General features: G+C 45.6%; 2 protein-coding genes across 4 annotated transcripts; one reads left to right on the top strand and one right to left on the bottom strand.

Annotated features, from left to right (window-relative positions):
• Window positions 1-129,028: 129,028 nt before the first annotated feature.
• LOC142579752 (phosphatidylinositol 3,4,5-trisphosphate 3-phosphatase and dual-specificity protein phosphatase PTEN-like) lies at window positions 129,029-247,124 on the bottom strand. Of its 3 annotated transcripts, none has more exons than XM_075690288.1 (13): window positions 245,480-245,592; window positions 241,797-241,907; window positions 234,132-234,216; window positions 231,117-231,161; window positions 221,715-221,889; window positions 217,596-217,703; window positions 210,386-210,527; window positions 183,175-183,353; window positions 180,579-180,733; window positions 171,426-171,506; window positions 154,975-155,083; window positions 148,792-148,935; window positions 129,029-132,993 (listed from the first exon to the last, which is right to left on the bottom strand). In XM_075690288.1, exons 1-12 carry the CDS (start codon window positions 245,517-245,519, stop codon window positions 148,792-148,794), a joined length of 1,374 nt encoding a protein of 457 aa, XP_075546403.1. In that variant the 5' UTR covers window positions 245,520-245,592; the 3' UTR covers window positions 129,029-132,993. The 3 variants fall into 3 exon arrangements, with proteins under 3 accessions (XP_075546403.1, XP_075546414.1, XP_075546422.1); XM_075690299.1 differs by lacking the exons at window positions 129,029-132,993; window positions 245,480-245,592 and adding exons at window positions 246,327-246,435; window positions 247,044-247,124 and having other exon boundaries at window positions 142,251-148,935; XM_075690307.1 differs by lacking the exons at window positions 129,029-132,993; window positions 171,426-171,506 and having other exon boundaries at window positions 142,251-148,935; window positions 245,480-245,589.
• A 16,161-nt stretch (window positions 247,125-263,285) lies between these two features.
• Window positions 263,286-263,678, top strand: LOC142571568 (protein GVQW3-like). The gene has a single exon (XM_075680039.1). The coding sequence runs from the start codon at window positions 263,286-263,288 to the stop codon at window positions 263,676-263,678; it is 393 nt and encodes a 130-aa protein (XP_075536154.1).
• Window positions 263,679-288,358: the final 24,680 nt, after the last annotated feature.

Raw genomic sequence — 288,358 nt, 5'->3', positions numbered from 1 at the left:
TTGTTGGGGTAAAGAAAGAGAAGAATACTCTGTTGGCTCGACGCACTGGCGATGGCTCATAAACGAAAATTGGCAAAAAGGAAAATGGAGCAATGAAGAGGGAACAGAATTGAAGAAAGCGTCGAGTAGGGAGCAGAAAAAGAACTATTTTCAATAATTACAGTATTTAGAATATCGAATGTTATTATTACTTGGAGATTTCGCCTCTCATGCAGGGGACACACCGGCTCGTGTGCATGAGTGTACGGTGAGCAGACAAGAGAGCGCATTTCAAGAGGCGCATGCCGACGGACCGTTGTAGCTATAGTAGGAATCCAGAAATTTCCGGGTGCCTCATCTTCGTTAACGAGTGGTGACAAGGCGTTTCGGAAGGGGACACACAATTTCATCCGCCTCGCCGCTCCGCCAGGTGCATACGCCTATGACAAGCCCATGGCAATTGCGGCGTACGACAGAGAGAAAAATTTTATTCCAGGGAAATTGAAGAGAATGTAAAGATCTGTCTGAAGCAACCGCAGAATGTTTAAAGAAATGATGACCTTATCGTTGTCTAGAGAACCACCAGCACTTGTTTTCTTCCTGCCGCCAGTGGACCGTACAAAGTGTACCACTTTGTGTGCCACGTAAAACATCTTCCAGCGCAGCAAAAAAAGAAAGGCAAGGGCGAGCAAAGAGAGATAACAAGAACGCCAGACTTCGATTCGCTTGAACTTCGGCGTTCTTGTTACCCCTATCTGCTTGTCCTTGTTTGTTGTTTTCGTTTTTGTGTGTGTGTGTGTGTGTGCGCTGGCAGGTGTTTCATAATGCTATTTACAGTCAACTAGCCCAGCTGTCCACGCTTAGCATTTTGCGTGCGCAGCTTCGCTTTGCTGCTTGGAGGAATATGTGCTGCTTGCAAGAATAATATACGCGTGCACAGACAGGCAAATGAACAAGAATTCAGAACCCTTCCACAATGTGAAGATGGAAGACCAGCGAAGCTGTATTACTCAATAGCTGTATTAAATTTAATATGGTGTTTATGCTATATTGGTTGAATAAAGGAACAAACAATTAACTTCATTGTTTGTTTCATGTTTATTTTAGTTTGTATTTGTTGTATTTTTCTCCTTTCCTACTTCTTATTATTATTTCTTTCTACACATACGCTGACGTGTCGACACGCGTCGTCATAGGCAAGCCTTCGGGCAACAGCTTTCTTCTCTAAAGCGCATTGTTTTTGTCAACAGCATAACTTCGTTGTTTGTTTCTTCTATCTTTATTCCCTTGCATTTTTCTTTTTTTTTCTTTTTTTCTTTTTTGTTTTTATTGTATGCATATACACTGATCTTTCGAGATGTGGATATTTCGAGGGCGCGCTACAACTCCTCGAGCCCACAGGGGTAAGTGACATTCAACTTGAACCCTTTCTTCACTATCACCAGGATCGGCCAACATGATGATTTTTATTTGTCTACATCTCGGGGAGCACATTTATTTCCAGATCCTAGACATGGACAGCTTCTCCGTAAAAAAATGGCTGCAGTTTTATATGGACCGCTCACGGAACGATGCATTAGTGAGCCATACTATACGTGGTCTAAAGCATGCATCGAAATTCGCTTTTGTGCCCCTGTGAAAGATATGACGCATTCCCGTAGCATTTCAGTGATAATTCTATCTGTACAACAGAATAAATGCTCAAGTTATACTAGGTTCAATACAGATGAGACGTTTCCCCAAAGAGCGAGCGGCCCTGCACAAGTGAAGTAAATGAGACACCGACCTTACGAGGAAAACTTCTCGATGAAGAAGCGTACATTTCTGCAGCTAAAGTGGGTTTTACTTAAAAAAAATAGCGGCGCTGTGAGAAACAAGCAAGGGCATTCAAAATAAAACCAGAATTACGCAAAGAAGCACTGCGGAAAAGAAAATGCCGACTAGATATGACATCAAAAAAACAAATTCCATGAATGCTGCAATATGTTTAACTGATCAGCGCGCATAACATCACACTAGCGTGCACACAGGAACGTAACCAAAGGGGGGCGGGGGGGGGGGGGCAGGCCCCGCCCAAGCCCAGCACTTCTCACACACATTCCTAAAGCGCCACCAAATCAATGTTGAGACATGACAGCTATTCGGCGGTCAACATTTTGGCGCCTTTTTCACTTCTTTCGGATGTCGCTAGTTATCCGCGCCTCCTGGGATGTGAAGGCCAGTTTTCTCATCAATTCAGTGCCCGCGCGATTAACTCGAGATGCATTCAGTTGTCGCCGTCCAATAAACGGTCACGCGCATCGTTGTTGCTTCGTTAGTTCAACCTTCTTCGTCTAGACTGATCTAGGAACCAGGGAAGGTATTAAGTTCGTGGTCAGCTGGTCTGTATGCACGTGGAACGATTGCGGCCAGAGAAAATACGAATTGCCTTTAACTTTTCTTTTTGTTTAATTATTTCCTGGGGTGATGGTGGAAACCTTCCCGAGAGCGTTTCCCTAAGAGGACGTAAGTTCGTTTGGGTTGCGGTCCATGTGCAGGGGTTTCCAGAACAGATGATGGTTGCGCGCCTCTCTCCAAACAACGGATTCTTGTACCACGAGAGGCCCTAGTACCTGCCGACCCTCAACAAAATCACCGAGCCCCTATTGTCGCCCCGGATCCCGTCCATGCGAGTGAAACTTCGCATGCACGGTGGCCAGTTTGGTATCGTCGGCCGAATCGTCAACGTTCCACTCGACATGGAGGAGATCGTGTCCTCGCTGCCCCGCAACGCGGCACCACCTCCTCTGCCGAAAACAGCAATGGCAGTAGGTGAAGAAGAAGGAGGAGGCAAGCAATGAAGGTGACTCCGGGCTCGGCGCCAGCGCCGCGTTAATTCAATCACAAAAAACAAAAAGTTCCTCAAAGAACACAATAAGCTTGCGTCTTTTGACTCTCGGAAATGATTCGCATTAAATTGGATAATCACCAAGGATAATTTCTGCCGTAATTTATTTTGTGTAGCTTTACTCTACGTCTCTGCTCGCTATTCATTTCGCTGTAATTATATCTCCAAATTCTTTATTAATGTGGTCTGTATTCTTCCCTTCATTATCCCCTTCTCAATTTTTTTGCCAAATTTATTTGTTTAAGTTACTCTGACAGCTCACTCGCACATTACTCTTGTTTTTCCAGTATTTCATTTTTTTCATTCTGCTCTTATAATAAGAAGTTGTCTTGAGCCACCTTCTGTCGTCAAATTCGTGGCCCAGCCTGCATTGTTGGCGCGCGTCATAGATTAGGATCTTCATTATCATCATTGTAACTGTCACGCACGCTCCTAAACGACGATGACGAAGACGACTTCTTTCTAAGCTGCTCGTTCTTCTACTAGGACAGATTCCTGAACACTTTCCGCTCCGCAGACGGTAGCCCCTGCAAAGTTCAGCCATCGCCATCGGCCCCTCTCTCTGTTGCAGTAAAGCGCTTCCAGCACGTGCCTGTGAAGCATTGAGCGCCTGTTGTTGCAGGCTGCGCACCAGCAGAAGCAGCCATGGTTGTCGCTGATGTGGCCGCGGATCCCTACGTGGGAAGTCCATCGTTGTTCAGCGTAGCGCAGCGCAGCAACAATCTTCGGTCCCCTCCGTACGCCTTCATGCTGTTCACACGGGAGAAGAGGCGATTGGTGGCCGCCTGGAGTCCGAACGAAAACGAACTGCCCCTAAGCAGCCACGTAGCCAAGGTGTGGCATTCTCTCTACGCCACCAACAAGGGGCCCTACAAGCGCAAGGTAGATGAAGCTACCGCCGTCTACCGAAGGAAGTGCGCGGACTACGTATACAATCCGCCTGATGTCCGCCGGCGGAAGCAGCAGGATCTCAAACCCAAGGAGATTACCAGCAAGCTCGAGAGCAGCAGTTACGGGGACCAGGAGGAGCAGCCGAGCACTACCTCAACCACGGCTCAGGGTCGAGCAACTCCGGAGTTCCAACAGCAACAACATCCGGAACCATCGCCGCCGTCTCAACCGAACAAACCCCGTGCAACCAATGCTGCTTGGAACAGCACTTGGGGTGCCGGTAAGGGAACTATAGACACTACCACGGCCATGGCTTCAGCCCGCTCGACTGCGCGGCCCTATAGCCAGCAGCGTTTCTCAAATTCTCTGCCATGGTTACTGCGTAGTGCCAACAAAGGAAACACCGTGGCTGCGGCGGTTCTTCGTGCCAGGAGGCGGCCCAAAGCTGTCCCCTTCGACAAGGTCGCCGTACACGAATTTGGCCGGATGAAGGGCTTTCCCTCCGTGTCCAAGGTGGGAGCTATTGCTCTTGGATTAGAATTCAAGGACAGTGTGTAATATCGTCACGTTTTTGAACGATATACCGACCAGCCATGTCGACCACCCGGTGATGAAGTGTCCATCGAAATGCCGTCGCACTTTAGTGCCGTCTTCAAAGGTGGAGACGCGACCCCACCTGTCTCTGTCACGGGATCTGACTGTGCTTTGTCACAGGACGACGCTGTTTGGGAAGAAAGGCGGAGTGGACGGCAGCAGTTGGAGCACTCTCATGGCGTCAAGTAAAAAAAGTTCCTGTACAATATGCAATGCAACACTATTATACGCTTAACACGCTAATTTCATTGTTCAAGTAGTCCTGGAGACCAGCACCCAATATTCAAAGAGCTCGTAAGAACCTACTAATCAAATAAATTAGTGATTAACTCGCTGTCTGTATTCATACATTTGAAGACAAGGTCTTGATTAACTGATAATGTACACACCGTACCGGACGGAGAAGGAAGGTTACTTGGGTTGAAACTGTTAAGCCAAATGCACAAATGTTGTGCAAACGCATCAGCAGCGTTCGAAATAGCATCTCCATTTTCATCAACAAGACATACGTCTTCGGCGCACTTCCTAGAAACGTAAGAGCATACGTAGCTCCAGAAATATTTAGAATCACGTGTTATACACGTGATTCTATATATTTCAACTTCAACACGTTCAATACGGTTGTATTGATGAGTGTTACGACAAAATCTGCAAAAAGAACGACAGCGCCCACAATCGAGTTTCCACGTATTCCTATAAGTCTTATCTAAACAGGCCTGGTTGCCCCCTTTTTTCTGTGTGCACAGTCTTCCAGGTTTGCATCCATTTTTTTTTCTCCTTAAAAAAAAGGCAATCAGGAAATTTTAAGTTTCTGACATCGTTAACCCTGTCCGTTTCTGCCGAAAAGGCCAGGTGGGCCAATCACGGAGGGGCTGCATGCAACCTATAGTTCAATGCGATTAATTTTAGACTATATTCTTACTAATTACACCGGTATCGTTAATTTTACCTACTGTGTGAATAATTCTAGCCACTGTGGTCACCAGCGAAGCCGCCTTGCAGACACCATTGCCTTGCACGGGCTCTGCTTATTCCAAGCGAACTCCCTCGATTTCAAAAAAAAAAAAAATCTGTCGTATGGTGGCTTCGCATCGATATGTCTATATCTACGACAGTGCTCCCTTTACAGGGATATGGTGAAATGTGGTTGATTTTCTACCGAATTGGCGCTAAGTACACTCGTACCGTTATTTACCTATTGTGCGACTAATTATCGTTTGTCGCCTCAATAAGACTTGTATTTAGGCACTTTTTTCGAATCGCTACGAAGCTTTGCAGACGTGAAAATGCCTTTTTTTCTGGAAGCGGTTACAAGATTGAGATTCCTTAAATGCCGATCCAGGTCAACTTCCGTAGTTGAACTGAAACTGGGTTGGCATATCTGTTTTTTTTAAATTTCCCACCCACGAATATGCGTCCATAAAGTAATACAAATTTTAAAAATTCATTAGAGAAGTTTCCACAATTACTGAATAAAACATTTTCATATCTCGTGCAAGCAATGTCCGCCGCTTCTAGTAACCCCGCTCAAGGACTAGCATTGTGCTAGGCCTTTTTTTTTTCATTTCCTATACTTTAAAAAAAAACTGTATCCTGCCAAAGTGTATAACGACCAGTGAGCCCATAAAGCTACCGAAATATACAGATGAAATAGCAGCACGATCACGAGAGTAACTCCAATCTCCTCTGAGGCAGCACACTGAGGACTGCAGAGAAAGAAATTAACGCGGCAATATCAACAGAAAAAGAAGGAAAATGGTGGTACAGGATCACCCACTCTTAAGGGAAACGCCTCGCCAGTGTTCCCAATTAATTTTTTCATTATGAAGACACCACGGAATACTTTGCATTCCGATTATTTGTTTTCGTGAAACTAAATTAAGAATCCCTACACCACGTTTCGCGGGATCTGTGTTCATTTGAACGGACATTTCTCGAGCGATGCGGGCGGCTGCGACGCCACGTCACGTGTCCGCCTCGACGGAGCACAGCGGCCGGAAGGGAACCTTTGCTGCCGCACCAGGCGATTGCGTGAGGAGAGAGGGCATCGCCACGTCACCCTCTCTGAATCCTGTGTTATCCGCGCGTTCCTTGTCCGCACGAGCTCTCGCCTGCATTCTAACTTCACCTCTGTAATCGCCGTAACTAAATAATGTATAAAAAGACACGGCAAATCCGAAAGGAAAAACGTCCGCGATAGCGAGTTTCGAACCTGCGACCACACTTTCAGAAGCCAAGCGTTTTGTGCTCACTGAGCAAAGCCAGCGTCTCCATAGATTGCAGGCTTGTATACTCTGCTTTAGGACATCATGCTACTCGGACCGAAATTTCCGTTGCCAAGTCCGGCGGGACGAAAGCGGTGACGTCAAAATTAACATGGCTTACTCGGGAGCGTCCCCAATTAGATTCTATGGCATTCAGGCAAGATATCATGACGTCAAGGATCTAAATGCACCGGCCTTGTGCTATCTGGGAGGCGTTGGCCCAGCATCCCAACGCGCTCGCTTGCCCGCGAGAAGTTCATAACTCGAAGGATCGGTCAGCGGCGTTCAGGTGGACATTAATGCTCTCGCATTATTCTTGGCCGCCGGGCCGAGGACAAATCGTCCAAAGGTGCGCTTAAGCTCCTCACTAGCCATCACGTCGGCTCGCGTCTGATTGTGAGAAAAGCGACTACATTTGCGGTTGTTGGGGTAAAGAAAGAGAAGAATGCTCTGTCGGATCGACGCACTGGCCATGGCTGACAAATGAAAATTGGCCAGCAAGGGAAATGATGCAATGAAGAGGGAACATATTATAAGAAAGCGTCGAGCAGGAAGCAGAAAGGTAAAGAACTATGTTCAATAATTACACTATTTAGAATAGCTAATGTTATTAATACTTGGAGATTTCACCTCTCATGCAGGGGACACACCGGCTCGTGGGCATCAGTATGTGGTGAGCAGACAAGATAGCGTATTTCAAGAGGCGCAAGCTCACGAACCGCTGTAGCTATAGTAGGAATCCAGAAATTTCCGTGTGCCTCATCTTCGTTAACGGCCGGTGACAAGGCCTTTTCGAAGGGGACACACAATTTCATCCGTCTCGCCGCTCGCCCAGGTGCATACGCCTATGACAAGCGCATTGCAATAACGGCGTAGGACAGAAAGAAACATTTTATTCCAGGGAAATTGAAAAGGATGTAAAGATCTGCCTGAAGCAACCGCACGATTTTCTGTGTTAAAGAAATGATGACCTTATCGTTGTCTAGAGAACCACCAGCACTTGTTTTCTTCCTACCGCCAGTGCACCGTACAAAGTGTACCACTTTGTGTGCCACGTAAAACATCTTCCAGCGCAGCAAAAAAAGAAAAAAAAAGAAAAGGCAAGTGCGAGCAGAGAGAGAAAACAAGAACGCCAGATTTCAATTGGGCTAAAGTTCGGCGTTCTTGTGTCCCCTCTCTGCTCGTCCTTGTTTTTTGTTCTCGTTTTTTTTTGTGTGTGTGTGTGTGTGCGCTGGCAGATGTTTCATCATGCTATTTACAGTCAACTAGCCCAGCTGTCCACGCTTAGCATTTTCCGTGCACAGCTTCGCTTTACTGCTTGGAGGAATATGTGCTGCTTGCAAGAATAATATACGCGTGCACAGACAGGCAAATGAACAAGAATTCAGAACCCTTCCACAATGTGAAGATGGAAGACCAGCGAAGCTGTATTACTCAATAGCTGTATTAAATTTAATATGGTGTTTATGCTATATTGGTTGAATAAAGGAACAAACAATTAACTTCATTGTTTGTTTCATGTCTATTTTAGTTTGTATTTGTTGTATTTTTCTCCTTTCCTACTTCTTCTTATTATTTTTTTCTACACATACGCTGATGTGTCGACACGCGTCGTCATAGGCAAGCCTTCGGGCAACAGCGTTCTTCTCTAAAGCGCATTGTTTTTGTCAACAGCATAACTTCGTTGTTTGTTTCTTCTATCTTTATTCTCTTGCATTTTTCTTTTTTTTTCTTTTTTTCTTTTTCGTTTTTATTGTATGCATATACACTGACATTTCGAGATGTGGATATTTCGAGGGCGCGCTACAAGTCCTCGAGCCCACAGGGGTAAGTGCCATTCAACTTGAACCCTTTCTTCACTATCACCAGGATCGGCCAACATGATGATTTTTAATTGTCTACATCTCGGGGAGCACATTTATTTCCAGAACCTAGACATGGACAGCTTCTCCGTAAAAAAATGGCTGCAGTTTTATATGGACCGCTCACGGAACGATGCATTAGTGAGCCATACTATACGTGGTCTAAAGCATGCATCGAAATTCGCTTTTGTGCCCCTGTGATAGATATGACGCATTCCCGTAGCATTTCAGTGATAATTCTATCTGTACAACAGAATAAATGCTCAAGTTATACTAGGTTCAATACAGATGAGACGTTTCCCCAAAGAGCGAGCGGCCCTGCACAAGTGAAGTAAATGAGACACCGACCTTACGAGGAAAACTTCTCGATGAAGAAGCGTACATTTCTGCACCTAAAGTGGGTTTTATTTTTAAAAAATAGCGGCGCTTTGAGAAACACGCAAGGGCATCAAAAATAAAGCCAGAATTACGCAATGAAGCACTACGGAAAAAATGCCCCGACTAGATATGACATCAAAAAAAAAAAACTCCATGAATGCTGTAATATGTTTAACTGATCAGCGCGCATAACATCACACTAGCGTGCACACAGGAACGTAACCAAAGGGGGGCGAGGGGGGGGGGGGCAGGCCCCGCCCAAGCCCAGCACTTCTCACACACATTCCTAAAGCGCCACCAAATCAATGTTGAGACATGACAGCTATTCGGCGGTCAACATTTTGTTGCCTTTTTCACTTCTTTCGGATGTCGCTAGTTATCCACGCCTCCTGGGATGTGAAGGCCAGTTTTCTCATCAATTCGGTGCCCGCGCGATTAACTCGAGATGCATTCAGTTGTCACCGTCCAATAAACGGTCACGCGCATCATTGTTGCTTCGTTAGTTCAACCTTCTTCGTCTAGACTGATCTAGGAACCAGGGAAGGTATTAAGTTCGTGGTCAGCTGGTCTGTATGCACGTGGAACGATTGCGGCCAGAGAAAATACGAATTGCCTTTAACTTTTCTTTTTGTTTAATTATTTCCTGGGGTGACGGTGGAAACCTTCGAGAGAGCGTTTCTCTGAGAGGACGTAAGATCGTTTGGGTTGCGGTCCATGTGCAGGGGTTTCCAGAACAGAGGATGGTTGCGCGCCTCTATCCAAGCAACGGATTCTTGTACCCCGACAGGCCCTAATACCTGCCGACCCTCAACAAAATCACCGAGCCCCTATTGTCGCCCTGGATCCCGTCCATGGGAGTAAAACTTCGCATGCACGGTGGCCAGTTTCTAATCGTCGGCCGAATCGTCAACGTTCCACTCGACATGGTATGGGATGGTGTCCTCGCTGCCCCGCAACGCGGCACCACCTCCTCTGCCGAAAACAGCAATGGCAGTAGGTGAAGAAGAAGGAGGAGGCAAACAATGAAGGTGACTCGGGGCTCAGCGCCAGCGCCGCGTAAATTCAATCACACAAAACAAAAAGTTGCTCAAAGAACACATATGCTTGCGTCTTTTGACTCTCAGAAAAGATTCGCATTAAATTGGATAATCACCAAGGATAATTTCTGCCGTAATTTATTTTCTGTAGCTTTACTCTACGTCTTTCCTCGCTATTCATTTCACTGTATTTGATTCTCCAAATTCTTTATTAATGTGGTCTTTATTCTTGCCTTCATTATCCCCTTCTCAATTTTTTTGCCAAATTTATTTGTGTAAGTTACTCTGACTGCTCACTCGCACATTATTCTTGTTTTTCCACTATTTCCTTTTTTTTTCATTCTGCTCTTATAATAAGAATTTGTCATGAGCTACCATCTGTCGTCAAATTCGTGACCCAGCCTGCATTGTTGGCGCGCGTCATAGATTAGGACCTTCATTATCATCACTATCACTGTCACGCACGCTCCTAAACGATGATGACGAAGACGACGACTTCTTTCTAAGCTGCTCGTTCTTCTACTAGGACAGATTCCTGGACACTTTCCGCTCCGCAGACGGTAGACCCTGCAAAGTTCAGCCATCGTCATCGGCCCCTCTCTCTGTTGCAGTAAAGCGCTTCCAGCACGTGCCTGTGAAGCATTCAGCGCCTGTTGTTGCAGGCTGCGCACCAGCAGAAGCAGCCATGGTCTGCACTGATGTGGCCGCGGATCCCTACGTGGGAAGTCCATCGTTGTTGAGCGAAGTGCAGCGCAGCAACAATCTTCGGTCCCCTCCGTACTCCTTCATGCTGTTCACACGGGAGAAGAGGCGATTGGTGGCCGCCTGGAGTCCGAACGAAAACGAACTGCCCGTAAGCAGCCACGTAGCCAAGGCGTGGCATTCCCTCTACGCCACCAACAAGGGGCCCTACAAGCGCAAGGTAGGTCAAGCTACGGCCGTCCACCGAGGGAAGTGCGCGGACTACGTATACAATCCGCCTGATGTCCGCCGGCGGAAGCAGCTGGATCTCAAACCCAAGGAGATTACCAGCAAGCTCGAGAACGGCAGTTACGGGGACCAGGAGGAGCAGCCGAGCACTACCTCAACCACGGCTCAGGTTCGAGGAACTCCGGAGTTCCAAAAGCAACAACATCCGGCACCATCGCCGCCGTTGCAAACGAACAAACCCCGTGCAACCAATGCTGCTTGGAAAAGCACTTGGGGTGCCGGTAAGGGAACTATAGACACTACCACGGCCATGCCTTCAGCCCGCTCGACTGCGCGGCCCTATAGCGAGCAGCGTTTCTCAAGTTCTCTGCCATGGTTACTGCGTAGTGCCAACAAAGGAAACACCGTGGCTGCGGCGGTTCTTCGTGCCAGGAGGCGGCCCAAAGCTGTCCCCTTCGACAAGGTCGCCGTATACGAATTTGGCCGGAACAAGGGCTTTCCCTCCGTGTCCAACGAGGGAGCTATTGCTCTTGGATTAGAATTCAAGGATAGTGTGTAATATCGTCAAGTTTTTGAACGATATACCGACCAGCCATGTCGACCACCCGGTGGTGAAGCGTCCATCGAAACGCCGTAGCACTTTAATGCCCTCTCCAAAGGTGGAGACGCGACCCCACCTGTCTCTCTCACGGGATCTGACTGTGCTTTGACACAGGACGACGCTGTTTGGGAAGAAAGGCGGAGTGGACGGCAGCAGTTGGAGCACTCTCATGGCGTCAAGTAAAAAAAGTTCCTGTACAATATGCAATGCAACACTATTATACGCTTAACACGCTAATTTCATTGTTCAAGTAGTCCTGGAAACAAGCACCCAATATTCAAAGAGCTCGTAAGAACCTACTAATCAAATTAAATTAGTGATTAACTCGCTGTCTGTATAAATACATTTGAAAACAAGGTCTTCATAAACTGATAGTGTACACACCGTACCGGACGGAGAAGGAAGGTTACTTGGGTTGAAACTGTTAAGCCAAATGCACAAATGTTCTGCAAACGCATCAGCAGCGTTCGAAACAGCATCGCCATTTTCATCAACAAGACATACCTCTTCGGCGCTCTTCCTAGAAACGTAAGAGCATACGTAGCTCCAGAAATATTTAGAATCACGTGTTATACACGTGATTCTAAATATTTCAACTTCAACACGTTCAATACGGTTGTATTGATGAGTGTTACGACAAAATCTGCAAAAAGAACGACAGCGTCCACATTCGAGTTTCCACGTATTCCTACAAGTCTTATCTAAACAGGCCTGGTTGCCCCCCTTTTTCTGTGTGCACGGTCTTTCAGTTTTCATCTGTTTTTTTTTTCTCCTTAAAGAAAGAAACAATCAGAAAATTTTCAGTTTATGACCTTGTTAACCTTTCCGTTTTTGACGAAAAGGCCAGGTGGGCCGATCCCGGAGATATTGCAACTTATATTTCAATGCGATTAATTTTCGACTATATTATCGCTGATTACACCCGTATCGTTAATTTTACCCACTGTGGGACTAATTCTAACAACTGTGGTCACCGGCAAAGCCGCCTTGCAGACACCATTGCCTTGCACGGTCTCTGCTTATTCCAAGCGAACTCCCTCGATTTCCAAAAAAAATCTGTCGTATGGTGGCTTCGCATCGACATGTCTATATCTACGACAGTGCTCCCTTTACAGGGATATGGTGAAATGTGGTTGATTTTCTACCGAATTGGCGCTAAGTACACTCGTACCGTTATTTACCCATTGTGCGTCTAATTATCGTTTGTCGCCTCATTTAGACTTGTATTTAGGCACTTTTTTCGAATCGCTACGAAGCTTTGCAGACGTGAAAATGCCTTTTTTTCTGGAAGCGGTTACAAGATTGAGATTCTTGATATGCCGATCCAGGTCAGCTTCCGTAGTTGAACTGAAACTGAGTTGGCATATCTGTTTTTTTTAATTTCCCACCCACGAATATGCGTCCCTAAAGTAATACAATTTTTATAAATTCATTAGAGAAGTTTCCTCAATTACTGAATAACACATTTTGATATCTCGTGCAAGCAATGTCCGCCGCTTCTAGTAATCCAGCTCAAGGACTAGCATTGTGCTAGGCCTTTTTTTTTCATTTCATATACTTTAAAGAAAAAACTGTATCCTGCCAAAGTCTATAACGACCAGTGAGCCCATAAAGCTACCGAAATATACAGATGAAATAGCAGCACGATCACGAGATTAAATCCAATCTCCTCTGAGGCAGCAAACTGAGGACTGCAGAGAAAGAAATCAACGCGGTAATATTAACAGAAAAAGAAGGAAAATGGTGGTACAGGATCATCCACTCTTAAGGGAAACGCCTCGCCAGTGTTCCCAATTAATTTTTCATTATGAAGACACCATAGGATATTCATACACTTTCATAAGCCAAGTGTTTTGTGCTCCCTGAGCTAAGCCAGCGCCTCCATAAATTGCAGGCTTGTCTACTCTGCTTTATGACATCACGCTACTCGCACCGAAGTTTCCATTGCCAATTCCGGCGTGACGAAAGCGGTGACGTCAAAATTGATGCGGCTTACTCGGGAGTGTCCCCAATTAGATTCTACGGCAGTCGGGCAAGACAGCATGACGTCAGGAATCGAAATGCACCGGCCTTGTGCTATCTGGGAGGCGTTGGCCCAGCGTCCCAACGCGCTCACTTGCCCGCGAGAAGTTCATAACTCGAAGGATCTCTCAGCGGCGTTCAAGTGGACATTAATGTTTTCGCATTATTCTTGGCCGCCGGGTCGAGGACAAATCGTCCAAAGGTGTGCTTAAGCTCCTCACCAGCGATCACGTCAGCTCGCGTCTAATTCTAGGAAAAGGGACTACATTTGTGGTTGTTGGGGTAAAGAAAGAGAAGAATACTCTGTTGGGTCCACGCACTGGCGATGGCTCATAAACGAAAATTGGCAAAAAGGGAAATGGAGCAATGAAGAGGGAACAGAATAGAAGAAAGCGTTGAGTGGGAAGCAGAAAAAGAACTATTTTCAGTAATTACAGTATTTAGAATATCGAATGTTATTATTACTTGGAGATTTCGCCTCTCATGCAGGGGACACACCCGCTCGTGTGCTTGAGTATATGGTGAGCAGACAAGAGAGCGCATTTCAAGAGGCGCAAGCCGACGGAGTGTTGTAGCTATAGTAAGATTCCAGAAATTTCCGAGTGCCTCAGCTTCGTTAACGACTGGTGACAATGCGTTTTGGAAGGGGACATACAATTTCGCCCGCCTCGCCGCTCCCCCAGGTGCATACGCCTATGACAAGCGCATAGTAATTACGGCGTAGGACAGAGAGAAACATTTTATTCCAGGGAAATTTAAAAGGATGTAAAGATCTGCCTGAAGCAACCGCACGATTTTCTGTGTTAAAAAAATGATGACCTTATCGTTGTCTAGAGAACCACCAGCACTTGTTTTCTTCCTGCCGCCAGTGCACCGTACAAAGTGTACCACTTTGTGTGCCACGTAAAACATCTTCCAGCGCAGCAAAAAAAAAAAAAAAAAAAAAAGGCAAGGGCGAGCAGAGAGAGACAACAAGAACGCCAGACTTCAATTCGGCTGAACTTCGGCGTTCTTGTTACCCCTATCTGCTCGTCCTTGTTTGTTGTTTTCGTTTTTTTTTTGTGTGTGTGTGTGTGTGTGTGCGTGGCAGATGTTTCATAATGCTATTTACAGTCAACTAGCCCAGCTGTTCACGCTTAGCATTTTGCGTGCGCAGCTTCGCTTTGCTGCTTGGAGGAATATGTGCTGCTTGCAAGAATAATATGCGCGTGCACAAACAGGCAAATGAACAAGAATTCAGAACCCTTCCACAATGTGAAGACGGAAGTCCAGCGAAGCTGTATTACTCAATGGCAATTCAATATGGTGTTAATGCTATATTGGTTGAATAAAGGAACAGACACACAACTTCATTGTTTGTTTAATCTTGATTTTGTATTGTATTTTCTGTATTTTTCTCTTTCCCTTCTTCTTATTCTTTCTTTTTTCTACACATACGCTGACGTTTCGACACGCGTCGTCATAGACTAGCCTTTGGGCAACAGCGTTCATCGCTCCGGCGCATTGTTTTTGTCAGCATCATAACTTCGTCGTTTGTTTCGTCTGTCTTTATTTCTTTTGCATTTTTCTTTTTTTTCTTTTTTTCTTTTTCTTTTTAACTGCATGCATATACACTGACGTTTCGAGATGTGGATATTTCGAGCGCGCTACAAGTCCTCGAGCCCGTAAGTGCCATTGAACTTGAACCCTTTCTTCAGTATCACCAGGATCGGCCAACATGATTATTTTTATTTGTCTATATCTCGGGGGCACGTTTATTTCCAGATCCTAGACATAGACCGCTTCTCTGTTAAAAAGATTGCTGCAGTTTTATATGGACCGCTCACGGAACGATGCATTAGTGAGCTATATATTCTGTACGTGGTCTAAAGCATACATCGGACTAAAGTACTAAAGCGCCAAACAGACCACACCAGAAGAGACACGGATGAGCGCTTACTAACAACTGATGCTTTATTGAAGGAAACACACAATATATATACGCAAATCTGGCCCCTGTAGCCCCTACCTTAAGCAAAATTTTTCTTTCAGCCATTGATAGCGTTTTGGACAGCATGCTTGACAAACAGGTTTTGAAAGTATTTAGATATGTAGATGATTTCGTAATTGTGATAAACAGACAGGATCCATCAGACCACCAAGAATCTGTCAAAGAGATGCTAGATGTTTTTATAAAGCATAGCCATTGTTTAGAATAGACCTTTGAACTACCGAAGAACAATAAGTTACAATTTTTAGACCTCGACCTAAGCCTGGGAGCTGAAGTGCACTGGAAGTACCCCCCCTCCCCCGAGCGCAGAAAGAGCTGTTGTCTTATGAGTCAGCCCACTATAATATCGTAAAAAGAGCAACAGCCACAGGGGCATTGGAATCGGCTGCTAGGAAATCATGTAAGCATGCTATACGAAGGAGCTTCCAACTACAGATTGAAAGGCTAAAGGAGGCGGGGTTCCCACAGACAGTTCTAAGTTCTGTAGTAGAGCGCCTACTGCAGAAGATAAACGGTAAAACAAGAAAGAACACGCAAGAACAAACCAGGAGATTAAGACCCGTAGTCGTACCGTGCTCTCACCGCGTAGCTCACAACCTGAAAAGGGTCACGAGTAAATTCAATGTCCCGGTTGTTTTCTCAGCCCCTTCAAAACTTGCTACATTGTGCGCCCGCGTTAACAACCAAAAAACAGAACGCGCGACCTGCGGAACCCAGCGTACCGATCCACTTGTCAGTTGCAAGCAAGGATGAGTTTATCAAATTCCATTCTCATGCAAAAAGGTTTACATTGGACAAATGGGGCGTTGTTTACATGAAAGGCTAAAAGAACACGAACGCTCACAGGAAAAAGGAACTGGTTCCAATATGGCCATCCATTGCAAAGAGTGCGGGTGCAAGCCTCGCCTAAGAGATACTATTGTTCTGGACAGAAGATGAGACAGCGTTACCCGTGAGCTGAAGGCAGCCTTCCACATTAAAAGGAAGGGCCTTGAATGCGTCAGCGAACCATGGAAGTTCTCTATAAAAGTGGGATGTCCTTTTCAGAAGCCCGTTAGAACTGAGCATGTTGCATAGCCGCCTGCGCTTGGTGAAAAATTCTTAACCTTTTAGTCTTTAATGGGGTACTCCCATACGGCGGTGTTTTGTATATCGCGCAACCATTATCATTTATGGTCATTTCGCCCTATACACCACGTGTCATTGTCACGAACGTCACCTTTACAATTGTTTTATCGCCTTTTGCCTGGTTACCATGTGATTTTCGACAACGTGTGAGTTGCGCCGCCAGATTTGTGTACACATATTTTGAGTTTCCGTCAATGAAGCATCACTTGTTAGTAAGCGCTCATCCGTGCCTCTTCTCGTGTCGTCTGATTGGCGCTTTAGTACTTCAGTAACATGCACCAACTAGCCCAACAAGAAGTTCTGCTGGCATACGTCGAAATTCGCTTTTCTGCCCCTCTGAAAGCTATGACACATTCCCGCATCATTTCAGTGGTCATTTTCTCTGCACAACAGAATAAATGCTCAAGTTATACTAGGTTCAATACAGATGAGACGTTTCCCCAAAGAGCGAGCGGCCCTGCACAAGTGAAGTAAATGAGACACCGACCTTACAAGGAAAACTTCTCGATGAAGAAGCGTACATTTCTGCAGCTAAAGTGGGTCTTATTTTTAAACATAGCGGCGCTGTGAGAGACAAACCAAGGCAGCAAAAAAAAAACATGAATTACACAAAGAAGCACTTAGGAAAAGAAAATGTCGACTAGATATGACATCAAAAAACAAAGTCCATGAATGCTGTAATATGTTTAACTGATAAGCGCGCATAACATCACACTGGCGTGCACACAGGAACGTACCCAAAGGGGGGGCCCGGGGGGGCCCAGGCCCCGCCCACGCCCAGCACTTTTCACACACCTTCTTAAAGCGCCACCAAATCAATGTTGAGACTTGACAGCTATTCGGCGGTCAACATATTGTTGCCTTTTTCACTTCTTTCGGATGTCGCTAGTTATCCGCGCCTCCTGGGATGTGAAGGCCAGTTTTCTCATCAATTCGGTGCCCGCGCGATTAACTCGAGATGCATTCAGTTGTCACCGTCCAATAAACGGTCACGCGCATCATTGTTGCTTCGTTAGTTCAACCTTCTTCGTCTAGACTGATCTAGGAACCAGGGAAGGTATTAAGTTCGTGGTCAGCTGGTCTGTATGCACGTGGAACGATTGCGGCCAGAGAAAATACGAATTGCCTTTAACTTTTCTTTTTGTTTAATTATTTCCTGGGGTGACGGTGGAAACCTTCGAGAGAGCCTTTTCTCTGAGAGGACGTAAGTTCGTTTGGGTTGCGGTCCATGTGCAGGGGTTTCCAGAACAGAGGATGGTTGCGCGCCTCTATCCAAGCAACGGATTCTTGTACCCTGACAGGCCCTAATACCTGCCGACCCGCAACAAAATCACCGAGCCCCTATTGTCGCCCTGGATCCCGTCCATGCGAGTAAAACTTCGCACACACGGTGGCCAGTTTCGAATCGTCGGCCGAATCGTCAACGTTCCACTCGACATGGAGGAGATCGTGTCCTCGCTGCCCCGCAACGCGGCACCACTTCCTCTGCCGCAAACAGCAATGGCAGTAGGTGAAGAAGAAGGAGGAGGCAAGCAATGAAGGTGACTCCGGGCTCGGCGCCAGCGCCGCGTAAATTCAATCACACAAAACAAAAAGTTGCTCAAAGAACACATAAGCTTGCGTCTTTTGACTCTCGGAAATTTATTTATTTATTTATTTTATTTATTAAGGAACCCACAGCGCCAAAGCATTACAGGGGGGGGGGGGGGGGGGGGGAGAACAAGAAGAAATACATACGACACCTCTGCTCCTGTACAGTGTTAAAAGTGATAACAAAAGAGGAAAAACGAAAAAAAAAGGCAATGCCCTTAGCAATGCACATCTACAATCTACAACATCAAAAAGAAAGCATCATTTGATTCAACCCTCACAACATCCCTCGGCAGTCTATTCCATTCCCTAATGGTTTTAGGAAAGAAAGACATTCTAAACAATTCAGTTTTTGACGCAAATTCACTCACCTTAAAATCATGGTCAACACGATCGGATCTATAAAAAGGCTCTCGCACAAACTTTTCGCGATCAACCCGAACAGCTGAATAATATTACCCGCCGTGGTTGCTCAGTGGCTATGGTGTTGGGCTGCTGAGCACGAGGTCGCGGGATCGAATCCCGGCCACGGCGGCCGCATTTCGATGGGGGCCAAATGCGAAAACACCCGTGTGCTTATATTTAGGTGCACGTTAAAGAACCCCAGGTGGTCAAAATTTCCGGAGTCCTCCACTACGGCGTGCCTCATAATCAGAAAGTGGTTTTGGCACGTAAAACCCCAAATATTATTATTATTAGCTGAATAATAAATAGCATGGAAAAACTTCAGCCTCAACTTCTTACGGCGCATGTCCAGTAATTCCCAGTTGAGTGCTTCCTTCGTACGCGATGCACTGTATTGAGCCCCGCGTATGCCAGATACGAAACGAGCGGCAATGTTCTGCACCCGCTCAAGCTTATCTTTATCTCTACGAGTATGCAGGTCCCAAACCGTACACGCGTATTCCAGAATTGACCTCCCATAAGTCTTGTACAAGATGTCCCGACATGACTGTGGAAAAGTGTTTGCATTTCGGCGAAGAAATCCCAGGATTTTGCATGCTTTAGCAGTGACATAATCGACTTGACGGTGCCAATTCAAAGCGGGAGTAAAATAAACACCTAAATATTTAAATTCGTATTATTAATGATTCGCATTAAATTGGATAATCACCAAGGATAATTTCTGCCGTAATTTATTTTGTGTAGCTTTACTCTACGTCTTTCCTCGCTATTCATTTCACTGTAATTGATTCTCCAAATTCTTTATTAATGTGGTCCTTATTCTTCCCTTCATTATCCCCTTCTCAATTTTTTTGCCAAATTTATTTGTTTAAGTTACTCTGACTGCTCAACGCACACTATTCTTGTTTTTCCAGTGCTTCCTTTTATTTCATTTCTCCTCTTAGAATAAGAATTTGTCTTGAGCTACCTTCTGTCGTCAAATTCGTGGCCAAGCTCGCATTTTTAAACAGCGTCATAGAAGAGGATCCTCATTATCATCACTGTCACTATCAACAAGCACGCTCCTGAACGACGATGACGAAGACGAGGACTACTTTCTAAGCTGCTCGTTCTGCTACTAGGACAGATTCCTGGACACTTTTGGCTCCGCTGACGGTAGTCGCCACAAAGTTCAGCCATCGTCATCGGCCCGTGTCTCTGTTGCAGTAAAGCACTGCCAGCACGTGCCTGTGAAGCATTGAGCGCCTGTTGTTGCAGGCTGCGCACCAGCAGAAGCAGCCATGGTTGTCGCTGATGTGGCCGCGGATCCCTACGTGGGAAGTCCATCGTTGTTCAGCGAAGTGCAGCGCAGCAACAATCTTCGGTCCCCTCCGTACGCCTTCATGCTGTTCACACGGGAGAAGAGGCGATTGGTGGCCGCCTGGAGTCCGAACGAAAACGAACTGCCCGTAAGCAGCCACGTAGCCAAGGCGTGGCATTCCCTCTACGCCACCAACAAGGGGCCCTACAAGCGTAAGGTAGATGAAGCTACCGCCGTCCACCGAAGGAAGCGCGCGGACTACGTATACAATCCGCCTGATGTCCGCCGGCGGAAGCAGCAGGATCTCAAACCCAAGGAGATTACCAGCAAGCTCGAGAGCGGCAGTTACGGGGACCAGGAGGAGCAGCCGAGCACTACCTCAACCACGGCTCAGGTTCGAGGAACTCCGGAGTTCCAAAAGCAACAACATCCGGCACCATCGCCGCCGTTGCAAACGAACAAACCCCGTGCAACCAATGCTGCTTGGAAAAGCACTTGGGGTGCCGGTAAGGGAACTATAGCCACTACCCCGGCCATGCCTTCAGTCCGCTCGACTGCGCGGCCCTATAGCGAGCAGCGTTTCTCAAGTTCTCTGCCATGGTTACTGCGTAGTGCCAACAAAGGAAACACCGTGGCTGCGGCGGTTCTTCGTGCCAGGAGGCGGCCCAAAGCTGTCCCCTTCGACACGGTCGCCGTATACGAATTTGGCCGGAACAAGGGCTTTCCCTCCGTGTCCAACGAGGGAGCTATTGCTCTTGGATTAGAATTCAAATATAGTGTGTAAAATCGTCAAGTTTTTGAACGATATACCGACCAGCCATGTCGACCACCCGGTGGTGAAGCGTCCATCGAAACGCCGTCGCACTTTAATGCCCTCTTCAAAGGTGGAGACGCGACCCCACCTGTCTCTGTCACGGGATCTGACTGTGCTTTGTCACAGGACGACGCTGTTTGGGAAGAAAGGCGGAGTGGACGGCAGCAGTTGGAGCACTCTCATGGCGTCAAGTAAAAAAAGTTCCCGTACAATATGCAATGCAACACTATTATACGCTTAACACGCTAATTTCATTGTTCAAGTAGTCCTGGAGACAAGCACCCAATATTCAAAGAGCTCGTAAGAACCTACTAATCAAATTAAATTAGTGATTAACTCGCTGTCTGTATTCATACATTTGAAAACAAGGTCTTCATAAACTGATAGTGTACACACCGTACCGGACGGAGAAGGAAGGTTACTTGAGGTTGAAACTGTTAAGCCAAATGCAGAAATGTTCTGCAAACGCATCAGCAGCGTTCGAAACAGCATCGCCATTTTCATCAACAAGACATACGTCTTCGGCGCTCTTCCTAGAAACGTAAGAGCATACGTAGCTCCAGAAATATTTAGAATCACGTGTTATACACGTGATTCTAAATATTTCAACTTCAACACGTTCAATACGGTTGTATTGATGAGTGTTACGACAAAATCTGCAAAAAGAACGACAGCGTCCACATTCGAGTTTCCACGTATTCCTACAAGTCTTATCTAAACAGGCCTGGTTGCCCCCCTTTTTCTGTGTGCCCGGTCTTTCAGTTTTCATCCGTTTTTTTTTTCTCCTTAAAGAAAGAAACAATCAGAAAATTTTCAGTTTTTGACATTGTTAACCTTTCCGTTTCTGACGAAAAGGCCAGGTGGGCCGATCCCGGAGATATTGCAAGTTATATTTCAATGCGATTAATTTTCGACTATATTATCGCTAATTACACCCGTATCGTTAATTTTACCTACTGTGGGACTAATTCTAACAACTGTGGTCACCGGCGAAGCCGCCTTGCAGACACCATTGCCTTGCACGGTCTCTGCTTATTCCAAGCGAACTCCTTCGATTTCCAAAAAAAATCTGTCGTATGGTGGCTTCGCATCGACATGTCTATATCTACGACAGTGCTCCCTTTACAGGGATATGGTGAAATGTGGTTGATTTTCTACCGAATTGGCGCTAAGTACACTCGTACCATTATTTACCTATTGTGCGACTAATTATCGTTTGTCGCCTCATTTAGACTTGTATTTAGGCACTTTTTTCGAATCGCTACGAAGCTTTGCAGACGTGAAAATACCTTTTTTTCTGGAAGCGGTTACAAGATTGAGATTCCTGATATGCCGATCCAGGTCAGCTTCCGTAGATGAACTGAAACTGGGTTGGCATATCTGTTTCTTTTTAAATTTCCCACCCACGAATATGCGTCTATAAAGTAGTACAATTTTTAAAAATTCATTAGAGAAGTTTCCTCAATTACTGAATAACACATTTTCATATCTCGTGCAAGCAATGTCCGCCGCTTCTAGTAATCCCGCTCAAGGACTAGCATTGTGCTAGGCCTTTTTTTTCATTTCCTATACTTTAAAGAAAAACTGTATCCTGCCAAAGTGTATAACGCCCAGTGAGCCCATAAAGCTACCGAAATATACAGATGAAATAGCAGCACGATCACGAGAGTAAATCCAATCTCCTCTGAGGCAGCACACTGAGGACTGCAGAGAAATTAATTAACAATTAATTTAGTTTAATTTTTATTTTAATTAAAAATTAATTAATATTAACAGAAAAGGAAGGAAAATGGTGGTACAGGATCATCCACTCTTAAGGGAAACGCCTCGCCAGTGTTCCCAATTAATTTTTCATTATGAAGACACCATAGGATATTCATACACTTTCATAAGCCAAGTGTTTTGTGCTCCCTGAGCTAAGCCAGCGCCTCCATAAATTGCAGGCTTGTCTACTCTGCTTTATGACATCATGCTACTCGGACCGAAATTTCCATTGCCAATTCCGGCGTGACGAAAGCGGTGACGTCAAAATTGATGCGGCTTACTCGGGAGTGTCCCCAATTAGATTCTACGGCAGTCGGGCAAGACAGCATGACGTCAAGAATCGAAATGCACCGGCCTTGTGCTATCTGGCAGGCGTTGGCCCAGCATCCCAACGCGCTCGCTTGCCCGCGAGAAGTTCATAACTCGAAGGATCTCTCAGCGGCGTTCAAGTGGACATTAATGCTTTCGCATTATTCTTGGCCGCCGGGTCGAGGACAAATCGTCCAAAGGTGTGCTTAAGCTCCTCACCAGCGATCACGTCAGCTCGCGTCTAATTCTAGGAAAAGGGACTACATTTGTGGTTGTTGGGGTAAAGAAAGAGAAGAATACTCTGTTGGGTCGACGCACTGGCGATGGCTCATAGACGAAAATTGGCAAAAAGGAAAATGGAGCAATGAAGAGGGAACAGAATATAAGAAAGCGTTGAGTGGGAAGCAGAAAAAGAACTGTTTTCAATAATTACAGTATTTAGAATATCGAATGTTATTATTACTTGGAGATTTCGCCTCTCATGCAGGGGACACACCGGCTCGTGTGCATGAGTATGTGGTGAGCAGACAAGAGAGCGCATTTCAAGAGGCGCAAGCCGACGGACTGTTGTAGCTATAGTAAGATTCCAGAAATTTCCGAGTGCCTCAGCTTCGTTAACGACTGGTGACAATGCGTTTTGGAAGGGGACATACAATTTCGCCCGCCTCGCCGCTCCCCCAGGTGCATACGCCTATGACAAGCGCATAGTAATTACGGCGTAGGACAGAGAGAAACCTTTTATTCCAGGGAAATTGATAAGGATGTAAAGATCTGAACAACCGGACAGTTTTCTCTGTTAAATAAATGATCACCTTATCGTTGCCTAGAGAACCACCAGCATTTTTTTTCACTTTTTTTCTTCCTGCCACCAGTGGAGCGTACAAGTGTACCACTTTGTGTGAATTATAAAACATTTTCCAGCACACACACACAAGAAAAACAAGGGCGTGCAGAGCGAGGCAACAAAAACGCCTGACTTCAATTCGGCTGAAGTTCGGCGTTCTTGTTGGCCCTCTCTGCTCGTCCTTGTTTTTTGTTTCTGATTTTCTGTGGACTGCAACATGCTTCATAATGCTATTTACAGTGAAGTAGCCCAGCTCTGCTCGTTTAGCACTTTGTTTGCGCAGCCTCGCTTTGCTGCTTGCAGGAATAATGAAGGTGTGCACCGAAGGGCAAATGAAAAAGAATTCAGAGCCCTTCCACTATTTGAAGATGGAAGACCAGCGAAGCTGTATTACTCGATAGCGGTTTATATATGTATGCTCTACAGGTTGAATAAAGGAACAAGCACATAACTTCGTTGTTTGTTTTATCTTTTATTGTTCTTTTGTAATTTTTTGTATTTGTCTTCTCTCTACTAGATTTGGGTAACAGCGTTCATCGCTCCGGCACATTGTTTTTTTCAGCAGCTTAACGTTGTTTTTTTCGTCTCTTTCTCATTTTTATTGGTTTTTCGTTCATTTTAATTTTTCGTACTTTTATTTTTATTTTATTTTCTTGTTTTTTTCTCTCTTTTTTTGTTTTTTGTTTTTTTGCTTCATACATGTACACTGACGTTTCGACACGTGGGTAGTTCAAGGGCGCGTTACAAGTCCCCGAGCCCAGCAGGGTATGTGCCATTAAACTTGGACCCTTTCTTCTCTATCACCAGGGTAAGCCCCGATGATGATTGTTTTTGTCTACATCTTGGACACATTTATTTGCAGATCCTAGACATAAACAGCTTCGCTGTACAAAATTACTGCTCTTTTATATGGACTGCTCAAGCAACGATGCATTATTGACCTATAGTACGTGGTCTAAAGCATACATTGAAATTCGCTTTTCTGCCCCTCTGAAAGATGTGATGCATTCGGCATTATTTCAGTGATCACTTTCTTTGTCCAACAGAAAAATTACAGGGTCTCTTAAGATCTCTCTTGATAGGTGAACGGCGAAAGCCTACTGTTCCTCCTCTTATCATTCGCCTCTTCCTCTTTGCCTCTTCGCTTTCCCTTCTTTCTTTTAGTCATTACTACTCACTACTAAGTATTTTTAGTCATTTGTAATCAATTGTGGTCATTACAAGCCGTCTTTAAACATTTTGGTCATTTCGTAGTCATTAGCAGTCATTTCAGTCATTATTAGTCATTAATACTCACTAGTAAGCTTTTTTAGTCATTTGTAATCAATTGTGGTCATTACAAACCATCGTCAGACATATTGGTCATATAGTAGCCATTAGTAGTAGTTACGAGTCATTAATATACGCTTTAGTCATTACTACTCATTACTAGACATTTCTAGTCATTTCTCAAGAATTGTGGGAATTACAAGCCGTCGTTAGACATACCGGTTATTTCGAAGTCATTATTAGTAATGACAAGTCATTAGTAATCATTCTTAGTCATTACCAGTCGCTATTAACCTTTACCGATCTCTATTATAACGTTATCATTCACTAATTGTCACTACCAATCATTTTTTTTATTCTTTAATCTGTCTTTAATCTGTCTTCGTGTGGCGTTATGACGCTTCGGCGGACACTCCGGCGGTCAGGTCTGCTGACACAAACTTCCCCATGAGCCTAGAAAGGCATTTGCCTTAATAAATGCTGAAGTTTTACTAGGTTAAATACAGATGAGACGTTTCCCCAAAAAGCGAGCGGCCCTGCACAAGTGAAATAAATAAGGCGCCGACCTTACGAGGAAAACTTCTCGATGAAGAAGCTTACATTTCTGCAGCTAAAGTGAGTTCTTTATTATAAACAGCGGCGCTGTGAGAGACTGGCCAAGGCATCAAAAATAAAATGTGAATTACACAAAGAAGCATTTTGGAAAAAAAATGCCGACCAGATATGACATCAAAAAACAAATTCCATGAATGCTGTAATATATTTTACTTATAAGCGCGCATACCATACACGAGCATGCAGAGCAAGTGTAGATAACCATGAAGTCTACTTGCTTTATGCACACCAAGTCCAAAATGAATGCAGACATTGATAAGATTTTCAAACACGAAAATATCCCAAGACATCTAAGGACTTATGAGTTGCGAATGCGAAAGCATTAATTAATCTCCAATTGAACAGCGCTGAGCGTTCCTTCGAGTTATGAGCTCTTCGCGGGCAAGTGAGCGCGTTGAGGCGCTTGGTGCGTTTTGATTTGGCCTTACCGAGGCGCAGTGAGGACGCAGGCGAGAGCTTGCACGGAACGCGTGAACAACACAGGCTTCCGAGAGTGAGAGCAAAGCTGACGTGGCGTCGCGGTTATGCCCTCTCCCCTCACGCAATAGCGCGGCTGCAGGCGTTCGCTTTCGCCCGCTCTGCTACGTCGAGGCCCGAGCCAGCGTTACGAGGCGCGCTCGTGTTGTGGCGTTGCAGCCAGTGGAAAGTTTAGCTGCAACAGGCGCCGCCAGCTTTTCCGCTCAATGGGCTAATTCGACACTTTCGCATCAAAACATGCCAAGATAACTTTTTCGGTGTTTCGACAAGGACACGCGGTGTCTTCAACGTGACAACATCAATGAAATGGGGCCCTTCGTATCTTTATCATCGCTTTTATTATCGTTTAAAGCTCCAGTTTCTCGACATACAGGACGCCCTTTGCGCTGCCTATACGTCTACGAAGGCAAACTATAATTGCTGTTCCCGGCGAGCCATGATTGTACGTCGCATGGTCGGCACAGCGCCGAAAGTGACGCCGTGGAGACTTAAGCAATTTTGTCTGCCTGAACATTGTGAGAATGTGAATATATGTATGAGACTTCGTTTGCAGCTGCTTCTTTTCTATGCCATAATTCATTCTAATTTTAAGATGAGACACGCGATTAGCGTGTTCAGCTGTCAATTCCACATGCTGAACGTCGCCTGGTTTTTGTCTCACCAGAGACCAACTTCTTCCTTTCTTCAATGATCTTGCTTCAAAGCCAAGTTTCGTTTGTCGGTGAAAACGTGTTGAAATTTAACGTGTGGTCTGTACTTAAAAATAGCCCCGAAAAATGAAAAGTGTTGTTCCTCACATACACGAAAGAATGTTTCGCTTAAACCAAATTCCCAAGGCACGTGGGATCCACATAATTTATTTTTAACATTGGCGCTTTGCCTTTTTGGATTCCTGCCTATTTTCTCTTCATTTCTCTCTTCTCATCAGTCGACTGAGACACCTTAGTTATTATACTTAATTCTTTCTCTCTCTATCTCCCTTCATTTCTTTTGACTTTCACAGGATTTTAAACGACTTTCTTCAGACTGTAGATTCCCCGAACAAAAACTTGTCACAATGAAATGAAAAGGGTGTTTTATAATCAAAAAGTCAGCGACTTCGCAATACCATCGTGAAAAACTGTACCGCTTCGCCCTTTCGTTTCACCTCATGTTCTGTACTATTTTACTTCTCTCTGATAATGACGCATACTCACATACCACGGGGGATTCGGCAAGGTTCAGACGGAATAAGTAAAATGCATTAATTGCTGACCGGAACGCAAGAGAAACATCGGATAGTTGAATATCAAATTTAATGGAAAATAACTCAGTGAACTGCGAATTTAGTGAGCGAATCGCCTTGAAACATGACGAAAAGTGGATTTGTTCTTTCTTTTTCTTTTTCGCCCCCTTCTATCACGACGTCCGCTACACGCGCGCAGTGCTCGCGGCGCACACGCTCGCGAAAAAAGAGCAAGAAGTGCACCCGAGCCTGACGGGTGCCGCGCTCTTGTCATCGGCGGGTCTACCTCCTTTCTCTACCAAGGCATCTAGCGAGATGAGTCGGTCGCTGAGCCCCGCGTCACCGCGCAAAGCCTCGCCTTCGCCCTCCGTATCGTCGCAGAACCCGCCGATGGAGCAGCCGCACAAAACGTCCAGCTCGCCGTCCTCCTCTTTGCTACCCAGCTCGCTGTCGGAGCTCCTGCAGGCGTCCAGCTTCGAGCCGCGGGAGCACAGAGGATGCGCGGAGCGGGGTCCTCCGAGGGGAGTCAAGCGAAGGTACGAGAGCGGCACTGTATCGTCATGGTATTTATGGCACATTTGCTTGAAAGGAACAGTGCTGAGGAACGGTGTTGTTACGCCGCCAGCTTTGTCAGTGGTGTCGCCGCAAAATGCTTTGAGCAGGTCCCACAACCGCATATTGTTCGGCCACTGCTGCTCCTTATTCCGTCTGCCTCACCTCTCCTTCCGTCACTGAAACAATGCGCGCGCATATGGTCCCTGTTGAATCACTCTGTTGCGGTAATTTTTGCCGATCCAGCTATGGACCATATCGTTTTAAACTTTCAACGACGGATTTCACCTTCGGTGATGGCAACGATGATTTCCATCGGCATTCCCTTCGAAATAAGGTGGCGACAAATAGTCGCATAGCCGGCTTGAGCTAATCCGGTCTCAGTACGTATATTTCAGTCTAGCATTTTGGCGATGCCTCTTTCATCTTTTCTCACTTCATTACAGCCTCTATCCCTGTATTGTATAGTTACCTACGCCTGCAGTGACCGTGGTTCTGTCACTGTCTTCCCTTTTTATTTGATGTTATACCAATAGTCTAAACGTTTCTTGCTGGTCTCCGACCGCTGACCAGTTAATACTTTCATCCGCTTCGAACCCCAGTTCTTCTTGAAGGTGGACGTTACCCTACGGGTCTCGTTGGGTGAAAACATTCGGATTTCATCACGATGTCATAAGGTGCCTCCGGATTTTCGCCTCATCAGACACATGCCTCCTCCTGCTCCGAATATTTGCTCCGGTATGTTTTAGTCCTCAGACAGCCAGCTCGGGCCTCAAATAGCAAGGCACTGATAGTTGTGTTACTCTAGAATTTTTTTCCTCCTAATTTCTTTCTTGCCGTATTTGTAAATCTCCATGGCATTTTTCTTTTTTGTTTCTATACTTTGCATCCAATTTATCGTCTCTGTTTCTCTCAGTTACTTTTGATGACTCCGGGTTGTCTTTTTGCATACTGGTGCAAAGACACAGAGAGAGAAAGAGAAAAAGAGGCAACAAGACGGAGTATTATGGATGGCTGAAACGACAGAACAAAAAAATTCTATAGCGGTGTAGTGTCGCAGGACCCTTTTGAAATCTGGCAACGGGATAAAATTGCGGCGTTTGCAAGTACGGAACCCTCACGCGATTCTTCCGGAGTCCTGAAATACACATGAAGGGAACTTCGCTCTCTAAGCCCATGCGCATGTGTACACTCTTTCTTCAAGGTACACGACAAGCAACCGGATGAATAGCTGTACGAATACGCAGTTGGGATTTTTAAAAAAATTCCATCGGCGTTTATCGCAATATAGCAAAGTGTATTCACTACGGCGATGGGGATGGGCACTGCGTATAGTTACTTTGCAGGAACGAAGCCATAGAGGCGCCAATCATGGTGTTAAATTTGTTCCTCCTTCTAAACCTTGGATATATGCAGAATGTCGGCTGATATTCTTCAATTCAGTTCATTAGATTATTTTCCAGCGTACAGAGTGTTTCAGCGAACACTTTAAAATATTACTTTTTAATATTGCCTGTGGAAGATAGCACAATTCTAGTCCATGAGATGATCTGCTCGAAGAGGCGGACATTACTTGCACAAAATATTGAAATGCATAATCGAATAATTAACAAAAACTCACTAATTAAGTATCTAACTAATTACCTTATGGCACATATTGTAATTTACAAATTACAGCGGGTGATATTGCAAGGCATATCCACTTGAAAATAATTTAGTGAATGACGGCATTTACGTGCGTGCGTGCGTGCGTGTGTGTGTGTGTGTGTGTGTGTGTGTGTGTGTGTGTGTGTGTGTGTGTGCGTGCGTGCGTGCGTGCGTGCGTGTGTGTGTGCGTGCGTGCGTGCGTGCGTGCGTGCGTGCGTGCGATTTTCTCCTTTTCGCCTGAAGTTGCTTGGCTTCTTGGACGTTTGCACGGCTGACACAGGCGGGAGGCCGAGGCATCCGGGTCGCTGGTGCAGGCAGAGTTCCCAGGCGACAGCTCAAGTTTCTGGGAACAGGACATGTCGTCGCGCAGTACGCAGGCGGAGCTTGATGCCGACAGCGGCACGCAGACAGGGCTAACAGCCAATCTCACCAGCAACACGTCCGACCGCAAGTAAGTCATGTACGCCTCGGCACTACTCGCTTTGCGAATTTTCCGTGCGTGGACGATTTAAGTGTCAGATGATGCCGGGATGCCCATACGTTCAAAACATGGTGGTTCATCGGCGGTTCATGGGGCTTAGCCATCACCACCTAGATAGCACAAGGCCTTTTCACTCCGATCCATGACGCCATGTTACCTGGCCCGATTGCCATAGAATCTAATGAGGATCATCTCGAGTAGGCAGAAGTGATTTTTACGTCACCGCTTTCATCACGCCAGCCTTGTCAATGGAAATTTCGGGCCAGGTAGCGTGACGTCATGAATCGGAGTAAACAGGCCTTGTGCTATCTAGGTGGTGTTGGCTTAACGCCATCTGTATGACGAGGGAGCACTTCCGGAGGAAGAAAGTCATGGGACGTGATATCCGTTAAAAACACAAGTGACGTCATTTTGTTCTCAAAGGCGCGAAATTTGTTTTGGCGGCCTGCCATGCATTTTCAGATGCTCCGCCATTCCACTTGATGGGCGTTTCGAGCTTTCAGTGCCGAAAGCGGTGCAGCAGAAGGTCAGCCGAATGGGTGTCGAAATCGCACTTAAGGTCTATCTAAATAGGTCGCGAAGCTTGGAGCGAAAAGCGTGCGAGAACCTATCGCCAAAGATAGTTAGTGGTGCACGATTGTATTGCTACTTTAACACTGAAACTAGAAAACCTATGTAAAAGAAATGTTCGAAAACTCTTAATCTTAATATTGTCATAAGAGTAAGTATTCCATTTCAAGTATGTTGTACTAAAATAACAAATGTATATTTTTTTCTATTTCACAATTTATTCGTTCTTAGTGACCCCTACCAACCAGTGATTCTGGCGCAAGACTTGACAAGACTGTGCTAACCAGCTATTATGTCGTGCGGAATGGCATTGCTCACTTGAACTCGGCGGTTTCGTCCGAGCTTTTTTTTTTTTCCTTCCGTGCTAACCTGATTAATGTTCTCGAATCCATCCAATATCGCGCAACAAGATTCATACTTTCCGAGTACTCTCGTGGTTCAAGCGTCTCCACCCTGAAAACCCAGCTTAACCTTTCCACTCTTGTTTTCCGTCGCAGAATCGCACGACTTTGCCTGTATCAAAAGTTTTTCCATTATTTGCCCATTGAAAATAAGTACCATTAGAAGAGCCCACCGCAATTCTCGCACCCTCCATCCCAATGCAGTGCATCCTGAGCATGTCCGCACCGCTACTTTCCAGCAATCGTTTTTTCTGCGCACTGCTCGAGACTGGAATGACCTGCCAGCCAGAACCGCTATTATCATCGATTCGCAGTGTTTTAAGTGAACCATTGAAGCACACCCATGATGTTTCGCGATAACCCCATGTGCCGTATGTACGCACACCCCTCATGTAATGCCCCTCGGAGCCCTTGAGGAACCAATAAATAAATAAAGTGTGGCGTATGCTTCACTTCAAATTTTGCGCGACCAGGCGCACAGCATTCATTGGCGAAAGGTGTGAGGGGAGGCTTTTTGTGATCGTACAAGTTCGCGCTGCGGGATCCGACGCGCTGCGTCTCGTCGTGACGACAAATGCGGAACGCTCCGCTAAGAAACGTCGCACTATGTTCGTTCACTCTCCGTAACACAGGCTCTGGTGTCGAACGGGCAGCAAAATTAATAAGTTTAATGTTTTCTAAGTGATAATGTGGGGCAATGTTGTCTTATAACTGTTGGATATGAATACACGTTGTCGCACGGAATCGCGGATGATTCTGTGAAAATGTTTTGCACATGTTGCTATAAATTAGGACTGTGTGCTGGCCATATTAGTTTTCATCCATTGAAATATAGGTTTTGTTTGGTCAATTATATTAGTTGCATTATTCTAGACAAATAAAGGCGAAGTTGTTTTTGAAACCTCCATGGCACTGTCCTATTCGCTCACCTTCTTGAGGAACTTATTGGAGAACTTGCAGTCTATAACAGCCTAATTGCGTTCACATTAGGACATACGTCACCCCTACAGTTTAATGACATGCTAGCGCCTCAGCTGAGGCGAGTCGCAAGCTCGCCACGGCCTCAAAAGAAAAATAACGGCTGACGTAGCGGCGGATATGCCGGACTCCGAAGAAATTCAAACATTCGTGCCAAGCAGCATAAGATCTTGACGTCACTGCCATTTCCGGTTGTGGCGTCACTTTTTTTTTTTGCTTGCTTTTAGTTGTCCCCACGATACGTAGATGGCGACGGTAGCAACGAGCCGCCATTTTTTTGACATGCGAGATTCTATGGAAGCTTCGCTACCAGATTAAATATACCTTGTCGCACCCCTGCACAGAACATACTTTCTTTGCAGGCCGACAAAAGCTTTGGCTGTAGAGTGCTAGCTCTGTCCTCGGACGCCAAGCCCGTCGGCCAGCGCAGTCGCATGAAAACAACTAAGCAGTTATCGGATAGTCGTAACTCACCACTTTTAACCGAACAGGTTAAGAAACGATCAAACTACCCGGACCACCAAATTGAGACAAACGTCGACAAGCAAAAAAACACAACGTGTGAGGGGGGCGTATTGTAACAGGTGAACTTTACGAGCGCGCCTTTCTGCACATTTCAAGAGCTGCATTGCCTTGCAAGTGATAGCGGCGTCAACGCTCTTACGATGGGCGCTGAAAAAAGGTATTTATTGATACTGGTAAAATAAAATAGACTTGCCTTTTCTTTACTCGTCACGTATATGTAAAATTGATTAGGAATTTACTTTCGTTGAAAGAATCTGAATGTGTCTAGCTTCAATTAAAAACACGCTTTTTTCTTTCAGAATGTTTGTTCCCTCCTCACACAATCGCGCTTCAATCATCATCATTTATCATCACTGCTCCCACTGCTCCCATAACCAACCTCGCTATGTCGGTCATAATTGTTTCTAAACCGCTTTTCGCCCGAAGCTTGGCGACCTACTTGGATCGACCTAGGAACGTGCGCGATGGCACAGCACACGCGCAGTGACGCAGGACTGGTTTTTACGATATAGTGCCACGGTGCCAGCGTAGAATTGACGGCCCGCTGCAACTGGCTATTAACGCTTTTGTGTTCAACGCTGTTTCAAGAGCATGGGTTGTTCGGTATGCTCCTTCCACGTACTTTACACGTACCGGATTCGCGGTCACTAAATGCCAGTATAGGGACCTCAGTGATGTCTAAAGGGCATGTCGTATAGGCTAGGCATGCGGACGCCCGTATCCAGGAACCAAAAGCAACTGATTTATTCGCGAGAGAGCGCAACTCGGAGGAGCCCGAGCATGGCGCAGAAGAACGTCCAAATGGAGCTGAAGGACGAGCAAGACGCTGGCGCCACTTCAGAGGGCTCGATCCCCATTACACATTAGCGGAGTGAAAACCCGGACCAACCGCCTGGGAAACTGAAGGAGTGCCAAGGTAACGCGTTTTCAAACGGATAGTCTTAGTGCCCGAATTGCAGTAGAGGCTGAAGTGTACTGTAAGGTGTCGTTGGTGAGACCACACTGTTCAATGTGAACAGGGGGCCTCGCGCAATCAAGTGCAACTACGAGGGCGAATCGGAAAGCTTTTGCGCCTATTTTTTTTAGCCAAAGTAAGGTACATACAGCTAATTACAAATATAACGTAATATTCTACGTACCTTACACTTTTTCCCACATAATCCCTACGCCGGTTCAGACATTTCTCCCATCGCAGCACTAAATTTGAATTGGCCCCGTGGTACAATTCGTCCGGCTAGCTGAATCGGGAAGTACCGTCGGACTGCTGTCCTGACTTCATCGTTGCCCGTCAATAGCTGTCCCACCAGGGACTTCCTCAGCAGACCGAAAACGAGGAAATCACTAGGGGCGAGGTCCGGACTGTAGTCGTATAGTGGGTGGTCCAGAAGCGCCGGAAATGTCGTCAGCGACGCACGCGGCGTCCCCGAATGCACATTGTCATGCAAGTCTTCACGGCCTTTTGCGAACTCACATCACCACCACCTCACACTTCTGAAAGCGAGCCACATTTCCCCATACGTGGGCTGCATTTCCCTGTGAACTTCGATGGGCGTTCGTCCCTTGCTCCATAGAAAACGAATTGCACTTCGTTGCTCGTACGCCGTGGACGTGTGAAGCACAACCGCCATCGTCAACAACTGACAGCAGCCCCGCAGCTATCGGCAGACAAGGCCGTTACGGTCCAAGAAAGGTCCACCGCTAGAAAAGGATATGCTGACTTGGAATTTACAGCCGTAATTTGGCTAAAAAGAAAGATAGGGGCAAAGACTTTTTGATTCGCCCTCGTACTTCATCACGCTGTCGAAGGGGACCTGATCAGCGAAGAAGACGAGGGCGCTACTATAGTCAGTATGAAGGTTTCCGTTATTTCGCCCTAATGCGTGAAATAACGCGTGAATGCACCTGCAGGATGCGCTACAGGCTTTCAGTTGATCTGAGGCCAATAATAAAGGAAGTCGCACGACTAAAGTGTGCACTGCTAGTCATCTTTACTCATGGTGGAGGAAAAAAATAGGAGAGCATCGCGCTACAGGATTGAAGTCAAATGTACCGGCTCAATACGTGACCGTCACGTCAGAGCGCGCGGTAGGCCTTCGGGTTCCCGCTCTGCAGGCAGAGCTACGGCAGGCAACTCTATGACGGCGTGGCGGCCGTACAAGCAGGTACAAGTGCGCATCGATTAAAAACTACCAGCAACCAAACATTCCCGGCCAGTAAGTCACGCTTTGGCAAGATATTGCGAGGGAAAAAGCAAATGGAAAGACTTCTCGGAGAGATCGATGGCGAATTTTAAGGCTCGCTACGTGACGTAATGCTCTCTCCTTGTTTACTTCCTTCCTTCATGTCTGGATCTACGTATTGCGAATTATACGACAGCTCAAAACTGGGTTCGTTCCGTTTGTCCTTTCCGTCGCCCTGCAGCACGCGCCGTTCTCGTCTTCATGCCACATGAAAAAAAAAAATTACTGCAGCATCTCCCAAGTGGGACTTGTCAGATAGTGCGTAAGCATTCTTTCCAGTCGCTCATCTGGCACCCACATGCCTCTGACGTATCCGAACGCGTCCGGTCTAATGGTATATATATATATATATATAAGCAAAGACAGCCGAGCAGTGCACTATCGTGCGCTGCCCGGCTGCCCGCGCGTCGCATTTTTTCACATTTTGTGCGAGGTTTGTCGCGCACATGACGCACAGAGTCGGACAAAATTGGCTTCTGCGCATGTACTTCGGAGGCAGCAGCAGCCAATACGCTCACGCTGTCAATAGCTGGAGAACTATGCGGAAGACGTCCGCAGAACGGTATTCTGCAGCGTTCTTCTTGCAAAGACAGTTCTTCGCTGTCGTAGATGTCAATAAACGGAATGTCGTCGTCGCCGTGCCGTCGTCCGCGTCGTCGTCGTCGTCACTGACTTGTTATCGTCGGTAAATACAAATCCAAAGTTTGCGCACGGTAGCAGGAGATTTGCACAAAGACAGGGGTCTTGGCGTTGGTCGTATAAACGGCCTCGCTACAATCCATCGCTGCTGTGATTCGCCAAAATTAATTGAACTAGAATGGTTTTGTTCTGCTTTGTATTGCTTTTTTTTTCTGTAAGCAGCGGCTATAGCAAAGTGATATCTCCAGACGCCCTACATTGCCTAGTAGGACAGCTATTTCAGTGTGTAATACGTCGCAACTAATGAGCAGCGCTGCTCCCAGTTGCTGCTTGCCCCCTCCATACATGCCCCAATGCCGTCGCTGCTGCTCTATCTCGCAGTGAGGAGCCACGATACATGCTCCAGAGGATGACAGGCGCCAGCTGGAGCCCGAACACGTTCATGATTTCGCTGGTTCTCCTCTCCGTCATCGTATTCACCTTGGCCATCGTCACAACCATCTTTGGGACAGGTAAATACACACTGCAAAGTGTGGCGGCCCTAACGTGTTAAGTCCAATCAGTTTAGTGACACGCCCACGTCGGGCGAAACCGTACCAATTTACGCTGTACAAACATTTGTGAGATTAGTGTTTCATGGATCTCATATTTTGCTCAATTCTAATACTTCGTGGATGTGCCGACGCATGTAAATGGCGGTACGAGGCGAGGTTTAGCGATGAAACAGATGCTAACGCGTAAGAACACCTTGTCTGTGCAATTAGTAGAAACAGTGTCGACATAGGAAATGAAAACCAGTAAAGCATTTAACGGCATTAAGGAAGAACCGCGCGTTAAGGACAACATGTCGTTATAAAGCCTTGCTGCCTAGAACTTGACGCATAACTTAATTTAATTTCGCAGATGTCCTTTACAAGGCCCCGAAAAGTCGCTCTCATCTGAAAAGTGGGAAAACTGAACGAGCTGTAAATAACCGACAACTTTTCTTTCCTCGGCATCTTCAAAGGAGATATTATGGTCTTTTAATTGCGACGATTGTGTGTGTGTGTTATTTACGGGGTTCTTACAGGCCGCCGCTATGCGTATTTTGCTCCAAAAGCTTTCGAGGACAACGCTCCCGTGCGTGGTTGCTTGCGTCGCAGGCCATTCCGTACGCCACGAAGAATTCTAAATAATTTGGTTGAGCTTGCTCGAACAATAGGAGTTTACTAGTCGAACACTGCTCACTTGTAGGTCGGAATCTTCACGTGGCAGTATCCATCGGGCTCCCCACGGTGACACGAGCAACTATACAAATATACAACTATACCCGGGTTCCTCTGCGCCTTTAAAAGGACACTAAAGAGAAAAAAAATCAATTCACCTGTATTAGCAAATTACTTCCTTCTACATTACAAAAAAAAAACCTCTTACCGAGGGAATTAAGCTGCTTGTTAAGCCAGAAAGGCGTAAAGAGGAGAGACGGGTGGCCACGCCTCCTCGAATACCCCCCTGGATTTTTAAACGGTGTCTGTTAGGGTCCATTTGATTGTTCATCGGTAAAAATGGACTACATTAGGTTTTAAAGGAGCCTTATAGTTAACCTGGAAAGTTTAGAAAACTTATAATGAGCCAACGCCGGTCGAAATACAAAAAAAAAGTACTGTGAAATATGTGACGCTACAGTGACGTGCCAGGGTTCAGGTATCGGAACGTAATTTAAAAAATAAGAACGAACCATTACCTTCAATTTGTCTTCTCATAATCAACATATTATCGCGAAATTAGCGAAAGTATACTTTCAAAGAATACGTCTGTCAGTGTAAACTGGATTAGTGTTTCTCTTTAGCGTCCCTTTAAACATCTTCGCCAACCGCCGGTACTTGTTGAAACCTATAAATATGTCGCGTAGCTAGACGCACAAAAATACAGTTCACAATATTCCAGTTTCGTCCCTCTGGTTTTCGTGTTCATCTCGCGTTTCGCTGTTTATGGGAGTGAAAAATTTCTAAACAACAAAAAAAAGTCATGGAAGCCAAACTCTCCTAATGGCGCTCTTTCATATAGGTTTTCTTTGTTTGTTTGTTTTTTTACCTTTAATCGCGGCTTGTTTGTATTTTCACAGAGCAATGTACGAAACAACGTCGATTCATCAATTAAATAACGAACACCGGGAAGGATGCACCAATTTTTATTCATTCTAAACGGTGCAAAATCGGAGGCTTGCTGTGTTCCGCGTTAAGTATTTTTCATTCCATTTCCATTTAGCTGAATTTCACTTCGGGGCAATCGGCGCCGAAAATATTTGCGCGAACACTTTCCTGTTCTCAAGTCTCGTTAAGTGCATCTTGTTTAGATCTTAAAGAAAGAAAGAAAGAAAAGAAAGAAAGAGAGAGAGAAAGAAAGAAAGAAAAAAAGAAAGGAAGAAAGAAAGAAAGAAAGAAAGAAGGAAAGAAAGAAAGAAAGAAAGAAAGAAAGAAAGAAAGAAAGAAAGAAAGAAAGAAAGAAAGAAAGGATAAAAGCCTTTCTTTATTCTCATTGCTTAGTGATGGTTCAGTCAGAAGACATATTTTTTTCTTTTTTAGAATTCCGTCAAACTTCATGTTTCAAAAAGCTTAGCCATTCACATTCCCCGTTAATGCCGGCCACCCTCCATTCTACGACGCCCTGCAGCCAGCTCGAGCAAGAAGATGGGCAACCTGGAGCTGATTCCCAACGCCTTCGAGAAAGAGCCGGCGGCAGCGCACGGCAAGAAAGTCGCGGTCACGGAGCCCATTACGAGTACGTACGGTATGCGGGCTACACGCCTCGACGCCTGATGGCACAGCGGTGGCTCAGTGGCCGTGACGTTGTGCTATACTGAGCGCGAGGTAGCCGGTTCGACTCCCGACCGCGGCGGCAGCATTCCGATGGGGGGCGAAATGCAAACACGCTTGTACATGCGTGTTGGGGTGCACGGCATACGGAACCCCAGGTGGTCAAAATCGATTCGCAGCCATCCACTATACGGCGTCCCTCATAAACCCACTGGCGATTCCTAGTTCTCTAACGAAGTTGTTTTGGGACACAAAGCACAGAACAGGTCGGAGGCAAGAGCGCGAACTAACAACTGACTTTCTTTTTATTTCGGATGGGGTAGCTTTGCGTACATATGAATAGGTAGATAACGGAAGAACGCTTACCCCCCCCCCCCCCCCCCCCACAATGCGTATGCGCATAGCCTTCTCATTCTTTGTCGGTGCCACGCATTAGTTCAATTTAAGCGTTCTTCAGTTATCTATTTATTCATATAAATGTAAATCTAGTGTGTCTGAAACAAAACAATTGTTAGTTCGCGCTCATGACTCTGTACTGTTTTGTGCTTTATGTACCAAAACGGCATGGATAGAAAACTATAAGAATTGTTGCGGCTCGAGGTGGCGTTTGGGCCAGGAATCCAAGCCCACCGACGAGTACGTCCGGTAGTAGGAATGAAGGGAAAAGGGTTCAAATTATAAAAATAATATAAAATGAAGTTCCTAATAAACAGAAACAGGGAACCAACACCATAATATAAACATGACTACAACATTTTAAATATTGAGTGTTAGGCAACGCTATCACGGAATGTTCCGTCGCCTTCTTTGAATAAATTCTGGGGTTTTAGGTGCCCAAACCATGATCTAATTACGAAGGACGCCATAGTGGCGGACTCTGGGGAGCTATAACGTAAAGTTATTCCAAACTTTCCTATTCCAATTCTGCAATCAGTCCTCCGCGATTAGTCAAAAACTTTTTTGGCCCACCCCCACTTCGCCTGTCTGTCACGCGACGTCACGAAAACCGCGATACCTCCCCATCTGATATGACGTGTGCACACTGATTATGCATGATTTGATCGAGCAAAAGAAAAAGTTATTTCTGATTGGACGCCTTTCGCCATTCGTTCTCGGCTATTGGTCAAAAGTTTTCGGGCTGCACCCACTTCACCTCCCTGTCACGCGACGTCACAAAACCGCGAAAACTCATCGCGTCAAAGTGACGTGTACGCGTTAAAGATGCATTAATGTGCCGAACGAAACTGAATTTTCTTCTGAATAGCCGCAGCCTTCCCCGTTCCGAAAGGAATAAAAGATGGCTGCCGCCGATCACTCAGGCACTGCTACTCGCACCTACCGGAGAGCATGGGTTTATTTGCGTATAATAAAACTTTCTGCGTGGCCGTGTAACGTTTCGAGCACTTTCGGCACGTTTACGACATCGTTCTGCCAACTCTTCTTTGCTGAGGATACGTTTTAGTGTGATTCTTAAGCTTCCATTGCATTCGGCCGCCATGTTCGACCCGCCACCGCAAGCTAAGTAAGGGAAAGCGGACCAATCGCAAACGCCAGCACTACCCTCTTCATCCGGTTACCGATTTTCAGAGCACTGGCTCGGCCCCATCGAATCCCTCTCCACTTGAGCGGGATCCTCGCCTCTTATCAGCCAATTAGATAAGACAAGCCGCTCAATGTAGGCAATGGTATTCGTTTTTCAAGCAAACAAAAGTGACCTCTTGTAAACGACGAGTGTTTTATTGGTCTGTTCAGACAACCCTGCGGGTCACCGACCGATGCTTGTGTCGGCGGTTACGCAAATTTGACGTCCGGAGATTGGAATAAAAACATATTGGAATAGTGTTACATTGTAGGGCCCCTGGATTCATTTTGAGCGCCTGAGGTCCTTTAACGTGTCCCTGATGCACAGTGCACGGGCGTTTCTACTTTCTCTTTTCTCTTTTGTTTTCTCCTTTATTTTTTATTTTGCGTTTCACCCCCATCGCAAACTACAGACCGGCACATTCCCGCACGGCACCCTGCTACACGCACGCCATGTATCCTGCGAGCTACACTTACAAGTGCGCCATCTGCTCTGGGCCCGATACCCTTTACAACATGGTAGGGGTGTGTGGGCGCAACCCATCGATACCACACATAACCGGAAAAGCCGTCGAGCAGTGGGAGGCCCAGCTGACAAGCCCGAACCCTGAAGACCAGCATCGCCTGGTAAACAGGGCCAAGCTATTGGCTCAGGCCCACGGCATCCTGGACTAGGGACGCCGCCCCCCTCGGACGACTCCACCGTCAGCTCATTTTTACAAATAAAGTTTATTCCTCCTCCTCACGCCGATCGGAATGCGGCCGCCGCGGCCGAAATTCAACCCACGACCAGGAGGCGGCAACTCTGTATGCCTCCTCTTGGCCGTGTCAAATCGCGTCACAATTACATCAGGCTAGAGTTTTGCGTTTTCTCTTACTTCGTTCGCGAGGGACGCTCTTAAAGGGGCACTAGAGACTTAGCGTGGAAGCTTGGGCTTGTTGGTCATTCATTGGAAAAAGGACACAGCGCAAAAAAGACAAGGACACGTGTGCGTATCGCTCGCACGTGTCCTTGCCTTTTTTTGCGCTGTGTCCTTTTTCCAGTGGCACTAAAGAGTTCCAATTAAGCTGCATCGCTGACTTACGCCTCGACAATAGAAAAACATCCAATCTTATCGTGAGCCAGAAAAGATAGACAGACCGGTGGCGACACCGCCTTGAAATTTCCGCACCAGCTCCCCGTGACGCCGTGAGTTTTGACAGGGTTTACACGGCACGGGCCAACCTGATTGTTTTGAGGAACAAATCGCATTCTAAACGAGCGAACAGACTCCACCATATAACAAGTTTTTCGGTGCCCCCCCCCCTCCAAACGGTGCTAATACACACAAAAAACATACTTTGACAGCCGTGACGTCACAGTGAAGTTTCAGCGCGAAATTAAAAACGGGAAAGTTTGATAATTTTCGCCAGTAATAGAATCACATTGTCACGCCAAATTCATGTCTATAAGGCTTTGAAACAATATATTTTGTACGAGTCCATAGACTGATGTGTTGTTTCTCTTTAGTTTTGCCCTTTGAGATACCGTCCTGTGAAACATACTATATGCGCAGGTGTCAGAAAATAGCGGTAAAATGAGTCGTAAATAAAACCTTGAAGGTGTGGTTTTCATAACTCTCAATATATAGGAAGTAACGCGGAAAAGAAGGATGGTGTTGCTATGTCAGATTGAAGCTGCCGCTGCTTGCTTATAGGCGCTCAGTGGTGACAGGTGCTCATTAAATGTTTAATTGGATCTGGGATGATATTCACTGCACTGTATTGTACATATAAAGAAGGTATGCCTGCGGAAATATTGCTATAATTGGTTTCTGAGGCATCTAACATTTACATCCAATATTTTGTACGTTTCTAACGCCCGTAATTTTGTCAATGCATATATTAATGCAAATAATCAATAATGCAACCCAGAACACTGCTGGAACACTTGCTGTTTTCTACTCGGAGAGGGCCTACTAGTAACGCTAACCTGCAGAGAAGTAGTGTTTCGTTAAGGGGTATAGAGCCTCCTGCACAGCTACAATATACGTCATGTTCAAATGAGCGAGTGTACGCATTTGTTTCGTCTCAGTCGACTAAATTGAAAGCTGCATGCGGAGTTGAGATTGCAGTCATTCAGTGAATTCATCAAGCGTTATAATCAGCAGGTATATGTAAAACTATATAGTTCTGGCTTAACTTTTCCAAAATGCACTCACTCACACCTTACTTTTAGTATTATTATTCTTCAGCTTAATGATTAGCACAGAAATTGCTGTCGGTCCCGAGAATGCATTGAAAATTTTCGCACCCATTCTGCCTGTTTCTCCAACTGTTCGAATTTATCTTCGCTGCATTCAAGGTCTATACGAACAACTCCTGTAGTCCCGTATGAAGTCAGTCAGCGAAGGGACCGAAGATAGATTAACGTTAAAAGCCAATCAGGTTCGACGATGCATGACGCTGTCACTGCCGGGTATTCATATGAGCGACAAACGTCGCCTCAAACCCGCTCACCCCAGCTCGCAGGACGGCTACGGTGGTGCGACGAGAGGCCGCCTCCGAAGTGCGCAGCTCTCGGACAGCGCCCGGTGCCGTTCGCAAGGCAACCAAAGGTTCGAGCCGGCGGCTGAAGAGCGAGACGCGCAAGCTGTTCTCGCTGTTTTCAACGAGTTTGCCGTCGAGCAACACAGACGCGAAGAGGTGGCAGCGACTCTCTTCAACGACCACCGTCCGAAGCCCGAGTAGGTACCTGTACGGAGCAACAATTCTGCCAGTGTAATATGGATGGAACGCTCTTCAGCTTTAGGTGAAATAGGGCTTGTGCTCGATTCAGTTTGATTTTATTGGGTTTCTACGGTATACGAGAGCGTTTCGGTGCCGCATTGTGAGGCGTACACAAGCAGCGACGTCACAAGGACGACGATCGAAGGCGATGTATGATGCTTGTAGTAAGCCCCGCGGGGGGCTTGTTTTTCCACACCCTGAAGTTAGACTTATGTGCTCATACCGTACATTGCTTACACCACGCCGTGACATACACAGGCAAAATGGGCGACGTCGCAGACGCGGCGTCTTTGTTTGAAGGCCCTTCAACTGCGGCACCTTGTGTCTAAAACGACGACAGCGCGCATGTCTAAGTGCTTAATTCTTTTTTTTTTTACCACAAAGTTTTCAGTTCATGTCAAAATAAGGACGTGTTCCAGTCCCCGCTACCTTGTCGTTAGCATCTGGCAGTTGCCATACTGAGCTGAGTTTTTCTATTCGGAACTCGCCCCGCGGCTCAGCGACAGGAAAGCCACCGGTGGGAGCCGAATCGAACCCCCGGATGACGCGTGCGACGCTCTACCGATTGAGCTCCTGCAGCGGCTGTTCCTTCGACTACTTGAAGTATTTGTATGCACGTGCTAAGCCTGCAGCCTTGAAACTGCCAACCAGTGCCACTCACGACCGTGACGGCGCATGGATATGGAACGTCCTTTCACGCGCCAGGCGTGATGAGCGTGCGATATTATACGACAAGACTACCTATAGCTAGCCTGAAAGTTATTTCGAATAAAATCCTAATTTATATTTCTATATTTCAATTTAAGAAGCGTGGATTTCTCCTCATTGGTTACGTTATGTGTTTCCCTCTCATGAGAGATACTCGGTGTTTCATCAAAAGCCATATCCTGCGATTTGAAGAGTGCGGCGTCAAGTGAGTGCCTTTATCATTGGGCACTAAACAGGTGAATCGGACGTACTTGTGCGCCGGCTACGACACTCAGTACCTGCCAAGAACTTACATTGTTTCTTTTTTTCACGAAATGCGTTCTAAATTCTTTAATATGAGGCAAGCTGAGATAATGAAATGGTGTCCTCTACATTACTTTTATCACAAAGGCAAACATTTGAAAATGATTCCATGTAGTAATTAGACACGTAATTATGCTAAGTTTAACTAACATTTCTGAAGGAAAGCGCCATGCAGTCAAGCGACCTTCTTTATCGAGCCCCGAACGCGCTAGCTTCGTGCTCGCCCGACGGTGATGCGCGATCAGTCACGTCACTCGTAGATGGGCGTCTGCCAAGGGTGTCTACTCAGTCTCGCTGTTCTTTGTCAAACTCGCCGGAATTAATTACGCTGTAAAAGATTAGCAGCGTAACCTTTCTCTTAATTTCTGGAAATAGTTATGAACTCGTCGGACGGCGCTCTTCAAGTTTGCCACCGAGACCAACCGAATGGCTATTTAGTTTGGAAAGTAAATTACCTGTAGCACTACCGTATGTGGGGCGTGTTGGTATTCGAACTTGGATAACATTTTAGCGCTGACTAACGAGGACAGAGGGGAGACGTATAGGCAGCATGATGCGCTAACTTCAACGCTTTAATCGCGGGAAAATTCATGCATTCATATACCATGCACAAAAGCGCCACTCCTGGCCAACATGTCATACTGTTTTTTTTTTTTAAACAGGCCGTCTCTTCATCAGGAAGAGGCCGACAGACGCAGTGCTGACATAGTTTTCACCACTCCGCCTGACATTCTGTACCTCTATAATCTCGCACACATCCTATCCGTAGGAGTGGTGTAAGCTGCGTCAGCGCTGCGTCTATCGACCTTCATGACAAAGAGACGGCCTTTTTGACAAAAGCACTTCGACGTGTTGACCAAGAGTGGCGGTTTTGTGCATGGTACATATAAATCTACGAAATTTGCCGGAAATAAAGTGTTCAAGTTAGCGCGTCGTGCTGTTTACGTCTCCCCTCTGTCCTCGCTCGCAAGCGCTAAAATGTTAACGAGCTTAAATCATCTAAGTTGCGTAATTACTCGTATAATTATTATATCGAATGATCTTTAAATGTGTGACTCTGCGATAAAAGCACTTAATTATCTCAGCTTCCCTAATTTTAAGAAATTCCGAACCATTTCCTGAAAAACCTGGCATATGTGTTGATGTGGTCCCACAAGACTTCTAAAGCACATTGCACTGCACTATTTCTAGACATCAGAAGCAACGTCGCGGTTGGTATTTATGCGGCCGAGTGACAGTGAGGCTAGTCCTGTGTGTCTTCAGCGTTCGTTGCGCCTTAAGCTGCGTTGTAGCGATATTGTGTGTGTTTATTTGCTCAATATAAAGTATCGCGAAATGTGCTAATGAAAAACTCCCACCCCTCTTTTTCTCTGAAAGTTTATTAGCTAAAACTCTCAAAACTGCAACAGGGTTGAAGCCGCACCGAAACGCAAGTCGTAGAAGCGCAGAGGTTGAGAACACGGCCTTTGACGTTCAGTATAATCCTAAGCGCACGACAGTCTCGGGTGTCACCTTCGCACGTATACGGCAGAAGAGCATTTGGCAGAACGCCTCAACCCAGGTGCTCTTGTGGCTGGTCCACCCCGTACACTTTGATACTACTAATCTTTCATTTGCATGACACCACTGCGCCTGCGAGCTGAATCTTTCATCATTTTTTTTAATGTATGTGCGGCAGCGTTACGCGTCATACGGTAATTGTAGAAAAATGCGCTTGTCCAGTGCGGGGCTTGACAGTGCATACTCTGCAACCACTCCCAGGCTCGAACACTGCTGGTGGCAAAGGTAACGTGACACGCAGGGGCAATCTGCGGGCGGAAACAAGAAACGAGCCCACTGAACACACCATCGAGTATGAGTGAGTATCAATGTTGCGGTTGGCTTATTTTTATTTATTTTTTTTTACTGCGAGCAATAGTTATGAGCTAGGAAATGGGCCTACCGTGTTCGTTCGTCGGTTCGTTCGTTCGGCTCGTTGCGACACCTTGCTTCCAGCATGGCACGGCCTAATGCGTACTCTATACGTACCCAGAGCCTGATTGAGAGCGAGTCAAAAATCAAGCAATTTTACGCCTATATGTGGCTTATAGTGTTCGTCTAGGAGTTTTCAAAAGTGCTTCAGATGGCACCAATAGTTTCGGGTTCAGGTTCCTCCAAGAGATTTCCAGGAATTTTTGTGGGTTCTTGCCAAGATCAGTCTGTAAAAGTTTCTCGAATTCGGAGGCTCGTAACTGCTGTTCGCAGTAATTGAGTTAAGGAAATCAATCACTTCCAATCTTTAGTTTTTCTCAAATGCCGATAACTAGTTTCGGCACATGATGTGCCAAGACTTGAGCGAAAAGCTTGGAAAACAAAAGACAGATGTAGCAGGTATAGGCTACGTTCTTCATGAATGACGGGAGTAACCACTGTTCTAAGAAGCTTTACACGCAGGGACCAAAAAGACGAAAATAGCGCAAAAGCCTCGCTCGCTAGTTTCGCCTCTACTCTGCTATGTGTCGCTAAATTTCCTTCACGAAATGTTTTCACTTGAATACCATATATGTACACTCGTCTTAGAGGCACGCTTTTCTTTCTTTCTTTCTTTCTTTCTTTCTTCTCAACGAGGAGCGACCCGTCCTACACGGAGGCGGGCCATTTCAGTTCAATTTTCCGGCCGTGCGTAATCACCGTGATCCCTTTGTACCAAAAGGAGCTGAAAGCTGTTGTTTTCATAATGCGCACATTGGTTCATGCATGCAGGGCACGTAGCTGGTGCCCGTGTAATAATCCTCACCGATGCCACTGTCGTTGCTTCTCAGGTTCGGTTCGGTAGCACACTAGTGCCCGGATACAATCGTCCTCAGTGTCATTCGTGGCGCTAGATATGCCTCTGATTCTAAAGCTTCTCACAACAGTACCGTCAGATAAAAAATTACCCGCAAAAAGTGGGTAAGTGGCCCATCCTTTCGCACCCTCCTCTCCTACATACAGGAAGTCAAGTTAAACTCCCTGATATGACACGTGCGATAATTTTCCCCATCTCTTCATATGTTCATCGAGGTCATTACAGTAAATAAAGACGTTTTCACCACCACAACAATGTTCAAAGGCAGCGCTCGGAGTAGTTCAAATAGAGGCGTGCGGGGTTTTTTTTCTTTTTTTGAATTTCTAAAAAAATTTCAATGAATCTTGGGCTGAGAATTTGGGGGCATGTGAAGCCACCCTTACACGAGTGCGGCACTTGCTGAATTCTATCTGGCATGTGAAAATAAATTTTATTATCGAGACATTTGTTCTAGAAAATTTACTTCCTCACGTTGTCACTGCTTGCCATCGTAAAAGAAACAATAATCAAACGAAGGGAAGAAGGGTTGCCGAAATGTTCAAGCACGTTAAAGAACTCCCGGCATCAGAAATTAATCCGATGTGACCCAATACGGCGTCCTTCGTATCCCACGTATAAGGGACGTATAAGGGATGATTTATTAACAAAGCGTTCAGACTAGCCGTATGAAAACACAGCTTCTTACATAATTGTGTGCGCAGTTTAAAGCAGGAAGGACCAAAGGTGTGCAGATTGTAGAACTACCGTGGTTAGGTATACATGTGAGCACAACCTTCCTAATTGTGTGTGCCCAATTTCCTTCCACCACTAGCGACGACAACGTGATAGCCGCGGCAGCAGACGATTACAGTCAGGCCTCCACAGGACGTACGTCCCAAGCGCCGTCCACGAGCCCAGTCGACAACGATGTCGAAGAGATCATCTAGTACAGGAGCGCTTGATTGGCTGCTTGCGTCGGCGCTGGAGTTGCGGGCAGGCGTTCCTACCATCAGCGGTGAATAAAGGGTGGTTTATAAAAAAAAAAGTTCAAGTTTCTTTCATGGACGTTTCAAGTATTGCGGAAGGCTGCAGTTGCCCGAATAGCGTTATACTTCACATAATCGAATGACGAGAGATACGAACAGAGTGCACAGTCAATAAAACATTGTCTACATGTTCACAAGCGATCTTGAGCCGTCTGCCATATAGCCTGGCTCAGCATTGGCTGCATGTGAGGCGCCAAGCCGCTACTATATTCACGCTGCCTCTTCTGTCTTATGTCGACAACGCTTGTTAGTGGCTAAGTTATTATACCGCACGGGCTAAACTCTGCAGAAAGAACATTTCCCTGCGTATACACAAGGCTCCTAGAGCTTGCTTTAACTCGCCATTTCCTCGCAAAGCTTGTCATTATCAGTGGCTCCACCTTAATCCAGGCGAAATTTAGAGAATATATGCGAAGCAACGGCCTGGCCCACCGCCCGTAGCAGATACCTTGTTCGCGAGAAGTGCGAATGTCAGTGGAGTCTCGGATAGTGCTCGCGGTAGATAGTATGCAGCGGCCTCTAGCAGATGGCGGAAACTCGCTTCGGATAGCGCTCTATAGAACACTGTAGACGTATCTTGGACCTTCAGGACCCGTATTCACAAGGAAGTACTTAAGCTAGAACTCCTCGTAAGAGCAGGTGGTAGCCAATTATGATGACTGACGAAGGCTGCCGGCCAGTAGCAAACAGCACTTGCGAACGAAAAACTTTGTGAATACGGCCCCAGTTTTCTTGCGCGATTTGTAAGCGGCCTAATCACTGACATGTTACAAAAACACTTACCAGCACGAGAAAACTCCAGATTACCGCTTTTCTGGGTAAAGCCAATCTCACTACAACGAATTGAACGTGTTGAACAGGTGCGTGGAGTAGAGCATCACACCTACTGATTCATAAAAAGAATGAATAAAGGTTGCCTCTTCGTTTTGTATGCAAACGTATAGGTGCAATCGCGGAGTGCCTTTCCCATCGTCAATGTGCAGTCCACTCTCGTTTAATTTCAATGCGGTTAATTACCCACGCTTAAAATTCGACCGTGTTCAAAAGTTCCACAAGGCGCTCACACATGTTAAACATTTCTCTCGGTTTGAACACAACATAACTCGGACTAAATTTGTGCACTATAGAGGTCGAATGAACGGGCACGTCTTTTATTTACCACACTAATACGCATCATTTACTTTATTTACCGCACTCGTGCGGCAAGGCATACGCAAGGGTAGAAGTAGCATCGAGGATACAGCATGACACATGAGGATGCAGCCACGCGGCTGAATGAAACGCCACCAATCCTTGGAATGACCGGTCACCGTACCGAATAATTATTGTCGAGTTGAAACACGAGACTGTACAGACGGTGCGCCACACGCGCCCTGCTTCAGGGGAGCTCAAAGTGAGCGAGGACGGGCACGCAAGCTCGCTGCGAAGCACAGCCACACGTCCTCGTAGCAGCGGCGAGCGAGCGGGAAAAACACTTTCGGCAGTCTCACTGCAGTGAAAGCTTGCGGACGAATGCTGAGGAACGACTGCAGTCCACCGAGGAACATGTGCCAGGTGCTCATCTCTCGCGGCTCACGGCACATGCTCGTCACCTGCTTTGGCTGTGCCCTGGAGCCCGTGCAACCAGACTGAATATGCTGAAAGAGGTTTGATTTATGCCGGATGTACTTACAAGGCCAATTAAAATGTTATGTGACAAACAACGGGTTTTCAGGGATATTTCTGCGGTTCCCGCACAATGGAGAGTTGCAAGTTTTTCTTTGATATTTTTTTTCTTAATAAGCCTTGAGGCACATCCTTCGAAAAACATAGAGAGAGAGAAAGAATTAGAGCGGCCTTATTACGATCCTATAGAATGACAACTAATCTGCTGCCTGGCGCTTTAGCGATGTGACGCGGCGACGATAAAAGGCCGAGGGCGCTGCTGTATAAACCGGCGTGCCGTGGTCTGCCATATCTTGTAGCGGTCACCCACCATCTTTTCGCTGTCATTTTGCTGGTGTGTCCGAATCCGTCACTTAAATATATTTCATCCGGAAGAAAGCGACAGGTCCGCGACAGCACCTGCTCGAGCAAGGCTGCAGAAGTGCCCATAACTAGTGGAAGTTGTTGCTCTTTTGAAAACCCGCAAGGTCGTGCGCGGTAAACTGTAATAAAATAGCAACATAGAGCGTTATTACAGGACCACTAATGAAGCCCACGTAATGTGTGAAATGAAGATTTAATCACATTTCATTAACGGACTTTAGGAACGTCGTCCAACTTAAAGCCGCTGGGATTGTGCGGAGAGTGCCTCAGCTAATAAACGACGTCACGCCTACGCTGTTTCCGATTCGTGCCAATATACGTATCAAATTTGTGTCCAGAAAAACGCTTGGAACGTAACTTACGCAATCATACACTAGAAAAAACACCCACCTCCCTAAATGCAAAATTGATGTAAAATTGCGCAATGATGTCCTGCTAATATACGTGCTGGTTATGCTTCGGAAGGTGGCGATATAGCTGACAGCGACGACCAACTACTGCCTGCATCGCCATGGACAAAATTAAACTTTCACGATAACTTCAATCGAATAAATTTTCACGCCAACGGGCATAGGTGTATTTCAGAAATAGAAAGCAATTCAGACTTAAGCGATTGTTCCACACTCCTCCGAGCTCATTTACTGAGATTGCAGCAGGCTCTCAGAGGGGACACCAACATGTCCTCAAGGAAAACATATTTGCGACGCGCACGCGCGTTGTCGTGCTCGTACGCTTCACAGTATTGTATGCTGAGGCCTACTAATTACATGCGCAGACGTTGGCACTCTCAGAGTCTGCGCAGCGAACAAAAGGCCTCACAAACCATTGAGCGCCAAATTGCGTGATAGCTGCGTGGATAGTATGTCCGGCATATTGCCGCGTGCGCATGACTCGAATCCCCACAGGAAAAGTTGGACAAAGTCTTCTTTGCCTCCTCCATCTGCTGAGGGTGCATGAGGTGCGGCCTGACGAAACGTAACGGCGGAAAGGACGGACGGACACACAGCAAACTAAGTTCCTAGCTTATATATGTCACTGCGGTCGCAGTAATATTGTCACGTTGTAGCGACGGTAAAGAACGTGACAGCGACACAACTGCGAGTCACGAAACTAAATCTTTATTGGGAGAACTTGTGCTCTGCGAAACAAGTAACACATGGAGCACAACGATACCCAGTGGCCCGAAGTGGCGTCAAAGAGGTTAATCAAAGAGCGGCGCACACCCAGAGACCCAAGTTGGTCTGACGGTTGGCTTCGAATCCGGTTCCCTCAGCACAGCACCCCGATGCTCCACCCATTAGACGATGGACTATTCAGCGACCCAAGTTGGAGTGAAAGAGGTTAGATAAGGACATAGATAGAGATACCGGAAAGTGCGTGAAGTGTCCGAAGCACGCTAATCGCATTAAGAAAACAAATTCTATGGGGTTCCATCACCTGCGAAGCAGTCCTTGATGGCGTTGTGGTTGTCCATCAAATGTGTGGCTCGTACCCACTGTAGGGGATAGGTCAAGAAACGTTTTTTTTTTGTTATTATTTATTCATTTATTTATTTATTTATTTAGATGAAGGAATAGCTGGATCATTCCAGGTTATATTCAGAAATAAAGCTTCGGGGTTGTTTCAGAGTAAGTGCTGTTGAAAGGCGAAATTACATGTGAAAATGGCAGCAACGACAGTACGAAGAATCAATCATCACTAAGCAGTCGTAAGCGCCGCTGGTTTTCTCCTTCTTTCTTTTCGTCTTCATAGCTACGCCCGCAGTGAGCGTGCCGCGAGCTCTCGCAAAAGAAGTGCGTCAAGTGCGCGAATCCCTCGTCGACGGCCTTTTTCTCTCCCGACTACTGCGGTGTCAGCGACGAGATGAGGCGGTCGCGGAGCCGCAGACCGCTGCGCAGGGCGTCCTCCCCGCACCCGCGAGCGCAAACGCCGCCGATGGCGCAGCTCAGCAAAGCTGCTACGTCACCATCCCTGTGCTCCGAGCCCGACTCGCTGCCCGAGTTGCTGCATTCGCCGGACTCAACGCTAACGCCACATTCTTCGTGGTGCGAGACCGAGGCATATCTTGACGAATTCCACAAGTGGTACGATGCATTCTATGTAGAATGATTCCGCTTCGCGATTTTGTTCCTCAGCAGCAGTAGAGGTCGCTACCTTCAAATGAATGAATGAACATGTCTTTTCTGTGATAGCACTTGTCTTCCAAACATCAACGGCAGTTCTTTGCGGTTGCCTTCGCCACTCTTTGAATGCCTCAGTTCTGTGGCCTACTAGTAGTACCCGCAGGTTGTGCTCTTCCCCAGGGGGTGGCGCCTAAATATTTGTCTGAAGTCAGAGTACGATTCTGTATTTTGAGATAGAGGAGTATGATTCTGGGGTACAGGAGGTCGTTCCAGCCCTCCGCAGCTCTAGGAAAAGAGCGACGGGTGGGCAGAAGCCAACATTGGTGGAATCGACCATTCCCCACTAGTCTCCTTTTAGAGCCAGCCATGCTCGTTCCTTAGGATTCCTAGCTGCTCCGCAGGTACACGGCACCGTAAACTCCGCGCACTCTGGCAAGCTCGTGCCAAGAAGTTCACCGCCGGGTGGGTCGAGCTTCTTGCCAAATCTGCAGCACTCAGCGAGGCAGTCACGACAGCGGCACCGCGCTCTCCTATATTAACAGAGAAAAATATAAGTATTGTAAGGCCTGCGAGAACGCACGTACTACACATTTGTGGCCATTGGACGTTTCTGTCAGTTAAATATATATTCAAGCTGCGCCGACGCGTGCGTAACGTCCTTGGAAATGTGACTGCCTGTTTTTGATTCGACTGCCTTCACTAACAATAAGCCCAACATTACAATTGCCTGCAGTACCATCTTACTTGCAGTCAAAGCGTAAGAACATTTCTGTGAGTACGGGCCCAGGGGCTGAATCCACGAAGCTTTTTGTTAGTAAGTGCAGCTTGCCAATGACCAGTCGCATTCTCGGGTATGTTTAACGTCACGAGTGGCTGGCATGTGCTTTCAGCAAGAATTCTTACTAAGCGAAAATTTCAGCCAATTCTGATGCTGGACATATGATTAGCGAAGGTGACCGGCCAATGGCAAGCAGCACTTACGAAAGAAACGCCATGTGGCTTCGACCCCAGATTTCTCTCCAGAAGCAAATTTTACAGCGGTGTGACTTCTATTACAAGACGGGAGACAATACATTTAGGAGCGGCATACATGAAAATTTGTGTGCGAAAATTTATACCCAATGAATGTCGACTTAAGCGATCAAAAATGAAATTATATTTTGGTTCCTAAACCTTTCTTCGCAGTGTGTCATTGTTGTGTTGTGCAATGAATCGGCATCGATGGCCCATCAGTGGCTTGGGTCGTATAGGAGAGCTGCCTTCAAATTTTCATTGCTCAATTAAAATAGACGTACAGCGTGATCAAAATACTTTTTGCTAACAAACTATATTTTTTTATAATTTAATTCGAAGCACCTCGCCATGAACTTTCCTTCTTAACATACTACAAAAATTTCAAATTTGTATGTTACAACAAAAAATTACTGCCGTTTAAACTATAAAAAAAGCAACCGCATCCCGCTTACTGCGAATCGGTGTCGCTTCAAAAGTGCCAGCGAACTGAAACTTAAATGCACGGTAAGGAACCTCGGGTGAATGCATTTGATCAGAAGCCCCCTTTACAGATGCTCTCATAGCCCACAGTTCTCCTTCGGGACGTTAGACGCCAGCAATTAACAGCGAATTCTAGTTTGTCTGCAAACTTACCATTTGCGGATTACCGGAGGCGTAAGCTCGAGCGGTCGGGTTGGTGGAGCCACCTTTGACTCTGTGGTGCTTCAAGCACCTGCCCTGCTTCACAAGGGATTAGGGGCACTACATTACTGACTTAGTAACCAGACAACCACATAGCTATATTATTGCAGTAATCAAGTGCATTCTACACTTCGCTTCTGGTGTAAATTTACGCCAGTGGCGTAATCGTGAACACGTTGCCTTCTTATGGTTTTTTTTTCTTCTTTCGACAAGGACACTCGTGGAACAAGAAAACGTGTCTACGGGGCACTGTTCTTAGACGAAGCGTCACACTATTTCGCTACCAGCATCCGGTAATACGGTATCACGCAAACGCCATCACGTATAACCGGACACGCTAAATCTCGGGGTAAGCTGCGGCGTGCGAACGCACCTAACTCGGAAACAGCCAGTGGGTCTTCTATCGCCTCTCCAGTATTCCAAGTCATTACGGAGTCAAAACGAAACATCACGCTGTCTGAGGATTTCACACAACAGAGAAGCTGCAGTTACGCGCCGAGTGAGACACGTATTTACGACAATATATTTCTCCTCAGGCCCAAAGACAGCTCAGGGACGTACTACACTCGCTTTTAAAGTTGGTTTTTATATTACCGAATGGCATGTTATTAGTGTGAAAAAGTCAATTTTTCTCTCCAAATACCCCGGTCAGCCTATACTCAAGGAAGCCTCGTTGGTAACCTTTCTGAGGGCACTAAGATAGCTGCGCGCGAGCGCCTAGTCGTTCTTCTTTTCTTTTTAATTTCGCGTGCTTTCTTTTCAGCCCGGAAAAATCAAAACCACGGCAATCAATTATTGTCATTTTTTTTCTCATAGGCTCTACAACTTCTCCACTGAAGATTTCCAGCTTAAAGCAGTACTTTAAAGGTTGATTCATTACTGTTAATTAATGACCGAACACCATAATAAAAATACATTCTCTGGAGGACCGCGAGCAACACTAAGTTGGTTGCGTTCTCGTAGCACGCACGTAATGTTTTGTAAAAAAAAGGTTTGGCCGAACATGTAATGTTCTACAAGAATCCGCACGAGGATACAGTGATGAACGCCAGGCCAACATTTTGGTCGCGACTGGCGCAGGCCGGTGGAGAGTGCATTCGGGTCGATGCAGCCATACGACGAGTCGAGCAACGGCGGGCGAGAGCTCCGGTCACGCAGCACGCAGACAGAGCTGGGATCCACACCGAGCGAGCCCGCCAGCGGCGTCGCGCATCGGGCGCTGACCGACGAGCACGTCGAGTACGTCGTTGCCCGGCGTTCCTCCGCGCGTAAATGCGAACACTGCTCTTCGTGCCGTCTCGATGCACGTCAGATGAGTCTAACGTGTCCTTAGTGCGGCACAGCTCCAGGATCTACAAGCGACTTTATCATTTCGGCGATGGCTAATCTGGGACGCATAGAAGCGACCAAGAGTACAATGTGCGCGATCATCGCCAATGCGATCATTATTCAACAAAATTTCGCCAATACAATTTTACATAGTAATTTTCGCGTACTTTGACAATCGTAGGCAGCCAGTAGTACTCAAAGCATAACATTTTGCTGAAAACTCGATGCCTTGCACCAGTTTCGAGCAATGAGTATACCCAAACTCTGCAGAGAAATTTATCACCTTTCCAGTTAATAGGCTTACACGCCGTGAAAGAAAGAAATACAGCACGATAAACTGTTAACTGAAACAGCAATACATTTCGTCGCAGATTTTGATTCTGCATTTCTCTAAACCCGTGAGACGCCGACCTTCTAGCAAAAGAATTGCTTTGAGTACTGAGTGGCTTCAATTCTGCAATTAGAACAACCACACCTAATGTAATTGAAAAGCTCATATTCTTTTTTTAGCCGGAATTCCCATTTTTATTAATCGTGAGCCAGTCGTCGCAGACACACGGAGTATGTGCATCTGTATCAACTACCGAATTCCCAACAACAGGTTCTTCCAACTCATAAACCAAAAGCAAATATATGTAAATGTGCTATATTTTCTCACTGTAGACAGAAAGAAGTAGCTTTTACCGTTCGAAATGAAAGCACTTAGTGACCGGCAAGTGTACATAGCGGGTGTATCGCAGCGAAGCTAATTATCGGCCAGCCGATTACACTCGAGGACAATTTCGCATATACTTTAACGGGCTTCACACGCTACTGTGGCCACGCACGCAAACCTTCAAAACTCCGTACATGCAGTTAGTTGAAAAGCTGTACATTTCATATGAGCACGAGGCCGTTTTCGTCTGATTCACTGCCATGTACCACGCAGTTGAATGGCGTAAGTGTTCACCTTAGCGAACTTCACAGTGGCTGACTACAAGTTAATAGTTAAACTTATATCAACTATATATACTGCGCGGTATGTATACATACGAGTCATTCAGTTAGAAAACGCGTACCGCAGCTGGCGCGTGAATGAAGGCAGCTCATTAGACCAGTGCCGCATTTTGGATGAGGATTACTAACGTATAATCATCAAGCCCAGCTAGAAAGACGCGCGTAGTATTTCGCGAGCAGCATACGCCAGCCTTAAATATGCGTGCACATAGAATCGCTGCCGTCCCTCCAACACCCAGTCACATATAAGACCGTATCCGCGGCTCTTGCGCAGAGAAGAGTCGTGGTTCGACTTCCGGAGGCTGCTGGGGACCCATCGGAACCCAACATCGTTCCTTGTTTCGATGGCTGTGCTGGCCGCTGTGCTCTTCACTCTGGCCACCATCGCAGCACTTTCTGGAAAAGGTACCTGCGCACCGCACTCTGTGTCGCCAGGTTTAAACAGAGCTGTCGCAGTCGTACACAGTGTTTATAAATTTCGCCAAATAAAGTTCGACAAATAAAGTTAAATTTGTAACACAGTTTTGGCACTGTGTCTTCAGACCATGGGGTTTTACGTGCCAAAACCACGATCTGATTATAAGCCCCGCAGTATTGGGGGAATTTCGAAATTTGGACCGCCTGGGGTTCTTTAACATGTACCTAAATCTAAGTACACGGGTGTTTTTGCATTTCGCCCCCGTCGAAATGCGACCGCCGCGGCTGGGATTCGATCCCGCGGTCTCCGTGCTTAGCAGCCCAACACCATAGTCACTACGCGACCACGGCGGGTAACAGTGTCTTTCTTCACCGTCACTACAGGTATAACGTGACAATATCATGCACCAAGATTTTAATATATACAAATGCCACGTAGCTAGACAGAACCAAGGTAATGTCGTTTGTCGTCGCTTGGAGATACTGAGATTATTTTTTTGGATTCCGCCTAATTACATCATTAGTCTTGATTCTTGAACTTTTCAAATATTATAATTTGATGAAAAGTGTCAATGAGATATTGTAGAGCAACATGAAAAACTCTCGCTACAGCTCTCTGTTGCTCAATACGGTCTACATAAAAGTGTTCTTCTGATCGTGAACGAAGCCCGCGAATACACACAAAGTTCCTCGAGCGGCCAGTCGCGTGGCAATTGCGCGTGCATTCGCGGGCTTATCCGGAGTTATCATGCTGCTCTACAATTTTCTCACTGACACTTTGCATTATTTATAATATTGTGAGAAGTTAATTAATTAAGACTAATTTCGTAATTAGGCGGAATGCAAGAAATGACCTGAGTACCTTCAAGCGACTGCAAACATTACCTTGGTTCTGTCCAGTTACGTGACATTTGCATATTTTTTTAAAAATTTTGGTGCATTATACTTAGGTACCCTGCATAGTTCATGCATGCGAAGATTGGAGAATGACATATAAATGCTCGCCCAAAGTATGTTAACAACGCTGGCGCCTGCGCTAGCTCTTAAAACGGCATAAAATTATCTATTCTCGCTGTGTAAACTACATTTGCCACGGAAAATAACAATGTTAAGGTAACCCGCCATGGTGGCATAGTGGCTTTGGTGTTGCGCTGCTAAGCCCGGGGTCGCGGGATCAAATCCTGGCCGCGACGGCAGCATTTCAATGCGCGTGGAATGAAAAAACTACCCGTGCATTGGGTGCACGTTAAAGTATCCCACTTGGTCAAAATTAATCCGGAGTCCTCCACGAGGGCATGACTTATAATCATATCGTGGTTTTGGCACGCGAATCCCCAGAATCTTGAATTAATAAAATTTACAAATAGGCATTGACTTTTTGGAACTGCGTATATGAGTACTGCCTGCCGGCAATACTCACCCCGGGCAAAGAAGGAATTGCTGCCATACGAGTAGGCGTATTCCAAGACTGTAAATAGGGCAATAGGCAGTATATAATTGCCTATATAGAGTCTGATCCTGTAAGATAGCACTTTCTCCGCCGTGCTCTCGTCCGTTTTACGATGGAAGTGGTTACATATAACTTTTTTATTGAGAACCTCCGAGTCCCACTTTTCGAAAAAGCCGTGTAGTGTCAGTGGGACAACTATACGTCCCTCTTTTTAAAACAAAACTGCTTGTTGGACAGAAGTTTAATTAGTTGCAAACTACTTCTAAGCCCTTGATTTACTTATACCACACAAAAAATTTCAAGAGTTTTGTTTAGCGAGGAAACTAGCCAAAAATAATTTTGCATAGAGGCCCTAGAGGGTCCATGGGATATATGCGTCCCACTTTTTAAAAGGCCATTTAGCATCAGCGGGACAAATACGTCTCACCTTTTTTATTATAAACGGCTCGGTGTGGAGAAGTGAAACTTGTTGTAAACTACTTCAAAGCACCTCTTTTATTCATACCACACGAAAAACCTCACGCGTTGTAATATATATATATATATATATATATATATATATATATATATATATATATATATATATATATTTTCCCGTCCTACAAAGCGCTATCCAATAGTAGCAAGAAGCGTGGTTGCACTAAGAAGCACGCCAGGCCGTACGTAAAACGTGCCCCTGGAGTCGTCTACACGAGATTCCGTTTTGTGATAAGACCCATGTCGGCCAGACCGGGTGCTGTGTCAATGAACGTGCGCGTAAACACGAGCTGTCTTGAAAAGGTAAAGACGGAGCGCATTTGCCTTCGCGCTGCAGTGCACATCAGTGTGAGCTACGACTAGACAAGATAAAGATTTAGGGTAGAAGTAGGGATGCAGCGGCCCGTGAATTATTAGAGGATTTTTATATTAGGAAGCGAGAGGTATCGTGTGTACCAGCGACGCGTCAGTTGCCCTCTTTCCTTCAGAGAGACGTTTTATCGAGAGCGTGACGCGGGCGCAGTATTACGCGTTTGAAGTTTTAAATGCGTAAGCATTTCTATGCCTACCCAACGAGGAAACCTGTCCGTCGGTCCGTCACGTAAGACGAATCGCTATAAAGAAAATTTAAAAATAAATAAAAGGCAAAATGATGGCGGTAGTGAGTGTCGAACATACAACCGCTCGCTCGGAACCGACCGATAAGGATTGATATGGCTCGGATCGAGTCCGATAAGTTGATAACAGCCAATAAGGGTTGATAAGGGTCTAATCTAGTCTGATAAGATTGATAATGACCGATAAGGGTTGATAAGGGTTGATAAGGATAACATTGATAATAACACCGGGCTGCGTGGAGATGAGCAAGCGGCACAATGCTTACGCATACTCAGACAACTGCCAGAGGAGTTCCTGCGTGAACTTTTTTTAATTTGCTGCGCACTGCTTACTTCTATATATTGGATGTCTTTGTGAGCAGAATAAACAATCGAAAGTGAGCGCTCACCTTGAACCCACTCCCATTTCTGATTCCCTTCTGCGCTGAGTGGCCATAATCCTTATGGTCTGAAATAATTCAGTATGAACCGACTAGCCCACCGACACGCACTACTCTATATGTTTGAATTTGAGAGACCAGCTATTCTGCAGGAAAAAGCTTTTAGGACGTGACAACAGCGCGACTTCTATCACGGGAACATTTATTATTTCCGCACAGCCTCCGATTATCGTGTTCCCACAACTTCAAAGCTGAATGCAACATAAACAGTGTGGCCAAGCGGTAAACACGGAGCAATATACGAGCACGTTGTGAGATCCAAATTCAATTTTATTTTTCTCGCCTTAGACATATATCCATTTCGTGAGACTTATTACGTGCTTGACAATGAAAAGTTCCATCAAAGGCGACATACAGCATATTTTTACTTGGACCGCATCAATGCACCGATTACGGCCGAAAATGCAATAAATCGTACATTTTGTCGGGTCTAAGCTTTCTTTTATAGAAAATTTTAATTGCACATGTGCCCGTGAGCATTTTCAGATTAGATTATAAAAAAAGTTCTAAGACTGCTAATGGAGATAGCGAGTTTTCTCGTAAAAATCGCAAACTTGAAAGAATTTCTTAGATTACCATGTCTAAAGAAGGAACTATATAGACGCGCAGGTAGAGTTTCAGAGGGCTACGCGCAAATATCGCTCTTAAATACACTTTTTCTGTGATACACACTTTTATATAATCGAGATAAGTTTGAGAGGGCATCACGGTACCAAGAAAAGAAATTTCGGCAGAAATGTTTGGCCGGAGCGCTCGGTGTGGTATAACGAAAAGTTACGAGTTTCATGAGCAAAATCTGCAACGGCCCAGCGCCACGTCCGCGGCACTTGACATGGAATGACCCATGTCCAGGATCAGGATTGGCTGGAATTTGCTCTTGTATATGAACGATTCTAACATAAGAGCTTTTTGTGAATACGGACCCTGATTATCAACATTTTACATTGGCCTTGCCTTACAGCGGGAACGGGCGAGAAAGAGAACAACCTGGAGCTGCTTCGCGATTCCTTCGAGAACGAGCAGGTGGCAGCGCACGAGGAAGTCGAGGTCACCGCGCCCACAACAGGTGCGCACTACATATGCATGTGCACACGCCTTGCCCACTCTGCAATGCGAGCGCGAGCTGCTCATTAGCACGTGCTCGCATATTTAGCTCCGAAAAAAAATTATGCGGATGCCACGCACTGCATGAAATTCCTAGCACGCGCTTTAGCGTGCCGTTAAATCGTTCCACTAATCACTTTGCTTGAAATCGCCCAGTAATAACCCAGTTGCTTGAAATCGGCAACGAGCAACGCCGCGATCCCTCATTACGAGCCCTCATAGACCATCTGGAGTCAACGCCTGGCGACGCCTCTCTCCGGATGTTTCTCCTTAAGGAGGGGACATTATACCGCCGCAATCTCGATCCACACGGCCTTGATCTTCTGCTCGTAATTCCATCGCACCTGCGTTCGACTGTCCTCCAACAACTTCATGACGCTCCCTTGGCTGGACACTTGGGCGTCTCGCGCACATACGCCGTGTACGACGTCGAATCTTTTGGCCGGGTCTCGCCCGCTCCGTGCGGCGCTACGTTGCCGCATGTGAGCCCTGTCAGCGCCGGAAAAAGCCCTCCACACCTCCAGCTGGATGTCTCCAGCCCATCGACATCCCACCGGAACCCTTTTTCCGTGTTGGTCTAGACCTGCTTGGACCGTTTCCTCTCTCGGGCTCCTGAAATAAATGGGTCGCCGTGACTACTGATTATGCTACGCGGTACGCAATCACCAGAGCCCTTCCGACAAGTTGTGCTACTGATGTTGCTGACTTTCTGCTTTATGACATCATCTTAGTGCACGGTGCTCCGCGCCAATTACTCACTGACCGTGGCCGCAGCTTTCTTTCGGCAGTCGTCGAGAACATCCTCCGCTCCTGCTCGACAATCACAAGTTCAGTACGTCCTAGCACCCACAGACCAACGGCCTCACGGAGCGCCTCAACCGGACCATCACCGACATGCTTTCGAAGTACGTTGCGACCGACCACCACGACTGGGATCTTCACTTACCATATGTGACGTTCGCGTATAATTCATCGCGTCCCGACACCGCCCGCTATTCACCATTCTATCTCCTATATGGCCGAGAACCCGCGTTGCCATTAGACACTTTGTTGCCCTCGGCCACACGTTCAACCACTGAATACGCCCGCGACGCGATCGCGCACGCCGATCACGCGCGCCAGCTCGCCCGCACGCGTCTCGAGGCCTCACAGGAGCATCAGAGACGCCTCTATGATTGCCACCATCGTGACGTGCACTTTACTCCGGATTCTCTGGTGCTTCTCTGGTCACCCATTCGACGTGTGAGCCTTTCTGAAAAGCTGCTGTCGCGCTACACTGGCCCATACCGTGTGGTGCGACAAGTGACCGATGTCACGTATGAAGTCGTCCCCGCCGACCTCTCAGCGTCATCGTCGGCTGCAAGTGACATCGTTCACGTGGCGAGACTAAAGCCATACCATACACCTTTCACCGCGGATGCATAGATTAAGCACCGGGACGGTGCTTCTACTGCCGGGGGTGATGCTACGAAACAGCCACCACAGTGTGGCTGCACTGAAAAGGAGCAAGACGAAGTGGACCCGCTTGATATAGCGTCGCCATTGTGGCCTTCCGTTAGCTTTCTCTGGATAAATTGTATATAGCATTGGGCTACAGCTACACGTAACAATATTCTCAAAAACTGTTCAGCAATCATGGCGTCCATGATGGAGTCGAAGGTTCTCTCAATATAGGACATTTCAAGCCAGTGGTTAAAGTAGCCTACTTCTACCTGCATATTCTACCTGCATATTGCAAGCCAGTCTCACTGTTTTCGGACCTTGCGTTTCGAAATTTTTCTCAGTATCCCTCAGCGGTGTACCGAAACCGCTGAAGGAGAGTAGCCTTCAGCTGGTCGTAGTATAGGGCTGCATTCGAATCAAGCCGTCATATGACCGTCAACGCTTCTCTTGTCAGGCAGAGGCTGAGGGAGTGCTGAGTGCCCATTTTGCCCGAAGCCATTTAAGACTCGTTGCCACTCGCTCAAAACGTTGCAAGTAAGCGTCTAAATCATGCCGGGTTTCGTTAAACGGGGATATCAACTTATGGGGACTGAATAGCTCAGGAGCCGCCCTGGTAACCGACTTTTCCGTAGTTCTGTCACTCGGCGCGCTATGTGCGCCAGCAGCCTTTTCCTGGAGCTCGATCTTGAGATTCAGCACTCGTTCTTCCGCTTCCAATCATAGACGCTCTTGTTCTGCCTGCGCTTTCGAGTCTTCCCGATGCTGGGCGCGCTGGTCCCGTTCCCTCACGATTTCTGCGTCAACCCAGCGCTTTAACACCGCTCCTGCCATATGACGTACAACCTCTAAGTCTACATCGCCCCTCCTGTGCGTTTGAAAATCCTGGCAGGCTCGCCAAAATTGTGATAGGATGATGTGGGCTCAGGCCTCAAACACACAGGAATGGCACAATGAACACAGAGAGGCTTTAATGACACGGGTATGGGACTATAGATAACGTACACGATAACACACACGATTCACTTCCTGATTGTCTGTCGCTTAGGTAGTCATGCACAACGTCAATGTAGAAAGACGTCTGATCGCGTGTCGGTATCCCACACTCACGGCACGAAGAGTTCGGCTCGGCTCGTTCGGCGCGAAAGGCCAGCCCAGGCAGCTCAGGCAGTTTGCATAGCTGCTCCCTCAGCCCAGACACCGGCCTGTTCTTCCTCTTCGTCCATCGCCGCCCCACAGCAGTCACACCCATTCGGAGGCGCAATTCAAATAGTCTAAACTCCTATCACAGAGAACTGGTGAACGCCAAGCTCTGACGAGCCAGCAAGGCAAAATGGCGCATACAAGAGACTCGCTGCAGATTTCAGCGACCAACGCGTCCATCCGCCACCATGGTGGACCTAGCAGAGCATGTGGAAGTTTTATTCGGCATTGAAACGGGCGTTGAATCACAAGGCACGACGTGCTCGACCTTGTACAGAAACGCGCCACGGTGCCACAGTTATACGCTGAGAGACGCGCAGCGAATTTCAGGCGACGAATGGATCTATCTTCTACCTTCATGGTCAGCCAGAAGGTGTGCGCGCTCGCTTTTTGTAATTATCACTACGCGACGGGGCTAACGCGCCAAGCGTCTCAAAGCGCTGACTTGCACGAGGGAAATTATTAAGGGTGTTTTATGCCACCTTGCCAGGCAGGCGTCCGTGGCCTATGGATAAAGCATCGGGCTTCTGTGTTGTGTGGAGTGGGTTCGAAACCAACTATGAGACATGTAGTATGTATAATATATATATATATATATATATATATATATATATATATATATATATATATATATATATATATATATATGTGTGTGTGTGTGTGTGTGTACGTGAAAAGAGAGGAATCCGAGGGGCTCCATTTTTTTGTTAATCATGACCATATAAAGCCAACAGACATTGAAGTCAAGTAAAGCATGGGGAAAATTAACAGCATGTGGTTCAAATTGAAATGCAGAAAATAATGAATAAAAGATAAGTGAAAGTAGACGAAAAGATAACTTGCCGGCGGTGGGAGCAGAATTAACACGGCAGAGCCCGCAACTTCGGCATTATACGTGCGTTGCACTATCAACTTTGCTACGGCGACGCGTCTATCAATTCGGTCATTATCTTGGGCATTTATGTATACTAGATCTAGCACTGGGAGTGTTAGACGGCGCAACTCAGAGCCGTGGCGAACGGATGTAGAACATCCTCTTTTCGCCCGATGGCGTCACGTAACACGTGAACTTAGGAGACCAATTAAGTACGTGGCTAATAAACCCTCGCACGCTGCCTGATGGCATCAAGGCTGACAGATTCGAGACGCGAGCGATAGCAACGTTTAGCCAGCGTTTCACCCGAGCTCCTCGGGTGCAAAATGTCGTCGTGCCAACACGTCGCCCTGCGACATATTGGCACGACGCAGCACGCACCACTAGCTGTGCAGCACAAACAGCGCCCTGGCGGCTATAACAGGCGTCTCACAACGCTGGTGGGTTGAAGAGCATCGCCAGTGGCATCAACGATGCGACCGACGGAAGACTGTCGCAGCTCGTCAGCACTATAAGCAGTAAGGCTTGCTTATAGCCCGACGTAACTACACCATCTAAACGAGCTTTTATCGAGTTTTAACGAGTTTTCATCTAAACGAACTTTTATCTTGGAGCATGCTGCTGCGGTCGTGCGGCAGAAGATCCATTAAAAAACACAATAGAGACAGATATAATTTTATCAGGCAACCACTAAACCGGTTCGAATTCCTTTCCTAATTATTATTTTTTATTTATTTAGGGAGGGGAATAATCAATAAGAAAGCGCTACATCGGTGAATCAGCGCGCAATATTAATTCATAACCTCGTTTTCTCGTATAAATATGAGAAACTACCGAAAAGAAGGAAATATACACGGTGTCCCAACCAGCGTTAGCCAAACTGCTAAAAAAAAAAAACGATTGAATTACGCGGTTAATTCGACGGCGCTCGGTCACGAGTTCTCTTCCTCCCCCCAGAACAACTTTTGCGTACTTATTACCGGCAAATTAAAGATCCCAGTCAGTCGTTTAAAGCCAGTTATGCATTACGAGCAATAAAAACAGCGCTAAACGACAGGACGAGTGAATGGACACAGACAACAGCGCTGTCTGTGCCCCTCTTCTGTGTCACTCTTCTGCAGTTATGCATGTTCTGCGTGCTGATTTTTTTTAGGCGTTTTACTCGTAGAGCCCGAAACACAACCAGCGCCGCGGGATTTCGCTCCGGCGCTTAATGGCGCCGTAATAATTACTAACTCCGCTCATTGATTAACTCGACAACCGCCTGGATGCGGCAAGCTGTCAGCATTGGTTTCTGTTGATCGTGAGCTGCGTGTTCCGCGCGACGATCGCGGTCTACACAGCGACCATGCGGTTGCCGAGTGGCTTCATATAGCATCTTAACAGACGTCACCTTCATCTGGCGTAGGCACTGTAACTGACCTAATATATTTTTTTAACTTTCACAATTGGTTCTTTAAAGGTGCTTACATTCTTGGAGACATTTTCTGACATTCGAGTATTATTACGCTTTTGCACTCTTTACCAAGCAGATATAGCATGGATATTTAACAGCGGGAAACTACTGCACAGCGGGAACCCCGTGAGGATTTTAATCACCTGATTTTGTCCTGACCCGCGGCATGTAATCATTCAAATGCATGTAATCATTCAAGTCTACCACATATCTGCATGTACCCTATAGATGGTATAACAAACACGCACGCACGCACGCATGCACGCGGACGCAAGAAAAAAAGTCGGGTAGGCTGTATCAGGGACGCAGGAGCAGTGCGGTTCATGCCACGTCTTGTGCGTGCTGAGATGGTATATTGGCATAAGTACATAAATGACGTAATTAAATACATAAGTTACATTTATTCACGCCCGTGGAAGCTTGCATGCCTAACTTATGTCGCAGCCAGTGGGAGTCTCACCGTCTAATTTTCAATCGTGCTCGCTCCCTATTCATAGTGGATGCGTTTGTTTTGCAGAGGGCGTTTGGGCACTATACGCGTAGTGCGCGCCGATGGACGCGCCACTAGTGGCGGCCTCGCGCAGAACACGCGGGAGAGGAGCCAGGCGCGCGCCGTAGTTGTGTCGTTGATGCTGCTTCTCTGTCTTATTCACGTTTTCAGAGCAAAATAGTCAACACCCTTCGCATCTGTGGGGGGGCCAAAGCTTCAAGGAATGTCCCAGAAGAAACGTTGCAGGGTGGGGGTCTCAAATACTGGCGAAAACATGCCGGCGATACGGTTTTAATCATTCGCCGCAAAGCCTCATCAGCGGGATCAACGGTGGCAAAAATGGATCGTCGCTTCGGCGGGAAATTTCTTGTTCTCATCCTTTCCTTTGTCGCGTCGGTGTTTCTTTTTTTTCACTAGATCATAGTTAGACGCGCAACGACGAAGTTCGTCTGCAGTGCAGCATGCGCTTTAAAGGCATTTCTAAAGGTCGGAATGTCGTTTCCCGCTTATATTATTTTCCGCTTCTTTACCGCGTTGCGCTAGCTAGGCAGCACGACTGCACGAGATCATTGTGTTGTATGTTAAAGCTACTGAAGTTTGCAAGAACTGAAATTGTTGGTCTTATGTGGCCCGGTAAATCCTCGCACCAGCTGTCCCACACTTCATGTTTTTACATCTATTTTATGCGTGCCTTCGCACATGTTTAACTGTTGCTAGTTGCTCCATGCATAACTCTTGTTGATTCTTTTGAGCTGCGAGGTTTTCATCCTGCCTCGTTTTTAAAGGGTATAAATCACGTTGTGTCTTATAGGAATGATACCAAGGAAGTGCTTCTTTAATAGCTTTATTCTTTTTGCTCGAGAACATCTTAGATATTGTGTTTTTTGGGGAAATGTTTTTAGAAAATAGGTAGTTCAGGGCGAGAATTGCTAATAGTTGCTGCATATGGTATTTTTGTTCCATTTCTAGCTGAAAAGTTTGCGTCACGTTTGGGAAGTCATCACACCTCGATGCTGCCTGAACAGACTTAACACGCCAAGTGATTTGTTTGTTTCACAACGTAGTCCCTTCTTGCATGTGAATATTGTACTCAACTGAATTCTTTCTTATTATGCTTACGCTACAGAGGACTAAACCCGGCCTTGCCGCCAGCGCTCATCTACTTTAACTTGCACTGCTCTGCCTTTAAATATATCATGTGGCACCTCTCTCTAGTAATATAAAAAAAGTACTGAAAAGATAGTCAGACTTTAGCTTTGTACGTTTCAAAGAAGCTCCCTTGGGGAATTTAAAATTGCAAAAACTGCAACGGGAACGGCAGTTCATCGGTGTATGCAGCAGAATTGCATCGGCAGTAGAGCGCTAACACTCGCTTTTATTAACCCGTGCGTTTGGTGACTTCGTTGGCTAGCCTACGCGTTGCCATCAATAAATTCGCAATTACTCTTCTTGAGGCGACTTCGACTGCACTTATTCGGCGATGTCACATGTATTCATCGGCAGAAAAATCACAACAGCATATGCAGGCATCGCACCGTGCGGATTTGTTTGATACAAGTCTGCACTAACGACGGGTGCTTATTATTGAGGTACAGAAGCAGCATTACAGCAAGGTTAGAATTTTAAAAAAAGCGATCGAGAGACCGCATCACTCAACAAAATTTATCGGCTAGTTAACATGAGCCCCACTTCATGTAAATGGGGTTCATGGCGTTTGTCTGCGGGACACACCTGGCACGTATGTGGACCATGTTGTCCCAAACACCGGTAACATCGTGTTCATATCTGCTCCCACAGAGGTCAGCGTCTTCCCTACAGCTGTCACCGCAAAAGAAGTAGTCTGGCACCCGAACAAAGGAGAAATGGCAGCCGCGAACTTCAACCATCCTTGCTGCAAAGGGTTGTCGTCTGCTACTGCTCCCGCGCGTACTGTTGGAAGCGCCCGCTAGATGGCTATCAGTGGCGCCTCTATAGGCGGTGCACGAGGCGTATACGGTAAAGAAATCCCCATACTGCCCGAGACGGGCCTCCGCACTCGTAGATGGTTGGGGTTCCTGCGCTTGCGCTCCCTAGAGAGACGGACATGTTCCGCCGTGGTCAAAGGGGTTGCATATAACTCTGTCCTGCTGCCCCAGTCTCTCCGCCCCATTTCTGGACACCCTTCGTGTAGAACACTGGGAAGCCACAGCCGAGCAAGCGTCGAAATTTCGGGAGAAATTATACGCTCGTAAGCCTCACAACTTCTGACGAGTAGCAGTTTGAGCTCGATGGGTCACACCCTCTGTGGCAAAGGGAAATCTCTCCAACGCGACCCCTCCCACTCGGATCAACAAACATACTGCCGAGCTAAGTACTCCTCTCTGAACGCGAGGCTAACTTTAGCCTCGATCGCGTCATGCGTGGCACGATTACGGTGCCATCTGTTCACGCGACACATGCATGATCGAGTAATGGCTTCTTTTCTCTACACATACCAAAGTAAGGCGCACGAGTATAGCACGGTAGCAATTATATAAGCTATAATATATAACGTGTTTTCGTTACATGCGGTTTTAGCAAACGACCCCTCGGGCCTATTTTAAGGACACCATAAAGTTAGCTGAGAACACACTGAAGAAAGGCGCCTGGCAAAGCAGCAAGCACACGGCCGCGCCAGAGGGACGCCGCTTTCGAAAGGTGGCGAGCTTAACTGGCTCTATAAACGTCGGCCAGGCCTAGGTCATAGGGTGTCTCCACCCTGAACGAGGGCGCTGCTACGGAGACCACCCAATCACGCTCCTGCTAAGCCCCTACCCGCACCTGCTGCGGCTACTATGTAGAAACGCCCAGCGGCCGTGGGTGCCTCGGGTTGCGAGTATTATAGTGCCGCGATAAACGAAAATATAACGACACTTTCCCATGCTACGCGCCACCCGCAGCTCGTAGGGCGGCTACTGTCGTGCGCCGACGGAGGCCTGCGACCGTAATGCTCGTCACCCGAAAGCCAGCGCTCAGAGCACGCAAGGTGGCCAGAGCTACGCGTCGGCGGCCGAAGAGCAGGAGGCGCAGGCGCGGCACGCCATCTTCAACGAGCCCGCCGTCGAGCACCGCAAAGCGGAAGAAGAGGCGGCGCCACTCACCGGCAGCCAAGGTCCGACGGCACAGTACGTGCACACTCTCTCGTAACACCACTTCCACACGAGTAGGCAGCTTCGCCCGAAGGCTAGTTGAAAGCGACAGCAACATTTAACGTTGTGCTCGCGCTACTCTCGCACCGTCTTATAACAATACCCGGAGGCGACGTGGCGCGACGCAGCGCAGAATTTTGGGTTCGCTCAAAGAGAGAGTTGTGATACCATGTAGCACCGCACATTGTTTTAAACATATGAAAACGACCCGCCGTGGTTGCTCAGTGGCTATGGTGTTAGGCTGCTGAGCACGAGGTCGCGGGATCGAATCCCGGCCACGGCGGCCGCATTTCGATGGGGGCGAAATGCGAAAACACCCGTGTACTTAGATTTAGGTGCACGTTAAAGAACCCCAGGTGGTCGAAATTTCCGGAGTCCTCCACTACGGCGTGCCTCATAATCAGAAAGTGGTTTTGGCACGTAAAACCCCATAATATAATATATATATATGAAAACATGCTGCGAATGGCCAAATAAGAAACTGCCTTGGCTAAATTACGGCGATTTATATATGGGTTGCCTAAAGGTGGAGTATTCATAATTAAAGAAAGAAAATAATCGAGTAGCAGTTACGAGCACCGCGCAGTCGCTCAGGAACTGGTGACCCCGCGCAGCACCCGCAGCTTATACTTACACCGCAATCACTCGGAACAGTCCGGTCGTTCTCTATCCCCCGAGACCCCAATAAGCGTTGTTGTCGCTTGGACATTAGAAAGAAACGAATAGTCGACGATTTCGAATAGTGAATTCTCGAGTCGAATACGACTCTAACAGCAAATACTTCGATTCGTATTCGAAATTTCGAGTGTTCGCACACCCCTACAATTTGTTCAACTTGTCCGCGCAATATACACAAGCCTAGAAAAGCCAATTGTTAAATATAGTATTTTGACCATTCACTGCCGAGCATCCCTTTGTCCAATAACCTGAGCGTACTGTGTGCCCTTTAAACCCCGCCTTTACACCCTCACCTTCTTGTTTTCAAGAGGGGGAGGGGCAAGCGTGAAGCCTTGAACTCTGACACTTACGCCCTGTGGCCAGAGATGATGACCCCGTCTTACAAGCGGGGTGAAGCCGCATGAAGTTCGTAGTTAAATTGTGGGGTTTTACGTGCCAAAACCACTTTCCGATTATGAGGCACGCCGTAGTGGGGGACTCCAGAAATTTCGACCACCTGGGGTTCTTTAATGTGCACCTAAATCTAAGGTGTTTTCGCATTTCGCCCCCATCGAAATGCGGCCGCCGGGGCCGGGATGAAGTTTGTAGTTTATTGCGGAAAATTTGTTCTCCCCATTTCTTGAGATAAAATATATAAAAGAATTAAATCCCTCAATAAGGTCAAGAGGTCCCATGAACCAAGGTTTGTAAATGCTTCTTTGCTGACCGAGCAAGAAAAAAAGAAATGCTACGACCACACAATCCTGCATTCGTATCTATCTGGCCTCGTTCCGTCTCCCTTGTTTTTTTCTTTTCCGTACCGTCCGCAAGTATTTACGTTACCATGTACCAACAAGCTCAGTTTACGATCACTCTGTGTCATTCGGGTAGTTCAGAACAAGTACGAAATGTCTGCGAGGGACGCAAGTGACTCGAGCTGCTGCGCTTATCACTTCACGTCTTAGTGAGATGCCATAAAATTCCCCTGATAGCACGAACGCAAATATAATACGCAGGAGGGACAGTATGAAGGCTACGAAACAGATACCGAGAAAAGCACCTGGGGCCGAATCCACAAAGTGCTCTTACGAATTGTTGTAGCGTAGCAATCTTTTTCGTCATTATACGGGCCCTGTTGTTGTTTTTTTTTTTCGCCACCCACGTACGAACAAATACCATTTAAACCATAAATGCTTCTATACAAAATTTTGGAACACGTAAATTTTACCTGTCCCAGACTAAAATAAAACATCGCATTATATGCGTGCAATTTTACCTAACTTCCATGGGGAGCAATTAGGGAAGTATGCCTAGTAAATGCATGCTTGTAGTAAAGTTTTTTTCTCGTCGATCTTCTCACTTTGAAATGAAATTATGGGGTTTAACGTGCCAAAACTATTTTCTCATTATGAGGCACGCCGTAGTGGAGGACTCAGGAAATTTTGACCACCTGGGGTTCTTTAACGTGGACCTAAATCTAAGTACACGGGTGTTTGAGCATTTCGCCCCCACCGAAATGCGGCCGCCGCGGCCGGGATTCGATCCCGCGACCTCGTGCTCAGAAGCCCAACACCATAGCCACTGAGCAACCACGGCGGGTGTCTTCTTCTCACTTTCGACGACTTTGACGATTGGCTGCGCTTTCGTCAGCACTGTTTGAGCCAATAAGCTTCCTGCATACGGAAGTCGTTCAGTGCCCTGGTCTAACAGCGTGCGCACACATTTCGACTCCTTCCAGCTACGCGGATTCTTGTCAGTCGCCATCACGTCACGTCCAAGAGACCGCGGAAGAGAGTGACTGCAGATGTCCCCCGTGGTTCCATCAAAGAGCAACGGTAAGCTGCGACGGTCTTCGTATATATATTTTTTCAGCAGCTAGATGCTGTATATAGGCTCTGAGCCGTCGCGAAAATGAGTATGCGTTCCCCGCTAGGGAGAGGTTCGATCGAACTATATACGGGCTTCTTGTGGCCGACGGTATTAACTTCATCAGGAACGACCAGGCTAGTTAGATCACACGGCTTCTGACAGGAAAAGCATAGCCCCGTGCTTCCGGTCAACCACCCTTCTCAAACTTCCACGAAAGGCGGGAGCTTGGCGTCCATCCGCAGCCATTGAATTGGCGATTTTCTGCGAGAAAAATAAGTGCCTGCTAAGGTTAACGTTATGGCTACGATATTCAGTTACCAACCCTTATCTGAAGGATCTTCCCAGGAGCACTCTCAGATGTCACTCCTATCCTTCTTTTATTTTTTTTATTATTTTTTTTTCGCTGGCGCACAGAGCTTCAGCGCTTCTGCTATCCGGCCGGTGGATATATTTGTTTTATCCATTCAAACCGCATACAGCTCCAGCATGCTTTCTTCTACTTTGTGCTCTCGCCATACTGCGTGATCATCCGTTCTCTACAGTCCTCTGTACATCTTTTTTTTACACAGTAGGCGTATTCCAACCCAGACTTTCTTCATCTCTAAAGTACAAGCGAACACTTCATAATACACGTTTTCTGTGCGGTAACTTCCTATATTTCATCGCGACGACCACAAAGGAAACGAAGCAGAAACGACACGTTTCGCTTGTGTACACGTCACTTTGACGTGGTGAGTTTTCGCGGTTTTGCGGCGTCGCGCGACAGGCGAAGTGGGCGGAGCCCGAAAGAAATTTTACCACCAATAGCGGAAAGCTAATGGCAAAAAAGGCGTAAATCGCATAATTAGTTTTCCTTTCCTCTTTTTTTTTTTATTTCAGACATTACCCGCAGCGCCTTTGTTGGCATTATTGCGGGGGGCACAAAAATTATAATATGAATCCGCAGTATGGCGGCCAACCAAATATGGCGGTAACAAATTCCACTCGGAAATCGTTTTGGGGAAAAATGAATTTTTAAAAACATCGGTCCTGGGGGTGTATGGCCGAACTTTAGGTTGTGATCCAAACGGGAGCACTGATAATGCGCTGGTTGTAGATAATCTGAAGCACTGATTCCCGTTTGCTTGTTGTAAATTGAATAAAACAATTTATTATTATTATTATTATTATTATTATTATTATTATTATTATTATTATTATTATTATTATTATTATTATTATTATTATTATTATTATTATTATTATTATTATTATTTCAACATACTGTCAACCCTTTAACAGGGTTATTACAGGAGTGGGGTACAGAAAGAAACAGTAATAATAGTAATTGTCAGGGTAGGTATGCTAAACAAGCACAAATAAGAATGCAGAAATATACATACAACAGTAAGTATGAATGTGAGTATTGACAAGCATGCTAATAGAAAAAAACAACTAATCATATAGAGAGTACAAATAAATGACATCAGGTTGATGAGTACGTATTAAGCGAGTTATGTAACATCTCAAGGAAATCATCAATTCTTTGCTGTTCGACTATAAGTCGGTCAATAGTATTCCATTCCCGAATGGATCTGGGGAGAAAGGAGTAATAGAATGTATTGTTGTTGCACGCATATTCTTGTAGTGTGAGATCATGTGTGTGACGTAGTTGTGTTGTTTGTTTAGTTTCAACGTATGTTGTGTGGTCTATCTTAAAATAGTTGTGCAGTAGCATATATAAGAACTTCAGGCGGTGGATTTTAGCACGACTTTGGAGCGAGGGCAAACCTGCGCTGCGTAGCAATTCTGTCGGGGAATCGAGGCGTCGATAGCGGTTAAAAATAAATCTAATCGCTTTGCGCTGCACATTTTCAAGCATGCCGATACCGCTACTTGTGAAAGGGAACCAGATTATATTGGCGTATTCTAGAATCGGTCGGACAAGTGTGGTGTACGCTAAAAGCTTAGTGTCACGGTCAGCGTGCCGCAGCGTCCGCTTAAGGAAAAACAATTTTTTCATTGCTTTCGCCGTTATAGCTTCCGTGTGAGCTGCCCAGCTGAGATGAGAGGTTATTGTTACACCAAGATATTTGTACTGGGTTACATTTCGGAGTGCGACATTATTAAAACCATAAGAGAATGCTAGGCTTGTTTTCTTTTTTGTTATTGTCATTGCAACTGTTTTGTCTGTATTAATCACCATTTGCCAGTTAGAGCACCAACTTACTACTTCATTCAGGGCAATTTTCAGCTCATTTTGGTCACTGTAGCTTTTGACCTCTTTATACAGTACGCAGTCGTCTGCAAATAGCCTAATATTTGCGTTAATGTTGATTGCCAGGTCATTTATAAACAACAAAAATAATATTGGTGCCAAGACAGATCCCTGGGGCACACCAGATGTGACATTTAATGTGTCAGAAACGTGCTCATTGCATTGTACAAATTGTTGGCGGCCGGACAAATAGTTTGACATCCATCGAGTTATTGGCCCATCCCCAAGTTTGCGGACCAGCTGGATAACTAGCTTTTCATGGGAAACCCGATCAAACGCCTTTGAGAAATCCATAAAAATTATGTCAATTTGGGAGTGTTCGTTAATGCCTTGGGCCAAGTCGTGCATTATCTCGACGAGTTGAGTAACGGTCGATAGGCCTCTCCGGAATCCGTGCTGGTTGGGGTGTAGCAGATCATTGTCTTCGACAAACTTTGTGATGAATTTGAGGATAATATGCTCGAGTATTTTACAGCTCGTACACGTCAAGGAAATGGGCCTGTAGTTTGATGGGATCGTCTTGTCGCCGGATTTATGCACTGGGATTATTTTTGCGACTTTCCATTCAGAAGGAATCTGTGAATCCTGGATAGATTTTGTGAATATTAAGCGTAGATACTTACTAACTGGTTCTGCATACTGTTTGAGAAAAGCGTTCGGTATCCCGTCTGGGCCACAGCTCTTTTTGTCATCAAGGTTTAATAGCAGACACAGTATACCACTGTCGGTTATTTCTGGGGTTTCTAGTAATTTATTTTGGCAGATTTGTCTAAGATTACGTCTTCGCTCCTTTAAAGATTGCCACTTAAGGTCTTAAGTCTCTTCATGTTTCGAGGACTTCCAGATCGATCATGCTTCCCCAGAACAAATATGGCTGCAATAGACTGAATGCGCTCAAGTAAATTAATATGTACCTTGTGAAACGGATCCCACAAAGGATAGGCATATTTCAATATAGGTCTGACGTAGGCATTGTATGTGATCTGTTTAATTTCCTTCTTCATCATCATCATCATCATCATCATCATCATCATCATCAGCCTGGTTACGCCCACTGCACGGCAAAGGCCTCTCCCATACTTCTACAACTACCACGGTCTTATACTAATTGTGGCCATGTTGTCCCTGCAAACTTGTTAATCTCATCCGCCCACCTAACTTTCTGCCGCCCCCTGCTACGCTTTCCTTCCCTTGGAATCCAGTCCGTAACCCTTAATGACCATCGGTTATTTTCTCTCCTCATTACATGTCCTGCCCATGCCCATTTCTTTTTCTTGATTTCAACTAAGATGTCATTAACTCGCGTTTGTTCCCTCACATAATCTGCTCTTTCCTTATCCCTTAACGTTGCACCCATCATTCTTCTTTCCATAGCTCGTTGCGTCGTCCTCAATTTAAGTAGAACCCTTTTGGTAAGCCTCCAGGTTTCTGCCCCGTACGTAAGTACTGGTAAGACACAGCTGTTATACAAAAACGCACACAACGAACACAGTCCGCACTATCATCCAAAAAGAACAAATGGATGATGACGCGCTCCTCCAAACACTGCAACAGAGATACATTGCTACAGGCCACCGACCGGAGTACAAAGACTATCCACACGAAGAAGAAACCCACAGAGACAGAAGTGAGGGCAGCCCTACACGGCATAAGACGAAACACGGCGCCCGGAGCAGACGGCATTCACTATGCACTGCTATACGCAACGTCGACGACCAGGCCATACAGCAACTCACCGCATATTACAACGACAATTGGAAAAACGGATCGCTTCCACAGGAATGGCGGCACGCCGATATCGCCTTAATTCCGAAACCCGGGAAACCGCTGTCCCTCCAAAATCTCAGACCCATTTCCCTGACTTCGTGTATTGGCAAACTCTTCGAGCACATAGTTCTAAATCGCCTCCAGCCTCACCTCGAAGCGAATCAATTCTTCCCCAATACCTTATTCGGCTATCGACCAAGTCGGTCTGCGCAGGACATACTCCTACAACTTAAGGAGGATTTTGTGAATAGTCCAAGTAAAGCTCAAACAAGAGCCATTCTGGCGTTGGACCTCAAAGGAGCCTTCGATAACGTCTCACATGACCTCATTCTAAACAATCTTGCATTATTCCGATGCGGAAAACGCATCTATGATTACGTCCGAGCCTTTTTATCTGACCGCACAGCCACCATCGGCCTAGGTGATATTCGCTCGGACATCATAAAGCTTTCCGGCAGAGGGACTCCCGAGGGTTCGGTTCTCTCACCCACCCTGTTCAACGTGGCGATGGCAAAGCTACCACCGCTCCTCGACAAACTTCCGAACGTGCAGCACGCCGATGATGTTACAATCTGGGTGATCACAGGGTCAGACGTCGCCATTCAAGACGCACTACAGGAAGCGGTAAATATAGTTTTCAAGAGTATGCAACAGCCGGAGGACTCACATGCGCAGCTGAGAAGTCGGAGCTCCTGCTTGTATTCAAGAAACGGAACAAGGCCGATATTCCACCAGCCATCACATTGCATCTCAATGGCGACGGTATTCCAAGGGTAGACAGACTACGTGTACTAGGCCTTCACATACAACACAACGGGAAGGCCACACATACCCTACACGTGCTCCGCCAACAACTTACCCAAGTAACGCACATGATAAAGCGCATTACAAACCGCCAACAAGGACTCCAAGAAAAAGACGTATTGTGCAAGCCCTCATAATTAGCCGATTAACCTACCACCTCCCCTATCATAATCTGACTCAGACTGAGATGCACCAGATGGACACTCTCCTCCGTACGGCACTAAAGGCAGCGCTGGGACTACCCCAACATGCGTCTACGCAACTCCTACTACGACTGGGGGTGCACAACACCATCCGCGAACTAGTTTAAGGTCATCTTAACGGCCAATTGCAACGTCTGCAACGAACAATGCAAGGGTGCCACATTCTATACCGGCTAGGATACCAAACACCAAGAAAACCACCAAAGGAAAACCGCACACTTCTTCCGCTTAGCACTCGCAACAAAATTCACGTGGCCCCAATTCCCCGGAATATGCACCCTGACCGTCATAAAGGTCGAAGAAAGGCAAGAGCACAAGCCCTGGCTCGACTCTTTGGCGATGACACATCAAACACACCAGTCCTATACACCGACGGGGCCCGCTACCCACAGAAACGTGCCCTATGTCTAGTCGTACTAGATAGTGCAGACATTCTGAGGGCTTCGGCCACGCTCAACACTGTGACAGTGGCACGGCGGAAGAGCCATCGTACACGCTTCAACCATGCCGGCGCCGGATGGACCTATCACAGTGGTCACTGATTCTCAGACCGCCTGCAGGACTTTGGCACAAGGGAGGGTGACACCCTACACACACCGCATCCTTACATCATTATACCCCACAGCGTTACACAGGATGCGTATCGTCTGGACACCTAGACACGCCTCTCCCCATGGTAATGAACGCGATAATGCGGGAGCCCGAGAGCTCGCTAACCGGGCGCCATTAAAAGAGCTGTCCAACCCAGACGACGCACCGACAGAACCACTGAACTACACTGAAACTCTACAATATTACAGAGATACCAGGAGACACTTCCCTCCACCACATAATTCCCTTAATCGAGAAGATGCCGTCGCGTGGCGACAGCTTCAAACTAATTCATTTCCCTGTTTCTTTTATCTTCACCTCTTCCACCCCACACAATATCCCTCATACTGTCCCTATTGTGGAGCAAAGCCCACAGTATATCATTGCACCTAGGAGTGCCCACACCCTCCGGGCTACTCCCCTATTCCTTCGCCTTCCTCCTGGGAGACTGCGCTGACCAGCTCAGACCCGCAAGAGCAGCGACGGCTGATCCGGCGGGCACGCGGAGTGGCGCGAGCTAATGGGGCCCTGAACTAAGGGCTCCACCCTGCGAGGAAGTCGCCCAATCTCATGACAAATAAATGTTTTCTCTCTCTCTCTTGAGGGATAATGGCAACCTGATGTTCATGATCTGAGAATGCCTGCCAAACGCGCCCCAGCCCATTCTTATTCTCCTGATTATTTCAGTATCATGATCCGGATCCGCGGTCACTACCTGTCCTAAGTAGATGTATTCCCTTACCACTTTCAGTGCCTCGCTACGTATCGTAAGCTGCTGTTCTCTTCCGAGACTGTTAAACATTACTTTAGTTTTCTGCAGATTAATTTTTAGACCCACCCTTCTGCTTTGCCTCTCCAGGTCAGTGAGCATGCATTGCAGTTGGTCCCCTGAGGCAATATCATCAGCGAATCGCAAGTTACTAAGGTATTCTCCATTAACTGTTGTCCCCAATTCTTCCCAATCCAGGTCCCTTAATACCTCCTGTAAACACGCTGTGAATAGCATTGAAGAGATCGTATCATCCTGCCTGACGCCTTTCTTTATTGGGATTTTGTTGCTTTCTTTATGGAGGACTATGGTGGCTGTGGAGCCGCTATAGATATCTTTCAGTATTTTTACATACGGCTCGTCTACACCCTCATTCTGTAATGCCTCCATGACTGCTGAGATTTCGACTGAATCAAACGCTTTCTCGTAATCAACGAAAGCTGTATGTAAGGGTTGGTTATATTCCGCACATTTCTCTATCACCTGATTGATAGTGTGAATATGGTCTATCGTTGAGTAGCCCTTATGGAATCCTGCCTGGTCCTTTGTTTGAGAAAAGTCTAAGGTGTTCCTGATTCTATTTGCGATTACCTTAGTAAATACTTTGTAGGCAACGGACAGTAAGCTGACCGCTCTACAATTTTTCAAGTCATTGACGTCCCCTTTCTTATGGGTTTCCTTAGTCACATACTTAAGGTTTCGTTGTAGGAAGCCAAGGGCTTTTCCTGCCCTGCTACTATTGCGTTCGCTATTGATTTCACTATTGCTACTATTGATTTCACTACTATTGATTTGTTCAGACCATACCCCTTCTTCGGAAAACATAACGCCAAACTACTTGTATTATCCTCTTTCCTAATAATTTGAGTGTTTAAAACGTAATTATTCGCGAACCTATTGACTCTTTTGGTAAACCTGACGTGAACACACTTGTTGCTGTTTAGTACAATGTCATTATTTTTACACCATACTACTACTTGATTAAGATCTTCCTGAAGCTGTGTGGAATTCACTAGGTCAGTCAAATTAGTATACAAAATGCAATCATCAGCAAACATTCTAATGTTACTCTTGATTACATCCGACATATCATTTATAAACACAAGGACGAGAAGGGGGCCCAATACAGAAACCTGGGGTACCCCTGAAGTGACAGAAACTAAACATGAACATGATCCACCTAAAAGCTCTTTCTGTTTCCTTGATATTAAATAATCCGTAATCCATGTGCAAACGGCTTTGTTAATGTTTAAATTCTGCAACTTTTGCATTAGAATTGAATGTGATACCGTATCGAACGCTTTTTGGAAATACAAAAATAAACAATCAATCTGTCCTCTGTTGTCCAAAGCCATACTATATCGTGATAAAATTCAATTAATGAGATTGTACAGGAAAATTCTTTTCGAAATCCCTATTGTCTAGGATTAAAGAATCCAACTGAAGTCAGGCGATTCATTAAGACGGAATATAGAACATGATCAAGTAGTTTGCAACAAATTGGTGTCCGGGAAATAAGCCCGCAATCGGACACTTCTGATTTAGAGCCACATTTAAAAACAGGTACAACGTTAGCAACCTTCCAGTCATTGAGAAGCCTGCCCTCATCTAGTGATTTTTTATATATAACGTAAACGTAGCGTGCTACTGCCTCAGAACAATGTTTTAAAACTCTTTGAGAAATACCATCTGGTCCTGCCGCTTTATTTTCGTCAACCTGTTGTAACAGTATATATATGCCATTAAATTAAAGGTCTACCTGTCCCCATGGGCAAACACTGCTCTCTTCCACACTCAACCGTAACCTGTGTATAAGGGCGGAAAATAAACGATTTGAAGAAGTCGTTGAAAACTGTGGCGTTATCCCGATCCTCATTGACTGTCAAACCAGCATGACGTAGATTTGGCGGACTAACTTTCTCGCTACCACATCGTTTCATATACTTCCAGAACCTTTTTTTATTAGGAAAGTGAGTAGCCAAGCCCTCAAAATACTTTTTTCTAGCTTCTCTCGATTGGATTTTATAAAGCGGCGTCAAGTCCTTCAAATCGTTGAAGTTATTAGGATATTCAGTTTGGCAGTACCGGGAGGAAACCCTCTTGCGTTTTTTGATAAGCTTGATAAGATGCCCATTATTCCAAGGCTTCGTCCTCTTGTTTAACTTATTGCTTGAGACGCTCAGAACATGAGGCTGAATGAGACAAGTAATGAGCTCTTTGAACATTCACCATAGTTGATCGACGCTTGCCTCGTCTCCACTACATTCAAACGACAGAAATTGATTTTCTAGTTGCGTTGATATTTCATCGTAGTTCGCTTTACTGTAAAAAAAGATTTTCCTGGACTCGCATGCCTCTTTTTTAATAGTAGCTTTAGTTAGCTTAGCGACGACAGCGCTGTGGTCGCTAATACCAGGAATAACACCTGCTTCGATAATAACATCAGGGACATTACAGAAACACACATCCTAAACGTTGTTACCTCGCGTAGGCTTTGAAACGTATTGCGTGAGGCTAAGCACGTCAGTCGACGTTTTCAATTCACAATAAGTAGCTGCGTTAGATTTTAAAACACAGGTGCCGTTAGTCCACTTAGCGTCCTGCAAATTGAAGTCACCCACAATAACGAGAGTCTTTAGAAAAACGGTAGGCAATTTTTCCCAGCTGATGCATAACGCTTGGCTCAAAAGCAGGAGGACGATAAAAAGCCCCGACAACAAAACTAGAACGGTCACTCTGCACCATGCGACACCGAACAGATTCAGTTTTTGTTATCACTAAAGATTTATTCGGACACAAGAATGAAAACACCGCCACCATGTTTTGACCGGTCTTCCCGATATGGCAGAAAATTACACGGGAACATCTCAGAGTTCAAAACTGTTTCATCAAGCCAAGTTTCTGACTCAATGACTATGTCAGCGTTTACTGACTTGATAAGGTCATCCAGATCATCAACTTTATTCTTCACACTACGGCAGTTCATAATCAGCAAATTAACATCACGGGCATAGCGAGGCTTTTTTTCTTTTCTCTGTCTCTCTCTCTCTCTCTCTTTTTGGGCACGTAACAAGTGCCTTACTTTCACGACGTCCTGCGCATCAGTATCCCAAGTTTTACCATAAATGGCAAGCTTACCCAAAGGAAGGTTCCCCAATGTGGTCATCCTCTTTTTTTTTTTTTGCTTTTGCATATTTGCATAAGTGCTTTCTTTTTTCACGCACCTCCTGAGAATAATCGTCACTAAGTGATAAGCCAGAATCTTTTAACTTGTACGCATTCCTGAAAAGCTCCGCTTTTTCTTGGAAGTTATAAAGCCGTAGAATGACCGGTCTGTTCTTGACTCGCTTCTCCTTTCCAATGCGGTGAATTCTTTCAACACTCGTTAATGTGATGCCCCTTTTTTGTTGTTGCAGTTGTTGTTGTTCGGACTAATCATGCATAATCAGCATGCACACGTCATATCAGATGGGCAATTTTTGCAGTTTAAGTAATTTTTCTTAAGTAATTTTTCTTCTTGTTTTTAAATTCTTCCACAGTAAAATAGGTCACACATGGGCGATCAAGCAAATAGCTCCTTTTGTTCGTGTTTTTTTTTCATTAGCAGTGGAATAGACACTATACATATGCAAAGGAAGAACCACAAATGTAAGCCCCATAAAACGCTGTGTCATGAAAGGAATTCCTGCCATCAAAGAATGACACGACTCCTTTCCCAATTCCATAGCTGCCGTCAATAATAATTTGCGTATATACTCCTATTAAGTAATAATAACGGGAACTGAACATTTCTTTATCAAAAATTAGTGATGTTCTGAACGACAAGACGTTAAAGCACAATAACAGTTCGATGAAATGTCTTCCATGAAATGCCTTCGATGAAGTGCCGATCTTTTGAAGAAACAGCGTTCGATAATACGTCTTCAAGGAAGCGGCGTTTCACAAATCAACGTTCGCTGAAATGGGCGGCACCAGCTCTCTGCCTTTATTGTGTTTGTGTGTTCCACAGACGTTTATTAACATTTCACGTTTAACACTGTCGAAAACACAGCAACGAGCCCAACTTCGTATCCTTGCATAGCCAGGCAACAGAGTTGCCCGACAGAGCTTTGCAGCGTGTGGAATCTGGGTGAACATCGAGGATATGGCGGTGAAGGCACGCGCATATATGTTGCATGTCCGACGACAGCAAAAAAAAATGTTGTGTGTCACTCAAAAGTTATCTAGTCAACTCCTATATTTCGGACCCTCCGAGGTAACGGCCAATGTACGCCCATATATCAAATGTCTTTAAAAACATTTTCCGCACTTAGTAAATGATGCAAAACTTTTCCTTCGTGTTCCTCTTCACTGATTTAATATTGTCGTCTATTGCCTGTGTCGTACTGTAATTAAGCCCATTCGACATTCGACTGTGTTCGTACTTGTGTTAGAATGACAAAGTAAAACCCAAAAATTCTTGGGGGTCTGGTTCTAAGATAGCCTCTTTTTGGACACTCATCTCAATAAGCTAACCAATGAGCTTATTAAAATAGTAGGTTGTATGTATAGGATTAATGCTCCTGTTCCATTATGGGTAAAAAAAAAACAATGTACTACGCCCTTTTTTGTTCTAAGCTTACTCATTTTGTATTAATTTGGTAAACAACGACGGCAAGAAATTACGAAAAATTGATACTTTCACAAAAAAGGGTAATGCGAATGTTTGTAAACTATCATGGTGGGCCGTGAGATCTACGACATGCAACTTGTTTGGCAAGCACTCATTGTTCCGAGGCAGCCAGGTATACCAACATAATTTACTTTTACATATGAAAAGCAATAGCCTTCACATCGTTAGCACCACCTACTTCTCCATTACGTTACTCATTGCGTAAACAAACGAGAACAACACCACTCACCCGCACAAAATATGGACGTCAAGACCTAGACTGTCAAATACCCCGACTATTACATATTTTTGAGACGGAAATCGATTTTTATGCACCCCAATTTAAGCATTATACAAGAAACTTTCTTGTTTAATGATGTAATCTTCTACAAATAAATATGCTCCCTGTAGTGTAATCCAGGTACAAGGAAGAAGTTTATTGACTGGTAGAAAAAAAGTTATTTTTATATATGTATTGATTTGTGGTGCTTTTCAAATTTACCACATGTATATAATTCACGTGAATAATTTTTAGTATGCAAGGTTTATGAAGAAAGTGTGTCACAAGATGTGCGCGCAATGCATGTTGTACAATGCATGTTGTTCACATTTGATACCTGCAGGAAATGTGAACTGTACCTGTAATGTGAAATGTACCTGTATGCCGAACGTCAACAGGAGCAAGAGCATCTGTCAGGCCACGCGGTCTTTAGCTATTGCTCCTCTTACTTACATAAGAAAGAAGTAAACGGAACTGAATCGAACTGCCTGGTTATCGTCAATAGGTCGCAAAGAATACTGTCGTCACTCATGTACAGTGCCCAGCGATTTAAACGCGATACTCAGACAGGATGACGGCCGGCGCTTTTTGCGCCACCGATGATCGCTGGGTGATCGCCAAAGGGGCTGAATGCTGTTACGATGCATCAAAAATATTATCGCTTTCGTGAGACACAAAAAATGCATCATCTCAGCGTGACCAGCGCCCACTGGTGGCGCAAGAAAGTACGGCCCGCCATGTTGTCCAAGTATCACTTTTCAATCGCTGGGCAACGTACATACCACCGCAACATGCATATCTCCCTCCAAAACAAAGAAAGAAAAGCTGACTAACGTAAAAATTCCTTCGAGGGTGCCTCGCAGCATATAAGGAATCGAAAACAGAAAGAAAACACGGCCCCCCAAGTATTTCAGGTAACTCTAGCGCTTTCTTTTTTTCTTTTTACTTTCACTCATTCAGACATACAAATGGTTTTTACACGGTGGCTGTGTGGGAATGAGTGGCAAAAAGGCAACTAAATGCCTGGCAATGTGCCTAAACCCTCCCTAACCACCAAATTTCACAACGCTCAGCACCGTGGGCTACTACATTTTTCAACACTATAGTAATGAGAGAAGCACACATAATTTTACACTCATAAAGAAAAAAAATTAATAAAAAGTAATCCGAGGACACCTGAGCACTTCTTATGAGTTCTGAATGCGAAAGCATTAATGTTCAGTTGAACGCCGCTGAGCGGTCCTTCAAGTTTTGCACTGCGAATAATATGTTGTCGAGTTTTGCTGCGGGGTATATTGTCGAGTTTTTCGATGAAATTGGTGCGGATTATTTTTTTTTCGCGGTTTCTACGTTAGCATGTTGGCTGTCGACCGGAACCGTTTGGACGATATTGCGGAGAAATTAAGGACGCCGCATACCACCGACATCCCGCGCGACGAGAGACCGAGGAACCAGCAGCGGCCACTAAGGCCGGTCGGCGCGCGCAGCAGCCAAGCCCAGTGGGGGTGAGAGAGAGGGAAACACGGGGACCGCGCGCCGGCTTCCGAGAGCGAGACGGCGACACTCGCACGTCACGCGACTGCCTCGCCGACGAAAACTCGTCTGGCCCCGCGGCGTCGCGTCTGCTCCGCCGAGGCGCGCTGCTGACGTGGCGTCGCGGCGATGCCCACTCCCCTCAGGCAACACCGTTTCACCCGCCCTGCACCGTCGAGGCGCGCTCGTGACGTGGCGTCGCAGCCAATGAGAATTTATATTCCGTTTAGCTGTTACAGACTCCGGCTTTTTCGCTCAGTGGGCCATTTCATGCTTTCGCATCTAAAATTTAAAAAAAGCACGCAACAGCATTTCAGAAACTACTCGTAGAAATAAAATGACAAAATCCTGATCCCAGCAGTGGGGTCATAAGCACTTCAAAAGTACAACAAATCAGAAAGCAGGCTATGAGGTTAAATGTAACATTTCAACACTTGTGCGTGCCTTCGCGCATCGCACCTATGCAAGTAACACCCTTCTGGAAAGAGAACAGACGACAAACAAAAATTTACATCTGAAGCGTGAGTAGATAAGCATGCATCTTCTTTTTAAGAAGCGCTACTGAGCGGCATTCTTCTGCCATGCTGGTAACATGATGTGTATTTAGTAACTGAGGAATCATGGGGGGGGGGGGGTCTGTAAGTTTTTTGTCCGCCGTAATGTGTCCAGATTCTCTCACTGTAGTAGGTAGAGTGTCTAAAAAAACTATAGGCGTGTTGTTTCCGAAAATAAGTTTGACGGAATGCTTCACGTGGCAGCTACTTGGTGGCACATAGCACGGTTTAGATTCCATTGACCTTGCATCTATGAACTTGCACATTTTACAAGGTTTATGGCAGGTTTTTGAATGTTTTGACGTTAGCAAGAGACCGCAAATACTACGTTTCCCTTTAAGCAAGTTTCATTCTCAAAGAGCACGCTAGTCAGCACCTTACAAAACCGGACATTCTGCGATCGCTGTTCTCCACTGCCGCGATTAAAACACACTATAAGAGCGTAGCTATTCGATTAAATTTTGTGATCGCGTCCACCCTAATACAACAGTCGCAGTTGACGCGCGCCATATTTCTTTCTCCCAACAGCGACGAGAATGTGATAGCTGCGATAACAGCTGATTACGATCTGACTGCCGGTCTGAAGTCTCGAACGTCGTCCACGGCATCGCGGCCAAAAACATCCCGGAGGATTTCGTCTAGCATGTCCACCCTGGACAAAGACGACGACACTGTGTAGGAGCGTGTGCTACGTCCGTGCCGTTGCAGCGCCGCATTAAAGACTTCTCAACGAAGCCTCAAATGTTTCAGGGTCGTTTGTTATCTCACACAATCACACGCAATCACGTACTTGCATATACAATGTGCGCAATCACGCATGCGTAGAATGTGTTCGGCAATCATTTGCGCGTGCGAGTGGGGAATATCTTTTCGGTATGCCCTTCCAGAATTACGGAGAACTGTAAGAAGTCACGCCAGGCTTGGTCATAGTCAGCACCATTGCTCATAAAAAAAAACGAGCGATTGGTTCCTTCGTGGTATAATTGCTGACTATTATTCAGACGTAGAAGTTTCGATAAGCTTGAGCATTACCTTCTTCATTAAATACTCTTCTTTCCCGTGGAACGAGGTGGCTTCCACAGAAGTGCGATGGACGCATGAAACGCTCCCAATTGATCATGCGGGCGTCATTGTCAGTGGTTTCAAGAGTAAATGAGATTAGAAAGTTATCATGCTGACAAAAACAGCAACTATTCTTTTTTCGTTGCATGTTTTGTTGTTCTGATATATTTTTCTTTCATATTCATTCAACAGAGTTCAACTACCATTGGCTTGGCACTCTTTGGTCATACTTGGCCCTTGCGCCACAAAACACTATATTCATCATCATCAAAGTCCAACTAGAGATGCAATCATTTCGTGAAGATCAACAAAACACGTTTTCAATTTTCAACTACATCAAATATCCGTTGGTATTTAAAGTATTTTTGGTTAGCTTATAAGATATTTTCGCAACGAATCTGCTCGCGATATTTCAGTGGATACGCTGTTCGCGACATCGCACTGGTGACTACCTCTATATTCCGACTTTTCAATATCGCCCCTAACGAAGCTGAAATTGCTGCAGTAGACGAGCTCTCTTGATGTTCTTTTTTTTTGTTCATTTCTTCTTCACTAATTTATAAGCAATATATTGTGGCCATATTTTATTTCGTCAATTTGGTACACGGTTTTCAAAAGGGTGCCGCAACAAATGGTGCCGGCAGTTAGCCTCAGTAGCCACCCTAGCCTTACCACGGCACTTAGATATCAACATCAACTCCTGAACAAGTGTACACGTTCAGGAATGTGTGCAAGTTGACGAAGAAACATTTTTTGATAGCAATATTCAGTTCCACGCTGTAAGGAAGGGATCCCTGAAAAGGGCTTAGCTCCGAAGATTGGGTGAGCCATTAAAAAAATCACCGTCCAAACACTCCGTACAGATGGTTAACCAGTGAAGCTGAAACGTGCGGCCCCGGTGTTTCTCACTGGGTTAATTCCGGCGGTTCATTAAACGACGGCTTGGTAGGCCGCCGGATCCTCTGTACGCAGTTGCTGCTTGCGCTCGGCTGCACGAGCCTGTTCTTGTGCCCGGGCTGCAGCATCGGCACGGCGTAGACGAGCTCGTTCCCGGTTCTGCTCGCAGCGTTGCTGATTTAAAGCTACCTGCTCCTTATGAGTACGTATGACGCGTGGCCTACCTACTACGGAGCCGGAGAGAAACAGCTGCACGCGCGCTCGGCTGCAACGGAGAGCAACGACGTCACTACTGGCGCAGCCAATCGCGCGCCTCTCTATCGCTTTCTTTTTTCGAGCATGCGCATGGGGTTGCGCCGGAGGAGTTTTCGGCGTACAGGTGACGGACGGACGGATGGACGAATTGGCTAGCAGTAAGAATTGAAGCCAGCTAAAAAAAACGTTTAAAAATCTTTTACCAGCAATAATAAGCTGTAGAAGTGAACTATATGTATATTGTCCAAATTTAACCATATTTTACAAATCTGAATTTCTAGCTAACAGATTATGCAGTTCTGAGAGTTTCTGACGGTCAGCAGACGATATTAACTCGATCCGGATCGTTGGACCGTGTAGAAGCGACCATTGTTGATCGCGATCGAGAAATCCGATCCGGATCAGCCCCGATCGCGATCAGAAGTGTACGTGTGACACCGGTATAAATTTCTGACTCGCATTGTAAAAGGCTCTTTCACTGAGGGTCGATAATGGAATAGTGCAGCACATGCCCCGTCGTTAACGTGTGTGTAGCAAGGATGTCGAGGGTTAGACAGTACTTTGAGGAAATATGTGAAACTACTGTATGTTCTTTTTAGATGGAGGCACCACTCATCCGATTCGACGTATAGGTTCTCAATAGGGTTCGGTCTGAAGGCGCTTGTGGCCAGGCGTATACCCAGATGGTGGACGGGATCCAGCGCCTTAAGAGCGCTCGGCGCGGCAGAGTGATATACCCCGGAACCGTAATACAAAGTGATACAAAGCTCTTGTAGGGGTTTAATAGGCACTTCCTGTCACTTCCCCATGTCGTATGAGACAGAATTTTCAGTAAGTTCATTGTCTTAGTCATTTCGCCTTGAGGAACTTGATATGTGGAATGAAGATTAATTTCGCGTCAAGCAAGATGCCTATAAAGACTTGTGCTCCTTGTTCACAGGTCTTCGTTGCCCAGACACTTCGATACTGGGATCTGCAACTAGTCCTCGTTTTCTTGTGAAAAGAACACAGGAACTTTTCTGGGAGTCAAGTGGAAATCCATTTTCTTCTGTCCATTGAGACACTTTGTTTAGGCTTAAATTGCTGTGCCTGTCGTATGCATAAACTGTGAGATTACAAGGTTTGAAGCCTAATTGTACATCGTCCACATAGACATAATAAATAATTGCTGGAGGTAGCGATGCACGGAGCGAAGTCATGTTAACAATGAAGAGCGTGCAGCTGAGCACGCCTCCTTGAGGTACACCAGTTTCTTGCATAAATGAACGGGACAATACATCGCCGATTCTGACTCGGAAAGTTCGGTTGGACAGATAGCTTTCTATGGTGTTAAGCATATTTCCTTGAATTCCCATCTGCGGCAGGTCTCGTAATATACCGTACCGCCATGTCGTGCCGTACGCCTTTGCCATATCCATGAGTAAAACTAGAACAAGGTAAAAGCGGGAGCCAAGGTTTCGACAACTGGACTTTTTCTTTTTCAAGGCCTCGAAAAATACAAGTCCACTTGCCGAAACGTTGGCTTCCGCTTTTATCTTGATCTCGCTTTGCTCATTGTCTTGAATTTCCATCTCCCGCCTTCCCCGTGCATGCCATATCGAGGAATATAGACAAGAAGTACTGCTTGTGTACATATGCATCACGGATGTTTCCTTCGATGCGCACCAGGTGGTCGGTTGTTGATTGGCCTTCCCTAAAGCCCCATTGATATGGGTCAAGCATTTTGTTGGACTCCTGGAAATGTACAAGACGGCGATTGATCATTCTTTAAAAAGCTTACAAAGGCAGCTCGTAAGCCCTATAGGACGGTAGCTGGTCAGCAATAAAGTATCGTTACCGTGCTTCAAAACTTGGATAACAATAGTTTCTTTCCGTTTAGATGGAAGATGCTGTTGTGCCTGACGGCCCCTCAGAACAAAGGATGCTTCACCGGCAGACGTGCGGCTATCATGGGTGCTGATCACGCCTCATCGTTCATTCAAGGCAGCTCAATCAGCGTCACCTGAGCCTTACGCAGAGGCAGTCATGTTCCACATCTTCGGCTTTTCGAGCACCCAGAAATGACAGCTTGCTTCAGGACAACAACGTCGCCCCCCCTGACTGTCACGTAGATGCCACTGATCGATGACAGGGTCATTGTCGAGAACTCTTGGGGAAAGCATCGACGGTAGGTTAACAGTTTGCCCCGTGGTTGCCTCGTATTGTGCAACGTTGGAGGCACGTGGGACGTTGGGGAAAGGGAGGTGGTGAACGATTCGGCGTTTGTGATTGACCAGTGAATTCCCTTGATGAGAGAAAGAGGGAAATAAAGGGCATAAAAAGCGGATCCGGACGGCTGAGAGAGGAGGCTTGGGCATGCAAATAGTCTAGCATGTAGTGTGCGCCAAAAGTTGGAGCCGTGTTTGTAAAACTGAATCACGTACCTTTTTTAATATAATCTTTTTTTTTCTTATCTCTTAAACATCGCTCGGAACTCTTTCTAACGGTACCTGGCACCGCACCATCCATGGAACCTTCGTGGCCGCACGGACCTCCCCCCCCCCCTTCGCTACAATACCCAGCAGCCCAGATAGTATTGAAAAGTGTTAGTAGCGCGATTTGCGTGTCGGAGTGAGGTGCTTAATCATATCGTACATGATTCTATCGGGGCCCGGTGTAGAACTCTCACATGCTGATAAGGAAGCTTTAAGTTCAAAAATGATAAAAGGACGGTTATAAGGTTCGTTTGAGCTACTTACATTCTTCCATTGCTTTGTATTTCAGAAAGTTCTCGGAATAGTGGGTAGAGCTAGACACGCACTCGAAGTGTTGACCAAGAGCGTCGGCCTGGCCTTCCAACTTGTTTCCTTCTTTATCCACCAGGGGAAATGTATGACTTTGTTGTCCCTTAAGCCACCTTAGCCCGCTCCATACTTTTGCCTCTTGTGTGTATGAATTAATGCCGGAAAGGAACCTCTCCCAGCTTGCTCTCCTAGCTTGCCGCCGCGTTCACCTCCCCTGTGATTTAATGTTTTAAAATTCGATCAAATTTACTGCAGTTGGGCATCGGCGAAATATGCCCCACGCTCTATTTGGTATTTTTCAGCACCTTCTTGCACTCATCATCCCGCCACGGACCTCATCTTTTCGATGAGCTACCGCTTGAATGTGGAATTTTTTCTTTCCTTTTTTTTTTTTTTTTTGCTGCCTGGATGATAAAAGCGGTAAAATACGCTACCGCGTCGTCAATACTAAAATTGGTGATAAAATGTCGTGATAAGTAGGTCGATTCTTTAAAATAATCGCTGTCGGCGGACGCTAGTTTCCACCGAGGGGCACGTGGAGGACATTCGTGTTGCTGAATAAAAGGTTTAACACTACAGGGAAGTGGTCATTTCCGTAAGGTTTTTATAACGCTTCCCTCCAAGTAAGGAAGAAGAGCTGTCGATCCAATCACTAGGCCTATAGAAGAGTAAGGAATTGTGCGAAATAATATAATAAGTCGGTTCCTTTTATATCAAAAAGTAATGCACAGGAATTTACTAGGAAGTGTTCTATAAATCGACCTCTCGCGTCGCATCGTGAATCTCCCCACATCGTGTTGTGAGCTTTAAAATGTCCCACTAGTATTTAGGGCTCGGGAGGCTGATAAACGAGGTCATAGAAATCAGTTTTCTCGAGATGAGAATTTGGGGGTATGTATATGGGACATACAGTGACTAATTTATTAAAAAAGAATTGCCCGAACTGACACTGCCTCAAAAGGCGTCTGAAGGGCAACATGTTGACAAGCTACAGACTTGTTTGCTACTATCGCAACACCGCCGGAGGAGTTAGCCTCGTCGCGGTCTTTTCGGAAGATGGTGTATCGACGGCGAAAGTTTGTGTTTGTAAGTTCGTATAGGAGTTCTCTAATATCGTCGAGATTATGAAATCTTCGAACATTCTACTGTAATATTTGTGTCTTCATATGAGAAAAGTGTTTGTGCTGTGTGTTTAACAGACGAAGATAAGCTCACTGAGCCTTTTCCACGAGCCGTGACACAAGATTTTTCTTCTTTAGAGCAGTCTAGAGAACCCCTACGCTCCTTAGGTGCTGGCGGCACCGTCTGAATGGGCGTTATGTCCATCGCCTCTTCTGGAGCGCTGGACATGCGCTCTTGTGAGCGCTGTGTTTGACGCGAAGGCCTCGACACATCGGACGAGACCGTTGAGGCCACCAGCCCGAAGGTGGATGGCCTCTTATGCCGGGGCGGTGGAGCAGCGCTAGCTGCAGCCACCAAGGGCGGACGGCGTTGCCGTCGGCTCACTGCGCGCGAGCCGGAAAACCGCCGGCAGCCGTTGTGACGCTGCCCCTTGACGCGCCACTTCAGCAAAGCTCTTTGGCAGGTACGACACCGGCCTCCGTGCTTCCTTGAATGAGAGGTTCTCTTTCACTTCAATTGCTGCGATTTATTTATCCCTTTTCCAGGATGGGCAGGACCGCGACTATGCGGCGTGGTCCCCATCACAGTTTACACAGTTTACTGCAAAGCATTTTCGTAGGATTCAGCTAGGTGTTCGTGTGCCCTGCATTTAGCACAGGTCAGTCAGCTTCGACAGTTCTGGGAACAAAGGTCGAATCTTTGGCATTTGAAGCAACGGAGAGGGTTGGGAATGTACGGCCTCACTCGGACTTTAACGTAGCCTGCCTCGATTGTTTCTGGCAGTGTACACTGGAACCGAATGTGAGGATTAGGTGCTTAGTGTCGATTTCATTCCAGTCGCGCCTTATTTTGATTCGGTTTAAGTTAACATTCTGTTCTTTCCGTTCTTCAGAAGTTCAGTCTCGGTCAGCTGTATCAAATCATCATCAGAAATCACACCGCGGATGGTGTCCGTGGTGCAGCGTGGGGTCACTGAAACTGGTATGTTCCCGAAGGACACTAGGTTACGTAGTTTTACGAAGTTTTACAATGTGTATGGCTAGCCGATTCGTCCGGCCGTCCGTTCGTCTGTCTGTCGGTCGCCTGTACGCCGGAAACTCCTCCGGCGCAACCCCATGCGCATGCACGAGAGAGAGAGAGAGAGAGAGAAAGGCGCGCGATTATCCAACACCACCTATAGATAACACAACGCCTGTTTAATCCAATGCATGACGTCACGCTACTTGGCCCAAAATTTCCTTGACAAGGCTGGCATGATGAAAGCGGTAACGTCAAAATCACTGTTGCCTACTCGGGAGCATCCCATTAGATTTTATGGCAGTCGGGCCAAGTAACATGACGTCATGGATCGGAGTGAAAATGCCTTGTGCTATCTAGGTGGTGTTGGATTAGCTGCGCCAGTAGTGTCGTCGTTGCTCTCCGTCGCAATCGAGCGCGCGCGCAGTAGTTTCTCTCCGGCTCCGAAGTGCGTAGGCCACGCGTCATTCGTACTCCTGAGGAGCAGGTAGCTTTCGATCAGCAACGCCGCGAGCAGAACCAGGAACGAACTCGTGTACGCCTTGCCGATGCTGCAGCCCGGGCACAAGAACAGGCTCGTGCAGCCGAGCGCAAGCAGCGACTGCGTACCGAGGATCCGGCAGCCTACCAAACCGTCGTTTAATGAACCATCAGGATTAACGCAGTGATAAACACCGGGGCCGCCCGTTTCAGCTTCGCTGGTTAACCATCTGTGCAGAGTGCTTGGCTGTTGATCTTTTTTGTCACATTGCTTTTTGTTATGCACTTCCAAGAGGAAGTCGCCACTAGCCAGTCTCGATGCGTTATAGCCTGCATGGGCCAACAGTTTGAGGTAGAAATTTGGAAACGAGGAAAGGCGAGGTCATCCTCGTTGCATTTCCTGGTTTTTTCAGAGTGAATTACTTGGTAGCGGGAAAGTTTTCCGCATTTTGTCTAAAAAAATTAAATATTTCTTCGGTGCACGCGCCTTCTTTTCTGAGGGCGATCAGGGAGTTTAGGAAAGAAAATATCCGTAGAAAATTTTTCAGTTTTCGGCAGTAATGCCAGCCGTCCACCTTGTAGCCCAACAGGGGACGCCGTAGGTCTTATAAAAACAAGTCCTGCGGACGCCAACTGTACTTTTACAATATAACCTCATGTGTACACCCGTGAGCAAAACTATACGTACCACAGGGTCGCCGAAAAAACAGAATTTCTCCGTAATTAATATGCGTAAAACTGATGAGTGCACTAGAAAATTTGTGATGCCAAGTTTGGACTGCAGTCTTTAATTTCAAGTCCCATTAACTGACAGAGCAGAAAATGAGTTCTATTGCGCAATCCCTGGTCCGTATACTTTTGCTCACGGGTGTACAGCCAAGGATTGTTGTTCCAGACAAGGTTAGCCCTTGCTGCCGGGAAGATCGGAAATAAAAGAAGTGAACACCGGAAAGATTGTGAGATCAAAAGACGAAGGCTGGAGAAGCTAGGTTGGAAAAGGCAACTACCAATTTCCCCGTGTGGGTCAGTCCGGGGGTGCCGTCTATGTAAAGCTGAGGCCAAAAGGCTTTGTTGCCTCCGCCGAGGGGCCTTAAAGATCCAAACACTCAGCGTCGGCTCATCCCCCAGGATCCCCTTTTCCCCGGACACGGCTAAGCCACGCCCGGGTATACGCGGGAGGGTCCCACCCTCGTGTGCTCGGGTACGTGGTGTCCCAACACACCAAACGCCTGCTGACACAGACGCCCCTGCGGGACTCCGTGGATTTCATGCAGTCTTCGTCATGATGACATCGTCACTTCGTCGATGTCATGCCGTCTTCGTCATAATGCCGTCGTCACACCGTCGTCGTCGTGCGGCCATCGCCGCCGTCGTCATCCTATGTCGACACAACGTCATTGATACGCCGCGGTCTTCATCACGCTGTCGACATTATGTTGCCGTCACGTCATCTTCGTCATGCTGGCGCCGTCACACCATCAGCAGTGCGATTTGGCGTCCGATACGGCGTTCGATACCGTATCGATAGGGCGCCAAATCGCACCGTGTCTCCTACTTTAGTCATGCTCTAGTCGTCATTTCATCATCCTTCAGAAGTTGCAATAAGGAAGTTGCATTTTTACATCAAGGTACGCATCACTTATCAAATGCTAATTACAAATAACAATACTTCTTTATATTATAGTTTAGTCTCTGTACTGTTTTATTGATCATTGTATTGTGTCATAGTACAATTTATGAATGAATGTGCGTTTAGTGACGCAAGGGCGAGGTATGACCAAAGAGCGCCATGCGTGAAAATACAAGAGCGATCGAGAAGCTCGCCAGTTTACACGCTAAAGGTCTCGCTTTAGCCAGTATATACGTGTGAATTGTTGCCATGAATTCCTTTGATACGCGTCTTTCAGGGCGAAGTGCCACGGAGTGTGGTTAGTACACCTTAATAATCTGGATGCATTAGTTTTGCTATTGTAACGTGCTCGTGCACGTGCAAAAAAAATACATCGACCGTTCACATTTTGCGCAAATATAACCATGCCTTGCACATCAGAGTCACGATTTCTAAAATTTGCTCACGTTTTGGCACGCGTCATGGGTTGGGAACGCGATGGCGACGCGTGTGTCGTCTTCTCTTCCGTCTTCGTCCACCACAAACAAAAAAAAACATAATATTAACGCCTCTTAGGGAGAACATGTACGAACATTACTCAAGGCGATTAAAGCTGATGTAATCTCTTTATAGGCTGCCTCGAGGCCAATCTAGACTATATTCTACGTAGGGGAGGGGCACGGCTTCGTTCTCAAAAGCCATCGGAGTGAGTCCGTTGTGCAAGGGTTTTTCACATGCAACGTTTGGCGTAAGGTGGACCAAGCCTGTCATGAACGACCGTTTTTGGACACATTAGAAACATTCTGGCGCCAATAAATTTTTAAGAAAACCGTATGCTTTATGAAAGACCCAGTTCTCATTATTTGGAACTTCCTGGTAACATGGTCGTTTTATCCTTTTATAGAAGGACCTTGCTGCTACTCTTGGGTGGATGACAATTCCAAAATACCTCCCGAAATTTCCTCCACATTTGTGATTTACGTAGAACTTATTTGTTGTCGATCATTTCCGCATTGCGCAGCCATTTACTAGCCTCCTTGTTAGCTGAGGCGGTAGAACGACCGCCCTGCAAACACGTTGTTCCCGGCTTCGTTCCCCAGAGAAGGACAAGTTTCTGAACACTTCCTCACGAGAAACCCACTTGGGTTTCCTTTGCAGCTTCGCGCTACATCCACACGTCCAGGGCGGATGACCAGTTCTCCTTTTCATAAAACTTCCTGAGCGTTCCAGATTTCCACATAGCTGATAATTGATTACTTCCCGGACACTGGTTAAACAGACGCGCCCGCTTCGATAGACACTGCAGACAACTCCAGCAAGCAGTGACAAGGTGAAACCTTTCTGCACACGTCTCGTTGCACCAAGCAGGATCATCGCTTCAACGATGCGTAATGCGCGCAGCACAAGATAAAAAGGAGCGCGACGTGGCCCGTCCTTTAAAGGGGTTGGGACACCAAATTTTGAGGCTATAGAAAGCATGTTGTAGGCTGCTTCCGTATGTAAGGACACCCAGAACGAGGTATTGGACGCTGCAAACATTTCAAAATAATTTTAATTCAGCTCCAAAAAGTCATTAAAAACTCTTTCTCGTAGTCCAGACCCATCGCTAGCGCGGCAGTTACTACGTCACAGAGGAGGAACTAAAATATTGACGTCATAGCACACTAGCACAAAAACGTGACGTATGATGAGTAGCGATGAAATGCCCATTATGGAGCCTGCTGAGCCGAGCGACCGAGCATAGCCTCCACTATGACCGAGCTACAGGCATATAGAAATCCTTTCTTAATGCAAAGAAGGGGTAAGGCGTGCAGACACGGACACAAGTGGAGAGAAGTGGACAACACGAACGCCGCACGGCGGCCCGCGAACGGCAAACTGCGAGCGGCGAGTTGCCGTGCGGACGCGTTTGAGTGTAACACTAGCCGGCCGACTCTGAAAGGGACCGTGCGGCGTTCGTGTTGTCTGCTTCTCTCCTCGCATAGTCGCATAGTTCGGCAGCTCGGAGCGGTCTCTCGTTCGCTTGGCCTTTCTCAATGTGAAGGCCCGTCCACGTTACCGGCACGGAAACTTGCCGCACGCCGTTTGCCGTTCGCGGGCCCCCGTGCGACGGCGGTTTTGCTCGCAAACGGCGAGATTTTTTTGCCGTAGAGAGGACGGACCCGGGACTCATTTGTGCGGCAGCCGTACGGCGGAGCGGCCAATCAGCGACCGAGGAGTGGTCACTCTGGCACCGACGGCAGCTTCACCGCCTCTGATCGTTCGGCGCCGCCGATATCGTCGCTAGGCCTTTTCCGGTTCACTTCAAAGCTAAAGCTTACGGCGCTTCCGAATGAATCACCGACTCTCACAAGCCGCAATATTTTCTTACCGTTGTTGTCGCTCTTCGCAATAATTATAATAATCGCGACATGCACTTCGAATCGCCAGTTGTTGACCTCTGCTGGCAGAGAACGCACATGCGCGAGCAGACGACGCAGCATAGTTTTACGTCACTATTTTTTGTGGCCCATGTGACCAAGCCATGTTGCATTTCCTCCTCTGTGACGTCTAGCATCCCCCGGAGCCCAGAAACCGAAACCGAAATCGCTCGGTATAATAATGCTATTATTAAATTATTTATCGGATATATATGAATTCCGCTGTGTGTATCGTGCTCCCTGAAGCATGACGCAACGTTTGAATTAACAAACGCATGAACGAAAATTTTGATGTCTCCACCCCTTTAAGCAGCGCGAATCGACTCGTAACCACGGTGAAAATGGACGAGGCGGCCGGCCGTTCGAAACACCACTGCAGCAGTCGTTATACTCTTCATCCGCGCTCCCTAATAACACGCAGCTATGGAGCAGATAAAGACAAGCCAAGGTAAAAGCGAAACGATGAGTGCCACAGGCACTTGTGGCAGGAGCCTGCGTGCGGTTTTTTGAACGCAGCTTCTTAGGACACTGCACTAAAGCGTTCACGGTGTTTTCTGCCGAAGTGGCCGCAGAACAGCGAGAGCAGCGAACACTTTCCTTACGCTGTACACCACGCATACCTCAGAACGGCATCGAGAATGCTTAAGAACAGTCGCGGTATCCACGAACCAATTTCACGCCCGCTTCCTCTAAGAGAAACTAAATATCAAGAGAAAAAGAAGAAACTGAAATTAAACATAAAAGCACCGGAATAACGCCCTCTTCCGCCTTCTTGTTCGATAAGAATTTCCTGCATGAGCCATTCAGCATAGCAAGGCTGCGGCTTCCAGGTTGACGCATCTTCCTTCCACCCTGTTAATTTGTCGCACTCTGTCTCAGCAACCAATGAAAAATACGGAGAGATAGAAAGTAACCATGTTCTTGGTCGGGAAGAGAGAGTGACAGACGGCGTCGGGAAGACGGGGAAACACTTTCACAATGCGGAGCATAGTTTAAGTGTAAGGAGCTAGCTCATCAAGCGGCGAGATTTCATTTCGACGCAATTAGTTTTCTCAGCGTTGATCCTCTCGAGATCTTGAATGCGCTTGAGGAACAAAAACCGTATGCGGGCGGCTAATGCGCAAAAAAAGAAAGAAAAAACTACGCCGGCCTATGAATGGAGCGGCGAAGTTTGCACCGCTTGGTCGGCAGCCCTCCGTTTGCACGCACCGTTGGAACAGGAACCAATTAACGAGAAGGCGTTAATATCCATATAGCAAGTCGGAACCGGCGAGCAGTGTTATCAACAGCGTATGTCTGCGACAATTTTTGCTAGCATGGAGCAAGAATAAGAGTCTGCCTCTGTCTGTGCGTTCGTGCTCATACATGCATAAACACACACATAAAATAGCCATATGATTTAAAATAATTTTTTTTGCGTATAGGGACCGAATACCTCTGAATTGTCGTCATGAAGGAGGCCGGGCTCCGACCTAAGCGTCGACCCATATAAGGTAAGATCTAATTGAAGAGCGCGCACAGTTTTATAGAACTCCATGCGCTGCGGTAGCAATTATCTGTACAGCGCCGTTCAGAAGGAACGCGTGAGCGGGGGACATCGGCGACTTTCCCTACGTGGAAACTCTAGAAGCGCCCATCTTCGTAATAAACAACTTATGGTAGGTGGTGCTGGCTCCTCTCGGCGCCTGCGCAGGGCACGTGCACTGCTTTCGGAGGCATCGCAACTGAACGGTCTCTGAAGTGTCCCCCGCAGGGGCGTCTGCGTCAGCAGGCGTTTGGTGTGTTGCGACACCACGTACCCGAGCACACGAGGGTTGGACCCTCCCGCGTGTAGCCGTGCGCGGCTTAGCCGTGTCTGGGGAAAAGGGGATCCTGGGGGTTGAGCCGATGCTGGGTGTTTGGACCTTTAAGGCCCCCCGGCGGAGGCAACACACCTCTTCGGCCTCGGCTTCACATAGACGGCACCCCCGGACTGACCCACCCGGGGGAAAATCGGCAGTCGCCTTTTCCTGTCCTCCTCTCCGATCTTCGTCTTTCTCTCTCGCCTTTCTCATCTTTCCTGTCTTCTCATCACTTCTCCTCACTTCCTAGTTTCCCGGCGGCAAGGGTTAACCTTGTGTAGCTAGCCAGCCTTGGTTATGCTGTATTTGGTTATAGCAGCGATGTACGGCTGGCGTTGGCAGGGTTTCTCTAGCAGGAACTCCTGTCACGTCCCCCTGTTGGCCTCCATGGTGGGTGGTCGGCATCGCGGCCGAAAACACTACTGTACTCATGGAAAACGCTTTTCCTAAACTCCCTGATCGCCCTCACAAACGAGGGCGCACCGAAGATCTCTTTCAGTTTTTCGGACGACAAGTCCAGAACTTTCCTAGATATCATGTGATCCACTCAGAAAACCCAGACAAACTAGTGCGTAACATTTCACCGTTCCTTGTTTCGAAGTCTTTAACTGAAGTTTTTGGAACAGGATATAAGGCGTCGAGAATGACAAGTGGTGATCTTCTCCTGGAGCTCCACGATAAGAAGCAGTACGAGAAACTGCCGAAACTTGTCTCATTTGGAGAGACCCAAATAACAGTAACTCCGCACCGTACCATGAACACCACCCGCGGCGTTGTCTCGGACGATGACATGCTAGAGCTCACTGAAGCTGAACTCTTGGAGGGCTTCAGTGAACAGAATGTCATAAATGTTAAGCTAATTAAAATCAGGCGAGACGGTAAAGAGATCAATACGAAACACCTGATACTCACTTTCGGTTCAAGTGTCCTCCCCGAGTCCATCGAGGCCGGTTATATCAAACTTCGTGTTAGGCCATACGTGCCCAATCCTCTCAGATGCTTTAAGTGCCAAAGGTTCGGCCACAGTTCACAGAACTGTCGAGGCCGACTGACATGTGCCAAGTGTAGTGACACTGAACATTCCTCCGAAACATGCCAGAAGACTCCACATTGTGTCAACTGTGATGGCGAGCACGCCGCATACTCGCGCGCCTGCCCGTCCTGGAAAAGAGAAAAAGAGATTGTGACAGTAAAAGTCAAAGAAAACATATCTTTCAAGGAGGCACGTAGGCGGGTGTCATACCTGTCTAAGAGCAGCTTTGCCGATGTGGCGCGCAAGGGGGCAGCGTCACAACGGCCTCCGGCGACTGTCCGACCCACAGGCAGTGAGTCGGCAGTTACGCCATCTGCCCCCGCGGCGGTTGCAGCTAGCGCTGCTCCGTCAACCGAGGAGAAGGGACCATCCACCCCGAAGGTGGGTGCAGCCGAGGCTGCCCCAACCTCCGAGGCCCCCTCCAGCGCTGGCAACGGCCAGCGCAGCCAAATCCCTCAGGGAGCCCCATCGACCTCCGGGCTGGTGGGCGCAGGGGTCTTGCCCTCCAAGGCGGGACTCCCTCTGAAAACCTCTCGCTCGCAAGAGCGCTTGTCCGGCGCCTCACACGAGGCAATGGACACTACACCTGTCCCCAAGGCGCACCAAACGCCTAAGGAGCGTCGAGAATCGCTCGAACGCTTCAGAAAGAACAAAACACCTATTACAGGGCCTCGAAAGGGCTCTGTAATATAAGGCATCCACTCCGTTTCCGTAAACACAGTACCAATTTACCCTAAACATGGATACACAAATCATTCAATGGAACATCAGAGGGCTCCTTAGAAACCTTGATGATTTGCAAGAACTCATCCACAAACATAATCCAAAAGTGCTGTGTTTACAGGAAACACACTTAAAATATAAACACACAAACTTTCTCCGTACGTATGTTACGTTTCGCAAAGATCGCGATGATGCCGTCGCATCATCGGGTGGTGTTGCGATTCTTACTCATAGAAGTATTGCGTGTCAACCCTTACAGCTACAAACGCCCCTTGAAGCAGTGGCGGTTCGAGTTGTGCTACTAAACAAACTCATCACCATTTGCTCCCTTTACATACTCCCGCATTACCAACTGAACAAACATGAATTTCACTCCTTGATCGATCAATTGCCAGAACCTTATGCTGTTCTTGGCGATTTCAATGCGCACAGCTCCCTGTGGGGCGACTCTCGTATAGATGCACGAGGTCGCCTTGTTGAACAGTTCCTTTTTTCTTCTGGAGCGTGCCTTCTCAATAAGAAAGAACCCACATATTACTCTCTTGCAAACCGATCCTTTTCGTCATTAGATCTTAGTATAGTCTCCCCGTCTGTACTGCCTGAACTTGAATGGGAAGTTACCGACAACCCTTACGGTAGCGACCACTTCCCTATACTGCTAAGATCATATAAAGAAAACGAATATCCACCATACGCTCCTAAGTGGAAGATTGAGACAGCTGATTGGGAGAAATTTCGATCTCTAACTAGTATCTCATGGGCTGACCTGGCTTCGTTAGGAATTGACGCTGCAGTCGAGTTTTTTACAGCATTCATAATAGATGTCGCATTTAAATGCATATCAGAAGTAAAAGGCTTGGCCTGCAAACGGCGTGTCCCATGGTGGAACGACGATTGTAGGATCGCTCGTAAAAAACAGAACAGGGCGTGGGGGTTGCTACGCGCTTCTCCCACTGCAGAGAATCTAGTCAACTTTAAAAAAGTAAAATCCGAAGGCAGGCGAACCCGCCGACAGGCCAGACGAGAAAGTTGGCAGAAATTTCTATCGAGTATTAACTCGTTCAGAGATGAGGCGAAAGCCTGGAACAGGGTCAATAGGATAAGAGGGCGACAAGCACATGCACTCCCTTTAGTAAACACAGAAGGCGATACCCTACAAGCTCAGGCGGACTCACTTGGGGAATATTTTGAGAGCGTGTCAAGTGCAACAAATTATACACAATCCTTTCTCAAATACAAACAAACAGAAGAACGTAAGCCATTAACAAGAAAAGGTCGAGAGAATGAGCCTTACAACCGTCCTTTTAGTATTGCTGAATTGAGAGCTGCCTTGAGCGCATGCAAGAGCTCCGCACCAGGATCGGATCGAATCATGTATGAAATGCTAAAAAATTTACACACGGATACGCAAGTTACACTACTCACACTTTTCAACACCATCTGGGATGCAGGGTACCTTCCAATCGCGTGGAAGGAAGCCATTGTGGTCCCTGTTTTGAAACAAGGAAAAAGACCCTTCCTCAGTGGCAAGTTACCGCCCAATAGCCCTCACAAGTTGCATTTGTAAGGTGTTTGAAAAAATGATAAATCGGCGACTCATCTTTTTCCTTGAACAGAGCAAAATGCTTGATCCTTATCAGTGCGGCTTCCGAGAAGGGCGCTCAACAACTGACCATCTTGTACGTGTAGAAGCAAATATCCGGGACGCATTTGTACACAAGCAGTTTTTCTTATCCATATTCCTCGACATGGAGAAGGCCTATGACACAACGTGGCGCTACGGCATCTTAAGAGACTTGTCAGAAATGGGCATTCATGGCAATATGCTAAACATGATAAAAAACTACTTGTCCAATCGTACATTCCAGGTAAAAGTCGGCAATGTACTGTCACGTCCTTTCATACAAGAAACTGGTATACCCCAGGGAGGCGTGCTTAGCTGCACGCTCTTTATCGTGAAGATGAACACGCTTCGTGCTTCACTACCACCCGCCATCTTTTACTCTGTTTACGTGGACGACATTCAAATAGCTTTCAAATCTTGTAACCTCGCAGTCTGCGAGAGACAGGTACAGCATGGCCTGAACAAAGTGTCAATGTGGGCAGACAGGAATGGATTTAAGATCAATCCTAACAAAAGCTCTTGTGTTCTTTTTACAAGAAAGAGAGGACTTACCCCAGATCCTTACATAGAACTACATGGACAACAGATACCTGTTAACAAAGAACACAAATTTCTAGGTGTCATACTTGACTACAGACTTACTTTCGTCCCCCACATTAAAAATCTTAAAGAAAAATGTCTAAAAACAATGAACATAATCAAACTTCTATCCCAGACTACATGGGGTAGTGACAGGAAGTGCTTAATGAATCTCTATAAAAGCCTGATTCGATCGCGACTAGACTATGGCGCCGTTATTTATCACTCTGCCGCCCCGAGCGCGCTAAAGATGCTAGACCCAGTCCACCATCTGGGAATCCGACTGGCCACTGGCGCTTTCAGAACGAGTCCCATACAAAGTCTATATGTGGAATCAAATGAATGGTCTCTCCACCTGCAGAGATCATACATTAGCTTTACATATTTCCTTAAAGTACGCTCCAATCCTGAACATCCATGTTTTCATAACGTTACCGATATGAGGTGCGCTACACTTTTCAGCAATCGCCCCTCCATAAGACAGCCTTTCTCGCTGCGTGTGAAGGAGCTTAGCGATGAAATGCATGTCCCGCTGCTCGAGCATCGCTTAATGCACCTAACCAAGCTCTTACCTCCTTGGGAATGGCAGGTGATACAATGTGACATATCCTTTATAAAAGTTACAAAGCACGCTCCTGAGGCTGAAATCCGAATGCATTTCCTAGAACTCCAGCACAAGCACTCCTGCGCAGAGTTCTACACAGACGCTTCGAAGTCAAATGCCGGGGTATCCTATGCAGCCGTCGGCCCATCGTTTTCGGAATCCGATGTACTGCATCCGGAAACAAGTATCTTTACGGCCGAGGCCTACGCACTACTCTCTGCTGTAAAGCACATAAGAAAATCGAAACTTCCAAAAGCAGCGATCTATACAGACTCTCTCAGCGTCGTGAAGGCCTTAATGTCACTCAGCAAACATAAAAATCCCGTATTTAATGAACTATATTCGGTCTTGTGCAAAGCGTACTCATCTAACCAGAATATCACAATATGCTGGGTCCCTGGCCATAGGGGAATTGAAGGTAACGTTCTGGCGGACGAGATGGCCACGTCAATCACATTGCAAGCTGTTAACCCTACCTCTGCGGTGCCTGTCACAGATCTGAGGCCTTTCTTGCGAAGGAGGCTGCGCGATCACTGGCAACACATGTGGGATGCGGAAACGGATAATAAGCTCCACCTGATAAAACCACAGTTAGTATTTTGGCCGTCTACTACAAAATCGCGCCGAACAGATGTCCTATTCTGTCGTCTCAGAATAGGGCACACGTTCGGCACCCATAATTTTCTACTCACCGGAAGTGAGCCTCCAACCTGTGGTAGATGCGGGGAGAGGCTGACCGTACTCCACGTCCTCCTGGAGTGTCGGGAAGCCGAATCTGAGAGAAAAAGACATTTTTCATTAGCATACCGACAGCACATTCCTCTTCATCCTGAAATGCTTCTTGGTCCAGAACCGCTTTTTAATACAGACACAGTGCTAGGTTATCTTAAAGATGTGGTCTTACATGTTATTAGTCCCATGAATTCGTAGCGCCTCCTCTCTTGAGAGGATGCCACTGCGATTATTGTTTTGCATAGCACATGCCTCCAGGCCCTTGTGTTTCAAGGGCTCTAAGGAGGCAGTAGTGCTCATGGATTTTTCATAATCACATATATTTTACCTATCGTATCATTCTTTTTAAATGCATCTAAATGTTCATAGTACAAGTCACACGTCATCGCCATAATTTTATCATACAGATTTTACGCACTTTAGAGCGTATATTTTAAGGCCTCTTTACAGCCACCTCACACGAACTTCATAGTAATCATAATTACACCGCAAAATCATTAGCACAGACATGGCGCTCTTTGGCCATACCTGGCCCTTGCGCCACAAAACCCCATACATCAATCAATCTGAAGTGTCAGCCTCGATCGTGCTAGATGCATGCGTTTATAGTATAGTGTACTGTTCCTGTATATAAGGGGATGCTGATAAGCCTTGATTTGTTAGCTGCTTCAGCAATTGCATTCGCAGCAAAAGAAAGCAGGGACCATATTTCGTAATGATCCGTTCCATTTTCCGTCCTTCTTATAAACCGTCGCGACGAGTGACCGAACCCGTGGAATAACGTGTTTGAGCATGTTGGTGTTCCTTAATTGCATCTCTTCATTACTGCATCTCTTCATCGGTTTTCACTCTGTCCTTGTGTTGTACGCTAGATGCAGTAACCAATCCCTGTGATAACGTCGTCGCGACGATATCTGAACCAATGACGAAGGGCGAAAACTATGAAAATAAAATGATTACAAAATACAGCCGGCGGGCGCACAATTTTGTAAGACCGGCGAATCTCAGATAAAAAGATGACGGAACTATCAGAGGAACGTGTGGGTGTCATTGCCAAAGACACACGATCTGTCAGCAAAATGACAGCGAGTGAGCGAGAGAGAAAGAAAGAGAGAGGATTTGTTTGAAGGAAGGCAGAGAGGTCGGCCTGAGCTAGCGTGCACAGGTTTGGGGGAGGGGGGGAGTATACGGACGTACAGGCAGAATGAGGGGTGATGATACAGAAGAAGGGTGCACAAAGATGAAGGAAAGTTGAGCATTCTTATGGTTATCAACAAAGTTCAAACAAAGTCATTCAGAAGTGTCATCCGCCTTCCAGAGTATGGCTTGAGTCACGGACCTAATTGACACTTAACAAAAACGCGCAACGAAGAAACTTGTGTGTAGAGTTATCCTGCGTGAGCAGCACAGGTGCCCAGAAAGGTCCTTAAATTATGTCAGGAGCAGCGATAAGCGGCACCAGTACAGCGAGGACATACACGGCGATTTTAGCGGCCGGATTCTGGAGACCACAGAGATTCCCGCGCATTGATTCTAACAGGTGCTTCAGCATTTTTTTTTCAACGCTTTCCTTGTAATTCTTTTCGACTTCTTTCTTGCCGATAGTGTCGCCGGCTTTCCTAGCCTTAGCATCCACTTATCGATGTAGACGAACACTACAGCATGGCGTCGTTCCCGTGGTTCTACAGGGCAGCAAAGGCCACTCCGCGTCTGTGCTACCCAGGGGCGACGAATGTTCACCTTATGGTCTCAGCGACCCTGAATTTGCAGTAGGCGCGGTTACCGTCCTCGGTGCCAGCACAGGCAGAGGTTGTTGTGGCCCCTGCACACCACAACGCGGGTCTTCTTAAGTGACTGGGTTGTGCTTCTTACACGAGTGTTGTCCGACTCGGCGAACCGATTGAGCAGCCTATGGCAAGATTTGTCTCTTGCCATTTTCGGAGAACGCGAAGTTCCTGTTGTATCTTCGGGCAATCCTTTGACGTTGCTTCGCCAGAGCCAGGACAGTTGGGACATGACAATGAAGGTGCCTCACAGTCGGCGGTATTATGCTGCCCACTGCAACGCTGGAAAATCACTTGATTTCGGCACACAGCGCTTACGTGGCCTATCTTAAGACACTTCCGACACTGCAGAGGCCTCGGGACGAATGGCCGGACGCGGTGTATCACATCCCCCATTTTGGCGGACGCTGGCAAAGTCGACGAAGCAAATACTAGCTTGATGCACCGGCAGTTCCCCAAACGGTGAATCTCAAGAATGCGCACCGATGAACTCAGCTGATTCCGAAGGTCCACGTACCTGATTTAAAGATCAACGTCAGAAATTACACGTCGTTGACTCCATCCCGTAATTAATAAAGGAACGGACGGGAATTCCGCTTAATGTCGGAATAGTCTTTAACTTCTCAATTATAGTTGAATTTTTTGCATCTACAGTCAGGGTATCTTTTCTAGAGTTGATCCGGATTTCGTTGATTTGCCTTGGTGCCACACTTTCCAACTATTTTGTTAAAAACTGCCTACTCGGGGAGTTCAGGTTGTGCGACGCCGTAAGCGGCACGTAAGAAACCATGAAAGATTGCTGCTAAATCTGGTAAGATGAAGTCTGTTCACTCGACAGCTGGCGCCTCTTCTTCATGCGATGGCCCATGGCTACGGTGTAGTCGTTGTCAGAGTCCATAGCTTCGGGCGTTGAGCTCTCCCAGGAATGGAGCTGGCCTAAGCTGCCAAACGCATGTTGTCCTAACATGAGCGATGAAGTAGACGGCTGACCTTGTTCAAGTGGTCGTGCGAGCGTCTTCTTGCCTATTAACGAAAGTGCATTCACAAAACTATAGTTCTAGAGATTCTATAGAGATTCTATAGATATATAGAGTTCTATAGAGATTTATACAATACCAGTGGCACCTACGACGATAGTGGAAGAGAGAATAGCCTAGAGGAATTCGAAATCCCACAGGTAACGCCAGAAGAAGTAAAGAAAGCCTTAGGAGCTATGCAAAGGGGGGAAGGCAGCTGGGGAGGATCAGGTAACAGCAGATTTGTTGAAGGATGGTGGTCAGATTGTTCTAGAGAAACTGGCCACCCTGTATACGCAATGCCTCATAACCTCGAGCGTACCGGAATCGTGGAAGAATGCTAACATAATCCTAATCCATAAGAAAGGGGACGCCAAAGACTTGAAAAATTATAGACCGATCAGCTTACTGTCCGTTGCCTACAAAGTATTTACTAAGGTAATCGCAAATAGAATCAGGAACACCTTAGACTTCTGTCAACCAAAGCACCAGGCAGGATTCCGTAAAGGCTACTCAACAATAGACCATATTCACACTATCAATCAAGTGATAGAGAAATGTGCAGAATATAACCAACCCTTATATATAGCTTTCATTGATTACGAGAAAGCGTTTGATTCAGTCGAAACCTCAGCAGTCATGGAGGCATTACGGAATCAGGGTGTAGATGAGCCATATGTAAAAATACTGGAAGATATCTATAGCGGCTCCACAGCCACCGTAGTCCTCCACAAAGAAAGCAACAAAATCCCAATAAAGAAAGGCGTCAGACAGGGAGATACGATATCTCCAATGCTATTCACAGCATGTTTACAGGAGGTATTCAGAGGCCTGGAGTGGGAAGAATTGGGGATAAAAGTTGATGGAGAATACCTTAGCAACTTGCGATTCGCTGATGATATTGCCTTGCTTAGTAACTCAGGAGACCAATTGCAATGCATGCTCACTGACCTGGAGAGGCAAAGCAGAAGGGTGGGTCTGAAAATTAATCTGCAGAAAACTAAAGTATTGTTTAACAGTCTCGGAAGAGAATAGCAGTTTACGATAGGTAGCGAAACACTGGAAGTGGTAAGGGAATACATCTACTTAGGGCAGGTAGTGACCACGGATCCGGATCATGAGACTGAAATAACTAGAAGAATAAGAATGGGCTGGGGTGCGTTTGGCAGGCATTCTCAAATCATGAACAGCAGGTTGCCACTATCCCTCAAAAGGAAAGTGTATAACAGCTGTGTGTTACCAGTACTCACATATGGGGCAGAAACCTGGAGGCTTACGAAAAAGGTTCTGCTGAAATTGAGGACGACGCAACGAGCTATGGAAAGAAGAATGATGGGTGTAACGTTAAGGGATAAGAAAAGAGCAGATTGGGTGAGGCAACAAACGCGGGTAAATGACATCTTAGTTGAAATCAAGAAAAAGAAATGGGCATGGGCCGGACATGTAATGAGGAGGGAAGATAACCGATGGTCATTAAGGGTTACGGACTGGATTCCAAGGGAAGGGAAGCGTAGCAGGGGGCGGCAGAAAGTTACGTGGGCGGATGACATTAAGACGTTTGCAGGAACAACGTGGCCACAATTAGTACATGACCGGGGTAGTTGGAGAAGTATGGGAGAGGCCTTTGCCCTGCAGTGGGCGTAACTAGGATGATGATAATGATGATGATGATGATGACGATGATGATGATGATGATTCACAAAACTGGCAAAACGTTAAACAACTGCATAACAGCGAGAGGTCTAGAGCACCGGTGAGTACACTGCTGACGAGAAAGTGCCTGAGCGCGTAGTTACTCCGAATGCTATCTTGGGATAATCCCTGTGGACTACATCCAGAGGGTCTCGACTGTCACGCCGCAGATATCCAAATCACATTTCTGCCATTTTTAATGAACATATAAATATGTACATAACTGTACATAACAAGTGACTGTCAGCATCCGCAAATAACATCTCTTCCTCGCTACGTTGGCCCCGACGACTCAAGGCAATGCGACCATCATAGCCATGGTAGGGCTGATGTGGACTGTCTCGCGGCCATGTCGGCGTTTGTCGGCGGAAAGTGTCACTGGCTCGATGACGTAGCTGACTGCCAACGTGCATTCGACGATCCGATACAGACCATAATATAAGGCGGCAAATTTCAGAAAGAGGCCCCGAATTTGACACGGGGCCGAAAGCCACACGAGCGAGCCGACGGGAAAAGTGTGAGCCGGTCAGCGCAAGTCGATCTTTCAGGAGGTCTTGTGTCGCAGATGTAAACATAACGTGCTGGCCGGCGGCATCATCCATGTGCTGGGCGATTTATGAAGTTTGGCGGGATCAAGAGTGGAAGAGGGCGCAACGTCCATAGAAAAGGAAGAAAGGCGAAAATGCAGTAATTTCTGGCGCGTTTTTGCACGCATATGTCACGAAAGGAAGTACGAACTCCCGATTTGCATGGTCTGAGGCGGTATACATAGAGAGTGTGTCGCCGAAAGTTTGCTTAAAGCGCTCTGCTTGGTGCGGTGAACAGTATTGCACTGAGTCAGACGCTCCTGGACAACTTCAGAAACGCACGCCCTCGGTCGCTAAGCAGCTTGCGTGGCGAAGAATGAAGCTGCGCAAGATAAAAGACAGCAATATGAAGTGCTGCAGTGACTGGCACAGCGGTGGTTTCGGCATACCGAGTTAAGTGGCCAAGAGTCACAATGATCCCCTGGTTACCTGCAGGGGTGCAAGGAAGAGGCCAGTACATGTCTATCCCAACCCGATCGTATGGGTAAGTAGGGCAACGCGAAAGGTCGTAGTGGGACCAGCCGTTTCGTATAAACAGAGGTCTTCTACCGCTGACAGGCACTGCAAGAATGAATGTACAGACGCCGACAAAAGTGGTATACTCCACGCAGCGGGAGCCGGAGCAACGGCAAAGTAGTGTTCCTGTATATGCTCCCGCAGGTAGCATATACAGGAACACTAGTTTATACAGAAACACTACAGCAAACTAGGGTGCCTCGATGCGCGCGCCCTCTCAGAGGTTGGAGTCATTCTGTGAAGGGGTCAGTGCCGCCTTCCGACCGTCGGCCGCCGTTGCGCTCCCCACATTTCGTTACGGTCGGTCGAGAGAGACACGTGCACGGCGTTTTATGGTCCGAAATGTCCGGGTGTTGCGTGCCCCAGTGCACGAACCACTCACGGAATGACTGGAAGATGTTCCGATTTCCTAAAGAATCGAAAAGACGATTCCTCTGGCTGGTTAAAGGGACACTAAAGGTTACCAGAAAGTCAAGTTAAAGTGATAGAGCAATGTTCTAGAACGTCTAAGGCGTCAATATAATCGCGAACAGAGCTTTAGTAACCGAGAAATTGAGGTAAATGCATGACACGATTTGAGACCCCCCAGCGACATTCCGGTACTAGCCCGATGACGAAAGCACTCCTCATAATTTGTGTTACTAATACTCAACTACTCGTATTGAAAATATAATTTCATTCGATTATAATAAAGCCCCTGCATCTACGCGCCACCCCCGCTTTCTTAAGTAGCGACAACCTTTGTTGTGCGACGCCTTTTCCCCTCACACCAAATGCGGTTCCGGTATTTCCGGTTCCGGCATTTCCGGTTTAAAAATTTCCGGTTCCGGCGTTTCCACTTCCTGTAGTTGCTCTGCGGGAATTTCTGCTTTGACTGCTGTTAGACGATGGTGAGACGCCCGCGCGTGCTTAGCAGAGCTGCGGCAGTCACCATAAGAAGAATGCAAAGGGGACAAGCTGGTGTATTCCGCTGAAGTAGTAGTTCGCGGTCGCTGTTGTCCAAATGCACGAAAAACGGCAGTGGTCTCCAAGCGCACAGGCACTACATTCCACTGTACTTTGTCGCGCGTGCCACAACCCGTCGCAGGTTGACGCGAAGCAGCGAACACGAGCAGATCGCTGGTTACAGTAGGCGGTAGTTCTTGGATGTAATCGCATTCACAGTTTCAACCGCAGCTCGTGCAATTAAAGCCTCTCCAGCGGCGCGAAAGTAAACAACGCTAAAAGACAAAGTGCCACTTCCACTCGGAACAGGAAGCTGCAGCTACGTAAGTTCCGCTTGACGCCGGAAGCTGAGGGGGTGAGGGGGAGAGGGGCGTGGAGGAGGAGGGCAGGTTGGCGGTACTTAACCTGGTCGGCGGAAAGGTGTATGGAGGGGCTTTAGATTATAAGACGGAAGAAAATGCTACTTGTCTACGTCTATTCGATTCTAAGAAAAAATAACATTTTGACGTTACCCTTCTGTAGTAGGGTGGTCGAAAGGTTTAGTTTTCGTTCGACTCTGCGCGCTCGCCTCTGCGCCGCGCACGCTTTGGAGTTTCAGTAGTTTCGTTATCGCGTCGTGCTGTGCGGGTTCTGCTGGCTCGCGAAACTTTCATTTCGAACAAGCAGTGAGAATGCCACGTCCTCGTGATGTCGTGGGAAGCCCTCGTTGCTTTCCCGCTCCGGAGAGCCGGTGTCGAGGCCGCCGTCGTAGTACGCAACGACGCCGCCAGCGTGAGCCCTCAGCAGCAGGTCGCGCTCGTCAGTGCTCAAATCGCTGAAGTTGAGCCCAGCATCGCGAGCCAGTCTGTCGTTGTCAGGGTCCATTGCGACGAGCGTCGAAGTTCGCGTCATAGAATAAAGTACCAGCTTATGGTCGCGCGTTTCTCCTTCCGCTAGCCACCATACCGCTTTCGCTCTGCTGTCGGCTCTGTCTTGGCTCTGTTTCTGGCCGAGCGTTTGCGTTTTGCGCAGAAAAGCCGTAGCGCCGTCTGCGGACGCCGTTCTACTCACCGATGGCGCAACGTCACTATGAGACCATGATGTCAGCACTCCTCGATCGGAGGGCGGGCGATTTGAACTGCGCTAGAGGTACGCGGACGCTTCAGAACGCATTTTCTCTTAAAATAAGTCTCTCCTTGGCACGAAACAAGCGTTTCGAGGTTTCTGGGATGGTATTTCAACAGTCCACGTTCACTTCATACTAACCTTTAGTGTCCCTTTAAGGTCAAGCGCGACAAGTGGCAACCCACGGACCGGTCGTGTGCGTGCTGCTAAGTTATGCCATTTCTGCATTCGTAGTTATTCGTTCATTTGTGTACTTTTTCCCGTAGCGTGTTCGTCTTGTATTCTTGATATCTGGCACATATGCATGCATGTGTAACTCATTTATTTCTGGATAACACAATATGCTTTGTTTTTAATCGCTTGTTGCACACCGGCTGCAAGAGCGTCAAGATGCACAGTACGCGTACGTTGTGCGCTCTTTGTGACCGGTGCCTCGTACAATTTGATTTTGCACTTAGCTGGAAGAGCATACGCATGGCGCAGTAGAAGGTGAGCTTTAAGCTTGCCTTTCATGTAATGACTTACGGATCGTGTTGACGTGTTTTCCCGGCATTATTCTTGTGCCGCTGTCCATCTCGGGCGGTACTTGGTGTCCGTGTGTGTTCACGCGTGTGTCTGTGTGTGGGGGATGAAACCTATGACCATGCATGACGCATGTATGGTAATGACAAGCATGTCATGTCACGACTCATCATGACTGATTTAGTGACAATTAATTGGTGGTTACTGCTATGTATAGAAACCACGTAATTGTGCATTGGGCATGAGTAATTTGATCGTGCATTGTCTGTGCGTTTGCTATTCTTTTCCCACCCGATGATCGGCAAATTATTTGAATATCGGATAAGAGAGGATTGATGAGGATTTCAAGGCTACGTGTCCGTTTAACGACAGAAATTTATTTTGGGCGGTGACAGAATTAGACGAAAAAGAGAGCTGTTGGGTTCGGGCTCCGCGAACTTTGGGGACCGCATGACGCCATTGTTGACATACAACAATGCCTTTTTGAGCATACATATAATATAACAGGGTGCCACTTTGCGACGTTCAAATATGCGACGATAAAACATTCGCAAATGTCAGCACAGGTAACACAGACACAAACAGGTAAGACAGACAGGTAACACAGACACAAATGAAAAGCTGCCACATTCACTGCAGTTTCCGTGACCCCGAAACAACCATTCAACATTGGTAGAACATCACTTACACACAGCCTTGTTTCAACCGCAGAGTGGTTATTTGACTGTTACGATCATTGCTTTCTACTCAGCGTTGCAGCATTCAGCCCGTAAATGGGCTAACTGATGACTGATTCGAAAACACTATTTGAAAGTAGGGTGTGCGATGACAATTATTCTTTTGTGTCATGGCGGCACGCGGTTTCTTAAACAAATTCGGGTTTCAGCTGGCAGCCAAACGGTCTTTACGCTCTGGTTAAAGGCACGAAACTCACACACAGACACAGCGAAAGACGGCGGGACTCGTGCCTGCGTATGTTTCGTGCCTTTAACCAAGGTGCACAGTCACCAGCTAGCCGAACAAGACGTTCTTTTAAGGTCTGCGCGGCTGGCGTGGACGGCAGTTTTCTGCTGCCAGCAAGTCCACTTGGAAATTCGGCTTTAAAGGGACCCTGAAACGGTTTTAACGATTTTCTACAAACGTACAGAGTCGTTAGAGTAGGTCCTTCTGATAATTGATTGACACATCTAAGTGCCCCGCGTAAAGCGTGTAATTTATTATAAGGTTTTAAAAATGCCCATCGCTGCCGATCGCAGCGCACTGCTCGGCGGAATTTTAAGCCGCCCCTACCCATATGACCGAAATCACCCATACGACGTCAGTGGGGCGAGCTATCCGATTGGCTGACAAGGGCGCGTGATCGATAATTTTTCCAACTTTATGGTAAGCTAATGATCTTCGTAATAGTTGGAATGTTAGTTAATTTGTTTTTATGAAAAGAAAGCAACATAAAGAGAATGCACAAGAATAATTTTTCAGTACACTTAAGCACTTCCGGCACACAGCAAGTGTCGTCTGCTTGTGTTACAACGTACTCCATTTTGACGAGAGCTCCGCGGTCAGAGTCGGTCTCAGTCTTTTCGCGAGCACTATGATTCGACTTTGATGCCTTGTGGACTGCAAACGTAGCGACTGGCAATATGTCAAGCTGCGACATCGTGTCCCACTGCAAGGCAGCGTACGAGCGAACTGGCTGCTGCGCATCGGGCTGCCGCTATCCGATCGGCGCCAGGATTTGCGCGTTTGTGGCCGTCACTTTTTACACCGGAAGATTACTAACGCAATAGCGTTTCGCGAGTCCGGTATTAGGGCAAACGCAAGAGCAAGGGGACAGAGTCTGGCCGCTTAACTGTGCCGTAACGGGATCAGCCATGAGATGAGCAGAAGGGCAAATGTGAATGGTCTGCACGGTGCAGCCACCTGGTGGCACAAAGCTCAACCATACACAGTAGCAGCAACGAAGTGTATTCTTCTTTACTGCTGGTGAGTATTTTTCGCAGGAGTGTAAACATCAACACGTTTTTATAAGTGTTTAAAATGTTTTACACTTGGTTAGAGCAATGTTAGCGCTTTGTTTGGCTGGTTAAGCGCTGCGCCAACAAGTGTATGGACCGTGCAGACCGATCAGGCCGCTCACGTACGTCTACGCTAACGTTCCTTCATCAGCTTGAGTTCATGCCTCCACTCATTTGCCGAAACGACCAGCTTGCCTGTGGTTACCGGAATACAAAACACGTTCGGCGCTACGACAGAATGCTCGCAACGCACGCTGCTTCGATAGCTCTCGCTTGGGGTCGACGGCCAAGCGGCTAGCGGAGAGGTCTCGCGCGGGCGGGAGCGGGCTCCAAAACAACCGGAAGTCGAAGATGTGACGTCGCATCGTGACGCTAAACCAGTGAAGGCGGAGCTTAGCCCCGCTCGCTCGGCGAACGAGTTGAGGAGGAAAAGTATGGCTAGGGAGGAGGGTAACTTTTGATCGCTTGTAGCTCCATTAATACCTAACGCTTCACTTAAATTGTGGTGCGAATGTTCTACTTAAGCTGTACTCTACGCGTCTACAAAATTTGTCCTAACCGTTTCAGGGGCCCTTTAATAATAAAAATGACAGAATATTAAATTGATACCTTAAAACTGCTGATACGAAAATTTCGCGTTCTTGACATATCATTAAAGCAGCACACGCTATCAAAGCGAACTGTACATGCAGCTGCGCGACGCCCGTTGACTGCCTACGGAGCGGGCATCATAATGGCGGACGCCGTAGCAGACGACGCGGTTGTCTTCACCCTGCACGGCGGCGGCGGAGAGGAGCGCGCGCATCGAGGCACCCCACGGCAAACATAAGCCACTTGAACTTCCTAAAGTAGTGACACTCTCCTCCTCCGCCTTCCCTCCTCTTTTTCACGCTCCCTCCTCGACCGTGGCGCCTCCTATACTGCTCGAGCGTAGCAACGGCACCAACATGCGCTCTCGCCACTCCGTAGACGCTTCTCGAGCAAAAATGGCGCTGACGCACGGCGCGAGGGCCCACGTGATGCTATTAGGCCAAGAGCGACGCGGCGTCGGCCTCGGTCAGAGCGTGCGAGGAGCAGGCGGCACTCTTCAAAGCGTGGCGCTACTTTACGAAGTTTAAGGGGTTTTACGGCAAACTAGAGTTACTGTATATGCTACCACAGGTAGCAGAGTTGCGCGTAGGTCCGCCATCTTGCCTGGCAAGCAACCAAATCTCTGCGGCGAAGCCGCACTCTGTTTTTGCAGGCGATTTGCGTACCGTATTGTCGATCGACCGTGGGCGCTTTTGCATCGCTTGTGGACTGCTTTTCCGCCTAATTGCAAACAAAGTGCATCGAAACAGCTGACTGAATAAGATCGTCAAGAAAAGGCGCCGAGATCGGTCCCCACCGAAGCTTATGCCAAGCGTATCCGCCGAGTCCATCTGCACGCTCTCAGCGCGTCTAGGCTCAGGAATCAAGAAGTCTAACAAGGATAAATCACCATATTTCAGCTTTCGCATCAGTGTCCTTAAATAAACACAAGTAGCATGAGCGCACAAACAGCACAAGTAGCGATGAGCGCCGATGTGACGCGTCATGAACACAGGTATATATGTGCTGTCGCCGAAGGATCACAGTCCTAGCCTGCGCTTCTCTGACGAAGATATATGAATAGACAGACGTGTCGACTGAAAGGCATCACTGAACTAAGAAAACGTTGCATATCCTTCGCGTGAAGAACAACAAACGGCTATCCAAATCGGTAGTAACAGCCCATACAGCGTCCCGGGTCAGTGGTTCATTTAGGACTTTTTTCGAAGTTAAAATGCCAATCGCAAGTGAAAATCGGTGTTGTGGCACTTCCGAGCAAGCTACTGTATATGGACAGCTAAATTTTCTTTGTGGTACAGGCGTGAGCTTTAGTTGCTGGGCGATAGCGCATCTACCATGACTGAGCGAGACTTCTCTCTGTGAAACTAAAACTGCTTCTTGGTCATTGACGTAGAAAGTCATGCGCCGATGCTCGGCTTCTGGCGTGGCGTAGTGGTAAAGTACCGGGCTTGGGATTTGCAGGTCCGACGTTCGAATCCTGGTCGGAGCTTCTTGGTTTTTTTTTATTGCGCCAAAATGCTCTCTCTTTCTGTTCTCAAAAATATATATATACGGTGTCCAGGCACCGCGTATTTAACGCGCTAGAGCTGTTTTTCGCACCAGTACCCAGTGCCTCCCAGTACGCCGCGCCTGCCCAGCATCCAGCGCGCGGCACTGGGCCCTTAATCCGGCGCTGCACTGGACACTGGATACTGGGTTTTGCAATAGGCATACCTGCTTATGTGCCAAAGCTCTCAACGTGTAGGCAGTCTTAAATATTACTGGTGAATAAATGACCAACCATTAGTATTTCGACTCTGCTACCCCATTAAATTTGCTGTTGAAACGTGCCCACCTACTAGCAGGCACTGGATATCAGCCACACCTTCAAGTGCCACTTCATTATGTGCCTTTTCACTGCAGGGATTCGAAAAGTAACCTTCTGTGGGAGTGTAGTGAAAGTTTTTCTCTCACAGGATTGACATAGCTACAATATGGGTAATAATGCAAAACACAGTAAAGGCCCTTACCGTATGGTAAATAACGACATTAATTCCTCTTGCATCCTGCTTCACATAAGCAGTAGTAGATGAAATATCTTTACTTAGTTGTGTAACCTTTTTATGTTCAGAAACAGCAACCAAAGCAGTGCATTATCCTGAAAATGTGAGCTGGATTTTTTATGACAGTTCTGTGAAAGCAGTGTGGTGCATGGGTTTGAATGGGATCGAATAAAAAGCTTTTTCGCTTTCAGAGCGATTCGTGCAGACGGGAGCAGAGCACCCGGTCATTATATCATTCCGATGGGACTGCGCGGACACTGCGATGAACCAACTGTGAGATGCGCTGCGCACGTTGTGTTGTTTCTCCGCAGCTAGTGCGCACGCGAACAGCGAACGCCAAGATCGGCCGGATTCGCTTTGAATTTGACTGGCGATAACTTGTGTCAATCCAGTTCGCTGCAGCGGCGGCGTCGGGAAATACAAAAATTGGCCCGGGCATCTGCTTCTCCGCAATGCACGGTTGCTTGACTACCACGTGATGACGCTCTGCCAATAGGGGCGCTAGCGGCGTGATAAAACAGACGCGCAACTCTGCTACCTGCGGTCGCATATACAGTAACGCTACGGCAAACTGCATCGCATCGCCATCTACAGGCAGCATCTGGGATCGAGCCAGCCAATGGGTGCCCTTTATTATCTGCAGGCATGTCGCTTGACTCGTGTCAATGTAGATGGCGTCGCGATGCAGTGTGCCGTAAAACCCCTCAATCTCCCAAAGTAGCGCCACTCACTTCCCTCCTCCTCCGCTCGGCGCGGCCTCGACGGTGGCGCCGCCGGTGGTGGGCCTGGCGTAGTAGACGACGGCTAACACGCTACGGGAGGAAATCCGCTGAAAAGTTCGTTCGAGCCCTGCGGAGCAGTTTTTTCAATCGAGATCTTTCTTCGTCAGTCGGTAACTGGCCTTTAGAATTTCGTGTTGGAATTGCGGAAGAAATAGAGAAAAGGACCATTATTCAAGGCGTATTTAAGGCGTAAAGCGCGCGACGTTGAGAGTTCGTGTTGCTGAAACACGACGCAAGCACGCGGTGTACTCAAACACGCGCATAATTACCAAAGTTTCAGGTGTTGACAGCGTGAAAGTATGTGTACGTGGTTTCGTAGGTTCATTTACGTACCTGCAGGATACTTTTGTTCGGTCGGCGCGTGAGAGATTCCGGCTGTGTGCGGTCAGCAATGCCTGGCAACAGGGCCGTTTTTTTCATTGCGGGGTGCTTTGGTAATCGTGACGGTATATTGTTTTTATTTTACAAGTACTGCTCCAGGAGGGCAGATAATGGCTAATGGAGGCCTCTGAAGAGCACGTAAGATTACAATAATGCAGGCGTCGCAGGGAGTGTTCGCATACAAAATTGTCTGTCCGCGATCTTATACCCCCTTGGCATGCACAGGCTTCGGCGAGCCCCATCCAGCCCTGGTTCTAGCTTTGGTGTTCCCGTTGCCGCTTTGGTGCCCTGGAGGCGCCGTCAATAATACGAAATATTGACAAATTGTTACAATTAGTAAATAAAATTTATTGAAGAAATACAATCGCGCCGAGGCGCCAACTTCTAAAGCAGCGCTAGCGCGCCCGCGCGAGCATTATGAAACGCCAACAAGGAATTTACCGGCCCACGTACGACTCTACGATCAAAGCGCACGTTAAACATCCCCAGGCGACCTAGATAAAGTTATCCGGAGCCATCCACTACGACCTCCATCCTAGCTTTAGTCGCTTCGGAACATTAAAAACGTTAATCACCACAAACCAAATCAATACATGCGGGCGTACATTCGAAGCTAAAAGACTGCATCGTAAGTCATAGTGAGCCTTGCAAAAGCGTCGAGAATGTGCCAACTTCTGGTGGAGCTCGAAACACACCCTGAATAAAGTCGCTTTTATGTCACAGGCCAGCTGCAGATGCGTGCATTTCACCGCAAGACAAAACTACATGAAACAAAGAGAGCACATTGGATAAAAAAGTCAAACAACGCGCTAAAAACCACGCAGAGCATGAACACACACTTTTTCGAAGCGGAAGGCGTGAACTAGGCTCAAGATAAGAGGTTGTGAGCAGCCGTGGCCCTTACTTCACTAAGCCGTGCGTTCTTTGCCACTTCCTCGAAGTCAGCCCGCCCGATCCAGCGAATCCACACTTCTTTTTGCGTTGCGCCCGCCGGACGGCAAAGCAAAAAGCTTTTTGCCCTCGCTGTGTCTGTTGCGGCAACCGAAGGAGCAGCAGCATGGCATCGCAATTAAGTTCTCGGCCCTGCACATTCTATTACGCTAACGCACTCCGTCAGTCCGCCTGCCGTACTTTCGTCGCGCAGGCCCAACAATGGAGGTCGGCGCGCGCTGGAAAGAAAAAATATACAAAAGCGCGGCGCCTACTCCGCGCTGGAAAGAAAAAAATATACAAAAGCGCGGCGCCTGCTTCCACGTGACACAGATTGGCCAATGGGGGAGCGGAGGAGGCTGGGGCGACAGGAGACGTGGAGGAGGACGCGCCAGGGTGAGCGGGGTGGCGGAAAGATCTAAGAATGGCGCTACTTTTGAAAAATTGAGGGGTTTTAGTGTGCCGCTGCTCCGGCTCCCGCTGCGTGGAGTATACCACTTTTGTCGGCGCCTGTACTTGCGAACATACGTGTACTTACATTCCACGCCAGCGGGTGAAGTCTGTCGCCATCGTGCGCATTTTCCGGGTCGGCGTGGAAATAAATGCATACGTAGGAGCGCAAATGGCTAGGATCTACAAGCAGCCATTTCCGACCATCAGGGGTGCGATCGGAGATGGTTGTTCGGCGCGTTCGTTCGGTTACCGGCGCGCGCGATTGGCCTACTCCGCGCCGACGTCGCCAGCCGCGGGGCGCGGCCACGTGTTTGGTGACGTCAAAATGACGACACGCTCCTGTCAATCATCCTCCCGCCGAGCATTTCGTCTGCTAGGCGCCGAACCCGACGGGAGCTGGGAAGTTTGGAGCGATGATACGGCTTCGCATGGCGCGTCTGGTGGATTGGATTGGATCTAACAGGCGGCCTTTTCGGCTGCGGAATGGCACGTTTGAATCCAATCCGTAGTTTAAATCGAGAAAATGGCGCTTCCGTTGGGAACTTAGGTTGTTGCGCTTGCGTTTCTAGAGGAAGGAGGAGAGCGGGTGGCGGTGCGAAACGCGTTTGAAGAAATGGCAGAAAGTGAATTCCGGCGTAGTTTCTGTCTCTCGAAACAAATAATTCGTTGGTTGTACAGATAAATCGACAACATCATCGGTGCCAGCGAGCCAATGGAATGTTGTCGCTGCCTCTTGAAAAGTGCGCCACTCTTCCCGTCGTTTTTTCTTTTTTCTTCTCGCTGTGCGCGTCACCACCTAGGGACGACGCTAAGAACGTAATAGTTATAAATTGCAGTAGTCACACGTACTACTTGAAAACGTGTTTGGGCTTGAGAAGAAAGAATACATTATTTTAGATAAAGATTTAATTCATTTGGAAGACGAGAAACATTTGGTTTTGTAGTATACTGTTTGCAAGCAGACGACAAACGACGGAAGTAAACTTCCGGGAAGGTCACCGCTTCCTGATTGGCTGCTCTCTCCACCCCGCTGTCACAAATTTTGCATACTGCAACTTTGTGACGTTGCAGCAACTGAACAGAACGCGTACCGAACAAAATATCTCCGATCGCGCCCCAGGCTGGTAGTCGCGGCGGATGGATTCACTCATCATAATAGAGAACCCGTTTATCTCTACGTTGCCGGAGGATGGAGTCCGGCGTAGTCCATAGGTGGCGTCGAACTGCCTGGTTCCGAAGAATGGCCTAACTCCGATGGAGAAAGCGCGTACTACTGAAGTGTTTCGTGTACATCCAACGATACATGTTTTCCGTGTTATTCTTACGGAAACGACGTTTAAATAACACGGAATTCATATCGATTCCGTAATAGTAATGCGCGAACTGTACGGAAAGAAAGGGTCAATCAAGTGTCGACGGTAAAGAAGACAAGGTCGACGTTCATGATGGTTCAAATTAGTATTTCCCGATTAAATGTAGATTATATCTTTATTGTGACTTTCGGCCTCATTAATGTTCATTATTGACTCGTTTCGCATCATATTCGTACGTTATTTCACGCGCATTTATGCCGACCTTGCTTCGACACATGGTTGACCCCCCCCCTTTCTTTTTCTTAACAGGCCGGATGGGCTAACCACGGAGATAGTGCAGTGTATGGCGCAATGTGGTTAAGATCCGACTATACTAGCGTTAATTACGCAAGTACCGTTAATTTTGCCTACTCTGCGACTGATTCTCGCTTTTGGCCTAGATGAGGCGTACATTTGACAAACTTCTTTGACAAAATAAATCTTCTTTCCGACGCGCAGTTTGGTTTTAGAAAAGGACGCTCTACTGAAACAGCTTTAACTCTAAAGAAAGTGTGCTACAACACATAGAAAATAAACACATAACTCTCGGTCTTTTCGTAATTACAGCAGGGCATTCGTTTCACTTAACCATAACATACTTATACTAAAACTCTCCGACTACGGGGTTCGCGGTAAGCAGCTCGAACTATTCCGTTCGTACTTAGCCAACAGGACTCAGTGTGTGTGCATTGGGAATTACCATTCATCGCCCCTCCATATAACATTGGTGTGCCCCAAGGCAGTATTTTAGGTCCTCTTCTGTTTAACGTATATATAAACGATATTGTCGGTATTGACACAAGTTCAAAATTTATTATATATGCCGATGATAGCACTATTCTATTCTCCGGAATTGATGAAGCCGATCTAGCGTGATGTAATCACGTCCTTGAGAAGCTCGTATTTTGGTCACATTCTAACTGCCCCAAAATTAACCCAGCTAAAACCAAGGTACTTTTCTTCCGTGCATAAAATAATTTAGAACAGGATACATACTGCGACGGGCCCAGGATTGAAATCGTCAATGAATATAAAATTATCGGAGTAACATTTAGCTCAAGTCTCGCATGGGAGTCGCATGTTGACAACTTATGCAAAAAACTTTTAATGACCACAAGAGCTCTATCGCGTTGCCGTGCAATTCTCCCAGTGGAAGCAAAAAAAAAATGTATTCTGCACTGTTCGTTTCCCATATTAATTACTGTAGTCTCGTATGGTTGACCACAAAGAAATACTGCAAGGATTTGTTTATTACAAAAGAAAGTTGTTCGCATATCGCAAATATTATTTAGCTTCCACAGAATATTATTTTAAGTTGCACAACATTACGAAAATACAACATATGTATGAATTTCGTGTGTTGCGTTCATTCTGTGTGTCTTCACCCACTTTTAAAAACTTTATTACCACAATAGCGCTGCTTCAGCAATATACCAATGTTTGTACACGTTGTCCTGACTCTTGGGTAATACCGTTTCCGCACTTTTTTCAAATTGCAATCTTTGAAATATAATCTCCCGTTAATACTCCGTAAATACAAAGGTATAGTGAAGCCCACACTAGCATAACTACGTCAGCTTTTTTTTTAATCATACCGTACGGCTATTGTTGTTAAGTTCCATACATTAACAATTCTTTTTGTCTACTTGTAGTTCATGTTGTAGTGTTTTAGAATGTAATATCTTTTCCTGATGTATTATATGTGTATGTGAGTGTGCATATGTGAATTTAAATAACGTATGTATATATGTACATACGTTATTCCCCCCCTCCCTCCTTTCTTTATTGCTCGACTTTAATATTTTCTCTTCTGTATATAAACCATTTTTTCTACATGCACGTCGAATTCAAGCCCTGTCTTGAATATGGTGTCCGGGCCTCTGTCAAGCTGCCGACCGCAGCTTTTAGCCCTGTCAACCACCAAACCTGTTTTGGAAATAAAAAGAATTTGAATTTGATTTTTTATACCTCTTGCGACTCGCTACGACGCTCTGAAGACGCGTAAGGGACGTTTTTTTTTTTTCTGGTAGCGGTTATAAGATACCCAGGTACGCCAAACTTGTGTAAGTAAGCTAAGACGACCTTGTCTGAACATGTGCAGAGTCAGTGCAATGTTGGCATTGTTATGATCGGCTTGGAATTCAGTGTCGCAAGTCCGGGCAACGTTCCAGCTCGATTTGCTTTGTCGAGGTAATTGCCCTTCCCTACATGAAAACGCCATCACTAATTCTGTTCCCCGCCAGTACCTGACCTGACCCGGGCAACAAATTTAAGCAACGAATGGGAGGCCGCTGACGTCGCAAATCTACAAGATGACCAAAAGTCTGCGGCGAACACTCGGACACTGGCACCACCAGGGGCGCACCCACAGCACATCCCTGAGATGACTCGGGCAACAAATATAAACCACGAGGGGAAAATGAACCCTTCCTTGGAGATCCCCCGCCCCCTTTCCCGGACAACCATTGTTTGGAGGTACGCCTCACACCCTCTGCTGTTCTTGACAATGGACCTTTGCGCTGATTGTCTCGGCTATACGCTGGGTGTTATTTAAGGCCGTCCTGGCCTGTATTAACCAGCAACGCTCGAGAGACTGTGGAGTCAATACCCTGTACGTATCATGTGATTTCTTCTCGTTTTCATCATGACGCCCGCCTTGGTCGAAGTCTCCCAATTCCTGCGGTAAAGCCCACCGCACCCGGTCATGGTAGTATCAGCATCTAAACGAAGCAAAGCTTTTGGATTGTTTAAATGCGCCTTTCTTATCAAGGTCACTTCAAAGGTCGCACGCAGCGTCCATTGAAGGTACAAGAATGAAACGCGGCCAATCTCCCTTTTTTCTTCTGAGGAATGATATTTTGTATGTACAAGTTCTGTCGCCAAATGTACAAGCAGTACCATTTATGATTCATCAAAGTGAATTATTTACGCTGACAGTGTACACATTACCCACGGTGTTTCCTGGTGTACTCTAGAGAATCGTTCGAAGAGGCGGACGCAGCGACGAGGGCGACACAAAGACGCACAACCATCGCACACGCTTGCATGGGTTCCAAATTTTTCTTAACCTGTTGTCAGTGACACCTTAGCCTTGCACGACGCCGGGATACCACAAAAGACCTACAGCTATAGACGAGGCAACCTAAAGTTTGCCCGCCCGGCACCAGCGCCGAATGCTCCCCTAGCGGACCGATGGAAGTTTCGAGGGTCGTCGCTGCGCTGGCGCGCGCCCGTGTTCTGTACGGCGGGAGCGCTCGTGCGCGTGGTTTTTGCGATGCCGAGTGCGACCTCATCAGCCAGGAAAGGTGGCACGCAATACTGATATGTGTTGTTGATTTCCACAGCAGCCTCGAAGACACGAAAGGTCGTACGCCGCCCGTGAAGTTCTACAGATTTCCTGGGAAGTGGTACGAGAAGGACAGACGACAAGCATGGATAGCTGCAGTGCGCCGAGTCAAGTAAGCCTCATACTTTCGCATTCGCGTGTAATATCTTGAAAGCGGAATAGTCATGTGCCTGTTTTTAGTGCACGGCCGTTTGTTTAGGCGTGTCGCGTTGTTGAATTGTGGTGGCATCCGCCGTTTGTTAGCGGTAAATGCATGCGTGTTGCGCCGCTAAGCTCTACGACGCGTGCTCGTTTCCCAGCCACGGCGGCCGCATCTCGATAGGGGCAAAATGCAAGAACACCCTTGTTACCGTGTGCTTTGATTTTTGTGCACGTTGAAGAACCCCCCCGAGGTTAAAATTATCCCTGAGACTCCCCATTACAGCGGGCCTCATAATGATTTCGTGGTTCTGGCATGGTTTTGGCACTTGGAACCCCCGAATTTATTTGATTGCACTGTGCCTTCACTCGCGATCGGCATGGACGAGCTCAAGATAATTATTTCCCTTTTCCAAGCGCTGCAACTTAAATTACTAGTTGTGCAGGTATAACGAAAGGGGCCGCGCGCTACTTTTGTGTGGTAGCAGACCGTATTTAATGCAAGCCGCGGTCGTCGCGTGCGTCGGGAAGCGGCAGATCGGAAAGCAGCAGCTCGAGGCGTGCGCGTTATTTTTGTTGTTTGCCCATGCTTTCTAAGTATCTAAGTGTGCAAGTATCATAACTTGTAGTGGTACCACTCTTGTAGAATAATATATGCACACAATCACAGGAACGTTACCTTTGCAAACATATTATTGGGAGTAATTTAATCCCCACAAAAAATAGGCACACATACTGTTTCATTTATATGCGGGCCGCATTTCGATGGGGGCGAAATGCGAAAACACCCGTGTGCTTAGATTTAGGTGCACGTTAAAGAACCCCAGGTGGTCGAAATTTCCGGAGTCCTCCACTACGGCGTGCCTCATAATCAGAAAGTGGTTTTGGCACGTAAAACCCCATAATTTAATTTTAATTTAAATTATAGGCGATGCAGATGGAAGTGGCGCCAAACAGACCAATGGCAATCACAACAGTCTTCTCAGCAGTCAGCACCACCGGGACATGTGCTTTCGTACTGCAGCGACGCAGCTCTTGAGCAGCAGCAAGACACGTGTGAAACAGACTCCAGAACATGCCTTTGTAAAGTGACGGAACCGTCAAGAAGCAGCCCAATGGATCTGCAGTCATCGAGTAGTATGACAACAGAAGTTCCTGCTGCCAGTGTGGCTTATGTTGCAATTGAAATAAAAGTGGCTAAATTTCTGAACATGGTGCGTACCTCTAATGGCGAATTCCATTGGGAGAACAGGAGCACTCAAAAGCACGCTGAAAGTGCTCTTTCCAGGCGCGGCGTGTTTCATTGGTCGAACAGGAGTGGGAGCGCCGTCATCCAGTGGTAGAACAAGAGCAGTTTCGCTGCGCCGAGAGCAGCCGGGAGCAGTCCGCACTGCTCTCGCCTGAAAAGCGGAGTACCGAGGAAGTCACGTGATCCAAACGTCATATCCTCCTCATTTTGCTTCAGCCGGCGAGCGCGGCGGCAATGGCGGCAACCAAGCGTAGGCACTGTTTTGGCCCCAGTGACTTTGACGTCGTTGATATGAACGGGCTTAACGATTCAGCGAGAGATACCAACATTTCTAGTACACCTTGCTTCTCTTCGGATGCGCGGGAAACAGTGGCAGCAAAGCGTCTTCGCCTTGCTGAAGTGCTCGAGACGCTCGACGGTGACAGCAGCGACAGCATCTGGAGCTCAACTTCGGATTCGAGTTGTAGTTCTACGGACGACACTAGTAGCGATGACGACTACGAAATGCACGCGGCGATCTTTCGTTGCCGGAGGAAAGACTAAAAGTGGACTCGTACATTGGAAAGACTGTCTCTTCATACTCCGACGAGGAGGTGCATCGTTCAGCTTCCGAGGGAAGTCAGATCGTTAAAGTGCCCGTTTTTCTTTCTAGTTCAAAAGAAATTTCCACATCACGAGGCGACTTCCCCTGAATAATAGAAAGCAGGATGCGCTGAGCTTCAGAATCCATTTCGGATAATCTTGCAGGCGGAAACGTTGCGGGATGCGTCGGCGTTGCACAAATGCACGTTGTACGCTGCGGCGAAACGGTGAACGTCCGACGACCAGTGTTGCCACGACACATTAAAAAATAGTAGTAGATTTTTTCGCGAAAAATCAGTAGAAATCAGTAGATTTTTTTATTTCAATTTTTGCACTCAGTTTATGAGCCCACAAATTCAGCGCTTATATTAGTACTCTGTTGAAGTATTGTAGCTTACAGGAAATAGGACAAAAATTCTTAGCGATACTTTTGAAAAACCCGGGGATCCAGAGAGCCATTGTCAAGCACGAATTTAAATACAGTGAAGCCCTCCGATGGCCTGTTCAAAGACGTCAGATGGTAGTTAGTACCTGAAAGTACCTGAAAGCTTTAGAGTATAGTATCTTCCAGACAGGGGTAATTGGAGATCGCTGGCAGAGGCCTCCATAGAGGCCTCCGTGCTGCAGTGCACATAATAATAGGTGCACATAAATAGGTGCACATAAAAATAGGGCCCTGGTTTCACCTGAAACTGCCTCTGCATTACATCGAGGACGGGTCGAAGGTTGGACACGAGAGGCGGAGTCCGGCGAGGTGGTGCAACACCATGGACTGTGCTGCAATTCCAATTGGCCGAGAGATGGACAGTGAATTCCCTCGTCGAGGGAAAGAGAACTGCCTAAAAAGCCGTAGCGCGGAAGTGCGAGAAAGCGATTCCAGGAACTTTTTCAAGCCAGCGCACGTTCTGCTGTCATCTCACGTTTCTTTTTATTCCTTGCATAATGCTGGCAAAAATGCGATATAAAACCAATTGTTCCTTCGCCAAGCATCAGCACTCTTCGGCACGTAACATCATCTCTGGACGGAGAGCGTTGGAGGTTTCCGGACACCGACCTGGCAGAGGGGAAATAACGGATGTCCCGGAGGAAACTTCCAACCTCGGAAATCCCATAGCGCGTAGTGGTATTAGACGTACATGTGCACGTTTATGGACATCCAACTCACGAAACAAGACGTAGACCATTGCCACCCCACTGCAAGACATGGCAGCAAATTGAAGCCATTTGAGGCCATCTGTGTCCTTCATGGAATCGAGGATCCACATGTTTTGGGCCTCGTGCAGATGGAAGTACTCGGTAACGATCAGGGACATCCTCCTGTCTGTGTTGTTGTCGTAACCCCACAGTTACACCCATGGTGACAAAGTGAACTAAACGTAACTCACTCCTTCGGCCTTCTGCTGAGACCTCCCTGCGAGTCATGCTCAGTGAGACTGATAATAATAATAATAATATTTGGGGTTTTACGTGCCAAAACCACTTTCTGATTACGAGGCACGCCGTAGTGGAGGACTCCGGAAATTTTGACCACCTGGGGTTCTTTAACGTAATCTAAGCACACGGGTGTTTTCGCATTCCGCCCCCATCGAAATGAGGCCGCCGTGGCCGGGGTTCGATCCCGCGACCTCGTGCTCAGCAGCCCAACACCATAGCCACTGAGCAACCACGGCGGGTCAGTGAGACTGAATACGACACGAAAGCGGAATAACCGGCTAATGAATTTTCGCTTTATTATATGGAATTGGAATGCATGTCGAACAATTTCAGTGGGGTGACAGGCCGAGATGTGCGGCAGTCAATGTAGTGGCTTAACAGATTCGAGAAGGCGTCACCTTTCGCCGGGTTCTCGAAATGAGATGTTCCTCGAGCGAGGAGGTTCGCAGAAGCGCTGAAATTGTTCCGTGACTAAGGCCGATTCCGCCGTAACTACAGACCGCGCGAGGCTAAATCAACGCTGCACCAAGAAAAAATAGTCACTTTAGCATACGTCAGAGGGTGAAGGCGAAAGCCTGCTCGCTCAAGAGACATTCATTAAATTACTCGACATTCTCATTCGAATGCGCTGTTTCTTGTTTTCTCCCACCAAAGGTCGCGAGTTCGAGTACCTTAACTTTATATTAATTAACTGCGCCTTAACTTCACCTTGACACCAAAGGTCGTGGGTTAGACTTCCACATAAGCTCGAGGATTCAACTGTCACCAAAGGTCGTGCGTTCGAATGCCTGAATTAACTTTTCTTTTTGTTTTTGCATGACGAGCGGCATCGGAGCCAGCTATGGAAGACGACGAACGCGCGAGCAGTGGCACGGGCGCGTCTGCGCGAGACGAGCTCATTCGGCTTTCTGTACCGCAAGTTCGCGTTTTCCAGACCATCAGGGGTATGACCCACTCAAGGTGTACGCCTTTAAAAAAAATTTTTTTAAAAAGTTATGCTCTTTGTTGGCTAGCATTGCGCAACCCGCTACTATGATGCACGGCCCAGAGAAGGCGAAGTGCACAGGCATCAGCGCCGCTGCACATGCGCATACCTTCGCGGTGCCAATCGCGCACTGCGACAGGCTAGATGTGTTCTATGTATTTGCCGTTTAAAGGGATGCAAGAGAGGTAGATTAAGTAAAGGTGGTTAAGTATATAACGATACGGCATTACAGGAAGTTTGGCAAGCCGGAAATGACGCAAAAACAGGACCAGGTGGCGACACCGCCCTTCCAAACGCGCCAGCTATCCGTAGGGTTACCGATTTTCAGTGTCTACTTGGCTCTATAGCTTAACTGTAGCGCCACAAATGATTACATTGCATCCTAAAAAGAAGGGGGACTCAACATATAACTCGAGTACTTTTCCTGTGCCAAAATAGGCCTAATACGAAAAAATACGTTACATTTCACACTTATGTACCGGCGCCGAGATCTCGGCGCTTAATTGAAGGAAGTGAAGCTTGGCGCTTATTTTTTCGCTGTAATGATATAAACCACTGGCAGTACAATTGATTTTCTAAATAGCAGTATAAGCTGATTAAATATTCCTTTTCAGTGTCCCTTTAAAACTATGCGTCACTATGCGCTGTGCGTGGTGCGTTTCTGTCCAGTTTCAAAGATCCCTTTGCATAACAGTGCGTAATAAAAATATAACGTCACCGTTTTGCATAACAAACGTACTTTCGACGAATGCGAGCTACGCCTGCAGCACTGTTAATGTTAAGCTACATTTCGTTTAATCTGTTTGTACTTAATAAAGGGAAAATCAGGCATGCACCCGTTCGTAGAGATTGCTACAAAGGAAACCCATACGGGTTCCTCGAAAGAAAAGCCTCACAGCTGAAGAAATTTTTTTTTTAGCTGAGGCTTTTCTTTCGAGGAATCCGTATGTGTTTCCTTTGTAGCAATCGCTAGAACGGGTGGATGCCTGATTTTCCCTTACTTCTCTCCGCCTTGCGGGTTTCCGCAGAACTATTACGTCAATCTGATTGCGCGCACGCACGCACGCACGCACACACGCGCACACACACACACAATTTCACCGATCAGCAGGGGAAAAAACGAACGCCGGCGCTCGTTTCGGTATTTCACACTGAAATTCGCTAGAGCACTTCCATCGACACAGCACACTCGTACATTCCGACGAGTACACAGCCGGTTTACATGTGTCGTAACGAGAGAGACAAATAACGCACTTCGCCCTCGAGCAACTAACCCACCAGGCTTGGTGTCGGAAAGAGCCGCAGGCCGGTGCCTCCACGGCACTAACACAGCCAGGACACAAATTAAAAGAGCACAATGTTTATTTACAGCAGCTTTTGGCACAGACTCGTCTGTATGATACGCACTAAACACACACACGCACACTCACATACAAAAACGCGCGGAGGGGAACGCAGGAGACAAACAAAATACGAACCATGTATTCGTACAGGAATATCACAACGTTGGGACGTAAGTACACTGGGATATGAGGGGGGGGGAGAAAAAGAAAAGAGGGCATGATGGGGGGGAGGGGGACGTCGTTCATACACCGCGCAGGGTTCGCAGCGACAAGCAACAAATGAACAAAGCGCCAAAGAACACAGAAACGGACGCCGACTCCACTTCTACGTCGTATCTCGCTTTTGCGTCCACCAGACGTGTTCGCAGCGTCGTTCTCACTATATATATATATATATATATATATATATATATATATATATATATATATATATATATATATATATATAAAATACATCGTAGATTGTGCAAGGAAAGAAGAAAGGTTGTACGATTCTCCAAATATTGGCCTAGCGACAGACATATCAAACTCCCTCCACGACTTTAGCCTAGCTCTTTCTCACGACGCAATGCGCCCAGAAGTTGCACTTCCCTAGGTTTACCAATTGCAGCGCGACCAAGGACTGGCCGCTAAGAGCTGCCCGAGCAAAGGCAATTATTTTCGAGATAGGAGCTAAGCGAGTCTCTTTGGTCACGGTAAATGTGAAAGAAACGAACAAACGCCTCCACCGGGCTGTTAATTGGACAGTGGCGTTACTATACAGCGAGCAGTGTATGGAGCCAGCCAGCAAAGAACGGAGACTGGGACCAGACGAATTATAGTCGTTCCGACAGCGCGCAAACTTAGCGTCACCACGTAACAGCAAACCGAACAGCTTTTATGAGCTGGCAGCGCCCACAGTCCAACACTACTACATTGTTTCGTAACGATGCGACACCGGAGTGGAAGCTACAGCTGTCCGTCAGCCAAACAGAGGCGGAATCATGAGAATGCCCCTTCGCCAAGTGTCCTCCTAACGTCGGAGCATGGTTGGCGTCACTTTCCCAGAGTGAGAATGTTTGTTGTTAGTGGAGTTCATTAAGAGAAGAGGTGCAGAACATGTCTCACGAGAGTTTGAATTTGCGTACTGAAAGCGCCACGACCGGCTTGCGCTATTTTGTACTCCTTTGGGGTTCATTTGTATACCTTTTTGCCCTGTTTTGCAAGCCCAGCGGTTTGCGTGTTCAAACTCTACGTACGCAAAATCTAAAACTCCCTGTAACCTAACAGCACCAAGCTGGAAGGGGGTCATATTGCGAGTTGCGCGAGAAACAAGTACCGAAAGGCAGGCACAGACGATAGGAGTTCCCTCCTTGCTTCTGCGCAACGTGCAATTCTTGCGCAACGAACAGTATGAATCAGTACCATCTCGCGCAACTTTCAGTGAAGCGTGCAAAAAATGAGAACGGAGGTGAAGAACGGAAGCACACGTCGTAGCTTCGGCTGATAGACACGGCGTTAGAGGCAACATTAACACGGACATCAAAGCCACAACCACAAGGAACACGTTTCCGACGGATTTTCGGCGTTGGCTCCGGCCGCCTTCGTCAAGAGCAATGCGACGCTCACTCGACCGCCTAAGTCTGCCCTGTCAGACCACAGCGCCGACGTCCAATGTGGCTAGTGAAACATGAAAGCCGGTCGACGTCGAGTGACGCCGGCCGGCGCTGACAATCCGTCGTCAACTTGTTCCATGTGGATGGGCCTTCAGTGTGGCGCAGAGTGTAGCGTTATCGCACTAATGCAACACCAAATGCGTGTATGCGACTCTCTCCGACGTTTGTGGCCGAAACAGAATGCGTGAACAATCGCGCGCACACGAAAATCTTCGAGCCTCACAGACTGTGGCTGCAGCTGAATGTGTAATCTATACCACTGAACCGGGCGTGCACCACGTACCGAAGGCAATGCCAGCGCCTGTCCCCTTAAATAGTAGAAGTCTTCATAACCAGCCCTTGGTTGCGCCGCAACCAGCACGATCCATCAACTCGCACCTGTCCCTCAGAAACCCAGCAACCCGAGACTACACACGCGCACACAAACCAGCTTAATCGCTATTCGCTGCCATCGTAGAAACATCGGCTGCTGGAGCAGTGACGGCGCCTGCGCTGCTGTCTTGAGCGCTCCACAAACCATTCGCGCAAAATCGGGCTGGACGATTCGAATGTGCAGCACCTGGGTGCACAGAGGTACCACTGCTCCGTTTTTACTACCTCCCGTGTCATCACCTTGCGGCACTGCCATGCAGAAATCGCACTGTGCCAATCGACACGCTGCCGGTTGCCTTTAACGCTACATTACCAATATAAGATTACTAACGCTGCCGATTCTGGAAAAAAAAGGAAAACGTGATTTGGCAGACCAAAACGTGTGCGAACCGTCGTGAGGATATATCGAAACTCTTTCACTTACGGTGTACCACCCAGAGTAAGGTTGCCTCTTGGTCAGAATTTCGGCGTTTAGGTGAAGGCAGGCCGAGCGGCGCACAGCGCACTCACTGCAGCCCAATATGCAGGCATTATGACCTCATTTCTCACTAGACACCGTCTCGCTAGCTTAGTGCAGCAATACGGGTCTTAAGCACGGCACAACCTCGAGGTACTAGTGTCGAAAGACAGAGAAAGTTTTCAATGCATACTGGGAGAACGAAAATCCATATATCGAGCGACAGAGACAGGGTACACATGTGGATGACATTGAATCATTCACCCAGGACCATAACGCAGCATGCAGCCTTAGCACAAGGCATATCTGCCGTCGTTCTTACCATGCGAAACTGAACTCTTTCGACAACGGTGCCGATTCGCAGCGACGGGACAACTGCCTGACCAATCAAACAGGAACGGCAGCAGAGGGATGCAATCACGTTGTATTTCGTTACTCTAGTAGGATCGGTCACGTCAGACAACCAACGCTTAGCTGCAAATGGAGAGCTAATGAGACGGAGTCGCAATCCAACTCCACAGTGAAGGCCACAAGGCCGATTTTGGACAAAATATGGCGGCGCTATGCAGAGAACTTCTTTCAGCTACTTCTGCGTGTGACGTCGATTAGAGCACAGGCCCGTAGCGAGCTGGCCTCTTTCACGATGTGCATCTCTTGTGTGATGGTCGCCAGCACCACGTCGCGGACAAAACGAGTGCAAAACCTGTCGCGATAGCTTGCCTCCGTGTCGCGCATTGCCCAACATCCCGTGCCTACACACGAAAAAAAAAAGGGAGGGTAAAACCTATATTGACTTCCTTTAGTTGGCCACGGCGGGACCATATCGAACAACACAACGCGTTCGCTCATACCACGCACACGCAAACAACGCTTCTCTACGAGGCAGGTCATTCGCGTTTTTTTTTTTTTAAGCCCCTGCTTAACTCTTTGCACATCAAAACGACAGACAGACCGGTCGCAACGCAAACCATGCGCGCGAATACGACCCTCGTTCACAAAACCGGTCAACAAACACTCGCGTCATAAACAGAGAAAACGCAGCCAAAACTAAAGTGTTCGCGAAGCACATTTGTCAACAAGTTCCCCAGCCGTATATTATGAAGGCCAGCAACCACCTTAAATGTCGCTAGCAAACGTCACTTCAACACTGCTCTGCGAAGCAGTGACTCCCGTACAGTAGTCCTGAAGCCTCTCCCACTTCACAGAAAACAGCGAACCAATCACGTCGCAGTGAAGTAACGTCCGTAGGAACGACGTCGTTGCGTCATCACTCTGTGCGCTGGCAAGTGGGCCGGTTGCTGTCCCTTCTCCGCAGCAGCCGAGTTAGTGAGCGGCGAAACATTGTCCCAGTTCCAACAGCAATGCACGCATACGCACGCGCACACACACACACACACAGGCACACATACGAGTGACAGCTATGGCTGGCATACGTCGCTGAAGATCACCCATTCTGCAGCTGACCATGACACAGCGGGCAACCTGCGTTTCCGCCACAAGTGAAAAGATTCGACTCTTGCAATGTTACTGTACACCGCCACACATATGGCACCACCACGAGCATCAAATCAAGCATGGTTGGCACAAAGATTTCCTCGCAGACACTGGCAAATTTGCTTGCAAAGGAACCTAGGATCACACCACTGGCCATAATTTTCGTCTACTTCTATCCGAGCAGGTACATTTTCTTTTGTCTGGTTACCAACATCCTGCCAAATGCTGAGCAATAATTGGCTACCACTCACTGCTACTCTGTTGAACAGCAGTATGTAAATAAAGTCTGCAAAGCATAATGTTCATTCCCGCCAATAATACACAGACATCACAGCCTCGGGAGTCTGCTTCACACCTTAACAAAGACCCACATAGAGACCAACACAAGCTATGCATGCATCCTCCAAGGTTATTACCATCCACAAGAGGAACTTCCAATGAATGACCAGCCTTATGCTGCTCCACTTTTGCTTGGTTATGTAGTGTGTGTCCTGTATGGGCAATGGAGCAAGGGCCTCTAGTTTCAATCCAGTACTGCCCAGAGTATCACCTGCTCGGTTGCTACTTCTTTTGACGATTGATGTGCAATGCCTTGTTCAGTGTGCTCTCAATCACGCGTCTACAGGTTGTGTGCCAGCTAGTAGAACTTTGTGCAAAATGTTCTTGTTGAGCCTCAAACATGACATGTACCCACGAATGGGGGACGGGCCAAGAATTGGGCAGTTGGAAGGAACGCAATAAAAGAAAATACAGAAATGAAAAGGTTGAAGAAAGAAAAACTGGAAATGAAGAAATTGTGCAATTGACTAACCAGGCAAAATGAATAGCCACTAGATTAAGAGCAGATTCCTTAAACAATTCAGACCATAAAGAATTTGTAAAAAAGATTAGTGACATTAAAGAAAACAATTAATATACAAATGTATTGTGGCTTGTACAAAATCGAATAGAGTATCAAACACATCCCAGTGGCTAGAACCTAGTGGCGACGCTCCAAAGGAGAGTAAAACCTAAACTTAGCTTCAAACAACCTTTGCAAAGTAGTGCTTCAAGAAGCCTTTTTCGTTGAATAAATCCGTAAGAGAATAAGAAGCAGTGGTCAATTGATTCCATTTCACTACAGGAAAGACACCATATAAGACCTGTGTAAATATAGACAAAGGTGGTATATGGTCACATGACCTTGCAAATGAAACCTTCAGATGTCTTAGGGACACCAGGGAATCTTCCAGAAAAAAAAAAAAAGAGGAACAGACGCTGAAAGTCAGAGAGTACCATTGATGATTTGATGGAATCGATACATATTGAAAATTTCCTTTACCTAATTGAGGTGGCGTAAGCCAGAGCTGGCATAACAGACAGGTTCATTGAGAGATGCTTGAGCTACTGAATCAGCCATTTTATTTGAGAATAACCCACAGTTGCCAGGTGCTCATAATAATCTAGCAAAAAGTAAGGGTTGGGGAATGAATAAGAGGAATGCCCCCAAGACAGCTGAATTTGAGGAGAACAAACTGAAAGCAAATGATCACTTAAGAGCAATCAATTCGAGAATACATATTGTATTTATTCGAATATAGGTTTTTGTTTTCTGTAAAATGTTACCCAAAATGAGCTATCAATTTATATCCGTGATCGAAGAATGTCAACCCATATTTGTGAGAAAGCTAGCAAAAGTATTGAGCTAACGGAGTTCCTCCGTCGCGCCCAGCGTTAAGCTAGTATGGAGGTTATCCACACCGACTTTAAGCAAAAAAGAGGTGAGGCGTGCAGACAGGACACAAGAGTAGAGAAGTGGACAACACGAACGCCATGTCTACAAGTTGTGTGCCAGCTATAACTTTGTACAAAATGTTCTTGTTGAGCCTCAAACATGACATGTACCCACAAAGGGGGGACGGGCCAAGAATGGGGATCCAATTCCAATGTCCACTTTTCTACTCTTGTGTCCTGTCTGCACGCCTCACCTCTTTTTTTGCATAATGAATCCTTACCAACTAGCTCAGATTTCTGTTGTTCTGACTTTAAGAAATGGCGCATATCCAACACCCTCAATGGCACTGAGGATGCCTGCAAAGCATCCAACGAGGACGACTTCTCCGGCAGTTCCGACAAGGATGCAGCTTGTGGCATCGACTAGAGAGATTTAGCGGCTGAGTTTTCGGTAAATAAAGGTGTCATGTTCGAAGTTTTTAGTTTTTCCAAAAAGATATGGGCGGACCTATATTTATGTTCAACCTATTTTCGAGTAAATAAGTTAGTCGCCAAGCTCAGTTTCGAAAATGGAGTGAAATTTGGAAGCCATAAAGAAAAAGACCAGCAAATGGGAGAAAATACCTGCCCCAGCCTTCTTACACAATGAAGCACCAATAGCTACAACGATACAAGATAATCTTGCTTTGCTTTAGATTTAGATACCCAAATCACTGAACCTTATTATTTTGTGACACAAATGTCAAACTCAATCTTACGATTTTGATAGAATTTTCTTGAGGGTGTGGCATCTTGGATATTCAAAGGTTTTGATTGTGCCTGCACAAAAACAATCTGTGCTGCATGAACTTAAGGCCAGTAAGTGACAAAAAGAAGTAAGGATCAGCAATGAAGGTATACCAAGGTCATCTGAGTGAAGAGTCAAGCAAAAACTATTTCCTGCATGATGTGATTGATAGCTGCTTCCACAGCAGGTATCTTGTACACTGACAGCGAAATAATTTAACACAAAACCATGTCGTTAACTCATGTTTATGGCAAAAATTTTGCAGAGAGGAGACATACACTTTTACATGTTTTATGAATATTTATTTTAAAAAAAGAACAACGCCTCTGCTTAAGCTAAAAAACCAAGAGTTCTTCAAATGAAATGTTTGACAAGTTTCCTGCAACCCAACAATGTCTGGAGAAAACTCAGGAGACAGATATAAGCCTGTTGCTGCACAATGAATCGGTCAGCAATTCCACTGTAATATTTTGAGAGACCCTATGGTAGGGAAATATTGAATGGGAGACTGCCCGATTTAAAATACATTACTCTGAAAGGTTTTTCTTTGAAAGGCTGTCTGTCACATACTTTTTAGTCAATTGAATAAGAGAGCAAATATTCTCAGACAGAGGGAGATTTGGAGCAATTGACGGAGTGGGGATCCCCGTTCACATCAGAATCAAGCACATCATTACAGAGGCATCCTGACTGAGGCCAGTTAAGAGCAGTAAATGGACCTGCATATTGAACAGCGAGGAAAAGGAAGTGGTTTATATTTGATGATGCAATGAATGCGGATGATCAGAAATTTCAGAGGTCACAACAGGTCACAACAGAGGTCCATAGCCTTTACATAGCCCTTTCTACTGCATCAGCAAGAGATTGAGGAAGGGCCACATCTGCTTCTCAGGGTTAACGGGCTGTGCAACGGCACAGTCACAAGCTTCTTGCCTAACCATCAGCAATAATTTCTCGATAGGAGCAAGAACTTTGTTTGACCATTTTAATAATTTGAACTTCCATTGCCTTTGCAAAGCAGCACAGGCCAAGCTCTGCAGAAAGGACAGTACCTTTGTAACCAAAATTTAGGGTCACTAGAACTGCGATTCTCATTGCAAATGTGGCATCAGGGAAAAATCAACCACTTTTAATGCTATGTTGACAGTGCCAACACTTGAGGCCCTGAAGATAAAGGCTCAACTTTGTAGATCAGGTGTAAGGCTTTGATTACAGTAGGTTCAACTGTAATGACTGACTCGGTCGGAATTTTGGCATCCACAATGCTTAAACACCAAAAGACCAACACTGCGCCTGCCACTGAAAGCATATTCAGTAGATGTAGAACTTGGCTTGAAGGGGGATGGAATGAACAAGCTCACCGGATTTGCAGCAAACACAGAGCACTTGAGGAATTGTGCACAGGTCTGGTCTAAAGAAAAAGCAAAGCAGACAATACCTCCATAGACAGACTAATGTATTTCTTATCTTCTGGGAGTGGCCCATAATTGCCCAAAGTTCTTGTTTTTCTTTTTCATCTGCATGATACCCCCTATTGGCCAGCACAAAAGTAATGGGAACGAAGCTGATTCAACTGTCCAAGAAAAGCTACACTAACAGGACAAGCAGAGACTGACAGAGGAAAAGCCCCAAACCATAGAGAACCATAGAGAAACGCGTGAACCTTGCTAATCAGCTTAAAAACACTTCTAGGAAATAAATTATAAAGAGGGAATGAGAAAATAGAGATATTACACAACCCGATGCTTGCCCACATTCGTGAGTAGAGGTATGCGAACAGATCCAACCTGTGATTTACTTGCATATGTTCATACAGCGAGCCGGTCAGTCATGACAAGTATGGCACCAAATGGAAGGAAAAGGGGCTAATCAGTGGGACCAACTGTAAGGGCGAAAAGCTGGGGCTGCCACCACATCCCATACAACCAAGGGGCTTCTAAACTGGGCTGAAGAAGAATGCACACGCTCGGATACAAGCACACAAGAATATTTCTGGGTCACTTTGTGCGGAGGCCTTAGTGCCAACAATCACCCCTCTGCACTTTCATACTGAAACAGGAATCAATGAAATGAAAGTGATGGCAAGATGTGCAAAAGAAGCAGGCACTTCTTTTCAGATTTTTAACAAGCTTCTCTCTCTCTCCCACACATGCACACACACACTGAAAATGCTGGCAACAGCCATCCACACACCAGCCTAGCACCCAGTTGGGCATCATGCATGTGATTGTGACAACAAGAAGGTGAATAAGCTCCATTTAAATAAAGAAAACAAGGAGTTAAACACCAAAAATCATAGTTTTGCCTGGATTCATTGCTGATGTGAATAGCCTCAGATAAGCTGAAGTCAAAATCAGTGCAGACAACAGCAAAAGGGAGAATATTTCACATGCCATTTTTGCCATGTCAGTTTGCAGCACACCAGAGGACAGCTCCTTAATGAGAAAGTAAACATGCCCACTGCCGCCAACATTTGAAGCCCATTTGACACTTCCAGATATCTGCAATAAACATGTCTACAAATTTAACTGTACACAAAGACTAAACATGTCTCCTAGTGTCCACACATCACATTATATAAAAACCACACTCCATCCAACATGCACTCTAAGTGGGCAGGTCACGGGATAATTTGTACATGTAACAGGCACAACAGCATGAGTGACAGGCAGAGAGGTATGCATTCATTCATCTCTTGATCAAAGTACATAAATTATCATACTACACAGGCGTCACAGAACTAGTAAAAGAGAACAAAATATTGTGAAAGTACCTAGCTATCTGGTTGAAACAAGACGACTTAACGAAGACTGTACAAGGTGAATGTGTTAACCCCTCTTTCACATAATCAAGATTCTCATCATGCTCAGCTCCATCATGAGCCAACTAGCCCTGCCAGTGGCCCCATAATAAAAAAATGAAGCAAACATGAGAGATTTTGCCATGAATGCTCTCACACAGCAGGCAATGAAGCTTTGTATGCACAGATGTCTGGGCAAAATTGACACACGAAGAAAATGGTACAAGCACAGAAAAGGCAGGCAGCCCACATGCTCCCTGACCATTTCTCTCTTCTAGCTCCACTGCAGCCAAATAGAAGCCCACATTTTTGTTACCTTGAACCCCTGCAACCAATAAGCAGTCAGAAAGAATAAATGCTATTGCATTTAAAAATAGAAGGATGGCCAATGCACTGACGCCCGGCAAATCAAATATTGCAGCCTTATTTTTAAGCCAGTTCCAAGAACTGAAGGCATACCCAGAGCCTCAAACACATGTGACTAAACAACCTGTCTCACGATTCTAATTTGCCAATTTTAGCTGGAGCACCATGAACTGTTCAGCACCACAACACTTTGGAACAATGACAGTGCTTTACAAATCGCCCACTTAGTGCACATGTAGGCAGGAAACTTCTGACCAACCCAGGGATGCTTTTAGGGCCCCAGATATATATATTTTGTTACACAGTCTGAGAAAAGTATTCTGTAATGATACAATGTTTTCAGAAGACACTTCCTAGTTTCATATGGGTGGTGTAAGAGAGAACTACGAGTAGACAGGTGAATCACTGACACTAAATCTTGCAAACTAGAAGCTAGCAATTTGCTACGACATGCTGTAATGAACCAAATTTAGACTTGCACATCAATAACACAAGAAAAATGTTTCAGACACTGACTGCCCATAATGTTGGCAAGGCCAGTACAGGCTAGACATGAGACAAGTTGCTTGCAACAGAAATTTAGAGGGTGGGAGTCACAAACGCTGTCTTTCGTGAGGAAGCAACAGTCTGATCCATACAGAAGTTCCGATATTTTTTTATTAAATAGGCGGTCCAGATAAGGTGTGTAAAAACTGGTGTCAAAGAAAAAAGAACTTACATTTTAATGCAGGTAACTTATTTACTACCTTTCATAATTTTTAGTTACAAAATACACAAATGTCATGCAGTGGACTCAATTTAGCTGCTGGTGGTGATGACAATGAAGTCTTCAACCAAGCTACAAACAGTGCCTACAGAGGTTCTTGCGCAGTTTGGCACTCTATGAACCAAATACCCATGCCACATGGAACACTTAATGTCATTAAGTGCCCAACTATAAAGTAGGTGCTACACGAGCATTCTTAATGACACTGAGCACTATGATGATAGCACAGGTGAAAGCAGTAAGCTTGTTTTCAATCATAAAAAATATATATAATATTTAGCAAATAAAACATTGGGAGCTAAAGTACGCATTCAACAGCTGAATGAGATGGAAGAAAGCACTATATCGCAAGTGGCATTAAGTTCCGACACCATTAAGTATTTCCATGTGGCACCACGTGAATGACCTCAAACTTGAAGGCATTAAGCAATTACTGTATTTTCCAGTTTATAAGTCACGCCTTTGTATAAGTTGCACTCCCCTCAAAACAGCAGTTCTTCAAAAAAAAAAAGAAACACGTAAGTCGCACCAGTGCATAGGATGCACCTGTTCATTCAGTAGGCGATTTAAAAAACACAGTGACGTTTCACTTCGTGAACGCGGGTCACACGCAAGCGTATTGTGCCGTTTCTATACAATTGTGACAGCAATGTGGACAGTCCAGCTGCACTTCTGCTGCTGTGATCGCCGTGACGTTCTGTACAGAGCCTAAGGCCGGTAACATTGTCCCCGTAAGCTGTATGTGCGAATGAACACGTGCGATGATGAGCCGAATCGCGCACAAGGGAGGAAAGCGGGAAAGCAGCGTGGGCTAGAGTTGCTAGCAGCGTGGGCTACACAGTTGCTACTCTCGTAGCAACTGTGTAGTTTGCGTAGTGTAGTTTGCGCTGCATCTTGAAAGCGATGTGCAGATGTTCAGACTTCTGAGTCGGTCAACTCGTGGTCAGCCTGCTGCCACTTGTATTGCTGCTGTCCTTCTCGCAAAATGCTTGGCAACTCGAACACAAGAAGAACCCAGTACCTCCAAAGTGCACACACAACCCGTAGCAACTGCCTGAAGAGGTCAACCAAGCGCGCTTCGCATGTCCGCTTTTGATGGCAGTTTCTTCCGTGGAAAAAGAATGCATATAAGTTGCACTGTTCTATAAGAGGCGCTGACGAAAAATTCAGAGAAGAAACGTGAATTATAGACTGGGAAATACGGTAATGTCATTTTTGGTGCCTGTGTGGCACGGGTATTAATTTGTGATGCATGTTTATAAAGTGGGTTATGCCTACTGACAGCTAAGCGATAGGGGCAGCGGATAAAGCCAGTGCTAAATTGACAAAAATAAAAGCTCATGAGCAAGGTTACCACTGCCTATATTTCCTGGCACTGCAATTCTATTTCAATGCACAAGTAACAAATAATCTTAACTGGAGCCCAAAGTATTTATGACAAAGGCAGAGAAAATGCAAGAGCGCATGTATGTTACCAGAAAGCTGTTCTTCATTCTAACAGAGTGAAAATTAACTATTCATTGCACGGTGCAGAAGCACTAAGAGCTGAATTGATTGTTTCATGTCCTTCTACACACAAACACACACACACACAAACAAAAGGGGTGGGAGGTTTTTACCAGGTTTAAATGCCATGGGCCAGGGGACCAAAAGAACTTGCACTTGAGATCATATGTTTGTCTAGTTTCTTTGATCTTGTATTCTTAGTACCCTTTAGCAGCAAGAAATCCAGCCTTCCAGTATTCTAGCCCAATCCCACAAACGATGCTTGCCTTAAAATAATGCGTATTCAAATAATGTGAGCCACAGTGAAATAAAAGTAGGGGTGTGCAATTATCAAAATTTTCAAATACAAACTGAATATTGAGTAGTGATATGCACATGCATTTATTAGCAAGTTGGGTTAATTTGTCATTTTGGAACACTGCAATTACACTGTGTTAAAAACCTAGACCAAGAAGGTGTTATACTAAACCATTGTGTATTTCACTCATGTTAACTCAGAATATTTAGTAATTCCCACTAGCTCTCCTTGCCAGCCTGTGCCTTCTTATACCCCACCAAATGCCTGTAATATCGGAGGCATTTGACCCTGTGCCAGTTGTCACTCATCGCACTTGTTGTCAAGTAATAAGCTCAAAATTGAGCATTGCCATTTGTTGGGCGTGTTGGTAAACTGAAAGCATATTTAGCGCCAGCAAACAAGGACGGAAGGAAGACGGAGTTTACCAACATGCCCAACAAACGGCAATAGCGCATTGTGGTGTCGTCTCCCTTCCATCCTTGTTTGCTGGCAATAAATATGCTTTCAAAATTGAGGGTGGCACTGCAAAAAAAAAAAAAAAAAGAAAAAAAAAGAAAAATAAAAAAAGGGGGGGGGGGGAAGCACCCTCGCTGTCTGCAAACCAGTTCGCCCTTGCTACTGAGAGTCTGGATTTCCCGCACAGTTTAGATGTTTAGTGTCTAAGTGTGCTTTACAGGCAAACTTTCACTAGCAGCACAACATCCCAAAATTCAGCCCAATATCGCCCCAATATTTATAGATTAGATAGAAACAAATACTAAGAACCGTGTTTGTGCTCCCACACAGCCAGCAATATATTCAATTTGATTAGAATATTCATATTCAACCCCATATTAAAACATTTTTGAATATCTATTTTTTAATCGAATACAAACATTAAAAATATAATATTCTATAATATTCAAACTTTTCGAATATTTGCACACCCCTAAATAAAAGCATTTTGGGTAATGTAAAACTGAGAAAAATAATTAACACTGCACCTAAAACAAAACTGAAATACACGAACCAAGGCACCCAATGGATTATATATTGAAACATACAATTACAGGCTTCCTTTGTTTTACAATGACATAAACAGGACCGACATCAACCACGAATTCATTTGTCCCTAATCTGCATGTACACCATCCAACGTGCAGTGATACTCATAAAGCCTGACGTCAGGGGATGGACAAGAGAGATGTCTGCCTGGACATCAGTTTGCACAAAGCTATAAAAGTGTGTTGCGTAAAGAGTGTCTATGCAGAAAGACATAATAAAACAAGGCAGCTATTTGTGCTGTTTTCAGATGTAACAAAGGTCAAGTGAGGTGTGCACTTGAAATGCGCAGGCTGGCAGAATGACATGAACCTATTGGAAACTAATGTACAAGGGCCTCTGCATATAGTCAAACAACCAATCACACAGTCAAGTATGTTTACCAGAAGTAATCACTACACTGACACTGCCTCTCTCTGTGCCTGTTAACAGGGCAACAGAGGCATCGAGTGCAATACAAAAGTGAGCAAAAAAAAAAAAATAGGATCATGAAAAAAAATTTTAAAAACCCACAGAGCACGACATAAGATAGGACCTACTACAAACAGCAAGCACCGCCTTTCAACAGGAAAGCACGCAGCATATGGTAAAGTATTAAAAATAGCATCATTTACCATGCTGACAGACCCAGCAAAAATGCATTGCTACAAGAAAGAATGAAAGAAAAAAGAAAAACATGCATCAATGGGTGAACTAAGCAAAAATAGGATCACCAATAAAAAGCTGAAGAGCACAATGCAAAACACAATGCAAAATACCAACAATGACCACGAACTCGAATGCACATACGACCAGCTAGGGTAAAGACAGGGTGTCACCTGTGCAGCTCACATTGAAAGCTCCAAAGCAGCACAATCACGACAAGAGCATGGAACTGGCAAGAAAATGGAACAGTCAATCAAGTGATGCCAAAAGGTAAGCAAGAGCTCAAGCCCCATTAATAAATTGTGGCAATGGCAATTAACTGCTCAAGACAGAGCTTGGATACCCTGGCCCTTCGGACGTTTCACAAAGCCAGAACAAAGCATGAAAAATAATATAAGAATGACAGTGTGAAAGGAAGCTTCTCTTTCTTTCAAATCAAATTCAACATATCTGAACTCGTCAGTCAAAACATCAGACAATTAGACACTTTAGCCTGGAGAAACCGCATGATCCTGTTGACCACATTTTGTCACAAGCAAGTCAGTGGAGCCCCAACAGCCATGCAATGTGCGCAGGAAGTAGCTTGTATGATGGCGCTTTTTACTACAAACTTGGTTTTGCGATCACAGCATCCTGGCAATGGTATCAAACTCATGGCAGCATGTGGTGCCATAATTGAATGGCTGCTTTTTAAACTCGAAGAGGCAATTTTTGTAGACATCACAGAAACATTACTTGGTTATAGTATTTCAAAAAGAAGAAAATGCTTTGAAAGGTTACTTTATTACTTTTTTTTTTCCTTGCTGCCTTCGCACTAGTTCAGCACCTACTGCATGTTTTGTGCACTGCATGAGAAAAGCAGTTTCTGCAAAGCTCATGGTGGAGTATAAAAGATGACATGAGCAATTTTTTGTTTTCCATTGTTGCCACTAGAGGGTGACTGTCATGCAGTAGGAAAAATGCTTACTGTAAGCTCAGCAGCAAAATGCCAACAGTAGGGAGTATATATTCCCACTGCTCGCCAAAGGGTTAATGCATTGTTAGTTAGCGAACAGGGGCCATTATTATAAATTTACGACATGTCAACAAGTTTTGAAAACCAAAAACTGAACATACTGATAGACACGAGGTAAGAAAGCTCACAGCTTTCAAGCTAGAAAGTGAGGCCACAGAACCACCTAAATTGTTGCAAAACAAAGCTGGGTGACCATATTTTACCTTCACACATTGCACCGACTCCCAAGCATCATGCACATCATTCACATGAGGCACACAGACCTGTCCCATCGCAATTCAATATTGTTTGATTCTAAAATGGAGGACAACACAGCAAAACAAGAGCAGACTCTACACACTACTGAGACATGCAGCAGACCACAGTTTTATAGCCTGAAAGCCAGAAAAGCGTCACACGGTAGCGTTTTAACAGCCAGTGCAATGTCATTGGTCTACACTATGAGATCACTGAGCCTCTAAAGTGCCAATACCAGCACATATATGCGGCCTTCACTTGCAACTCACTTTGCCGGGAGAGTGAAGCTGCACAAATGCACTGCAAGAATGCAGGTTACATATCTCCTCACGGGTGTAGCATTGACTATGCATGCCAATGTTCAACAAAGCAAAACACAGGGCAGAATTCAATATAAATGTGTCTTCCATCGTTTACCAATTACACTAACATTTTGCAATTCCTCCACCAAATTTATCTGATACAGTATTGTACAGGGTTTTGGTAACCCACATCTACACTCACACTTTTATTATGTAGCCTTGTACAAAGTTTCTACATATACACATATATACAGGGTGTAAGTGCAAGCAGTAAGACTTCAGAAACTCACAGAAGTGCTCATTTTTAATCACACCAGTAAAAAAATGCAGCCTTTGAAAACAAGTGCTAAGGATCACTGTCAAAGTCTTCAGCTGTCAGGTATCGGTCACTAGCTTGTGCATCTATGGTGCAATTATAAACTGCCTGCACACAAGGAATTCTCTAAAAAAGACCTCAACGTTCTTAGGATTGATGTGAATGTACGCAACCACGCATCCAAGCAACACTTTTGTTCCCTCTAGGAGAATGAGCCCAACATGTGTGTGCTTGATTTTTTTTTAATTAACACATAGAAAAAAATTGAAAGATTTTCTGCGAATACAGATGGTATCTCCAAAGTTGAGCTACTTCCCACTTGTCTTACAATGACTAACATACACAGGAATAAAACTTTTACGAACATAAAGCTGTGGAATTTCGGTAGTAAAACCACGGTACTCATAGCCATGTGCAATATTTTAATGTGACCAGTACTCCAGTAAATATAACTACTGTTAACAGGACACTAAAGAAAAATATGTAATAAGTTGAGCTAGATTGATAGTTTGTTCGTCCAGAAGCCTATCATAGTTTTCTGTGTGCCCAAACATCCCTTTGCTGCTTAAATAACCGCTGCCAAAAGCCCCGCTGTCGCTACTCAATTTGAATGGAACGTGCCACAAAGGGCGAGTTGACATAATCTCCACATGCGTTCCCTCTATTCTTCACTCTCCAAATCAGCCAGTGCTGATGTCGCATAGGAGGTATATTCCACAAGTGGTGGCACTCATATTTCTAATTTTTGTCGCTTTCTCGCCTAAAAAGGTCTGTTCTCACTGCAAATGATGAACTTGTTATTAAGGATATTTCAAATACAATATCTTTCAATCTAACTCAACTTAATATTTTGCTACAGTGCCCCTTCAAAGGGCCCCTCACCAGGCCCCATAGCAAATTTTGGTTATACACTGGAAGTTGTGTGTCCTCTAGGGAGCGTTCTGCCGCAAACATTTTCCAAACTGGCTAATTAATAGCCAAGACAGAAATATTTCAGTGCCACAAACCCATGATTTCAGGAGGCGAGCTCCAGTGCTAAGCAAGACACTCTCTCCATTTGCCGTCTAGCCTCGGCAAGCAGAATTCCTTCACTGCGTTCTCCCATTCCGGACCTCGAGGATTGCGTGACGCATACATCACGGGCCCTGCCTTCATTTTTTTTTCCTCCTCGCTTTTTTGCGGCACAGCCCACTTCCGCTGACGGCAGCGCGCACAAGCTGTTGTGATTGTCCCGTTTAACGCAGCATACAATTTTGTGCGCTGTGCATGAGAACACCTGACTAGTGCTATAAGTAATTGCTACACGAATACTGAGGCAGACACAAGCGGATAACGGAGCATGATCTCGCGCTGGAACATGGTAGAAAATCATATAGTTTCGGTGTTTGCCTATGCGACTGCACGACATGGGGACAAGCATATGAAACGGAAGTACACCTCTCTTGCTGCAGTGCGAAGTAAAACAAATACATGCAGACATTCGGTTTGTGTTTTATTATTTCTCTAAGCTTTAATTCGTCTATCCAAGCAACATATTACACAAATAACAGATGTTCCCTAGAATAATTCTCGAAGTCACGTGTCACCACGAGTGACGTCGCAGTGAACATGTGTACATAGGCACACTAGCACGTGTACGTCATCCTCCGGATTGGAGCGCGCAGGCCGCAAGAAGGGAAAACGGCATTCGGTTTGAAATTTCAGATCTTTCCACGGCGCGTAGCAGTGTAACACTTTGCAGACATCATCGTTATAGCGCACTGTATGCTCTGCGTTTGTCAGCTCAAAATGCCCAGTCCTGGTGAGGGGCCCTTTAAGCTTCCTTTTAAGGGCTAAGCATTTAAATTATAGGAAATGTAAACTGGCAGCAAGATCAATACGTATTACACAGCATTCTTATTATTATCTTAACTTGCATATTTGTCACTCCATAATGCTAATTTTTTTAAGCTACACTACAGCGTGAAATGTACAAACACTACTATGCTTTGACGGTGTGCATACTGGCCTTTTTCAATTATAACTTAGATTTGCACAGTGCAATTTTCATTTACTACACTAAAAGGTATGATCACCGGATGCTTTAGCTTCTTCGGCAAAGGATTCTTTAGCTTCTTCAAGCACACATGGCCTTCATAAAAATCTATAGCCTGTGCGTATATATACCTATACATACATATATCCAGGTACTCCTAAAAATAATCCATAATCAAGACTTCCTTTACTCAAAGAACTCACTGACTGGGAAGGGAAAAAAAAACTAAAGAAGCTGGGCTCGGTGACCAAGATTCACTGGAAAAGCAAGCCTTCCACACACTGCACATGCTACAGGCAAACACAAAAAGCCTGAAAACTTAGCCACTAAAGTTTGCCTTCACTAACAGGTGCTTAAAAATCAGGTGGAGCATTCTAACAGTTGCAGTGGAGTACAAACCGAACGAAAATTGTGAAGCCCCAAATTACACCGTGCTAAAGGACAGTACATTTTGGTTCATTAAACAATAGGTATCAGATGAGCACAGAACAAAGTGAACAGTAACAACAGCAAGGCTGGAATAATATAAAACTATTCCAATCTGTTTTTATTCCAAATCCGCCGTTAACCTTCCACGATAGGTCAAAATAGCTCAGGCCCAGCTTATATGAGCGGGCACCGTGAACATACATGCAAAGCCCGAGCCATTTTGACCTATCACGGAGGGCCAATGGATGATTGGAATAAAAACAGACTGAAATAGTTTTACGTTATCCAGGCCCAGTACTGCTCCTTTCTGGATCTTGCAGTCATCCAGTCTTTCCCCATTTTCTAATGCAACCTGATTACGCCCAATGACAATACAGCATGGCAACTTTGACAATCAGGTCACTAAAGTGACCAGTCTTCTCTGGTTTCACATCAATCGCCTTATGCACGGAGAAGGCTGTGCTGCAACCTACACGTACGTCAAAGGCTGAAAGCCATGTCAATGCCATTTTGAACACAGAGCCACTGCATTACAGCAGATTCTTTATGAAGAAAATAAAACCTTCAAAGTGTCGTATCACAAAGAAATCTGCACTAGCGATGTTGGAGCATTGCCAGGTACTTAACTATGACCCAAACACCTGCCTGCACAAATAATAGCTTATCTCTGTATTTTAAAAACACCGAAGTTTAGACCTTGCAGTCTTTTCCAACCAAAGGTATTAAAAGCAAAACACATTTCTTAAAAAAAGGCTATCAAAAATGATTAATGCACGCACACACACACACACACACACACACGCACATGCATACACACGCACACGCACGCAAGCACACACACGCAAGCACACACACGCAAATCTTTTTATCTTTTCGACATTTATATTGCCACAGGAGTTTCAGCTGTCTAAAACGTCCTCTCCCAAATATGCCTTTTCTTTACCGCATGGCTACTTCCCACTTGCCATGGATCAAAATTGAAGATGCATCCAAAAATTGTAAAAAATTATCCCCTAATAAAAGCACGGCACTCGTTTACAGAGTGCTTCCCGTCAGCAGTTCCGTTCTCAAAAGCAAACTGCATTAATGCTTTTTAGCCACACGCTACAGCCAATTGCCGGCACTCACTGTCAACCACAAGAATTAACTGTGAGCAAGAACCAAATAATACAGACAGCACACTGTGTAAACTTCTCTCTTCTTTTTTTTAACCGGATGATATAACTAGTCCAACAAAGGTCTACCTCCTCAAAGGCAAAATGTCTGGTCAACAACTGAATAAATACAGAACCTTGCCATAGCAAAGTACACTGCCAACTCCACATACAGATATATGCACATATACAAACACATGGCAACACATTACACAAGTATGTGGGTGAGAGAGAGAGAATGCCAATGGTGTGGTGAAATAATGAGGGGGGTTCACTTGTGCTCGTGGTGGAACCCTCCAAGCAGCGGGGGAGAGGGGGGCAGAGGTGAGTTGTGGGAAGTGGCAGGTGTGTGTGTGAAGGGTGGAGAGAGCCGGACCTAGATGTGGGTCGCCTCCTGTGTGTCCCAATCATCGTCGTCTGTGGTGTCACTCTCAGAGCCTGGCTCAATATCGCTGCTGGGATCGTCACCCCCAGCACCCGAGGGGCACAGGTGGCTTGGGGATACAAATTTTAGTGACACCTGGAATAAACAATGGAAGAATGTTACAAGCATGAAGCCCATTGATATCTACGATAAATCATTACAGTCTCCACCAACACACACAAGGGGGCTCACTGTAAGCAAATACAGTTGATTTCAGGTAATTTTGAATCTCGTTAATTCGAACACACTTAATTCGAACTTCCGGTTTATTTGAACTGACGCTGTGGTACCAACAAAGTTATGTGTATTCCGATGGGTGAAAACGCCTGGTAATTCGAATGCGTAAGCATTTGCGAAGGTTAATTCGAACATACTGCACTCTGAAAATCTTCTCAGCAGAGTGCCAAATCACATGGTGGCGCCTATGACCAGCATTGCTCTTACCCTGCCATAGAAGAAAAGCTTAGGAGAGACCCCTCAATGGCGCGTACGAAGAGAAAAAAAAAAAATGCAGCCGGGATTTCTCCGTCTCTCAAATGGCAAGGTCATTGTTTCTGCATCGCACCGTAATACCCTGTGAGAGGCAGCGTGACGAGGTAGCCGCTGTAGCCACGGTTTACTTAGGATGGCCAGCCATGGTGCAGTGGGATCTCGGGAGCTGCCAACACTGTGGCCACTCGGATCGAAGGCACTAGCGTGTTCTATCCTCGCGCTACCTGCACGCAAGGCCAATTTCTTTGCCTGCCTTGGAGGCGATAGTGGCACCGCTACAACCCCAGCTGCACTAGCGGCAGAACGCACGCCACGGGAGGGATTGGTCCTGGTCCAATTTGGCCGATTGTTCGCGACTCGCCGCAGCAGCAAGCGAGCCGTGAGCGGAGGAGACCAATAAGAGTGGCCCCTACAGTGATGTATGCGCAGGAAACTGATGCCATGCAAACCAGCCCAACCACTCTATTCATACTGGCGTCTCGATCAGCCGGGCCTCTGTTTTGCACTATTTATTTATTTATTTATTTATTTATTTAAGATACTTTCAAGGCCCGAAGGCATTACAGAAAGGAGTGGGTGAACATAACAAAACATTTGTGCAATATACAAAGACATATTCAACGTGGCGTTTCATGAATGCTGGTTTTGAAGGTGTCGGTATCCAGAATGGCTGCAACGGTGGAGGGAAAGTGGTTCCAATCTTTGCTCGTGCTAGGGATGAATGCATTACTACAAAGTTTAGTACATGAAGACGGCACACCAACTTTGAAACTGTGATCAGAGCGAGATGATATGTATGACGGTTGGGTGATAAACTGTTCTTTCAACGAAGGGTTGTGGTGGTAGATTTTATGGAATATAGTGTCTGCTCGCGTGAGCGGGTCACACGCTCCCGACAACAAGCCGGCGGATCTGACATCACATCGTTTGGTTGGTTTGGTTTGGTCTCGTTCGCGCTTGTTTCTTTTACAATGGGAAGTCTACCGAGATGTCCCGTTGAAAAGGTCGTTGGCGACAGTGCGCCATATCCAATTCTGTATGACAAGTCAGCCCCTGATTACAAGGACTCACAGGCGACCCCCAGTACCTCATTCGCCTTGTCTTTTGAGCACAGAAACGCTGCAACAGAAGGCCGCACCAACATGATTATGATCAGTAGAAACAAGTTCGTCACCTTGATAAGACATCACCTGTGTAAACACAGGGCTGATCTGTCAGCAGACGAAAAAAAAGTGTGCGAGCATATAGAGGGAACCAGTGGCAGAGGCCCAGTTCAGCCTCGGCAACTCAGCTGCTTCGGTGGCAGTCTTAGGTGGCAGTAAGGTTCCAGTGACTTTAGGTGGCAGAGCTAATTAGCGCCATCTATCAAGCTGACAGGAAAGCACATCCACTTTCCTCCCGCCCTTTCTCACAACTATGTGCATCTCACCCTCACTCTTAACACGCTTGTAACTCCCTCACCTTTGACGGCTTCTGCACGCACCCGCCTCTCCGCGCGAATCTGCCACCGTGCCGGCCCGGCACCAGCTTGCTTCTTGAAGTTTTGTTTTCTACCGTTATGGGGAAGCAGGCGTTGGGCCAGCATGGCCAGTTTCATGGTCCTCGCTTGCCTCTCACGACTCGCACCGTTTGTGCATCGTGCTATGGTGCACAAATATAGTCGAACTCACTTATAATGATACCAGCTTTAACAATATATTGGTTACCAGTTTTAACAATATATCAGTTACAACAATGAAAAGCTGCTGCACCGTCAACTTTTGTATGTTTTTTATGGGGAAATAACCCGCTTGCTACAATGTCCCGACACCGCATTATCGGTTATAACGATGAAGTCTGGCTGCTGGGTGTCCATGCCTAAAGGTAATAGAATGCGAAATCCTTTAAAAGAAAAAAGAAAAAGTGAAATGCGAGTCACCGCACGATCACCCGCCACCCCAACTGCCGCCGCGCGCTCCTCTCCATGAGAGATGCACGCCAGCCTTGCGTACATCTCTCCTGTCACCCTTGCACCCCTCCAAACATGAATGGGCTGCGCACCATAGCTCAGCGACACGCCACCCTACTAAACATGAATGAACCGCACCAACTGGGCTGACAACGCTGCCGGCGCTGCTTCTAGATTGCTCGCTGGGGCTTCACAGTTGGTTCTTTATTCTATGGCCCTCATTCTGTGCAATTCTGCTAATGGACGAAGTCGCTCGTGCTTGTCTTTGTTTGTTGCGTCGAAGTCGTTCCTGGCCACGTTGTTTCTCAAGCTCGTTTGACTCGCCGCTGGAACGGAAGATGGCTGATCTGCCCGCTGATCATCGGCAATGCAACACGTTGCCCCGGTGAAAAGAAAGCTGCTATAGATATGGAAACGAAGCACTTCTAACCGATGAGGCGGTCGTCACCAATGTGCTTGTATTGGACAGCGACAGTGACGGCCTTAACGGCAGCGCTGACGCGGTAGGACAGGCTGCCTGAACACTGACCCTCGTGCGCTTGTTTTCACGAGGGACCTTCCGCTTCACTACGTGGAGCACATGGATGCCTTGGAAAAGGATGTCGGCAAGCTTCATGTGAAGCAAGCAAGGCTGACAGCCATGTGGTTTTCTCAAGCAAGCCAGTGGGAAGTATGTGGTGAGATGCTTGTGGCGATCATGTCCCAGCGTTTCTTCTGGATTTCACAAGCTGAGAAGCTGCCACGGCAACCTTCCCGCATTTTTTAAAAGGCACTTTTTGGGGCCACCAAAGTGATGCCTTGGCAGAGCTCGTATGTCACTTGCCGCCTGTGACCCCTCTTTGCACTTGTTATAGCAGTGACATTACTGAATGCCAACAGGCGCGGCTTGTTAACAACAAACGATCGGAGCGCGCAGGAAGCAGAGTTAAGCAGTTAAAAGAGTCAACACAATCAGAAGCCAGATGGAGGAAGGTGGTGGGGAGGGGAACTGGCCTCCCCGTCATAATAGTTTTCTCGGAACAGCTACGCCATCCCCCAATTTGATTTTTTTTTCACATGCAACCCGGCTATAACAATGGGATTTTTGTGGCACTTGAATATTGTTATAAGTGGGTTTGACTGTACTTCAAGAACAAGTCCTTTTAGTTCGAACAAATTTTGAACAAATTTTTGGGAGTCTTCAAGTTCGAATTATCAAGATTCGACTGTATCACCTCATCACAACTTTTTGCTCAAACAATGGACTATTTCCCTCACTGCACATTTGCCCCAGATAATGACGGCACTAGTCAATGTTCAAATGACAAAGTGCAAACTGCACATGCTATTGTTTGTCTGTTTGAGCACTGTTTCATCATGAGAGTTGCATCTACATTTTCCATCTCATAAAATGTGCAAACTGCACAAATGCACACTGACTTCAGAACAACTACCCTGCCATTAAAACTGACTTGCAGGAAAGCTAGATTTACCATTACAAAAACGGTCTATTCACATTGAAATATCTGACCCAGTGCTTGCACATTTCTGTGCAGGCAGGCCAATATATTGCTTGTTTTCCACCAAAGTGCACCAAATGGGTAGTTTCTTCTGCAATGTGCAACAAGAGGTCCCAGACAATGAACACAATGCTGGCCATGCATTTCACTATATGCTGCATGAGTTGCTTAAATGGATTGGTGACCACCCTTGGTTGTGCTTCTGCTACATTAGATTGCACCAAAAGTGCTTCTAACTCCCCCTCACTAACCACACACAGCGCAACAAAGTCCAGGCCTCGTGTCAGCCTATCAGCAATGAGAGCCAATTATGCATTCCAAGATGGGAGGAAGGCTCGACTGTTGTGTGTTGCCAATCCTCCCGACAAGCTTCCATTCAGTGAGCGCCCCAAGGAAGGCAATTACAGGATGGAAAAGCCCTACTTTTGCTTCTCTATTCTGGTTGTGTGTTCTCTATTCTGGACACTATTATGGTTCCCCATTGCACACCTTACAGTACACACTGCTGCGCCTTGCTATTATAAGTTACCGTACTTAAACGAATGTAATGCACACTTTTTTCAGAGAAAATTGCTCCAAAAATTGCCTGCATGTACAATCCGATACGAAACCAAAACTGCATTTGTGGTGCTGGCCATAGCCCACCGGTAGAGCAGTCAGATGCAGCATAAATGCCATCACAAGATGGTGACAAAGCATGTTTTCGAGAAGGTAGCCGTGGATTCGTTTTGTGCTCGACTTTGACATGGAGTGGTATTCTCGGTCAATCACTTTTGGACATAACACGTTCACGAGATTTCATGCGACTCAGCACCAGTTGCGTCTGCATTTACGGCTGCCAGCGTTTCTGGCGCTGTGCCAACTCGCTATCAGATCACAGTTCCAGGAACCCTCTCGGCCGCATACTTTGAAAAATCCTATGCAGTCGTGTAAAATCTTGTGAAAGTGATGGCAGTACTTCTCTAAAAGTGATCACTAGAGAATACTGCCCCTATGTGCTTCATGTCTGTGGTGATGAAGCGCAAACGGCAACGACAACGTGCCGGTTTCATTATGAAAGCTCATTGAAAAAAGCTTGCCTTTGGGGAAGGTAAATTCTGCACCACTCATTTCTTGTGATTGCAAACGTGGGGGCATGTTATATATATATATATATATATATATATGTAAAACGGGTGCCATTTACATTCAGGTTCACTTTTATTTTCGCACTTTGAACCCATGAAATTTGAGTGCGCGTTAGATTTGTATAAGTATGGCATTTTTTGTGTTTTGTTTAGGGAACACTCCTTGTTGCACATTGCGTTAAGGCCTTTACATTTTCCTGTAATTTTTTGTTTCTGCCATTCTGGTACTTGCAGCCCACGCTGTTAATTTCCAAATGCTGATGAGGACAGTCACTTGGTGAAGTGCATGGCAATCGTCATCTCAACATATATAAGGACGCAAGCTCTGCGAGTGCTGTATCAGTGATTGCGGTTATGTTCACAGTGACAAGGATAGAAGAAAATGGTGCAACAGCCCTCGAGCACGTTGCCAAACAGAGTTTATTTTTGTTGTGACTGGATGCTGGCACACTTTTGGCCCAAAATAGTCAGCACTTGTTGAAAACACATTTCCCAACATATGTTCGTGCTATGGAGCAACACAGCTTGTTTCTTGTGTGGTTATGGAGAGCATTAGGCAGCTATCACCATTTGTGCATCAAGCGCATCCCTTCCACATACGGTGGCTGTGGCACACCACACATTGCTGGTGCACCTTGCAGCTGTGGTAGGAGTAATCAAGCAGTGGATAGTTAATCACGAGATGGGCAGTGACTCGTGGGTGTTAAAACCACTGTCACCTACATGGGGAGAGCCCTGTTTACCATCTTGGTGCTTTAACTAGGTCATTGTTTTTTGCAATATACCTCTAACAATTTCATTATTTTTCCCCTGTACTTAAAATTTTCCTTGTAATAAATAGTACTCCCCTTTTCTAACAAGTCCAAGTTCTCGCAGTGTTTACAGCTGCTAGGCACCCTCAAGTCTGCTCAAAATTGATACGTACCCTCAAGTGCACATCGGTTTGTTTACCCTTTCATCATCATCAGTATATTCTACCTACTGCCACAAACAGTTGCACCTAGGTTTCCAAAATCAGCAAAAAATCTGTGTACCTACACTAGTTGAGAATAACAGAGGAAGTGCTCACCTTGAAGTCTTTACTGAATTTGCTATGAGTCTTGTCCTTGTATGCCTTGTCAAGGTCGTCTTTGCACAGGACTAACGTCCTAATCTCCTCTTCTCCCCCATTGTGAACCCTGCAGAAGAAAGCAGCAGAAGGTTTTACACAGGCAGCTACACAAAAATTCATGGTACAACAATAAACTAAAGTTCAAAGCTGGGCTAATTAGTTTTCGTCCAACATGACAAACAGTCAAGACATTGGAACAAGAGATACGAACAGGACAAAGCACATGCATCCTATTTGTGTCACACATGCCCTGTTTATATCTAGTGCTATTTGTGTTTGCCAGGTACCACAGTAAACATTGCTTGCACACTGCCACAAGGAAACCAAAAGTTTTCACACCTCACAAATGAGCGACTTAAACACCCACAGTCAAACTTGCATGTAAGCTCTGGTCAATATGCAGTGGAGCTGACAAAGAAGTGACATAGGAGTAGAGGAGGATAACAGCCATGAATAAAAGGGACGAAAGCTTCAGACTTCCTAGCGAAGTCCAACAAGCAACTGGAATACCTGAAGAAACCACAGTGAAAATTAGCATATCTTACCACTGTAATTGGACTAATGTGTCTTACTGTCTATTGTTAGGTCACAGTATGAGAATGTTACTAGGTTAGGATAAACACAATGTCCTGAACATTCAAACATGCATGTGTCTGTTTTCTGCTCTACTGCTGAGGGATTACATATGTTGAAGAATCCTAACTTTGCTTCTCAAGAAGCAGGCTATTTAAAGTACGAGACTAAGCTGAGGCAAAAAATTTTTAGAAGAGGAAGATGCATGCTATAATTTAGCTTATAGAGCAGATCTAGTTGGTAAAACTGCTACCTTATATTTGTAAAATTTTTTATAACTTTTTATTTAAAATATTTTTAGCACAAGTGGGTCTCACGCCAGCCCTCCTAACTTTAATATAGCTCACGACAACAAAACCATTTTTCACACTCACAGGTGAGCCTTTGAGCTTTGCAGTGAAACAAAACTTAAATTCTGGGGTTTTACATGATAAAAAAAAAAATGATTAAGAGGCATGCTGTAGTGGGGGATTTCAGATTAATTTTGACCACCAGGGGCTCTTTAATGTGCCCCCAACATGGTACAAAGGCGTTGTTGCAATGCAGCCACCACAGCTGGGATTTAATCCAGCGCCCTCGGGCTTAGCAGAGGTACGCGAAAGCCATTACGCCACCACGACAGGTCAGTGAACCAAAACGAATGAGATCTCAAGAATCCTGGGAGTGTAAAGATGGAAGAATGAAAAACATAAAAGCTGTTCAGATCGGTATGGCATGCATAAAATAATAAAACTTTATTTTGTTGTGGTCTGTTGCACACAATATGCGAGATATAAGTGTGCAAAGTTTCACTAAAAAATATTTATTAGAAAAAATGTTAAGCTTGTTGGCTAATGGAACAACTGTAAAAAAAAAAATTGGTTCCAAGAAAACCAACAAAAGATTTTAGACACCTTATCACGACCAGTGTTTCAAGGGTGAAGACACGGCCAGCACAATTTCACTTCCACCTAGGTACTCCCAGCAAGTAGGAAGAAGACTGTTTTGTGTAGTTTTAATAAAAGAAGAGGGTTCAAACTTAAAACTACTGGGCCTTGACATCATTGCGTTCAGGTCCCGCCAACATACATCACACATAAAACAAACTCACGAGAGCTAAAATCCCTCAGATTCAAAGCTCATATCGTCCAGACTCTTGTTCTTGCCCGCTGTTGCCCAGTGTGACACCTGTCATTTTTTTGTAATAGCTGGTTTTGCAGTGTCAGTACTGTGACAGGAGGCCCTCAAAATGGGCAGTCGGTGATTTGTGAAACAAGCTTTGAGCGTGTAAAAGCCGGGTTCTCAGTTGTTCCAGGACATCAAATGTGCCTCTAATGCCATTATTGAAATGACAAGGCGTAATACAGAGCAAACTTGAAGGTAGGAAGGCTCACGTAGATGTCCTTGGGTGTCTTTTACCAAATCATACCACCTAAGCACTCATTCAGGACAAGACAATGTTTGACAGAATGCCAAGATCCATGATTGTTTTCTTGTAGGAAAGAGCTTGACTCCAGATTACTGCAGCCATCCTCTACATTACGAAGCTTTATCGCACTTTATAAAACACTCATGTCACAGGCTGTGTTATACGCTGTGATTTTTGTGTATTGATCCATGGCAAACTTGTTATCCTTGACAATGCACTACACACCTCACCATGCTTAGCTGCAAATATAAATGAGGTCACTACAGCTATAAACACAACCACAATAGGCAATCCACAGCTCCTTCAACACGCACAAACAGCCTGCAGAACGTAAACAAAGCTTATGTTTATTAAAGATGAAAACATGCTGCAAATGTCCTTGCAACCCTATGGCCTCCTAAAGTTAATATTTAACATCACAAAGCAAAAACTACTACACATTTCCGGCACTCTTATGTTATACATGAAAATGGTATTTTCAGTTTGGATTTCACATGCCGAGTGCATCAATGGTGCGATTCTATATGCATAAAACCATGCGCATTGGTGCGACCAATGAGTTTTTTTTTTCTTCACTACCACAAGAAACTGCACAGCAGCATCATGAAAGAAATTTAATCTTGTTTTAAGCCTCTCCATACATAAGAGGAGCTAGCTCATCAAGGATTAAATAGCGGAAAATACGGAAGACAAGCAAAGCTCATCCAGAAATGCTTGACCTCATCATGGAATCCTGGAGATGGCTCTGGCTCTTCCATTGTGATTGTAGATAACACCAGATAATGTGTTAAGTCTAGCAAAGATACATTCTTTGAGTTAGAGGTTTGTTGTTGCACCAGCCACATTCATCTTCAAAATGGTAGCTCCCATGGGAAGCGCCAATAACTCAGCATGGGTTGCTCATACAAACAGAAAATGTGCGCTTTCGAAAACTTCCATCCTTCTCAAGTAGAAGCAATGTCGAACTGGCCTCAAACGACTTAGGGAGTCACGGGATCTCCAACTAAGCACTGATGACAGTGAATACACCACCAAGCATATTTCTCCAGCACCACTTGTGTTTCCTTTTACTGGGTCTCCTCAAACAAAACCTCGAACGAACCTCCAACTCAATAATGCAGCCATTGTAGTGGAGAAGTTTCTTCATTGATGAAGAGCTCAGTGACCCAAAAGATGCTTGTGTGCAGTGAAGCCCACCTTCTGTTACACTGTACTATTAATTCTTTTTCCTTGGTAAACTCCGCTTTTCTTTTTTGCACACATTATACACGTAGAATGTGTTTTTAAACGTATCTAAAGCTTTTTCGGTGTTATTAAAAAAATTAAATTATGGGGTTTTATGTGCCAAAACCACTTTCAGATTATGAGGCACACCGTAGTGGAGGACTCCATAAATTTCGACCACCTGGGGTTCTTTAACGTGCACCTAAATCTAAGTACATGGGTGTTTCACATTTCACCCCCATCAAAATGCGGCCGCCATGGCCGGGATTCGATCCTGCGACCTCGTGCACAGCAATCCAACACCACAGCCACTGAGCAACCAGGGCGGGTTTTTCAGTGTTATTACTGTCCTTAAAGGGTTAACAGTGGAGTGAACATTGTGGGAGATGTCAGCTCCTAGGGCTCACCATAGGCATTCTCTGGGCTTGCCATGTAGGCAGCGCAGTGGCAGCAGTAAAGGCCACCAGTGATATAGTCTCTCTGATTGAAGGTCAAGCATACCAGTTTGCTGCTATGGTTTAGCTTTAATGTGATATATTCTTCTTCAACTTCAGGCACTTTAAGTCTATCGTATCACCTCACCTTCTACGCAGCAGGGCTGGTAGTACCTACCAGCATAAGCCACTGGGTATAGGCACATGTTCGTGTTGCCTGCATGGTTGCGGCATCATCATCATTCGAGCTCCGTCATCGGGTTCTTTCCTCTGATTCTTGCGTACTACGTGCACTTAAGCCAGGTGACATGCATAAGAAGGTCCGGACATGTTGGCTGCAGAACACCAGGTGGTGACTGCCTCCGTACAAACAGTGACTCAAAAGCAAGTTTCCCACCCTATGTATACCAACCGGCTCTTGATGCTTACAAAGAAGCTCTCGGAAGACCACAGCTTTGCTGAGAAGTGTGTCAACTTAGACATTGTGTTCCTCAGAGGTTTACTTGAGCAGCTCGAGGATGGCATATTGCAGCGTTATACTACTGGGCACAGAGGAAGAGGAATGTGTTCGCAATCATCGAGCAGCTAGGCAACACCCTATTGCTCGATCCTCAGCATGTCCGAGTTCTACAATGCGTGCCTGCTCGAAGTCATCGAGAGAGTCGGAGAGTCGGTTGAGGTGTACCGCTGCAGGGTCAGTGCCATAGCCAGCTACATGCAAAATGCTTTCAAGAGCTTCCAATTCCCACAAAACATGGGATCTGCAAAACTTTTCTTAAAAATGAAGTTATATCGTCAGAACTGACAATAAGGAAAATGCACCACAGTTTATTATTGCTACACTGTGGTGCCCGACATAAACATTTAAAAAAAGGAAAAAAAAAAACACACCACTTTGTTATCATCATTATCAGGCACCCGCGCAAGAAGTCACGGCAGTCCCAGGGAATGGCAGTCTAGCAGTAGTCGCTGTGCTTAAGGTTGCCAGTTCGCTTTCACGTGTGTATGTTCTGCCGTGATGCAATTGTTGTTTGTGTGTTTGTACCGAGCATGACACAACGCAGAGGCAACGCTAGGCACATGCGTCAAGATGGTTATAACGTCGCATAAAGAGTTATTTTGAGGTTGACGACCGTGACTTTTTGACAGTGCATCAAAGGACAAGGCCTTCGGTGGCTTCGAGAGAAGTGTAATAAATGCGCATCCCCCGCCAATACACAAATTATTTCTGCGAAACTCGAGAAAACTAGGGGGTGTATCTCATGCAAAGGTAAAATACAACTTTCACACCAGAAAATACAAATGAATGAATGCTGGGGTTTTACATGCCAAAACCATGATTTGACATGAGGCACGTCATAGTGGGGGACTACCAATTAATTTTGGCCACTAGGGCATCTTTAACATGGCCCCAGTGAACTCGATACTTGCATTCTTAAATTTTGCCTCCATCAAAATGCGGCCGTCATGGCCGGGATTTGATCCTGCGACCTTGCGCTTAGCAGTGCAACACCATAGCCACTAAGCTGCTGCGACGGCTCAGCGGAAAGTACAATATACGTGTGCATTTATCTATACATATATGTATGCACACATGTGAATATTTATAAATGTGTATGGGTACATATCCATGTTAGTGTGCAGATATGTGCCTGTTGTATGAATTAATAAGGTGGGCGACACTTTTCTGGATGTCATTAATATCGGCTACTGGCCCCTTGACCTCCATCAATACAGCTCAGTGATGTGATTGCTCCGAGGCACATAGGGACACCTTTTGGAGCAACTAAAGCTTTCTTTTGGACCAACAAGTCATCCTCTTGGAGCAGTTACCCAGCCACACATTTTCGTATGCAAATATTTTGTCTAGCTATCTACAAGAGTATTGCCATGCTCTTCCACGAGAACCTGTAGATGCATATGTGCAAACAGATCCTTGTAAAAGATATCCCAGAGGATAAAGTTCGCATATTGAGGTTCATTTTCCTGTTAATAGCTTTAAATTTCTTCAATAGTGGCCCCAGGCCTCCTAATGTAATAAGCACTTTCCATATTACAATTTACAGAAGTTTCTCAAGCAGGCTTTCCCAGATACTGTAGTATCTAAGACATGAAGCAGGCTTTGCTTCAGAACTGGGAGCGCACACCGAGTGAAGTTCTGAGGCATTCTTTTACTATTGGTAAGAAGCCTCCCGATGTTCACTTTCAGTACAAGCTATGTGTGGCAGCTGTGTACGGAAATCTGCCTGCTTTGTCCATTGGTTGAGGGTCAGAATCTTCAGTCTAATGGTTTCTTGCACTTTGTAGAATACAGGACAAAATGATCATTTGGACTTTCATGTCCAAAACCTACACAATATATATGAGGGTTGAAGTAATGAAAGGCTCCAGATTAACCCTTTCAGAGTCAATGACGTAAATATACGGCACCGCAAACAAGTCCAAAACAGTTGATGCCGTAATTTTCGGGACCGTCTGTACGCTTAAAAAGCGCGCCAATTTCCAAATTTTTTCTTTCCTGGCATGTGCTGCCACTATGTGGGAATACAGGGAATTTTTTTCTTGCGCCTCCCTCTCTCAGTTTTTGTTGCATGGTTTGTTTGAGAGCTAGTAGCTCCGGGGCATCTATATACTACTGCTCGCGGGCAGGCGGGTGGGTGGTTTGGGTTTCATTCTGCGGGCGGTTTCGGCTTCTTGCGCTCGCAGAACTGATGGCTATCTCATTACTAATCGCTCAAAGGGCAGCCGCATATTTCTCGCTCATTTAGTGCTCACAGGGTCGAGCATAGGAAGGATGTCGCCATGCATGCGTTTCCTTTCCTTTTCTTTTTTTGGGGGAGACTCACGATATCTAATTGCCTCTGGTTGGCGATAAGATGACGATTAGCAGAAGTTTGTCACACGTTTTGCTTTTTCGACGGGCACACAATCACACAGTTTTCTTGAGTGTGCTTACCTACGCAGTTCGATTACGCTATAGACGTAAATATTAGTGTAAGAGCATGAACATTTTAGACTTGCGAGATATTCTTATGTGCGCATATTCTAAGCCTTGAACTATAACAATGTATCAAATTTTTAATTTTTATAAGTTTATTTCCTTTTTTATTGTTGTTATTCATGAATAAAGAGTACATATATACCAACATAAAATATTTATTTCTCACTTTACAATCACCCTAGAAAAATTACGGTAAATTTTTTTCGAAATAGGTCCACCAGAAGAATTAGAATCTGCAATAAAAGAAAGACTGGGCGGTCGCATATGGCAAAAAAAAAGAAATATTGACCCTGAGAGGGTTAAATTTAATAAGTACTTTACCATACACTTTTCACAGTACACAAATGCTTTTGCATTCCACATACGCTGGAACCAGGTTGGTGTGGCCGAGTTTAGATACCACAAGTATCAGAATCTGACAGGCACAATACTACTGTGGTGGGGGGAGGGGGAATACTTAATGACAAATTTTGCTCTCTAACATTTAAATGAATCAAACTGCATGTACTGTTCTGAATATCATTTTGAACGAATATAGGCACAGATGTTGTGAAAAAGCAAAGAAATGTCAGATTGCATTGGCATAATTCAATTAGGCCTTGAGTTAAAGAACTTCTGCCTTACAAAACCTGCAATTTGTTTTGTTCTCTCTATATTTGCAACATTTAAAAGACTACTCTTTTCTCAACTTAGTATTCTCGCAGTATGGTTTACATAATTATAGAAAAATTCAGAACTTTCCCTATGCATACTCGCAGCCTGCACAAGCTAAAGGTCTTGCAGTAAAAGGAATAGTTCTAATTCCCCATATTTTCCCATTTTCATTATCCCATGGTAACATTTGTTGATTTGGGAGTATTTTGTCACGTACCTGTTAATCAAGTAAAGCCCTGCAATAGGGGGATCACTGCAAATTGTAAAGATGCAACTGAGAAACTGAGAAGCACACCTATAATCCATTTGAAACTCAGCTTATTAAACATCGCAATATGGTTTTGCAGGTTCTTTTACTTGTTATTTACATTATTTTGTAGTATGCATGGCACTTCGTCCATGAGGTACTCATGGCGAACGGTGAGCCTCTATAGCCTCTTCAGTCACAAATTATGATTGACTGTCGATAAATGTATGAATTTACATTATTTTTTACCAAGGTGCTGTAGACTCCATTAATTGCAAGTCAAGGTAGTAGAATGACTTTCTGCATTTTATGATGACTCACCATAATTACAGAGTAATTAAAGTATTGTCACATGCTTCATAAGGCCCGCCATCCTACAACCGTAACTCAGTAAGCACTCGCAGGCTGCCACTCAATGCTTCCGTCCGCGACGCCCTTAAAGCCTCGAAGTGGTGAATCACAATTTTCGGTTTGACAATCGACCTGTGTAAGGTGTGCGTGTAGCACTGTCATGGAGGAATCGCAGAAACTCAAAGCAGACAAGGGTATTTGCATATTCAACAACAGAAAAGCATTTAATTAAAATAACAGAGCAAGATCACAAAACAATGGGAGAGATTGGAATGCACGACAGGAAAAACAAAATAACACAAGAGCTTAAAAATACTCTACATGAGAGAAAAAAGAAGGTGACAAAATATTTCATGAGATGGAAGACAATGAATTACATGGATGAGAAACAAAAATATGCGGCCCCACAGAAGTTCAAGAATGAGTTACCGGCACCACGTCGAAAAAAAGGGGTTAACCGAGGGGCCCGATATTTATTAGTCATATCATAAGCCAACGAACACTGACACCAAGGACAACATAGGGGAAATTACTTGTGCTTAATATATGAAATAAAGGAATGACCAATTATTGTAAATTCATTAATTTATCGTTTCTTCATTTCATTTTTAAGCACACGTAATTTCCCCTATGTTGTCCTTGGTGTCAGTGTTGGCTTCTTATGATACGGCACCACGTGGGGAAGCTGGACTATGCCAACGCATGGTGCAACGCAGCACACATTATTCTAGTCTAAGTTATACTGTACATGAAGAACAGAGGGAAAAGAAAAGTTCTGGACAGACTAACAAATTGCCCATTCGCTGGTTCTTGCATACAGAAGCCCACTCGATGTTGAAGATGGGAAGGAGACTTGGATGGACAATGATGATAAGCCTACAAAACGAGCGGCTGCGATCCTTGTGGATACCGACCCGCTCCCTTCCCCACCACGAACATGCGTGCCCCTTCAAAGACCACATCAATTGAGGTCCAAAAGTTGACCGCCGGCAAAGCCAAAAAGTTCCTTCTCCCTTCTGTACTGCGCATCAGCCACCAGCATCCCAGTGCATTCCCCAGGTGCAAGAAAAGGGCAACTCCTCGATAGCGCCAGTGTTGCAGACAGAGGGTGGCAGGAAAAAGAACAAAAGGGAAGGCAAGTGGCAAAGATATGCTAAGAAAGGGGGCATAGGGCACATTCTTGACCCACACGTCCTTCTTGTGGGACAGAGGGCATGTAGGGATGTCAGCCGTTTGTGACAAGTATCTAATTATTCTGTACTCAGTAATGATATGCTTCTTAATAAAAAAGAATTGAATCACTAGCACAAATTACTTGCACAAGTTAATTATTGGTTGCAAGCATTACTAGAAAAGACAATCCTTTTGCAATTACTACTGAAACATACCACGTCACACCTCCCATCAAACACTAGTGGCTTCTCCAAAGCGATCTTCAGTAGAGATAGATTTCCCTCAGAAATAAAATGAAAGTACTTAAGGCAAGCAGAACGTCTCTAAGCATAATTTGTGGTCTATTCCTTGCCATAACTGCACAGAAATGGCAAAAATAAGTTGCGTACACAAATGTGTACACCGCAACTGAAGGGGACAATTTCTTTTTGATTGAATACGAGGCAGACACGACAGCCATTCATCATCAAAGTGAAAGACGCTTTGATTTCTACCCAAGTGAATGCGTCAAAGTCGCTGGCTATCATAGTACTTGACTATGTTGCTGGATACTTGAGAAAAGTGTCCATCGTTTATCCCTCCACTCCCGCAGCCACTTCTGTTCCTATGCAGTTTCATGCTAGTTCATTCAACATGGCAGAAGGCATTTATCATTTGCAAGCACTGAACCAAAGTGCAGCTCTTGCAAGGGTTTTATGTGAAATACCAAATGAATTCCTTCAAGAAATAAAAGCATGTCAATATAGTATACATGTGCACTTAGTCTTAGGCTTTGAGGTGAACACAACAGTTGTCAAATACTAATGTCAAATATGTGATGTTCTTTAAGGAGAATTCGCACGGACCGGTGTCAGGAGGTTATAGTTTCATGCAAGCTTGTGCATTTTTGCACGCCACAAACCCTTTGTACATGAGCAAATGTTCCATGCGTGCTCTTGCTCCGCAAGGTAAACGACGATGCTGTTCACAGCAGAGCACGCGTCTCGATGCTGGCCTCACTGTTTACGAGATGTGGTGTTGAGGCACATGTCCCTGCCCCTGTAGCTGCAGCACGAATAGTAATTAAATTTGAGGCTATTATAAGTTGTATCCGTCATGTGGCAACAATTGTGGATTTGCTCACTCATCGCGATGCCATTCCTTTTCACACGTACTGAAGTGCGTGTTAAGTCTGCTACTCGTCACCATCAGCCAAGCACAATACTGTCCTTTGTTCAGGGCATGGTTGCTGGCCTTCAGAAATTTCTTACCTCTTTTTACCTCTTTACCTCTTTTTTTGCCTGACGATACTCACAACCAATCAAAATTGTTTTACAGTCATGGGAGGCAAGAGAGAGATTTAGAGCTTTTGCAGTCTTCCCTTTCTCCGAAAGACCAATAAGATGACACCTTGGTCCAACATGCTCGGCACAAATGATACAAATTTTTGCCCAAATGTAGGAGGATGCGGCAGGTTTCATCTCTTGGCGCAGCAATCAATTCACTGCAAGCTGTTTGCATACGACTACCTTGCCAGGAAGGCCTTCAACACGACTTTTGTATGTGTCGTGAATAAATGTGGATTGAATTGAAATTACACAGTGGTGAAACGTATTAACCAGACAAGTTGCCTCGTGATGGCAGATAAACAGTGCCTCAGGCACTGCCAAGTACACTATCTTTTATTGAGTTATTTCTACGCTATCACTAGGGTTTTTGTACCGTTTTATGAGAGTAGCTACAGAGCGCTTTTGCTGAAAAGTGACGCTGCTTTCGCACCATTTGTATTGTCGCATTGCCTACTACAGTCGAACCCACTTATAACAATACTGGTTTTAACAATATATTGGATATAGCAATCAGCAGCCCTAGCACGGTGAACCTTTATGTGTGTTCAATGGGCAAAATAAATCACTTACTACAACGTTCCAATGACACATAATCGGCTATAACAATTAAATCTGGGTACTGGGCATCTTCACCAAGCGCAAAACCCTTAAAAAGGAACGAAACAATATATGCAAGGAAATACATTATTGCCCTTACTTAGCATCAACCGTTTATTGTCTCCGGTGGCACCCAACACTGTACAAATGCCCAGTCCTGGGCCAGCACAGGAATCAAAGGGCTCTCACACCAAGGGCAAAAAACACAGGGGCGCCACTAGCACCTCACTGCAAGAGAATGGCTCCCTGCAGCTATGCTGCTTCCTCTAGCGATAACCAACGAGTGCACTTGCGAGAGCTCAGGCAATCTCCATAGGCATGGACCTCCGATAAGTGCGGTTCGGCTTAGTAGTACCTTGCATGCAATCTCCGTAGGCATGGACCTCTGATAAGTGCAGTTCGGCTTAGTAATACCTTGCATGAGCACTAGGCGCCGCTCTTCAGATTAACGTTCTGAAAATGATCAACACAAGGTGCGTGCTCGCCATATGTGCAAAGGCACCATAGGCGAGCTTAAGACCAAGACCCTAGCAAAAGGGCTGGTAGACAAGAGGAAAACATGTACATATCCAGTGCTCTCCTGGAGTGCTGTCCAGGTGAATGCCCACAAAAAGGTGTTGTGGCATACCTCAATCCCCACAGTATACACGCAGCTTTTTGCCCATCACTGTGCACCTGAAATTTCATACATGCTTTTTCTCCTTTCTTCCTTTTAGCTTCCTTGAGCTGAATACGTGCTGCCTTTTACTCTTTTCTCCACACTCTCCCTCAGACACTGTAGTCTGGCAAGAAAGTGAAGCTGGAGTTGAGGTGTTACCAGCAAGTAAGACAGATTTTTATCTTTTAATAGTCACTTCCTCCAAGAAGTACCATGTCATTTCCATTCCATCTTCTGATAATGCATGTCTCAATGGTACTGCCATCCGATGACAGTGCACAATGTTTTGGGACTGAACCGTGCATGCGATGCAGCAAACATGCGGCGATGAGCAAAGTTGCTGCTCGAATGGCACAAAACTGCAACTTTGGTTGTTGACTCCCGCAAAACAGCGCTCATTAGGCCTACCGACATAATCAGTGCAGCCGGCAGAGTGACTAGTGACTGCTGTCACGAGAAGCTCGCCGTCAATATGTTCACACTCACAGATCACATCTGTGATCGAGTGTGAGATCAGATGCGCAGGATAGACTGACAGCCGTAGTAGCGGAGTACTGATCCAAGTGTGGCCCACTTCTGTGTCCAAAAAGTCTGTCGGCTGTGAAACTCAACCCATAGCAATTTGAAATGGCACATGATGGGTGTGTGTGCTTGTTTTGGCTGGTGACTTGGCTGGTTAGACTGCACTTAGCAAGCCAACTTGCCAACCCGCATGATAACACCGATCGCACAGTTGCATATTCACAGCAATGCACAGCATCTGCATGTACCGCGTTTTTGCACAAACAACCTGCACCAAAAATTCTAAAGCTGTTATAGTAACAAATTCTGGGGTTTTACAAGCCAAAACCCCGATTTTATTATGAGGCACACTGTAGTGAAGAACTCCGGATTAATTTTGACCAATTGGGGTTCTTAACCGGCACCCAGTGCATGGTACACGGGCATTTTTGCATTTTACCCCCATCGAAATGCGGGGGGCATTTGATCCCGTGCCCTCGGGCTTAGTAACGCAACATCGTAACCACTACGCCACCACGGTGGGTATTAAAAAAATTGCCTGTTGAAGCTGCTTCTCCCCTCTTATGGTCGCCCATTCTCCTCCTCTTTTCTGACCACCCTTGCGAGATTTTGCTGCATCAGCAATTGGTGGTGAATGGCGAACGCAGTGCTATCGAATGAAAACTAGGATCACAATGGCAGTCTTTCACGGCATAACAGAAGATTATCAGCATCGCTGAAGAGGTGGGGAACAAAGCCACTGACCGAAGATGTAATGTCAAAGAGTCACGTATCAGCGAGACTGCATTTAAAAAGATTTGACTACTGCGTTGCAGCAGTACCTCGTTGATACGGTCCCCTTACGTATGATTTCCTGGTGCCAATGTTCGTGATCAAGAACCAAAAAAATGACCTAACAGAGTTACGCTAATTTTTTACCAGTTCATAACGTCTCGCGAAACATAATTTCTCGGCATCATTGTTCAGTACATCATCAAATTGCAATCATTTATGTTTTACAGTTTCTAGATCCCATGTAAACAAGATGCGAGGCGCCTGCAACTGAGAACTAGCTGCCCAATACATCAGCTTCCACACAATATTAGCCTGCCTGTCACACGTAAAACACTGGCATGCACTCAGTTTCTTATTCCGGTACCAGCAAATCTCCGGGGTCGTCGCATGCCCCGTTCACAACTATCACCACCAACCCTACTGCAATAAGCATCTTCACCTTGTGAAGACAGGTTCTCGTGAAGATATCGCGCACGCAGGGGCAACCTTGGTGCTAATATTAGACAAAGCCATTAGTGCACAAAATGCGATCTGTTGACACTACACTTTCATGAAAGGGAATCCGATGCAGTTATGACTCAGGAGAACTCAAACGAAAACATGGTCATAGCATGCAGGAACGAATAGGCGGGACACGAACATAGTCGCTGAGCTGCGCTAAGTATTTCATTGTTATGCCCGTTCATAGACAAAGTTTTCATTTATCTGAGGGGGGGTTCAGGGGTCCGACCAGCTTTCCGAATGTCATATTATATATTAAAACGAACAGTTAAGGGAGTCCAGACACAACTATTTATTGTAGGCTAACTTGTGCCCCGGGGGTAGATAAAAAGCACTGCCACGTTCTAAACAGGAGATCAGGAATGCCTTCTCTCTCGAGCATCGCTTCACCTCTTCTTCTTGTAGATGCCGACAACGGCCACCTACGATGCGAGTGCGTGCGGCGAAAACACGTGCCATTATTTCGTTGTCTTTTCCTCCAATACGCCGTTGTCCTCTTAAGGGGGCGCACGAACCTGCGTGCATTGTTTAAATGTGTTTTTGCCTTGTATCAATATAAAGCTTTCCAAACTAGTTTCATTTGAAGAAAATTCGTGCGACCTCAAAGAATTGTTCCCTGAAGTGACGGCCTTATATGATCATTTACAAGACCTCATAGTAGGCGACAGTTCAATTTCACAACCCGATTCCTCTCGCACCACTAAGATTCTGGCATCTCTCAGTAGTGTAATCTTTCGCCTTTTTGGTGGAATTTCACCCTTCTGGCGAAACTGCAGCCTCTTTCTCTTTTTCTCTCTCTCTCTCTCTGCTTGTTTACTGTGTGTCCGAGTATAAGTGCTGCTGCCCATGACTGCTATTGATTCTGGTTTCGAGTGAATCTAACTTGGCCTCATTTCGGTTACTGAGTTAATTACATATATTTATGACTTCTGCGTTCAAGTGGCCATGTTCCCATCCTTAATATACGCTGTAAATTATTAGATTTTTTTTTCCGAGTCATTAGCATTGCTTACTAGAAAGAGGAGCAAGGAAATGGTGGGTGCTTAAGGTTTGCCTTTAAGAGTGGAATGCAATAGCATTCAAAGATCGCTGTTTGCATCTCACGCTTCCTGGCAACTGCAGCTTATGTAACCGTAATGTTTCCCTGGAAATGCTGGTGGCGAACGCTACGCACAAAGGTGAGCTTGCCACTCCTTTTTTCTTTTCTTGTTGTTTCCACAGATGTTGTTTCAGATGCCACAGATGCGCAGAGGCAAGCATCATCTGGATGGTGTTGCATGGGAGAGACGTCACACACACGACACACCTATCTTTTTTAAAGCATGCAGTGCGTAGTGCCGTTGACAGTGTACTGCATGTTTTTAGATAGTGATAATCGAAACGCGCCACCATTCCCTGCTGCAGGCAGCACGATGTGAGCATCACGTGTAACCCACCAGTTTCGGTTTCCGGTCGCCATCTTAAAACACTACGCAATAGGAAAACAACAACACCTGTCTCGGGCCACCGAACCCCCACCAGCTCGAAGCGTGTCTCAAGCCTTGTGTGCAACGCCGCACATTATGTCACTTCAGCTTGCAAGTTTTTTGGTTAGTACAATTTTTCTAGAGTTTTTGTCCGTATGAACGTATGAATAAGGTGCTACTGTACTAAGCGCAATGTCCTCTCACTTGAGGACAAGGCTAGTGTCTTGCATGCAATCTCAATCAGCGAGAAAGAAAAGGATGTTGCCGCTCGTTTCAGGACATCGCAGGGCTCGCTCTCCTTAACTTTGAAGTCAGAAGAAGCTGTCCTCAACTTCAGAAAGGGGCAGATCCCGGTGAAATAAATTGGAATACAGATTACATACTTTGACAGCAAATAATAGTGTTTTGTATAAGTGTACTGCACCTGCACTGATTTTTTGGAGCTGTTTGATGATTTAGCAGCATCACCACCTACTTAACAGAACCAACTTGCAAGCGTTCTGTGTGGCAAATACGTAATAGCAATCAAAATTGCTGATGCCGTGCAAGGTCTCACACTGCCTTAATTCACAGCATAGTAAACAATGCCCGCAGCACCACCACCTACTGCGTACAACAATTGCATAACTGCAAGTGAAATTTCAGACGCCGTACGGAATCATGCTGAATCTTTCACACATTACGTGAGTGCACAATATCACAAAACAATAAATGTGGCAGCAGCGAGCAAAGATGCTGTCATTGAAGTTGTTTCCCTGCTTATATGCGATTTCAAGCAAATCCTGTTTTGCAGCGTCCAAGGAGTTTTGATGCTGTGTTGGGTCAGACACTGTGTGGAGGGCTGTTTGCCGAGGTGAACATAGCACTCAGTGTCGTCCAACTCTGGGCGACAATGGAGACAGTCTTGGTAAGTCACGGCAGTGGGGTAGACGCGAAAGCTCAACTTACACCGATCACCACAGTTTATTAGACCTGCACTTTTTTCGGCTTTCAGAGTGCTGCATGGTCACTGTGAAGAGAACTTTATCGACACAGCATCACGCTGTGACATTGGTCGACTCTAAAATTAACCAAAACTGATTTTTTTAATGTAAATTCATTTTTTTATAAATGCCCAATTATTCTGACATTTTTACGGTCACTTCCTTGAAAGAAAAATAGGTCGGCTACTGTGCTTCTGTAAAGAAAAGGTCCAATTTCGATGTTGCAAAATTTCGGTATGAAGGAAAGTGCTGATTTTACTCACTTCTTTATATCGAGGTTTAACTAGCATTTAATATATTCAGCAATGTATCACACTGCCCTACTCTGATGAAACAGTGTAATACTACAGACTACCAACTTTTTACAAGAGCTATCAACCTCAAAGAACTTACGATAAGTGCAATAGTGGCCTAAACATTTAAAGCAATGTGCAAGGCTCTCAACATATCAAGAAAAATACCTTCTCCCCATCAATACTTCAGAACTGCTGGCACTGACATTAAGCACATCTCACCTGCGGCATTTTCTTATGTTTGTTGTTGTCTGCATATACTGCTTGTAAAGTGATCTTGCATTAGTGTGCGCTTTTGCTCTTCTAAAATCAAGAGAAAGAGAAAGAGTACATTCTTGTTTATAAAGGTCACTCAAGTAAAAAAAAAAAGTGCTATGTGGAACAATCTGCCACAGACATGCAGCATGTTTGACATACTGATGACAGATATTATATGCAATAGTGTTTGCCAACAGTCAAGTTCCAAATTTATCAAATCAACAGTAGTACATTTTATACAGCACGTGAGAATAATGATTAACTTTTCTTCAGTACATGCACCTGCCTAAATATTTTGGACAGTGCTCTACATTTAAGTTGAATCACTTTACTATATTTCAATGACGTCTTAGTGCGAAAGAAGAGCAGCAAAACAAGATATATTAGACCACTTCGTTAATTACAAAATCACATTCGTCCTGAAAGGTGATCCATAAGTTTTTATAAGCTAGACACTAAATTGCATATTGCAGTTCTGTGAATAGTTGCATGCGGATAGCCTCCCAAGGAGCTGCAACAGATTTAATAACCCACACTAATTACTCAATAGAATTGTCCTTATGAACTTTTCAGTGATTGAAGTGGCTTTTGTTTTGTAACAGCTTTCGGAGCAAGAAAAATCACAGCTCAGAGCAGGAATATATGCTATTAAAGCAGAAAAATTTGCTGTTTGGAGCAGTAACTTACTGCTCTGGTGAAAACAGGCAGTTTTGCATGCAGTTAACGAAAAAAGATGTTATATATGTTAGTAATATCTGGAACACTGCAATAACTATGTATTATACTAAGATGCAAGCATTTTCAACTTGTTCTATATTTCTAATGTGTAAGCATTTCTATGCTGACCCAATAAGGACACCTCTCCTTCTGCCACGTAAGACAATTGCTTTCAAGATAGGGCCCATAGCAGCCAGCGAATTGACTTTTGTGCTGCCTCTCGCTTCAGTGCGAACTAAGCCGCAATAACACAGCGCACACAAAGCTATCAGCACTCTGCGCGCGCTGTGCCCATCACAGATAGCTTTCAAGATAGGGCCCATGCGTCCTGCTTCAATGCGAACTAAGTCGCAAGAACACAGTGCACACAAGGCTACAGGCGCATATTGCTTTCAAGACAAGGCCTGCACAACCGCGCCATACGCCACCGCCGCCGGAGCATGGTTGATCACAGTTGATAATGGTTTGACGCGGATGGATCAGGAGCTAAAGAGCAATAACGGCTTAGAATGAACATCATCGGAACATGAATCGGAACATCATCAGCGCACCTGGCGCCGCCACCTTCAGTAGTTTGCTTGTGTAATCAATTCACCTTGCACCACCGTCCACAGCAGTTCATGTTGCCACAGCACTGTTGTTGATACTAATCGGATCAAGTTTCATAACATTCACAATGACACTGGGCTGCATGGAGATGAGCAAGTGGCACAATGCTTACGCATTCTTGGACAACTCCCAGAAGAGTTTCTGTATGAAATTTTTATTATACAAGAAGATAAATGCAGATTTAAGCCTAATTCACACTTAATTCAGCATTTCAATATAGAGTAAATTCCTCCCAGCTGTCCTGGGTTTCATTAACCATTTCATCTGCTAAACTCATGTCCACAAATTGGATATATACAGCTGCCCAATTTTTTAATATGGTACAAGCACCGTATCCTCATGCATTAATAATAATGAACCAGACTAAGCTCATGTACTTAAAGCGCATTCGAGTCACAGTATATGGTCAGCTAGGTTGTTCCACTCACAGAGATATGTCTGCCCCATTGCAAGGCACTAACACATATTTTGGACAGCAATCGCGTTGATATTATTAAAGAATTAGGCAGCTGTACTGTATCAATACTATTTATATTATTACAATTGAAATTACTAGCTGAACGAGTTGGTAGCTGATCAGAAGCACGACTAAGCAGTGCAATTCAATATGGAACAGAAACAAGAATACTATTTTTGTTGTCCTCACTGGCATAGATGGAATAGCATTTGTGTTGAGTGGCTTGTGCATCCATGTCTACTTCCATGCTCCATTTTCACGTTTGTTTTTCCATGTCGGAGCTGCCTAGTAATAAAATGCGCTGTACACACTTGTCGTTTGATTTCGTTTTGGTTTCCTGTCATGGTCTTAAAACACTATGCAATAGGAAAACGTGCCTCGTGTACAATGCTTCGCATTACGTCATTTCAGATCGTACGTTTTTTTCAATTAGTACAATTAATCTCGAAAATTTTTTCCAACACGTATGAACAAGGTGCTAGTGTACTAAGCACAATGCCCTCTCGCTTGAGGACAAGGCTAGTGTCTTGCACCAAATCTCAAACGGCGCGAAAGGATGTCAATAAAATAAAAAACTGCATTTCAGCTAACCAGCCATAGTAACGGTTCTATTTCACTACAGTAAAAGCTTGTTAATTCACAATTTCGGATAATTCGAAATAGCCACCGCGGTCCATCCAACAATGTATTGAAAACAATATGTAACGCATGCCGCTAATTCATGCTGAAATCCGCACCGCCACCGATAATTCAAACTCTGCCCCATTGTGGATAGGGAGAGTGCTAGTGCGTGAGAGCACATTGGTGATGTTGCCGTCGTTGCGCAGACCCCGTAGCTTTGCTTTTTCTATCTGCGACCTTTTGTTTAGGCCTGACTGGAGAGAGACGCATTTGCGCCTGGCCGGGCATGGCCAACGCCTCTGTTGCAGGTTGCTTCTCTTCTATCAAAACCTTCAAGATAAAAAGGCGGACTCGGCGCTGCGGATTTTTTTTCTCTCTCTCTTTTTTCATATTACACCTTATAGGATATGCTCTTTCTCTACGAGGTGTTCTGCCGAGAAGTGGCACCAGGTAATGTCTAAAACATGGCGGCCGTGACGTTTATCGGCACTCGTAGTACCAAAAAGCATAGCCTTTGAGATTCGTGGCTATAACTCAAAGGAAAGGATCACTGGGATACATATCAGGACACCACCTCTACTTATACAGTGGAACCTCGATAATTCGAACTTGGAGGGGCCTGAAAATGTTGGAGGGGCCTGAATTGAAGGAGGTGAATTGAATGGAGGACATACCTGCAGTGGCGCATGTGCAGTGAGCTAACACGTCCCTGGAAAGTTCACGAGACATTCATTTGAGGGATCGCCAGCCGTTTGTGCGCAGGCGCGAGTAAGAGCGAGCGTGAGAGAAAATCTATGGGCTTTTGCTCCTTGAATATATGACTCTGCCTAGACACTACGGAGGAGGTTTCTTAGCGCGTGTTGTATGCGCTTGTCCCCTAGACATACCAGCATTGCGGAGTGCGGTCGAGTTTGTTTTATGCTCCGCCGCTGGCTGCCCGCGCGGGGAGGCAATGAGCACGAACGCCCTATTTGGTGATCACTGTGCCTGAAGGAGCAAGGTTCTGACTGGTGTTGTATAAGATTGGACTTCTTTACAAGCACTGCTCCAGGAGGGCACACATAGCCGCCAGACGGAGGCCTCAGGAGAGCACCTGAGGTTATAATAAAGCAGGCGGCGCAGGATCTCCAGGGCACCCATGCGGTAGCAGGGGGATCAAAGCTGGAAGCAGGGCGGCCCGTAAGTTGGGGCTGCGGAGGCCGAAGCGTGCCAGGGGGTGTTCGCATACAAAATAGGCTGCCCGCAAATGCGGACAGCCGATCGCCCCCAACCCACGGGCCACCCTGCTTCCAGCTTTTATGTCCCCGTTGCCGGTTTGGTGTCCTGGAGGAGTCACCAATCATGCGAAATAATAACATGTTAAAATTGGTAAAAAACACGATTGGTAAAAACACTTTACTGACTCTGCGTCGTGATGGCACATCGTGTCGTCTACTTCCGGTTCTCTAGGACCGAGCGCACGAAGCCTCACCAACCTCCCCGGCAGCTGCCTGGCAGTCGACCCCAAGCAAGAGCATTCTGTCGCAGCGTCGAACGTGTCTGGTATTATGGTAACCGCAGGTGATCTGGGTGTTTCGATGGATGGGTGGAGGCATAAACTCAAGCTGATGAAGCAACTTTAGCGTAGACGTACGTGAGCAGCCTGATCTGTCTGCACGGTCCAGCCTCCTGTTGGCGAAGAGCTTAACTAGCCAAACAAAGAGCTAATATTGCTCTAACCAAGTGTAAAATATTTTAAACACTTACAAAAACATCATGTTAACAATTACGTTCCTGCGAAAACTTCCCACCAGCAGCAAAGAAGAATACACGTCATTACTGCTACTGTGTTTGGCTGAGTTCTGTGCCACAAGGTAGCTGCACCATGCAGATCATTCACGTTTGCGTTTCTGTTCATCCCATGAAACAGCACGGTCAAACGGCCAGGCCCTGTCTCCTCGCGTGTGTTTACCTGAATACCAGACTCTCGAAATGCTATTGTGGTAGTAATCTTCCGGTGTAAAGTAGTGGCCGCAAACACGCAAATCCTGGTGCCGATCAGATGCCGATAGTCTGTAGTACTGTAGCCACTCAGCTCGTCTGCTGCCTTGCAGAGGGACAGGTTTTCACAGCTGGACATACTGGCAGTTGCTGCGTTTGCAGCCCACAACCCAACAAAGGTGATTCATGGTGCTCACAAAAAGACAGACCGACACTGAACGCAGAGCCCTTGTCAAGACGGAGCATGTTGTAACAAGCAGATGACACTTGCTGTGTGCCAGAAGTGCTTAGATGTACTGAGAAATTGTTCTTGTGGATTCTCTTTCAGTAACTTTCTTTATATAGAAACAAATTAACTAAAATTCCAACTATACAAACAACATTTGTTCACCATTAGGTTGGAAAAATTATCGATGACGCGCCCTGGGCAGCCAATCGGATAGCTCGCCCTACTGACATCATTAGGCCAACTTAGGTCGAATGGGTAGAGGAGGCTGAAAATTCAGCCGAGCAGTGTGCTGCGATTGGCAGTGATGTAAATTTTTAAGACCTTATAATAAATTACACGAGTTACACATAGCATTTACATGCATCAATTAATGATCCGAGGACCTACTCTAACGACTCAGTACATTTGTATAAAATCGTCAAAATCGTTTCTGGGCCCATTTAAGAGTCGTTATTCCCTTCAGTGAGAGACTGCAGATATATTTGTACGCGATAATGAGCAGGCAACGAAGTCGTCAGCTTTCACGGCAGACTGCTACGGCCAGCCGCTCTTCGCCACAAAGTGCTGCATTTTTTGGCGTGTTTTGGATTTGTATGCAAATTGCATTGATATTCAGCCAATATGCTGACATGTTTCGTGCCTGGCTGTATGAACGGGTATAAAAGCGACCCAGACAAATGGCACTTTTTTGCGCCAGTGCCGAATTGCACCGGTGCCTCTCCAACACAATTCCCAAACTTGCCCAGTTATCCGTCTTCTGTGTGAAAAAGTGGTGGTCACCAAAAAAGAGAGCAAGTGCTTATAGGCATGCAGAGCCTGTGGCTTACCAATCTGCAATTTGCACAATGATCACACCTATATCGTGTCGGCGCTGTTACGTTTGACCAGCGGGAGCTGGCGATCTTCAGGGAAGCGACCGTCAAAATGGCGCCGGCAGGTCTGCTGCGGCGACTCACTTTGTACGGACCACAATGCGCCGCGTCCCCAACTGAACGACGCTGGGATGTATACATGCAGTCGATGGACCAGGTATTGTCAGTGGAGTCGCCACCGCCTTCACGGTTCAACTGGAGCGGGGGAATTCCTGGAAGGAGATGCTTTGCGGTGCCGTCTCACGCAGCTTAGAAGTCGTCGATCAATGGACAGACTGACCACTGACTGCAGGGTCAACTCTGGGATAAAGAGGCGCCTGCTCGGGTCAAGAACCGTGTCTGCGAGAACCCTCTCACCTTGGTGTGGTCAGTGCAACCTGTGCAAAAGTGAGTGCGTAAACCCTCCCCCTCAAAGGCGGGTCGGCTACGATGACTTTGGACGATCCATTTCGTCGAACGGCCGTTTTCCCTCACCTAGGGATCTAGGGAGGACAGTGTTTATTAGCAGCTGTTGTCGGCTCTTCAGTGTGCATTCTCGTTCAGTCATGCTAGACTGAAGAACTGTAACATTCTCATGTATGTAGATACTGTAAATAAATCCCATATTCCTCGTTCTCGATGAGAACCAGTCTCCCTTCAACGTCCTCAGCGTGGATAAGTTGGACAACAGCATGGGCCAGCTACCATTTATTTGATGCCCGACCTCAACCATTACAGCACCAGAAGAAACTGCACTGTATAATTTAGCTGGTTATGTGGCATTTGGCAAAGTTAACAGAAATGCAGATTGTGCCGACTGCAAAAAAGATGCAGTTGATTCCCAGGATGCCCTTCCAGCAGAAGCACTGCTAGTCATTGTGCGTGCTCATGTTTCTGGTTGCCTTATATATTAAACCAGAAAATTATTTTCATGCATAAGTACCGTTGAGAAAACAGTAAGTCAAGCAAGCAAACAAGCTGCATTTGGTGATCTTTGGAAAGTTTGGTGATCTTCTTTGGAAACTGCAACATTTTTTTTTTCTCTGCGCCATGCACTGTGGGTCAGCGCAGTCGGCACAACAAACACACGGATGGAGCAAGAGCCATCTCGACGTCAGGCACGTCGGACTGCATTGGCCACGTCTGGTTACGTTGACTGCGCCAGTGCTTGAACTAAAGACGTTGTTCACGCCAATGTGACGTAGCATGAGCGCGCGCACGCTCATGCTACGTCAGACTATAATGCGCCTTAACCGAGCGATCTTTTTACGACTTTCTTTACTTTCCTCATCACAAGTCCTCATCATCCTCATCACAAGTCGTGATGAGGATCCTCGTCCGTTGATGTCACGTGGTGGTACGATGCCATCACTGCACGCTGCATTGCAGCCACATCGTTGGAATTGTTCTGTAGGGCCCAGCCATAATAGTCTGTCAACTTGTCAAAGCACGCTGCATTGCAGCCACATCGTTGGAATTGTTCTGTAGGGCCCAGCCATAATAGTCTGTCAACTTGTCGATGAGGGCCCTTGTCAGCCTGCCCTTCCCTCATAAAGCCTTGTCACTTTTCTGCACAAGGTTGCGCAGTACTGCCCCAATCCTCTTCTGGGCCAGTATTTTGTAGCGATGCCTTTTCCGATTTATGCTTTTTCACGCTTTTCGCGCTTGGCCAGTGGTCAGAGCGACGGTCTGCCCACATTATCAACGGGATCGGACGGCAGTGTGTGGTGGATGATAAGAATAGCATAGAATAAGGCATAAGGAATCGCTACAAAATAGCGGCCCTGGACGTGGTTCTGGCATTCCTCTTTCCCCCCCCACCTCCGAAATGGGAACTAGTCCATAAACATTTTCTTGCACAAGGGCAAAGCCTGGATCTCCAGGCTTTGGTCCAACTTGGCAACCAAGGCACTGGTTTGATAAAACAATGGCATCCAAGATGAGGCCCGTATGATATTCAATTACTGCACTAACTCCAATATGGGACGTGTGGCCACGCTTGTGCCATGTTCCACCAAAGTTTACCGTGATATCCCTGCTGAAATATGGATCCATTTCCTTGTAGGTGGTTTTCACAGCAGAAGCAGATTCTGCATAGAACTTGTCTATGCACTGTCTCTGTGGTTCCCTGAATTTCTTCAAGTACTTCTGAAAAGTCTTATGATGCAGACCACGATGGGACACGTTCATCGCTGCTCAAAAGTCATTAAGGGCTGTTTGTCCCTTCCCTATCTGTTTTGTTGCCACAATGGCTCTTATATTCACGTCAAAGGCCACTGAGTCATCCTGATGAGCAGAACTCCACGAGCTTGCAACTACTCCACAATGTAAACATAGCAGCTCAAGCTTTGTTGCAAGTCCAAGTTGGGTGCCTCACTGAACCTTCATCCCAGCAGCGAAGCACCGCTGGCACGGGATCTCAGATAGCAGGTCGCCTTGGGCATCCATTTTGCACAAGGAGAAATTTTTCGCCTCCACTTGTAGCGGTGGCAGCTTCAGGATCGCACTCCATTGCTTCAAATTTTTGCTCCGTCGCTGACATAGCACCAAGTCCGTGCTGCACAGCAGCACGTTTTTTATCCGCTGCCTCTTTGTCCTCACACGTCAGGAAAAGTGTTTTCAAGTGCACAGTGGACGATGCGATAGTACTTTCCGAGACAGATGAAAGAGAGGATGTGGAAGACGCTGTCGATGAGCATGAGACACCAGGCGCACTCGTCACGACAAATTCTTGCGCCGTAGGAGCAGGAGTCACGTTGCTAGAAGCATCGACGCAACTACGCTCTTGCATAGATGAAGCAGAAGCTGCCCCACAGGAACCATCAGTGCGATCATCGTCGGTGCGAGCGAGCGGCAAGCTTCGCCATGCAAGCGCGCTTCATAGAACGCTTCCTTGCACTGAACACGTGTAACATCTAGAGTTTCCTTGGGCGCATCGTGGCCGACTGCACAACAATCGGCAGGCTAAACGCAACAACGGTCTTGTAAAGACAATTGAAAATCGTCTCGTAAAGACGGTAGAAACTTGGAGAATCTGCGAACGTATGCAAAGATAGACGATGTCAAGCGGAACACACAAAGGGAGCCGGCAATGGAGGAGCCAAAGCAGACGACGGCCGGACACATTATGCAGGAGACCACTATGTCATTGCACGCAGTAGCCAATGGCGGTTGCGGGCTCCCCCGCGTCCTTGAGGAGTGCGCGCTTCGCCCCATCTCAGCTTCGCATCTCAGCCGTGGCAAACTTGAAAGCTCTCGCGAGCCCTCCAATCATGAGTGATTTATACCTCTCCTGCACTGCTGTCGCCGCCGCGGGTGGCGGGGCAAAATGAGCACAAGAAAGCACAAACAAAACAACACCAAAACAGCGGCGCTCAGGGAAGCGGTGGAGAAATGGCATTCGCGTCAAGTAGTGGTATTTTGAGCGCTCGCTCGCTGCTTGAGGGCTGTCGCGGCTCGTTATAAACTTTATTTGAAATAGTCTTGCGATGAATTAGACGTTGATATTTACAAAAATGGTAGTTTATAAGACATACTGCCCGAATATGTAGTTTTCGAAAAATCGACTTTTTCTGCGATTTTTCGGTTTTCAAAGGCCGCGTCGTCCCCCCTTAAGGCTTTCACCTTAATGAAGTTGACCAGGCAGTTCCCACCTGAGCTCTGCAGGCGCTGCTCCTCCTCCTCCTCCTCCTGCGACACCATTGGGGTGTGAGTGTGCGTCACCTCGCCCTACACTGCTGCCACCAGTGCTACTATTGCAGCTTGGAGGTACAAAGAAGGTGTTGAACCAGAACTGGAACATCTTTTCCTGCATGAACATAAAATACAAGTGATGCAAAAGCCAGCAACCTCTGGCTAAACATACTAAAGGAGCACTACAGTAGGTTGAACTAATATTTCTCCCGAACTGAATGGGAAAAAAAAAGGAAAAAGACACTTTGCGGGTGATTTCAGAGCAGACAGACAAGTAGGACGACCACTCGGCACTTCCAATTTCCTTTATATGTTCTTATATATAATTGCTTAATGAGTTATAGAAATATTCTTGCAAATAATGATCAGCACACAAACGGAAAAAAAATCGAGATGCTGGTGATTACACTAAACCTCAAGAGAGATGGTTACCATGGCCACAACACCAACACTTTCATCCTACTGTGAGCAGGTAAGCAGAGCAGTACCTCCACTCTGATATCTTAAACCCTTCAGCCATGAATTACGATCGACTGTCGACAAATGTGCGACATTTACATAACCTTATGCTAAAGTGCTGGAGACTACTTAGAAAGAGAGTCAAGGGGGGAGAATGACTCTGAGCATTTTATAGTGACCCATCATAATTCTGTAGTAATTAAATATTAATTTATTGTACAGTCAGTCATGCTACATTTCATTAAAAATTCTATATCACCCACTCAAATTACATGCAAAGTTAATTATTACAGAAAGGGAAAAAATATTTTGCAGTTACAGTAAAACCTCGTTAAACCGTACCCGCTTGAACAGCAGCTTTGTTTTAAAAGTAGTAAAGTCAAATCCCCGACTCAGCAGCCATTGAACATAATGTGTTTTGTATCCGCATAAACCGTAACAGCTTATTGCATACGTATCTGTTAACACGTAGTGTTTCCACTTTTCGTTGCACAAACGCGGTGGTGCGTCATCTCCATCGGGCGGCCCAATAGAACAACAAGCCTCAGAAATCAGAACAACAGCCTCCAAGCGCCCTGCGCGTTTGCGGATGAAGCCACGTCAACATCATTTCGGCGCCGTGCTAGAGAGCGTTGTAGCGTCGTGCAACCGTGCAACCAACGACTCACGTCATGCCGAAGCTCGAATAAAAAAGACGCCGGGTGCTCAGCATAGAAGAAAAATTAGACATCGTTTGTGCTATGGAACGTGACACGAAGTCAGGACTGGCATGCGACAGGGATCTGCTGTTGACTACGGTATGTGGCATTTGGAATGCAATGAAGATGCTCGGCAGCGCTGCTGCGACCTGAAAGATATGTTGGCTACGAGGTTCGACTTTTTGCCATTGTTGCCTCTGTTGTTACCGAAGTGTCGACTAGCGTGTGATGAGGACGACACGGAAGGCGACAGCACGGGCAATTCAGGCCCGACAGTGGTAGAAGCTATGTGTTATGTCAGCCTCATGAATGCAATCGTCGCGATGAGAACAGCACCCCGCAATGAATAAGGCGCCCCGCAACTTCTGCAGCGATACCGTGCGCGTGTACGAAGAATACGTAATGTGAACTAGGAATTCCCCATGCCAGTGTTCGCCGAGAAGAGGGGGCTAGCTGAAAAGCTGACTCGCAGCTTCAGTAAGTTTCGAGACTGATGTCGTCGCTGCTAGGCCGCCGCGGCAACAAACGAAAATAACACTTTTGTAGTGCGAAGTGAATAAATACTACATGTTTTTTTCCCCTTTCATTCCACCCTCTCCGAGTTCCGTTTTAGACAGGTAAGTGGGCGACCTCATGCTATTTCGGTTAAGCAGTACTACCATTTAGTATGCACTTTTGCTGAGCTCCGGCTAACTACGGTTTAACGAGGTTTCACTGTAAATCTGTTTTCCCAAAGGCGAGAAAGTTGTATTTATGTATAAAAGCATAAGGTGTGCGATACTGTAATGGACTTTTTTTTTTTGTCAGGGAAACGGGTGCACGTTAGAATCGAGGACACGTTAGAATAGAGTAAATACGGTATGTAGAGAAAAACTAGCTGCATATTTGCAACTAGCACATTGGATTACCTAGTACCAGTGCATTTAATTCTTTTACTAGCAACAGTAATAAATATTTTGCTCGGCAACCGGGTGGAGCCCCAGCGCGTGTGGCGTAGTACTGTTCGAAGCACATACATTTAATAGGCAATAAGCAGGGCTGTTAGAATACTCGAACATCACCGAATCGAATAGTGAACATTCTAATAATTCGATTAGCAAACTGAATATCTCCTATTCGATTTTGCTGTTCATTCGATTGCGCCGGGCTGTACTTCATCAGCTCGGCATGCATCAGCATCTTGTGCTGCAATGATTCGTGCAACACTTCACGATACATAGATGTCAACTACAACCGATTCTGCCAAACAAAAGCAAAAGAAACTACAAGGACAGATTTTTTTTTAGTGAGTTCACGTCATACATTTTTTTGCTTAGCACACTTTTTTTCTTGCGTTTCTTTCAAAAACGTATGAACGAGGTTCTACTGTACGCTGCCTTCAGAAAGCAGTGGCACACACCTTCTTCATCATTTTGGGCTTGTTGTAGACCTCCACTTTGATGTCGCCCTTGAGGGCCACTGGGCGTGGTAGGTGGAAGCATAGCGACGAGGAGTTGCCTTTACGTCCCTCGAGCACAGGAGACATGTACAACTTCTCCATGGTGTTGGCATCACTCTTCCAAACCAGGAAGAATGGCGCTGCAATATTCAAAACCAAAGAATGTTATACAATGGCATAAATACAGCAGTCGAAGCAGTATGTGATGTTTTGTCACAGGTCTTGTTGAAGGCAAACTGTGGATTGCATTTAGTCACAAATAGGTTTTGAAGTGGCCCTGAAACACTGCTGTAACTAGTCTTAAAATGAGATTACTATTAAATTACGCCACCTGCCGAACCTCCTGTCACAAGAATTTTTCTAATCCTTCAAAGCACAAGCGAGGCTAGACATAAATATCAGCCCAATCAGCGCCTTCCTCACTCTTTTCTTCTCTACTATAGTCGGATACAACTTTAGAAAAAAGGGGAGGCCCCGCCCAGACGACCGAAGTGCGACAGCCGGTTGCCTCCGTGACTAAAATAGTCCCGCTTGAAAAATTGTGCTCCTGAAATGCGTAATTCTCGGTATAAATAAAGACTTTTGTATTTTGATGACTGGTTTAATAGAGCTCTCATGTGCTACAGCACATGCCGGATAGCGACAGAAAAATACCCCCGTGCCTTCTACTACGCTGCCCATCGTCTTCTCTTTAGCTTCATTGCAAGTGACAAAAGTAGAAAGAGCAGCTCTGCAAAGCTTTTGCACTTGTTCACATGTACACGGCGCATCCACTACTTGTTTTCCAATCTTAAAATGAATCAGTTTCTATTGGAAAAGTACTTATATAAAACAATGCATTTATCGCCACCATTACAAACCTGGGGCGAGAATACGGTCGAGGCAGGAAGGTACAAAAATGCTTCATTCATCGTTTTAAATTAATTCTCTTGACTTTAAATAGCATAAAACTTATATTTTTTGGTTTTGTGTTTTTACATTTTTTCCCTTTTCTTTTTCTTTTTTTCTTTTTCTTTTTTTTTTTTTTTTTTTTTGCTAGCCTGCAATCTCGGCAGTTCGCACAAGGCATTGCGTGCGAGTTTTCCACCGTGGAGCCCAGCGACTTCGGACTTTGTTGCCGAATGAGCCTTGTGTCGCCTGAATCTCCACACCAACAAGGAGCCTCGACAAGAAGAACAAAAGTGGCCATATCCTGAATAGTGATTCTCGCAACATGATCCTCCACTGCTACACATATTGGCGTAACAGGGAGCCTGAATGCAGCATGGAGGCCAAGACCAAGTTTGTCGCCGAGCTGCTCGGTCCGACGAAAAACGCAGCGACACAGTACACGAACACATCCACCGCTAACAGTTGGCACCAGTCTTAGGAAAACTTTTCTCGTCGTAACTTCACTCGGGAGCGAAATAAAACAACATGGAACAAACACGCAGGATATGTGTTGTAGCGGTTGCTGCGGGATCCTGTTTTCAGGCAAAGCGTAGCACAGCACCAACGATGCTCGCTGCAATGTTCCTTCGCTGGATCACGGCTCAGAATAAACGCATGCGGCACAAATGCCACATCGTAAGCTCGTAGTAATATTTCCGGCATGATAGACCATCACCAACAGTTCTGGAATTCACTCTGACGAGGGGCTGAAGCACACAGCTGACGCGACCTCGCCCAGTTCGAAGCACGGGCGACCATCTTCTCTATCGGCGGGGCCACCAGCCGTCCGGCTCATGACGTTAGTCCAAAGTGCACGCCCATTGGTGGATGCTCGAGTGCCTCCGCCTCGGAGGAGTAAACGCCCCCTTTTTTCTAAAGTTGTATCGGACTATAGCGTGCTTGAAGCTACAAAAGGGAGACAGCAAGGGGGAGCAAGGGAGCAATGTGTCGCAGGCCCCAAGCAAACACAGCTTGTGGCAGCACGTCATGGTAGCTGCAATATCTATGCTATACTTTTAATCTCGGAGGCCGTGCACACGAAGCGCAGCAACATGCAACTGTCATGTTTAGACCAGCAGTGCAAAGATGAAATGGTTTTTCTGTCTTTTTGAGATCGCAGATTTGTATTCTTCATTTAACTCAAATAAGCCACAATTGTATTACTGAGAATGTTCTCGTGATCACGAAATCAGCCAATAGCTGTTGCAGGTCCAGCTGCTTGCAATGACGTTGCATGATGACATTACGGAAGTGAGAGCAAGCAATTTTTTACTGCTTATGACACAAGGTTCTAAATTCTCTGCTACATGCAGTGCAATAATATTTGCCTCACATGTTCACAGCACAGATCGGCAATGTTAACAGATCGGCAACATTTTCTTATTATGTTAAAATAGTGTTTCAAGGTCACCTCGACACTTTATTGACAAGTGTTGCGTGCAGACAACATACCAAAAAAGAATTTTTTCTTGCCAAATTTCAGCACTGAGTGTGAAGTTTCTGGCTAAATGTCTTCAGCCAACACTGAATGACAGGTAGCAAGCATCATTTGTTGGTTTATAACAGGAACACTGGACAAGAAAAATAAGGTTGGCACGTGACTCACTGTCTTGGCATAATAGTTCTGCAGAAACCCGCAAGGTGAAAAGAAGTAATTAATAAAGGGAAGATGAGACATCCACCCCATCGGCGCAATAGGTACAAAGGAAACCCATATGGGTTCCTCGAAAGAAAAGCCTTGCAGTTGAAGAGGCAGATGGTAGGGCGAAGTCACTAGAGTGGCTGCCCCGGAAAGGCGGTAGTCGCAGATTTAAGTTCCGGACCAAGAAAAATGTTTCAACTGCGAAGCTTTTCTTTCGAGGAACCCGAATGGGTTTCTTTTGTAGTAATTGCTACGATGAAGTGGATGTCTCATTTTCCCTTTATTAATTACTTCTCTCCACCTAGCATGTTTTCACAGAACTATTATGTCAAAATCTTGCCTTTGCTTCGAGTTGTTGATAGGTTCGACTTTGCCCTGCCATCTGCTAGCTGCCTGGTTAGATCAGATGGTAAAGCGGCTGCCCTGGAAAGGCCGTGGTCCTGGACGAATTTTTCATCAACTGGGAAGCTTTTCTTTTAAAGAGCCCGTATGGATTTCTTTTGTAGCAACTGCTACGATGGGGTAGATGTCTCATTATCCCTTTATTATAGCTCACTGTCTTGCAAAAGCAAGGGCAGAGGAGACAGGCCTATGCAACATATCCAGCTGCAGTGGTGTCACACATGTGATGTAAAGCAATCAAATGTGCACCTATGGTTCACATATGATGAGCTGTCTATACAAATTGAAAACGAACATTTAGGTGGCTTAAGGTGAAACTCCCTTCCAGTTTCCTGCCTAGGGTTTTCCCCTTATTGTTGAAAAAATTTCCGCAAAATGTTTTTTTTATTATGCTTATTTTGATGTGTTTCGCATATTTTGATAGAAAATAAAAAAAAATTCTGAGTATTTTTCTAGTCATTAAAGCGTTGACATACGTGAAGAAACATAGCTAAATGTGACAGCCACTGATCGATTCTTCTGGAACTCAAAGGACTAAAAGAAATGTAAGAACTAATGAAAACGAAAACATTTATCTCACTGCCTTTTTGCAATGCAAACAATGTGGAAAGCTCTGTTACAGATTTATCCATAGTAAAGCACTTGAATGCAATATAGTTGCCAACCAATTTTTCGGGTGGCTGATTTTTCAGACGCTCAATTATGACTTCCCCACGGCACTGTCACCTGCTCCATAGAACCAATGTAATATGACAATTAAAATTTCAGGCGCCGTACAGTCGATCGATTGATCGATTTTTTGGACCGAGCCACATGCGCAGTGTTGAAAACATGGAGGCCACAAATAAAGTTGCCACAATTCAAGCTGTCACCCATGCCTGTACTTTCATTAAATGGTTCCTGCACTTCAAGAGTAGTACAGCCACTGCGAAGCGTTTTGACAATTTGGCAGCAAACTGCAACTTTGGTCGCCAACTCCGGCAAATTGGCACTTGCTAGGCCTAGCTAGTGGGGGGTGCCAAGACAGGTAGAAGACGCATTGGGCTGCACAATGAGTGAACGTGAAACGCACCCACCACCTCGACTATCGTGAAATTTCGAGTATGTATTATTTCGATGAAGCAAAACATAAAGCAAAAGTCTTTAAATGACTTTGCTGTGTTGCTGAAGTTGCAGAGAAACAATAAAGTCAATTTTACCACTGCAACTATTTAAGGGGGGAGGGTTGTTAAGATAACTTATTTCTTGATCAAATCTGATAAAACTGCATATGCTCATCGGTTTTTCGAGTTGATATTAAATATTGAATTACATTTTGCATATACATAGTAGTTACCGTGATAATAATTACCTTCTATTGTTTGTTGAAACAATTAAAAATTACCTGCTAGAGGGAAAGTTGCAAACAACATACAGTTGGATACTAGAGTGCATAAGGATAGCAACGCTGAAAACAGATTCGAAATTCAATGATATGTCATTTTACAGCCCATTGAAGTTCTGTGTTCACAGTATCAATAATAAGAGGAAATGTAAATGTAAATAAAAAATTTGGAGCTCAAAATTTAAAAAATCCGCTCTCAGCATTGCATTCTCAAAACATTTAGCTTTGTGCTGCAAAAGAAATAATAGCTCTAGCTGTCCTAGATCCAAAGATATTGATACAGCAAACAAGCAAAGTGACCAAAAACCACGTTTTGAGAAAAAAGAGAAAGAAGAAAAACTTTCCTCAGTACAATGTTGAGGCATTGCTATTTACATATTTGCACATTCAGAATAGACTTTTCGAGTCGATTCTGAATGATTCTGGATTCTCTCTCTCTCTCTCTCTCTCTCTATATATATATATATATATATATATATATATATATATATATATATATATAAAATTACAGGTGTACTAATGTTGCCACAAACAGGCAAATGAAAATGAGAAAATGAAAAGAAAAATAGATGGCTTGATTTATTCAGGAATATAACAGAGTATTTACATGTTACCAGTTAACAGGCTAGTTTGCCCACAGCCCATGCACCAGCATGTATGCCCTAGTGTGAAACGCTTGTTGTCGAAAAAAAAAAAAAGTGTCGTTTGCCAATTACCGGTGCTCTGCATTTCGCGCACAGCGAGATTGTTCACGAAGAATGGGTTGCATGTTTGGTCAACGCGGCACCACCGCAGATTGCGCACGAGATGCATCTTTAATTGACAAAAAAAAAGAATTCTTTTAATGCCATTTGCCAATTAACGGTGCTCCGCATTTTGTCCACAGCAAGAGAGTTCATGAGGAATGGGGGTGCAGGCTTGGCTGTTGCTCATGCGTGGCGAACTCGGCGCCGACGCAGCATCGCCGCAGATCGCACACCAGATGACTATCTCTATGGGGAGACCGCAGTCACGTTCACATTTGCCCACTGCTGCACTGCAACTTGCGTTTTACACAGAATGGCAGAGAATCGCAGCACGTCTACCACGCAGCCACAGCAGCGTGAGCGAGAAAATCCTATTTTCACTAGGTAGCCGGCGTTGAACCAGTCTTGCCATTTTTCTTGTGCCTTCTTCAGTTTCTCCAAATCATCAGGTTGCATTAGCAGTGTTGGAATGCCACATGAACACCGGCCGCTGCAAAGAGCGCTTTCATCTGCTAAGCCTATGCCGCAGTCACGGGTGGAGAGACTCCAATGGGGCTCGGCACAGGTAGCAAACTATTTCCGGCATCTTCCAAAGCTACGGCGCACTTTCGAAAGTTTAAAACTCTTCATTTCTTCTTCTGTTCGCCACATTTATGGCTTGTAGCAAACAGAATTTGATATTGTCTTGTGCCGAGTTTCGCAAGCTTCAGCAGGCGATGGCGAAAATCTACCAATGGCATGGCGTTATTACGGTCACCTGCCTCAGTCGACGAATGGAATTGCGCATGGGGACTACTTCTTTGCGAGCGTTTTCTTCATAGCCATTCAGCGCCCAGAGTAGCGGTGGCACGAGAACTAAATGAGAAGAGTCGCTCTTTCAAACAAGACCAAGATGGCTGCAATCGGAAACTTAGAACGGCATCTACGTGTCACGGAAAAAGGCCCTTTCTTGCACGTTTGTCAGTAAAAATACAGCTTGCCAACGCGATATAAAACGCCATTACGACCAAAATATTGGTCCAAGCGTGAAAATTTGAGATAATACATCAGACATTGTAGAATCCAAAAAAATGTTTTCAAAAAAGTTATTCTTTCCACGATTTTTCGGTCTCTAGGACCCGTGTCCCCCAATTAATAACACTTTTCCAGCCCTGTCCATGTCCAAAAAATCAGTGGGTGCCAATATTGCACTTGCATTATTATGATGATCTTACATTTCACATTCTCCTAGTGCACAGTACAATGTTACCAGCAGTATCTTCACACGACAAAGTGCAGATGTCGACTGCACATTGCCAGCAGGTTAGGTCACATTGCAAAAATTCAGTTGGCTGCTTTGCTTTCTGCTTAAATGTACTGTGCACACTGCAAGTCTGACATCATGGAATAAGATTTGATGTACTAATGCATCTAAACATGGCAGTAGAGCAGCAACATTCAAGATTAACTTGCCCATACTACATGTGGATTCCGACAACCCTTTCTGATGAGACTGTTTAACAGTTTGAATTACACATGATGCAAATGCTAAGTGCAGTAGTACCCCGCTGATACATTCCTCATTCATACTTTTTCCAAGGCATAAAGTCACTAAAGCCTAATCACAGCAAAGGGCTCATAGACACCTATGCAAGAGAATCCCCCTTTGATACGTCGTCATTCCCGCAACGTTCCCACATGATTTGAGACTTCAACTAATAATTATAGTAAAACCTCGTTAATTCGAACTCGGTTTATTCGAAATCCCGCGTAATTCGAAGGTTTTCGGCGGTCCCAACAGTTTGAATGCAAATTTTGCCGGATAATTTGAACAGCCAGCTTGCCCATATCCGGATAATACGTCAGTTTAAACCATGGCCTCTGTGATTTTTTCGTGCCTCCGTGATCCGCAACAAAAAAAATTAGTGTGCCAGTCTCTGAGGCCAATATAGTTGCCAGAGTGGCAGCCAGGCAGCACTTTAAATCAACTTTCTGTTTCCGGTGAACATTGTGTGCAGTTTTGTGGAGTGTAGCGGCGGTAACAGTGAATTGCTGCCCACTGTAAGCAGACAGGAGGACGCAGCCTACGGTGTGGTTAACTACCGCGTCAAGCAGTCACACATTGACTGCCGTATTTACACAATTGTAAGTCGACCACTTTTTTTTAATTTGAAAGTCTGAAGTGAGGGGTTGACTTACAATCGAAACCAAAACAAGGCACCGCCAAAAAAAGCGAGACCAATGGGAGCTACAACGTAGTTAGAATTTTATGTTTGCTCTATGGCCCTACCCATAGCTTTTCGCTATCCTGCGTGTTTGTTCATTTTTCGGAAGGGTTTTTCAACATTTTTGAGAAAACACTCACGAGGGGGTGTCGATAGTTGATGGAAGCGTCGCTGTTCTATTCGCGGCGGCACCCTCAGTACGGAGGCGCTTGTGGGGAGCATCGGTAGTTATGGAAGAGCAGACACCCCTCGCGGGTTTTTCTTTGCCTGTTGCGCTTAGCTATCTCTATAGTGTGATGAAACGCATTGGTTTGACGCGTTCCACTTGACTGCTCGCTACATGCTACTTCTATGCTTCCTCAGTCATCACGAATGCTCCAGGCCCACTAATCATTCGGCACTCATTCACAGCAGCGTTCAAGAGGGCTGCCATCCTTTACGCCAAAGAAACAAACCACTGTGCAGCGGGCCGCAAGTTCGATGTTTCTGAACGGGTGGTGCGATAGTGGCAACTGCAGCGAAGCGAAGTTTTCACCTGTGACGGCAAGTGAGCAATTTCCCACGTGCCTAAGTCTGGACGCTTTCCGGAGCTGTAGGCTAAGCTTGCTGCATACGTCGCTGAAATGCGCGATCGGTCCCTGCCAGTGAAGTGCGACATGGTCATGAAACAAGCCCGGATCTTCACCTTTTAAGGACCTGCTCCGCTGTGAGTACGAGTGGCTGGCGGCAGAAGACCGCGAAATTACTCCAACCAGACCTGTCAAAAGAGCCTCCCTGACGGCTGCGTGTGGTTGGGTGCATTCGGCGTGGGCTGCTGTTCCACAAGATGTCGTGGTGCGGTCATTTGCCAAATGCTAAATTTCGCGGGACGACGACGCGCTGTGGGACCGTAGCAATGATGAGGATGGCAGCACTAGTGAAGATGAGTAGTCCAATGACCATGTCAGCTACTAATAAATTTTCGTTATTGAATGCGCCCTCAGGTATGCTCTCTTTTTTTTTTCCCCCCCGTCACGCGATATGGGGGGGTCGACTTGCATTCGAGTCGCCTTACAATAGTGTAAATACGGTACTTCAAGTGACCGTTTTTCAGGTGAAATAAAGGTGCAGTGTTGATACAGCCACATTTCGCACATTTATTTCTCGTTTTTCGTCCATTTTTGATCATTCGAAAACCCAGTTAATTCGACGATTTTTCGCAGTCCGACGGACTTTGAATTAACGAGGTTCTACTATATGAGAAAATATCAAGTGCACCGTCTACAATTTTAAACAATGTACTAGAAGAAAAGCATCAACCGCGCTGGACAACCTGGTTGCGCACTTACGACTACCACGAACGTGCACTTTTGACGTCCCACGGCCTTGGCGGCGTTAAAGCCCCTGCACCTACGCGCCACCGCCGCTTTCTTAAGTAGCGACCAACCTTTGTTGTGCGCCGCCTTTTCCCCTCACACCAAATCCGGTTCCGGCATTTCCGGTTCCGGCGTTTCTGCATCCTGGAGTTGCGCTGCGGGAATTTCCGCTTTGACTGCTGTTAGACGATAGTGAGACGCCCGCGCGTGCTTAGCAGAGCTGTGGCAGTCACCATAAGAAGAATTCAAAGGGGACAAGCTGTTGTGTTCCCCTGAAGTAGTAGTTTGCAGTAGCTGTTGTCGAAATGCACGAAAAACGGCAGTGGTCTACAAGCGCCCAGGCACTACATTCCACTGTACGTTGTCGCTCGAGCCACAACCCGTCGCAGGTTGACGCGAAGCAGCGAACACGAGCAGATGCTGGTTACAGTAGGCGGTGGTTCTTGGATGGAATCGCATTCACAGTTTCAACTGCAACTCGTGCAATTAAAGCCTCTCCAGCGGCGTGAAAGTAAACAACGCTAAAAAACAAAGTGTCACTTCCACTTGGAACAGGAAGCTGCAGCTACGTAAGTTCCGCTTGACGCCGGAAGTTAAGGGGGTGAGTGGGAGAGGAGGGCAGGTTGGCGGTACTTAACCTGGTCGGCGGAAACGTGTATGGAGGGGCTTTAGGCGGCGTGTCTAGGTGGAAATTTCGGACATCTTACAGTGCACCACTCAATATTTAGACTTCACCTGCACAACTGCAGGTCAATTTGGCCACAGAATTGAGCAAAAATGACTATATTTTGGTTTTAATACGTCCCCGTCATAGTTATCAGCCATACCGCCAGCACCTTCTCGAAGCCAGAACTAGCGAAGTTTAGTCAATCCAGTATTCACCGACCATGCCTAAACTGTAGGGCAAGCCAAGCCAAGCCGCTTCGTGTTGAAAGGCCGCATCACCTGCATTTGCTGTTTGTCATGCAAGTTCCGTGCGTCCAGCATTTGTTCATTTACGTGTTAAATAGCTATACGGACCCAGTAACTTCTTCAAGCATTTTCAAGTGACGTCAACACTAACAAGGGTGGTGTTTAAGTGAGGGAAGGGCCAGACAATGACTGTAGCCAAAAAACATGCAATTATTTGGCTATCGCAGCTCGGTAGACTTCTGCTATGTTGCCAGGGGATCAAGATTCAGTGCATGCAATGACTGTACTTTCGTCCATCTATAGCGACAGCACGACAATGGTAGAAATACAAGCTGACCAGGTCACAGGCTTGTGTATGTGCAGGCAGCAACACAAACTTGGGCCACATATTCGGATGATCACTTTCAAAGATACTACTTTCAGTTTCGTAGCACCAAAAGCATGGATGGGCAAAAGTGATCCTGGCATTACAATAGAGTGCTTGACCCTGCGCAAAGAATGCTGTTGCTCTTAGATGCTGATACGTCTGGAGCTAGTCACGCGAAATCTTCCAAAAGGGATCATCCGAGAATATGGCACCTTTTTTGGCCACTCAAGGAATAAGTTATACCCCTGACACATGGGCACCTGCAAACTCCTTGTCACTCTGTTGTCTTTATCTGGAGAGAAGCACTCAGTGTTACACGGTCACCTTTCCACTAAGGGAGTTTAACGGAGCTTTTGGTCAAGGGAGATGGCGATCTCCTTCAGAGGCTGAAAGGAGTACTCTCGTACCCATACTTGTAAAACTGATAATTTAATTATTGTTTGCATTAAAATTAATGTTGCATGTGTTTAGAACGTTCCTATTGAATTAAATAAAAGTTCAAGCACAAGTCAGCAACAGTTTGCTAGCTGCTGCACAATACTCTCGACTTGGGCCACTTGGTGCCATCTTTTTCCCGTCTTTCAGGGCATTTGCACGAACCCAACAGAAGCGTGTCAAGTCAGCTTGTTGGGCTGAAATATGCCTGTTGAGTTAGTGTAAAACGCTAGCCGATCGGACTGAACATGTGTCAAGTACAAAAACAAACCACCGCTGAATGCGCCTCTGGCAGCTACCTTTAAAAACTCCTTATTGGCTGTGACACCACCACAACTTCCTTGAGGTCGAACTCCCTTAGGAAGTCTCGTGCTCCCTTATCCTAAAGGAGTTCGTGGATGCCCATGTGACACGAATATTACTCATTCTCTGTCAAATCCGATACTTCAAACTCCTTATTATTCAAACTTTTAGGCAGTCTCCCGTCAAGGGGATTTGCAGCGTTTGTGAAAAGCGCTAAACATCGTTCTTCTGCCTTTTATAGCGATACCGTTGACGTCGCTGTTGAAACTGTTGGGATCTCGGGCCACAAGCTTCGTACTGCGGCTGTGATCGGCGCATCGTAAACCACGGTGCATCAACGCAGCTGTTTACTGTGACCGCTACGGACGGCACTTGCGTCGACTTCTGGCTCACGTGATACCTGATTCGGTACCCGCTGGCAGCGATCAGCTATAAAAGGGCCCCGTGGATTGTGCATCGTTGGGATTTGCGCCGTTTGTGAAAAGCGCTAAACATCGTTCTTCTGCCTTTTATAGGTGAGTGCAGGTTCATAGCGTTGTAAACTGTACCTCAGTGCACGCCGCAGATCCCAAGCCCAGTGCCTATGATTATATGTGTACAGTATGGGTGTTGACATTGTTGAATATCGAGCGCGGATAGATAGCCATAGTCAACGACTACAGTGTAGCTGTAGTGAAGGGCTTCGTTTTCATGCTGCTGCTGGTTTCTTTGCTATATGGTGCCCGAGAGGGCAACTGATCGTTCTTATGTTTTCTGCGGCTCATCTCCTAATCTGCTGCGGTGACATTGAAGTCAATCCCGGCCCTGACAAGACAGACAAGGTTCTTGATGCGCTAGAGGATGCCGAGTCTGCGCGTGAAAAATTTCAAAAGGAAATTAGCAATAAGATGAAGGACATTTTATCAGGTATTACTGACCTTAAGTAACACCTTTCGAAAGTGGAAGCTTCGCTAAACGATTCTTTGGGAAATGCCACAGCGTTATCCGAAGTCAAAAAAGGTGTCGATGACATCAAAAACGATCTTTCATCCTTTTCCGATAGGCGGGATTCTGAACCTAACAGTTGAAATCGTTGATGACATCAACAATCGCATGCGCAGAAAAAATTTGATTTTCAAAGGCTTGCCCAAGGCAGAGAAAGACTACGAGGCTTCTCAAGTTGTCATTGAAAGCTTCTGCAGAGATCACCTTGGCCTCGAGGTAACGGATATTGAACGTGCACATCGCATTGGATCTCAGAGGCAAGGGCAGCACCGGTCAGTAATAGTGAAGTTTCTGCACTACAAGACAAAATGCAGTATTCTGGCTAATTCATTCAAGCTTAAAAATTTGAAATTAAAGGTTTGGATAGATGAGAACTTTTCACCTCGAATACAATTCGTGCGCAAACAGCTTCGCGACTTTGCTCGAGTGAATTGTCAACCCGATGAAAGGTTTAAGCTATCTTTCTTTCGATAAGCTAAAGATAGGCAGAAGATTATATTGGTACCAGCATTCGGAGGGCAGAGTCCAGGGTCGTGGAATGTGTCCAGTGATATGCAAACCCATGACGCAGTTACCACGTGCAGAAAGACAGTGGGACACCTACATTTTCTATAATTTCTGCCAACTTTCGTAGCCTCCTTAACAAACAAGATAAGCTTACTTCCCTCATTCACGCCTGTAATGCAGATGTTATAATCGGAACGGAAACGTGGTTAACTCCTGAAGTTAACAATTCTGAGTTACAAATTTCAAATTCAGTCACTGTTTTTCGTAAAGACCGTGTGGATAGAAAAGGAGGCGGTGTCGTAATAGCCATAAGAAAGCATATATAAAGGTAAAACACATACTACTGACAGCATCCTTGAAACTAACCGGGTTGCATGCTATTTACCAGCTGTAACTTTGGTTATTGGAGCATGCTATAGGCCACCCGACTTTCTACAAGATTTTTCTGAGGAACTGCAGTCTGTATTAGGCTCCATCCAATCCGAATATAATAACTCTCCCATAATTTTGGCCGACGATTTAACTTTCCAAGCATAGAGTGGTCTGCTTTAAAATCCCTTGGCACGCGCCAGACACGCGATTCTGCAGATTTTGTTGACCTTTTAGAATATTTTCAGTTGTCTCAACTTATCGAAATCCCTACGCGGCACAATGCTATTCTTGATCTGCTTCTAACAACACACCCCGAACGTGCTACCGTGGATGTACGAGAGTATATCAGTGACCATCGTGTCATACACTGTACCTTTAAAACGCAAACCGTGAAGAAACCGCGACAAAAAAAGAAGATTTATGACTATTCTAAAGCAGATCCTGAAGGCTTCAACTCTGAGCTTTTTAAATTTTACCTGTCATCCACGCAAACGTATGAAAACTATCCGCTGCAAGATAACTGGATTCGTTTCAGTGACGAGTTGTTAAGACTCCGGAGGAAATACATTCCAAAAAAAATGGATCTATGAAACAGCAGACAAGCCATGGTTTACACGCGAGATTAAGCAATAACTGAATAAAAATAAACGTTTGTTTTGAAGGGCAAGAAGCGCAAAATCTGTTGAAGCTAAGTCAGAATATTTATCGTTTTCTAAAGAATGTGCATTACATACTGAGGCTGCCAAATATAAGTTTTTTAACCAGGATATTTCGCAATTTCTAAAAACAGATCCAAAAAAATTTTGGAAGGTCATTTCTCCCGCACCTACAAAAGAGTTACCCGTTTTTGACACTGAGTCTGGTGCTGCAATTGATGTCATGGATGCTGCTGAATGGTTTAATTTATTCTTTTGTAGTGTATTTAATGACGAAAAGCCCCTAGATATGTCAACACAGTTTTCTGATTGTTCTCCATTTATGGAATGTGTAACTGTGACAAGTGATGGTATTCTGAAAGCTACTGAGCGTTTACTATCGTTTTCTAGTCCAGGTCCTGACGGTATTTGTACTAAGCTACTAAAAATGACAAAGCACAATTCTGCTCTTATACTTACACTATTGTTTCAACAGTCTCTCGACACCGCCGAAATTCCAGACGACTGGAAATTGGCACATGTGATACCAATATATAAAACCGGCGACAAAAACAAGCTAACAAACTATAGGCCTATATCCCTTACGTCTGTTGTATGCAAACTATTTGAACACGTATTATCTTCTCAAATCATGCAGTACAAGGCTAGCAACCAGATTCTATTTGCAAACCAGCATGGTTTTCAATGAGGCCGGTCATGTGAATCCCAGCTTCTTGAACTAACTACAGATATTCACCTTAACCTTCACGAACTTACACAAACTGACGCCATATTTATAGATTTTGCTAAAGCCTTTGACCGTGCGGCTCATAACCACCTCATATATAAAATGGAGCTGATTAATGTTGACGAAAAAGTAGTAAACTGGGTTAAAGAATATTTAAGTAACAGATGACAAGCTGTTGTAATCAATAATGTCCGTTCGTCATTTCAACCTGTTCAGTCCGGTGCGCCTCAAGGTTCTGTTTTGGGACCCACTCTATCTTTAATTTATATAAATGATATTCATCAGGGTATAGACTCAGAAATCCAGTTATATGCCGACGATTGCGTTCTGTATCGGCCATTAAAATGTAAGGCTGACTGTGATAAATTACAAAATGACAAACAGGATTGAAAGATGGTGCTCAGACTGGCAAATGAGCGTAAATACCTTGAAAACTAAACTTATGAGATTTACTACTTGCAGTGAAATTATGAAACACACACACTTTCTTAATGGTGAGGCTCTAAAAACTGCAGAATCATTTAAATATCTAGGTGTTCATCTTTCTCCGACTTTGTCTTGGCATAATCATGTGGGTTGTATTGTTTCCGCTGCATGCAAATCTCTTGGCTTCATTCGTCGAACGCTTCGTCAGGCTAATAGTGATACCAAGCTTCTTGCATATACCACCGTACTTCGTTCAAAGCTTGAGGATGCCTCATTTATATGGAACCCGCACCAAACGTATCTTATTAACAAATTAGAGTTAGTTAGTTAGTTAAATGGGGTTTAATGGCGCAAAAGCGGCTAAGGCTATGCTGCGCCAAACACGAGGTGTTTTAAAATCCAGTGAATGAAGGAAAATGCTTTGTTAATAATCTATATTTTATGTAGAAGTCCAGTGTCGTCTAGAAATTTACGGATGTCACATAATGTCACTAGTGGATCATCACCTAAAATTAGAGAAGGGTGTGGAGGTATGTGTAGTTGATATAGTTTGTGCAAAAGTGTTCGTCTGTGTGTTTCAGTCTGGGTACATGTTAGTAATATGTGTATAACTGTTAGTGGCTGTTGACATTTCTCGCATGTTGGTGTGTCTTCTTTCGTAAGTAAGTAATTGTGTGTGAGGTGTGTGTGCCCAATGCGTAGTCGGCATAAAACTACTTCGATGAACCGCTCCTGATGATAGCATGACTTCCACTCGCCAACTATGGGTTTCGTGAGATGTAGTTTGTTGTCAGCACAACGGTCCCATTCGCGTTGCCATTTCGCCGTTAAGGCTTTTCTAATCGCACGGATGCTATCTTTGTATGGAAGTGTTGTGTTTGTTATATCTTTGTTCGCTGCCATCGATGCACATCTATCGGCTGCTTCGTTCCCCGGTATCCCAACATGACTTGGTACCCAGCAGAAGCGGATTGATCTCCCATATATATTAAGCGCGACCATGTTTAGTATATCCCCTAACAGGGGTTCACACTCAGATTTGAGATTTAGAGCTTTCAGTGTACTTAAGGAATCAGTGTATATGACTGTGTTTTTGTGCTTGCCAGTGATAATCTTTTTAACTACTACCCATACAGCATAAACTTCAGCAGTGAAAACCGAAGCATGTTTTGGTAGACGAATACTTGTTTCCCAATTGTCTGTTACGGCCCCTACGCCCACGTGTTCTTTTGTTTTGGAGCCATCCGTGTAGAATTCCATGTGATTTTGATACTTCTCCTGAAGAGCACGGAATTCTTGTATGATGTGTTCGTGTGGAGTGTCTCTTTTCTTTAAATGTGTTAGTGTCCAGTCACACAACTGTGTGAAATGGTACCATGGGGCCAACCGTTGTGGTTTCTTGGCAACCTGGAGGACTTCGTGGGGAATGTCATAATCCCGACAGTACTGCTCATACCGCAGGACAAGTGGCCTAATCATATTCGGTTTATTTGTGTAGTGTAAGCGTGAGGTGCACTGCGTAAGGATGTTGTAGCATATGTGTTGAGGTGATGACAGAATTCTGAGTACGTAGGAAAAAGTGAGTAATGCTCTGCGCTGCTGTAAGGAGGGTTCATTACACTCAACATATAAACTTTGAATGGGTGACGTTCTGTAGGCACCACTTGCCAGTCGCAATCCAAGGTTATGTACTGGATCAAGTAGTTGGATGTAGGACTGCCTGGCTGAACCATAAACCACGGAGCCGTAGTCTAAAAGGCTACGCACAAGAGACCGGTAAATACGTAAAAGACAGGTTCGGTCGGAACCCCAGTGCTTATGAGACAAAACTTTTAGGATATTCAATGCTTTATTTGCCTTAATTTTTAGTGTTTTAATGTGTGCTAGGAAGTTTAGTTTGTTATCAAACATTACTCCCAAGAATTTACATTCTTGTTTTGCCGGCAGTGCGACATCATTCAATTTTAGAAGCGGGTCTAAGTACAATCCTCGTTTTTGCGAGAATAGCACTGTAACGGTTTTTTGAGTAGAGAAACGGAAGCCATTTTTTTCAGCCCACTCCATTAGTTTATTAATTGTTATCTGGAGCTGCCTTTCACATGTATGTAAGTTTGAGGCGCGGCACGCTATTTGCAGATCATCGACGTATATGGAGTGCATGATAGAGGGGGGAATGACTTTGTTAACAGAGTTCATTTTTACTATAAAGAGTGTTGTGCTTAGTACGCATCCTTGTGGCACACCATTTTCCTGAATGAATACACGTGACAGCACCGTTCCTAAACGCACCTGGAATGTTCGGTCCGACATGAAATCGGCTAGACATTTCAGCATTCTACCTCGGATTCCTAAATCTGCTAAGTCCCTTAATATACCAAACCTCCATGTTGTGTCGTACGCCTTTTCTAAGTCAAAGAAAACAGTGAGACAATATTGTTTGTGTAGGAAGGCCGCACGTATCTCGTCTTCTAGCCGGACTAGGTGATCTGTTGTGGAGCAACCTTTCTTGTATCCACACTGATGGTTATCTAGCATGTTTTCTGTGTCAAGGACGTATGTCAATCTTATGTTGATGATGGCCTCATAGGACTTTGCAAGACAACTTGTGAGTGCTATGGGTCTATAACTGGTTGCTGTTGTGGGAGACTTTCCGGCTTTCAAGAACGGGATTATGATAGCTTTCTTCCACTCTTTGGGCATTTTCCCCGTTTCCCAGATTATGTTGAAGAAATGAAGCAGGGTCTCAACTGCTTTAGGGGATAGGTGAGCTAGCATTGCATAATGTACCCTGTCCGGACCGGGTGCTGTTTTTTTGCCACTAGTAAGGACTCTGTTGATTTCTGGAAGTGTTAGAGGGCCATTATACAGTCTTTCTGAACTTCCTGTGGTCGGAAGCTTTAGTTTTTCTGCTAATTGTTTATGTTTCAGGAATGCAGCAGAGTAGTTTTTCGAGCTTGATATATCATGGAAATGTTGCCCTAATATGTCTGCTTGTTCTTCTATATTTGTTTGTGTGCCTGGAGGTGACAGTATGGGGATAGTGTAAGAAGCGTAATCGCCTCTAAACTTGCGAAGCTGATCCCACATTTGTTTGGATGTTATTGAACTATTTACAGACGATACATAATTTTTCCATGACTGTCTTTCTGCTTGTCTGCGTGTATACCTGGCTTTCGCTTTTGCTTTTTTAAAAGAGAGTAGATTATCTTGTGATGGGTATCGCCGAAAGATACCCCACGCTTTGTTTTGTAGTTTTTTTGTTTGCGTACATTCTTTCGTCCACCAGGGTTTTAGGTTTTTTCTTAGGAAGCCTGACGATTGTGGGATTGTTTCTGCTGCTGCAGCAAGTATACAGGCGATGATCTGATCGTTCATTTCATCTATGGTTAGCTCATCTGATATGTTATCCAGAGTGGCCTTTTCGGTAAAGAGGGGCCAGTCTGCTAGATGGAGTTTCCAACGGGGTGGCCTCAGTGGGATGGTAGGAAAAGTAGATGTTCTTTTAATGATAGCGGGCATATGGTCACTACCATAGGGGTTCTGAATAACATTCCACTGAAAATCGCAAAAAAGAGATGGAGAGCACAGTGCTAGATCTAAGCAACTCATAGCTCCTGTGCTTGGGGAGTAGTAAGTAGACGCACCTGTGTTTAAAAGGCATATGTCATTTGTTAGGATAAAATCTTCAAGCGTTTGACCCCTGTTGTCAGTAGTTTTACTACCCCATAACGTGTTATGCGAATTAAAATCACCGCCTATTAAAAATGGTTCAGGTAGCTGGTTTAAAATTAACTCTAGGTCTCTTACGGTAAAATCTGAATGTGGCGGAATGTATACTGAACAAATGGTGATGGTTTTGTGAGCTAAAACGGTGACGGCAACGGCTTCTATGTGAGTGTTAATGGGAATTTCTCTGGCTGCTATACCAACTGGCAGAACAATGGCTACACCACCTGACAGCCGGTTCGCCTGACTACGGTCGCGCCGTACAATAGTGAAACCTTTTAAAAAGTTCTTGTGTTTTTCGCCTAGGTTGGTTTCCTGTAAGCACAGGGCCACAGGAGAGAAGTTTATTAACAGGTCTTTTATGTCACCTAAGTTATGAATGAGACCTCTACAATTCCAATGGATCATGAAAGCCATTATGAAATTGAAAGCTAAAAAATGATATTAACGAGTGAATGGGAGATAAGAAAGATGTTAGGTGACATGGATCTGAAGAAGGCAGATACAAACAGAGCGATAACCCTTAGGTTATCGCCTTCTTATTATGAGTTGTTATTGGTATTTTGTCCCTCTTACCGCGCTCGAGGGAGCGCTTGTCCTTCGGTGTCGAGGACACCGGGGTTTTTGTTTCGACCTCCATTGCTCTCTCTGAGGCGCTGGAGGACCGAGAGTTTGGCGCCGAGACACGTGTCTCGGGCCTTGGAGTTCGCTTGATCTTAGGACCCTGCGGGACTGATGTCTGCAGGGCCGTTGAAGAGGGCGGAGCAGTACTGACTGCTTCCACCACGGGGGCGGGAGGAGTCACTGCGGCACCACTGCGCGTGGGCTCGGAGGACTCCGGAAGCCTCTGTGACGCTGCCCCCGTCTGCGTCACATCGGCATAACTGCGTCGCGGAAGGTACGACAGTCGTTTTCGGGCTTCAAAGAACGATATTTTTTCTTTGACAGTTAGTGCTATTACTTCTTTTTCTTTTTTCCAGCATGGGCAAGACCGCGAGTAGGCTGGATGGTCTCCTTTGCAGTTAGTACAATGTGGGGAAGAAGTGCAGTTTTCAGATTGATGATCAGTTGAGCTGCATTTAGCACAAGTTGTTTGTCCTCGGCATGCATGTGAAGCATGTCCGAATCTTTGGCATTTGAAGCATCGTCTGGGGTTTGGGATATATGGTCTCACATTGACTTTGACATATCCGGCATCGAGAGAGGTAGGCATTACGCTTGTTCCGAAGGTGAGTATAACGTGTTTGGTGGGGATTTCTTGATCGTTTCGTCGGATTACTATTCTTTGTACTTTGGTGACATTTTGTTCCTGGAAACCTTCCAGTAGTTCCTCGTCGCTTAAACCAATGAAGTCTTCTTCAGATATTACTCCCCTGCTTGTATTAAGTGTTCTGTGGGCTGAAACAGTCACTGTCGCTTCGCCAATACTGGTAAGTTCAGAGAGCTTATCTGCTTGATCTTTGTTATTCAGTTCTAGGAGGAGGTCCCCGCTAGACATTTTGGATGCTTTGTATGTTGGTCCGATTTTGTCTTTCAGACACTTCGCTACCAGGAAAGGAGAGAGTTTCCTTACCGGAATGTTGCTTTCACTATGCACTACATAGTACTTTGGAAATGTTGGGGCGTTGCTTTGAAAGGAAAATTGAAATGGAACTTCGGTGCGGCATCTCTTCAGACGCCGATCATAAACAACAGAGGCTTGCGCTGCCATAGGAAAATGTGTATGTTCGGCAACAGCGCCGACCGCCCACCACGGAGCCCAACGAGGGGACGCGGCACAGCTTGTGTACAAGCCTGCACGACGCCAGCCGTACGCCATCACTATAACCCAATATGGTGTACCCAAGGTAGGATATCCACACAAGGTTAACCCTTGCCGCCGTGGAGAAAGGAAGTAAATGGAAGAGAGAAGGAGACAGGAAAGATGTAAAGTGAGAGATAAAGACGAAGGTTTGAGAAGAGAGAGACAGGAAAAGGCGACTACCGATTTCCCCCGGGTGGGTCAGTCCGGGGGTGCCGTCTACGTGAAGCAGAGGCCAAAGAGGCGTGTTGCCTCCGCCGGGGGGCCTTAAAGGTCCGAACACCCGGCATCGGCTCAACCCCCAGGATCCCCCTTTCCCCGGACACGGCTAAGCCGCGCACGGCTACACGCGGGAGGGTCCAACCCTCGTGTGCTCGGGTACGTGGTGTCGCAACACACCAAACGCCTGCTGACGCAGACGCCCCTGCGGGGATTAACAAATTAGAATCCTTCCAGAACAAGGCAGCGCGATTTATTACAGGTAACTACGCGATTTATTACAAATAACTATTCACACCATTCAAGTATCACCAAAATAAAACATGACCTAGGACTCATCCCATTGCAGACTAGAGGTAAGATATCTTGGCTAACTTCCTTCCAACAGCTTTTTCATCACCCAAATATATTCTCTCAGGCACAAATCTCACCAGCCAAAAGGAAATTCTCACGAATTGATCATGAATTTAAGGTCGAACAACCATTTGCACGTACCAAACTATTGCAGTTTTCATGCCTGCACTTAGCCATTTCAGAATGGAATCATCTCCTAAGTAATATAGCTGAAATAACTGATCATATTATATTCAAACAAGCACTTAATGAAACATTCGTAAATTAATAACATTAACATTTCTTCCTGCATATCTTCAGATGTCAGATTATAGTTTGTATAATGTAAGAACTATTGGCATATGATGTCGAAATAGAAGTGATGTAAAGGTTGCATAGCATGTACTACTTCATATAAGGATATTTGACTTACAATGTATACTGTATATCAATTGTTCTCCCCCCCCCCCCCATGTAATGCCCAATCTGGGCCTTTAGGGTAAATAAATGAAAAAAAAAAAGTCTGGTGACTGTATATTATATAGAGGCTGATATGTGCATATTGTCTGTTTTAATGTTGAACAGCATGTCTGCATGACACAAAGAGTATGTTCACATAATATGTTTCCCAGCTATTAAGTTTTTTTCTTTCTTGCGGTCCCGTGGAAAACATATCAGAGGGGTTCTGCTGTATTTGAAAATCAAAGTTAGTTATCAGCCAGCATACAATTTTCAAATCTTAAGTTCAAATACTTGCATGCCCCTAGTTCTGAGCGCTTCACAAGTGAATCCATCAATTTAAATTATTGAGGGGAAAAGATGCCTTAAAGGCAAGATCTAAATATTGTAAACTTTCACCAATATCATCCACAAAAACAAGGTCTTATTCACAATTTTGTTGGCCTATTTGAGCCTCCATTTACTGATATCTGAAAGCTAACTTCATAAAAATGATATGCACCACTGGAACATCTGTCACCCTGTAACAGAGCCCACGCCTGGTACGTTCCTTTCTTGCACCACAATCAAGCCACCTTAAGATGAAAAATCTAAAATCTAGAAAAGAGAATGTACCGTCAAGCTTCACACTTAGTCCAAAAAATGAAAAGGGCTGAAGGTACTGCAAGTGAAGGAAACTTTTTTTTTTCTTTGCAGCATGCAGGACACACAGGAGCCTTTTCTTTTTGCTATCTACCAGTAATGTCAAAAAAGAGCCTTTTCCTTTCTTTTTTTTTCCCCTGTTCGTGGCACACCAAGGACAAGTTCAGTTTTTGTTGCTGTCATTGGTCAATGTAGCATATGCTGCAGCCTCGTGTATCACTACTAGGTAACTAGACTTCACTACAGTACTGTAAACAAACGAAATCTAGTTGCTAGCATCGGCTGTTAAGTTATAATGCACATAAAAGCATCCAAAAGCTGGTCAAAGCAATAGATGCAACACATTATGTAGCTTTGCCTTTATCTTGTACATGTTTTACATTAGGCTTGTGCAAATATTCAATATTTTCAAATATTCAATCGAATATTATGCTATTCTACATCCACTTTGACTGGAATTTTAGTATTCGAAGTCTCCAAAGTATTCAAAATTAACGAATTTACGTATTCTTCCGCATATAACCCCCTTCCCTGTATAAACCACAATTCCAATTACAGCACACCAGAAACAAATTTTTAAAAATTAAAAATTCCTGCGTATCACCTGCAGAAGTATCTACATACAATAGTAGTTAGATCTTTGTAAAAACAGCCTCCTTTTGCAGATACACGGATCGTTCATGCCCTATTTTTGGCAAGCAACTCTGTTCCCCACCACTTCGGTGACTCTTATGCAAACTTTGACCTAAAGGTGCAGTTTCACAGCAGCATGGCCCGTGCTACTGTGAAGCCACGCTTCAGGACAAAATTCGCATATAAGCCACATCCCAATTTCATTGTTATATGAAAAAAGAAAACGTTGGTACGGGTTATATATACAAAAATTGTTAACTTTTAAAAAACATGTACAATCAACAGTTTCAGTTTTGGTGAGCAAGTTGGATCGCATACCTCATAGTCTGGACAATGCAAAGACAAATTTGTTTACAGTCCTCTACTAATTTCTGCCCCTGCTTGGCTATTCTAACATTCATCTTGCGGCACCACCACCTTCCCTACTGAACCAATGTATAACAGCAACCAAAGTTCTGGGTGCTATAAGGCGTTAGGCTCAATTTTCAGACACATCCACGGGCGGCATACTTAAAACTGGTAGCCGTGAATGTAGTGCCATTCAGGATATGTACTCTCACTTTCATTGGCGAGATGTTTTTTTTGGTTTCGCAAGAGCCGTACAACTGCTACAAGCGCATCGACACAGTACTAAGCCATAACTTCCGTGGCAGACACTCAGTGAAGCAACGCTGGTTAGGCCTAACAGCCAAGGCAGGCACTGTGGTGGACTGCATACTGCCACAGGATCGGGCCCGGGTCATGGACACGGGCTAGTTTGAGGACCACAAAAGTGCCGAGCATGCCTACCAAGTTCGTTTGCACGCTTAATAAACAGAGCAGGTTAAGCTCGCATGTAGACGAAATGCATCAAGCTGAATTTGTGCAACGCAACATAATCTGCCTGATTTGCGCAGTCAAGGTAGCACTTCCGAACATTGTAATGATGCACAGCAAGCAAAAGCGAAATGCTCCCACTGCCTCAACCACCACGAAATTTTAAGTAGATTGAAGCACAACAGCAAGCAAAAGTCTAAACAAATTTTCTATGCTGTTGGAGATGTAAGACGTGTAGAAGTTGCATTTTTGCATGGAGGATACAGTCGAACCCACTTATAATATTCAATTGCCAAGAAAATTTCATGGTTCTAACCGATAATTGTTATAACCGGGTTGCATGAAAAAAGCAGAGGGGGACAAATATTCAAACATTTTAAGTAGACAGAAAAAAGTACAGTCAAGCCCATTTATGCACTGTTAACTTTTGAGTGTGTTCTATAGTAAAATAAACCGCTCACTACAATGTTCCTATGCTGCATTATTGGCTATAACAATTAGATCCGGCTACTGGGTACCTGTGCTGAAAAGAAAGGAAATGCGATATTCAGGAAAAGAAAAAAAGTGTGAGCCGCTTCGCCACACCTGCCTTTGTGCCGCACACCCCACAAGGCACGCCTACGCTGACCCTCTCCCTTTCACCCTCTCACCTAGGGGAGAAGGGCACGTGAGGCCAGTGATGCGACAAAGGTGCGTCCTTATGATGATGATATATGATTTTATTTGTAGTTCTCCTCATTGCTTCAGAAAACACATATTGATAAATAACAGGAGGTCCCGATGCAGTCTTTGACTATAGGAACTCCTTCTGTATATTACTCTTTTTTATAACCTGTAATCTATAATGAATAAATCAATTTCAATTTCAATACGGGGTGTGCGGTACAAAGGGGGATGTGACAAAGCGACTTGCAGAATTTTGCAGTCTTTTTCCTTTCGGCTCACCCGCCCAGTTAGCCAGATTTGAATGTTATAACTGGAGGTATGCGAACACTGAATAGAAGATCTTAAATCAAATCAAGAAAGAAAAGCCAAATGTCAAATCGAATATCAGAAAATTTTTCACAAAATTTAATTACAAATTTTTGGCAAGAAAATACGGTGCTGCACATGCGCGGAAGTCTCCTAGCATTTCATAACAAGAATGTGGCTCACTATCTGTAACTAAGGTACACGGAATTAAAGATATGCAGTGCTGTCTACGCTTATTGAAGGGAACACCAAATTAGTATGCCAGCGCTGATTACAGCTCAGTTCTAGCATATTAAGGTCTGAAATATTTTTGTTGAACAGAATCATGTGCTTTTTTTCCCTCTGAAACTAGTGAATTAGTGACACCCTGAATGCCAATGACGTTCTCAGTTTAATAGTGGACTTGTGTTTTGTGGCAATCTTATTTATTGCACAGAAAGTTTAGCTTTCCAGTTTTCCTGCAAAACACAGAAAGGCTATTCCAACTTTACAGCAGGTAGGTTATCCTAAGGCCAATCTGTGTGACAGACGAAAGGACTGCGCATCACATGACTCAATCACCGCTCCGCGAGCAGCCGGCGCCAACGGTAAAGAACAGGCACCGCTTGCCCCCATTTTATTAGGGAGTTTTAGCAGTGTCGTATTACCATACAGTAAGTGCCGTATGCGGTATGGTATTACTGTTCCGTACTAACCTGCCGCAATGACTGAAGATGTTTTAGCCGCGTGTGTGGCTTGATGCGTACGGTAACGTGATAATGATGATTGTGGCTAACATTCAGGCTTTGCAGAATACATTAACTATGTGCTGAATGCGAAATATCCATTTTGGCAAACACTAAAAAGCTTTACCTTGTTCATACACATATTATTCATTACTGGAGTGCTGGGTTACGGCAAACGTAGACGCCAGTCACAAGGCCAGTAGCTACATTTTGTGACACTTCGTCCTACAACACGTCAAACATTTTTTTGTTACATAGGTGTTTTTGTCTAAGCAATATATAAAAATAGGACTGTTTGTTGTCAATTGCACTGCTGCTGACACTTTACCCCAACAGATAAGTAGAATATAGTTAGTTACTGCAATAAAAACTCTCCATCCCCTCTAAGTAAACTCTGCGTCACTAGATGGCGCCACCAACCCAAAGTTCTCTCTTTTTTCTTCATTTTTCTCGTTTTGAATTATTTTTGCTTTCTTAAATATCTTTTTTTTTCACATTCAGCGTGAGTATATTACTCGTTTGTTACGAAGGGTACCACCACAAGTTCAATTCAGCTCAAGTTTACCTTCCAGTCAGAAGGGCTGTCATACATGCTGCTACTTTGTCATGCCGCAGAAAGTGAATTAAAGTTAACGTGTGCCTTGGTCCTACTATGGCGAAAACGCACGCGAGACGTGCACATGTTTTGACTTGGGGCGGCTCGGCTTTCAAAACGCGGTGCGAGCCAAGCCTTACAGACTCCTTACCGTTTAGTATGCCGTACAGTAAGTGTGCACAAACGCAGTCCTAGGCCAGTACAATATTACCACACTTACCGTACGGTAACTCGGCACTGCTAAAACTTCGGGTCGGCGTGATCTGCCACCTATCAAGGATTCAAAATTTGGGAGGATAACGGCAACTTCGCGCAACGCTTCCTCCCCCCTTTCACTCTTTCATCCACCCTGCGGTGAAAGAGGGAAAGGGAGGAGGGAGCACTTTCGCGCCCGCCGTGTAAATCAAAAGCTAGTATTAGACAGGTTGCTCGAAGCTACAAAAAAAGATACTGACGCGTGTCTACGCACAGCGTTGGGAACGAGAGGCTGCCGTAGGGTGTATCGCAAAGATGGTGGCCGTGAACAACTTTGTCATGATCCCGTGCAGTTGCTTTCGTTTGCAATGCGGTTAGTCGGCTTTCCGAGTGTCGGGCAGCTGCTGCAAACAGATCTGCACTGATTCGGCACCAAACTGTAACTTTAGTTCGCCCAAGCCCAATGAAGCAGCGGTTTAGGCCAAATGATCTCGGCAGTACGGCCGTGACAAAAATTAGCCGCTGGTCAATGTGGTAACGGTCCGCAAGCCGACTTGGAATGCATACCGTTAATATATTCGTACAGATGGCTCATCAGTTATCACCACCGAGATAATGTGTGGGGTTAGATTGATGACTGTTGAAGTTATGTGAAATTCATCACTGCATATCCACCAATCTTCGCTGTTCTGCGAATTGCAGCGCTTTGGCGCAGTGTGTGCAATTTCCGCAACGGGGCGACGCTTACACGGAGCACTTAGATGTGTCAATTAATGATCAGAAAGACCTACTCTAACGACTCTGTATGTTTGTACGAAATAATCAAAATCGTTTCAGGGTCCCTTTAAAACTGGTATCATAAGTAGGTGTGATGTGTCTGTATCTGACTAAAAGCACCAGAGACAAATCAGTTTCCTTGTTGGCAAGTAAAGAACCAACTTTTTTTAATGTATGCAAATCCCACAACTATTTGAGCAATTTGCTTCGAAATTATTCGACACTAATTACTATTTGCTTCAAACCAAAAACTGATATTTACACAAGTCTACTTAACGTTCATTGAAATCAAGATGAGACCAGCACACTTGGTCTTCTTGCAGGAAATTTCACAACTGCTTACTGACAAAGTTCCATCCCCCAGTAGCTGTCCAGAAGTCCACCAAGATTTGGGGGCTAACAACACAGAAAGCCTCAGTTTAACAAAGTTATCACCTGAAAAGACAACTTGGTTACACTGAGGCCCAATTGTATTGTTCAAACAATATGCAAGGTGGAACAGAATATCTTGCAGCACTTCAAAGTCATCAAATGCTAAAATGACAGAACCCATGCAGTACACTTTCTCCTAAACCCTAAACAAAATAAAATAAATATGGTGATTGAAGTACTCCAATATTTCTTTCTTTTCCTCCAACAAGAGAGAGAGAGAAAGGGAGAGGAAGACCACATGAACGAACAGCAAGCACAGCCATGATAACAGGAAAAGAAGCAGTAGCAAACCCTGAAATGCACAAATGCTATACATTCTACGTCTACCCTCTACCCATGCCAGATGTACATAAAAGTATCTGCCTTTAAAATTTCTTGAAAGGACTTAGAAACTAAAAAAAAACTATGCAGCATGCACTCTAACAAATAGTTCAAATTCACGACTGAAAGTGGTCACCCCCATGGTCTAGCTAGTCAAAAGGATGTGCAACTCACAGCAGGTCCCTCCGTTGAACGTAGGCACGGGCTCAAGAGAGAGCGAGTGCAGCCCCAGCGTCTCTGGGTTGTACTCCGCACGTGTGCTGACTAGCTTGGCATAGTACTCCACATACCGCCGCTGACTTGGGATTGTCACCCCCTGCATTGCACACCTTATCAGAAAGCGCCATCACAATGCAATGGCAGCATGACAATAGCAAAACCAACAAGTCCTTGATATGGACCCCCGATCAGATCGCTGAGACTACAGTTTCCCACAAAAATTACAAAAAAGAGGAGCACTAGCATCTCTGGGTGCTGCAAGTATGATGGTATGAGTGATTTTAAATACAGTAAAACCTCGTTAATTTGATGGTTTAAGCCAGCATGGGAGTGATTTTATATACAGTAAAACATTGTTAATTCAACCCTCGTTCATTCAGAAAATCGGATAATTCGGACTTGTCCTATGGTCCCAGCAGGCGCACGCATTATTTAATGCAATGAAACTAGTTAATTTGGACTTATCTGGCCGCATATTGGTTCATTCGGAAAACTGTCGGAGCTCGGTGAGCGCTGCAAATGTGCAACGCAAAAGAACAAACATGGCGTTTGCATCTACCAAAACGAAGCGATGAAGTCCACATCGCCAGTCATCAGTGAAAATCGTACATGAACAACAGCAACGCCAGAACGCTTTGTACATATTTGTGCCCTTAAAGCCTTTATTCTTGCGTTTAACGCCGCGCATAGCACCACGTTGGCCATATGCCTTCATGGCTGCGTAGTCGCCATCCATCATTACGCTGATAGTGGCCACAGTTTCATCTGCAGCAGTTGCGGCAGTAGTTCCACTTCGACTCGGTGCACTCGTCGGCAACATGCCTTCATAGCTGCGTAGTCGCTATCTATGATCGCATTGATAGTGACAGTAATTTCATCCACAGTTGCAGCAAATGATGGTTTAGTTTTGACTCAGTGCGTGCGTCGGCCGTGCGCCTTCACCGTCAACCGTTGACAGAACGGTTGACGTTGACGGTGGCTGCAGTTTTGTCCATAGCGGCTGTGGCAAACAGCAGTTTTGTTTTTACTCAATGCAAAGCTGTTGAGGATGAAGTCTACATCACAATGGTCGGCGACCTGGCGAAAAAATAATGGGGATGTGCGCGCGGTAGTGCAAAAGTGTGCCTCGAAGATGCGCCGCGGCCGCACTGTAAAGGAAATCTCGAGGCCTTCCCCACTCGTCATCAGTTATCAGTTACGAGATGGTGAGAACTGCAGCTTTCGCACTGCTTTTGTGCAAAATAGAAACAGGACTTGCTGATTCGGTCAGTAAATACAGTAAAAGCGTATTGACATAGTAAGCATTTCTTCATTGTTCTCTTGGTACCCTTGATAATTCGACATTCGGTTAATTCGGAAATTTTTTTCAATCCCGTGAAATCCAAATTAACGAAGTTTTAGTGTAGTACTAATACGGATTTGCCCAAGCTTCTGGCTTCAACTTGCTTTGCAACTTTGCAAATTGATTTTTCAACAAAATGTAGCGTTATAAATACACAACAATCTGCAACCATTATGCTTATGCACCGAAATTTATTGCCTTGAAGCATTCAGAAAAATGATTTCTTGGAAATTTAGAAAAATTATGTGTAATAAATAACACCACAAGAACATAAGCCACAAGGAAGAAGAGATATAGTACTACCCATCATTACAACAACAGTAGCTGAAGGATTTCGGCCCCTGAGTTCTCTAGTAATTCTTGCAGGAAACTATTGCTGAGGTGCAGTTGTTTGCCTTACATACCTCCTGGGTAATATGCAATACAGTCGCCTACTGATTTTTCGGACTCCAAAAATTCGGACATGCTCGATTACTCCATCTGCTTTTCCTTTGTGGCAATGCCTGTGCATGAAAACACACAGGCCACAAAGCTTCATATGCAAATCAATCATCCCCAGCATTCTGCATTCTTTTTCGAGATAACCCATATGTGCTACCTCTGCCACACCTGAGAGCTTGTTCAAGCATGTGTAAAATAACAAAACACAGGCATCCAGCAAGAGAAGGCACTTCATAAGCTCAGTGATAAATGCATCATGGTCACGCATAGCAAACCATCACTGCACACCAGGTTGTAAAAAGGGCTCCGAGGGCATTTAAAATCGGCACACTGCACAGACCCCGCAAAAAATTGATCAGTGCCTCACTGGGACGTGAACCATATAGAAAATGATGCTGGCTCTTGCATGGTTGCACTAATAGGCACACATAGTGATAACTGCAACAAGCCAATGCACCGACCCAGAGCTAAGTGGCAGGGCGCACAGTTTGAAAGAGTGCTCACTACTGTCTCACTACATTGCACGACTGTACAAAAAAGCCAGATTTAAAAGGTACAGTCTCCATCGGATAATTTGGACTCGACGGGGATCGTCTAGAAGTCCGAATAATAGGGAGTCTAAAAAAATGGGATTCACCAAACAATAGGTGATATTCCATAGGTGGGCAAAAAAAAGCTTGTTAATGAGTTGCTGTGGGCACATCGCTTGCCTGCAATATAGTCAGTTCATATTTCAACTATTATGTCATGCTGTCGCTACAGGTAGATCAAAGTACAGTCAATGCACGCACTGAAGCTCCATCCCTTGGTAGCTTAAGAAAAGGTTGACTACACTGCAATAGCCAAACTATCGCGGTTTCCTTGACAACAGTCACTGTCCAGCCCTTCCCTCATTTAATAGCTGCCCTTGGAACAAACATCGAGGGTGCATTAGTGCCACTTGAAGCTCCTTGATTCCGAGCAACAAACATTCATAACAGCAATCAAAAGTCACCAAGGATTGTGTCTCCAACATTTAAAAGAACAAACACAGGACACACAGAACTTGCACAACAATCCGCAAACACCACCTTTACAATTTAGCAACTTGGCTTGGCTCATCCTGTGGTTTGGGCACAATTGGCCACTACTGGATCAATTAGGCTCCAGTAGTTGGTTTTGAGCAGGTGCTGGTGACACAGTCGGCGATGTATCAAAGCAAAAATATAGCTCCTTCTGCTCAATGCGATGGCTGAATCAGCATGCAGTTGTGCAGGCAGAATCCAAATGATTTAACTGTGTGTTGTAAAGTGTCTGAAATTTCAGTAAACCTTGCATATTGTCTATGGGGCCAGGGCATTGTCGCAAAGCTGTCTGTATAATCGAGAATGTCCGAATTATCAGTCGGCAACTGTGTTGCACAAGCTGTCTATACAGCAACATCTTTTTTTTCGCTTGAATTTTTTTTATTTTGCATAACTTTTTCGCTTCTGCTTTTTTTTTTTTTTTTGCTTAAGAGATGTATGTACTAATTAGAGTAAACCCATAGCTGTCAACGCATAATTGTCTCATTTCAGCCAGCTATGCATAAAGGCAGTTTCACTGTATTAAGCAGTATTGTTATAACATTTTACATTAGCCACAGACATAATTGGATTCAATCCCCTTTTTTCCTCCATTGCAGCCATCAGGTTGTGGTCACAATGCAGACACTGTCAAATGCCAGTGCCAAGTTACTTCACACTAAGGCCAATGCATTACATAATTAAAGACAAAGAAACACAGCTTCATACCTGCCAACCTGGCGAGATAAAAAATCTGGAGACTTTTTATTCGCGCCAACAGGGGGGGGGGGGGGGGGGGGTTGCATTCACTGTTTCAACCAAGGGGGGGGCGGGGGTTCAAACTTTCAGGCAGTGTTCGATGAGTCCTTTTGCAGGGACCTTGCAGTAGCAGGATTTGCTCACTTCAAAAAGTTGTCCGAGTGGTTTTGCTCAAAACATGGTCCAGACGGATGGCCCTTGACTAGCAGCAGGTGTTGGAGGGTTGTGTTGCACATTGATGAGCAGAATTCAGTCCTAGTTTTTCACGCCGTGCTAAAATCCTCTCACAATCTGCTTTGCTATGCAGTATCACAAGTAAATTGAGCGTCACCTTAGCTACTCGGTGAAACATGTTTTCCATCAGTGTTTTTCATTTTGCAACCATAGACCCCTGCACGTCCCACCTTTCTTCATTTAGAATGTGCTCTTGAAGACTGTACTGTACGCATGTAGTGGGGCAAATTCAGCTTCGAGAGCATCTAAAGCGTCTTCAGCAGATTCATTGGACTCTCGGGGCAGCAGCTGAGGGAAACTCTGAATAAAAAAACGAAGACTCGAGAGCGATGCCTGTGAAATAAATTTCAGGTTGGCCACTGCCGCATTCTTCAGAGTTGCGTCGACATCCATAAGGCTTCGCCTCGTTGCATTTCTGAAAAACTTTCCGCAGAAGAGGCCCAACGTGGTCGCTGACACTAAGGGGTAGGTTGCGTTCGACGAGGAATCCAGTAAACAGGCACTCCACACGTATGACACTGTCGTCTTCCGGAGAAAGTTCACTATGTTGTCTTGGTGCTCAGCGGTGCGCCATGGAAACGTGCAGTTTCAAGTCACTTTTGCCACCATGTGCTGACGTCGCATCCCCACGTTGTACAAAATGCATAAGGTTCTCCTTTTCTTGATGTCAGAAAGCACGGAAATGCAGAAGTCTAAGATCGCAAAAACTTCTGCAAATACCTTTTCTTGGGCTTTGATAGCGCCATGGCATCAAGCACACGAGGATTGTAACTTTACACGGCGCACTGCATACACACGGCCTAGCCAACACTAATCATACACACAAGCAGCAACGCCTTGCAAGCAGCAGCAACAAGATGCACCATGGAGGAAGGCCTGCATGAAATGCAAGAGCTACATTGGCTCTGGGTTTGGTCGGCTTACTAGGCACCATAGTCGGCTGCTTAGTCAATGATACCGATAGTGCTAGTGTGGTCGTTGTTCGTGATGCTGACGATTACGATGCGGCTTTAGATTTCGCAGTGCCGGTTTCGCAAAAACCATTATTGTGCGAACAGAGACCACTTTTCGGGAGATATAAAACAGTGATCGTACAATCGGAAAGTTCAGTCAAAAATCGGGAGTCTCCCGGGCAAATCGGGAGGGTTGGCAGGTATGCAGCTTGTAACAGAACAGAATCATCCCATTAATGTAATTAAAACCCACATCAACATAAACTTGACAGTCTTTTCCCACTAAATGGAGCACTTTCACACACTCAACCATACTTACATCGCCTGAACATGCAAAAAGTACAAGCAATACATACGATCATGAGCAAAAGTTCAAGTACTATACAAGTGGGGAAAAAAATTCACAACCAAGACAAAAATTCGGCTCAATGTAAATGTGCTTGCTCACGCAGTATAGTGCATGCAGTAAGTTAAAAAATTTTTGAGAAATTTTTTGGAGTAGGAAAAAACATTTCTGGAGCAGTTTAGAAACAGCCACACCAGACGTTCAGAGCAGTTTTGAAGGAGAAAAGAGGGAGTTTTTTTTTTAAACACTTCAAGCAGTATAGCAATAACGTGTAGCCATTTGGTGCAGCTTCTTATTACTGCTTAAAGGTAAAAGAAGACAAGCCAACAGCCAAAAACAGCCAATAACTAAGAAGGAAAAGAACAGTAGCCAGGACTGGCGCTTAACTTTGTTTGTGTGCGTCAACACACGATACGATCTGCATGCCTTTCAGTAGCTAATCAGTCCTATATTCAAGTGCTTTTTTTTTTTTCTTTACTGAGACAAACCAAGCACCATGAAAAGGCCGCGTGCAGGGGACTTCAGCTGGGTATTTTAACGAATATTCAAAAAATGGAGCAGTGAATAACCAATTTATGAATTAAATTATTTGAATGTTCACTATTCCATTTGTACTTGCATACAGTTATACCTTAATATAACGAAATCAATAAAATTGGCAACTTGCTTCATTATATAGGAAATTTTTAAACAATTAAATTCCACTTTTTATGCAAATAAGTGCAGCCGCCGATGGATTTTTTCCTACATGGAAGCGGCTGCAAAACTTTATAAATTATCGGGCAATCGAAAAAAAAAACGTAAATTTGGATGAGAAAAAAATCATTTTGTTGAACTGAATCTTCACGTCGGCGGTACAAAGCAAATGCAGCCCCACTTTCGTGTCCACTCTGCACTCGCGGCTGACAGTGTCGCCCGCAATGAGACATCACTATCAGGAAAAGCGCCGGCAGTGAGGAGCGTATGATTCACGAGTCTCCAAAACTCGAGATTACATAACCTCCAGTACTGAATGCGTGGGAAGACAGCTCGCATGATGCTGCGCCACCTCGGCACACCCGCTCTTGCACACACGGCAGATTACCTCTAAAACAGGGCACGTGGACGTAATACAGGACATGGCGCTGCTCCACTTCAGCGGTCGCTCGCGCAGCGCGCAATTTGATGTGTGTTTGCAAGCAGCCGCTTGTAATTCAATCATTTGACAACCGTCTGCACCCACAGAAGTTATCATTCATTGTCTCAGTATTTCTTCGTGGCAGCAGTGAAATTTCATTATATTGAAATCATGTATAAACACACTTCGTTACATGGTGGTTACATGGTGTTCTATGGACAAGTTATAATAATAAAAAGTAAAATACTTTGTTATATCGAGAATTTTGTTATACTGAAGTTTGTTATATCGAGGTTTGACTGTATTCAGGTATCTGCACACCCCTACTGAAAATGTTCCATTTCTGTGAAAGCAGGCGAAAATACTGCACTTTGGCACGATTGGCGGCACTGGCACTTGAGTGGGTGCAGGCAAGTAGAATTGTAGCAAAATGGCGCAGTTGGACAATCACTGTGCATTACCTAATTCTAGTCTACATGGCCACACTAGAAGGAAATTGCGACTTCCAAAGTCTCAGGTTTTTGCTCGTGATTGTAATGTCAGTATCAACACTTCTAGCAGTCATCGTGCGCATCTTTTTTTCTTTCCTGCAACTGTGTCAAGATGCTTTTACAGTTACCAGCAAACCTCAAGCACTGCAATAGAGCTTGAGTAGTAAGTGTCTTCAATTACAATGTCAGGATGTATACACCTTTTCTTTGCAACCTATGTTTAGGGCACTGTATTTATATAGGTTACAAAATGGCACACCTCTTGCTCCAGCAAATGCTCTATATCTCTGCCCACTTATTCTTACTAAAAGCTGTGGCAACAGCCATCCCTTCAAGAAGCTGCATTTTGCAGCCCAGTTGCACCTCTGTATGTGGGGCTAACAATTGCCAAGGTTTAGTGGCATCATCATAACCAGGGAAAACATCTGTGCTTTACTACCTTGAGGTCTTTCGTCCTGCGCTCACTGTAATAAGAGAGAGCCTCCCCAGCAGTGGCAAACATGCGGCTGTGTACCAGGTATGAGCACACCATCACTCCTGTTCGACCCTGCATGTAGAAATGCAGTTTGTTTCATGAACAGAAAGCACAATGGTTAGCGAGTTACCTTGCAATAACTCACTACACCAAAATGTCACAGGAATAAATGACCACCTCCTTATTAACTTTGTTGACAAGTATTATCCAGCATTGTTACCAAAAATCAGAGGCTCGCTACAGCTGCCTTCAGTGTTTTCGCACTCCTTTTTCCACTACTTGAGCACTGAAAGCTACGAGTATTCACTACAGCTTGTGGCATCGCAATGCACTTAGTTTTCCTTTCAATTTAGGTTCGTTAACTGCTGAATTCTCATATTCTACTTTATCAGCAATTCTATTCCTTCTAGTTAACGGAGATGCAACTCTTGCTAACTTGTGGACCACATGTGATCCTCCACCTGTTCCCAACCAGCCACAAGGAGCCACCACACTGGTCCCTGGTATTATACTTTTGCCACACATTGAGTGAACATTTGGTTGGTTCCTCATAGACCCACTGAAGAATGCAATAATAATCTGCTTGACACAAAGCGCTAATTCAGTTAACTGAACCTCCACAGCCACAACTGATGCTTGCTACTAGACTCCGCGAGATGCCAGGATTGACAGTTTTGGAGGAGGCAATTCTGATATGTAGCTACTCGAGAAGCAAATGATGTTTCTGGATACATAAATAGCTATGCCAGTATTGACGATTATGTGGAAAGCTGCAGGGATGACATCATATAGTAACTTAGAAAGCCCTCGATGCCTTTCCCTGAAGAGAAGCATACTGACCAGGCATTCCGCCATAAAGCTGATTTTCTACTCATCCTATCAGTATTAGCTTGAAATCGAGGAGTGCACTTCAAACTTGGCATTGTGCACTTTTCAGTGCACTCATCTAATTCAGTGTGCGCAACTTAATTTCGAGGAAATCAGGCTTTTAGCCAAGCGTATGGTGTGTATACGTTTGCTCACGGGTGTACCTCTGGAAGCTGGTAATAAGACGAGGACACTGCCTAGGAGCCACAAGAACCAGCTTCACATGTGATGCAGCTGATAATGCCCCAAGTATTTTGCTTTCATTTTTTTTTTTCCCAACAGCATCAGGGCACAGAAAAATATCTACGCAGTTTAGGTGAAACGTCAGTTTTTGTGACTCGGCACTGCCTTGCACAATACCGGCACACAACAATTAAACACATAAAGAGTGCAAAAGCAACACTTAGAATCATGAAAATACCATAAATATGTCTATTTATGTCTGCCTTTTGGTTTTAATGCTGTTTCATTAATTGTTTCATGTCGTAGATATTTCTGCACAACAGAGAAAATTGTATTGAGACTGGCAGATCACTTCTCTTAGACTTACTTCTGATAACACATTTGTCACAGTCAGTTCAAATTAATCTTAGTAGAAGTTTAATGTATTTGAAACACATTTTATATATATATTATAGAACTCAAACCTACAAGTTATCAAATATCTCCATCAGACATTCAGGGCAACTTGAGTGGAATTGTTCAAGCAGAACAGCTAAACTTCCATCAATAAACCACAAAAATATGGATTGAAAAACAGCAGACAATGCTACTGAATGTTATACATTATACTAAGAAAAAAATCAGGAAGAAAACACATATACTGTGCTTTTCATTGCACGTTATTAGAAGTCTCTGTGAATGCTGATAAAATGCAACTTACATTAAACAGTTTTCTGTTTTGTTTTAGAACTTTCACTATGCCTGTTCTACACTTGCATAGTCCAGTTACAACATGCTTTTACTGGTAGAAGGGATAAAGATCATACAATTAACTAAACAAGAATTTATATTACAAAATCAGTTGAAGCATCCAAGACTGAACCAGAATAGCAATTTGAGAGAGCATCATTGAAAAGCAGCACAAAGAGTGGAAGGAAAAGAATTGTGCAATTAAATGAAAGAACTATTGGCACAACTGCAAACTACCAACTAAAATGTTCTTGGACAATGAATGTATCTATAAAAACAGAGAAGGTGACGGTGTTATCAAACATTACAGTGCACACACATGGCAACACCGGCAGATCGAAAAAAAGAAAACAGCAGAAACAAACAGACAGCTAAGCAAACGGCAAAACGAAACAAAAGTTCACAGATAATGTTGATGACAAGGAACATAGGTTCAAAAGAGCAAACTCAATGTCACGCAAAGCCACTGATGGTTGGCTCATGCACCTGTCACTAATTTTTTTTAATACTGAATGCTTCAGAGATTTTTTGCGTGTCGTGATCGTTGTGGCAATCTAACTTCAGCTACAAAGCATGACTTACATCTGCACCTTGTACAGTACATAACTCGATTTGAACTTCATCACAACTACGAGAGTGAATTGGAAAGTCTTTGCGCCTATTTTTTATTAGCCAAAAGAAGGTACATACAGCTAATTACAAATGTATATAATATTCTACATACCTTACACTAGTTCCCTTATAGTCGCCACATCCAGTTCAGACATCTGTCCTATCACAGCACTAAATTTGAGATGCCCCTCTGGTAGAATTTGTCCGCGTGACTGTGGAACCACCTTTGGACTGCTGTCTTGGCTTCATCAGCCTTTTGCGAACTCACAACACCACCACCTCACACTTCTAAAAGTGAGACACCTTTCCCCATATGTGGGCTGCATTTCCCTGTAGATTTCGATGGGCATTCATCCCTTGCTCTATAAAAAAACTAATCCCATTTCACCGCTCGTACACCATGGATGTGTGAAGCACACCGCTATGTTCAACTGACAGCAGCGCCATGCCACGGAGCTACCAGCAGATAAGGCCGGGCTAGTTTAAGAAAGGTTAACCTCAGGGAATGGACATGTTGACTTCGCATTTACAGCCATAATTTGGCAAAAAAAAAAAAAATAGGGACAAAGACTTTCTCATTCACCCTCATACATTAGAACCCACACCCTCGTTAACTAAGAGAAATACAGCTTTGACAAGATCCTGTCAACCTCTACCAGAAAATTTCACTCAGGATAGGTGCTACACTAGAACCAATGCATAACCCCCCTTCTGTACCCCTGTTTATACTGCCCTCATACAACAAAAATGTGGTGCTCCATAAAATCTCCATAATATTGTTAACACTAACCCCACATTTGTGGACAAAACTGTCCTCGCAGTAACCCACGGTGATACAATCTTGAATAGACTGCAATAAAGCATATCAAGGAAGAGAAGGTCAACCTTATCTTCATAGGACACTTGGCATCCTACCAGATTCTGTCCTTCAGATGGGCAATACATGGTAGAGGTCTTCTATTGTTAGTACTGAAATGTAATCCTGCTAAAAAACCTACTAGAGCCTTCTGCCACATTTCTTTTTTTGAAATGATAATGCGAAGAGGGAGGTCGAGCTTACATTCTAGTAATTTCCCCATTGAATTGCATACCTCTCTTCCTCACACACTTTGTGCTTTGCACTGCCTTTCAATCATCAATCATGCTCAGAGAACAGCTAGAGCTGTCATGCAGTGCTCAGGCTAGCTGGTAGTATGTGCTTTATGGGGGCAGCAAAAAGGATGCAGACAAAAGAAACGCAAAATTCACCACACTGTGTGCCATTGTGCATTACTTTTTTTTTGTCTGTTTACTGCAGTGTTTCTTTCCAACTACTGTAGTATTGTTTCTACATTTCATGACCACTTTGATGACAATGAAAAGGCCAACTCAGTCATTTACTATGTCATGTGCACAGAAAAAGAAGAAAAAATATTTTGCTCTATTAGACAACACAATGTAAAAGGCATAAAAAATATACAAAAGAAAAGGAGCTTTCAAAAGCATAAACAGAGTTCTATCAATACTACCATGAATTCCAGAACCTTAGAATGAAAGATCATGAAAATGTTTTTCAGAAGCTAAGCTCTCAACTATGCAATTACAACAACAATCACATAACACACTACACATGACAAATACCAACTTCACAGCACACTACACCTTGTCAACCCAAAGACACATAACATAATATGTAATACAGCTTGCACACACCTTGCCCGCTTTGCAGTGGATGACAGCAACATTAGCCGAGTGTTTGGACAGCCACTCCGCAACATCCTCGCAGAAAGGCTTGATGAGGTCGATTTTCGGTGGGTTGTGGTCCTTGAATGGGTAGTGTGCCACTCTGTTCTCAAACTTCTTGGCATCGTATTGCCGCTCAGAGCACCTACAGCAGAAGGAAGGCCAGAGCTCTCACGCAGTTGCAAAAATTAATTAAATTATGAGGTTTTACTTGCCAGAACTCCGATCTGATTATGAGGCATGCTGTAGTGGGGACTCCAGATTAATTTTGGCCGCCTGGGGTTCTTTAATGCACATGTAAATCTAAGTAAACTGGTGTTTTTGCATTTCACCCCCCATCGAAATGCGTCTGCCGTGGACAGGCAGTTGCATATGAAATACAAGGCTGTTCCCAAAAACCTGTCCCCCTCTTTCCATATCTAAGTTAACTTGAGCAACACACACACAATCGTAGCCTTGGCATCACTGCTGGGAGGATGCAAGTTTGTGCATGTTGCACATTCAAGACCACTTGCCAGCTCTATTGCACACATTCGCGTGACAAAACTATGTTCAATATAGGCAAAATAATGTCAAGGACAAATGTTCCATCCAGAAATTTCTGAAATGTGCAAATGCCACGAGAACAGGGTGGTGGCGGTGGTGGTGGTGGTGGTGGTTGACAGCTATTCATGATAGCAAGCGTAAGTCCATGTTCGTTTCACAACAGTCTACACTGTGCCTCAGCCTACTTTTTTCCCAATGCCACGTAGGTCACCTTCATAAGACCCTTCACCTTCCCTGCAGTCTCACGCCACATCGAAAGAATAAAAGTTATTGGGAGAACAAAATTGCAAGGCACAAAAGAAGTAAGACAGTTGCGTGCTTTTGTGCAACCTCTCCTTCTCCCCTATTCAAAATGAGAGGGGAAAAGAAAGCGCTGTTGCCCTTGTCTATAAATGCTCATCATACCGACAGTCCCCAGCATGCAACCAACGGTGTGCAAAAATGTGGAACACATTGTGGTATGACCATGGGGTGGACAAGGTGATGCTGTCAGACAAGCTGGCAGCAAAAACTGCTTCCCACTACAAAGAAAACACTTCCAAGTCACAAATGCTTTCCCTCAACCCTGACTTGCTCCTTATGAAGCTTGCTTGTAAGTGGAAATCATATCCTTAATGAGATGCATGCAGGAACTCTGAACTGAACACACAGCTTACATAAGTAATGCATACCTGGGAACAATTTATGCCCATGCTCGTAACATCTGCTTAGTAAGGAGACTGTACAAGCAAGCTCACAATGCTTCATGTATCATAGCTAAGACAATATACAGACACTACCCCCATAGCTCTACACTCTGCTGTGCACTTCCTGCGAGTTCTTTACAACATGCACACCAATCAATAATTGTTTTACCATGGTGTTACACGGTTTGAAATGCCTGCAACACGTCTGCAAATACATTTCACTATGTAATTTGAATGAGTTCCAACTACTGTGGTGCACACTGCAAAATGGAAAAAGCTGCTGCAGGCAAATGAATTACATGAACTGGAATAAAATTCTTAACCTTTACTTCAAAATAATTGAAATTTCAACCCTCAACATGAAGTATAATGCCTAACTTTCAAATGTGCACAAAACATTTTATCAATACATTATTCCCACAGAGTTTCTAGCTTCAATTCCCGGAAGTAAGAATAGCACACATCTATAAAGACGGTGGCAGCTGGTGTGTAAATATAAACTTTGACATCTACAAAGCCTTGTCACCAAGCCACAAGTGCCTTTTTGCCTGCTGTATGCAATCATACTGGGCACTTTTGCCCACATTATAGTTATCTGTGGCATAATGCTGATGAGTATGTCAGGTTCAACAACACAAAGACATGACATCACATTGTAAGAAGAAACACCTGCTTTTGAATAGCTGATTGATGGCAGATAGCACAGTATCTGTAATCAGTGAATGTGTGTGTGTACTGCTATGAAGAAAATAGAACCTAGTATCAGTGGATGGCAGCTGGGCACTGCTGCCATGCATAGAGCTTGGTGGGGACTAAGCTGAAAAACTGTAAAGGACACACCACCTGTGCCACCACAGTGTGCCTGCTATTTTCTGAGCACTGGTGGTGCATTTGCAAGCTTTGCCTGCAGCAAGAGTAGGCTTCGATTTTGCCAACGAAAGCCAGCGATTGGTGCTCTAATGGGGAGGAGAGCTTAGCAGCAGTGGTCTTCACACTTTTGATACAGACAGCACTGGCATGCAGAACAGCGAGTGGCAACTTAAAATGGAAGAAATATACAAATTCTACTTCTGCCTGGATGCTTTTCGCTGCTTCCATGCCCTTGGGAGGTCACATATCCAACAGGCATAAAAGCACCGTAACCACATTTACCAAGGTCATAATTTGCTGCATATGCAAGGTTGAACAAAGTGAAAGTCAGTATAACATTTATTGGCAATGAATGTGGTGAGCAGCACAGAACGACAACTCACTTAGCCACAGGTGAGCAATTCCCACATGGAGAGTGCTACAGGGAGCATTACAGGAGGCACATTTTATACAAGTGCAGCTCTGCAACTCATACTCTACTATGAATATTGCATGCTAAAGATTACTTCACACTGCAAACAAGCACAGTGTACACTGCAACTTCTCATACACAAAGCTGCCAGTACATGCAACTAACCCTCCATATTCAAAATTCAAATTTTTTCCCCACGATTTACTACACATGTAATACATATGCACAGTGCATTGGGCCAACTATAACTGCCACTTTTCAATGACTACAGTTCCCTGAATCTCTACAACTCTCATCGATACAGTAAACGATCGCAAAAGTGCAGCACAAAGCTTGAGGCACGACCTGGAAAGCAGGTGAAGAACTGGTCACAGGCTGCATTTTTGTATTTTTTTGAAGGTTAAAGTCCTGAAGTAAAAAATATCAGCTAGCATTCACTGAAATTTGGGCCTTTGTCCAAACATGGTGTCTCTGTGGTTACCAATGTGATACTGACAATGCCCAAGTGGTGTTGTCCTTTCCCAATACATTATCTGCTGCTTGCTGTTTCAACACCATTATCAGCCCAGTAAGGGGAAGCAGCTGACAAGCCGCTCATATCAATGTCTCATCAAAGCAAAGGCAAGCAAAAAAGTTGGTGCAAGACAATGAGCAGCATACACTAGTAATAATAATATTTGGGGTTTTACGTGCCAAAACCACTTTCTGATTATGAGGCACGCCGTAGTGGAGGACTCCGGAAATTTTGACCACCTGGGGTTCTTTAACGTGCACCTAAATCTAAGCACACGGGTGTTTTCGCATTTCGCCCCCATCGAAATGCGGCCGCCGTGGCCGGGATTCGATCCCGCGACCTCGTGCTCAGAGCATACACTAGGGAAGAAAGATAAAAGCAACTGCGTGTATTGAAACCACATCAAAGTGCCATGAGCAGTGACAAGTGCATTATGTAGGATCAAACAATGCCCTACTTGATACCATTTGTCATAAGCATGCAAGGTGGGGCAACTGTTTTTAGTTTGCCAAATCACGGAAGTCTGGCATGAAACCAATTTCTTGCGCAACAGTGTCAGGCACTAGCCCACAAGGGGGGAAAAAAAAAAAACTTTCACAGTAAGAAATTATAGCCATCCAAAAATTAAGCATTTCTGATTGGAAATGCTTTCACAGAGGGCTTCAGTTGCAGAACTTTTCAACTTAGCATGTCCAGAGACACATTTACACCTTTTTTAAGCTGTACCACAGCTTAGATGTCATACAATACCTTAAATCTTTCAAATTAAAAGCAAGTTTTTTAACTGTGCTCCATCTTCCATATACCAATTTCACACCCTACATCAAGAAGTTTTTTTTACTATACTAGGACATACAAGTTTTCAAAACCTGGTACCCACAAAAATCTCTTGCCTAAGTGTGCACCCACAAATGAAGGTATGCACTTTGCAGTGTACGAGGTCTTGTACCACTACACAGTGCCCCCTTCAATACCAGGCCATGCAATTTAGCTGCAAGGTAATTCTCTTGAGCGTTCAACATGCTGAAAACATGTGGGCAGGTGCAGACACCAACTCGGAATATTTAAACCCACCATTATATCACAGTACCCTTTAGGTCAATGGGCACCTGATGCCTAATTTACACTGCCCAAATCTTGCATCATTTTTATCCCAGGTAAGGCACTAGCAGTTGGTAATATTGCAATGTAGTAAGAGTTAGCCAGCGCACTCAATATACTATAAGTAGGCCAGATTATTATCGCCTTTATATACACCAGATAGGTATGCAGAGATAGCATGGGTGAAATCATGGCAGTGAATTATGCGCATTTACACAAGATGGGTTTTCAGTAAAATGTTGCAAAACACCAGCAGTACGAGTTACCATGGATGGAACTACAAGCACCAAACTAAACTTACTCCACCGGTAACAGCATACCCAAACTTCAGATAGAGATAAGCCAAGGCGTCGCAAGCTCTGTGATCAGTAGCTTAGGTGAAGATCCCCGTCTGTTTGCCCAGTACTGCTCTCCGCATCACAAAATATATTTGCCACCCTCATGCACAACTTAATCATTCACCAGCGCTGCTCATTATCCAAGTAAGCAACACTAAATAAAAAAAATTAAAAAAATTGTACCCAAAGAAGTCTGTATTTACCAACTCATGTCCATTTCTGAAGCCTTTTCTGCAAGCCACCAAAATTAGCCTAATGCTAAATCAATGCTAAAATCAGTTTGCTTAGTATTAAGCACATCCAGCAAACCCCCTATCATGGAAAATGATGGCGGAATTTTCTCGTCTATGCCCATTCTCACGTGTAGCTCAGTTCTTATTTAAGAACTGAGCTACACCCGAGTTCTTAACAGTAATATTTGTGCTGAAAACTAAACAGAATTACTGTTGCTATCATTTGTCCTAGGGCTCCACCAGACAGGGGCTACAAGGTAGAAAGTTGAGGCAAAACAGTGCACATTCATGACACAAAAGAGACACCCACTTGCATCAAGTGTTGACACACAACACTGTGTGTCTCTTTTCTGCGTCCAGTGTGCACACTGCCCTTACAATGCCAAAAACCAAACAGCCCAAATGAACACAATCTTGCCGCAGGTTTCTTGTACATCAGGCTCTCTCCCGCTCCCTACGTTTTAACTAGGCAGCAGTTTGACCTAGCTGGTCTTAAATTGAGAAAGTGAGCAGGGTTAAAAGAAAAAAGTCACAGGCCTGCCAAGCACACGCAGCACAGTCCAGCGTAAGCTGGAAGAGCGGCTCCATAGGAGCTCCATTTTCAGCACCACGCACTACAGGGTCTTCGCAGCGAAGTCTGTTCATGCTGTTTTTCACGTTGAAAGCGAGCTGCAGCTTGTGCTGCAGCTTGTCCTGCTCTCTGCACAGCGGTTTGCTGAGCCCGATGTTGACAGGCTGCAGCCGCGCACATAGCTCCACAATTCACTTCTTCAGCAGCAGTTTGTATTTTGCGAGGAGACGACACAGAGTAAACACAGGTACCCAGACAATGTGGCGCACATGTCACATCCCTTGACCCGTGGCACGGTACGTTGTTGCTGCTGATGATGATTATGACAATGACTGTTTATTCACATCCGCTTTGAAACAGGGTGGTCACAAATAGCAATCTAGCCTGCTTGAGTTAACCAGGTCACACCACGAGCAGCTTGCAACTGCTATATGCAACTGCTACATGTCGGGACACTTAGTGGAATATAACAGAACTGCAATGCAATGTTTGTACGTATTGACGCTAGGCCGCACACGCGCCACATCACATATCAAATGGTACGATATGATGTTAATGATCACGATGATTTAATGGCATTCCCTGTGAAACGGGATGGTGACAGTCACCTAGCCTGCTTGAATTATTCAGGTATGCTATACATGTTTTTCATTACATCAATATTTATACATGATCTTAGTCTTCTTTTTCTTCCTCAAGACTTTTATATCTACCTTGTACCGCTACGTTTGTAACTGTTACACCTGGTGTAATATGCAACCACAATGCAAAGGGTGCCCATATAGACTGTACGCAGCATGCATCTAGCATCGCAAGGCAACCGGCACAATATGACGCTATTGATGATGATGCTTTATTGGCATCCCCTTTGAAATGCGGCGGTGACATAGTCACCTAGCCAGTTTAATTTGACAAGTGGCGTGATATGATGCTATTGATGGTGATTATAATGAGTTATTGGCATCCCCTTTGAAATGCAACGGTGACATCGTCACCTAGCCAGCTTGGTTTAATCAGGTACACAACATATATTTTTTCTGGCATTCTTGTATACATCTCCTTAAACTTATTTTTCTTCCTCAAACCTACTTTAAAGGGAAGCTGAAAGGTTTTCCAGAAAAAATGAGTGAACATGTGTACATAATGGATTTCAACCCTCCGAATTCGAATATCGTATCGAAATTGAGCGAAAGAAAGCGCAAATATATTTTATTTCGACGAAAAGTGCAGCAGCGGACACGCCCAGCTCGCGCGTCTCGTTTCCGCCTGTGATTGGTCGGGCGCCTCGTGACGTCAACTCCAGTGACCGACCGCTGCCGCTACACATGAAGCGCGGTGCCAGGTAGTTTGGTGCTGTAATGGAAAATTAAGAGGTAATGGAAAATTTAGAGAGACTGCGTTTTTCTGAGGAGTTTGGCGTTACTCCCTACATGTACGAGCCAATTGCGAAGGGCCGGCCTCTCGAAGAAGCAAACGATGCTGGTGCGAGCAGTGCTTTCGACGCGAACGAAAGCGAAGTCTTGGGATCTCCTCGTGTTGGAAATGCTCTTTGGTGAGTATGTTTTCTGCAAAGCGATCTAGTGATCTCGCCGATCTTTCGCCGATCTAGTGAGCTCGTTTCCGGTCAAACAACTGTAGTGTTGTGTTCCTGCATACCTCCTCGTGGAACGTAAGCGGGGATGCGATTGTCGGAATTTGTGCGCTGTCCAAAGCTGTCGGCAATCTACAAAGGCGGTTTAAACGCGTGAAAAGCTTCCCGGTTCATGCAGTACGTGTAGTGACCTTCATCTGTGCGCCATCCGCACACTACTCGTAACCGAAGTCGTAAAGGCGGCGAATTCCGTCGGCTACGTGAGATGGTCGGTTTCTCGCTGTGCGCGAGAGAAGGGCGGAGCGTAGCGTCCTGGCATGCGCCGGCTTTCCAGCACATGCAAACTCTACATTTGCACTGCGCTATGGTAGCTGCATGCAGGCTGTTTTACAACACACGTGCAAATAGAAAATTCGCGGCGCTTTGCGACGAAACCTGCGTCAAGGGCGGGAGATAAACATGCACCTTCTGTTCAGCGTGCTAACACGAAGGAGCTCGCAGTAAATCAAAATCCAGGTTTGGGCGAGTTCGTGTATTCATAAGGCCTTCCAACACCAGTTATCATCAGTCAGTCCGCACTCGTGCCGTCTTTGTTTTCGTTGCTCCGATCTTCTCGCGCTGCGTTTAGAAAGCCTGCTAGTGGCAAGTAGTCCTCTCTCATTCTGTGGCCATATACAGCAACTGCGCAAGCCGAATTGCAGGGCTGGCCGTATACTACCCCTCTACATACACGCAGACGCACCAACAAAGGAATGCAGGGTCGATCGAAGCAGATTACGATGGCACGCACGCAGAAACAAGCACGGTCAGGCACGGTCGTGCAGGCTGCGAAGGAACAAAACACTAGAGTTGACGTCACAACACCGCGGTTTCCGGTCTCCGCTCGCATCGTCAGCGTCAGCAGCAGCGCGCAGCATTCGACGGGGGGCGGAGCTACAGCGCAATTTTAACCGACGATTACGTCGCTCCTAATTGAAAAAAAAAAAACCCAAATTTTACCTACATGGTTTATAAGGTTCCCGCATCCGTATATGAGCGTCTTATTGAATTCTACAGACTCTTCAGCTTCCCTTTAACAGCTTTGTAGCACTACCTGTGCATCTGCTACATGGCGTTCTACCTGGTGTAACAATATGCAACTGCAATGCAAAATGTGCACATATCAACGCTACACTGAGCACATAACGCATCGTGTGTCTCCTCGCATGCTAGCACGCATTTATGGGGCATTTTTCTACTGCATGCTAGCAAGCGCTGGTGTGGTTCAGTGGTGGAGTAGCTGACTCGCACGCAGCAGGCCCAGGTTCGATCGTGGCAGGAACTGTTTTTTTTTTTTTCTTATTCCCAGCAATAGCTGCTCTGTTGAATTCTTTGTTGTATGGGGAACTATATCCCGACAAGGCCTGTGAAAGAAAGCTAAATTAAGCTGCTCCATCACACTTGCAAGCACTGACTTCTAACAGTCCCAGTTATGCCAAATACGCAAGCTTGAGAGGCATTTCCCCTTGTTGGTGTATATACAACTTCATACAGGCACTTTCAAGAGGCAATGAAAGGCCTTTTATAGGTTTTTTTCCAAGCTCCTTCCAGTTTGAAACTACACCATTGCCGCATAGAGAAACCCAGCAACTGCTGTAACGACCAACAATTTGTGCCAATGCAAAGCAGGACACAGGCACAAATTTTGGTTTCCAGTTCCCCAAATTAATCAGCCTGTAGAATTTGCTCTGCACAGGTGGAAAAAGAAAAACTGTTTATAACGTGTTTAGGTTCTAACAAAGGAGATCTTGCTTTTTAGCTGAGGCACACTCCCTTTAATGAAATGCAATGTTTTTTTCTGCAGTGCCAACAACACTTGAGCTGATCAATACACTGTTTTTGACAACTGTGCTTGCTCGATCAGACAACTTAATCTTTTCATTCTTGCTGGTAACTCAAGATTAGGCGCCGTCCACCACTCCCCGGTGAACAGGTGAAAATTTTGAATTTCAAAGTGTAATCCCCCTGCCAGTCACCAGATGTCAATCCCTCAAAATTTCCTAGAAAGAACCCTGCTGAAGGTATATTCCTACCTACAAATATCTGTATGTTGTGCATAATTGGAACCATACCTGAATCCCCAAATGTGAAGGCCTCTCTTCAGGACTTCCTCTAGCATTCCCCCTTCATACCACAACTAAGTATGCCAACTCTGACTCTATGGCCACTAAAGATGCCCATGAAGCAGCCAACCTGCTGCCAGTTCATTTCATTTTATTACATTAAAAACCCTTTATGGGCCCTACATCAATTTCAATTAAAAGTTCAATCTAACATAATATTGTGAGCATGAAGACTCTCAAGGGCATCCATGTGCCATGTCCTAAAACAGCCGGATTCATACCCCTGCTATGACATGACACACCCCTTGAACCCATGCCCCCATTTCCAGCATGAAAAAGTGGCCTGCCAAAGGAAACAACCAAAGTATCCTTCACTTTTCAGCACTAGAGAAAATTCTTAACACTCACAGGTTGTATATCTTGTAGTGGCCTTTGTGCTTCTTTTCAAGAAACCTGTGGAATGGAGCAAGAAATGAGGTGAGACAAAGGATGCAAAATGCAGCACCTTAAGTATAAGCACCTCAGCAACCATACAGAAGCATTTTGCCTGAACCTCTGCGAGTGTGCAGCTTATTTGTAAGTGTGCATGTACAGCATAACGAAAATGTTACACAAGATGCACAGCTGCTTAAATCATTTTCTAATTTTTGCAAACCCATTTCTTTTTATAGACATTGAATAAAAAAATGTTTCCCCACCCAAACAATTTCATGAAATTTAAAAATCCAATTGTGGGGTTTTACGTGACAAACCAAGATTTGATTATGAGGCACACCGTAGTGAGGGACTCTAGATTCATTTTGATCAGCTGGGGTTCCTTGACGTTAGAATACCAGCTTGGGCTTGTTGGTTTTCCATCCTGGTGCTAACAGTGCAAAACATAGACAGGACATGAGACGAGAAGACGACACCACAAGTGCTGACTTTCAACAATGTTTGTTTGAAAGAAACACAGCTTCTTATACATTTGCCCACGTGTCACAGACACGTCATTGCACATCATGTGAAACACGCACTCTTTTGCACTCAAGATAATGACTGTACGTGCAAAAGCTCCAGTTCTCTTTTTGCTACTAACAAGGACGGCGTACTAACACATTGGTTACGAAGTGTGGCAACCTCAACTGCTTCAATTATCTCCCGAACCAGCTGGCCAATCTGTTTTTTCAGCACTTCACAGCGTCTGAATTCTGCGGCACAAACTTTAGAGGGGCAATCATCCTTAACGTGCACCCAATGCACAGCACACAAGTGTTTTTGCATTTCAACCCAACGAAATGCGGCGGCCACCGCGGGGATTCCATTCCGCATGCTCAGGCTTGGTAGCGCAATGCCATTGCCACTATGCCACTGCAGATGTTCCCAAAAACGTCAAGAAAGCAAAGTAGCAAAGGTGCAACTTTAAGAAATATCTTGATAAAACTTCAGTCTGATAGATATGCTTACATGCTCTGGCAGTAACAAGATCCTCATTCAATTCAGGCAGCTGCGAGGCATGCAAAGATGAGGAAGTGTTGTTGTACTTAGCATTAGCTTTCCTTCCAATTTCTTTTTTCTTGGAACGAACGAATAGTAGCAGAAGCAAAGGATACAGCAAGTTTAGCATATGGCTGCTTCAAACCAATTAGAATTGTGGGATCCAAAACCAGCCGTGGACATATTATGCCCCGCCTATGATGTCATAGACCTGTGCGACAGCCCATAGACTGCATCGCTTTGGGCGAGAATGATCCCATCAACACCGGCCTTAGGGCCATTCGGCCACTTAATTCATAATAGTTTCAGATAATATATCACTCCACTCATCTAGCAAACAGACAAGCCACAGCTGTTTTTGCATCTCGCCCATTCTGTCAACCCTCCTTTGTTGCCCTCCGGCATCTGTGTCAGATACCAAACTTGAAGCGTTACCATGAATGCACCACGGAAAGAAGAAAAAGTAAAAAAGCCATAGACAAAGCATTGCTATCAGCGCCGCCCCAGCTGAAAGATGTGTTGAGGTGGGATGAGAAAAGTAAGCAATGCGCTTTCTATATCTCTCTTATAATGAGGCCCTTTTCAAACATTTCTGTGGGAACAGATTCATTGAGAGGCATCACACTTACTCCAGTGTTTCCCAGTTTTTAAGAAAAAGTGTTGCAGGGCGCCTTGAAATTCTAACAGTAACTTTCAATTCATAATAATTCCAGATAATATAACAAGATTTAAAAAGGCACTTCGTATTACCAAATTCTTTTGAAAGAGTGAACGCAAATCCAGAGAAATGAATATTATGCTCATTAACACACCTGTTCCACTGCTCAATAAGTGTCATGCCCGTCAGACAAATTGGCAAGAAAAGCAAGAGCACCATGCTCGAAATAGTTCAAAACGAAGTGACTCCAGTTTTCATTCGTTTATGCATTTTCCATTCCATTTAGAGCATATTCCTCTTTATCATTATTTCCTACAGAAATTACTAAATTAAAATTTAAATGAAATTCTGGGGTTTTACGTGGGTTATAGTGGTAGACTCTGCCAGATTAATTTTTCAGCACCTGGGGTTCAAATGTGCACCCAATACACGGTACGCAGGCGCTTCTGCATTTCGTCCCCATCGAAAATGTGGCGGCCAAGGTCGAGATTTCATCTCATGCTTTCGCGCTTACCGGAAATCACTAAAGAAGCTCTGGCGCTGCCATCGTTCAGCCACCATGGGAACGATGGCTAGCACATGTATTTGTCTAATATTCGTGCTTGTGGCCTTCGAACATTCCTGCTGCATTAATTGTAAGACTTCACTTTTCTAATTTTTCAAGCAATCTTTTTCTAAACATGTGAACACGTCTCCGCACACACAATTATTCACTGCGAATTGTTGCATGCATAGCCCAATACTTTGTTGGAAATTGTCAATTTGCAAAACCACAAAATCAGCGAAAGCCAGAAGGACAAAGTTCAGCCAATTTCATATGCTACTACCCATCATTCCCATGCTGGCTGAAACACTATACTTGCAGCTCCCATATACACTAAGTCCACATTTCCCTTTAATAATTTTGTAGGTAACTATTTTCTCAGTAGCCTAGCCATTCAGAAGCAGGTTAAACAAACTAAGCTAAATTTACAGACATTACAGCTGTCAGTTCATATCCAATGCTTCCAAAATTTCAAAAGACACACCTGTACATGCTTGACATAACTTATCCTTCATCAGTGCTGGGCTCTTTCAGAAGTTTGTCACACACTAATAAAAGCCTCCTTCTAGTGCTGTTTCACAAAACGCACTATAACGGATAACAAATCAAGAAATAAACCAACATTTTCTTGTGTATATGAAAGCTCGTACGCTGTTCCAGAGTGCCCCTTTTCTCGGCATAAGCACTACCAAACAAAGAGACCAGGTTAGAAAATAAGAAGTTAAAGCCGGCATGTGCCACTTACTTCTGCACATCATCCATGTGGTTGCGGAAGACTCCTTCCAGTTTCTCAGCCGGGAAGCCCATGGCAATGATATTGTCGCTAATGTCTGATGCAATGCATGTCAAGGTATAAAGACACAGACCTTCACGCTGCCAGATGTAAAATGCATTTTGTACCAGTAATTCAACTGCCAAATAGAAAGCCTTACTAATGAACCCAGGCCCAAGAAGACTTGAGAACTATATGCAAGAAATTCAAGCTGCCAACTCTAATGAAGGGACTGAATATTGCATCCAGCTATCTGTGCACTCAAGAGTCACTATACAAATATTTTATTTCTGAAAATTTTTTTCATGTAATGCAAATCTTTCTACCCCTGCATTTATCACTTTTCCAACAAGTTTTTTTTTTTTTTTCCAGAACAACTTGTCATTGTACTTCCTTATGGAACCATACATTTCAAAAGCTGTATCAAGGCCAAGATGACATCACAGTGGACAGCTCAGAATAATTTCAACTACTTGTTCCTCTGAATTTTGCTTAGGTGACTAATGACCTCACTCAATTCCTCAAACACATAACAATCATATTTCAATGTTACTAATACAAAAAGCCACCAAGTGCAGCACTGCTTTGGGCTTGAAGTTTGACTCCTTGTCATAGCACTGAAGTAGGAGGTAGAAGTCAAGTGGTATTGCAAATCACTAATGTATAGGTCAGCTAATTACCGCAGTTTCATGCCACACCATGAGCACAGTGCTGAAATCTGAGCTTAATAGGCAATTGGCAAGGTGAGAGAAAACAGGTGAGGGTGGTTCTCAGTGCTCTTAGAGAAACAATGGCAGAGGATCAGGCTTATCTCAAATGGGGAGAAAGAAGCACAGAGCAGAGGAGGAAGGAATGCCCAATGTAGTGCCACATGCCCAGCTTCCAGTGACATGGTTATGGTGTAGCTTGCAACTAACTACTACTATGCACCAGTGATTTGCAGTACTCCCTGACCATCACCTCTAATGTCCAAGGTGTAATAACTAGGAGTTCTGCTTCATGCCCATGGCAGGGGTGTATTTGACACATTTTCAGTTGGTCACAATACAATATAAAATGTAAGTAACTATTTTTTGAGGAATTGAGGCTTCATACCATAATTATCGAGTTGACAGCTATTCAAGGAAGAAAGATTTTGCGTCACTACTCATTTAGGACAAAGGCATTTCTGCATTTCACTATACGAAAATGCTGCCCCCAAGGGCAGGCATTTAGTTCGTGATGTGATGTTGCCTTGAAACAATCAGCTCAGCCTAATAGTAAAACTGCAACAGGTTGCACTGTTAATTTTACAAGGGCATATATATCAAGTGCACAACCAGACCTCACGTTCACAAGTATATCTTCTAAAACTTAAAGGCCAGTCCAAAGCCCAAACCCTTTCCTTTATTGGGGGGAACACTTGTTCATTCCATAACAAGCTACCATGAGGCTAGTTAATATTTCATTTGTTAGGATACCACAGCACAAAGATTAACTCTATCCACTGCCTAGTCCAGCCTTCTCACAGACTGCCACCAAAAAGAACAGGATTGGCTGTGAACTTCAAGTTTGAGGCAGCATGCAGCTGGCATACTAAATTTTGTACTTGCAGCACATTAAATAAATAAATAAATAAATAAATAAATAAATAAATATTACTAATCATAAACCTTAATCAGCACAATTCATGTTTTATCAACAATTTCGTTATAACAAAAATTTTAGCCCATACTCGCTGAGCCATGCAATATGCTCTACCCTGAATCATTTTTAATCATTAAAATTGTCAATAATTCATGTAGCACTACCATCAATGAGTATCAAATATGAAATATTATTGTGTTGGTATTGTGCAATGCGAGCCGTGTGTGTCAGAAGCTTAAAGGCCACTCTTTTCATTGCAACTTCTACAGTGCACCATGTATTGCGCCTACTGTAGTACTGATGGCATGTCAAAGCTATGAAGAGTAAGAAATGCCCTCCTCAACCTCTGTACCGTAAGAGGGCAAGCAATGCACTCTGAAGGTACAGAACGCCTTGTACATTAGAGGTCTCAAACTCACCCGAGGCATCACACCATATATGTGTACATTGCTCGCCACGAGCAGCACAGAAGCATGTTTTGGGGCAAGTGGCACCATAGCCTAAGACTTCGACAACTTGGGAAAAAAACGGTGCGATACACAAAAGGGCAACACAGGTCACATATGTGACGCCCTTTTACAATTAGTAGAAGGGTAACATAAAATACATGTTCAAAACCCTGCTCTACATGGTGAAGCAACAGTTGCAGTAATGCATGAAGTAGCCACAAATCTGATGCAGACACCAGATATATCTTCACTCCATATCCAAAAGTGAACACACACACACACACACACACACACACACACACACACACACACACACGCACACGCACGCACGCACGCACACACACACACACACGCGCGCACGCACGCACACACACGCACACACAATTGTGTCTACCCCCCCCCCCCACACACAAAAGGTATTGTATGTGGTAGATAGTGCACATATTTGTACAGTGCAAAAATTAGAGCCTAGTACCACCTGAGCACAACTTTGTCAAAACTTTTGATTAGAATAAACTACAGCATGTCTGCAATAGTTGTGCAGGACATGGTCAAAAGGCAGAAAAACCGTAATCCACAAAGCCCATACAATAATGTAACATACAATGGCACAAAGAATACTTCAATGTAGAAGGCACCAAACCACAGCACACGGAAAAGTCAACAATGCCCCGCAAAAAAATAGAATGTCAGCTTCCCAATACAACAAAGGAACCCGTACATCTATACAGTGACGTTATCAGCCTCTGTGCCAAATGGCCCATTCTGATAGCTAGATAAGACGATATGGATCAGCACCTTGAAGAGCACCTACACGCCTGGCTCCAATGTGCCTCTCACACCAAGGTGCGCTCAAAATGACACGATGAGCAGGCCAGAAGACACTCACTAGTCACTGCTTTGTAGTGTTTTACGCTGACAAAAAGGTGCCACCAGAAAACACAACAGATATGGATGCAGAATGCTGTTTACTTTTTAACTAGCACGCTGCTCTAAATTAAGGCTGTACTCCAGTGAGTAAAGTGAATGCCAAAGCTGTGAGTACAGTACAGGTTGTGTAAACATCCATGCAGGATGCGTTCAAAATCTTGCAAAATCTTGCAGGAGTTGAACTGCACTAGCACTCACAAGCATTCTACACTTCCCTTCATACTAACAGTATTATTTCCATGCAAGAAAATTTTGCACACAAACTTGAAACAAACCTTATGATTGCAGACCCATAATATTGCATTGTAAATTCTTCCTTTTTTACCAACACATGCAGTGAAGCAACTGTATATAGTTTTCACATTGTGTTGTATCATCTACTAGTCTTTCTCACCTGCATCTTAAAAGACTAGTGACACAAATGTTCAAAGTTGCAGAAACTCTACCACATGTTTCTTGCATATAAAAGGATGACACTTTACAAGTATGAAGGTTCAGAAGCACGTCCATTTATTTGGCATTAAAATTCCATGCCTCGCATTATCTATATTAGTGCAACGTCATGACACACACACCTCAAAAATTTGCTGACATTGTGTAGCAACACAGCTATAGTAGCGTGCCTTTCTTTTGGATGTGCTCATGGTTAGCTGCTGAAGCAATCGCAGAACTGAGTGAGCGAACATGTCATGACATCACAATAGATCCACGTCCTGGGTATCGATACCAAAACTGGTTCATAGGAACAAATAAGTATTTTAATGGATTACTTAAGATGGTCAGAGACTTTTGCCAGTATGCTTTCTGTGGTTTAGAGGGTTGGGACCTTCATTTAGAACAAAAAAAGAAATTACAAGTCAGAAATAGCACGTCCATACTCTTTTACGGAACTGGGAAAAGTTATTGCTAGCATGGCAGACCACTTCAGTGCGAATGACAAGACTCGAATAAAATGTGGCTATCAAATGCCAGAAGGTATGAACTTCGCCCCTTGAATTTGGTGGGCCTGTGCATATTGTGTACGAAGACGTGATAGCATCACAATGTAAGGGCTGTACGCAGGGACTTGCAAGACTCGCTGCCTGACACCATAAACACCAGTAGTGTTAACTACTCACTTTTAGCTACAAACTAAGCACCCCTACAGGAGTGAAAGCAAGAAGTCTGGAGAGGCGTGATGTTTACTTCACTAGTGTTCATGTGAAGAGCATAATGGTGATGCAGCTACCACTGAAGCATCTCGCCATGTTAGCAAGGTGGGCTCACAAGCACTAAAAAAAGGCTGTTTTAATAGAAACAGACCACTAGAAGGCTATTTTTAGCAAGGCGTTTACCCATGTGACTTCGTCTCTAGTGTTTTCTTACAGTAACATCTTTCCCACACTACTCCCGCTCCCTGAATGTATATCCAATATTGAATATTTATCCAATGTTGTTTACTGATATGAAATTGATTCTACAACTAGCCACCACAAACAGCACAATATTACTGAGCATCAGTGAAAGCAACAAAGACAAAGTCTCAAGAAATATTTACCTATTTTGGCAAAGAAATCTAGCAAAGTTCACATTAAGGTGACACTTAACATAACTGCTCCAGCAGAAAGCTAATCAAAGTGCTAATTAATTTTGGAAAGTTCATTTGCTATTTTTGGAGGATTCGCTTATAAATGCTGCTCACTTGAGATAAAGCAGCAACTGTAAATGCCGGCATTGGTCAGATTCTTGATGAGTGTCCACTTTATGTGAGCAAGCTAGAAGCTCCTATGGTTTTCAGATAACATCCCCAAGTACTGTGTTATAACTTAAGGTATGCATTGCAGTTCTCTGCCTTTATGGTTCTCTTCTTTGTAGAAGACATTGCTCATACCGAAGCCAATCATTGCATGCATTCGTGCGACTACTGTCAACAAACACTGCACACACTTCTTTCTGAGGTACGTGCATATAAGTACGTGCAGTGACATCGGCATACATACATTTCCCCAGCAATGAACTACAGTAGATGCTGCATTACAAGCAAAAATCAACCCTACAATTTAATAAATCATAACTTATACCCCACAAGTAACAGCCTTCTATCATATTGGCCTCGAGCTCCACCACTGGAAAAGCTGGCGCCACCGTCGGCGTGACGTGCTAGGAGGGATCACGTGGACATAGCGGCCGCGTCGGCTGCTTCGGGAGCGCCGAAGCGAGCTGAAAACGAGAGTTTAAATTCCCTCGTACACTGCGGTCCTCATTTAGTGGCGAGATTTTCCCGCTTCGAGTGTCTCCTTTACAACGCTTGAAAGCACTACAATAGGTAGTGGCTGCCTTTGAAGGCGCACAACATGGTAGGCTACTGCTCGGTGCCACAATGCCGGACGCACGCAACGGAGCACGGTGTCAGCCTTATTCACACGTAGCCGCAGGACAATAAGCTGTGTGAAGCTTGGCTCGCGAAACATAAAACCGGCAAACAGTCATCGGCTACAACTCGGGTATGCAGCAAGCACAGACGCGAGGAAGATTTCTGCTACGGCGCCCGGTCTGCGATGTTCTGAAAATGTGCACTGAGACTCTCGCCCGAGTCCGCTGCCCGACTAATGTCATGACGGTTTGGTCTATGAACTTGTCGATGCTATAGAAACTGGCAAGTTCAGTGGAGTGGAAAGGCAGCGGTAAGAAGCACATTTAAAAAAAGCATGGCATATGGTCATGTTTGTGTTATGAATTAATACACTGGATTACAAAAAAAGAGCAGCGGGGAATTGCACGCTGAGATCACCGATAAACATACAGTGCGACGCAACTCGAGAAATAGTATTGAAAGGTCAAAGAATTTAGAAGAAATAAAAGATTGAATCGTCGCGACAGCACATCACAGTCCCCGTAGGCGTCGAAGTCTCTACAATGAAATTATTTTTGAACAGCTCTGATAGCGCCCACGCAACAATGGTTGCTTGTATACTGTCAAATGCTCATATTCTGCGGCCTAAAGTTCATGGCGCGGTGCGAGAACGTGCGCGCGGAGAAAGCGAAACAGTGCGCGGACAAGCATGCAGACGCGCAGTCGGTCGCTGCGAATCTGCGCGATCGCTGCATTGAAGCTTCATTCTATTACGATCCATTTAGTGATACAAACACTATAAAAACATATTTCAGATAGTTTGCTCTCAGCGTTTACCTACCTTTCACGCAAGAAGCCGGTTCGGGAGACCCCATCGCGGCGACCGCGCGCAGTGGCGTTCACTGTACGTATACGGTAAAGAGATAGCGTCTATAAACGATTCTGTGCTTTCAGTTTGCCCAAGATTATTGTTTAGAAAGTATGAAACTTCTCTAGTTTCGAAAGTACTCACAGAAATGTCCGGGAGAGCTCGCGCGTGGTGTTTGCAGTGAGCGCTGACAGCAAAACCTATGAGGAGCGCGTCACGTGATCCCTCATAATACGCCAGCGAGGCGCTTCCGATAGATGGCGACTCCGTAACTCCTCGCCGCCAATATTGCTATACTTACAGTAAAGCTCATATATTCATCTATAACGAAGTATCACCCTTTTCCACACTATAATAACTGTACACAAATCTGGATAAATGTAATAATTGCAGTAACTACTCTGTTGCACTAGTGATGCTTCAACCTAGTAAACTAGACAAGGCTACAGTGCTAAAGCGAAATTGACAGCAAGAAATGTGTGTGCACATATGCACACACATGCAGCAGTTGTTCAAGTACATAAATAAAAATAAATCCAGCTACCCAACCCAGGAGAGGATGGTGTTAGCATATAGATTGCATAATGGTTCCTTATTTTAAGCAGAAACGTATGAAGTATAAACTCCATGCAAGCGATCTTGCATACGACAGCGACAAGCGATGAGACAGCTGTCGCATTTGCTCGTTGCCTGCAAGTCGAGCACCACAACACGAGCGATGACTGAGCGACATCTCCCCGGTGCTGCCGGTACAAAGGCAGCAAATATGCGCCAGAACTGATGCAACACGTGCTTTATTAATTTAAGTTGATGTGCTTTACTGTAAAGGGCAGCATAAAATATTCCTAAAGGTCTTCCAGTAGGTTCTTATCCTTGCACATAACAAATTTAGTCGTTAGCTCATCCCAAGCAACAATCTGTAGTACTTGACTGATGACATCCGAGTTCTGGCTTCGTGCTATTGGCTAGTTGCCGATAGCAATCCCAGTCCCAAGCGACGAATTTTAGATTTCGATAAACAAGCAATCAAGCGACAAGAACGATCAATCTGTTTGCGCGATGGCCCGTTTCGTCACTTGTTGCGCACAAAATCGTGCTCATGGGATTTGGGCTTGATGCTTCCTAACAAAACTTGCATGGAAGGGACATCACTGCAAGAATTGTTCATTATGTTTTCTTTTTTTAAGCCAAGTATTCTTATTAGATCATTTACAGCTAATTAAGTCTCAAATCTTGCTAGATATGTTGTGAATACAAGCACCATCTATCTTTCTTTGCACATAAATATGATACAGTAGACAATTTATGACCAAGTGACAGGACTGTAATGGGCTTAATGGTCTTATTCACAGTAAATGTGAATGAAAGGCACCATATTATGGAAGTGGATACAATTCAGGGATAGAAAACAAAGAGAAGGCAGCAAAGGATACATGACAAGTCCAAGTCGAAGTCCTCATCCTGGTATCGCTTCTTGTTCTTGCTCACAACCTGTTTGATGCGCGCGGTCATGGTCATCCTAGACCAACATGGGGAGAGCCACCCTGCACAGCAAGTACCACAATACTGCATAAGGAACTTTCTTTTTATGGTGCTCACCAGAATGACCCTCAATCTACACAAGAGCAATCCCAAGCCCCACCGACTTGAGATGTGTCTAGAAAGCACACACTCATTAGATGCTCCCTAAATTGACAGAGCCAGTCCCAGGAAGCCCATTCGCTTAAACCTTAGAAAATTTGGCAGAGTAATCGCCCAGCCATAACGCAGTTACACTACTAAATTTTATTACTTGATTAACCCATGCGGGTGACCAGCAAGAATCCGACATGTAGGCCATGATCTACATGCATAAGTCAATTGAATTCCCACACATCTATGAAATCCCACAATCAAAAACTGAGAACCCAACATCACAGATTTAGCAGTGTAGTCTGTCACAAGCTGCTGTGACTTGCAACCAGTATGTGTCATCACACAAATATGCATCAACCATTAATTCAGTAACTTGAACTTGCATCTGCATTAATAAGCTCAAGTGTTGAGTAAAAAAAAAAAATAATAAGACAGTAATATGTCGAACTCAACGATGGCTATATGATGCCATTACTAAAGCCATTAAAACAGCGCTTGTGCACAATAGCTTACTGGCATAAAGTTACAAGCACAAGCAACATCCAATTCATAAGACGAATCAAGCTGGCGAAGTACTTTTCAATACTTAATTTCAAAAAAATGTGCAGGTCGCATGCATTGTTGGAATTGATCTTATGTGAAAGATTTTGCAGCTAGCTACCTATTCAGCATTTGGGGCACCATGGTTACAGTGGCTAGAATAGGCTTTGGGGTTCTACAAAGCATTACCAGATGGAATAACATGCTTGCGGCAAGCGATTGTGTGCAACGACAGGAACAAGGTAACAGCAACAGTATTAGTGATAGCATTATGACTGACTTGCTATACTCCACAACAAACAAATGTTACGCCGTTGTTCTGTGCAGGTCACAACATTAATCTCATGCAATGTCTATGTAGTACAGCGTCCACAAGCTGCACCGAAATGCGAACACCAAATCAAGGGGATGCACAATGCAAGATGTCAAAACATTTATGTCAATAATAAATGCAATGTATGATGTTTGTCAATGAAAGAATAGTGATGGATGTGTATGCACAGAGAAGTATGACATGTACCAGAGTTCATTCAGACGTTCAACTCAAAATTCAGGGGCAGTTTAAGGATGCCAAAGGCCAAAATTCAAGGAGGGGAAACAAACCTTATGCATACATATACATTGGAAAATATTGAAATTTCCTTCTTAGCTGAAATTTCTTGCAGCATAGCAACTGTTGCACACATGGTTCCAGCTCTTCATTTGGCTTTCCAAAGTTGACCTAATGTAATGATTTCAGTCGCCCTCTGTCATGATTGTGGTGTCTGACTTCAGCCAATGATACTCATAGCATTAAAGCCAAATGGCTGAAACTTTCTTTTCACAAGGCATTGCTACAGCCTAGGGCTTGAAAATAAAGCCATGATGGTTGTGCTATGAACAAACTAGCAAACAACAGATAGTGGTACGGCTCGGCCACTTCACCTGTCTTGGTCTAGCTTCACAATGGCAACGGTAATTTAAACAAGTCTGTCATTGGTAGCTGTGGACACACCACATTGCATCACTTAGCGGCACTTTGAAAACATCAAGGATTGTTTCCCAATAGACAATGGGGCTCTTAAAAAATTAAATTATGGGGTTCTACGTGCCAAAACCACTTTCTGATTATGAGGCACGCCGTAGTGGAGGACTCGGGAAATTTCGACCACCTGGGTTTCTTTAAAGTGCACCTAAATCTAAGCACACGGGTGTTTTTGCATTTCGCCCCCATCGAAATGTTGCCGCCGTGGCCGGGATTTGATCCCGCGACCTCGTGCTCAGCAGCCCAACACCATAGCCACAATGGGGCTCTTCGATTTGCCATCCCAGGCTGCCTGAGGAGGTCTATGAGCATTGCGCAGACAGCATCTGAGGCAGTCCCGGACAGTCCAGGACGACAAGAGGCCCAGTGTCCATGGCATACTCCCAATGCAAGGCTTGTTACTTTCAATGTTGAAAAGTCACCTTCACCCCTAGTTTTGAAGAGAGACAAGGAGCAGACGTATCTTCAAGTAGTTTTAAGGGTCCTCAAGAAATTCTCAAATTCAAGGGTGCTCAAGGAATTCAAGGAGGTGTACAAACCCTGATATATGTAAATACATTTAAATACCCATTTCGGAGGATTAGCTAAAAATGGGCACCAACCATGTGGCCCTTGAATGTGAGCACAAATATAAGAAATTTAGGAAAATTGAGAAGCTGTTGAATCTCGTGCACTATTCTGTTAAGCAGTCTGTGTGCTTTAGAGATGCATATAAGCAGACACTAAATGCACACGTTTAATGTTACCATTTATGGTTTCATTATGCAGAACCGAATTGTGCTCACAGCCACTACTTTATCGGCGAAAATTAAACCAGCCCAACATACAAAGAAACCTGGGGATCAATCCCAACGACGTTTACATTTCAAAAATTTGAGGAAGCTTTTTTTGGCACATTATTCAAAACAATGATACCTACAAATGGTGGAAGCTGTCACTGTTAATTACAATAGCTGCTGCATCAGAACAACAAGTTTAATACACATGTGCTATCAGGTATGTCAACAAGACCCAATAAAAGCATAAAAAATACACTGCACATTTGCGTGCCTGAACAAGAAATGCAACGCAATTTAAGCAACAAAGACAAGGCCAGGAGTCATGAAGAAACATAATACTGAACTCAAATACTGAACTACACATGGTGTGGAAGAATGAAAAAATTAATGTTAATTGTAATAAACACTACACAAGAAAAGAACTAGCTCTCCAAGTAGGTGCGCACACTTTTCGCGAACAGAATTGCAGCAGCGAAAGAAAACATAACTTACAAAACCGCATGAAAGAAATGACTAAATTCTGGAGTTTTATCTGCCAGAACCACGATTTGATAATGAGGCAAACCTTACTGGGGGAATAATTTTGGCAGCCTGGGATTCTTAAACGTGCACACCAAGCACAGTGCAGAAGCGTACTTTCTATTCCATCCCCACTGGAATGCGACCGAATGCGGCGACCGTGGTCGGGATCGAACCAGCGACCTCGCGCTCAGCCACGGAACGCCACAGGCACTGAGCTACCGCTGCGGGCAAAACAGCTTTTAAGAAAACCTATCCTCACAGATGACACATATGAAAAAGTGGTTCGTTTTCTGAATAAACCCAGTCGCCTTTTAAACAGTTATGACTGCTTGCGCAAAGATTCAATCTGCGTACAACCAATAAGTACGCATTCTTCTTTTTTGTTCAAAGTCACAACGTGTTAAAAACATGTTCAATAGCAAATCTCACAATCGCATCCTGCGCCAACTACTTCGTCGAATTTAATACCACGAGCAAGGCTAGTTTCGAACACGAATGTACTTCATAGAACACCCACATGCAGCGGTAAAGTATTCGAAACGTACGAAACCGCTCCGCTACAGCAGTCTGTTGCAGCAAAAGAAAATGGAAATATATGTTACTTATCAACACATACAGCAGCCAAAACAATCTTTAGACATGTTCCCGGAGCTCATACTGGCAACGTGAGCGCACGAAGTTGCATGGAACGAAGTGAAATGTCGCGCGCGCTACCTCAATGACTGCTACTGAGAAAGAAACATGCGCACAGACAGTATGCGCAGGAGTCACGAGCTCATTGCTACGATTTTAATCGCATTTAGCGCGCGAAGCGGCACTTCCTTTTCTTTTTCAAGAATGCGCAAGCTCCACAGCAAGTGCTCAACCAAGAATTAAACAGGAACGTGCAGTTACAACGAAACGACGAATCACTTTCAGACGCAGCAGCAATGAAGCTACTCCGCTACTCAGCAGCAGTAATCCAGCGCTATACAGGCAAAAATTGTAAAAAAAAAAAAATCTCTTCGTCTTCTCGGTAAAATAAGCCACGATCAAGAAGAAACAAAAAGGCCGTGACCAGGCGACAGCTGATTGAGCAACGCCGGTTCTCGCACGACGGACGACGATGGAGGCGCGGCATGTCCGTTTGCGCTTCTCGTCGATACAGACGAAAAAGAAAAATTAAAACGAAAGGAAGAAGAGCGACTCGCAAAAATATCTACCTTTGCGAGTCTGTTCGCACCACTTCCTCTGTTTCCGACAAAAACCTCTAGGTTCAGGGCCCCGCACGATAGAAATGCCCCGGAGTCGCGGCATGCGCGAAGCTGAACCACGAGATGATAACATGTCGACGGCGACTTTTCCCCCATCAATGTTTTCTCATTACAGTGTGAAGAATAGGGCAACGAAGCCTCGTCCCGACGCGCGGACGGCGAAAAGCACAGGAATGAGCGCGCGCATACGCAGAATACGAAGGAACTCACCTCAACGAAAGGAACCGGCGAGGGTCTCCCGGCGCTGTGGTAACAGAGTCGCTCGGCGGTTGTGTCAGCTCCAAAGGGTGATCATCTTACGCTAGCGCGCAGGAGAAACCTGGAACAAACGTGCCACCGGGCCCGGGGCTCGTTCACGCACAGTGTCCACGATGCGCGGACGGCATCGCCAGTCGCACACCGCACGAAGTCGCGTACGAGCCTCCGACGAAGACGCGACCGCTCACTTCCGCGGGAGGTGGTGGTGGGGTGGGGGCAGTGGGGAAGGACTCGGAGCGGAACTCAGTGGCGGTGCTGCTCCTCAGCGTTTGCGAAAGGCGGCCGCCCAATTGCGTAGCACGCCGATACGGCACCCGAGGCGGTTTCCCCAACGCGGACTGGCCACATTCGCACCGCTGGGGGACGGATCCGCAAGAAAACGAAGACAATTCTTTTCTTGAACCGATGTTAAGCCTAATACTGGATGCTAGGCTATCAGCACAGAACAATGCTTTCGGGTCTTCCCATTCGCAGGGGGGGCCTAGCAAACCGCGTGGTTTGTGTGGCAGGTCGGGCCGTACTACCAAAAGCCCGACGACGCAAATATGTTTTTCGCCGAGGAACACTCACGGTACCGTCTCTGCGTATACCTGCCACCAAAATCGAGAGCAAATGCATGGATCACCTCGTCCGGGATCATATGCTACAGTCGCAGAATAGAATACCTACAAAGCTACAGCTCTGTGCTGCTCCTGCTGCTTGCTGCTACGAGAATCACGGTTTACGGCGAGGGTAATGCCAAGGTCGCTGCCGACGCCATTTTTGTTTCTTTGGCTTTGGATCAACTTGTCATTTTTGTTCTTGAGCGTAGAGTGCCTTGACGCAGACCGACAGAAATATGTAAACATCAAGACAAAAAATTCCTGCTCTAAAGAAATTATTGCCAATCCCTAATATTGTTGCTTCACTAAAGTTGACGTAAGGCTGTGTTATTGATCCTATGTTGCCATGCGAGGACAGACGGTGAAAAATTGTCCCAAGTTGTAACGTTGATCAAAACCTGATTTGAATCAAGAACGTCAAAGCTCGCGTAGCTCCGCCACCAGAAATACATGATTCAAGTGTACGCGGAAAAAAGCAGAAAGAAGCTCTCATCTGTTAAAGCACATATGACATTGAGAGAACGTTGCAAGTCGCAAAAACATGTTGCAGCAAAGGTTAAGGGCATTTGATTAGCATTGTAGCAGGAACGTGCGCATACTTTAAGCCTTCAAAATTTCAAAATGTAGTCAACGGTGCTTTTAGAATAACATAATCATTTTCACGGTTAAAACAAGTGTCAGTGTATTTAAGTTTCGGTTTCGGTGTCTCAAAAGTGTTCTGCTCACCTTGCTCACTGAATGTCACACACTTGAGTGATACAAATAGCAAACAGAAGCAACTCAGAAAAATATTTTGTCCAATCGATGCATAGTCTGCATAGTTTCGAACGTGACCAACAGTGACGCTGCGAGCGTCTTTATGACCCCATTCAGCGTTCAGTGCGTCAACAACGTCATGGTACACTGTAGTCATGGAAACGTCAGGGCGGTACATTCATAAACCGTCGAGGCGACGCTGTCACATGGGGATTACGGTTAGGTTCTTAGCGCAGTGATCAAGCGCCGCTATTTATTCATTCTTAGATAAAGCACGATTCAAAAACCAAGATAGAAATCTACTTTTGTTTCTGTCTAGAACGTGAATAAGCAGTTCTGCGATCGGTGGAAAAAATAGTTTCGATGTAATTAAGTACTGTAATAGGATAATTAATTTCACCTCAAGGCATAGCCCGAATTATGTGTGCGTCCGCATGTGCATTTAATCGTCGGGTCGACTGGTTTGTTCTTTTAAGCATCCGTGAACAAGCTCACCCACTAAGCACCTTTGCTAAAGTGTTTTACTTATTCGTAGTCGCTTTTACGGCTAACGAAATCGTCGGCACTCGCGAATCACACACACCAAAGTCTATGTAAAATGCGCGTGGAAATGCGTGAACTCCACACCACAATTTTCAGTTCTCTTTCTCTCTCTCTCTTTCTATATATATATTCTGACACAGTGAGCACGCCAGCGGTTCGTCGTGGCTGACATCTCTAAGGACCCCTCACCAGGTCTGGCCATTTTGAGCTGACAAGCGCAGAGCATACATTACGCGATAACAATCGTGTCTGCAAAGTATTACGTCGCTACGCGCCGCGGAAAGATCTGAACTTTCAATCCGAAAGCCGTTTCCCTCTTCACTCGCGGACGCCGCGCTCCAAGCCGGACGGTGACGTAATCCTGCCCCTGCGCCTACGTACTCGTGTCCGCAGTGCGACGTCGCTCGTGGTGACACGTGACTTCGAGAATTATTCTAGACAACATCTGTTATCTGTGCGATCTGTTGCTTGAATTGACGAATTGAAGTTTAGAGAAGTAATTAAACACACAAACGGAATGTCTGCGTGTTTTTGTTTTACTTCGCACCGAAGCAAGAGAGATGTACTTCCACTTCGTCTGCTTGTTCCCACGGTCGTGCGGTCACGTGCGCAGGTACCGAAACTATGCCATTTTCTACCGTGTTCCAGCCCTTGATCACGCTCTGCGATCCGCTTGTTCTAACTCAGTATTCGTATAGCACAGAATTATACCGCTAGTCATGTTTCCTTGCGCACAGCGCGCAACATCGTGCGCTGCGCGAACGAGACAACGGTTCGCGCGCGGCGCGGTCAGCGGAAATGCGTACAACAGGAAAAAAAAAAATGCGAGGAAAAAAAAATTAAGGCGGGGCCTGTGACGTATGCGTCACGCGATCCTCGAGGTGTGGTATGGGAGAACGCAGGGAAGAAATTTCGCTTGCGAAGGCTAGACGGGGTGAGTGGAGAGAGCGTCTTGCTTGGCAGTGGAGCCCGCCTGCTAAAATCATGGGTTCGCGGCACTGACATATTTCTATCTCGGCTATTAATGAGGCGATTTGAAAAATTTTTGCTGCAGAACGCTCCCTAGAGGACATCTAACAACTTCGAGCGTATAACCGAAATTTGCTATGGGGCTTGGTGAAGGGCCCTTCAACGTGACCAAGAATTAATAAGCCGCTAGTTCAGTGAATCCCACTGGTGCTTTCTTTCAAGTGAAATCCCTGGTCTCAAGTTTCGTGTTCTGATATATAAATTGTTGCAGATTAGGTGGGAATTATTTCCTCGGCAACGATTGTTATTAGCACCGACAGCCATTTATGCTAAAAAATTCGTGCGATGAATGCTTATTAACGTTTAATTGGTAACTACTTTATAGCACATGTTGCAAATGAGGACTGGGGTCGGTTGATACGTACTCATTCCTGAGGTTTGCATCACTTTCGAGATATTCTGTTTTCATCAAGAACATTGGCATGTAAACGTAGTTTCGTCCCGCAAAAATGGTGCGTGGATCGAACGCAGTTCTGTCTATCACACAGTTTGTCATGTGCGTGGCGGATAATGGGTGACCTCAGGAATTACGTCTATAACTTTTTTTTCTTTTTTTAATGATTACTTAGTAGCTGACAAATATGTGGTGAGAGAACGGGGTCTTTCGTTCTATTTTCAATTCAGTTTTTTTATACGTTCCGTGCAGTGGCGTAGCCAGAAATGTCGTTCGGGGGGGGGGGGGGGATGGCTCACGTTGCAGCTTGGCCTCCTCCTTAAGAGGAAGCTTTAGCTCGGGTGCTCCTATCTAAATACATGTAAAAGGAGAATTCATTTTTCTCGGCAACCACTGCACCAAATTTGACGGGGTTTGTGGCATTTAAAAGAAAAACTTAAATTCTACTACCTTCTGGTTTCAAATTTTTCATTTAGGTTGTCAATTTTTTATTAAAAATTAGCACAAATCTGAAATTTTCAGAAAACGAAACTATCACTTTTAAAGCTCTGTAACTCAACAATGAAAAATAATATCACAATTCTGTGAATCGCATCTAATAGTACATCTACAGCGGACAAAACTGATATGTTACAAATGAATCTCAAACAATTTAGCATTATTTAGCTTTAAATACGGCTTTTGCAGAACCCTTGTGCACCACGTAACTAATTCACGTAAGATACAAATTGACATACCGAATTTGTCCGCTTTGACTCTTATAATAGATGCCGTTTGAAGAACCGCGATATCTGTTTTTGATGAAGATCTTTTAGTTTGTAAACGTCGTGCTTCTATTTCTTTTTTTCGCCCTTTCAAATTTTTCAAAATATCTTAAACAAAATTCAGGCCCTAAATCGAACTTCCGCTTCCAACAGATACTAGAAGTTAACTTTCTCAAATTCAACAAATTCCATTAAAAGTGATCCAGGGGTTAGCTAAGAAAAGCGTTTCTGCGTTTTACATTTATTTGAATAGGCCGCGTCGGAGTTGGGCCCCAGCTAAAGCTTCCTCTTAAACAATTTGTCGAGAGATCAAATACATAAATAATAACTGCATTGCCATTGCCAAAGATGCTGCAAACGAATTCTTGAACGCTACGCACTCTCAAAACAAGTAATATATGTATTTTTTAATAAAAAGATGTACTCGTATGAGCCAGAAATTGTGCTCAAAATAACTGATATCAATGCTTCCATGTTTTTGTCTATTTAATAAGTAAAGAAAATATTACACGATCCTTAGAACTATATCAGTTCGAAACCAGCAAAGCAGTGCATGCCACTGATATGAAAAATGTAAAGGCCATGAAATGAACAAGTGGAGGACAAATATGTTAATGAAACTTTGTCATTCAACAACCTTGTTTACATTTTTGTACATATGCAACGGCCAGTGAAAAATCTCAATGACGCTGTCATTTATTCCAATGTATTACGCAAGAGCAGCTGTCACCGGTCGTGTATCGTGAGTAATTGAACCGAAATCATTGTCCCAACAGAGAGCACCTATATAAAGCCGTTCTGCAAAATATACGAGGGCGAGTCAAATGAAAGTGAGCCAATGCAAATATATGACAAACGGGGTACTTAATTTAAAAGTAGTCTCCTTGAGCATTTAGACATTTATCCCATTGACTAACGAGGCGGGTGATTCCCGTCTCATAAAACTCCTTAGGTTGCTGCTTCAACAAATCTGCAACTGACTCTTTCACGTCATCGTCTGACACGAATCTGTTTTCCTTAAGCTGTTTTTTCATTTGCCCCGAAATGTGGAAGTCGCAAGGCGACATGTCTTAGCTATATGGCGGATGTTGCAGCGTTTCCCACTTGAACTTTGCCAGTTTTGTATTAACCACATGAGTGACGTGGGGAGGGGCATTGTGGGAAAATTAAAATATAAATTATGGGGTTTTACGTGTCAAAACCACTTTCTGATTATGAGGCACGCTGTAGTGGTGGACTCCGGACATTTCGACCACCTGGGGTTCTTTATCGTGCACCTAAATCTAAGTACCACGAGTGTTTTCGCATTTCGCCCCCATCGAAATGCGGCCGCCGTGGCCGGGATTCGATTCCGCGACCTCGTGTTCTGCAGCCCAACCCCATAGCCAGGTCGTGGAACAAGATGACCCCATTCGTCAATTTTCCACGTCGTTTGTTCTTGATTGCGACACGCAGCCGATCCGGCGTTTCACAATATCGGAAACGATTGATAGTCCCTCCGGTTTTAGAAAATTATATCTGCAATGGCGCCTGACGAGCGAAAAATAATAGTAAACAACACCTTTCCGGCGGAAATGACGGCCTTTGCTTTCTTTGGGGGCGCTGAATTCGAATGTTTCCAGTGTAAGCTTTGCCGTCGTGTTTCAGGCTCGTAGTAGTGGCACCATGGTTCGTCCCCGATCACAATTGCAGACAAGAAGTCGTCACCCTCATTGTGATACCGGATCAGATGAGTCAAGGCAGCGCAGAACCTTCTGGCGGTGGTTCAAAATCTTGGGCATCCATTGCGCACACAAGAGCCGATGACTGAGATGTTCATGAATTATGGTGAACCGAACCGCGACTGATGTTCACACGCTCTGCCAGTTCATCGATGTTTATCCTCCGTTGTCTCATCAGCTCATCAACCTTTGCAATTTTGGTGGGGATGATTGCACGATGGCTTTGGCCCGGTCTTGGATCCTCTTTGCAACTTTCACGTCCTTCTTTCAACCGTTTACTCCAATGCTTCACAGTGGCCAATGAAATGCAATGTTCAACGTACATGGCAGCCATACGGCGATTAATTTCCTTTTGGGAAACACCTTCAGCTGTCAAAACATTCACGGCACCCCACTGCTCAACTTCTGAAGTGTCCATTACGTCACGCAGCCATTTTCAATCCAGTATATGAGAGCATTGAAGAACATTTACCCTCACAACTGCGTGTCACTTTTGTAAATGAAAGATGCCTGTGTGCTACGCGCATGCCTCGCAGATAATGAACCGAACCATTATTGCGCGGGATGGGTAGGCTCACTTTCATTTAACTCGCCCTCATTCATTAGAAATGCGAAGATACAATGGAATATACAAATGCTTGATAAAGGACAAAAAAAATGTCACTGGAAAGAAAGTTCACTGCACGTATACACAAAACCTCGCAACAAGATATTTAAATATACGTATAAGTCTCCAATAAATCTACTTATCTAAGAAAAAGTCAATGTATATAATGCGTCAAACAAGGCAAATAAACTTGTAGCGCAATCACAGATCCACAGAATCCTAGATCCCGCCCCCATTCCATCCACTCCATCCGATGTATCGCGTGCGACGGAAGGCGGCGCGCTTGCTCCATGCTTTTATCCTTTGCGCACGCAAGACTGAGCCTCCATGGTCGGCTCACCCATTCCACCCCCCCCCCCCTACTCTTTCACTCGCACATACAGCATGCGGCGCGCGGTCACGACGTTATTGCCCTAAGACTTCATACGAAACATGAGGGCGACGGCGACAGCAGGAATGCGCCTGGAGTCTTCATATACTTGCTATCAGAATAATATAATAATAGTATCCGGCAACCGAAGCGCGCCGTGGCCGATTACTTTCCGCAAAAGAAGTAACAAACTGTCATCATGCGAAAATTCGCTGCCCCGCAACAATGTATCTTTCTTTTTTTTTCTTTTGTGGGCGGGGGCACCGAAATGAAAAAAAAAAATGCAAAGGAGAGTATGTTGGCCACGATCCAATGCCTACTTTGGGCACCTAATGTGGCTACCGAATGAATATCGAAGAAAACGTGAGACTCTTGGTCCACCGAGAATCATACGCATAGTGCTCGGTATTTTACACCGGCGAGACAAGACTTTCCGGAGAGGTTGCGCTCAAGCGGACGCGGTGTAATTCTTCAAGTCTTCACAGGGATGGCGGTGAGCGACCATTGTTTCTTTTTCTCATCTGCTAGCCAGAAGGCGTCCAAAAATCTGCCAGGCGAAAATTCACTCGGCCAGAGAAAACCACACGCGCACTGAAGTACGCCGTGCGGTGGTTTCACACAAGAAAAACAAGAAAAACGCACGCGCTCTGGCTGGCTCTGGCAGCCCGCGGGTAGGGTAGCGAGAATAAAAAAAATTAAGAGGCTCAATGTGTCCTCACGAATAAAACTCAAAGTAGAAAAAATAAATAAGAACGTAGTTACCCTGGCTGGCTTCATTGTCTTGACATGGATGCTTTGGCGTAGGTGAAAAAAAATGTTGATATTTTTTTATTCGACATGACGGCACAAATGAACCACCACAGCGCTTCGTCTCATCGTATCTCGCTGCGTGTTTTGTCTACTTGTCTGATAGTATGTTGATTTGGCTTGTTCCGATCTAAGACTTTAGAAAAGTCAATGCACCTTTGGCGTCAAATGTTTATAACAATTAACATTAAGCCCACAAAGTTCCGGAATTGAAAATCTAAAGCATAACTTTCGAAATATCAATGCGCCTTTCGCATCAAAAGTTTATTAGAACTTTATACCCATAAAGTGTCAGAATTGAAATCCAAGCGCTCCCGATTCCGCGGCCTCCGCGAGATGCCGCGACGAGCCCGCCCGCCACACCTTTGGATCTTTGTTCTCGGTTGGAGTTCCTTCCGTTACGATATGTGACTCCCGGTGCATGGGCGTTGCCGCGAAATCCAACCCGATTTCGCAATGTTCGCGCTAAAATGTTTTTTCGAGCGTGAAAAGGACATTCTAGACAAAATCGAGCATGATTTCCGGCGCCGGGGGTTGTGTTGGCCGGCGGCGCATGGACAGCATGAAAAAATTTCGGGGAGGGGGGGGGCTGAAGCCCCATAGCCCCCCCCCCTGGCTACGCCCCTGGTTCCGTGGTCATATTACTGATAGTCAGCTAAAATTCATTTCCATTTCTTGTATTTTTCCCGTTTGCTTACGTATTGCAATTTATACTGAAGCGGGTTTAGAAAGTTTACAGCTCCTATTTGATTTATTTCAAGTACAAGCGTAAGCGTACAGACAGTGACATGTGTCCGTCTGGCTCGCTTCTAGCACATCGCAAGCTTCTCGCGTTGCGGTCACATTATGACTGCTGTTTCCAGCTGTAAGTGCGCGCGGATCGTCGGCATGTCTCTAGAAATAGGTCTGAAAGGTTTTGACTTTTGGAGTGCATAGGCTACCTTCAATGGTCAGGCGGCGCTGCGATGGATGTGGATGGATGTTATGAGCGTCCCCTTTGGAACGGGGCGCTGGGCTGCGCCACCAAGCTCTTGCTGTTATACTGCCTAATGTCCTACCTAGGTTAAAAAAGAAAAAGAAAGCCCATGAACTCCCACAACCAAATTTTCTGACCCCATATTGCGAACTTTGCTTTTGTTCGTCTCCATTTTTTGTCGTTTCCCTACTTTTCTTCCACCAATCTTCCAAACGCCTCTTCGCCTTCGCCTCAATTGCAATCTTGCGATCGCGCCATGAGGAGGAGGCCGAGCCCCCCCTCCCAACGAAAATTCCGACTACGCCACTGCCGGAGCCATATACAGGAATAGAATTTGTCGAGGGACCACAGTGAATAATAACTGCATTGGCATTGCCAAAGATGCTGCAAATGAATTCTTGAACGCTACGCGTACTGTCAGCGCAAGTAAAATATGTATTTTCTCATAAAAGAATATACTCGTACGTCCCAAAATTTGTACCCAAAATAACTGATATCAACGCTTCTATGTTTTTTCGTCTATTTAGTAAGTAAAGAAAATGTCACACGAACTTTAGAACTATATCAGTTTGAAACCAGCAAAGCAGTGCATGCCGCTGATACGAGAAATACAAATGCCGTGAAATGAGCAAGTTCAGGACAAATATTTCACTGAAACTTTATCTTTCAAGAACCTTGTTTACATTTTTGTACATCTGCAACGGCCAGGGAAAAATCTCAATGACGTTCACCTTTGTTCCAATGTATTGCACAGGAGCAGCTGTCACCGGTCGTGTATTGTGAGCAATTGCACCGAAATTATAGTCGCAACAGAGAGCACATATAAAAAGCAGGAGTTTTGCAAAATATACGAGGGTGAGTCAAATGAAAGTGAGCCAATGCGAATATATGACAAACGGGGTACTTTATTTAAATATAGTCTCCATGAGCATTTAAACATTTGTGCCACTGATTAACGAGTCGCGTGATTCCCGTCTCATAAAACTCCTTAGGTTGCTGCTTCAAAAAGTCTGTAACTGGCTCTTTCACGTCATCGTCCGACACGGATCTGGTTCCCTTGAACTGTTTTTTCACTTGCCCAAAATGTGAAAGTAGCAAGGCGAAAGGTCTGGACTGTATGGTGGTGGTTGCAGCATTTCCCACTTGAACTTTGCCAGTTTTGTGTTAACCACATCAATGACGTGGGGACGGGCATTGTCGTGGAGCAAGATGATCCCATTCGTCAATTTTCCACGTCGATTTTTCTTGATTCCGACACGCAACCGATCCGGCGTTTCATAATATCAGAAACGAATGATAGTCTCTCCGGATTTTGCAAATTCGATCAGTAATGGCCCCTGACGATGAAAAAAAAAAAAAAAGTCGACACCTTTCCGGCGGAAATGACGGCCTTCGCTTTCTTTGGGGGCGGTGAATTCAAATGTTTCCACTGTAACTATTGCCGTCGTGTTTCAGGTTCGTAATTGTGGCACCATGATTCATCCCCGGTGACAATTGCAGACGAGAAGTCGCCACCCTCATCGTGATACCGGATCAGAGGAGTCGAGGCAGCGCCGAACATTCTCCGTCTTCTGACGGTGGTTCAAAAATTTGGGCATCCATTGGGTGCACAAGAGCCGATAACCGAGGTGTTCATGAATTATGGCGTGAACCGAACCATGACTGATGTTCACACGCTCTGCCAGTTCATCGATGCTTATCCTCCGTTCTTGTCTAATCAATCTCACAGTCACTCTCTTCAGGAAACATGCCAGGTGATTGGAAAGCAGGAAGGATCATTCCAGTCTACAAAACAGGTAACAGAAATTCCCCATTAAATTATCGACCCATCTCACTAACAAGCGTGCCGTGCAAAATCATGGAACATATCATCTACTCTCAAATCATTGCCTTCTTGGACAGTAATAACTTTTTTCACCCTTCACAACATGGTTTTCGCAAAGGTTTCTCTTGCGAAACTCAGTTAGCTATTTTCGTTCATGACTTGCATACTAACCTTGACATCAATGTACAAACGGACGCAATCTTTTTTAGATTTTGCAAAGGCATTTGATAAAGTATCTCACCGACGTTTGCTACTAAATGTTCAACTGTTGAACTTGGACCCTAACGTTCTAATCTGGATAAAGGAATTTTTGTCTAGTCGCACACAAATGGTTTTAGTCAACGGTAACCTCTCAAGTCCCCTCTGTTGCGTACTCCAGGGTAGCGTATCGTACTGCTGCCGAGTAGTAGCGGCGCCTGCCTATCGAAGCTCGACCGACGTTACTTATTGGGCAGCGTGGCGTTGTCGGCGGGCTGCAGGCATCCGGTAGACCATGGCGACCAAGCAAGGACGAAACGATTTCTAGTGCGAAAATTGCACGGTTTATTCAAAGTTAAATGAAAGAAAATGACAAGAGCATGAAGTGATTAAAAGTACATTTCGGAGCCCCTTAAATAGGCTCTCTGCAATCGTGGGCGGGATCTTGCTTCCGTCGACGTCACGTGACCGGCAGAGAAAGAGGGCCCCGCCTCCTCTGGTTATACCAAGCTTGCTGCAGAGAGGAGATCGTCACGCCTCCTGGAATTGTAGACGACTGTTCGTCTCTTCTGCGCGTTGCGGGTTCGTGGAAGTTCTCCTCTAGGTCCAATTCGAGGAAAGGGCCTCTCTAAACTCGCACACCCACACACACACATACACACACAAAAGAGGCCTGTACACTGCGGGGCTTCCGGCAGACAGGCAGACACTCGAAACGGTCATGGCGAATTAGGAAGTCACGCTTCATTTCGACGAGGCCTGGTGGAAGGTCGGGTGAGAGAAAGTTCTTTGTGCACGAGGTGCGGGACGCCAACAATAGCAGGCGAATCACGCCTCATTTCGACGAAGCAGGGTGAGATGGTCGGTTGAAAGCCTTCTCTGCACGTGGTGCCAGACGCCAACCCTAACACCTCCCAGTAACCTCTGGCATGCCCCAAGGATCTGTTCTTGGTCCCCTGTTATTTTTAATATATATTAATGATTTACCTCAGTCTGTCTCCTGTAATATACGCATGTTTGCAGACGACTGCGTCATCTACCGCTCTATCAATAACTCCTCTGACCATACTGCTCTCCACAATGATCTGAACAGTGTTTTAGAATGGTGCAGCAATTCGCTGATGACCTTTAACGCCAACAAATGTAAATTCGTGTCCTTCTCCCGCCGTCGCAACCCTTCCTTCCTCTCATATGCAATTAATAACACACCATTAGAATCCGTACAATCCTATAGACCGTTTCATCGGGCGAGGAGGATAGGGCGCGCGGAGCACCTTTCCTCCTCTCTGGCTTGGGCGATCCGGTGCGGCGCTGCTTGAAAGTATTGCTGTCGCGTGCTGCGGAACGATTTCGAGATGTTTTAGATTGTACTTTGTGAAATTTACGCCATGTCCGTTCATATATGGTAACTACAGTAGGCAGAAATATCTCTTGGGGGCGCAAAAATGTGACGCGCTTTATCAGCCGCGGTGTACGCACATTATCAGTCGCGGTGTGTATGTGTTGTGAACTATTTTGCTTATATCGGTTTTAATTCAACAAAGAAAACCGGTGTCTCTGTATTAGCAGCATGAAATGGTAAACCTGCTCACTATCTGCTCGCTTGGCGTATAGGGAGTAAAACATGAAGCATAAGAGCGCATGTTCGTGAACGCCCCCCCCCCCCCAACCTAAGGCAACTAAGAAACATCTAAGCGGCAGGCGCTATCAAATATTTCTGATGCACCGGCATCGTTCTCGCGCATTTCAAGACTAGTAGGCTTCAAATTACCATATGTATACGCTAGCCTTCCTGTATGAGGCCGATGCATGGCGCTGCTCAACACAGCGATTACTGCATTCGGTGAACCAGCACGATACATATGTAAGCTGTGCGCTTCGGCATTGTCTTTTTGGCCTGCATACAGCCATAATATATGAGAGGGATCGCATAAAAAGAATGCGATGCCTATTTTTGAGGACAAAATTTCCGTAATACGTGTGAGTGCGTCGTAGAGAACGGAACGAACGCAACCGAAAAAAAAATTTGGTTGTCATCCTCTTTCTCGAAAAAGCAAGATAAAACGGGCTAACGCCGCAGTAGGACCTCGCATAGTCACGCCGCACAACGCTTATAAATATATAACCGCTGATGCCGTATGCTTGGACCATGCGGTATATAGAACAAAGATATATGTAATCCAGCACATACGACTGCTTAGGACGCTCGCGCAGTTCGTAAACAGTCCCTTTGCTGGACAATCTTAATTCAGACTGTACGGTATGCTGCTATTACTTGCCAAAACTATTTTATTCAGGGGCGGAAACCTCATCCATCGAACCAAGTATGGTCGCGCAATGTAACCGGCAGCGAACAGTTTGAACGCTTGCCAAAGTATAACAGCACAACTCCTATCGTAGCAGAACGGTACCCACGCTGTTACGATCGTCGCTTACGTTTCATGGCTCCTAAACCGCAGCTTAGAAATAGAGGATAATACTGCAATAAGGTCACATTAGTAATTGGAACATTCAGAAATACACAACTGAGCTCCGAGGCCGATTGTAGGCTCAACTATGCGCTCACACGTCGCGCTGCGTGTTCCGTCCACCTCAACGCCAGCAGAAATTCCGGCCATGACGCCTTAAACCACTTCAGCACGTCTCACAGAACCGTTTACCTCGTAGAAAACGCGCGTTATACAAAACAGGCCGCACGACCGCGAAAACAAACGCCAGAACCTACCGCCGAGCGTATACCTGCCATGCAAAACATCACTTTCACCCAAGCCAGTATGGCGCTGCTCATAGGCGGCGCCACTGCGTTCACAAAATGGCGGCGCCTACGAAAAAACGGTCTATAAATATCTAGGCGTAAACCTATCTCACGATTTGTCTTGGCGCGCACATGTCACTAGCATTATCTCCGCAGCTAACAAAACCTTAGGTTTTCTAAAACGGAATCTACGGCAGGTCCCATCAGATGTAAAATTACTAGCATATAAGTCACTTGTCAGGCCGAAACTGGAATACGCGTCAGCCATCTGGAACCCGCATCAAGCATATACAGACGCATTAGAATCAGTTCAAAATCGTGCTGTTAGATTCATTCATACCTCATACTCATACGACGTCAGCGTTTCATCTCTGAAATCAGAATCCGGCTTGTCAATACTTTCATGTCAACGTCGCATTTCCAGTCTTTCTCTGTACCACAAGTTCTTCTTTTCTTCCCTTAATCAAGAGCCTTACATCACAGCAGCAGCACGCATATCTCATCGCACCAGCCATCCACTTCAAGTGGCACGTACCACTTGCACGGACAACTACCTTCGCAGCCTCCTTTTTCTTCCGTACCGCCACAGACTGGAACGGCCTTCCCGCCAACATCGCCAATACTACTTGTCCATCTTCGTTCACAGAACTTGTAACCGACTATTTTGTTAAATAATTATTTCTGACGATGGTTTGCTATATATCTTATAAAAACCCACCCATTATGTAATGCCCCTACTGGGGACATTTAAGGTAATAAACTGAACAGAACTGAACCTTTGCAGTTGTGTTGGGGGTGATTGCACGGTGGCCTTGGCCTGGTCTTGTATCGTCTTTGCAACTTTCACGTCCTTCTTTAAAGCGTTTGCTCCAACGCTTCACAGTGGCCAACGAAATGCAATGTTCAACGTACACGGCAGCCATACGGCGACTAACTTCTTTTTGGAAAACACCTTCAGCTGTCAACCCGCCGTGGTTGCTCAGTGGCTATGGTGTTAGGCTGCTGAGCACAAGGTCGCGGAATCGAATCCCGGCCACGGCAGCCGCATTTCGATGTGGGCGAAATGCGAAAACACCCGTGTACTTAGATTTAGGTGCATGTTAAAGAACCCCAGGTGGTCGAAATTTCCGGAGTCCTCCACTACGGCGTGTCTCATAATCAGAAAGTGCTTTTGGAACGTAAAACCCCATAATTTAATTTTTCAGCTGTCAAAAACCTCACGACACCACGCTGTTCAACATTTACAGCGTCCATTATGTCCCGCAACCATGTTCAACCTAGTGTATGATAACATTAAAGAACATTTATCTTCACTCTTGCGTGTCACTTTTGTAAATGAGAGATGCCCTTGTGCTACGCGCATGCTTCGCAGATAACGAAAAGAACCATTATTGCTCCGCGTTGGTTGGCTCACTTTCATTTGATTCGCCCTTGGACATTAGAAATGCGAAGATACAACGGAATATACAAATGCGAAAATACAGCTTGACAAAGGGCAAAAAAGTGTCACTGGTAACAAAGTTCACTGCACGTATACGTAAAAGCTCGCAACAAGATATTTATATGCACGTATAAGTCTCCAATAAATCTACATATCTAAGAAAAAGTCACTATATATAATGCGTCAACTAAGGCAAATAAACATGCTGGGCAATCACAGAATCCTAAGGCCCGCCCACCCCTCCCTCCACTTCCCCTGATGTATCACGCGCGACGGAAGGCGGCGCGCTTCCTCCTCGCTTTTCTCCTTTGCGCACAGAAGAATGAGCCACCATCGTCGGCTCACCCATGCCACTTCACCCATGCCACTTCACCCATGCCCCCCCCCCCCGCTTTCCCTCGCACATGCAGCATGCGGCGCGTGGTCACGATGTTATCGGCCTTGGACATTACACGGAACATGAGGGCGACGGCAGGAATGCGCCTGGAATGTGCATATAATTGCTATCGCTATAATATAGAAAGAGTATCCGGCAGAAGAAGCGTCTCGTGGCCCATTACTTTCCGCAAAAGAAGAAGTAACCAACTCGAACTTTCCCCACGCGGCAATTCGCTGTGACGCAACAATGTCTTTTTTTTTTCTTTTGTGAGGCCGGAGCGCCGGAATGGAAAAAAAAAACGCAAAGGAAAGCATGTTGGCCACAATCGAACGCCTACTTTTGGCACCTATAATGTGGCTACCGGATGAATATCGAAGAAAACGTGAGACGCTTGCTACACAGACAACCATACGCATACTGCTTGGTGTCTTACTCTGGCGAGACAAGACTTTCCGATAAGGTTGCGCTCAAGCGAAGCGTTGAAATCCGTCAAGTCCCCACAGTAATGGCGGCGAGCGGCCATTGTTTCTTTTTCTCGTCTGCTAACCAGAAAGCGTCCAAAATTCTGCCAGGCGAAAATCCAATCGGCCAGAGAAAAACGAACGCGCACCGAAGTGCACCGCGCGGTGGTAGGGGCAACGCGAGGAAAACGCATGGGCTCTGAATGCAGCCAGAGCACATGTGTTTTTGCTCTGGCAGCCCGCGGGTGAACAAGAAAATTGAAGACGCTCAATGTGTCCTCGCGAATAAAAGTCAAAGTAGAAAAATGAATAAGAACTTAGTTACCTTTGCTGGCTTTAGTGTTTTGACATGGATGCTTTGGCGCAGGTGAAAAAAAATTTGATATTCTTTTCTGTGGCGTGATGGCACAATGAACCACCACAACGCTTCGTCTCATCGGGCATCGCTGCGTGCGTTGTCAACTCGTCTGATATATAGTGTGTTGATTTGGCTTGCCTCATTGTATAGTCCGACGTACGACTTTAGAAAAGTTAATGCACCTTTGGCGTCAAATGTTTATAACAACATTAAACCCACAAACTTCCGGAATCGAAAATCTAAAGCAAGACTTTGAAAATGTGAATGCATCTTTCGCACCAAAATTTTATGAGATCTTTATACACATAAAGTTTCGGAATTTAAATCCATGCGCTCCGTAAATTCCGCGGCCTCCGCGAGATGCCACGACGAGCCCGCTCGTCATCAGAACGCCCTTGAAACTTTGTGCTCGGATGGGGCTCCTTGCGTTATGTGACTCCCGGTGTATGGGCGTTGCCGCGAAATACAGCCCGACTTTGCAATGTTCGTGTTGAAATGTCTTTTCGAGCGTAAAAAGGACATTCTGGACAAACTCCAGAATGATTTCCGGCACCAGGGGTTATTTTGGTCGGCTGTGCCTGACACCCGAAAAAATTTCAGGGGGCGGGCTGAAGCCCGCCCCCCCCCCCCCCCCCCCGTCTGCACCCCTGGGCTCCTGGAGCCATATACAACTCTAAGGCAAACGTCATTGTAGGGTGCGTATACGAGGTCTGTTAGAAAAGTATCCGACCTTATTATATATATACATTTTTTTGCGAACACCTGATGGATATGAAATAATTGAGCGCGCTTGGATCAGCCGACCTTGAACCTTCGTGCGCATGTGCGAATTTTTTTCCCGCCTGCCGATAGTGTCATTCGCTGGGACGCAGCGTTTGAGTGAGGTAGTGCGCAGTGCTCTCGTCGGATATTTATTGCAAGGAATATGGCGGAGCGACTGGAGCAGCGCTACTGCATCAAATTTTGCCAGAAAGTGGGCGACAGCCAAGTGGAAACCATTAGGAAGATTCAGACGGCTTTCGGTGACGATGGTATGAGCAGCACACATATTAAGGAGTTGTACAACCGGTTTAAAGAAGGCCGCACATCGGTGGAGAGCGAGCCACGCTTCGGTCGGCCATCAACATGCCGAAATGACCAGGTCATTGCCGAAGTGAACGCTGTAGTGATGCGGGACCGTCGTGTGACTATCCGAGAAATTGCGGAAGAGGTGGGCATCAGTACTTTTTCTGCACATTCCATTATGACCGAAGATTTGGCCATGAAGAGAGTTACGGCGAAATTCGTGCCGAAGCTGCTCACGGTGGAGCAAAAGTAACTTCGTATTGAAGTCTCACAGGACATGCTGGATTCCACAAACAGTGGCCCCGACTTCATGAACACCATAATCACTGGTGAAGAGTCTTGGGTGTACGGATACGACCCGGAAACCAAATCCCAGTCGTCACAGTGGAAGCATTCCACGTCACTAAGACCAAAGAAGGCCCTCCAAGTGCGCAGCAACTTCAAAGTGATGCTGACTGCTTTCTTTGACTCCCGCAGTGTGGTACACCACGAGTACGCACCGCAGGGTCAAACAATCACCAAAGAGTACTACAGGGTGTCCTCCGTCGCCTACGTGATACTGTGCGGCGCAAGAGACTAGAGTTGTGGTCAACATGAAATTGGCGCATCCATCACGACAATGCTCCTGCACATTCCTCGCACTTGATTCAGACTTTTTTGGCGAAAAGCGAGCTCCTGTAGTTCAACAGCCTTCTTACTATCCTGATATGGCCCCTGCGACTTCTGGCTGTTTCCCAAAATCAAGAGGCCATTGAAATGAGCGCGATTTCAGACAAGAGAGGACATTATGGCTGCAACGACAGCTGAGCTGAATTCCAATCCGAAAGAGGCCTTCTCGGAATGCTTCCTACAATGGCAGCACCGCTGGGAGAAGTCTGTGGAGTCCCAAGGAGGCTACTTTGAGGGTGATTAGGTTTCCAACGCTACAGTTATGCCAGTTTTTCTTCTTCGGCCAAAGGTCGGATACTTTTCTAACAGACCTCTTACAGAGACGTACGCGACGAACGCAAGAGCAGGTGGTGCCGTGCAGTTTCACAGAATGAACGCGTACGCAAGAAGCGCTGGACTAGCGTTGGTGGCTGGAAAATGTACTACCCTAGGTACCTCAAAATTAATAATAAAGGTAAATTTTAAATCAGAACTGCAATGTCGCAAATAATTGTGTCTATAGTAGGAGGTACATTACTGTGCTCGATAACTTCTGCGCGTGATGTATAGAGGATAACGAATTGGCACCCTTGTCTTCAGGAGCCAGACTCTTGCACACGCCTCTGCCTCACAATCAGAGTTGCCAGATTTGGCAATTCCTCACCAGATTGACTACATTTAGAGGCTCCTGGCGACCGAAAAGTGTGCTTGGTGACTTGGCTACTTTCTGGCTACTTTTGGCAGTGATAATTGTTATAGGTATTGGCCGAATCGCACTCCCCACGACGGCCCCCTCGAAGCAACAGCCCCAAACGTCAGATCTTCAAGTCCACGCTTCTGTGTGTTGCAAGCTCGGGAAGCAAACTCACGAGCTGAAAATATAGCCACCACATGGCTGATGGGCCTCTTCGACATGTCCCCCTGGGCTGTCCAGGACTGCCCGAGACGCTTCATGTGCAATGCTCGTTGGCTGAAATCAACGCCTCGGCCAATTCGGGACTGTCATTGACCGATAATTGAACAGGCCCAAGCAGCTCTCTGAGTAACAGGAATTGACCAATCTTAAAGGCAATGCTTTTGCGCCCTTCGAAGGACGGAAGCAGTCCGCGGTGTCCTAATATCAACCCCAGCGACGGTTACCTCTATAGGAAATCTCGAAGAGCATGGTTCCTGGCGTCAGAAACGACTGCAACAACCAAAAACACGTCATGGCAGCCATGACATGGCAGGTACCAATGTATATGTGACTATGCGACTGCGTACCAGGGAGTGTAGAACGTGTGTGAAGTCATAGAGTTCGCACGGGAACGTTTGAAGTGAAGTCATGGTGACATAGAGTTAATATAACCATCTGAGCAAGGACGGCGTTCAGCAAGTTTATTCTACTGAAACTGGCGATACCAGTTCGGCTATGAGAAAGCACGCAATTGTGCAGCAGAAATGATCAAAGAGCATGAGCTGGTCATGTATTATGGTAAATTATGATACAATATAATGTGATAACTACTGTTTTGTTCTGTTATTTTTCTTTGTCATCAGCGCAGGCGGAAACTACAGGTCTCTCTCGCCTTTTCTTCCTTATTTTCGTGTTAAAAATGGGCAAATGGTCGTTTGTCGCACCGTGGCAGCATTTTTGGCTACCAATTAAAGCTTTTGCCGCAGTTGGCGACTGTTTTTGGCTATTTTACGGAATTTTTCGGCTTTTTTTTCTTCCGAATACCTGACAACCCTGCTCACAATCACTGCAGCAGCCATGCAACCACTGGCAGCGGCCACTTCCGCGGTTTTACTTTCTCTTCTACAGCGTCCTTTTCTCGCTCCCCATCTCCTCGTCGTTTCGTCCTGGAGCAGCAGGAACACGCGGCGCTTTTAGCTGACTTATTTGAAGTAACGCTTGTTGTGTTAACGTCTCCAGTGGCTACACATGAAGGACATATAGTACGTCTTTTGTTCTTATTCTCAGTGGTCGTGGCGCATGGTTTGTCGTTTGAAGCCCGACTAAAAAAATATACGTACTACATACAGGGTGCCCCACGTCACTTGAGCCAAACATTAAATGTACGCGAATGCCACGTAGCCGGAGAGAACCAAGGTAATGCTGTTTGCCGTCGCTTGGAGATACTCAGATTATTTCTTTCGTTTCGCCTAATTAGATAATTAGTCTGAATTAATTAATCAACTTCTCAAATATTATAGTTAGATTAAAAGTGTCAACGAGAAAATTGTAGAAGGACATGAAAAATTCCCGATACAGCTTTTTGTAGCTCGATACGTGCTACATATAAGTGTTTTTCCGAGCGTGAAAGAAGCCCGCAAATACACGTGGCGCGTGGCGATTTCCCGTGTATTCGCGTGCTTCTTTCGCGCTCGGAAGAACACTTATATGTAGCACGTATCGAGCTACAAATAGCTGTATCGGGAAGTTTTCATGTCCTTCTACAATTTTCTCGTTGACACTTTTAATCTAACTATAATATTTGAGAAGTTGATTAATTAATTCAGACTAATTATCTAATTAAAAAATAATCTAAAATTATCTAAAATTATCTAAAAAAATAATCTGAGTATCTCCAAGCGACGGCAAACAGCATTACCTTGGTTCTCTCCGGCTACGTGGCATTCGCGTATTTTTAATGTTTGGCTCAAGTTACGTAGGACACCCTGTATACAGGCACGGTGTAAAATTGGTGTGGTTAGTGGTTTTCTCTTTCTTTCTACTGTTTTCTTTCTTTTTTATGGCAATATAATTTGGGCTAATAAAAGACTTCGGACCAGTGGCGTCACTAGGGGGTGTGCTGACAAGGGTGCAGCCCGCGCGTTTGTTTTTTGTAAGCATATTTGGTGTTTAATGGGGTGCTGTCTATAGTATTATCAGTAATCGTATATCGCCAGTCAGTTCGCAGTGGTATTCTGATGAAATGATGAAAATTAATACATGTACCCTTGTCTAACCCTGTGTGACGTGCTACAGCTTCGCTGGTGATTCACCTTCACAGAATGGAATGGCTCCTCATTTTTTTTAGTTGAACGCACAAGCTTTGGAACCAATGTGTTTTCAGTGTGTTTTCATGTGAGCTTAATTTTGTTCTTTATAGCTTAAGTACACTCGATGTGACCGTTCAAAGTTGTCGCCCAATACTTTTTTCTTTTTTCGCCTGATGTTTATGAAAACTAACTGCTTCCCGTTGTAAGGAGTAGTAAATATACTTTGCTAAAAGCATTTTAACTTGCTAAAGCCCATTGCTGACTAAAGTTAGACGAATAAACATGTGTACTTAACAATTATTTTTCACGCGAATTGTCAGTTGCTTCGTTCCTATTTCTCTTGGTTTGTATCAGCGTTTTGCAACCCATCTTTCATTTGCTTATGCGTTTTATTTAGTTGTGTATGATGAAGCAGATTATGCATTCATATTTTTTTTATTCACGCGCATTGTCAGTTGCTTCGTTCTTACCCTTTTTTGTGTTTTGTGATCCCTCCCTCCTTTGGCTGCCAAAAGGCGGCTGGCAGTATTACGAAAATAATAATGTAAGACAAACATGGTGCTACTTCCACCTCGCATTTATTGAAGGACAACGGAGTATGTACCAAAGAAACCCAAGATAAAAACTTATGTTGCAATCAACGTGACCGAGGTGAGTAAGCAAGGAAACGTAGTTCCTTGTTCGATAAGGACAGGGAAGGAGCGCTGATGCAGTCCTCTCCTTCGCGCATTGATCACTTTGGTGGCGACATTATCTGTTTTTATGATGCATTTCTTTTGTATATATTCTGTTACCCTTCAATGAACGCGACTTGCAAGAAGGGCCATACTTGTCATATGTTTCTTCGTCCAGCTCCCGCCAATAACACGCCTTAGCAAGTTAAATTGGATTACCAACTCGCACCAAGCTCACACCCTGGTAAGCTATAGTTTAGATAAGCATAGTTTGTATCATGCACGGCATTGTTTACTTTGTGTTATTTTAATGTATAATATTTTAGCTGCTGACTGTGGGCTCCCAGTTTGCAGGGCCTAGCGGCACGATTTCTAGAACGCTTACAAAAGTGTGGCATGCCAAACTGCCACCATATTGTCTTCTTTCTTTTTAAAAGAGATATATGTCAAATTACAGGTAAAAACTAAGAGCGCTGCCCTTCTAAATTACTTCACATTCTCTATACAAAATGTGCGCTACGAAAACAGGAGGGAGCGGCAAGAAAAGAAGGGAGGGGGTGCGACACTCGGAGCAGCCGCACCGGGTGCCGGAAAGCCGAGTGTCGCCACTGCTGCACATGGTGCATGGGACGGACGAGTCTGCAGAGTCCGTTGCCCGCTATTTGTCTTCACTGTGCCGCATCGGGGTGTCTCAGCTGAGTAAGCCATGCTATAGTATATCATCACCGGGAGTAACGTTGCAACTTCCTTCGAAAAGAAACAAAGAAAGGAGGCGGCATGCGTCGAAAGTACTCGCAAAATGACCAATAGACGCCTAGAACACGCCACACTCGGTGAGCGTGACTTCCTGGCGAGGTAGGTCTCCTTTGTTCGCGCCGTGAGTTGTTGTGGTACAGAGACGATCACCGGACGGATCGGTTCCTCAGAGTGCATGCCTATAAATAGCGGTAGGTTTGTCCCTTCCGCTGTCTCGCAAAGTGAGCGTTGGGTAGTACTGTTTCTTGCCTCCGTGCCTTTTGTCGCGTTTCTAGTGACGTACTATGTTTATCTGTCGCCTCGTGTTCTTTTGTCACGAATATTATGCCGCGTAGAGAGCATCCTCGATCAGTAATGCTGACCTCTATGTATTCTAACTTGGAAGCACTTGCGTGCAACACCACGAGAACTTACACAGCTGTGGCAACCCAAGGTTACGACCTTCCGATTTGCAACATATACACCAGAGGAATATCCGTCGGCTCAATTTTTTCTGAGGAGCGCTGCGACCTTTGTTTTAAGGACGCGTGTAATGTGTCAGTTCCGATTATTCCGTAGTATCATTACCTACTGAAAAAAAAGGCGAACTTTAGTGTAACGGCAACGTGGAGAATTGTCATGAATGAATGAATGAACTTTATTTCCCTTTTAAGAGAGGGGAGGGGCAGGAGGGGGGGGGGAGAGGTCTATGTACTCCAGTCCCAGCAGGCGTCCGTCATTACATAATGTGGCTAGACGTCCGTCTACCAGGCGTGGTATGCCTCTCTTATTTACTCAGCCCGACTCAGGGACTCGGTCCTGTAGGGTGGGATCGGAGCTGCGCAAGGCAGTCTCCCACAGGTCCTCGCTACTAATTAATGGTTTGAGGGTACGGGGAGTGGGGGGGGGAGTTTTGATGGGGCATTGCCATACCTTCCTTCCCACTGGGCTGCCTCGACGCACCACATAACGGACGACACGCATTCCAGTGAACGCAAAAAGACACTCCCGGCCGTTCGGACCATGTAAAACACTGGAGTAGTGGCGTAGCACTAAAGGAGTGAATAGCACGCGTGGTATTGAAAATTACATTCATCTTGAGAGTATTCTCGTACTTCACTGAATTCACTAAATTTCACTTTGAAACGGGAACATCGTAGGGAACACCGCCTTTTCATTTTACTCCCATCTGGTTAAAGCCTTATACAGAAGGTGTGGCAGGCCTTTGTGGGGTTTTTGTGGGGTGGAGCTGCGGTGTAATGCCAGATAAGGAGTTCAAAAGGACCCTTTCTGAATCATTATTTCCCCGAGTGACGGCTCGCCGCGACACTGGCAAATCCTCGGAACCATATACCCGCGATGTGGGTTAGATAAGGTGGAAAATAAAATAATACGAAACAGCGTCCATCATCAAACCCTGCAATAACCCTTAAACCCATAAGCAATATGACTGCAACTCGTAACCTCGTCTGCTTTTTCTCTAATTGTACAGCACTTTTCGTGCAAAACTGGCAACTGGAAACAAGAGTCGCAAGCGATCGAGAAATTAGGCGATATACTAAGGCAACAGCCAAACAGGGAGGAAAGGAGAAAATTAACAAATTTAACCATTGTTTACGAAAATATTTATGGATCAACATCTTCTTATTTAAAATAGAAGCAGAAAAAACGCCACCGGAAGTAGAGAATGATTTTGTGTGTTTTGAATGACGCTTCTTCAGTTATCAGTCAAGCCGCTTGACGTAGCCACTTCTCTGCTGTGCTTATGTAGGTGTTTTTCTAACCTTCCGCGGTGGGCGCAGTACGTCTAGAACTGCAGCGTCCTGCGCTCTACGCGGCTGTACGGGACTGGCGGCCACGCATCGTTACGCAATTTCCCAAATAACAATACGAGTCGGTTTTGGTACTTGGTAGCGCAGTAAACGAGGGATACAAAAGAACCTGTGATTGTTCCGCAAATATATATTTCTCCATAATTCTTTCAGAGCTAATTCAAAAAACGCTACTATAGTCGGCGGTACGGGACAACCGGTGACATGTTTAGCTACAGGGTTCACCTGTAGCAGGAGTTGTGCCAGGAATTGTCCCGGCATCAACAGTTGGGCCCAGAGTTATCCAGGCTCAACGCACACAATATTTCCTTGCCAGTACTCCGGTAGCCCAACGTCCAGCCTGGTGCAGGGTTCACCCTTTTTCAAGCTGCAGATAGCAGGGACTAGTTCAGCCGCATGGGTCGCATCCAAACGACCTACGCTGACAAGGGTTCAGCTACCGTTTCCCTTGCTAAGCTGACCATGCAGCACTGCCGCAACTGATGCCAGTTCTGCTCACCTGGGCACATTCCCTGCATCGGGATAGCAGGAGGGGGTAGACATCCCCCGCGTTTTGCCGGGTGCCGAAACATATTTGGGCTCCGCATTTTCCCCCTCTCTGCGACCGCAGCCCTCCGACTCCAGGCTGCGGCAAGAGCTCCCCCGCTTAGCCGTGCGAACATCCGACTCCACTCGCACGTTGCCCGTGACGCACCCCTAGGAGGTGGGGAGAGCTCAGATCCAGAGGTCGCGACTCCACCCAGGCTGTATTACACGGACACGCCACAATCCGCATCGTTCAGGCACCTCTGGACCATGAAAGGTCGCCGGCCTTTCCCTTGACCGACTTACGAGATGGACCGACTTCCGCACTGTAGCCTCCAATAGGCTGGATTGCAGGGGCGCACAACCCTCCCCCAGCCCTAACAGTACGGTTAGGAACTCTCTCAAGGACGCCATTCCATGCTGAGGCCTCCACGCGGCTAGATCACAGGGGTCCGCCAAGCCCCCCGGCCACTTCAGGCTGTGGTCTGGTTAATTCATTCATTCCATGATAAGGCCTCCCTGAAGCAGGATTACAAGGGTCCGCCACGACCCCCGGCCACTTCACGACTGTAGTCTTAGCTCAGGGACACCATTCTATGCTGAGGTCTCCATGGCTGGATTACAAGGGTGCGCTACAACCCCCGGCCACTTCAAACTTTGGTCTGAGTTCACCGCCTTGGGAATGGCCTAGTGAATTTTGCCTTGGTGAATGCCCTTGATTGTAAGTCGGTTGGATCGGAAACGGCCGACTTCATTCGTGAGTGAAATGACCAACGCCTTGCCCCCAGGCGATAGGTTACAGAGACTCGCCACAAGTCTCCGGCATGGACCAGCCTTTGGCACTGTGCACTACCACGCACTTCAAGCGTCGTTACGCAATTTCCCAAATAACAATACGAGTCGGTTTTGGCACTTGGTAGAGCAGTAAACGAGGGATACAAAAGAACCTGTGATTGTTCCGCAAATATATACTTCTATATAATTCTTCCAGAGCTAATTCAAAAAACGCTACTATAGTCAGATACAACTTAAGTCTGCAGTGAAGCCCCGCCCTCATAACCTTTAGCCACTGTTCCTCCGCGAGGCTACAAACTTCAAACTTTTCGTGTTACCCAAATAAGGCGGTAGCCACAAAAATAAGATTATTAGTGCGTAATTTTATGCGTTTTCCCTCGCCTATTACAGTGGAATGGCGAAAGTTTAATTCTTTATTCAACTTCAATAAAATGCTTGCATCGCTGCAACTATTTATTGTCAAGTTTCACTTCAGTTGGCAGTGTTGCGTTTCGCCTGCGACACGTGGTTTTGCCGGCGCGACTGCGGCGGGGCGGCAGACATTTTGGCCCGATCGTCGTCGCCGCAACACTCATCGCCAGGTGTTTCCAGGCGCGTCTGCGGCGATGCGACCGCCTAGGGATCCTCCTCGCATTCCAGTCATTGTGCCCGAAACAGGCGATGCCAAAGCAGGGATCTCATTCCAGTTATTGGGCCCGAAACAGGCGATGCCAAAGCAGGGATCTCGTTCCAGTCATTGTGCCCGAAACAGGCGATGCCAAAGCAGGGATCTCATTCCAGTTATTGGGCCCGAAACAGGCGATGCCAAAGCAGGGATCTCGTTCCAGTCATTGTGCCCGAAACAGGCGATGCCAAAGCAGGGACCATCCTCTCATTACAGTCATTGTGTCCGACCGGCAGCGCCACGACAGGGTGCTACGAGATCGTGCGCAGCGCCACGACAGGGTGCTACGAGATCGTGCGCAGCGCCACGACATGGTGCTACGGCATCGCTACGACAGTGTGCGTCACCATTAGCCCATTGTACATTCACGTGCTCGTCTTTTGAGGGGTTCCTTCTTGCCCTCAACTGCGAGAGTATAAAAACAGCTGCCCCCGGACGCCAAAAGGAGGGCTCCGATTTCTTCAGTTGAGTGAAGTGCTCTCCCGTCTCTCTACTTCGGTCAAACCTGACCGCCAACTCTTTGCGATGTTAAAATAAACAAGTTGTTTCGTTGTTACCAGTCGACTCATGCTTTGCCGGGACCTTCGGATGCTTCGAGTTGTACCCCAGGCCGCCAGGCCAACGCTACCCTTGGGGCTTGCGACCCAGGTACAACCACGGGCGTCAGCGCCGAGTTCCCAACAGATCGTACCAGCAGTCAGATCCCAAACATCTGGTTGGCAGCGGTGGGATCGCCTACGACTTCAAACAACTGTCTGCCAGCGGTGAGATCGCGACAACGGAGGCCAGCAGCGAAGAGATGCAGTTGACGGTATGCTGAGCAGCTCAACGACGATCCGGGAGCAGTGCAACGAGCCCTGTGTGACGACTGGTTGCCTGCAGCGGAACGACTGCGCGGAATTCCTGCCTGCGAGGTTTGGTGAGTGCGGGACTTTCTTCTTCTGAGCTTTGCCAGGCTTTTTGTTAGTGTCAGAAACAGAGCTGGTAATTGTGGTTGTCGTTGCTGCCGGGTTAGTTGCGGCAAGACAATAGTAAGCAGTAGAGAAAGCAGCATTCAGAGCAGCCATGGATTTGAAGTCGTTGCGCAAACCGAAATTGTTGGAGCTTGCAAGAGAGTTGGGTCTGGATGTCTCAGACAAACTAAGAAAACCTGAACTGCTAAAGGCTATTCTTGAGTTAGAGGCTGAGGATGACGAGCTGTCGGAATGCCTTGAGACTATTGAAGAGAGGGAGACTGCAAAAGAAAAAGAAGAGCGTGAACGTAAAGAACAGAAAGAGCGAGAGCAACAAGAGCGTGACCGTCAACACGCTTTGGAAATGAAGCGTCTTGAGGTAGAAATGGAACGCGCTCGTAATGGAAGTCAGGCACACGGTGCAGGAGAACGCGTATTGTTCAAAATGACTGACCTGATGCGGCCGTTTAAGCTTGGAGAGGACATTGGTTTGTTCCTGGTTAACTTTGAGCGAACGTGCGAGAAGCAGGGGTTCTCTCGGGAAACGTGGCCACAGCGCTTGCTCACTTTGTTACCCGGCGAGGCGGCCGACGTAGTCGCTCGCTTGGATAGAGAGGAGGCAGAGGATTTCGACAAAGTAAAATCGAGTCTGCTAAAAAAGTACCGGCTGTCTGCGGAGGCGTTCCGTCGGAAGTTTCGGGAAAATGAGAAAGGCAAAAGTGAGTCATATACAGAGTTTGCGTATAGGCTTATGTCGAACATGCAGGAGTGGCTCAAAGAAGAGAAAGCGTTTGGTGACCACGATAAAGTTCTGCAGTGTTTCGGGCTAGAACAGTTTTATAGTCGGTTACCGGAGAACGTGCGATACTGGGTCTTGGATAGGCCAGACGTTTGTACGGTGGCTAAAGCCGCTGAGCTAGCCGAGGAGTTTGTGACGCGTCGGGCTCGCGGAGCTAAGGACGGTCAAAAGGGTGAATTTGGCTCGAAGTTTGAGAGGCCGAAGTTCACACCCATGAGATTAAAGGGGGACACGCGTAGTGCGGATGCGAGCGAAAGCAGTCCGACCAAACGTAAAGAGACGGCGGCAGCCAAACGCAGAAAGCGGTTCGAGATGAGGCGAGCGCGCTTGTGTTATACGTGCCAGAAGCCGGGTCACTTTTCGGCGCAGTGTCCGGAAACAACACCAAAAGTTGTGTTTTTTTCAATAGGCAGCACTGACGAGAACATGAAGCTTCTCGAGCCTTACATGCGAGACCTCTTCGTGAACGGGAAAGAGTGCCGAGTGCTTCGCGATTCCGCAGCTACGATGGATGTAGTTCACCCATCTTACGTAGAACCCCATATGTTCACGGGCGAGTGCGCATGGATCAAGCAAGCCGTGGAAGCTCATAGCGTGTGTCTGCCGGTAGCAAAAGTGCTTATTGAAGGACCTTTCGGAGCGCTTGAGACGGAGGCGGCAGTGTCATCTATGCTGCCCCCCCAGTACCCGTACCTATTTTCAAACAGGTCCGATCACCTCCTGCGCGAGAAGGGGCTTTTGTTTGGTGAAGCTAGTGTTCAGGCCTTAACCAGATCGAAGGTTCGGGAGCTCGCTGCAAAGGCGGTAGTTGCGGGGCCGACGTTATCAAACAACGAAAAAGGGTCAGAGGCGCAGCAAGCTGATATTCCGAGCACGCCCGAACTGAATAGACTTGAGTCTGTAACGTTAAAGGCGCCAGATACTGGAGAGGAAACGCCCGACGCGGGAAAGTTAGAAGAGCTATCTACTGATTTGCTCATCGCGCCTACGTCAGACGGACTTGATAGGTTGCTAAAAGTCAGCCGGTCGGCTTTGATAGCCGAGCAAAAAAAGGATGGCAGCCTGGAAAACGTGCGCTGCAATGTCAAAGAAGGTATCGCCAGGAAAACTGCGCGTTTTGTGGAAAGAGGGGGAGTCCTGTACCGGAAGTATCTAGACCGCAGAGGAGTGGAGTTCGATCAGCTGGTCGTGCCTCAATGCTATCGTCAGGATCTGTTGCGCTTGTCACATGGGGGTTCGTGGTCCGGACACCTAGGAGTTAAGAAAACTAAGGACCGTCTCTTGCAAGAGTACTATTGGCCAGGGTGTTTTCGGGACGCAGACCATTTCGTGAGGACATGTGACACTTGTCAGCGGGTGGGCAAACCAGGGGACAAATCAAGGGCGCCGTTGAAATTGGTACCTATCATAACGGAGCCTTTTAGACGGCTCGTTATTGATACAGTGGGACCTCTGCCGGTAACAGCCACGGGGTACAGACACATTTTGACTGTGATCTGCCCAGCGACAAAGTTCCCTGAAGCAGTGCCGCTTAAAGAACTCAGCTCAGTTGAGATAGTCAATGCACTACTGTCCATATTTGCGCGAGTTGGTTTTCCTACGGAAATCCAATCAGATCAGGGCACAGTGTTTACTAGCGCTTTGACGACAACTTTTCTCGAAAGGTGTGGGGTAAAGCTGCTACACAGCTCAGTGTACCACCCACAGTCGAATTCCGTTGAGAAGCTCCACTCCGTCATGAAGCGCGTGTTGAGAGCGTTGTGTTTTGAACATCGAACTGACTGGGAGCTGTGTCTGCCTGGGGTGATGTTTGCTTTAAGGACCGCGCCGCATGCGGCTACGGGGTTTTCGCCAGCTGAACTGGTGTACGGTCGCTCGCTTCGATCTCCGCTTCGCATGCTTCGAGAATCATGGGAAGGTAGGGGCGACGACCCAGTCGTGGTGGAGTACGTACTTAAGCTCCTCGAACGCTTAAGAAGGGCACAGGAGTTGTCAGGTGAAGCAATGACAAAGGCCCAGCAGAGGGCCAAGGTTTATTATGATCGGACAGCCAGGGCCCGTCGTTTTGAGGTTGGCGATGAGGTCATGATATTGCGCACATCGCTAAACAACAAACTAGACGTGCAGTGGGAGGGCCCAGCACGAATTGTTCAGAAACTGTCGGACGTTAACTACGTGGTAAGTCTGCCAGGAAAGCGGAAAGCACAGCAAGTTTACCACTGTAATCTGCTCAAACCTTATAGACAAAGGGAAGCAGTGGTGTGCATGATGGTAAACGTTCCTGAAGAGCTTCCGGTCGAGCTTCCAGGACTAGGCTCAGTGACGAACAGGGAAGACACCGGTCAAGTCATTAGTGACCTTATCAGTAAAGCACCGCTGTCGCCTGAACAGAAAACCGAACTACACCAGCTATTACAAGAGTTTCAAGGTCTGTTCTCTGAGAGGCCTGGTAGGACTTCTGTACTTACTCATGATATAGAACTTACCTCCACAGAGCCAGTACGATCCAAGGCGTATCGGGTGTCACCCCGCCAGAGCGATATTATGGAGGCTGAGGTAAAGAAAATGCTACAGCTCGGTGTTATTGAGGCAGGTGAGAGTGATTATACCTCCCCTTTGATTTTAGTTGAGGTACCGGGCAAGGAACCTCGTCCTTGCGTCGACTACCGCAGGCTTAATTCCATCACTAAGGATCAAATTTATCCGATCCCTAACATCGAGGAGCGCCTTGAGAAAGTTAGTAGCGCTCAGTTTATTTCTACCCTAGATCTTGTCAGGGGTTATTGGCAGGTTCCACTTACAGAAGAGGCTAGTAGGTATGCGGCGTTCATTTCACCAATGGGAACATTCCGTCCTAAAGTGTTGAGTTTTGGTTTGAAGAACGCGCCATACTGTTTTTCAAGCCTCATGGATAAAGTGTTGCGGGGACAGCAAGAATTCGCTTTACCGTATCTAGACGACGTAGCGATATTCTCCGCATCCTGGTCTGAGCATATGACACACTTGCGGGCAGTGCTAACCCGCCTGCGCGAAGCGGGCTTGACAGTCAAGGCTCCTAAGTGCCAGTTAGCACAGGCCGAGGTTGTCTACCTCGGTCACATGATTGGTCAGGGTCGTCGCCGCCCCTCTGAAATAAAAGTGGCCGCTGTGCGAGACTTTCCGCAACCGCGCACCAAGACCGATATTCGGTCGTTCTTGGGTGTCGCCGGCTACTATCAGAGGTACATCCCTAGGTACTCTGATATCGCGGCTCCCCTGACGGATGCTCTAAGAAAGACAGAGCCTCAAACAGTCGTCTGGGAGGAGACAAAGGAAAGAGCTTTTAGCGCCCTAAAGAGTGCCCTAACAAGCCAGCCTGTGCTACGATCGCCAGACTATACAAAAGGGTTCATTGTTCAGTGCGATGCTAGTGAGCGAGGCATGGGCGTTGTACTGTGCCAACGGGAAAATGGAGAAGTAGAACACCCCGTCCTGTATGCTAGTCGTAAGCTGACCAGTCGTGAGCAGGCGTATAGCGCCACCGAGAAAGAGTGTGCGTGTCTCGTGTGGGCCGTTCAGAAATTGTCATGCTATCTAGCCGGCTCGAGGTTTATCATTGAGACGGATCACTGCCCTCTCCAATGGCTGCAGACCATCTCTCCCAAAAATGGCCGCCTCCTGCGCTGGAGCCTCGCTTTACAACAATATTCCTTTGAGGTGCGTTACAAAAAGGGGAGTCTCAACGGTAACGCCGATGGCTTAAGTCGAAGCCCCTAACGTAGGAATCAGCCTCAAAATTGTTTGTTACTGATGTTTTTCTTCCTGAGGCAGGATTTTTTTTACATATTGCTTTTGTTTAGTGTTTCAAAGTGATGATATGCTTTCTAGTGCAATTTTTCAATTTGTGGACGCGTTCTGAGTGATGCTAGACTACTGTAAGGAACTAGGCAGTGGTATAAAAAGGGGAAAGAGCCTGGCAGGGCTTAGTGAGGGTTGTGCCGTGCTTGCTGACTGAGCGGTTGAGTTTTCAGCGTAGTTCTAACGCTTGCCGGGAACGAGAACAAAAATGTGAACTCTCCCGAAGTCACTTTGCAGTGTCCCGTGCGAACCTGAACGAGAGAACGAGGCCTTCTCTGTGCGCTGCGCTCAAGAAACGTCAAGGGACGCCCGACTTCGGTTATGAGCATCATCGAGCGACATCCCTCCGGACAGCGGATGCAGTCCCCTGTCCATCGGGATCTCCTTCCCCCGGCGGGGCGGTCTGTTGCGTTTCGCCTGCGACACGTGGTTTTGCCGGCGCGACTGCGGCGGGGCGGCAGACATTTTGGCCCGATCGTCGTCGCCGCAACACTCATCGCCAGGTGTTTCCAGGCGCGTCTGCGGCGATGCGACCGCCTAGGGATCCTCCTCGCATTCCAGTCATTGTGCCCGAAACAGGCGATGCCAAAGCAGGGATCTCATTCCAGTTATTGGGCCCGAAACAGGCGATGCCAAAGCAGGGATCTCGTTCCAGTCATTGTGCCCGAAACAGGCGATGCCAAAGCAGGGATCTCATTCCAGTTATTGGGCCCGAAACAGGCGATGCCAAAGCAGGGATCTCGTTCCAGTCATTGTGCCCGAAACAGGCGATGCCAAAGCAGGGACCATCCTCTCATTACAGTCATTGTGTCCGACCGGCAGCGCCACGACAGGGTGCTACGAGATCGTGCGCAGCGCCACGACAGGGTGCTACGAGATCGTGCGCAGCGCCACGACATGGTGCTACGGCATCGCTACGACAGTGTGCGTCACCATTAGCCCATTGTACATTCACGTGCTCGTCTTTTGAGGGGTTCCTTCTTGCCCTCAACTGCGAGAGTATAAAAACAGCTGCCCCCGGACGCCAAAAGGAGGGCTCCGATTTCTTCAGTTGAGTGAAGTGCTCTCCCGTCTCTCTACTTCGGTCAAACCTGACCGCCAACTCTTTGCGATGTTAAAATAAACAAGTTGTTTCGTTGTTACCAGTCGACTCATGCTTTGCCGGGACCTTCGGATGCTTCGAGTTGTACCCCAGGCCGCCAGGCCAACGCTACCCTTGGGGCTTGCGACCCAGGTACAACCACGGGCGTCAGCGCCGAGTTCCCAACAGATCGTACCAGCAGTCAGATCCAAACAGCAGTGAAATTTAGGAGTAAAACGGGCTCAGCAGTGAAACTAACCGTACCGCAGACTTTTGAAGATTTAATTAATTAATTATGCAGTTTTACATGCCAAGACCACGATCAGCTTATGAGGCACGCCGTGGTGGGGGACTCCGGAAATTTGGACCACCTGGGGTTCTTTAACGTGCACCTAAATCTAAGTACACGGGTGTTTTCGCATTTCGCCCCCATCGAAAATGCGGCTGCCGTTGCCGGGATTCAATCCTGCTACCTCGTGCTTAGCAGCCCAACACCATAGCCGCTAAGCAACTACGGCAGGTAGACTTTCGATGAGTGAAAGGCTCCGGCTCCATACACTTTGTATATGTCCGTTGCACACCTCATTGTTTCCGTCGATGAAAAACACTCTTCAAGAACAGCAGACGCTCCGGAGGTGTGAAGTACGACGCCATTTTGAAAAGGGCACAAGGCGATTTTGTTTGCTTCTATGATTGACTGGAGGAGTAACACAACCCCACGCGGTCCGTGTGCCTTGGTTGCGAACTGCTATTTTTTTTTAAGTTCTATGCTACAATATAAATCTTTATTTTACATTTCCGCTTGTTTACTTGTTCTTGGCAGTGTTCTTCCAGCGCTTCTTTCCTGCGCGAGTCCATTTGATGTGGTTCCTTGTTTGCCAAGTAAAGGAGAGGTGTATCTCACAGGCGTACCTGTGAGATTCACCTTATTTCATTTCTCTTTTGCGAGTTTACGGGTCTTTATGGCGAATGGCGGGCGTTATTCACATTTGTACTAATAAAGGTACCCCCTGCTCATTTGCATCGAAAAGCTACATTGGGTTGCCCCCCCCCCCCCCCCCGAAAAAGAATGCTGAGTACGTGCCTGGACTGAGGAATATGGAAGAAAGTAATTAAATAGGCTGGGAGAGTGTTGAGGTATTTGTACAGGAAAAACAGTGATTCACAGGGGAGGAAAAAAACTACGAAGTTTACCAGCAAGTGTGCGACCTGTATGGTGGGCAACATGGCAATAAAGAACGTCAAGCGGAAAGTCAGAGAGGCTGAGATAATCTCATGAGTGGCAGCCATGGAAAAGGAACGAAGGAAGGAATCCCTTTATTGAAAGGGGTTGGGATGAAAGGTTATGAGCTCGATGCTATGGATGCTGTGAGCGTCCCCTTTGGAACGGGGCGGTGGGTTGCCCCACTAAGCTCTTGTTATTATATTGCCTAATGTCCTACCTATGTTAAAAATATAAAGAAAGTAAAAGTAGAAAAAAGAACACGATGAATTCCCATAACCAAACTTTCTGAACCCCTATTGTGAACTTTGTTTTTGCACGCCATCCGCCGTGGTTGCTTAGTGGCTATGGTGTTTGGCTGCTAAGCGCGAGGTCGCAGGATCGAATCCCGGCCACGGCGGCCGCATTTCGGTGGGGGCGAAATGCGAAGACACCCGTGTACTTAGATTTAGGTGCACGTTAAAGAACCCCAGGTGGTCCAAATTTCCGGAGTCCCCGACTACGGTGTGCCTCATAATCAGAAAGTGGTTTTGGCACGTAAAACCTCATAATTTAATTAACTTAGCACGCCTCTCTTGTTTGTCGTTTTCCTACTTTTCTTCCGCCAATCTTCCAATCGCCACTTACTAATCTCTACTGTGGACATATTTACTTTCACCTTGCTCTTGCAGAACCCAAGGGCTTCAAGGAGGCCAGAGGTATCTAAATCGACCGCTGCGCACATATTTTCACATTCTAATAAAACATGCTCCATCGTTCCCTTGATTTACCGCAGCAAGCACGTGCTTCTTCTTCCTTCTTACATCTCGCTTTATAAGTGCGTGTTCTAAGGCAGCCTTTTCTCGCTTCGAAAAGTAGTGAGCTTACCTCTGTGTTATCATAAATTGTTTCTTTCCTGATTTTGTATTTTACTCTTAAGTAGTTACTCATAGCAGGTCTCTTTTCCATGGCTAGGGGCTATTCGGGATAGGACAACGACCTATCCCGAATGGCCACCAAGATTTAAATATATGCATATACCACGTAGCTGGACAGAACCAAGGTAATGTTGTTTGCTGTCGCTTGGAGATACTCAGATTATTTTTTCTCGTTCCACCTAATTACATAATTAGTCTTAATTAATTAATCAACTTCTCAAATATTATAATTAGATGAAAAGTGTCAATAACAAAATTGTAGAGCAACATGAAAAACTCCCACTACAGCTCTCTGTAGTTCGACACGTGCTACATAAATGTGTTTTTCCGAGCGTGAAAGAAGCCCGCAAATACAACCGAAGTGCCTCGAGCGACCAGTCCGGCGGCAATTTTGCGTGAATTTGCGGGCTTCTTTCACGCTGGGAAAAACACTTTTATGTAGCACGTATTGAGCAACATAAAGCTGTATCAGGAGTTTTTCATGTTGTTCTACAATTTTCTCATTGACACTTTTTGTCTAATTATAATATCTGAGGAGCTGACTGCTTAATTAAGACCAATTGTATAATTAGGTGGAATGAAAAAAATAATTTGAATATCTCCAAGCGATAGCAAACAACATTACTTTGATTCTGTGGCATTGATTTGATTGTGGATGATTTGATTCTGTGGCTACGTGGCATTTGCATATTTTTAAATCTTGTTGCAAGATAGCTGGGACACCCTGCATATGATTGACGTAATAGTTCTGCGGAAACCCACAAGGTGGAGAGAAGTAATTAATATGTAATTAATGCTGTGATTCTAATGCGCTAAACCTTGTTTGCTCACGACGAATAGTTCACGGTAAAATATCGAATTTTCACATTTATTCATAGAAACATTCAGCAGCAGCCCGAGAACTGAACTATAACACTGCAGTCTAGATTATGCCGACACCATTTGCCTTTTGAACTGCTTCTCAATATCAGGCTGTTCTTCACCGATTAATACCTATCGGCGGTAATTTTAAGTACAACTAATGGAGGCTTTTAGCTGTTCTGTTAGCCCTTTCGTGTGCTGTTCGAAGCACACGAAAGGGCATATGAACCAATATTTATCTCGTTTTCAGTACTACACTTTAAACTCATTTCACTAATTTACAGGTGCTTGTTGCTTAAGAAATAGGTATGACGGATCTGTTTGGCGAAACTGACGCAGCTGCTCGGCAGAACATTTTGCGCAAAGTACGCCTTTTAGACCGTATGGCTGGAGCTAGCAAAAGCCGAAGTCTCATTCATTAGTTGTATGGGACACGTTGAAGATATATCATTCACCGGAAGAGGTCAAAAATTAAGTGAATTCATATGAGACTTATGGTGTCTTCTGTATGATGCGGGTATGTGGGTATGTATACAAGGCGGTCTTTTATAGACTGACGAAGTTAATAGTTATGAGTTTGTATAATTAAATTAAGGCGGTTCGAGACATCGTGATACAGAAAATACACGGATTTTCCTCTTCAAGGCAGCCTATAAGCTGCGCGCTAGTGCCTTGAGTATACTTTAAGCATTGCAGTTGACGCGGTAAAGAACTGCTTCATGCTTTTAATGCGAAGTTGTATAGTAAACGGATGGGTTTCGTGAACAATGCGTGGCTTGCCATAACGCCATAACGACAGTCAGTTGCTTCAGTTGCGGGAACTCAGGAATGTCACAGTTGTTCAAACAGGTCGCCTGACCGGAGGAACTTCAGTAGCGCTTTCGTCGCCTTCTGGTGTGAAGACCGCATCAGCCAGCACTCCAACTCAGAAAGCGGCCGGTCGTCGAGGCGTGCCAACGCCGTCACGAGCGACTGTCTCTGGGAGTTGTAGTGGGGACAATGACAGGGGATGTGTTCGATGGTTTCCGCGTTACCGCAACTCTCACAGGCAGCACTGTCAGCCATTCCGATGTGGCAAGCAAATACATTCGTAAAGGACACTCCTAGCCATAGTCGGCAGAGAACAGTCGCCTCGATTCGGGATAGTCCAGATGGAATGCGTAGTCGGAGGGATAGATCCAGGCGTTGCCGGAACCATCCGGAGTATGCCGGAAACCTGGCGTGTCCCACATAGATGGTGTGGCATCACGCGCAAGTATGTGAAGCTTTGTTGCTGGATCAGTTCTTGATAGCGGGATGAGTTCTTTCCCAGCGTTTTCGTGAGCCCTCCAAGCAGCTTCATCGGCCTTTTATTTGCCCATGATGCTGCACTGGCTTCGGAACCACTGAAAAGGGATGCCATTTCCTTTTTCCGATGGTGGTGATATAGCTGCATTATTTCCAGCACAAGTTGGTCTTGTGGTCCACGACGTAGAGAGGATATCAGACGATGTTTGTTGCTTTGTCCGTGTGCGTGTTTTAAAATCGCTCTCTTTCTATGTCTGTGTATTCTTTCTTTATCGTTCTGTATCCCCTTATATCTTCCCTAGTGCAGGGTAGCAAACTGGATATCTATCTGCCGGTTAACCTCCCTGCAGTTTGCATCTCATTTACATATATGTTTACGTTGCAAAAGTCACATATAAAGATGTATTTACAATATTTACAATATTTACAAGAGACAACGATGCATAAACAAGATGTCTGTCGAGACCGATTCCACCTCTACACGTCAAATCGTCTTCTGACTGGCGCCACGCTTGGTCGTAATATATATATATATATATATATATATATATATATATATATATATATATATATTACGACCAAGCGTGGCGCCAGTGGGGATCGTTAGTGGAGACATCACTTATTATGAAGGACAGAGGTGTTGCTTTTCCAGGGGAAATCAGACCCCTAATTTTTTCAACATTTTATGTTAACGAACTAGGTAAAGTGATAGCGTAAAAGAAATATCTGGCTGCTGTAGTTTTTAGTCGAAGTTCAAAACCGTGTGACTACAAAGAGTTGCTACAGTGCGTGTTTGTCGCCTTATAGTCTAACAAGGCGGCGATAAAGGTGAAGGATATCGCCAGTTATCCATGGCACATCAGCGTTCCTTTCCTTGGTTTTAAGTAAAAAAAAAACGGCTGACACATGTGCATACGGTAGCGTTAGAAAACATTACTAAATTATTCCCATCATCGTAGACACTGCGACGCTCAATATCAGCAAAAGAATCAGAAAAAGAAAATTACCAATAGACTGGTCATCAGCTTGCATGAAGTCATAAAAAGTGCGACGAACAAACTTTGTCTTAGGAACAGAAACATTAATTAAAAATTATGCAGTTTCGTGGTCAGAAATTCCATCGGCAATGTCACACGTATATAGCCATTTTCAACAAGGCTTCCGCTAAAAAAATACAAGGTCTAGATTTGAGGAGCGCCTCTTATTATCCGCGACGATTTGTTTTAAAAAAATTAATTATGGAGTTTTACGTGCCAAAACCACTTTCTGATTATCAGGCACGCCGTAGTGGAGGACTCCGGAAATTTCGACCACCTGGGGTTCTTTAACGTGCACCTAAATCGATTTGTTTTAAGTCACACGAGAAGGAAATATAAATTAGCTCTTTACAGGTTGAAGAATCGTAGCCGGTGACTGACTGAGCTTGCCACGAAATTCATGGTGCATTTAAATCGCCCAGCAGAACTAAGATGAATCACGTCACGCATAATTGATGAGGAAATACTCCTAAAGAATACAGTTGCTCAACATTGGACTCGGGACGGCGATATATTGCACCGATAACGACCGAACACTTGCCGACTGATATATTACGTCATACAGATTCTACTTCATTATGACAACAAAGAATCGAAAAGGTAAGATCAGACCGCAATAAATGAGCTACGTAACCGCCTCTTTTGCGTGTTCTATCGCAACGCACAACGGTAGAGCCAGATCGAGTAACTTCAGCATCGAAAATGTCACAGTGTAACTATGCCTCGGTAACTCCGATAATATTAAGAGAATTAGAAGTGGTCAAAGAGACGAAGTCAGGAAACTTATTAACTAGGCTTCCGGCATTCGCGTCCATAATTTTAAGGTTATCATGAAACCCTTTCTGGCGTCACTGTCTACCATTAGAAGCGGATTTGGGGGAAGTATACAAGAAGAACGAGTTGAAGCCGTAATAAGGGCATTAGTTCTGTGATCCCAGTCACAGCGGATGTTGTCGATGAACACACGTGATCAAACCTTATACGCACAGCGCTACCATTTTTCCTCTGAGAGGCAGTGCCATCCCACAGTTTCCTGCGTAAGGATCGCACGCGTGCGGAAAAATATTATCCAACGCGCATGCCCGAGTTCTTAAGTTTGTGACCATTCTTTAATACGTCCATCTTATCGCGAAAGTCGAGCAACTTAACAATGATTGGACGTGTACGACCCTGATGGAGTCGTCCAATTCTATGGCACCTTTCAATTTTGGGACAACTGATGTGTAGTTTGCGAAAAAGGCAGCATGCTGCTTAACAGTAAACTATTGCTTTCTTCAGGCTGTTCAGGAAGTCCTAACAATATAATATTATTTCTACGCAAGCGGTTTTAAAGATCATCATTGTTATCAACAATTTTGTTAACCATGTTACTTGAGGACAAGAATACATTGGAAGGCTCAGCAGGAATAATAATAACATCACTGGATTTAGGAGAGAGAAAACGATTCAAGAGCAGTCATCTTAATAACCAGGGCAGTCATCTTGACTTCATTACTCGAGGAAGTTGTTTCTAAAGCGGCAGCCTTTGCCATCAGAGAATCTACTTTCTGAGTAAACGATGACACATCAGATCGCAAATCCACAGCGGCATCAAAAGTACTTGTGTTAGGTGACAAGGATTCGGGTGCAGCAACCCCAAATTTCAATTCTTGAAACCGGGAATCGACGGTCTCACGAAGAGCAGAGATATCAAGAGTCATTTATTCCTGTCCTGAAAGCAGGTTATTGAACGTTTCAGCAACTAAGGACTCATCATCGTTATTTTCATGAGTTTCGTCAGAGGTAGAATTACCGTCTGATCGGGTAGGCTGGTCTGGATCCTTCTGTGTTGTTCCTAGGGCCAGGGCTCAATTCAACGTCCCCGCTTAAGAATAGACTAGTCACACAATGCATAAGTTGAGCATATGAAGACACAAAAACAAAGCCGTGACGGTGTAGGCGCAGAAAGCAGTCATCAGAACGAACAGAACGTGCGTTTTCAAGATAGCATAGCTGCATGAAAAATAGGCAACAGTTGAACATCGTGCATGAGCTGCTGTCCCTACGCCCACTGAAGATTCGAGGCGCCGATGCTGCTATTCTAGCTAGAACCGTTGACGTAACAGACAAAAAAAAGTCTCAGTTTCGCCCGAAAGGCGACGCATCGATTGCGATGGCAAATTAGTGGACAGCCATATGAAGTAAGGACAGTAATTTTATCAGTCCACTTGTAAACATATGCATAGTAACTAAATTAACAAGCATATCCATGGTGTCATGCACGCACAAGCAAACATGAACACATCTCACTCGATGACGGCGGAAACTCGCTGTCAAAACTCTCGAATGAGAAAGCGCGGCAGCAGCAGCGAGCGAATTGACCTTCAACGCGAACTACGCCGTGATACCGCGCGCGGGGCTCTGCCCCCGTCGCAGATGGCTTTCAGCATCGCCGGCTCACCCTCGCACGCTTTCACTCGCACACACAGCATACGGGCGCGCAGCGAAGATTTTATCGCCCTTACGAATCACGAAGTAATAATGAGCAGTGGGAGGCCGTGTTCCTCAGCTCCGACCCTGACCTGCAGGCCAAGGTCATCAAGATAGCTGAAGAAGCCGCCCAGGCCCAAGGGCTCGTGGTTGCCTAACCACAAGGTCACCCGTCAATACCTTGTTTTCCAAATAAAGTCTTTACTCACTCACTCATCGCCTTTGGACTTTATTCGGAACGCCATGGTGACGGCGACGACAGAAATGCGCCCGGAGTGTCCGTATAATTGCTATCGCAATAAAATCCAGTATGATTGGAGGATCCAACGGGCGCTCTGTTGAGGACGGGCCAGAAGTGCGATAACAAATAAGCCAGAACTATCATCCACGTGCACGGGAGATATAGCAGACCACGCACGAAGCGGCCGTGTCCCACGCGAGCAGGTGCGAGACAGGTGACGTAACGGTGGCCAGGGGGGCATCAATGAGATGGGGCACATGGAACCCGGGAATGAGTACGGCGAGGAAAGCCAGGCACTGCATCTCAGTTACTCGCGAGCTCAACCAATATTTACGTCGCGCTCTTGCGACAAGGTCAACATGTGTGCCGTGCAGGCGCGGTTTCGGACGTGAAGCAGGAGGCCAGATACGCCGCGGTAAACGGAGGGAATGGTCACGAGTACTTTTTTTCACATTTCTCATTTGGTATCATTTATTATTTCCTTGTCCAATCAAGAGAAGGTTGGCACTATAAAAGCAAAAAGCCTGACAGAGGTCCCAACACCACTGAAAGCAGTTCGCACAGCCACACAGATATATACAAAATATGATGTCAATAATAAACGCAGTACAAAAACAATGTTTGCAGAGCGCCTAAAATCTCGCATACAAACAGATATTGGAGATACGATATTGCGTAGACAACCTGGGACAATCGAAAAATGCTATTATAGCGCAAAAAAGAACACTCTGAGCAAACAGAAAATAAAATGAGACAAAAGGAATATAGAATTGGTATACTGAATACAATACCTACAAATCCCATAGCTTAACGACAACAACGTAAGGCGCAATGTCACACACGGAAACTGAAAATAGCATACCTAATAGGATACGGCATCATACCACATTATGTATATACTGCTAGATAATTACTGTGTTGCGTAATATTCTGGGTGAGTGCTGTGCTTAAAGACGACTTCGTGTTCTAGCCTACAAAATATATTTTTTCTGCATTAATATTTCTTTTGCTTGTTCCTTGAAAGCTTCTTTTTTCTTTTTTGGCAACTAAAGATGAGTTTTTGTTCAGCTTTATTTATTATATAAATTGATTGGTAAGCAATTGTACTATTTCCATAAGTTATCCTTGTTCTCTGGGTGTGTCGTAAGTATTGTCAAATAGGTTATCGGTGTTGCCTAACATCTTCATTTTGTGCATACAGCTTTTCATTATACATGCGCTGTAATACTTTTATCTAAAGAAATTTGATCAGCACGAGGCATATAATATTCTTGAAATAATGAAACTGTCCTCCAATTTGCATAATTTTCTTGATGGTTGCAGTATGGTCAAAGCACTGTTTTCTCGTTAGAATTAGCTTTGGATCATCGT

The sequence above is a fragment of the Dermacentor variabilis genome, chromosome 1 (genome assembly GCF_050947875.1).
Source record: "Dermacentor variabilis isolate Ectoservices chromosome 1, ASM5094787v1, whole genome shotgun sequence".
NCBI lineage: Eukaryota > Metazoa > Arthropoda > Arachnida > Ixodida > Ixodidae > Dermacentor > Dermacentor variabilis.
Note: the sequence above shows the minus strand (reverse complement) of the source record. Positions and strands in the feature narration are given on the sequence as shown.

Excerpts from the sequence above, each read along its gene's own strand:
- LOC142579752 (XM_075690288.1), bottom strand. The coding sequence starts at position 245,519 with ATGAGCTCCGGGAACATGTCTAAAGATTGTTTTGGCTGCT. Across the intron at positions 241,908-245,479 it reads TAAAGATTGTTTTGGCTGCT|GGTGGCTCTCCCCATGTTGG; the intron begins GTATGTGTTGAT and ends CTTGCTGTGCAG. Across the intron at positions 234,217-241,796 it reads CTTCGACTTGGACTTGTCAT|ACATTAGCGACAATATCATT; the intron begins GTATCCTTTGCT and ends GCATTGCATCAG.
- LOC142571568 (XM_075680039.1), top strand. The coding sequence starts at position 263,286 with ATGGCGGAGCGACTGGAGCAGCGCTACTGCATCAAATTTTGCCAGAAA.